Source organism: Alosa sapidissima, chromosome 17 (genome assembly GCF_018492685.1).
Source record: "Alosa sapidissima isolate fAloSap1 chromosome 17, fAloSap1.pri, whole genome shotgun sequence".
In the NCBI taxonomy this organism is placed as follows: Eukaryota; Metazoa; Chordata; class Actinopteri; order Clupeiformes; family Clupeidae; genus Alosa; species Alosa sapidissima.
Window position 1 is genome coordinate 1,165,075 of NC_055973.1, and position 252,711 is coordinate 1,417,785.

At 41.9% G+C, this 252,711-nt stretch overlaps 1 protein-coding gene and 1 long non-coding RNA gene across 4 annotated transcripts; one reads left to right on the top strand and one right to left on the bottom strand.

Annotated features, from left to right (window-relative positions):
• Positions 1 to 14,335: 14,335 nt before the first annotated feature.
• Positions 14,336 to 185,559, top strand: sugct (succinyl-CoA:glutarate-CoA transferase). 3 transcript variants are annotated; one of them, XM_042068058.1, is made up of 14 exons: positions 14,336 to 14,468; positions 33,727 to 33,778; positions 38,666 to 38,739; positions 50,190 to 50,275; positions 50,456 to 50,506; positions 50,761 to 50,881; positions 93,790 to 93,881; positions 94,086 to 94,229; positions 132,177 to 132,272; positions 144,224 to 144,295; positions 145,034 to 145,131; positions 165,597 to 165,699; positions 182,484 to 182,547; positions 185,056 to 185,559. In XM_042068058.1, exons 1-14 carry the CDS (start codon positions 14,363 to 14,365, stop codon positions 185,220 to 185,222), a joined length of 1,326 nt encoding a protein of 441 aa, XP_041923992.1. In that variant the 5' UTR covers positions 14,336 to 14,362; the 3' UTR covers positions 185,223 to 185,559. The 3 variants fall into 3 exon arrangements, with proteins under 3 accessions (XP_041923992.1, XP_041923993.1, XP_041923994.1); XM_042068059.1 differs by lacking the exon at positions 165,597 to 165,699; XM_042068060.1 differs by lacking the exon at positions 33,727 to 33,778 and having other exon boundaries at positions 14,342 to 14,468.
• On the bottom strand, positions 53,028 to 71,078 carry LOC121688478. The gene is made up of 3 exons (XR_006024598.1): positions 70,987 to 71,078; positions 69,770 to 69,772; positions 53,028 to 53,038 (listed from the first exon to the last, which is right to left on the bottom strand). It is a non-coding gene; the product is annotated as an uncharacterized LOC121688478 (long non-coding RNA).
• Positions 185,560 to 252,711: the final 67,152 nt, after the last annotated feature.

Genomic DNA, 252,711 nt, shown 5'->3' on the forward strand with positions numbered 1-252,711 from the left:
AAGTTTTCACCATACATTATATTAAAACACACATAAAAAAATCCAAACATAAGAGTTATGTGTATTAAAGTGGAATGACACAGGAAAAAAGTATTGAACGTGCCTACTGAAATTTCTTCAATACTTTGTGGAAAAGCCTTTGTTTGTAAAGACAGCTTCAAGACATTTCCTGTATGACAAAACGCATTAGTCACAGTATCAGGTGTGACTTTGGCCCATTGTTCTAAACAGATTCCAGGGGTCCCTCTTGTGAATCCTGATCTTTAGTTACTTCCAGAACTGTTTAATTGAATTGAATTGGCTGCCTTCAAGTCTTTCTGGAGCTTTCTCCGAGTGGTCCTTGGCTCTTGGAATTGACTATCCTTCTGACTTTCGGATCCTTCGGAGATCCTGGCTGTGATGTTTCTTCCACTTGCAGATAATGGCTCCCATGCTGCTTACTGAAGATTCTGAAGTTTTGAAATGCATCTGTAAACAGTTTCATTGATATGTTTTGCCACAATAAGGTTGCAAAGGTCTAGGGAGAGCTTTTTGCTTTTATCCATCATGAAATGTTTCTTGTGTGACACCTTGGTAATGAAAAACCTTTTTATAGCCCATCAATATACTAACCAAGCTTATATTAATTTGCACAGATAGAAAGGATAACTACTCTAACTACTTACAGATTCCAGCTCGTTCCTTCCCTTTCCTTGCCTTAGTGCTTTTTTTTAGCTTGTTCAATACTTTTTCCCTGTGTTATTCCACTTCATTACACATGACTACTTATGGAGTTGTTTGGATTTTTTATGTGTGGATTACCTGAGTTATTACTAATGCCTGGTGAAAATGTTGTACCCCCCGTATTCCACTTTTCAAGGGCCCTCTCCTCCATTGGGGCCCTATACTTCCCACTCTCCCCCCCAGTTTGACGCCCTTTAATCTGCTGAACCTTCTGCTCGTTTCCAAATATAAAAAAAACTCTCTGCAACTCAACATTGGCCTGCCTGCCTCAGCTGCCTGTGAGGGGCATTTCAGTTGTGCTGGATTACTGTTCACTGCAAAGCGACACAAGGATGAGTGCAACTAACTTTGAAAATCAACTACTGCTCTTAAAGGAGAACTCCGGTGATTTTTCACATAGATCTCCATTTCTCAACGTCACCGAGTACTGTCGGTATGAACAAAACTGAAACAATCGGTTTTACCTAGCTCGAGTTGCTGCAGCTACAGCGCTACACACTGGGAGCATGAACATGACTGCCTTAGCTGCTGGCTGCAGCAACTCAAGCTAGGACCAAAGTCCTTTTCAGGCAAGTACCTCCACTCGGCGGCCATATTGCAACACTTTTTGGCCACTTATCGTGCATCTATTTCGGCAGAAATGCGTGTGCGAATCTTGCTCCAGCAGCGAGATCACAACAGATGATTGGCACGATGTCTTCACAGCACACCACATGATTGGCTCAATGTATTTTACAACACACCACATGATTGGCTCAATGTATTCACATGTCAACGTTTTGCCGCGGAAGGGTTGTGATATTTGTAGACAACTGACTAACCCCATGCATTACTATGGAGGATTTTTTGAGTGGTGTATCTCCTCATTAGAAAGTCTCTGGTAAAACTGGTTGTTCTGGTACCCCCTCCCCCCAAAAAAAAAAAAAAGTAACTAAGTAACTTTTACTTAAAGTACATTTTAAATGAACTACTTTTTACTTTTACTTAAGTACATTTTCAGATATGGACCGTCCCATGATCACTCTCACCAATTTACAGAACTCTATGCCCAACACTCTAGCGCCACCAATGGGTAGAAACTGGATTGCATTCACGCATGTGACCATTGAACATTTCACATTCCCATTTTCACAAATCAGGCACTGTTGGAATCCCTGGACCAACCTGAGTTCAATTACTCCTGTTATGTCACTTTCCGCCATATTGGACCTCTGCCATATTGGATTTAGTCCAAACTCTACAAAAAGTTTCAGCAGTCACAAATTTCATCCGATTTTCACAGAACTTGGCGGAGATGATCTTCTGACCGAGCCGCAAAAACGATACTTGCCAGATCTTTCAATTTCAAGTTTGTTTGCCCGTGACAGCCAATCAAATATGGTGACGAAGCCGCCAAACAGGAAGTGGACTAACATCTCTGTGATGCTTTGAGTTAACAACAAAACTCGATACCATTGGTCAGGACACTGTCCCAATCACCCACAGCAATTTTTATGCATATGTAACGGAGGCGAACTGAGCTAGCATGCTAGTTGCGCGTGTAAATCCTCACACCCCTAACCTTAAAGGATAATTCCGGTGTGATTTTGACCTAAAGTGTGTTGAAACATGATACCGAGTGTGAATGTATGTCTCATAGCTCACCTCGGCTTGTCCCCTGCACTCAGAAATCTGGCGCTAGTTAGCCAATGCTACCAACACAGTGTTTCGTTGTGGTGCCTCGGGCATCGGCCTAGCCATGCAAATAAATCACTGTTTTACACCATTTACAGGGCTCAAAGTAGCTCTATACTTCATTGGTTCTCCATGTCTTGTTTTAAATGTCAAGGCCCTTGGAAGTCTACCAATGAAGTATGGAGCTACTTTGAGTATGTGCCGTTTACTTGCACACATTGAGTTTGGCTACTTAAATAGGACTTTATCCCATTTTGGACATTTGAGGAGATCTCATATTTTGCAAGTTTGTGAATCAGTACTTCATGACTTACTGTGTCAAAGGCTTTACGTAGATCAAGGAAGACTGCTCCCACCACTCCTCCTTGATCTAGGCTCTAGGCTCACTATATTTTTCTGAAAGCTACATATCTCTGGAGTATGTAAAAATGGTATGATAGCAAGTTGGATCTTGTAGCTTTGTGGCTGTACAGGCCTTCAAAGTTGACCTCTGATTTGAAAAAAGGAAATTCCGCCTATTGGCTTTTTATTGTTAAACCACTCATAAGAGCCCAGAAAATAATCCAAACCTTATTATTACTGATGCATATGTGGTGTTTGATGTTGGCATACATATTTTGAATCATTATGTGATTTTGCCCTTCATTTTGGTTGATAAAATTCAAGATTTATGTGTAATAATGTGCAAATCTACGTTTTCAGAGACACAACGTGTTGCAGCACTAATTGAAATGCCCACTACCTCATTAATCAATGTATTTATACCTTCCTACCTCCAGAGCAGAGACATGAAATACAAATGATTACATAGGTCTGCATTGCTATGCTATTTACTATTTGTAAATGTACTATTCGGAAACACCCCCCCAAAATTCAGTAAATTAGTATTTTATTGAAACTACCCATAAGAGATATTCCAAGTGATCAAAACATCATGATAACCAATCACATGTTACCTTTACATTCAAGCAATACCTTATGAAAATCGTTGACATCACCACATGTACCCAGCTTAACATAAATATTATAATTTCATAATTTCCAGGACACATTAAATACATACAGTAATTTCCTGTGTATTAGCCGTATTGTGTATAAGCCGCAGGACAGTGTTTTATGCAAGTTAAAAGAAACAAAACCATATACCATGCTCCCGTGTATTAACCCCATAGCTGAAGAAATTTTGCAAAAACAATGTGTAAGCTGCAGCTAATAGTTGGGAAATTACGGTAATTGCATCACAGGTGCTAAAATGATCTACATTATACATTTCAGTTGTATTTTTGACTAGTAAGAATGTGGGAATGAGATGTAGATGAACTGGTTGGTGAAAATATTCATACTTTACACATTGTTATCATTACCGGGATATATAATTATTATTATTATTATTATCATACTTAAAATTGTCTTTCAGCTGATGTTAAAATCATTTCCATTGAAAAGAAATAATAACTATTTTCCAAGACTTGATCTACAGACATTTACAAGACCCAACTTGCTATCATACCATTTTATACTCCAGAGATATGTAGCTTTCAGAAAAATATAGTGAGAATTTGCCCCCTCAAGTGGTAGTGACGACCCCCTGTGGCTCATGGACTAATGTATGGGAAACACTGACTTGGAGTCCAGATGGGCAATTAGTTGTTCTGCTACTACCTTTTCGATAACCTTAGACACAGCTGGGAGAATACTGATGGGTCGGTAGTTTGAGACCACTTGAGTATCCCCAGATTTGTGCACCGGGGTGATAATAGCAGGTTTAAGAACACTGGGAAAAATATTCTCATTAAAAGATTTATTTATGATCATGGCTAGACTAGAGGTATCATAATTGATGTTTTGCATTGTTTTATCCCAACCTAATATGTCTTTAGCTTTGCTATTTGTTAAAAGCGGAGACATCACAGGTTGATGGTTGTGGGAGTTGAGTTTTTGGAAAGCTTAAACTCAGCTCTCGTACTGAATTTATTAAATATTCGTTAAAACATTTCCCAACAATCTGCCCATCATCCTGGATATGGCCATCTATCATTAGTTTTAACTGTCTATTTACAGAGTTTTCATTTCCAAGTATCTTATCAATGCTCCTCCAGAGCTTTTTAGAGTTTCCCTTTGCCTCGCTGATAATATTGAGTAAAAAGTTTGTTCTAGCTTTTCTAATTTGTTGTGTGACTTTATTTCTTAAACTTTTAAAAATGAGATGATCAGTATTTAAAGAGACACCAGGCAACGTTTTCGTGTTAATTACTCATCTTCGTAAATCGGTATATGGTTAAATGACTCATTACAGGGCGAATGAAGACTCTCTCGCCCGCCCCTACTGCCTGTAGGAAGAATATCCCGCTTGCAAGTTCAGTGTATCCTACCCGCCGACCGAAGCAGGATCAATTACATCCTGCATCCACAGCACAGAGGCAGGCTAACTAAACTGTAGAAAAGATAGTTCGGGATGGGTGTGAACACTAAGGGTCATCCGATTAAAATGAAAAAAGAATGAAAGTCCAGACAGCCAGTTTCTTCTTATTCTTGTATTAAACTGTTGGCAGCACAAGGCACTTACATTGCGTAATTATTGTGTGTGGTTCTGTAAGTTAAACACACAGAAAATCGTATCCATTAACATACTATGTAATGTTTCCAATACATATTAAATTATACAGTGTACAAGCGCCCTCTTGAGGCCAAAAAAGACGGCATATCACTGTGCCTAAGAAACGTGATTCACACGTGTAATCAAGCTGACCAACATACAATGGTATATCTGTTAGCCTACACTTATAACCATAACAATAAGACCTTTGTAGTAGCAATAATAACATGGTACTGTCTCAATACAAGAAAGACATACAGTAGCCCTGTATAATAGCAAATATAGCCTTTTTAACATAAACGCTAGCGATTGTTGCAAACGTGTGTATAATGGCAGAGCCGGCGAAAAAGCAGCGAAAACCCTTGACGGAAGATGCAAAGAAAAAGAAAAGAGCTTCAGACCGAGCTGAAGGGGGAGTTTCGTAGAGAAAAAGCATCAGGCTTGCCTGGTGTCCCTTTAACAGCTAATCAAATATGGCAATGAAGCCGCCAAACAGGAAATGAGCTCTTATCTTAGCATTGCTTTGATGTATGAAGTCCAAACTTGATAAGGGGACTTGTTAACTGATTGTGATGACGCACTAGGAAATTGGCATCATTTGGCCTCTATCGGGGGTGCTGCGATACAGGTAGTGAGCTCGTATCAGCAACGCTTTGACGTACAAAATTCAAACTTAGTATAAGGACTTGTTACCTGATTGCGAGGACGCACTAGGAAATTGGCATCATTCAGTCTCTATAGGGGGCGCTGCAATACAGGCGGTGAGCTCGTATCTAGCAACGCTTTGATGTATGAAGTCCAAACTTAATACAGGGACAAAGTATGGAGCTAAATTTGTCTCAATAATATTTGTATATGCGCAGAGGGGGATCCACAAATATTTCTTGATTTGCATGTGTTTTTTGATATCTACAAATAAAAAAATAATATTTGTAACTCGTATATTGATTACAAATATAGATGTGCATTTGTAAATAAAATGCCATTTGTAAAACCGAAAACTTAATTTGTGAAATGTGATTCTACATTTGTGGATCACCGGCACACACATTCTTCGCTTTCCAAAGTTACGTGTTTTTGAGACGTTCTTCGCATGAAAGTTGCACAAATCCACACGTAAAAATCATATTTGTAACTTGTAAATTGTTTTTCACAATTGTAGATGTGTATTTGTAAATGAAATGGCATTTGTAAAACTGAAAATTAGCTTTGTGAAATCTAATTTTGCATTTGTGGATCACCAGCACACGCAGTTTTTCGTTTTCGCATTTGTGGATCAGCACATGTGTTTTTGAGACAATCTTTGCGGCAGAGGAGCCACCCAGATCCACAAATAGCCTACCTCTAATTTCGCCTGCTGACAGACTTTCTAATCCAGTAGATGGCAGTGTTGTTCTATGGGACTCATAACACACAGAGCTAGCGAAGCTAGTTCTTAAATCTAACAAGTTGTGCCTTTTACAACAAGCTTTTTGACGGAAAAGTGGTGTTTAATTTCCATAATCTTTGTTTAGTGAACGCATAAAACCGTCAGTTTCTAAGTAGGCTTGGGTATCGAATATCGAGTATTGGTTGGAACCGGGACTATCTTTGCGATTTTCCTGGAATCGTTCAAAAGTTTAAATTTCGATTCCTAGTTTCGATTCCCAGTCCGCCGACCGGAAGAAGAAACGGCTGAACACCAACGAAGAAGCGCATAGTTCATAGAATTAAAATTCATGGAGACTCAGGTCAGACTATTTCATTCAGAAAGCAGGGTTCCCGCAGATCCTTAAATAGTCTTAAATACAACTGAATTTTCGAAAGAGAGGTATTAAATGTGCGTATGGGACCGCCAGCGAGTGCAAGAGAGCGAGTGATGTCTCAATCCAGTTTTGTGTATTTAAAACGCAATTGTATAAGTGACTAGGCTATTAGGCTACGGGAGGAAGTGTAGTGGTTGCAGAGTGAAGATGTTTTTCACGGGTGTGGTTAAAGGTATGAAAACGGTAATAATACAGTAGGTCTATGTACAAAATAATATGCCTGACATTTTCGTGGTGTAGCTGAGGCCAGAGAGATATACAGGTAGCCTACGTGGAATGAGGAAGCCTACGGTAGAATGAGCGGGAGAAAGAGCGATAGGTTGGCCATACGTTAGGCCGGACATATGGATTTTAAAAGCCCTGTTCGGCATCCGGCGCAGCCTCAAGCCGGACGCTCATTTGTTCTCCTTTTTGGAGTTGCGCTTGGCATCTAAAATCATTGCTCGGACGCAGCATCGTTTCACAAACTATGGACGTGAAGACTGCTGGTCAAATTATGTGCAGTGCTTCGCAATCAGGAGGAAATACTGTATATGTTAAGTTAATTAATTAAGTTAATTAATTTAAAACAAGTCAATGGTTTTACAATGTTTCAGTCAAGCTTTGGTTGGTTTAGATAAAACTGGTTTGCAAAATGTAAAGTAGTGGATTAACTTGAATTTGCTGTGCTACATATTGGACAATAGATGCACATAGTAAATTATATAAAGTAGGCTTATTAAAATATGTAAATAGCTTAGTCTAACTTTGAAAAAAATATTGAAGGGAATCCAGTCCAGTGCACATGTCTTTGGCAAGTAGCCTAGGCTACTACAGACACAGGTGAAGAACAGTCAGCCTCAGCAGTAAGCAAAACCAAATATGTACAGCCAGCTTCAAAAGCAAGCAGCCCCGGCCCTTAAAATTGGGCATTTATAGCTTTAAAGGTAATTCACACACAATTATTTTTCTTTCGCCAAAATATATTTGGTAACTTCTGTAGACATCCAAAATGGGGTGGGGGTTAAAATTAGTAGGGAAAAAAACTATTGCATAAACAGTCATATCTTTTTGCCGTGGTATAGTCTTAAGTTTCATTTAGATGTCTTGAAAAGGTCTTAAAAGTCTTTAAAATTTGCACTTGGAAAATCTGCAGATACCTTGAGAAAGAATCGAGAATCGTTAGGAACCGGAATCGAAATAAGAAATCGGAATTGGAATCGGAATCGTTCAAATTCAAATGATACCCAACCCTATTTGTAAGCGAAATCAAGAATTACGATCTTTGAGTTTGTTTAGTGTTACCTAGCAATTAATACCTCTGTGCCAATTGCTTGATCATTTTACAGCCACATCATTTTCGTTGTGCATTATTTGTTTTGGTTGTTTAAAAATGCAAAAAAAAATCTGATTAATCGATCGATAAAGTGCTAGATTAATCGATTACAAAAAGAATCAATAGCTGCAGCCCTAGTGGCAGGCAGGAATCGAACCCACAACTTTTTCTGGCTACTGCATGCTAGCCCAGCTCCTTATCCACTACCCTACCACGCCTTATCCACCATGCTACCACCGCCCCTGATGGTTACGACGATGGTATAATCAGATAGTAAAATGTTTATTTCTCGAAATAAAAAAAGACAATCAGCAGCTGTAAGAACTATATCTAATTAATTGGGCGATGAGTCTCAGTGTTAATAAATCTACATCCTTTTGTTTCCATGTGTCAATAGAAAACATGAGGGCAGCCGTGGCTAATGGTGAGCGCTTCGGACTTGTAACCGGAGGGTTGCCGGTACGAGCCCTGACCAGTAGGCACGGCTGAAGTGCCCTTGAGCAAGGCACCTAACCCCTCACTGCTCCCCGAGTGCCGCTGTTGTTGCAGGCAGCTCACTGCGCCTGGATTAGTGTGTGCTTCACCTCACTGTGTGTTCACTGTGTGCTGAGTGTGTTTCACTAATTCACGGATTGGGATAAATGCAGAAACCAAATTTCCCTCACGGGATCAAAAGAGTATATATACTTATACCAGCGGTCCCCAACCACCGGGCCACGGCCCGGTACCGGGCCGCAGGACATTCCTAACCGGGCCGTAGCCTACGACATGAGTTTAAAAAAAAATGCATGCAAACTAAACTAAATTTAATTCGCAATAATGTCACGTTTTTACATGGCATAGGCATATATGCAGTTGTTTGATTGCACGCATGTTTGCATTTTGCAAAGTCTATTTTCTTACGTCTGTCTGTCCCACCTTCAACACTTTTACATATTGCCTTCAGCGCTGCGCAGCCTCAGGTCAGCTCACTTCACTTGATCAGTTCTTGGCGAACGGTAGTGTCACATGAAGTTAGTTAAACTGCTAGAATGAGCAACAAAAAACAAGCATCTTTAGCAGGTCACTGGCCAGAGTGTTTGAGTTGCGAGAGCAGAAAAAAAGTCACCGTTAGCTGCGCATTTTAGTGATGAGGACTGGGTGTCAAAACTCGCTTACCTGTGTGACATATTCGGGTTGCTTAATGACCTCAACCTGTCACTCCAGGGGAGAATGACGACTGTCTTTAAACTGGCAGATAAAGTCGCTGCATTTAAAGCCAAGCTTGATTTGTAGGGACGACGAGTGGACCGGGGTGTATTTGATATGTTCCAAAAAGTAGTGGGGGTTTTGGGAGAGACTGAGGCAGGGCCATTTCTCTCGCAGCTGGTGCGCGATCACCTTGTTGCGCTCTCAAATGAGTTTGAGCGTTACTTCCCATCCTTCAAAGATTCACGGCAAACCAATGAGTGGGTCCGCAACCCATTTGTCAATATCCCGAATAGTCCTAACTTGTCAGCGCAGGAGGAAGAGCAGTTAATCGAAATTTCCAAATGACGGTGGTCTTAAGAGTGTGTATAAGGAAACCTCTCTGGCGGGGTTTTGGATCAAAACCAAAGCAGAATATCCCGAGATACCTGAAAAAGCGCTGAAAATGTTTCCCACCACGTATGTATGCGAGGCCGAGTTTTCGGCAATGACTGCAACTAGACAAATTGCGCAATCGACTGGACATTTCAAACACACTGAGGGTGTCACTGTCTTCCATCACCTCCAGATGGAAGCTTCTTGTTGCAGGGAAACAAGCAGGGCTCCCACTGATTATATTCGTCATGCACGTTTAGTTCCCATGTTTTGTTCCCATATTTTGTTAAGCATGTTCACACTTATAGATGTAGCTTCAAGTTGTTCAATATTCATAGTTCATATTGTTCAATTTTCACTTCTTCAAGTTCACGTTTTTCACAAGAGATCGTTACCTTCACTGTTCATACATAACTGGAGCTAGTTCTTTTGAAGTAATGCATGCACAACACATATGGAACATGGAACCCCCAAACCACCCCCCCGGTCCGTGAAAAAAAAATAGGAATCAAACCGGTCCATGGTACATAAAAGGTTGGGGACCCCTGACTTATACTATACTTATACTTATACTTACTTCATGTTGATTAATTTATTTAGTTAAATACAGCAATAATGTTGATTCATTGTCTCAGCCCTAGTCTGTATCGTAGTAACCTAGGATTTCTAACTTTCTGAAATGTATAACTTAGGACGGCTCTGTAATGCCTACATTCCTATCATAAGATAGGATTTTCCTCCTAAATGCAGTTAGGAAGCATGTTTCTACAAAAAATCCACCCTAAACAGAGATGGAATAGGGTTTCAGACCTACAGATGTCAGGGGGCTCATTACAAAAATATAATCCTAACTGCTTGTCCTATCCTAACTTCACTTTCAAAGATAAGAACATTTCTATCTTATTATTACAGAAGCAACTTCTTAACTTATGGCTGTATTCTATCTTACCTTAGACATCCTATCTCAGCCTAACTATAACTGTCAATTACATTTTTAACTTGGCATTGACCTGTCATGCCTGTGTCCATGCTTAGAATGTATACATGTATATACTGTATACATGTACTGATGATTTGAATATCTATGATTACTGTTGCCAAGATGGCATTCTTAAGATTGTTTTACAGGTGGCTGCTCAAGATGGACAGGCCATAATATTAACCCTTGGGTGTCGCAGCCCATTTTGACCATTTTAGCATACCCTCGGTTTTAGTCATTTTTATCATTGCCATACAAATTTCTGCCCTAAGTGTTTGGTATCGTTTTATTCAGCAGAATCTCTGCTTTCTTAATATGTAATTATATCTTAAAAAATATATAATGTGTAGACATACCCTATCTAAAACCACCCCAAAAATACAAAAAGCGTTTTTTTTTAAAAAAGTTCAATCTTGAAGTAGAGCAACAATAAATTGTCAATGAACTTTTTTCTGATCATTATATTATTCATTCACATGCATACCAAACTAAAATAAACAAAGAAAACATCTCAAATACCAGAAAAGACATCTTCACGATCGTTTTTTTTTTTTCCCGCGGATGAACCCGAGCGCTGCCGAGTGGAATTTCTGTCTTGACCTGGTTGTTTACATGCTCTGATTGGTCAAGATTACTGCCTTGTAAGCAAAGTGTTGTGGTATTTTGTGGGTAGTAGATTCATGGCAATGTTTTACTTGTGTTAGACATCATGATAAAAACGTGATCGATTACAATGTAATGTTCCATAAACACAAATACATTTTTTACAGTAGCCTATTTTTCACCGATCCCGGTAGGTTATATACGCATGCATGGATTCCAGTTGCTGCTAATGGAAGAAACTGGAATCCATGCATTTCCACTGAATTATTTTTGGAATCTGATCCCTTATCATACCTGTTCATTCTTACTCGTCGCTCGACTTATCGTGACCAAATTCAAGATGGCTGCAAACGCTAAACTTCGTGAAGATACTGTCTGTATAAATCGTCTTGTAAGTAAACTACCAGTGCTTTTTCAAAGTTCTCAATGTCTCGTTTTAAATGTCAGGGCCCTCAAAAGTCTACCAATGAAATGTGGAGATACATTGAGCCTCGTAAATGGTGTAAAACAGTGATTTATTTGCATAGCTAGCCCGATGCCGAAGCACCACCATTGAAAAAGCTGTTGGTAGCATCGGCTAACTAGCGCCAGATTTTGGAGTGCAGGGGACAAGCTGAGACACCGGAATTCTCCTTTAAGTGTGGACTCAACTGTGGAATTGACACCCTGTACTGTATTTTTCATTTTTTTATGACCCTACCTCTCTTGCACCTGCACTCACTCAAAATAAATGTAAATATGATTTTAAAGTAAAATAAAGTTTATAATCTTTAATCATTTGTTGCCATTTTAATGTGCCCCTCTGGTTAAACACAATTCATTTGGTTATCAGGCTGCTCGCTATTTTTTCCTGCGATAGACGGCGTTGGTTAGCTTTACTGCAAACTGCTTTTCACTCTCCTTAGAGAACGTTTACAATGTCAATGTCAAAACATCATGTTAAATAGAGAGAACATCATGTTAAACTAAGTTAACTCTTAGTTATCTCCTTTGCAGCAGATTTAACGTGAACATTATGCGATCCATTTAATTGGGAACGCGTCTGCACTCACGAGAGGGAGAGAACGTCGCAGGTTCCAGCTGGCTTGTCATTGTCGATCATTGATATCTCCTTATAAGAAACTGTTAAAAGGAAATCATGAAGGCAACAGTAGTTCCCACTACTGACCATTTAAAAACTGTGAGAGGACCCAGCCGTAGGTACAGCACTAGCCATAGCGGAGCAGGCAGAAGATCCTTGAGAAATAAACGTGAATTAAAGCGACTGTCTTAAAGCGACTGCACAATTTATACATTTGTTAAACAGCATAAAATTAGCAGTATTTTTAAGCAAGTAATATTTTAAAATTAAAATAAATACTTTTCAAACTAAATTATACGCTATAAAAAATGTGTGTGTGTGTGTGTGGGGGGGGGGGGGGGGGTTTGTTGTGCGGCCCGCCGGACAATTTTAAAAACCCAATGTGGCCCTTGAGCCAAAAAGTTTGCCCACCCCTGATCTAGGTCTATGGTTTGATAAGATGCTTACATGGGCAATTCATGTCCAAAAGGAAGTGGATAAGTGTAAGAGGGTCTTAAATGTTATGCGATGTTTGAGGGGAGTGGGGGTACAAGTAGACCAGCTGTGAAAACTATTTATATAGGATTAATAAGATCAGTGTTTGATTATGGATGTTTAGTATATGGATCTGCTTCTGCAACTCAGTTAAGTAAACTGGATTTGATACAGTATCACACTTTGAGATTATATAGTGGGCATAGAAGACCACACCTGTGTCTGCAATCCAGATAGAGATGAGAGATGCCTCTTAGGTTAAGAAGAGAACAGTTGGCCCTAGTTTATTGGGCAAGCTTGAAGGGTCATAAAGAGGACCATCCTAGTCAGAACGTTCTAATGCCCTGTCAAGAGAAGAAGAAAAAACAAGAGTGCAGTTTTGGTTGGACAATAGAATATATTGCAAGAGAACTGGAAGTTACTACATTAAGTGTAAGTCTAACATATATTCAAGTGTTCCTCCATGGATGCTGAAGAGGTAGCAATAGATCTAACACTACTGGAAGAAAGAGAGAATGGGGTTACCACTGATAATTGTACATTTGAAATGTATGTGAGAGAATAATATGGAAATAATATGTGGGTACACATTGTGCTGCAGATGCATCAAAAATAAACAAGAAAGTAGGGGTGGAATAATATGCAATCCCTGAATTAAAACTGATAAATGCCAATTAGTGATGATCTTGCTGTGTATACAGCGGAGTTAATTGCTATGGTTGGCTTTATTGTGGGTGGAGGAGAAAGGTGTAGGCTACTACGGTCTGATTCAAGCTCAGCTTTAGTAAGTATAAAGAATTTACACTCTGAATCCAGGCAAATTATTGTATATGGTATATAACAATTAGTGAATTGTTTAATAAAGTCAGGAGTCAACACCGTTTTGGGTTGGGTCCCAGCGCATGTAGGAGTAATGGGGAATGAAGTTGCAGACAAGTATGCTGGCAACAATACTATGTTACAGGCAACAAAACAAGACAGCATTGATATTCATGTACAATATAACAAAGCAGACATTAAAAACATGATTAAAGCTAAGAATAAGGGTATAGCAATATTTATGGGACAACGAAGACACAGGAAGACATATAGGCCTAATTCAAAAGAATGTTGGGTGGAGCAGGAATACCAGCAGAAGCAAGCAGGAGGAGGATATTGTCTCAAGAATGAGGTATGGACATGGTATGGACAGGGTTGAACAGCACACTAGTTCTAAAGAGAAAGCATGCTGATGGTGAGAGTGGCAATCAAGAAACCATAGAACATGTTATAGAATGTTGTCCTAAATACAATCAGGAACGACACACACTAATAGAACAACTAACGGAAGTAAAGATAAATCTGAATGTTACTGATATATTGCAAAGAAATTCTGGGTTACAATGTTTTAGATGTATTTTTTATTACTTGAAAGCAACAGGATTATTCCGTAGAATTTAATGATAGAATCCAGACCCACACTCCTATTCAGAAGGTGGCGGTAATGCACCTAAAACCTGTGTGCCAACAGCCAAAAAAAAAGAAGAAGAAGAAGAAGCAGTTGTAATTAATGTTGGGCACGATGTTGAGTGGTCTACGTCTCAGAGGAACGCAGTTGATCTCCTCTCGCATTCAGATGGGTCGACAGTTCACAACTTTCTTCAATCAGCCACAGGGTAAACCTATTTGTCCTGTGTGATCGTCGCATTATAAGCAACATTCTCCTATCTCCTTTAGTGTCTGTGACAATTAGCCTACATTAACCATCTTCCCTGATGGGTGTGAATTGGTTATTGCTCATGGGGCAAAACCCCAATTTTTGTGGGAATCAGAGATGAGATGTTGTAAAATGTTGTACAAAAAATAAATCTACAGTAGGATGTCCAAAGACGATAACCTGGGTGCATAACCAGGTCAACGAACAGAATATGTTCAGAACATGTATGTCCGTAATACTTTGAACCTCATTACGCATGGCACGATCAAATGCCATCATTCTGACTGCATATAACGCGATAGTTCGTGCTAGAAATTAAATAAATGCATTTACAGACAGAAGAAAACACGTTTTCAAATGATGCCTTGCAAGTAGCCTACTCTGAAACAAATAGTTGTACAAAATAGACCTACTTAAATGTGTTTATAATTTTATGGACCCACAATTTAATGGAGAGTTCCATTATCAGCATCATAGTTGGCCCCACAAGACTTCCTTTTGAACATTCCATATGTTATCTTAATGCAGAGGAAGTAGATTGGGGCCCAAATAGAACGTTCAAGCATTGTTTTTGTTTTGATTGTTGAAAGGGTCTATAGAACGTTCTATCCCGATCAAATGCCATCATTCTAATCTGACTGCGTATCTCCGTGATAGTTCGCTACAAATTAGGCTACACTTACCGCATAGCGGTAGGGCCTACACAATATGAGCGCCGCTTAGTTCTGTACATGCTCTTCGAGAAAATAAATCACCTTGTCAATTTCTCTCCATCTCTTACCATCCCCTACTCTTGCAACTTTTGCGTGTGTGTGTGTGTGTGTTTAATGTGTGTGCGTAAGTGTCATGAAAAGTGGGATTTTCGTCAGTAGACTATGCGGCACTGTAGATTGTCGTGGAAGTTCACTAGTTCAGGTATACGACTGACTACACACCGAAAAGTGTAGCAGGGGGAGTTTTACCCCAGGTGACATTTTTCTAAAAGGTATTAACTTCAAAAGCTCAGGTATCAATAGATAAGGCTCAGTATAGCCTAACTAGACTTGTACATTTGAGCTTGAATTGATTTATTTAATGAAAGTATGCTAGATTCATTACTGTGTCATTAGCAATGGCCAAAGTTATCTAAAAAAGATACACAAAACTATTTATTTCAACAATTAGTTTTAATCAGGCTTTGCCACAAAGGTAGAAGGTGCATTCCATGCAAACATCACAGTCTCCTAGAGCAGTGTTTCTCTCTCAGTGTTTTTCAGACCAAGGACCACTTAATCAATAAAAAAAAACCTCACGGACCACCTAGCTAAAAAAAGAGTAGTACTTCAACAGTTTATTACACAATAGGCTTACTCACTAAACCACCTTGCTTATTGTCTTTGCACCTTGCTTATTGTGTCAGAGGAGTCATATGATTTAAACTGACATAGCTTACATAGGCAGTGTTGCAGAACTGTTTGGATTTACATACAAGTTGGTTCAATATGGCAAACAACTCATCCTTATTATATTTTACCACGTCTGCTCGCGGACCACACTTTGAGAAACACTGTCCTAGATCTCAACCACTGTGCATAGTGGCATGACTGTGACCTTTTCTTTGGTCTTGCTTAAATGCACAGTGGATGTGTTAACCACAACTCCCAGCAATACGCTCAATAGGCAGAAATGATGCTGGGTATGACATCTGTCTGTTCCCTGCAAGCTCCAATAATGTAACCCGACTTAAAACAGTCGATAGACTCAAGTTTAGATTCGGATTTCCCACCAACACAATGAGAATTTCACTCATTTTCCCGGGTAGTAGGCTATTTACACAGTCCAGAACAGTCTCAGTCCATATGCCACAAGTTAAGTCCAACCGTTACGCCCCTACGCCAGCAGGGGAGACAATTCCTCTGGTGAGCAGTGGAAGACCCGCCCGTCACTTCCGCCAGTAATCAGCTTACCAGCTGATAGGGTAAACAGTCAGCGTGCGGCTTGCCGGCAAATTCAAACAGAAAGGCTAGCCTACAGTTTGGTTAGGCTACTTCAATTTACTTGGATGTAAGAATGTGGTTCATAGACAATGCATCCGTGATCGTTGGCGCTCGGTCATTCCTTCTAGAAGAGGGGACCTTGAAACGAGCACTTCCCTTTGCTTGGAGGAATGGTGAGCGTTGGATCATCTAGTGCCAGGCTGTGCCAGGAGAAGTGACATCAGCCGTTGGGAAATCAGAGCCGTGGTATCCTTCAGCCGTAGCCTACCAGGGTTCACTCGGGAGGCAAATTGTAGGCGCTACGAACCGGAGCAAGGGTAAGGTTTAAAGAATATGCTTTCATTCTGCTGTAGGCTATAAGGAAATAGATACAATTTCTAGCTGCCTGTGAGACCTATTACGAGACAGTACGCAGGGGCTTCAGGTAAACAACCAGACCTTGCATCGCAGGCGGAAGCTGTGAAGAGTTGGGAGCTTGGGAGACGATCGAGAAGAAAGAGGGTAAGATCTGTTTTTGGTGACTATTTTTCAGGTGCATTAGATGTGTTGTTTCCATAGCCTACACAGTGCATCGTGCAGTACTGATTGTCTTTATTGATTGTTTTTACAGCTGCTGGAAGCGAGACAGACTCTGAAGTAGCCTACAGGGCTACGCACCACAGACATCTCCAAAACGGACCAAATTCAGACAGTATGCCACCAGTTACCTACTGCTCCGAGGCGGCAAACAGCCACTTTGTGGATTTTGGGCTTCTCATGAGCTTACCATTTGTTGTGAGTGCAGATCTCGCTTTGTAGTTGTGTGTCTGTGCTAATAAAGCTCTTTCTTTGAATAAACATGTTCCTGGCAAATTTTCCTTTCCTCAATAAATTCAATCATGTCCTTGATGGTAATAATGTGTAGTAGCCTAACAATGACATTAATATACAACATAATAGCATATCATAAGTATATGAATATATATATGGGGTTTACATTCATAATGACCCAGGGTGACCAATAGTGACAGATCTGCCAACCAATCACGAGTGATGTTTCTTGTTTAAAGGAGTGGTTTTATCCAATACAGAGTAAGGAAATTCAAGCCAGCCACGATTTTGCTGCTATTCATATGCTAATTAGAGTCATTGGCACTCTGCGAGCTCCCCACATACGTCATAGTTTTCGTTTCCAACAATATGTGGCACAGACAAACGCGACGTTCGCAGGCTGTAAATTGACGTTAATTGTCGAAAATTAGGGAGATTTCCGGGTGTTTACGGGGACGAAAATCCCACTTTTCATGCAGTGTGTATGTGTTTTTTCCCTATTATCCTATTCTTAAATCAGGCCTACCTGCAGGCATGTAATTGGGCTACAGGAATAGCATGTTTGAACGGGCACTACACTAGTGAAAGATTAATGTCTTTATGTAGTTCAGAAGTTATCAGAACATACCGTGAAACAAAGCTTTCACATTACAACTTTGGTGACAACATTTCAAATAAATGCCAGTTAGCGCATTAGCAAGTTTTTGTGGAAACTAGGCTGTTGGTGTTGTTTCATACCTTTTGCTTGTGTGTAGTTATTTGCTAGATTTCAACATATTATTGCTTTAAAGTAGGCTACTCTGATGGGCACAGAAAAATGCTTTGTCATCTCTGGGCCTCTCCCTACCTACAGAAAAGGTGCTGAGAGATGGTCCAGACTGTTCGATCTCCACACCTGGCTCAAACGCTACTGCGCTTCCCTAAGCATCCCCTATGTCAACAACTGGGGCTTGTTCTGGGAGAGGTCCAGTATGCTGAAGCGTGATGGTCTCCACCCAAACCAACATGGAGCCAGGCTACTCTCTGACAACATAGCGTCCACACTGAGACATTGACATTCTGTAGAAAATATTACAGATTCACGCCCCCCAGGTATTGATTCGAATGGCATTATACATGTGGATGAGTCTGAGAATGTTTTCTGCAGGGTAACATACAATACTACTACCATAGATCAAGCTGTGTCATGCAATAGCATGACTTATGCTTATAGTTCTATTCCAACGTTGATTTCTACCCAACGTATAGTAAAAAGAAAAGACAAATTTAAAACTAGAAACCTAACAAATATTCTTTCCATACCTCAGCATATTCCTCAAAAGCCAGAGGCATTTTCAGCTAACATGGGTTTACTAAATATAGGTGCACTTACTACCAAAACCTTTGCAATCAATGATTTTATTAGTGAAAAAAAATTGGATTTTCTGTTTCTTGTTGAAACCTGGCTGACTTCAGACAGCGAAGCTGTTCTTGTTGAGACTTGTCCCCCAAATGATAATTTCTTCCACTCAATTAGACAAGGCAAACGAGGTGGTGGAATTGCCTCCATTTTCTCAAACAAATATAGTTGCACACGAGTCAACTTTGGCGAATTCGCTTCCTTTGAGTATATTGCCCTCACTCTGAAGGCTGACCCAGCTGTACTTCTATTAACCTTATACCGCCCTCCTAAACTATGGACTGGCTTTCTCGACCAGTTTTCTGAACTTATGTCGCTCATCATCACTAGCTATGATCGGATAATTGTAAATGGCGACTTCAATATTCATGTCAATAAGACAACTGATGCTAAAGCCAGTAAGTTCCTTAATGTGTTGGACAGTTTAGAGCTAAAGCAGCATGTTACAGGACCCACCCACAACCTTGGCAACACCCTCGATCTAGTCATTTCCAGAGGGATAGAAGTCACAGACTTATCAGTAAATGATATAAATATGTCTGATCATCATTGTGTATCTTTTAATATTGTACTACATACTCCAAAAATTCATCCCGAAATTGCAATCAAATCGCGACTCTTGGACATTAGAGCAGAACAGCAGTTCATAGCTCTTATAGACTCCATAAATTTAGATATTTTACATCATCCCATTGATCAAATGGTAGAGGCTCTCAATCGTGAATTAGGCGCTCTGCTTGACAGAGTGGCACCCTTAAAGACTAAAAAAAGGCCCTGTAGCAAACTGACACCTTGGATGAACGAAAATATCCATGATCTAAAAAGATCATGTAGGAAAGCTGAGAGAACATGGAGAAAAACTAAGTTACAGGTTCACCGTGCCATTCTAAAAGAAAAAATTGCAAATTATAATAGAGCTATTCGGAATGAGAGGAGGAACCACTTCTCTAAGGTAATTGCTGAAAACAGTGGAAACTCTAGGGTGTTGTTCTCTACCATTGATAGGCTATTGCATCAAACACCTTTTGATACACTCAGTCAGGCATCCTCTCTAAGATGCGAAGAATTTGCAGACTTCTTCAAAAACAAAGTCATTTCTATAAGGGAGGCTATTGGTAACACAAGTAATATGTTTGATAGTACACTCAAAAACAGCCCCCCAAAATTAAGGTCCTTTAGCACTATTACTCAATCTGAGCTTGGTAAAATTATAACTCAAACCGGCTCCTCAACATGTGTTTTAGATCCAATCCCTACTACATTCCTCAAAAAAGTATATGATGGCTTAGCTCCCTTTTTTCTCAAGGTAATAAATACCTCATTAGAAACAGGTATATTTCCAACTGCTTTTAAAACCGCTGTTGTGAAACCTTTACTTAAAAAGTCAAATCTTGACCATACCAATCTGAGCAACTACAGGCCTATATCAAATCTATCGTTTTTGAGCAAAGTACTTGAAAAAGTTGTTTGTAATCAGTTAAATACCTTCCTCAACGAAAACAGTATCCTTGAAAAATTCCAATCAGGTTTTAGATCAAATCACAGCACAGAAACGGCTCTAGTAAAAATAGTCAATGATCTCAGACTAGCTACCGACTCAAACAAAGTCTCAATCCTTATTCTTCTGGATTTGAGTGCGGCATTTGACACCATTGATCATAGCATCCTAATTCACCGCCTTGCGAAGTGGGTGGGTCTCTCTGATAATGCTCTAAACTGGTTTCAAACCTACATTACTGGCAGAGATTTTTATATCAGTCTAGGAGATCATGTATCTGAAAAACATGACTTGCCTTTTGGTGTGGCCCAGGGGAGCTGCCTTGGTCCCCTGCTATTTTCTCTATATATGCTTCCATTGGGAAACGTCATAAGTCAACATAATGTAAACTTCCACAGCTACGCAGATGATACCCAATTGTATCTTTCTGTTGAGCCAACTAACCCAGATGGCCTTTGCTCCCTCACTGCATGCCTAACCTCCATTAATCAGTGGATGAGCAAAAACTTTTTGAAACTAAATGATGACAAAACAGAGGTACTTCTGGTTGGACCAAAACTAAAGCGAGATATTATTCTTAGTAATCTGGGGAACTTGGCACACCAGGTCAAACCAAAAGTAACAAGCCTCGGTGTCATCTTAGATGCAGAGTTAAGTTTTAAGCCCCATATCAGTAAAGTTACTCAGACAGCCTATTTCCACTTGAGAAACATTGCCAAAGTGCGGCCCTTTTTAACTCAACAAGATGCAGAAAAACTAATTCACGCCTTTATCACTAGCAGGTTAGACTACTGCAATGCACTTTTCACTGGTCTTCCCAAAAAACATCTAAAGAAATTGGCACTCATACAGAACTCTGCGGCTAGACTTTTAACTAAGACTAAGAAGAGAGAACACATCACCCCTGTGTTGGCTGAACTGCACTGGCTCCCTATTTCCTATAGAATTGATTTTAAGGTTATGTTAATTACTTACAAAGCTCTGAATGGCATAGCACCTTCATATATCTCTGAGCTTTTAATATCTTATCAACCACAAAGGAAACTTAGATCATCCAATTCTAATCTTTTAATCGTACCCAAAGTGCTCCACAAACAAAGTGGAGAAGCTGCGTTTATCCATTATGCCCCCAAACTATGGAACACCCTGCCTCTGTACATCAAGCAGGCGAGTTCAGTAAATATTTTTAAAAAAGATCTGAAAACATACCTGTACAGGAAAGCTTTTAGTTAACTCATCTTATCCTGTAGACTACATTTTCAGATTATTCTACATCTGCTACTATTGGAGGGCGCAGCCAGCCAGAAGCAGATGGGCTCCCCCTATTAAGTCAGGTTCTGCTCAAGGTTTCTTCCTGGAATATGGGAGTTTTTCCTTGCCACAGTTGCCATATGGCGTGCTTGTGGGGGGTAAGAGGGTTAAGGCTGCCAGTCTTATGACGTCATTTTCTATATTTTTGATATGTTGCTGAGCATATCATAAACAGCAAAGAAAAGTGATTGATAATGACTGACTGACTATTATTGTGTTACATGCTTCAAATGTAAAGCACTTTGAGCTGCATTCTGTGTATGAAAGGTGCTATACAAATAAAGCTTTATTATTATTTATTATTATTACTTGGCAATGGCGTGGGATCACGCGAGCTGGCAAACACGGTCCACTACAGTATGTGCTGCACCCCTCTGTTACCTTGAAGCTAGGCTAGCGGCGGTCATAATTACTCTCACGTATTTCTTATAGTGACAGGCACTCAATTGCACCTACACACAACCAGTGGGCACTCAATTAGCCCTAGCCTATACACCACATTAAACATAAATATACTGTATATACTGACAGTATGTATCTATGTATATGTATATACTGACAGTATGTACAGTGGGCATTATTTGAAATGGCCACTTCAGTCGCGCATTATGTGACGTGAAGCTGCGTAAAACTTTAGTACCACTTTGAGCCACTGTGCGTCGCTCTACCACTGTACGTCGCTCTGTCAGTAGCCTGCCTGCCGCCCCTTCTGAAAAGGCAGGAGGCTACCTTTAAACATAATTGTTGCCGAGAGGAATCCCTGCCTACGAATTCAATAACAAAATAAATCATGCATAATTAAAAATGACCTCGATTTAGGCTACCACACAGTGGTTAACGAAAATCAAAATCTGCTTTTGATAGCCTACCCCGCTCCACAAAACGAAAAAATATCTTAATTTGCTGTCTACATTATTGTCAGTGTTGGGGGTAACACGTTACAAAGTACAATTCAAATTTCAGTAATTTGTTACAGTTACTGAATAACTGTAACGTCCATTCCTGCGTTACTCTTGATATCTCTAATATATTCACTTATTGTTTCCATAGGCATGCAGTGATTGCTTATTGAAAATATAGATTAGCCTAGACACATTATTTCATTGTAGAGATATGCACAGGATAGAGCATGCATTCTCTCCTTGCACCCCTCTCCCTAAAACAGGTTGGCTTCAGCCCGCACCTCCCCTACGCAAATCAAAACAGCGTCTTCAAGAACTGTTAATGCAGACTACAACTGGCGCGGTGTAGCCTACACAACTTTGTTCAAAATTGATGCATTCAAGTTAACTTTGCAAAGTTAGTGTTATAGCCCACTTATCACAACGTTGTCAATCGCTAATGCTAATTTATTCTAACGTCTCTCTACGGAACTACCTGCTTAATTTGTGGAGAACGAAGAGAAAGCACCTTTTTGATAATTGAGCCAGTAGAGAAATAACTGTTCAGAACTAATCTGTAGCCTAGGCTAGGCTTCTGCAGAAAACAATGTTGTTGGCGATTTAATACTATCTAGCGACGTTTTTAACAGGCTACGCAATAGAGGCTTAGACAACTATGACCCACGTTTTGGTTTCGTAAATGAATTTGCCCTACTTCTTGACTGCAATGTAGTCAATTGACTGCTTGACAGGTTATTTTTATTTTTCTGTACAATAAACAAATACATCTGCTTTATGCCGCAGAATTACACACTTGGCCAGCCTACAGTGGGCATCGCTTTCAAATGGCCACTTCAGTCGCGCATTACGAGGCGTGAAGCTGCGTGAAGCTTTAGTACCACTTTCAGCCACTGTGCGTCGCTCTGCCACTGTACATCGCTCTGTCAGTAGCCTGACTGCCGCCCCTTCTGAAAAAGCAGGAGGCTAGGCTACCTTTAAACGTAATTGTTACTGAGAGGAATCCCAGCCTACGAATTCAATAACAAAATAAATCGTAATTAAACATTACCTCGATTAAGGCTACTTGGGTATGGCTTAAGGCTTGACTACACGGTGGTAGCGAAAATCGAAATCTGCTTTTGATAGCCTACCGGTGCCGCTCCACAAAACAAAAAAATATCTTAATTTGCTGTCTGTTATTGTCAGTGTTGGGGGTAACGCAACTACACAAATCAAAACAGTGTCTTAATTTGCCCTACTTCTTGACTGCAATGTAGTCAATTGACTGCTTGACAGGTTATTTTTATTTTTCTGTACAATAAACAAATACATCTGCTTTATGCCGCAGAATTACATTCATATTTGGCTGACTGCAGACGCGCCACTTCCCTCCCATAAAAAGCACTTCATACTATCATAAAAAAATCGTTAAAACGAATAGCTATTTGCAATTTGACGAAACACTGGTCCTCATTTTGCATTTAGTTAGATGTCCGAGTCACGCATAATGTTTGAAAACCACTGGCTCGTAATCACAATAATTTAACACACGACAGTTGGATAGCCTACTTCATCATGTCCCCATGCCTACATTTTTGTGAGTAGCATAGAGATCGTTAAAAACAATAAAGTATGGCTCTCCGTTTGGGACATTGAAAACTTATATTTTTAATAGACTACCGTCGAAGATGCTGACTTGCAAAAGCCTCGGGATAACACGTTATCTCCACTATCATCAGTCATGCCCCTTGATCAAAGTGGGGAATGAAATAAAAGTTTGAGAACCACTGGCTTAAGTTACCTGCAGTCCAGAATCTGTTGCAATATTCTGATGATCGGCGATGATATCGGCAAATGTTTGTTTTCCAAAGTAAGAATTTCACTTCACCATGCACCTTCGACAATGAATAGCTCATTACACTTCTTAGTGTTAAACTTACATTACATTACATTACATTACATTTAGCAGACACTTTTTGACCAAAGTGACTTACATATGTCAGCTATATTACAAGGGATCACATTGTCCCCAGAGCAACTTGGGGTTAAGTGCCTTGCTCAAGGGCACAACGGTGGAAGCCGGGAATTGAACCGACAACTTTCAGGCTACTGCACGCTAGCCCAGCTCCTTAACCACTACACTACCACCGCCCACCACCAACTTAGGCCTACCTGGTATCATTACAAACATTATTCTGTGTCCTAAAACTGGCATATTTTATGGCATTGTGTCATGTAAGTTCGTTGCAAAATCTAGAGAAATGTGTGAGGTGGTCAGCGGGGGACAATTGAGACACACATTGGATTGTGTTATTACTTGAACATTCCACACTATCCACAGCTGTGGTAGGCCTATCAGGGGCAGGAGGATTAGGTCAAGTCGATTAGGTCAATTAGGTCGATTAGGTCAACGATTACTGTTAGCGCAGGCTTTATATAAAATTCTTCAACAGAAGGCCTCGAATGTTGTCTTGTTTGTGGAGCGCTTTGCTTCGCTTCTGTAATCTTGGCTTCATTGAAAATGAGGGCTTCCCTCAATGACCCTCCGAGAATAAATAAAGGTTGAATGAATGAATGCCCAAAATAGGCTAAAGGCCTGTGGTTTGCGCAGCCTACTACAGTAAGTAGGCTAAATAACAGACCGCCACAATATGCGGTATGATGATTTTTTACGAGCAAGATGTTTTTGGTGCCGTACGCGCACTGCATGTTCTTAAATAACAATGATCATCAGTAATATTTAACCATTATTTTGTGTAAATGGGCTATGCATTGGGTTAGACGCCAGGGGCCATATTCACAAAGCCTTTTATCTTACCACTAGGAGTACTCCTAAATAGCAATAAAAGATTTTAGCTAGAAGTTTCTCCTCACTAAGAGTGAGTCTTCGTTGTTATGGATGACGTCATTACTCATGCACAAGCTTGACTGAAGTGACCAGCTTGATTGGCTGATGATTGTAACGCGGAAATGATTCCAAACACCTCCCTTACGATGATGAGTGACAGGTGACAGGTCTCAGAATGCGTGCTCTACACAAGGACGGAAGATGATGAATAACTGGGGCCGTAGGCTATTCACAAAGGCTTTTATCTTACTACTAGGAGTAGGCTACTCCTAAATCGCACTTAAAGATTTTAGCTCTTAAAAGATATTCACAAAGCCTTTCAGACAACTCCTAAACTAGGAGTGAGTCTTCGTGGCTATGGATGACGTCATTTCTCAGGCACGAGCTTGACTGAAGTGACCACCTTGATTGGCTGTCGATTGTAACGCGGGAATTCCAAACACCTCTCTTCCGATGATGAGTGACAGGTGACAGGTCGGAGAATGCGTGCGCTACACAAGTAGTGCGAAGGACGGAAGATGATTAATAACTGAATAAAAAAGCCTAGCCTAAATGAATAAAGAGTAAGGCAAAACAAATAGCCTAGTAGCCTATGGATTGATGCAGTAGCCTACCTTTGCAACATTATTAAATTAATCTGTCACCATATGTCTAGGCTACGTTTGCAAAGAGGAGAACATTTTAATTTGATTCACAATGAAACTTTACATTTCATTTACATGTTAACAATGAGTAGTTTTGGTTGTTGTTGGTGGCTTTGCATCCCTTTTATGAATGCAAAATTGTTCCCTCGTGATTGGAAGCTCCTGTTGCGCATAGGCTACGCATTTCAAAACATCGCAACGTAAAATGCCACAAAAAAGCTGTTTATGAATAGGTCTTAGTGAGTTAGGAGTCCTCTCAACTTAAGCTGTCCCAGACTTAGGTGCTACTTTTAGTTCTAAAATGCTTCGTGAATTACTTTTTGTGAAAAAATTAGGAGTCCTAAAGTTAGGAGTGAAACACCCATTATTTTTAGGAGTTGCTCCTAAATTCGCCAGTTAGGAGCTACTTTTAGCCTTAAAATTCTTTGTGAATACGGCCCTGAATAAAAAGGCCTAGCCTAAATGAATCAAGGCAAAACAGCCTAGTAGCCTAATGAAACATACGGATTGATGTAGTATCTTTGTAACATTATTAAATTATTCTGTTACTATGCCTACGTTTGCAAAAGAGAACATTTTAATTTGATCACAATAATGTTACATTTAATTTACATGTTGACAATGATTAGCCTAGTTTTGGTTGTTGGCGGCGTTATTGCATGTTAGTTAGCCTATGCCTACATTGCAAAATTGCTTCCTCACGATTGGAAGCTCCTAGCTGCATAGGATTTCAAAACACGGCAAAATGCCGCAGGTTTGTGAATAGGTCTGTGAGTAAGGAGTCCTCTTGACTTCTTTTAAGCTGTCAGAGGTGGGAAGGTGTGATTTGTTGGGGGCAGGGCCGGATAACTGGGCACAAATGTCTGATGGCCCCCCTTCCCCCCAGCCAACGTGAATCAGGTGGTTAGTTAATAGGCCTATCGTGAAGATTTTTCCTGCCATCTAAGGCACGAGCGCATCTGTGAGGCCAAGCCTCACCAAGTAGCTCGTTTGTTTACAACTAACATTCCATTTAATTAAACTGCTTTATAGGCTATGCCGAAATAGTTTTCAACATTTTGAATATTATTATATATTATATATTAGTGTCGGGTGAATTGAAATGTTCTCAATAACTAATTTAATGTTGATTTAGGCCTAACTCGGCCTACTTAGCAACACCATTGAACACCACTTAAAAGTTCAACGAAGAGTTGCCATTGCTGCTGCTGTGCTGAAGAGATGTGGACGGCACGGCAGGGCACGCCCAATAAAAATAAATTAACGCAATAGGGGGTTTAAACACAACATAAACGTGAACCACTATCTTACCATGACTATTTTTGCACGTAGCCTAAACTAAAAATAAATTGATATTGTGTTTTTGAAAATCGATACAGTATTGCAAAATAAAATATCGCGATACTCAAGTGTATCGATTTTTTCTTACACCCCTAATAATAGCCCACATGTTGGGTGCCATGAAACGTTCGCGTATTATTCACTTAAAAGTTTTTGAATAATAAAATGTTTATTTCTTCTAGCACAGTGAAACCAACAACCCTTTGCAATACTGTCAGCGAGCCCTCCCCCTTCAGTTAGTCAGAATGAGGAAGCTCTGGAGAGAAATAACTTACCCTTCCCTTTAAATCGGATGCAAAACTTGTTGTCGTCTTCTTACACAAGAATCACAACAGCTAATCCAAACACTTAGGTATTCCACAGTTAACCCTTAGAACCCGATTGACGCAAAGCGCATCACAAAACACACCCTTTCTTCTCTGTTACATTGCTCCAGAACTGTTCATCACAACGAGATGAAACCTTTATTGCGTGACAGAGCAGAAGTGGGGCTTTCCAACGAGACTGTACGCACGTGTCTGTACGATCAAGTGTGATAATTTAAAAAAAATCACAAAATTAAATCATATTTACAGTCTTTACTTCTCTGCGTTCACCTGCGCACCCATTACTCTCGTTTTATTTACTCGCAAACCCGTGATCGCATAGATATGTCAAGCATATCAGATGAAAGAAGAGACACAGGGCTATCCATTGGTAATACAACCTTCTGGTTTATAAAACAGACAAAGTGAAAGTAAAATAATAACTTCATATAGCTCAACTTACCCCCACCCATAGACCCGTCTGGGTTATAAAAACAGACGAAGTGACTGGAAAATAATAACGTCATGTAGAACAACCAACACTGCATACCCATTACTCTCGTTTGAATTACCCGCAAACCCGTGATTGGATATATATACAACACATGTCTGATGAAAGAGGAGACACAGAGCTATCATTTGATACCAAATACAACCTTCTGGATTATAAAACAGACAAAGTGACAGCAAAATAATAACTTCATATAGCTCGACTTACCCCACATTTTTGTGTGTTTTTGTGGCAAAGCATGTTCATAATTCAACACTATCATGTGTTTCTCTATGGCAAAGCATGTTCATAATCCGGTTTTGAGATCCTAGTAAATTCCTGCATGGCATCCAATTGAAGGCTCACATTGCATCCCAATTTGTTCGACAAAAAAAAACACTTTTTTTGCTTTTACTTTGTTCATGGCAATGCAGTAAAAAAAAGTTGTTATAGAGAATCATCATGAGTGCACGCAGGCTAAACATGCAAACTCGGGTCAATTCAGGTCAGATCAGTTAGTGTCACAGATATGGAGCGCAGAAAGGTCATTTTTCATCACCTAAATAAAAAATGGCATTTATTTCTGTAAGGCACATACCACATATGTCTGTAAATTGCTCAGCCCCAAAGTCCACCTCCACCATGGTTCTTATATTGCCAGATTCAGGACAGTCTGGCCTACGCATACATGAAAGTCATGTCCAGCTGGCAGCTTGCTGTGGTGAGATACAGCTTTTTGTCTTTGTATTATTTAAAAAATCAAATCAATGCAAGTATTAATATATGGAATTGTAGCAGATCTGGGTAGCATAGACTGCTGAAAAAAATATAGCATGTGACCAGGATAAATGCTTATAACTAGTAGGTAGTGAGACTGGCCAAAAATAGAGTAGGGCTCATAGGGCTAAATACAAATGGCCTTTATTTATGTAAGGCACACACCCCAAATTTTTCACATTTGCTCAGCCCCAAAGAATCCCTCCACCATGGTAGAACTGCCAGCTTGCAGTGGTGAGATACATGTCAAAATTTAAGATTTTTTTTTTTTATAAAACGTTTTTTGTATTTTTATTATTTAAAAAATCAAATCAATTTAAGTATTAATACATGAAATTGTGGCATTGGGTAGCCTAGACTCTGCTGAAAAAAACAATATATAGCATGTGTGTATGGCACTTACAATGGCCAGGACTAAAGGACAGGACTTCTAACTAAAGGTAGTGAAAATGCCCTTAAAACAGTGTAGGGTTCTAAGGGTTAAAAAAAGGAATTGGGTTATCTTAGCCAATGTCGGCGGGTAAACTTTCTCAGAGCGACCAGAGAAAAAAAATCTTTAATTCTTTACTGGAAATAGTTTATTATACAAGAATAAAAAGGATACAGAAAAATACAAAATGCAGAAAAAGTATATGTAATGCACAGATTAAAATAAAGTTGAGCCCTTCTAAAGTTTTTCCACTTATAGCAGTTGTAAGAAATGTGGGTTTCTGTTGTTTGACACATGCAGACAAGCAGGCACACGCACACACTCATACACACCCCATTACCCCCACACACACTCACAAGCGAACACACCCACACACACATACACACACATATAAATCACACACACACATGCAGGCAAGCAGACACATGCACACACACACACACACTCACAAGCAAACACACACACACACACACACACAGAAGCATACATATACACAAATGCAAGCGCACACATGCACATACTCATTTACAGTTATGTGCAGAATAATAGCAGTGTGTTTTAAAAAAATGAATAAAACTCGAAATCCATGCAGGGCCAGTTCTCCCTATACGCACACTACGCAAGCTGCGTAGGGCCCCACAAGTTAATGAAGGCCCCCTCCCCCGTTTCCCTTGAGTCAAGCTAGTGACAGACAAGTTAGTAGGCCCTATGCAGTTATAGCGACAGTGCCTCATACATTAAAAAGATGAACATGAAACCGAATTACCATTCAGAGCATGAAAAACGGCAGAAACGGCAGAATGAACAGTGGAAACAGCAGTCGGGTAAACTTGCGGTCGTTCCATGGTTTGATGTCATGCATCTCTCCAGCGCGTGTTGCTGGCCTAGCCTAGGCCTATCTAACAGGGAAGTGAATCCCCTGATCTGTCTGTGGCTTGCTTGCCAGCCTTTCCCAGTCACAGTACTTCGCAAAGTTGTGAAATATAATCGCATATTCCGTTTTTTTTAATGCGGGCGACTGGCTACATTTAAAAAAATGACAGCATCTTTAAATGCGTTCATAATAACGTGCAGCTCGGGATGAAACTAGCAGTTTTTCAGCAGAAACATGCGAGGACCCGTCGAAACTAATATGTGATTTCACTCTTCCCATACATTTTTAAAAGAACTAAATTATTTTACAATATTTCAGTCAAGCTTTAGTCATAGATAGCCTACAACTGAACGTATGCAAAATGGAAAGTAGCCTAATGTATTAACTTTGATTCGCTCGCTGTGCTGCATGGACAATATATGCACATCGTAAATTAGGCCTATATGAAGTATTAAAATGATTGTTTAAAATAGTCTACGTTTTAATAAATATTGAAGTAATCAGAGCAGCGCGGCACCTAGAACAGTTGCACTGTAACGTTAACGTTAAAGCTACAGCTAAATAGGAGAGCCACAGTCTGAAGCAAGTTTGCTGATGTCAGATTAAACTACTAAATGGTTTGGACACATCATTGTAGACCGGTGGCAGTGCTATACGTGCGTGCGAGTCATGAACATAAATTAGGCAACAGATAGCCTAAATATTTCAAAGTAGTCTGCACAAACCAATACTTGAGTACACTTGGTGTTCACTTTCAATATGACATGGACTAAATTGCACGTCTTTACTGGACAGCAGCAGGCAGCAGTTTATAATGTACTTGCTGCTGAGGATGATCTGTTAACCAATAAGCAATCGGAGCATTAATTGTTTGTGTAACGAAGATTCTAGTGCTACACAACACAAATGTGAAGCAATTCTCAGAAATAATGGTAATGCAACTAGATATTAGTGCCAGAGGTGGGACCAAGTCACTGTTTGGCAAGTCACAAGTAAGTCCCAAGTCTTAGCAGTCAAGTCCAAGTCAAGTCCCAAGTAAAGACAGAGAAGGGCAAGTCGAGTCCAAGTCCAAGTCGCCTCAAAGCCAAGTCGAGTCCAAGTCCAAGTCCCAATCTTTTTCAAGTCCTGAGCAAGTCATCAGGTACTCTTCACTTAATAATGCCATTATTAGACTATCGATCATAATTTTAACACATCAATCTAATCTACAGTATTTTTTTTTTTTATAAATACAGATTAAAATATGTTCAATGGTTTTGTCTTGAAATCTTTTACGATATATGCATGCGCATACCTGTGAAATATACGCATGAGCATACCTGAGTAATCTGTACGAAACGGATAGCTACAAGACACTCATAGCAGCAAAATTATATTGTTTTTCCAAATTGCGGTGTCCACTGTAAGGATGAGTACTAATTTGACTGATGGCATTTCACTATGTTAGGCCACAGATTTGTCTGCAAACAATTTATTAGGCTGTCTGCCAGTGGCGACTCATAAGGGAAGCCAAGGTCATGGTTAATGATTACAATAAATGCTGACGAGAAGAATCGTCACATAGGCTACATTAGTAAATTGCTGCAGTTAAATATTTTACGTTTTTATTAGGGCTGTCAAACAATTAAAAAAAATAACTAATTTCTCATATTTTGAAATGAATTAATCTAGATTAATTGTGATTAAAGCTTCTTATATGGCATATTAAATACAGCATAAATCACAAAATTACTGAGTAACCACAAATGTAAAAGTAAAACACTTCTATTTATTCAAAGGATAATAATGACAAAGTCATTTTGTTTTAAAGTATTCATTTCTTAAATACTATACATGTGATGCTGTTTAACTCATTTGTAAAAGGTGCACTGTCACTTTAAGCCCATTGTGTGCCACTGTCCACACGTTCTCCTAATTTTTTTACCAGCTCCATTCAAATATAGCTATGACTAGCCTAGTCCACAAACTCTAACATTGTTTGTGCCACATGTATAGCACAATATTAACAACGATACGCATGATATTAAGTTGGCACAAACAGCTTTCATTCCTTTGGAAATAAAAGCATGTAATGACATGATGCTTGCTAAACATTTTCTGTTTGCAATTAAATGTGAATTATGAGCCTGGTATAGCCAGTAGCCACCTACGTGGAATGCGTTTCAATCGGCATAATATCATGTGCTTCATGTAAACGAATTATTGAATACTTCAAGACTCACCAGTTCCATTACACAAAAGCAAAGACAACTCTTCATTTCCTCTAATCTCGTCTTTATTTCCTTCATGATTTCCCTTCATAGGCCCACGTTTCTCTCCCTTTCGTGCGCACTGAGACGCGTTCTCAATTAAATGGAGTAGGCCGCTAGCATACGTTCAAGTTGGATCATCCTTATGTAACATGCTGTTGATACATTTTGACATTGTAAACGTTCTCTAACAAAAATGCAAATCAGTTTGCAGTAAAGCTAATATTTATTTATTATTGGTCCTTCCTCTGTCTCTTGGTGCCCTACACACAGTGCCTGATGCGTGGTGGTAACAGCAGCACTGATGTGCCCTGCCTGTTTGTGTCCACTATGTGTATTTTGTTTTTTTCGTTGCGAGGTGAAAGCATCTCTGGGGTGACTGGTCCACGATCAGGAAATTCATTTTTTGACTCGAGACCTGTCAAGTCATTACAAGTTAAAGAGGCAAAGTCCGAGTCAAGTCTCGAGTGAATAGTATTCAAGTCCAAGTCGAGTCGCAAGTCATGCCGAATTTTATCAAGTCGAGTATGAAGTCATTAAAATCATGACTCGAGTCTGACTCGAGTCCAAGTCATGTGACTCGAGTCCACATGTCTGATTAGTGCAGTGATTCAAAGTAAAGGAAAATCTTGAGACATTTTTCAGTTTATACAGTAAATGTTTGAGTTTGTAAAGAAAAATGCAAACACTGCTATTTTTTTGAACAGCCTAACATTCCTTTTTCTTCACTTTCTGTAAAGGTATCACACAAACTTGATCAATTTTGGTCATGTTTTGATTTGAAATGGAATGTGCAGTGTTCCCATGCATTGATATTATGGAATTAACAGCTATTCTGAGGATTTTGAGCTTTATTCATTTTTTTTAAAACACACTGCTATTATTCTGCACATAACTGTACATACACAAAAGTTGGAGATGGAGTAGAAGATGGAGACAAATTGACAAGCGTGACTTATTTTTGCAGACAGAATGTGCAGGACTGAGTGGCGGTCATATTTTGTACTGCTTTGCGGTACATCTAGTTTCCAGAAAACGATTATTAGCTAAAGTTCTCCTTTTTTAAAAGATAGCAAGTGACTGAGTGAGCGAGATCTTAAAGAATTTGTGGGCAGCTGAAGACCCATGTCTTAATTACTCATTATCACCATTTCTGTCCATTTACCTTAGGTGTTTCCTTAGAGTTGATTTGGGTTACCTAAATGTTACTAGGTTTGGAGCAATATTTCCATAGCCCCAATACCATCAAATTCAACAATGGCAATTTGTGAAATTCTGTGTGAAATGTCCTGACTTTAGATCTGATTGTGAATTAATAATGGTGATCCTAGAGAGTTAGAATTGCAGAGTTTATCACTTTATAATTTACTTTATGCTTTACTAGACGAATATAATGTGAAGCCCTTGAAGGGGATCAAAGTCATCGACCTTACAAGGTAAGACTAACATGAATCAATGCCTGTGTTTAAGTTTCTTATGCTTGCAGAACTTTAGAAGAAGACATCTTTCAAATATGCTTGATTTTTTTCCTGAGAAAACTACAGTCATTGCTAGAGAATCACTTAAAGGGGCACTTGGCAACTATTTCAACGTAATAAACCAGTTTAGAAATCATTTGGATGGTTAAATGACCTGTTCCGGTGAAAATGGTGACTTTCCCCGCTGCGCCTAGCGTCCCCAGGCGGAAAACCAACCTTGCAACATTGAGACTACCGTCCCGGAAAGAGAAGTGAAAAACAAGAAACTCGTTTTAAATCGTGTTTCTTACCTTGTAGCATCCACATAGTCCTGCCAAACTTTTAACCTAACTGGTAACCATTCGCTAGCTTGTAAACAAATCCATGTGCTTTATCGTTACCTTTTTCCACAGTTTGAAATAGCATAATGCACAATTTCTCCAGCAGAGGGGGAAATCCTGCCAAGTTTCCCAAGTTAAAGAAGCACTATGCAGGTCTGGTTATTCCTTCACTGTTTCTGGATTTTTGCCGGATTTGGGCTCGCATTTTTCACTACACAGCTCCCCCTGCAGCTTCGGTAGCAAGTGACTGCTATGCTAAACCCCCACCATCTAGCGAGCTAGCCATCAAGAAACCAAGCTAAACACAGGGCTCACAATAAAACGGTCGAGCAAACACATTGTTCAAAAGACTATCAAACCACATTATAAAGACGAAGTTTACCCAAGGGTAGGCTACTTACTATTTCAACAGCAACAAAGCCAAGTCGGCGTCCGTTTTGCAGTCTTCTTCGAGGCGCGATTGGATACTTCTGCTGAGTCACATCCGAATTTACTCGGACCGGGTTCAGAAAGTTGCATATTCGTTTTTTTCCGTGGAGAAGCGATAGGGGGAGACGAAGCACCCACCAAACGACCCAGAAAGTGTTGTAGAACCATCAGAATGACTCTCAACCTGCATAATTAAGGTCATTTTTGCTAAAATTGTTGTCATGTTACGTGGTTTCAAGCAAAAATACTTTTTGTCTCATACAGCAAACATCTCACTATCCGCTAGCTGCCTATCCCCTGAATACACTGAAAAAAAACCACGTCGTTTTAAAGTCGGGATTTGAAATGTTTGCGCAATTATAGCCTATTCTATGTAGAAGAGTTAAACGGGAAATTTGAGATAGGCCTTGTCAGCAACAGACAGGTTCGTTTATAAACAGGGTTGGAATTATAGCGCAAGCCTTTGAAGATCTCCATATGGATAAAACTTAGGCTACAACCAGGGAAGGAGTTTAGCACGTATCCAGAAATATTTTTGATAAGAAATTATTTATAGGCATAGGTTAGGCTTACAGTAAGTATGTAGGCTATGGGATGGATAGCCCATCTGAATGTTTTTGGATGCCGCCTGTGATTTATTATTTTTAGGCATAGCTACGGTATAGGCTAAATCAAGGGGAAATAATGAGTATGTCTATTCTAAGGTAAAGTCCACAAAAATAGACTTGATAGGCCCGCCAAACACTGCCAGAACTTTAAGAACGAACAATATTTTGCGTTCCGAACTGGTTCAGGACCGATATGTTGGTGGCGGAACGCATGCAAGAACGAAAACGTTAAACATAGGCCTACCTGAACAGTTCGGAACGGAACGTTTGAAAAATAATTTCGTTTTCAAGCCCTGTGTGAAACATAATCTAATCTAGCCTTTTAGTCATAATATATAAAATAAACCCAACCTAACCTAGCCTATGGATACATTTAACATATTTCATTAAATTTTCTTTACTCCAGATACTTTACCACTTTGTGATATTGAAAACATTGAAACTGCAAATTCAAAATACTTTGTGGAAGGGCTGCTTCCCAGCTTGTGCATCCTCCCTCACAATGCTGAATGATCACATGCACACAATGCAAATAAATTTGAACTGCTTTCAGTGAAGTGCACTCACGAGTCACGTACCCTTTGTCATTAAAGCTGCAGTTGGCAAGATTTTTTTGATCATATTCACTGAAACCGACACTATGCTCCGACAGAACAACATAAATCAGCCAGTTTTAGAAAAAAAAACCTGCACTTCTACCTCCACCTAGAGCCTGTTATTTGTTTTGCAAAAATCCACAGCTCCCGGTTCTTTTGGTCCAATCAGAGCAGGGCTGTGTGAGACTGTGAGATCTGACTGTCAATCACAGTCTGGTGCAGTCTGGTGTGCACTGATGAGCACAAACTCGATGAGGGGGTGCTCGGTGGTAGTGGGGGAGGGGCACGAGAGTTGTAAACATTCTAAATTTTGGCTAAGTCCCCTCAATCTGTCAGACTTGCCAACTGCAGCTTTAATATTGGATGCTCTTGCTCACACTGACACACACACACACACACACACACACACACACACACTGTGATGTCACGAGAGGCTGCGTTCTGGAGGGGCGCTACATTCCCCTGAGATGGCTGCAGTCACGGACAGCTTTGGCTCCATCTGCTGGTGGAGTTGGAAACTCCACCCCTCAAACACACGATATCCCAACACACCTGAGACCGATCAGGGCCTGATGAGCTGAAGGGCTTTTTAAGGCCCAGAGACACAGTTAGTGTCAGAGTGGGGTTTGGGAGACAAGCTCCAAGTTGTGCTCTCAGAGGAACTACAGACCGTCGAAGTGGCACTTTCCACGTGAAGTACTAGAAGACTGGAATACTTACCTGAAGACTGGAATACTTACCGCCGGATTGGCCACGGGCTGCGGCGCTGACTAAAGTAAGGCTGAAGACCGCTTTCCAAAGAAGATATTTACCTGAGGGAATGGGACTATGATTTCACGTTTGAAGAGACATTGTTTAAGTTTTGACTGTTGAAAGATCAACCGTATCCTTAGTTACCCTTTTGAACTTGGCATACCTTTTTGTTAATTCCCAAGAACTTTATTAAAAACCTTCCTTGTATTACACCATTGTGTCCTTGCACTGCTGAACTGTCCCGCTGAGAGCCGTGTAGCCTCTCATGATATCACAACACACACACACACACACACACACAGCAGACATGAGTACTGGCACATTCACAACACATTCTAACTTAATCATGAGTGCACTTGCCACTGCAATGCTTTGATAAACTGATGATTTTTTTGTTTTTATTCAGGTGAATATTCAAATTGTATTTTTTTGCTCTTAAAAAAACGGACCTTTCTTTGGTTATAGCCCATGATTCGCATTAACTATATCACTGGGAATGCATATCAAACGTTTTTTTTTTCTCCCAAATTGTGTGCTGTGCATCAAATGTAACGTGCACCAGCCACAACAATGTTCATTATTGTTGTTACAGAAAGAGGTTGCTCAATCTAGTAAAGGAGAAAAGAAATGAAATGTGAAAGAAGTTAATTCCAGATAGAGGTCGACCAATTATCGTCCAGGCCGATTATTAGGGCCGATATTTAGCATTTTTATAATAATCGGTATCGGTCATTTTTTCCACCGACAAGCCGATATTGAAATGGATAAAGAATGAAACGCGCTGCTTTGTCTGTAAAGCGTCTCTCACTCCCTGCATTCGCTACTCTGTGGTTGAGAGCATTGTCCCGCCCACTACACCGTAGACTGGGCTTCAGCTGTACAGAGCTATTTTTCAAAGGTAAGGAAGGTAGGCTACCTTACATTGCTGAAGTTGCAATGAATCACAATAATCTACACTGAAGTTACAAAAACTCGGGTGCTGCGCGTCGGGAGTTCTTTGCCTCCACCTCATCCGTTAATTGTGAATAACGGGACACCTCGGCGGACGTCATCCCTTAGGCCTACATAGTAGACAAGTCCTAAATTATGCGATAGCGAATGTCAAAAAGTCTAGTTGTTCCTTTTTGAAACGGACTGTCAGAAAAGACTACATGCACCCAGGGCCAGCCGTAATTTAATCTGACCTGAACTAAATTGCGTCCTGAGCTGGCTATTAACGTGCCTTTTAGGCTCTCAAAAGTGTAGCTTATAGCCTACATATAAACAAAAATTGCATGCTTAAATAGCCTAAGAACTATTTTAAAACTGTTTTGTTAAACTATTCAACCGTAGCACTTGCCATCACGCATGCAACTCTCCCTCTCCCTCTCTCGTGCACTCACACACACACGATGACAAGGCATCCTCTTTGTGATAGGTCCCTTAACAAGCACATAGCCCATTGTGTAGGCCTAGTCTATGAAAATAATTGCTATCACTCAGATCTTGGATTAACATGATACACAGGATTTACACTTGTGATAAAAGTTGATTGACAATTGTGTATCAAAAGAAGAAAAAAAAGTTTGCATAGTGAAATGCTTTTGAATAAAATTTTTGCAGCATATCACCTTTATTATCTAATCCCCTTTTTGACAACTGACATATCGGTTTTACATATTGGTTATCGGCCTCCTGTTTTGGTAATAATTGATATCGGTATCGGCCCTGAAAAAACCATATCGGTCGATCCCTAATTCCAGACAGTTTTACGCACAAATTCCTCATTTTAACCAAAAGTGCAAGTTTCTGCCAAGGTTCTCTTTTGGTATCACTGCGAGAAAATATAGATTACTGTACTCCATAGATAATGCTTTGAGATGCCAAGAGAGGCGCATGAACAAAAAAATGGTTGGAAAAACTATGCTGGAAACACTATGCTGCTGTTTATTGTTAACCTGTGATGTGAAAGCCAGCCAGCAGAGAAGGACACCTCAGCAGGACAACTTGGAAAACAAGACAACCGGGACAATATTGTGCGTCTGCCCTAATTCTGAAGCAGCGGCCCCAATAATGAACACAGAGAAAACACTGCACATACTGTAGGTAAAAGTTCGGAAAAATACTATGTTCTTATCTCTTAATATTGGTGATTTGCAGGGTATTAGCTGGACCATTTGCCACCATGATACTTGGTGACCTTGGGGCTGAAGTTATCAAAGTGGAGAGACCTGGTAAGTGAATCAGATTTTTTCTAGCCTGACGTACAGTAGCCATAGTGTAACATTTATTAATTACACTACATTACATTACATTACATTACATTTACTGTAGCAGACACTTCTTGACCAAAGTGACTTGCATATGTGAGCTATATTACAAGGGATCACATTGTCCCCAGAGCAACTTGGGGTTAAGTGCCTTGCTCAAGGGCACAACGGTGGAAGCCGGGAATTGAACCGACAACTTTCAGGCTACTGCACGCTAGCCCAGCTCCTTAACCACTACACTACCACCGCCCCATATAAACAGTTACAAACAGTTAAAAGCCATGTCTCGTTCTAGCCACAGCGTTTTTGTTGCAAACATAGGCCTAATCTAAGCGTGCTCAGATGACGTGATAGACGCTGTTGCTCACCTGTCCATCATCGTAAAGCTTGATTTGATTGGTCCGCCAGATCTAGGGCGGGCATAGTTGCTCCGAACTTCCCAACCTCAAATGTTGTGGGCGGGACTAAGTTGGGCTGGCACCCACGCTAGATTTTTTTAGGTGCTGTGTGCAAATCACTCTGCCCAAGTAGCAGTGCTTCACCTGAATGAGAACATAGTTCCAAGCAGGTGCGCTGCTAGATCATTTGGGCCCTATGGCAGATAATATATAGTATTATTGGGGGGGCTCTCTGGGCCCCCCCCCCCCCCCACACACACACACACACACCAGTGGCGCCCCTGGTTCCAAGTATGTATGCAGTGGGCATTACTTCGATTTGGTCACGCGGTATCACGCAGCTTTAATTTGTATTTTTCCAGTGACGCTGCAACGACGCTGCAACAACCCAAACAACCGGCAGATGTCTCTTGTGAGCAGGGTGTCTCGTAAAAAGAAATGGAGCCTGGAAAACCCTACACAGACTTCACTACAGACTTTAGCAGACTGGTTTAGAAATAATTTAATAATATGCCTGCCCTGCCCTAATAAAGAAATATTTGGTTAACTGCGAGTGAATCCCGTTTGCAGCCATAGAAGAAACGCAGGACAAATGAAACATTCCGGTTTTCTCTGAGTGCAACGATGATAGACAGACATCATTTGGACAAAATATAGAGCATATTAACCTCCGTTGCTCAGCCAAATGCCTTCCTGTTACATCCTGTTATCACGGAGTTACAGGCGATAAACGATTTTTGATGGTCACAAGATTACTTCATTAGCGGTTTAATTTTTTGATTATTAAAGAGTGTTTTTCATTTAAAGATTTGACTTCGTGCTTATTCAGTAGAGCATTTAGTGCTCTCCCTAATCCCAGACGTTCACATTGCATGTTTGTTTGTAATGGATGCAACCGCGAGATATGCGCTTGACGGCAATGAGTTAACAGACATGAACCAAGACATATAGCCCAGCAGCAATCTATCTAAAATAACACATACTTGAAGTACCATTCATGATATGTTGTCAAATATTGAAGTCGTGGGAAGTTTACATAATTTAAGCTGTAGGATGTTTAATTCGTCCCTCATGCTGTTTCATTTGTCCCAGCCAGGAGGGACGAATGAAACAAAACACACCTTCGACTACCCCTTAAATAACTCTTGAACGGTTTTGTTCAGAGCTATACAACTGTATTTAACAAAGGACAGATGTATGTTGCTAGTGACAAAATATTAACTTTCACTGTTTTACATTGTCTTTGTAAATTACGTTTAATTAAAAAGTGTTTCATTCGTCAAGGTTCTCCCCTATGCTCATAGGCGCCGATGCACTCGAGCGACGGAGCACCCACGGAAAATATCGAGCACCCACGTGTGCCAGCTTACAGTCCCGGCTAAATTTACATTAATTTAAATTCAAACATCGCAGTGGATGTTAAATTCAGCATCTCTCATAATGTGATTGGCTATGTTGCTGTCAATCCCCTACTCCATATCCTAACCACTAATGAGAGCGTCTCTCGTATGAAAATTCCTGACACTTCCCACCTGAAGAATTAACGCAAGGCTTTGTCGGGTCTTCAGCCCCGAATGTTTAAAATGTATATAGCCCTGAATATCATTTTAAAAGTAGTCTGACAAAGCTTATTGTTTTGTGACACAGCTAAACACTGGTACCTCATAGAACGTGTATAGCATAGCCTAGGTGGTCGCAACTCGCAAAAGTAAAGCAGATAGAACTCAAGCAAATCTAGCCTACAACATGCAGACAGCTTCATGCGCAGGGAGAGAGAGTGCGTGCACAGGTGTTTTATGATTGTTGGCTTCTGATGGTATCTTGCTAATTCACTGAAGAAAGACTTATAATTATGGATAGAAAGAACATTCTGAATAAAAATATTAAACCCTACAGCAAGTAGCCTGCTTTGGTAGGGACGTTTGAATCATGTAAATCTAACATCAAATCAACTGAAACACTTAAAAAAAAACGTTCAAATAAATCCCAGAGTTCGGTTTCGTTAAGGTTGCATTATTTACCTAATTTACATTGGACTGCATTGGATTACTTTTTTACTGGAAGGGACCGAAATCCTATTTTTAATCTATTTCCTAATGTTTCGAGCCTACCCGTGCCCTTTTCCTCCTCTCAGGTTTAAAAGGTAACCGTGACTGGTGGTCTATTTTAAGCAAAAGGATGAAGCAGAGGTTGGTGTGAAAAGGAAGAGGACTTTTATTTGGTCCAGTAAACAATACAAAAGTAGCCCACAAAGTGTCAATAAACAATGCAAAAGTACAAATGGCAATAAATGGCAATAATAAAGTGTCAACGACAATAATAAAATGTCCACAAGGCTAAAGGCTCTTAAATTTACAGCAGAGAGAATCCTTGGGATTGGGAAGTCTTGCGTGTTGTACACAGTAATTCGTTGATCTTGTCAACACAGTCTTTCATTTCCTTCCTGTCCAGATCCTGTCCATTTTGGGTAGGCCTAGGAGTTGCGTGACCAACTTTTAAACATTTCTCGGGGGAGAAACCCCTGAATCCCCTCTTACATAGGACATTTTATGTCTGGGCTTAACTCTCCAATGTGTTGAGCTCCTAGCAACGTGCCTGCCTAGTGCGTGCGTGCCTGCCATGCGCAACAGCTCAATTTAATTGTAGATTCTGTGCAACATATGCATACTTTGCTATTGTTTCAACCATAGCCTGTCAAGAGAGTGGCGCTGGAACGATTTTAAGGCTATTTCGCATAGGCTACTCAATGGTGCTATTTCACACGCATTATAGCGACCCCCACTCACCGGGGTTAGGTGGAAGGTGTTAATAGACGATTGGCGTAGCCTACAGTGGACTAGGGCTGTCAAAATTGCTCAAAAATGACGTTTGAATTTTCCCTCTAAAATAAACACGTATTCGAATATATTGGAATATCTAGGCTATATCATTTGCGCATTATGTCAGCATCATGTCATCTGTTTTTAACTTTTTGGAAACTTTTGAATTAACTGAAAGTAGATAAATATTTTTTGTTAGTTTTGGAAGTTTATTTTTAAGTAGCCTACAATGGCCAGTTACGACCATGCCAAAATTACCCCTTTTGAAACAATGAGTGAGCAGGCCGCGTGTTTGTATGGTTATATTGCTTGACAGGGGGGATCCCAAGCACCAATCAGCCATAAGGCCACTTTGAGAACATTTCCTAATTCACCTGACACTGATATTCAACATGTTGAAAACTATTTCGGCATAGCCTATAAGCAGTTTAATTAAATGTAATGTTAGCTGTAAACAAACGGGCTACTTGGTGAGGCTTGGCCTCACAGATGCGCTCGTGCCTTAGATGGCAAGAAAAATCTTCATGATATAGGCCTATTAATTGACCGCCCGATTCACGTTGGCTGGGGGGGGGAGGGGGGCCATCAGACATGTGTGCCCAGGGGTCTATGAATTGTTAATCCGGCCCTGCCCCAAACGAACGCAACTTTCCACCTCTGGGACAGCTTAAAAGAAGTCGAGAGGACTCCTAACTTACTAAGACCTATTCACAAACCTATTTTTTATGTTTTGAAATCATATGCGGCTACAGGAGCTTCCAATTGCGAAGAAGCAATTTTGCATTGTATGCATAATTAACATGCAATAACGCCACCAACAACAACCAAAACTACATTGTCAACATGTAAATTAAATGTAACGTTATTGTGAATCAAATTAAAATGTTCTTCTCTTTGCAAACGTAGGCATAGGCATAGCCTAGTGACAGATTAATTTAATAATGTTACAAAGATACTGCATCAATCCGTATGTTTCATTAGGCTACTAGGCTATTTGTTTTGCCTTACTCTTGATTCATTTAGGCTAGGCCATTTTATTCAGTTATTCATCATCTTCCGTCCTTGTGTAGCGCACTCATTCTCAGACCTGTCAACTGTCACTCATCATCATAAGGGAGGTGTTTGGAATCATTTCCGCGTTACAATCATCAGCCAATCAAGCTGGTCACTTCAGTCAAGTTCGTGCATGAGTAATGACGTCATCCATAACAACGAAGACTCACTCTTAGTGAGGAGAAACTTCTAGCTAAAATCTTTTATTGCTATTTAGGAGTACTCCTAGTGGTAAGTCAAAGTCAAAGTCAAAGTCAGCTTTATTGTCAATTTCTTCATATGTTCCAGACATACAAAGAGATCGAAATTACGTTTCTCACTATCCCACGGTGAAGACAAGACATATTTTACCAATTTAGGTCCACAGACAAACATAACATTCAAGTAAACAAAAAAGTAAGTAAATAAGTAAATAAAAAAGTAAGTAAATAAGTAAATAAGAGGGCACATATAATAATGAAAAAATAAGAGCAGCAAAATGTGGTTGAAATTGTGCATAGACAGTCAATAAAAATACTAGTGCAAATTCAGGCCAATAAAAGGCTTGGGTAGTTCTGTTTGACCTAAGTAAGAAGAAAGTGGCATAGTGGTGCAAGTTATGTAAGAGCAGCAGAAGTGTTGTGTGTTGTAAGATAAAAGGCTTTGTGAATATGGCCCCTGGCGTCTAACCCAATGCATAGCCCATTTACACAAAATAATGGTTAAATATTACTGATGATCATTGTTATTTAAGAACATGCAGTGCGCGTACGGCACCAAAAACATCTTGCTCGTAAAAAATCATCATACCGCATATTGTGGCGGTCTGTTATTTAGCCTACTTACTGTAGTAGGCTGCGCAAACCACAGGCCTTTAGCCTATTTTGGGCAAGCCTGCATTCGAGCCAGGCCTTCTGTTGAAGAATTTTATATAAAGCCTGCGCTAACAGTAATCCTCCTACCCCCGCTACCACAGCTGTGGATAGTGTGGCATGCTCACGCGTTATGTGTCCTTCTTGCCAACTTGAAGGCCTATAGCGCAACCATTTACGTATTCATAAAATAACAACTTGCCAGATATGCCTTCATATCTTTGGGCTTCGTTCAGCATTTTGTTCTTCCACTGGAAATGACACTTCTACATTTGCTGCCTGATGCATCCTTTCTGTTTTTATTGTTTAGAAAACATTTGACGTCTTGAGTTAATGCATTAAACATTGTTTGCTAGTAACCCGCCACAAATAGCCTACAGATTCTTGCATGCGTACATTCTCTATTCTCTCCAAAATGTGCCCATTCTATAGGCTGGCCAAGTGCATAATTCTGCGGCATAAAGCATGTAGCCTATTTGTTTATTGTACAGAAAAATTAAAATAACCTGTCAAGCAGTCAATTGACTAGATTGCAGTCAAGAAGTATGGCAAATTAATTTACGAAACCAAAACATGGGTCATAGTTGTCTAAGCCTCTATTGCGTAGCCTGTTAAAAACTGCAGAAGCCTACACTAGGCTACAGATTAATTCTGAACAGTTATTTCTCTAGAATAAATTAGCGTTTGCGATTGACAACGTTGTGATTAGTAGGCTATAACACTGACTTCACAAAGTTAACTTGAATGCATCAATTTTGAACAAAGTTGTGTAGGCTACACCGCGCCCAACACTGACAATAACGTAGACAGCAAATTTAGATATTTTTTCCATTTTGTGGAGCGGCACCGGTAGGCTATCAAAAGCAGATTTCGATTTTCGTTACCACTGTACAGCCAAGCCTTAAGCCATACCCAAGTAGCCTAAATCGAGGTAATGTTTAATTATGCATGATTTATTTTGTTATTGAATTCGTAGGCTGGGATTCCTCTCAGCAACAATTATGTTTAAAGGTAGCCTCCTGCTTTTTCAGAAGGGGCGGCAGGCAGGCTGAAAGTGGTACTAAAGCGATGTACAGTGGCAGAGCGACACACAGTGGCTGAAAGTGGTACTAAAGTTTCACGCAGCTTCACGCCGCGTAATGCGCAACTGAAGTGGCCATTTGAAAGTAATGCCCACTGTATGGCTTGTAGCCTGTATGTTGTAACTATACAAGTCACAACATGTAAATATGAAAATGTTGGAGTTGGAGTGAATTCTAAACTGCATTACCTGCAGGGGCAGGTATGTCTGCTGTGTGTGCGTTAATACACATTGGAGTCTCCTATGTATGCAGTTGTACTGCTCTTAGCCTGACCAACATGCAAAAACGCCTTGATGAAAGTGAAACCGGAGTTTTCCCACATATCCACTTTGTTTTCAGAACTAATTGTTTTCAGTGATACAACCTATGTTTTTGTGTAAATGAAAGGCCAAACCGCATGGAAAAATATATGCATTTTTTTGTGTAAACAGGGTCTTAGAAGCCATCTGTCTAGCTTCTAGCCACAGTGTTGTTGTTGCAAACAAAATCAACAGTTGCTCATCTGTCCATCATTGTACAAAGCCCAATTTGATTGGTTCAAACAGCTCTGGTTCGGGCATAATTGCTCCACAACAGAACAAGTCCAGACCGAACTTCCCGACCTCGAATGTTGTGGGCGGGGCTAAGTTAGGCTGGCACCCAGGCTAGTGTGAAAGTATGTGATCCCTTCGAACAGTTTGGAGTTTTCTGTTGTTTTATCATGATTTTCTTATTTTTAAAGTTTTTAAATATAGATAGATAGTGTGACGGCCGGACCAGCCGCCAGGAAACTGAAACTGAAAAGAAAAACAACTTTTTTTTCAAAGCTCAAAAATTCAAAATTTCTAGGTCGTTTTACATTAAGATATGTCAATGAGTGATAGATAAGAGGTTATTAAGGAATGTGTTTGTGGTGAAATTCGAAAATACATATATTAGTCATTTTTTGACCCTCTCTTTATTCAAATTGCTATGTCTTCCGCAACATAGGACTCATTTTGTGAAACTCATTTCGTGGCACGCCCCAGTTTAATTAAGCAATATAGCACGAGTGAGAGTGGGGTTGGTCATGGATATTCCCACGGGTGTTGTTCAGCCGTAGCCACGAGGCCGGAGGCCGAGTGGCGCAGGCAACAACAGCCGTGGGAATATCCATGACCAATCCCACGATCACAAGTGCTATATTGCTTTTATACAACAATTCTCCACAAACTAAATAATCTGAAAACACCCCATTATTGTTTAAAAATGTTCATTTCGACATCGTTCTTACGCATCAAAAAATAGTTCCCTTTTCAATAGACAGCGTCTTGGTTGCTAGGTAACCAACATTCCAGATCCCTCATTACGGGTCTTTGTGGTTTACATGTCTTCTTGAAAGAAATGTTGAAAGTCGGGCTGAAATCACATTCATATCTAGGTTTGCTGAATGCATGTTACAAGGACACTGGGCCATGTCATGTAAGGGACATGGTACTGCAAAAAACCGGAAACATAGTCTACATTGCAGAACCACTCAACTTTATTAATTTATGGTGAATAAATGTTACACTACTGTGCACAGCCTGACGTGACGATGCTAGCACGTTAGCAACGGTTAGCTAATTATGCTAACGTTAGTCTCCTCCAAGTGACAATCATATTATACACAATGCTGGCAATGCTGAGAACAATTAGCATCCTCGTTTATCTTACTTACATTGAGTTGACTGTGTGGCTTAATCCACAGATGTGGTGAAGCACTGTTTCGTTATGGTTTGCTAAGCAGTAACCCATTGCTTGAAATAGTGGAGAGCTGGGATGAGAACATTGTGTCAAATCTTCGCATTGTATCGCAGAGTGATTTATTATTAGCTGTGCAAAGTCTAAGTTGAAATGTCCAGGGATATTCCAACTCATGGAACGTCTCTCGGCCAATCAGAAACAAATAAATAGTTCCATAGAACCCAATTGTTGTATAAAATAATATAATTTTTAAATAGGGGTTAGGCTAAGACACAGAGGCTCTTGAGTGGAAAAAGTACTGCCTTGGGCGGATGGGCCACACACCTGACAAACAACAACACATACACACAGCAGTGACCTTGAAGACATGAAAATGCTTTGGGGTGTCTGAACTGGTTCAAAGCAGCTTTCTCAGTTAGAGAACAGTATTCTCAGCAGTGCAGTTCATGCAGCTTCAAAAGCACATGTGTCAAGATTTGTCTTGCTTTGTCTGGGAATCGTTAATGTATTAGTAGTCAGGATGCCATTCATCTGCTCGCACATGCCCACCATAGACAGTCGGTCCGGGATGAGGGTTGGGGTAAATTACCTGTGGGACAGCAGGGCCTCTGGACAGTGGGGGCTGAAAAGTTGCCTGGACAGGAATAGTAGTCATGGTAACTCTGAGTGTGATGGTTGGTTGCAACGGACACTGTTTCCACAGGTCCTACATTTCTCCCTTGTGGACGCCCGTGGCGTCCCTGTTTATCTTTGGATCTGTTTCCCCTAGAGTTTCCACATCTTGGTATCTTATTCTCACCTAGACAAGGGGAAAAGTGCTGTGAGAATCATGTTCTTTGATTTCTCAAGTGCTTTTAACACCATCCAACCCCTCAGACTGGGAGACAAGCTCTTGCAGATGGGTGTGGACGCTCACCTGGTAACCTGGATTACAGAATACCTGACCGAGCGACCACAGTTCGTCAGACTGAAGAACTGTCTCTCTGACACTGTGATCAGCAGCACCGGTGCCCCACAGGAAACTGTGCTCTCTCTAGTCCTGTTCACCCTGTACACATTTGACTTCTGCTACAACACCGAGTCATGCCACATGCAGAAGTTTATCTGACAATACTGCAATTGTGGGGTGTATCAGGGACGAGCAAGAGGAGGAGTACAGGAGCCTGGTGGAGGACTTTGTGCAATGGTGCAAACTCAATCACCTCAACACTTCAAAGACCAAGGAGATGGTGGTGGATTTCCGCAGGTCTAAGCCCGCTCTGCTACCAGTCTCCATTGATGGGGTCAATGTGGAGGTGGTAAGCACCTAGAAGTATCTAGGTCTCCACCTGGACAATAAACTGGACTGGTCAGCCAATACTGAAGCACTCTACAAGAAAGGGCAGAGCAGGCTGTACTTCCTGAGGAGGCTGCTGTCCTTCAATGTGTGCAGCAAGCTCCTCAGGATGTTCTACCAGTCTGTTGTTGCCAGCGTCCTCTTCTATGCAGTGATATGCTGGGGAGAAAGCACAAAGAAGAAGGATGACACTGGGCGACTTGACAGGCTGGTAAGGATTGCTGGCTCTGTAGTGGGAGCTGAACTGGAGTGCATCACTTAAATATCTGACAAAAGACCCTGAACAAACTGATCAACATTTTGGACAATTAGTGTCATCCACTCCACAGCACTATTACAAAGCAGAAGAGCTTGATCAGCTGGAGACTTCGCTCACTGCCTTGCACAACAGACAGACTGAGGAAGTCATTTGTCCCCAGGGCCATTGAACTGTTCAATGCTTCACTTAAGGAAGAGGAGAGATAGACTTCTCCACATAGTCTGTCTGCCTCTCCACCCTCTCCATGTTTGTGTACTGTCTGTCCACTAGCCACTTTTTACCACTGTCTTACTGCTTCACTGTTGGCGTGCTATATTAGCACATATGCATAACCCTCCCTCCATCCCACAGCCGGATTGTGGCCACACCTTTACTTAATGCTTTATAATCAATGCTTGTATAATGGCTGTAACCCTATTACGTCAACCCATTCTTGCACTGATATAGTTTTTCTATAGTTTTTTTTTGCCTACTCCCTTATATGTCCATATTTATTTTATGCTGGTCTCTAGACTTTATTCTTGCACTGCTGCACTGTTGGACTTACTCATTTGCACCATCACCATGACACTCACTCTCACAGAGCACCTTACCTTACTATGCACTGAGAATCACAGGCTCAGTCATTGCAAGCTTGCTTAATCTGCCTGCCTCAGTCATTGCAAGCATGCTTAATCACCCCTAAGCACACTATGTGGATACTGTTTTAGACTTGATTTATATTTAGTGTTATTTAGTGTAATTTGTATTTTAGTATATTCTTTATCTTCTACTGTTCTTATTTTTTAGTTGTGTTTTTTATATTACTAGTGCAGTGTCTGTTCAAACATGCTATTCCTGTAGCCCAATTACATGCCTGCAGGTAGGCCTGATTTAAGAATAGGATGATAGGGAAAAACATAATTCCAGGTAAGCATTCAATAATGAATAGGCCTACAGATAATATAATAATATAATAAATGTGAAGTGAGCAAAATTTAAGCATGGCTGCATGTGACATTTTTTACAAATCAAAATGACATAATCCTAACAGCTGTTTTGAGTCAAGGCTATATGCTTAGCCTATTGAATAACTTGATGATAGAGAAAACAAACCATTTTGGAATGGTTTGATGCGTGGAATGATGCATCATATGAAATTTGTAACGGTGTGACTCAAAAACAGTCTCTGGTGGCCTATAATTGACATTACACTCTGTCTGCCACTCGTTGCTTGTCGCTGGTTAGGCTATGCTTTGCATGTGTGGCATTTTGAGACGTTCTTTAATTCGGGCCATTATCGCTCGTTTCAATTTAGGACCTTGCAGTTGGAATTGTCGTTTGCTTATTCAAAGTCTAAAGACAGTTCAAAGTAGCCTGGGCTATTCATATAAGTGACATCATACTCTGTCTGCCACTCGTTGCTTGTCGCTGGTTATGCTTTGCATGTGTGGCATTCTGAGACGTTCTTTAATTCGGGACCATTATCGCTTGTTTCAATTTAGGACCTTGCAGTTGGAATTGTCGTTTGCTTATTCAAAGTCTAAAGACAGTCCAAGTAGCCTGGGCTATTCGAAGTGTCCGTTTATTGCACATCCTTTTTTACGTCATTTTGAAGAGCCACTGCATACCTGTTTGTGTTGGTGTGTTGTTGCAAAATCCGCCAAGTTTGAATCAGTCTGACAAATGGTCAGCGAGATATGCGTGCCACAGACACACACAGACGCTTCTTGCTTTATAGATAGATATACTTTTATTACTTTTTCTGCTGTTAGTGAATGTTGTGTGTATTGTCTGTATGCTACTGAGACCTTGAGTTTCCCGATGGAGATCAATAAAGCATCTATCTATCTATCTATCTATCTATCTATCTATCTATCTACCTTGTCCTGTCTCGCTCACCTAGAAGATGGTTGTTTGCTTTTTGTAATAGGCACAGGAGATGACACCAGAGCTTGGGGACCTCCATTTGTTGGAAACGAGAGTGCATATTTCATTAGTGTCAACAGAAATAAAAAGGTACATACTTTCTATTTGTGTTGGTTTTTATTTAGATACAATACAATACAATTTACAATTTGTATTTAGATACAATACAATACAATACAGAACAATATTTTCTGTTACTTGCATATTGTTGGCTAAATGTTATATCTTATCTAAGTAATCAAAATGTAAATAGCCATTTTTTCTTAACAGAGTATTGCTGTCAATCTCAAAGATCCTAGAGGAGCCAGGATTATAAAAGAGGTACAAAAGCATTATGATAGCATAAAAGCATTATGATACGTATGAACAATTTTCAACAATGCACATCATGCAACGATTTTGTAGGGCTCTATATAGTGAATGAAACTTTCAGTTGGAATGTTGACCACAAAAAAATGGCTGATTCACTACATAGTGCACTTGTGAACATTTTGAACACAGCTATTGTCTTACACATTATAACTTACTGTATGTATGACTGGAGCAATGTTATCTTTTTTGTCGTGATTTCAAAGTTGGCAGAGGTATGTGATGTCCTTGTGGAGAACTACCTGCCCAGAAAATTGAATGAGATGGGTCTTGGCTATCAGGATTTATCAACAGTGGCACCCAGACTGATCTACTGTTCAATATCAGGTAAAGTTTTCTTGCATCACAACATTGCAAGTATGAATAATAAGTCAAATAATTTTGCAAACAGTATTAAATTAAATCAGCCTTAATGGTGATAGTCAGAATTATGGTTGGATAGAAAAATTAGATTAAATGAGCTGTTATGTGTTCTTCCACGACATTTCATTCTGTCCCTGTACGGATTCTGAGTGTATCTTTGTGAGACTGTTTTTAGAGAGAAGAGGTAATATTATGTTCTTGCCATGTTTCTGCATGACATGTTTCTTGATTGCCAGGTTGGCACTAATCAGGGTCATTCTACCAAAAGCATGGAAACTAGCCATCAGTTCTAATTTTACCTGGCTTACCTTAATTGGTTAGCATGGATATCATGGATTTGTTTACTACTGTTAAGCGGATGATAGTCAACTTTAGATGTATATTTCTGCAAGCCTGTCACAATGCATTATGTACAACATTATGTACATCTACAAAAAGTTTCAGCGGTCACAAATTTCATCCGATTTTCATAGAATTTGGCAGAGATTATATTCAGACCGAGCTGCAGAAACAATACTTGACAGATTTTTTCAATTTGAAGTTTATTCACCAGTGACAGTCAATCAAATATGGCGACGAAGCCGCCAAACAGGAAGTGGACTAAATATGTCCTCTAGGGGCGTTGTAACAAAGTAAATGAGCTTATTTCTCAGCCGTTCTTTATCCAATTGCCATCAAACTTGCTGTGAGGTGCTTGCTCATGCCATGGCAACGCCATTCTTGCTATAGCGCACTGCTAGGCCCCACATTGCTGCTTGCAGCTATATTTTCTTAATTGAGCTTATATCTCAGCCGTTCTTTGTCCAATTGTCATCAAAGTTGATGTGCGTGCTTACTCATGCCATGGCAGTGCCATTCCTACTAGGCCCCCACATTGCTGCTTGCAGCTATATTTGTTCTTTTTAAAGGAACACGCCACCCAATGTCATTAGTAATATATGTTCTTACCTTAACTTTCACGAGTTGAGTCATACCTCTCCCGTGTCGGTAGGTGCACTCAAACGCTCTGACGCGCGGCGCAAATGTGTTAGTATGTTTCTTTGCTAGTGGGCTCAGACATAGCCATAGAGGGAGGAAGACAACAGTAAACAAACACATCCACGTTTTCCCTACTTAAATACAGTTGCACGAGTAGTTGATAAAAATGTCACACAACATGAAACGTGGCAATTTTCCAAGCGAATAAACAGGAGAGCTAAAATGTGTGGTGCAATAGCACTTGGGAGTACTTCGACGTTAGCGTAGTAAGTAAGGGATAATGTATAGAACGCCGGTCATTATGGGGAAAATAAGTCCCGACAGGGTGAACCGGGCGGAAGGGTCTTGTTTCACCCTGAAGGGACTTATTTTTCCATAATGACCGGCGTTCTATACATTATCCCGCTTATTATACGGCTACTTACCAAAACGAAAATACACTTATTTGTTACCGTTTCGTCGTGGCTTTTGCTGAGAAACAAATAGTTCGCAACACACGCTGAACTTGAATCAAACATTCTTTAGAACACAGCTGATCAACCGTCTGCTTTCACTTTTGAATGAAGTTCCAATGCAAGTGACCGGAATACTTGCGGAGTGATATGATCAGCAGCACAAAACCCGTTGCCATTGACAGCGGTAATTATATGTTTGCAGCGGTAATTACATGAATCTATTTTACCGTAGAACATTGGGAAATCCCATTCAAGTCAATGGAGCATTCTACTAGCATTGTGAAGAGCCGTATAATAATATTAATTAACACCTAATTGTAGATCCTATCCACCACAGAGTTTAGAATCCATGCTTGATCGACCCCTCAGCCTCCCCCTCCCCTCTGAGCGAGAGAGAGAGGCACACACACTAGAGATGCGCGGATAGGCTATTATTTCAACCGTAACTGCATAGCAAAACTTATCCATCCGCACCAAAGTTTTTTGACCAATTTTCAAAACTGCACCCGCCCGCCATCCGCTGGTTGTTTTAATGTATATGGGTGATGCGGCGCTGCAGACGTGAGGCTAGAAAGCTCTTGCCTGTTCTAGAAAGACTGATCCAATGCAGCAAATATATTAAAAGGCTAAAATCCTACATTGGCTCTGTTGTAGCCTATCCCCAGAATATCAGCAGCAAACTCAGTCTCTGTCTCGCAAAACAGTCTCCAAATAAAACGCACATCGGCCTGTAGCCTACAATTTTATCATTGTAATAAAAAAACACAATTTTTTGCAATTTTTTGCGTTTTTGCTCCTGCTCCAAGACCTTTTGAGATATCGCTACCGGTCCAACTCTGGAACGTCCGGCCGGAACCGGTGTAGTATGGAAATTGAAAATTACGTCACTGACCCTTGTGGTTCTTCCACCATATTGGATTGAATAGAAAGCGAAACTAAAATTTCACAGGTCACAAATTTGGTCCAAACTTCACAAAACTTGACGTACATCCTTGGACCAAGTCTCACAAAAGTTACAGGAAGGATTTTTGATTTTCCGAAGCCTTTGCCCGTCACAGCCAAACGAAATCTGTGGCGTAGCCACGAAACAGGAAGTTAGGTATTATCTCAGGAACTCCAATGTGAAGATGCACAAGATCGGAAAAAAAAAAATATTATATAAAATGTTTATTATAAAATGTAAATTATCTATGGCTTTATCCCTGCAAGTCCAGTGGGTCTGTCTCACCATCAATCCCATGCAGGTCAGCTGTACACAGCATCATCTCAGCCTTGCCACGCACCTCAATTCAGTATCAGGCCATGGGATAGTATGGACTTACAGATACATACAGCTAGGAACCATGAGATATATATGCCAATACAGTGTTTCCCACAGAATTGGATTCAATTTGTGGCGGTAGCGGACTTTGACAAGGGGGGGGGGGGATTTAAGATTGTCTTGGTAGTGTATAGGTCTAATTGAGTGCCTGTCACTTTAAGACGTTTGAGGGAACCCTTGCAATTGTAACACAGTTGAAAGGCTGCTGATGTGTGGATGCAATTCATAACGTTTTCTACATAGTTAAAATAAAGGTTCGTACTTCTCCTTGGGACAAGCACTTTTGAATTTTGGAAAATACTTTTCCATTTACATCGGGATTTTGCAAACATTCAGTGTCAGAATCAATAAAATGAGCCCTTCAACGAAATTGACTGTAAGTAGGCTAAGCATGCTAAATTTGACATCCAAACAGTATTCTAACGTTAGCTTTGAGATAGCCTACTGCTTGATTTCATAACTTAACTTAGTTTAGTCTCTTCAATGTAGCCTACTATGTTGTGATAAGACCTTAGCAGAGTTCACTTCAATGCAGCAGTTTTGAACAAATTTGCGCAGCATGGTCACGATGCTAAGCGGATTTAATTTAGCCAGACGGCTTCTATGCAATGCTTCTATGTGGCAACAACAATCCTTCAACAATCGTGAATATTTTGTTAAATACACATGCAGTGGAGTGGGGCTGCGGGCTACGAGAGAGAGCGGAAAGGCTGCGTGCGTAAAAACCGCACCTTATATTTAATTTAAATTAAATTCAATTAAATTAAACATAGAATATTCATCTGTGGCGGACGATTTTTATTTCGTGGCGCCCCGCCACATATTAGTCAATGTATGGGAAACACTGCAATAATACTCTGCAGTGCACTGTAATGGTGTTGAAATCTAACTTGCTTAATTGTCATGATATGAGAGCATTATTCTAAATTTTACAAGTACAAAAGTTGATTGGAGAGTATTATTCAAATTTGTACATGTACAAAAGTATGCAAATTAATATATTTACGGAAGGTTATGTGTTATTGTGTTGTTTTGTGGTGTTTAAAGACTTGCAATGCATTCTGGGAAGGCAGCGGCCATTTCACACTTTTAATGTCAATGCATTTAGACACTAGGTGGCACTGTTGTATTACATTTCACAGAGGACCAACGTGAGAAGGCACATTGTTTTATTTCTGGAGTAATGAGTTTGCATCGTGGCTGTTCATGACTGCAATATCAGTAGCCTACCACAGGAATACAGTTTTTGAAGGTGTGCGTTGATGAACCAAGTAAGTTAGCCGTGAACCTTAAATTACGTAGCGGTTGTACTTGAACGAAGAGTTTAATGAATGCCAACGAGGGAATGAATGTTAGCATATGTTTACTTTGTTTTTAGCCTGTTATGGGAGGCTAAGTCTGCCAACAAACTTTTGTCTTTAGTTTCCATTTTATATCGAGTATGATTGTCAGTATAGCGGTAAATATTTGATATCACAGTTATGGTTTATTTAGTATATTTCTATGTATGTTAATGTCATTAAGAAAACTATCTCCTGATGTTAGTGGGCATTTGACTCGAGGCTGTCCCCATATGTTGTTAACAGTGATAACAAGTGCATGCATCACGCAAACGTCTCTAATCAGGCCTCTTCGTCATAAAATTCATTACAAGATTGACCGTCATACTGTTGCACTCCACCAAGCAAAACAAAACTATGGAGTTAGTCCTTTCGCGTTACCCGTGGCTAGAATAAACCCTTTCATCAATAAAAACAAAAACAATGGTTGAACGTTCTATTTGGGCCCCAATCTACTTCCTCTACATTAAGATAACATATGGAATGTTAAAAAGTAAGTCTTGTGGGGCCAACTATGATGCTGATAATGGAACTCTCTTGAAAGGGTCCATAGATTATGCCTGTATCCGAATCTAGCAAGCATTTTCATGGCCCACTGTTGCAATAAAGCAGAAAGGCTAGTCCAGTGGTCAAAATGACACGATTACATATAAGGATGTGCGAGTAATACGAGTGATTTTTATCGATGGATAGCCGCCTCATGTGATCAATTTTTCAGGGATTAAATATCAAAAATTTTATTAGGCATATTTGTAATGGAAATGACTGGCACATAGTAGGCTAAACCAATATAAGTGATAGGTGATTTAACCATAAGCAATGACCAACAGTGAACCCGCGCACAAAACAACTTTAAGAAAAACTTAGATTGGTGCAGCTACTTTCATCCAAACAAAAACTTTTCAAAGACAGCAATAACTGGCACTTGCCTGCCTAATTTATTTCTTTTGTTTTTTTTTTGTTTTGTTTTGTTTTATTGACTCTGCACCTCTGCTTTTTAATCATAAGCAATGTCATTGATATGACACCCTTTAAAATTGAGCTACTGCCCACAGCATGAACGTGTGTGAATCCTGATGCTATTCTTATTGCCATGATTTAGGTGTGGTAATGAATGAAGCCATGCCACATGTTATGCGTTAATGAGATTAGACTAGATTACATAGACTACTCTACATTATGGTTTGTCTGTTTATTGTATGATACAACAACATGAAAAGCTACAGGGCCAATATTCATAAACTTTGGTTGTGAAGTGTAGTTTGGGTGAAGACATTACATTTTAAAGATAATCCAAATCATTGAATGGATTTGTGAATTCGGTTACACTCACGAGAGCTGAACATTTTGGCCTCAAGTGGTGTTATGGCCTCAGTCAAGGGTCCCTTGAGCTGAAAAAGGTTGAAGGCCTCTGTACTGCATTATGGCAAAGAAATGTGAGCTTCACACAAGCATTAATGCTAGCAAGGTGCATTGTTATGTAATTTATAATGGTCAATTAATGGAAATATTATTTCTTGTTTATTCTCATTTCAAACCACACACATCCTATTGTGGCTATTATAGATGCGTTCATGAGTATCCAGCTACATTTAATGAGTTAAGTGAAATATATTCACACACACACACACACAACACTGGATGTGGTGGACATTCCTTTATTCTGAGATACATCAATAGGCTCTCAAAACAATTCCAAACAGACATATAAGGTGCTTATAGCGCAGGCCCATAAAGATTATTTGTCAAATAAACCAGTAAAACAGTATTAGGGGATGGAATATATAACAAAGTCAAAGTCTGCTTTATTGTCAATTTCTTCACATGTCAAGACATACAAAGAGATCGAAATTACGTTTCCTACTATCCCACGGTGGAGACAAGACATATTTTACCAATTAGGTCCACAGACAAACATAACATTCAAGTAAACAATATAAAAAGTAAAAATAAGAAGGCACATACAATGAAGAAAATAAGAGCAGCAAAATTTGAGTTGAAATTGTGCATACAGTAGACAGTCAATATAATAGTGCAAAAGTCAGGCCAATAAATGGCTGAGGTAGTTCTGTTTGACCTAAGTATGCAAGTGGCATACTGTAGTGGTGCAAGTTATGTAAGAGCAGCAGAAGTGTGTTCAGAAGTGTTTTCAGTAACATCAGTGTTTCCGATACATTGACTAATGTGTGGCAGGCCGCCACACAATAATGATATATGTTGTACTATTTAAAGGTAAACTATGCAGTATTGGCAATTTCCTTACTGTTTTCTCGGTTTTTGCTTCTTTTTCGCTGGCTCTGTCATGACGAATGTCTGAGAAACTCCATCGCTACCTTTTTCTAGCCGGTGCCTGGCGTGTATGTGTATTTGAATGCAGTAAAGCAATTTGTTACACTCGTTATAATTCCTGTCACCGAGGCCGTCGGCCCGCCGGCCCATAGTTGCAAGGGTGTTTTTTCCGCTCACAGGCGCTAGGGGGAAGCGAGACGGCCACAATTCAACCCGAAAAAAGTCATATAACCCTCCCAATGACTCTGAAGCTGTTAAATGAAGGTAAATTAAGCTTAAAAACTTGCATATTAAGCTAAAAAACCTGAATAGTGTGCCTTTAAGTAATTTTAAAATAATTCAGTAATTTTCATTGAGCTGAACATCTTATGCAGCAGCCATTCCTTGCCCCTCCCCGCTTTCTCTCATGAAGAGCCTGCTGCCTCTCCTCTGCATGTGCATTTAACAAAACATAAAGGATTGTTAAAGCCAAAAAGAAGCATTGCATAGAAGGCGGCGTACTGGTACTGGTACTTCAAATTATTGAATGGATTTGTTCACGAAAGCTGGTAACATTTCAGCCTTATGGCCTGAGCCAAGGGTCCCTTGAGCTGAAAAAGGTTGAAGGCCCCTGTACTTTATGGTAAATCAAAACCAGTCGCCACACAATAACATTTTATGTTGTACTATTTAAATAATTTAAAAATAATTCAATGACTTTCATTTCATTCCACTAGGTTACTCGTGCATGATTTATTAATATTATTGACTCTGACACTAAATGTTTGCAAAATCCCGATGTAAATGGAACATTTTTCCAAGACTTTGAACTGTTTGTCTCAAGAAGTATAAACCTTTAATTTAACTGTGTTAAAAGTGCTCTAAGCGATGCCAGGCGTTTTTTAGGCTAAAACATTTTATGTCACTTACTGCAAACAGCACCTAACCAACCGCTAGCTGTCTGTGTCCTGAATACACTGTAAAAAAACGTGATCTCTGTGGACAGCCCAGGCTCCAAGAATGGCAACAAAAACAACCTGGGCAAACCTAGCCCATGAAAACATAACAAACTGTTCCAGCAAATCATACGAGATGCGCGTTTAGGAGAGTTTCAATTGCACGGGAGCAGCACGGGAGGGAGGGGGAGGAAGTAGCGAGCTAGCTCTCTGTTTTGTTTGAAAAGTCAACAGAAGTGACGTTGCCCAGCATCGCTTAGAGCACCTTTAAAATTGCAAGGGTTCCCTAACAAACGCCTTTAAGTGACAGGCACTCAATTGGACCCAAATTCTAGGTCACATATTTTGTCTGATCTTCACGAAACTTGACATATCTTCAGACCATGCCTCACAAAAGTTACCAGAAGGATTTTTGATTTTTGAAAGCGTTTGCCGTTACAGCCAAACAAAATCCGTAGCCGCAAAACAGGAAGTAGGTCATAGCTCAGGAACGCTTTCACGTATTGAAACCAGACTTGGTACATAGACTCGGGACCCCATCCTGAGGACGCACAATACATTTGGTGTATTTTGACCACTAGGAGGTGTTATAATCACAGGAAGTAGGCTCATATCTCAGCAACACTTTAACGTTTAGAAACCAAACTTGGTACATGGACTTGGGAACCAATTCTGAGGACACACAGTAAATTTGGTGACATTCGACCACTGGGGGGTGGGGGGGGGCGCTAGAGTTACAGGAACTTAGCTCATATCTAAGTGACATTTTTATTTCTCAAAACAAAACTTGGTACAGGGACTCGGGATCCCATCCTGAGGACACACAGTAAATTTGGTGACATTCAACCACTAGGGGGGGCGCTAGAGTTACAGGAACTTAGCTCATATCTAAGCGACATTTTCATTTCTCAAAGCAAAACTTGGTACAGGGACTTGGGACTATATTGTGAGGCCACACATATAATTTGGTGCCCTTTGACCTAGGGGTCGCTGCAACTAGCAAAAATGTGTTTTGGCATTTGGCATGTATGTAATGCACGTAACCTTTGACCTGTATGCCCGATTTTGAAAAATGAGCCACTGTTAGAATTCTTTGATCATGCCAGGTTCAACGTAGCATATTCCACTGTCTGCTCACGTTAGTGACCGCACCAGAGCAAGCACACTTTCGCAGTTCCTCGGAAATGCATTCTAGTTTTAGCAATTAGTTTTAATCAGGCTTTGCCACAAAGGTAAAAGGTACATTTCATGCAAACATCACAGTGTATGACATGTCTGTTCCCTGCAAGCTCCAATAATGTAACCCGACTTAAAACAGTCCATAGACTCAAGTTTAGATTCAGATTTCCCCTTTACACCAACACAATGAGAATTTCAGAGGCTAATATATAAATAATTGTCTTGATCTCTACAGTGGGCGTTGCTTTCAAATGGCCACTTCAGTCGCGCATTACACGGCATGAAGCTGCGTGAAGCTTTAGTACCACTTTCAGCCACTGTGTGTCGCTCTGCCACTGTACATCGCTCTGTCAGTAGCCTGCCTGCCGCCCCTTCTGAAAAAGCAGGAGGCTACCGTTAAACATAATTGTTGCCGAGAGGAATCCCAGTCTACGAATTCAATAACAAAATAAATCATGCATAATTAAACATTACCTCGATTTAGGCTACTTGGGTATGGCTTAAGGCTTGACTACACGGTGGTAACGAAAATCGAAATCTGCCTTTGATAGCCTACCGGTGCCGCTCCACAAAACGAAAAAATATGTTAATTTGCTGTCTACGTTATTGTCAGTGTTGGGGGTAATGCAACTACGCAAATCAAAACAGTGTCTTGTGTGATAATTGAGTCAGTAGAGAAATAACTGTTCAGAATTAATCTGTAGCCTTGGGTAGGCTTCTGCAGAAAACAATGTTGTTGGCGATTTAATACTATCTAGCGACGTTTTTAACAGGCTACGCAATAGAGGCTTAGACAACTATGACCCACGTTTTGGTTTCGTAAATTAATTTGCCCTACTTCTTGACTGCAATGTAGTCAATTGACTGCTTGACATGTCATTTTTATTTTTCTGTACAATAAACAAATACATCTGCTTTATGCCGCAGAATTACATTCATATTTGGCTGACTTCTGCAGACGCGCAAAAAAACACTGCCACTTCCCTCCCCATATTCCACTGATCACACATCAGACATCAGGGGTGCGTTTCCCAAAAGCGAACTATATGAACCAATTAATTAACTTGATGACCCTGAGAAAAACAGATTTCACGGAATAAACTAAGGCAGTCCATCATTAAGTGTCTGTTCTGTGCAGGTGTGCCCGTCACGTGCTAAACGTCATTAACCTTAGTCCAGACTACTGAAGTTTGGAAACTATCATGGTCCAAACTTACAAGTACTATGTAAGTACGACAGTTTGGGAAACAGTCGTAACTTACATTTTGGTTAGTTGAACGATGCATCGTACCACGTTAGTAAAAAGCTAACCTCCGTAGTTGTACGGGAAACGCACCCCAGATCAGCTTGTAGGCCATTAGCAGTCTGTTTATTTTATTTTATGAAGCCTATACAGTAGATCACCTGCCACATTCTCACTTGCAATAGACAGATGCAATAGCCATTGGTCAAGTATTGAGTATAAACCGATTAAGATAGTAGCCTAGATTTGACTTCCGGTATGAGGTGTGCGGAGTAGACGCATAGGCAACTGGCTCCCACGACTTAACTTTCAGTTTACCTTTAAAACCTCTCTTTTTCTAAAAATTGTAGTTTGCAAAAGGCTAGTGTAACTATACCGACTATTTTTTACGTCTCGGGCAAGCAAGATAAAGATGCCTCTTCTTCGTCTGCTGGCGTCACGCTAGCAGAACTTAGCTCTCTGTTAGAAGAGCACAGGAAAGCATTATCTGCAGAATTTAAGTCATCTTTTGAAGCCTTGACAACCACACTGGACGGATTACACTCAACTGTTGCAGACCATGGGCAGCGGATCAGTTCTTTGGAAGACAACTCTAATGAGGTGGTCGATCGTTTCCAGCAGTTAGAGGAAGCCTCTGCAGCCCTCCAACAAGACAACATGTCGCTTAGAACGAAGCTAGCCAACCTGGAGGGACGCAGTAGGCGCCAAAACATCAGGATTATTGGCCTACCTGAGTCGCTGGAGGGGTCACGACCAACCACGTTCTTTTCCCAACTACTTGTGGATGTCTTTGGCACTGAAGTCCTCTCTTCACCCCCTGAGCTCGATCGGGCCCACCGGAGCCTCGCACCCAAGCCTGCTACATGAGATAAGCCGCGACCTGTCATCCTACGCCTCCATCGCTTCCAAGTTAACCTGTTGAGGAGTGAATTCTTTAAGACAATGCCGTTCCCCAGAGAGTGAATTATTTTCCTGGCTCCTTCTAGAATTCTACGTGAACGTTCTATAGTTTCAGTGTTCTTAAAATTGTTTAGTGGCAGAAAAGTCCCTGAGGGTAATTGTTGCGTCATGTTATAGAACCTTTTTCGAAAACGTTCTAATCACATATTTGTGATCGTACTCCCAGGGGCCCAGCTGCATCTGATCACATATTTGTGACCGTACTCCTCAACAGGTTAAGGACCTGCTCGTCCGGGAGGCTCGTAGATGAGGTGACCTGTTCTACAAGGAGCACAAGATTCGACTCTACGAAGACTACAGCCCCGACGTACTGAAGCAACGAGCCGAGTACAAAAACTCCATGGCGGAACTTTACAGACGCGGGTACAAACCGGCTCTCCTGTACCCAGCCAAGCTCCGTATCACCCTCCCCAGCGGCGAGAAGACATGGATCCAGTCTGTTCTGGAGGCTAACAAGTTTGTCCAGGACTTGAACCAAAAATCGTAAGCCAGTGAATCCATGTAGCAAACCTATGCAAACTAAATGGTATCGTTATGGCCTTTAATGTGTGCGAAGGCGAGATGTGCTCTTTCCAGTTTACCGTAAAACTTAAAATAATCGCCGAGTCCCTAAGAGACGCCTGTCTCTTTTAAACGCCCGCGTGGCTACAGGTTTGGGTTAAAGGCCGGTCTCCAGTAGAGGCCTGGTCTGTTTTTTAGTTTCGGATTGTATTTAATCTTCTAAAACCCGTCAGATCGTCTGTTTAAAGATTCGCAATGGCACGAAACCGTTACAGAAAGGAGGTTACAGCAGTGTGAATTAGATGTTGCACATCATTACAAGCCGTCGCAAAGCATTCACATGTCTGGTCACAGTTGCAAGGTTTTAGAATGTTGCATCAAGTTGCTGCTCATCTCGTTGCGAATCTTGGGGGTGATTTGGGCTTAAGTATGGCGCAGACTGCGCACGTTATGATTAGATGGCATTAAAAGACTGCGGTGGGGAGAGTTCCAAATTGTATAACTTTTTTCCCAATATGAACTATGCCTATATGTCCGACTTCGTCATCGTTCAATTAATCCCTTGTGTTTAAAATTTGCGGATAGGCCGATGGTAAGCTTGTTTTTATGCTGGCAACAAAACCAGAACGGTTCGCAAACGTTATTCTTTATTCTAAATGCCATGGCGATAAAGAGAAAGAAGTCAGAAAAGGAATTTACCTTAGACTAGGCTATATCAGAGCCCGTCTACGGACATTCTCTGGCTATATAACCTACTGAAATAGGTTTATGATGTAAAGTCAAGTGCGCTTCTAGGGACTGGTGTGTGCGCGCACAGTTTTTATTGATGAGTCAGAGTGGCAAGTGCTGCGCATAGTTGCAGTGGAATGTGGCTGCCCAGGGCATTATAAAACTTCTCACTCTTAGACCTACACGGCGGTGAAATTTAGCTGTCTAAATTCGAATCATATGCTGGGGGAGAAATCGTCGGACATCCATGATTATTTTGTTATTCAGCACCCCTGGTCAAAAATATGTTCCCGCGCGCCTGGAAGTACAGTAGGCTATGATTTGAATGTAGACTGTTGTCAAATTTGGCAAATACAAAACGGGAGAAACAATATGGTTCATGCTCTCTCATGCTGTTTCATTCGTGCCGAAAAGGAGGGAGAATTAAACATTAGGCACGTTCCAGTTTTGCATAAATAATTCCTGAACGGTTTTGGTCAGGGCTGATAATGCAACTGTATTTGACAAAGGACCGATATAGGCTATTTGCTAGTGACAAAATATGAGCTTTCAGTGTGATACGATCTCTTTGTAGATTACGTTTAATTAAAACGTGTTTCATCTGTTCTGGCTATCCCCACTATTTGGATCTTACTGTCTCACTCAATGAACAACATCTCAACACTAAATGAATGATGATCCGTAATTGTCATCAGATAGCTTAGTCATATAGGTAGACATTCAGTGGGTTTGAAATAATTAATTCGATAATATTTTCCATCTTTGCAGAGGAAAAGTTGGTAACACTTTATTTTAAGGTTCACATGTTAGCCACCAATACATACCTAATTAATACCTGTATTAGTGACTTGTAAGGCATGTGTTAGGCAACATTAACCATTTGTTAGGTGTGTATTCACAAATTTCTTGTTCATGATGAATTAGGCCTTTATTATTGATATAATCTTAATAATGACCTTGTAAGCCTTGATCTCTACATACTAATTAGTAGTAAGTACCAAAATAGAATATGCATAACCTACTTGTATACTGTCTGAATACAGTGGGCATCGCTTTTAAATGACCACTTCATTCGCGCATTACGAGGCGTGAAGCTGCGGGAAGCTTTAGTACTTTCTGAAAAAGCAGGATCTACCATTAAACATAATTGTTGCCGAGAGTAATCCCAGCCTACGAATTCAATAACAAAATGTAGTCAATTGACTGCTTGACATGTCATTTTTATTTTTCTGTACAATAAACAAATACATCTGCTTTATGCCGTAGAATTACATTCATATTTGGCTAACTTCTGCAGACGCGCAAAGACGATATGAGTCTGTTGCATTTCGTTAGATGTCCGAGTCACGCATAATGTTTGAAAACCACTGGCTCGTAATCACAATAATTTAACACACGACAGTTGGATACTTCATCATGTTCCCATGCCTACATTTTGGTGAGTAGCATAGAGATTGTTAACAACAACGTATGGCTCTCCGTTTGGGACATCGAAAACCCTATATTTTTAATAGGGTAGACTACCGTCGGAGATGCTGACTTGCAAAGGCCTCGGGATAACACGTTATCTCCACTATCATCAGTCAATGCCCCCTTGATCAAAGTGGGGAATGAAAGAAAAAGTTTGAGAACCACTGGCTTAACAAGTTATCTGCAGTCCAGAACACACAGAATATTGCAACAGAAAGTTGCGATTATAATCAACTACTATTTGTTCCAACAGCATTCAAACAAAGCCTTTATAAAAGTGAAAAAAAATATTCCATAAGAAGTAAAATAAAATACTGTTACTGTAACTGTATCCCAAGCTTCAGCCTCCCACGTCTGTGACAGGCAGACATGACACCGCTAAATTCTCAGCTTGTTTATAGCCTACCCCACACTGAACGCGCAAGACCGCTAGCTAGGCCCATCACTGTGGGGTGCGGTAGCCTACTCTCTGGGATTTAAGTCAAGCAATATAACCATACAAATGTTTCAAAATGAGTAATTTCGGCTTTGTCTGAACTGGCCATTGTAGGCTACGAAAAAAATGTTTGTTTTCCAAAGTAAGAATTTCACTTCACCATGCACCTTTGACAATGAATAGCTCATTACACTTATGTTACTGTTGAACGTAGGCCTAACTGGTATCATTACAAACATTATTCTGTGTCCTAAAAACTGGCATTTTATGGCATTGTGTCATGTAAGGTCGTTGCAAAATCTAGAGAAATGTGTGAAATCTAGAGAAACATTGGGTTAGACACCAGGGGCCATATTCACAAAGCCTTTTATCTTACCACTAGGAGTAGGCTACTCCTAAATAGCAATAAAAGATTTTAGCTAGGACTTTCTCTTATTAAGTTATTCACAAAGCCTTTCAGACCTAGCCTAGGCTACTCTTAGTAAGGAAAAATGACAACTCCTGAACAGATTCTGGAGCTGAGCGCTCTAGAATCTTTGACTAAGAGTGAGTGAGTCTTCGTTGCTATGGATGACGTTATTACTCATGCACGAGCTTGACTGAAGTGACCACCTTGATTGGCTGATGATTGTAACGCGGGAATGATTCCAAACACCTCCCTTACGATGAGTGGCAGGTGACAGGTCTGAGAATGCGTGCGCTACACAAGGACAGAAGATGATGAATAACTGAATAAAAAGGCCTAGCCGCATAGGATTTCAAAACAGGCGAAATGCCACAAAACCGGTTTGTGAATAGGTCTGTGAGTTAGGAGTCATCTCGACTTCTTTTAAGCTGTCACAGCTGGTGGGAAGGTGTGATTTGTTGGGGGCAGGGCAGCGTCGGCGCCAGAGAGCAACTGGTGGGGGGGGGGCACCTCACCTAACCTCACTTTTATTCGTTATTTTGCCATATAATAAAGAGCATCCTTCGAGCCTTTTGGATAACTGAATCAATATGATCAAGGGGGGAAATAGTGCAAGAACATAGCGGTCAGAGCCGTTGAATAAACTAGCACACAACGTTTAGAATAATAGAATTTTAATAGAATAGCGTTGCATAGGCTACAATACAAGTAAATAGGCTATAATAGACTCACCACTAACAAGCCTAGGCTATAGGCTTCACTGTGTCTTTCCATTCATTTTGAAATGTTCTTGTAAGATCCTGCTCAAAAGCAAATTACACATACTGATAATATCACAATATTGCACATAGGCTATGTGATCCCTCAAAATGTTCTTTAAAGTAGCCTACAGAAGAAATTCTAACACATTTACGAAGTGGTAAATGCACCAACTGTGATGGAAAGTTTAAGAGCAAACAGGACACTCGGCATGACTTTTAGTATTTTGTGCTGCTCTGACAGTCCACTTTTATTGCCACTTTTAAGTCTACTTATTTTTGAGTTTGGAGAAGTACTTGCAGCGACAGGCTATAGCCTACGAATGCCGACTCCACGGTCGCATTTCCCAGCCAGGTCCATGATAGGCTTTTTGTCACTGCTTCCAAAAATGTCTCCCTCTGGATAAAGCAGGTTAAGACCCGTGCTGTGTTGCACTCACTAAGGGGCCGTTTATACGAGGACGATTGCGAAGGAAGACGACAAAATATTTTATCATAAGTGCCTTTCGTTTACACGGCGACCCCAGCATCGGGGCTTGAAGACGCAAAAATCGGAAGACTCCTTCCAGAGTGTAGAGTTTTGAAGACGACCCGGGTTGCGTCTCCGTCTAAACGGCTAAACCAAAGATCCTTGATTACCTCTCTGGCTAAACTGTCAAATTAGAATGTCTGCGCGTGACGTACCGGGGTTCTATCACACCACCGCCCAGCGGTCTAGAATGCATATCCAATCGAATATCACATACTCTTGCGTCATCATATAAACAAAGATTTCCCCCTGAGAATGCTCGTCTAAACGCGAATAAAAATCGTCTCTTTTCATCGTCACCGTATAAACGTAGCCTAAAGGGCGATTCTTAAAGTAGGTCTAGCCTACATGGTCCAAAGCACTATCTCCGTTGCTCGAGTTTATAATTAGCACTGGACAATATCGGAAAATATAGGAAATGCGACATGTCAGTTTGGCCCTTTATGGTTTCTGCAATTTAGATTAACAGATCATGCATTCAGCTTGGGTCATCATGCGGTCATACGAAAAACCTTGTATTTTCCATTATATTCCCAGATCTATCTTGAGACCTTTTACTGGATTTCTTATGCAGCAGTGTCTAAAAACCCTACTGATCGAGATTTATGCTCATTTGGCGTTGCAGGAGTCGTGGTAAATATATCGGTGGCACTCATTGCAACGGTGTCCGAGTGTGCAGAATCCCTTTTCATCGCGCAGTTTGCACACATAATCAACAATAGCATAGTTGACACATGTCATGTTTCATTTTGAGTAGGCTAAGTGTTCAACATCAGTGTTCAATATGGATTTAATTTCAATCATGCATAATAATATTTAGATTTTTTTATGTGAGGGAGAGAACTTTGGGGGGGCACACTGGCCTGTTTGGACGGGCCTGGCCCCCTATGGCCCGCCCTTGACGCCGACGCTGGGGCAGGGCCGGAATAACTGGGCACAAATGTCTGATGGCCCCCCTGCCCCCCAGCCAACGTGAATCAGGTGGTCAGTTAATAGGCCTAGCCTAGGCTATATCGTGAAGATTTTTCTTGCCATCTAAGGCACGAGCGCATCTGTGAGGCCAAACCTCACCAAGTAGCCTGTTTGTTTACAACTAACATTACATTTAATTAAACTGCTTATAGGCTATGCCGAAATAGTTTTCAACATTTTGAATATTAGTGTTGGGTGAATTAGGAAATGTTCTCAAAGTAGCCTTAGCCTATGGCTGAAAGCTGCTTGGGATCCCCCCCTGTCAAGCGGCAACTTATTGTTTCAAAAGGAGTAATTTCGGCTTTGTCGGAACTGAAGAGCTGTGGACGTTACGGCAGGGCATGCCCAATGAAAATAAATTAACGCAACACAACACAGACCCCGCTTCTCTCGCGTCAGTCAATGAAATGAACGAAACAAAGAACCCGCTTCTCTCGCGGCAGTCACTGACAGTAGCCTAGAATAAATGCATGGGGGAAAACACTTCCCCATGACAAAGACATCGTAAAACACTGAAAGTTAATATTTTGTCACTAGCAACATACATCTGTCCTTTGTCAAATGTGTTACGTTCCAAGTAGCCTAGTGCATTCTGCTTCATAAAGTTGAACAAATACATTTGCTTATTTCACAGAAAAATATAAATAGCCAGTTTAGGGTCTACAGTGCAGAGTTGGTAAGTTATGGTAGGCCAACTTGGAGTGAACATACAAACAGGGGAAATTATTTCTCTAGTAGCTGAGTAGCCTGATGGTAGGCAGGTGCGCTCGTAGACATACGGCCGAACATGCAAGCGCCAATGAATTGTGCTCTCCGGTGTTGTGGGCCTTCTGGTTTCTCCACCTACTGGTTTCCTTGCGCGTGCATGCGCTGCAGCAGTTGTCAGACATTCACAAACAAGTTGTTTTAGGCGGTTTGAAGTCGCTTTTCATACGCCATGAGCGCTTGGCTACATTACAGTCACTCTGACAAAAGACATGTAAAAAAAATATATGTTTTGAAAACTAGCATTAAACTGGATTTGATCCCGCAAAAGCAACACACGCGTGACTCTCTCCATCCTGATTCCATACTCTTTGAGCCAACTAATATGTTACGCGAATCAATTAACTATTGTAGGCTACCATTAATTATGTCTGTATGCTACTGAGACCCCCTGAATTTCCCCTTGGGGATCAATAAAGTATCTATCTATCTATCTATCTATCTATCTATCTATCTATCTATCTATCTATCTATCTAATAACGTAGGCAACACCCAGGTAACATGTTGTCCAGGCTATCTGAAACAAGGGGTTGCCTCTCATCTACAACAACTGGTTACCTTGGGCTGCTACAGTCGTCAGTACACTGTGCACAGTAGGCCTATGCTACTCTTTGTGGTTGATCAACTAAAAATAAAAGATGTATTTGGTGATGACGTATTGTAGGCCTAGTAGACCTACATTCTAAGAAATTAAATGGTACGAGAAACGATCTACATAGCGCACCAGACCGCGATGTCTTCAAGGGTTGAATGAAGGGAGTTTGCAAAAATTAGTGTATTTTTCAAGTCAATAAACATTCTTAATTTTCGAATGTCTTTGTCAGGGAACATCTGACTTTTAAAAACCATAGGCCTGGTAGTCGCTCAGACAAGGAGTTATAAGATAAAGGCAATACCATTTGTGTCACCTAATGCAGTTCAGTGATTTAGCAAGATACCATCAGAAGCCAACAATCATAAAGCACAGTGCGCGCGCTCTCTTCCCTGCGCATGAAGCTGTCTGTGTGTTGTAGGCTAGATTTGCGTGAGTTCTTTCTATCTGCTTTACTTTTGTGAGTTGCGACCACCTAGGCTATGTTATAGACGTTCTGGTACCAGTGTTTAGCTGTGTCACAAAACAATAAGCTTTGTCAGACTACTTTTAAAATGATATTCAGGGCTATATACATTTTAAACATTCGGGGCTGAAGACCCGACAAAGCCTTGCGTTAATTCTTCAGGTGGGAAGTGTCAGGAATTTTCATACGAGAGACGCTCTCATTGGTGGTTAGTATATGGAGTAGGGAATTGACATGACAGCAACATATCCAATCACATTATGAGAGATGCTGAATTTAACATAAACTGCGATGTTTGATTTTAAATTAATGTAAATTTAGCCGGGACTGTAAGCTGGCACATGTGGGTGCTCGATGTTTTCAGTGGGTGCCCGAGAGACGGAGCACCCACGGTATCGGCGCCTATGACAAGCGTATCTCGCGGTTGCATCCATTACAAACAAACATGCAATGTGAACGTCTGGGATTGGGGAGAGCACTAAATGCTCTTCTGAATAAGCACGAAGTCAAGCCTTTAAATGAAAAACCCTCTTTAATAATCCAAAAAATAAACGCTAATGAAGTAAACTTGTGACCATCAAAAATCGTTTATCGCCTGTAACTCCGTGATAACAGGACGTAACAGGAAGGCATATTTCTGTTTTTTAAATTATTTCTAAACCAGTCTGCTAAAGTCTGTATAGTGAAGTCTGTGTAGGGTTTTCCAGCTCCATTTCTTTTTACGAGACACCCTGCTCACTTGAGACCTCTGCCGGTTGTTGCAGCGTCGTTGCAGCGTCACTGGAAAAATACAAATTAAAGTCGCGTGATGCCGCATGATCCCGCGCGCGGACCGCGAGGGAAGCTGGCCAAGTCGAAGCACTGCCCACTGTAAATCCCAAATAGTAGGAGAACAGTTGTAGAATAAGCAAGTGTATGGCTCAACCTCATTGCTGCATTTCACTGCCCAGGTTGCTGTGTGAAATAGCACTTAATAACTGGGAGATTGGCTCCCATTTTAAAATGGAAACTGGTTCCTTGGTAGCAAGCACATTATCATCAGTAATACCTCTGCAGAATGTACTTATTAGTCATGAATTGGTTCCATATTCTAAAGTCAGGCATTATTATTATTAAAAATGATATGATGGGAACAGTCTAGACTATAACTCCTGGTCAATACAGACATTCTTTACCCTTAATACATTGCTAGTGCATACATTGTTCATTCAAAATATGGTCCCTGTTCTAAAGTAGAGGCTGGGACAATGTTTATTTAACAAGTTCTGTAAACATGTTACATTGTACTCTCAATGAACTCACAAAGCACAAAAAGACTAGCAATACCTTCTCCCAATACTGATAAAATACTAGTCCACTCTGGCAAGTAAATAGCAAATGTTCTTTTGTGTGATTTCTTTACTGCTACTATAGTTTTCAGGCAAATAGGCCTGCTGTGTACAAGTTTTTGATATGTGGTAGGTGGGTCCCGTTTCAAAGAAGACCACCACACATGTGTTGAATGACAATTCTTTTGCCCTTTTTATTTGTTTAAAAGACGTGTTTTATCCTGTCAGCTAGTTAAAACTAGCTTTTGCTAGTCTTTTTGTGCTTTGTGAGCTCATTGAGAGTACAATGTAACATGTTTACAGAACTTGTTAAATAAACATTGTCAGTGCTGTCACTTTTCTCATCTTCTTTTCTATTGTTAACACCCTCCCAGCCTCTACTTTAGAACAGGGACCATATTTTGACATATCATGACTAATAAGTACATACTGCAGAGGTATTACTGATGATAATGTGCTTGCTGCCAAGGAACCAGTTTCCACTTTAGAATGGGAGCCAATCTCCCAGTTATTAAGTGCTATTTCACACAGCAACCTGGGCAGTGAAATGCAGCAATGAGGTTGAGCCATAGACTTGCTTATTCTACAACTGTTCTCCTACTATTTGGGATTTATTCAGACAGTATACAAGTAGGTTATGCATATTCTATTTTGGTACTTACTACTAATTAGTATGTAGAGATCAAGGCTTACAAGGTCATTATTAAGATTATAGCAATAATAAAGGCCTAATTCGTCATGAACAAGAAATTTGTGAATACACACCTAACAAATGGTTAATATTGCCTAACACATGCCTTACAAGTCACTAATACAGGTATTAATTAGGTATGTATTGGTGGCTAACATGTGAACCTTAAAATAAAGTGTTACCGAAAAGTTTTGTGTAAAGGGAATTAAAGGCCTGTCTCATATAGACGCCTGTCTCTAATACTAGCCAGTGTAGTTTGGCGATTTGGGAAAATAAAAGCCCGGGCTATTTTTTGGAGTTTTACGGTAGTCATGTTCTCTGGCTTGTTGTTAAATGTGCGTTAGCGCTGGCTGCAGCTAAGCGTGATGCTAGCAATTTGGGTTTGTTTGCAGACACCTTCCAAAATGTTATTTGCGGTAGCCGACGGTAAAACGTTCCTGTTTCACTGTTTAATCATATTTTCGACAGGTTTTCAATAGCGTGTTCAATATAAAATCTGCACTTGCTTATTGCACTAGTTTATGTTTTTTATTGAGGTTTTTAAGATGCAATGTTTTCACTGATTAAGTCGTGGAATCAGCGCGATAGATTTGTGGAAGTATCAATATGCTGATCAATGAATCAGTGAGTTTCATGCTGCTGCTGTTTCTTGCAGCAGCAGCAACAGGGTTTGGGGTGGGAGGGGGGTGGGTTGTGTGGTGGGAGAGGGTGGAGAGGGTGTGGTGGGTGTGTTTTTATCACTGTTTTGTAAGTTTTCTTTTACTGTGCGTTTTGTTAGTGTATTTTCCTATTATTTTTATACTACTGCTATCCACAAAGTTAGACTCAGTCAGGTGCTTTATTCCCTCTCTCTGGCACTTAGTTGTGGGCGGGACTTGGCGGGGACATTCATAGAAGCTACATTTCCACTCATGCAGTCAATCACATTATATGATGGCTAGTACAGTCACCTTGTCTGCACCAAGTGGTGCTGTTCGATTTACTAGTTGGAATGTTAAAGGCCTGAACTCTCCTGTCAAGCGTAACAAAGTGATTAACCATCTTAAAACCCTTAACACTAAAATAGCCTTTTTACAAGAGACTCACCTCTTGCCATTAGATCATGTTAAACTTCATAGAGGTTGGGTGGGCCAACTTTATCACTCCTCATTTTCAAGCAAGGCACGGGGGGCGGCAATTCTGATTCATAAATCAATTCCCTTCTCAGTGTCCACTGTCATTTCAGACCCTAATGGACGTTTTGTAAATGTTACAGGTAGAATTGGAGCCAATAACCTGGTGTTGGCAAATGTGTATGGCCCAACTTGGGATAATGAGAACTTTTTTAAGAACTTTTTTTTCTCTCTCCCTGACCTAAACTCTCACCAGCTTATCCTTGGTGGTGACTTCAACTGCTGTCTTGACCCCTCGCTTGATCGCTCATCTAATAAGCCTTGTGTTCCATCTAAGTCGCCTAAAGCTATCCAGCTATTCATGGAACAGTACGCCGTCTCAGACGCCTGGCGCTTTTTTAACCCTAGCACCAAGCAGTTCTCATTCTTCTCTCCTGTCCATGGCACGTTCTCATGAATAGATTTATTTCTCATTGATAATAAGCTCCTCTCCTCTGTCACGTCGTATTTCTACAATCCCATTGTAATTTCAGACCATGCAACTGTTGTCATGGATGTCTCCTTCCCAGGTAGATCTCTCTCCCGCTCTCCCTGGCGCTTTAATTCGTTGTTACTCTCTGACACCAACTTTATTAGCACAATTAATAGTCGTATTGATCTTTTCATATCTACTGATGTCAACCCAGATGTATCTGCAAGTGCTATATGGGAGTCATGTAAAGCTTACTTAAGAGGTGAAATAATATCTTACTCTGCCTATCAGAAAAAGATTGCTAGGGAAAAGAAAGTCTCTCTCTCCAACGATATAGCAGAGCTGCAGTCAAAGGGTGTAGACACACCTGATGCTGATATTTTCAAAGAACTACTCACAAAGAAGGCAGAATATGACATTCTGGCCTCCAATGAAACGGCCCTTTTAAAAACACGTCATAATTATTATGAGTTTGGAGATAAACCAAGTAAATTGCTTGCTCACCAAATTCGGCAGTCCTCCTCAGCAATGCACATCAACCAGATTAACACAAATATTGGAACAACTATTAATACTCAATCCATTACCAATCAGTTCAGAGACTTTCATGCTTCATTATACTCCTCTGAGTGCCTTAATAGTGAAACACAATATGAACACTTTTTTAGTTCCTTAGATATTCCTTCTATCAACTCTGACGTGGCATCTAGCCTGGACGCACCATTTACAATAAATGAACTTAGGAGTGCTTTAATGCTTATGCAGAATGGGAAATGCCCTGGCCCTGATGGTTTCCCTGCCGAATTTTTTAAAAACATTTGCACACTGTCCCCACTGCTACTTAACATGTTTAATGAATCGCTGAAAAGTGGCTCTCTTCCTCTCACATTACGTCAGGCTACGATCTCTCTTATATTGAAAAAGGATAAAGACCCCCTGTCCTGTAGTAATTATCGCCCCATCTCTCTGCTCTGTGCAGATGGCAAAATACTGGCTAAAATGCTGGCTAGACGTCTAGAGTATGTCCTTCCAAATATCATCGCCGCAGACCAAACAGGGTTTGTAAAAAACAGACATTCCTTTCATAATATCAGACTACTGTTCGACATTCTGTATTCACCCTCCAACCTCTGACAAACCTGAGCTGGTCATTTCAATGGATGCCGAAAAGGCATTTGACCGTGTGGAGTGGCCCTACCTGTTTTACACATTAAAACGTTTTGGCTTTGGCAATACATTTATATCATGGATTAGGCTTTTGTATACATCCCCTCTTGCTTGTGTCTGCACAAATAATGACTTTTCTGACTATTTCTCCCTCAAACGTGGTACCCGTCAGGGCTGCCCACTCTCTCCGTTACTGTTCACCATTGCCATTGAACCTCTAGCAGTAGCCCTCAGGTCCAGTCAGATGCAGGGCATCTCAAGAGGCGGCATAGAACATAAGGTATACCTGTACGCCGATGACCTCTTGGTCTTTCTTTCTTGTCCAGACAAATCTATTCCCCTTGTACTAACTGTGTTAAAAAGACTTTGGGCATATTTCAGGTTATAAATTAAATCTGCATAAAAGCGAACTTATGCCAGTTAATGCGGCGGCCTCATCCTATCCCCTCAGTTACCATTCAGAACGTCTCTGGAGCACTTTAAATATCTGGGTATCTGTGTAACAAAAAACTATTCAGAACTATTTAAATGTAACTTCTACCCTCTTTTAGCCAGGCTATCCCAAGACGTCCACCGGTGGTAACTCTTGCCTCTGTCTCTCGCTGGTCGGATAAATTGTATTAAAATGAATGTACTGCCCAAGTTCTTGTATCTTTTCCAGTGCGTACCTATTTTCCTCCCTAAACCCTTCTTCCATTCTCTTGATAGCTTAATCTCACAATTTATTTGGAACAAAAGCACCCCTTGACTCAAAAAAGAAATTCTACAAAAACCTAAACAGTTGGGCGACCTAGCTCTACCCAATTTTTTGCTTTACTATTGGGCTGCAAACATTAGAACAATATTGTATTGGTGCCACACCAACAGCCAGTCTCCACCATGGCTGCAGGTTGAGGAAGCCTCATGTAGTCCCTCCTCTCTGATGTCCCTGTTGTGCCTCCCCCCGACCTCGTCACCAACTGCACACTCTAGTAGTGTTGTGGTGAAAAACTGCCTTAGAATCTGGAATCAGTTCAGGCGGCACTTTAGGCTACAGGTAATACCCGTCTTAGCCCCAGTACATTCTAACCCTCTGTTCACCCCATCAGTTATTGACAAGGCTTTTCTGATCTGGAAAGACCTAGGTATTGTGTCAATAAAACAGCTTTACATTAGTGGCATATTTGCTTCCTTCAGCCAGCTAACTCAGGTTTTCAATTTGCAGCCCACTCATTTCTTTAGATACTTGCAAGTCAGAGATTTTGTTCGCAGTCATTTTCCTGGCTTCCCTGCCCTCCCTTCTCCTACTCTCACTGATACCATACTTGGTGTTAACCCCAATCTCAAAGGTTCCATTTCAATACTGTACAATACTCTTCTCAAAAGTCAGACAACAACCTCTGATGCTTTACGCAATGCTTGGTCTGCAGAGCTTGGTGAAGATATAGGTCCTGCCGCCTGGGAGCATGCCCTGAATTGGGTCCACTCCTCGTCTGTCTGTGCTCGCCATGGAGTTTTACAGTGCAAAGTGATTCACAGAGTACACTGGTCTAAAAGTAAGCTTGCTCGTATCTACCCTGACATTGATCACAATTGTGACAAATGTCACCAAGGACCAGCCAATCTCAGTCACATGTTCTGGTCTTGCCCCTCCCTTGCTCCTTGTTTGGTGTCCTACCCATTGGCCTCTCACTGCCGTCCTATTTTGCTGAGCTTGTTGACTTTCTCACACTGCTAGCAAGACGTGCCATTCTCTTGCGGTGGAAAAGCCCTTGCCCCCCTTCTCACTCTCAATGGATAAAGGATGCGCTTCATTTTATGAGATTGGAGAAAATTAAATACTCCCTTCGTTTCTCAGAACGGAAATTCCATAAAATCTGGCAACCCTTCCTTGATCATGTCAGGTCTCTCCATATACGCCCCCCCCCCCCAAAAAAAAAAGAGAGGAAAAAAAAGAAAAGAAAAGCAGTAGCACAGTAGCTGGTTTGTTTTGTCTGGTTGTGTGTGGTTTTATTTTTTATTATTATTTATTTATTTTTATGTATTATTATTATTATTATTATTATTATTTATCATTATTATTTTATTATTGGTATTGTTTTTGTGTTATTTGTTTGTCCTTGTGAGCGATGAGCATGCATAGCTTGTATTTAGGTACTGTTTGTCTATGTACTGATATGTGAAGGCATGTATGGCCTATATTAGATTATCACTACCAAGATTACCTGTATCAAAACTAATTTCACTTCATGGATGAGGTGTAATATGTATCTGTTATACTCAAAATCCCATTAATAAATCATACAAAAAAAAAAAAAAAGATAGTAGCCTATACAAAAAGGACTTCATACTATCATAAAATTTTGATAAAATGAATAGCAGTTTGCAATTTGACAAAACACTGGATTAAATATCGTAGGCACAGGAGAAAACTTGTACATCCATTGGCCCGTGGGGAGATCACATGCCAGAGGTGGAAAGGTGAGTTGTTGGGGGCAGGGCCGGATTAACAATTCATAGAAACACACACACACACACACACCATGACACAGAGCATTTCCAATTCAAAAGGGAAAGCACTGCTCATTGCAAAATGCAGAATGCAGAACCTTTAAAGGTAAACAGGCCTATAACTTGACTAAAACCGACCTATAACTTGACAAAACTGGGAGGTACACCTGTTATCTGAGCAGTCTCACGTATGTCCTCATTTTGCGAATGCGAGGACGATATGAGCCTGTTGCATTTCGTTAGATGTCCGAGTCACGCATAATGTTTGAAAACCACTGGCTCGTAATCACAATAATTTAACACACGACAGTTGGATACTTCATCATGTCCCTATGCCTACATTTTGGTGAGTAGCATAAAGATCGTTAAAAACAATAAAGTATGGCTCTCCGTTTGGGACATTGAAAACGTATATTTTTAATAGGGTAGACTACCGTCGGACATGCTGACTTGCAGAGGCCTCAGGATAACACGTTATCTCCACTATCATCAGTCAATGCCCCCTTGATCAAAGTGGGGAATGAAAGAAAAAGTTTGAGAACCACTGGCTTAACAAGTTACCTACAGTCCAGAACACACAGAATATTGCAACAGAAAGTTGCATTTATAATCAACTACTATTTGTTCCAACAACATTCAAACAAAGCCTTTATAAAAGTTAAAAAAAAAAAAAATATTCCATAAGAAGTAAAATAAAATACTGTTACTGTAGTAACTGCACCACATTATCCCAAGCTTCAAAGAGCTCCCCACGTCTGTGACAGGCAGACGTGACACCGCTAAATTCTCAGCTTTTTTCCACACTGAACGTGTAAGGCCGCTAGGCCCATCACTGTGGGGTGCGGTAGCCTAGGCTACTCTCTGGGATTTAAGTCAAGCAATATAACCATACAAATGCGCGGCCTGCTCACTCATTGTTTCAAATGGAGTAATTTCGGCTTTGTCTGAACTGGCCATTGTAGGCTACGTAAAAATAAACAAGTAGGCCTATCCCCCCATCCAATGATATCGCCAAATGTTTGTTTTCCAAAGTAAGAATTTCACTTCACCATGCACTTTCGACAATGAATAGCTCATTACACTTATGTTACTGTTAAACGTAGGCCTAACTTGTCAGACACCAAACAGGACGAGGACCACAAAAGCGTCACGTTCAAAAGTTTATTTAAGGGTTGGGGGTTAAGGGGGTTTCAGGGGTTCCGGGGGGGGTACAGGAGTTCCAAGAGTCTGCGTGTGTGTGTTCCCCCAGTAGCCGAACAGCGATGGCAGGAGCTGGGTGGTCCGGGAAGTCCTGGGGGAAACACACACACAACAGCAATTGAAACGAAGCAGCAGTACAGTCAAGGACTAGGCGGTATTCGTAGAAGAGGGACGGAAGGCAGGTCAAGATTACCGGGGCTGGAGAACACAGAAGTAGTCGAGCGGGTCCGGGATCACAGGCAAAGAGTCAGAGGCGTTTTCCAAAACAGGCAGGTAACTGGTGCTGGTTGCAGACGATCTGACAAGTGTGGACTGAAAAGCAAGGCTTTATATACAGGGCATGATGAGTGGTGAATGCAGTGCAGCTGGTAGGTAACGAGGGTGAGGCAGAGCAGAGCAGGAACAGGTGGAGGTCATCAGACTTCAATCAGCGTGTGTTACCAGGCAGAGAGAGAGCTCATGACAGAACCCCCCCCCTAAGGGACGGCCCCAGAAGTCCCCAAGAGTGACACCACGTCGGGAGGGCGGAGGGGAGCCGGTGGAGGGCTAGAATTCCTCCGAGTGGTCCGAGTGAACATCCTCATCCTCGGAGGGAGCTGGAGGGTCGTGGACAGAAGACGGGACAGGTACCGAGACAGGGTCAGGCACAGGACAGGAAGCCGGGCGGGCAGGACGGTTAGGGACCCCTCTGGGGCGGCCCCTACGGATTGCAGGTTGATCAGGATGCAGACGGTGGAAGTCGGCGATGAGCGTCCGGTCCACAATCCGACTGGCTGGCACCCAGGTTCTCTCCTCAGGTCCATAGCCCTCCCAGTCGACGAGATACTGGAGGCCCCTACCTCACCGTCTGGACCGAAGCAGGCGTCGAACGGTGTACACCAGCCCACCGTCAACAAGGCGAGGAGGAGGAGGAGGAAGCGGCACGGGGACCAGCGGGCTTTCATGCGTCGGCTTGACTTTCGAAACATGGAAAGTAGGGTGCACCCTCATGGAGGTTGGCAACTGGAGCCGGACTGCGGTTGGGCTGATGACCCTCTGGATAGGGAACGGGCCGAGGAATCGAGGTGCCAGTTTACGCGATTCCACCCGCAGTGGGAGATCCTTGGCTGACAGCCACACCTTCTGGCCAACACGGTAGGCGGGTGCCGGCGATCTTCGGCGGTTAGCCCCAGTGGCATAACTGACAGCTGACTTGAGTAGCGTGGCACGAGCGTGTGACCAGGTACGACGGCAACGGCGGGCATTGGCGAGGGCAGACGGGCAGGACACATCTCCTTCCTGGCTGGGGAACAGGTAGCCATACACACACTGGAAAGGTGACATACCAGTGGCAGAGCAGGTGAGGGAGTTGTGAACATACTCTATCCACATCAGTTGTTGTGCCCAAGCCTGGGGTTTGCGAGAAACCATGCACCGCAGCGCCTTCTCCAGCTCCTGGTTTGCCCGCTCGGATTGACCATTGGACTGGGGGTGGAACCCAGAGGTGAGACTCACTGTGGCCCCTAGAAGACGGCAGAACTCCTTCCAGAATGTAGAGGTGAATTGCGGGCCTCGGTCAGAGACAACATCCCTGGGCAGCCCGTGTAGACGGAAGACATGATCAAGAACAGCCTGGGCAGTCTCTCTGGCAGATGGCAGTTTAGGGAGGGGAATGAAGTGTGCCATCTTGCTGAACCGGTCAACCACAGTGAGAATGACAGTCATCCCACCTGATGGTGGGAGGCCAGTTACAAAGTCCAAGGAGACGTGGGACCAGGGTCGTGTGGGCACAGGCAAGGGCTGGAGTAAACCAGCGGGGGGCCGAGTGGAGGACTTGTTCTGATTGCAGGTGGGGCAGGCACGGACGAATTCTCGGACATCCCTTCTCAAAGAAGACCACCAGAAGCGCTGGGCAAGGAGATGGCAGGTGCGGGCGGAGCCCGGGTGGCAGGCAAGGCGGGAGTTGTGTCCCCACTGTATGACCCGGGACCTCAAATTCTCTGGGACGAAGAGACGACCGTCTGGGCATGCACTGGGACTGGGATGGTCACGGAGGGCCTCTTGAATTTCCTCCTCGATATCCCAGGTCAGGGCAGCTACGACGCAGGGATCGGGCAGAATTGATGCAGGTTCCTGGGAAGGGGCGTCATCCTTATGAAACTGACGGGAGAGAGCGTCCAGCTTGGTGTTCCGAGAACCTGGGCGGTATGACAGGGTGAAGTTGAATCTGGTGAAAAACAAGGCCCAGCGGGACTGTCTGGGGTTAAGACGTTTGGCATTGCGGATGTATTCGAGGTTTTTGTGATCGGTCCAGACCAGGAACAGAACTGTGGACCCCTCCAGCCAGTGACGCCACTCCTCCAGGGCAAGCTTGACAGCCAACAGCTCACGGTTTCCAACATCATAATTGCGCTCTGCAGGTGAAAGCCGGCGAGAGAAAAATGCACAGGGGTGCAACTTGTTGTCCTCCTCTGCCCGTTGAGAGAGTATGGCCCCGACTCCCACGTCTGAGGCATCCACCTCGACAACGAACTGCCGGTCTGAATCCGGCATCTGGAGGATGGGGGCAGTGGTGAACCGGGCCTTGAGGGTATGAAAGGCTGTGTTGGCCTCTGGGGTCCAGAAAAAGGGGTGTTTGATGCTGGTCAGAGCTGTGAGGGGAGCGGCGACGGAGCTGTAGTTCCGGATGAATTTCCGGTAGAAATTGGCAAAACCGAGGAATTGCTGCAACTTCTTCCTATTCCCCGGAACTGGCCAGGAGGTAACTGCCGAGACCTTTGCGGGGTCCAGTTTGGTGAAAATAGTGGATCCCTGGAGCAACTCAAAAGCAGAGGTGAGTAAAGGCAGAGGGTACCGGTTCTTCACTGTGACATCATTCAGACCTCGATAATCAATGCAGGGGCGAAGAGAACCATCTTTCTTTCCCACAAAGAAGAACCCGGCACCAGCAGGAGAGGAAGACGGGCGGATGAGTCCAGCTGCCAGGGAGTCCCTGATGTAATCCTCCATAGTTTTTCTTTCAGGAGGGGATAGTGAGTAGAGGTGACCTTTGGGTGGAGCAGTCCCAGGGAGGAGATCAATGGCACAGTCGTACGGACGGTGTGGGGGCAGAGATGTGGCTTTGGTCTTGTTGAACACCTCTCGGAGGCCATGGTAACATTCAGGGACATTAGAAATGTCGGGGGCAGTGCTGGGGGGTACTGAGCCGGGGGGCAGCGAGGCAGCACGCAAACAGGTCAGGTGGCAGGCATTTCCCCACTCTTTCACAGTTCCGGAGGCCCAATCGAGGTGAGGATTGTGGAGACGGAGCCAAGGGTAGCCCAGGATTAGGGGTTGGCCTGGAGAGCTGAGCAGGTGGAAGCGGATGGTCTCTCGGTGGTTTCCTGACACCATCATTGAGATGGGGGCTGTGATGCTGGTAACTGTGCCAATTACGTGACCGTCCAGGGCCCGGGCTGGAACAGGAGTGGACAAGCGATGGCTTTCCAAGCCCAGCTGACGAGCAAGTCCTGTGTCAATAATGTTTGCTTCTGCGCCAGAGTCCACCAGGGCTGCCAGGGTGTGGGTGGAATCAGACAGGTGAAGACAGACTTGGATGAGGGGTTTACGGCTGATGGAGGGCTGAATGTTCATTGAGCTCATCCGGATTCCTCCTACATCTGGTGAGCTCCGGCTTTTGCTGGACAGGTGGCGACTCGATGACCATCACCACCACAGTACAGGCACAAGTTGGAGGTGATGCGTCGCTGGCGCTCTGCAGGGGTTAGGGAGGCGCGGCCGATCTCCATCGGTTCAGACTGGTCCGGCTGGCTAGATGGTGTGGCAGGTGCGGACAGAAGGGCAGTTGGGACACTCCGTGTGCTGGTGGATGGACTCTGGCGCCCTCTCTCACGACGGCGGGCCTGGATCCTGCGGTCGATGCGGACAGCCAGAGCAATGGCTTCATCAAGAGTGGGGGGTTGATCATGGGAAACCAGCTCGTCCTTTATGTAGTCCGCCAGGCTGTGGAGGAAGGCATCCACCAATGCTTCCATGTTCCAGGAGCTCCGACTTGCCACAGTTCGAAAGTCAATGGAGTAATCCGCAACAGTCCTTCTGCCTTGGCGAATACTCATCAGGGTCCGAGATGCCTCGGCTGTTGTGGATTCCAAATCGAATACCTTGAGCATCTCCTCTGCGAATAGGTTGAAGGTTGCACATGCTGGGGTCTGGCGCTCGAACTCCACCGTTCCCCAGAGTCGAGCTCGGCCCGTCAGGTGAGTGATCACGTAACCGACCCTCGCCCCTTCAGTGGCAAAAGTCCTGGGTTGCAGGGTAAACTGGACACGGCAGCTCGTCAGGAACGCCCGTACCTGGGTTGGGTCTCCGCTGAACCGCTCTGGATTGCCGATCCTGGGTTCTGGGGCTCCGGCAGCCACGGCAGCAGTGGACTGGGCAGGAGACTCGGGTGCTGGGCCGGTGAGCAGGCTGGCTGGGGCTGGGCCGGTGGGAGCAGGCAGAGGAGAAAGGTTGGTGAGAAGTTGAATGATCATTGCAAGTTGTTGCTGTTGCTGCTGGAACTGCTGACGCTGTTGGTAGCCGGCTTGAAGTAGGGAGGCAATGTCAGCAGTGTTGCGGTTTACCTCTCTCTCTGTCTCTTCCAGGCGTTGCATGGCGGTGGGTGGTTCTGGTTCGTCGGTTTCCATGCTGGTTCGACCGTGCGCTGGGTCCATGTTTGGTCAGATCGTACTGTCAGACACCAAACAGGACGAGGACAACAAAAGCGTCACGTTCAAAAGTTTATTTAACCCTCTAGGCGCCACAGGCGACTATAGTCGACAAGATGCGGTACTGAATAAAACGGCCGATTTAGTCAAATAGGGTGTCATATTTCGTTCGACTTCCACTCCACTAGATGGCAGACATGTCATACGTCATCCCCGAGTCGAAAAAAGGACACGCTTTAAACAAAACTTTCTAGCTACAGCTCATTGAATCAGTGTATGAAATACCGGAGCTAGTGTGCGTGTGAGCCACTTTGTCAGAGCGATATTGTCAACGTCAGCGAGTATTTGCATTAGATTATCGTCTAATGGCATCAAAAAAGTTTACCTGAAATGAAGTGTTGGGTCTTCTATTCGCGGACCCTGATTCTGAAGGGGAATATCTGCCTTCAGAAAATGACGGTGATTCGTTTAGTGAGGCTTCAGATGCGTCCCTGCCTTGCAATGATGCAGCTGGACAAAGTGAGAGTTTACTCCATAGTTTAGCTTACACCAAGCACAAACGTTGAATCGTTTGCCCAATGTCACTGGTGGGAATAATGTTTCACAGGTTCGGAGTGTTCATCGGGAAGTTAGCAGGGTGTTAGTGGTGTGGCGAACGAGGCTGGAGGTAGCCTAATATCCATAGCGCTAGCTTCTGTCTTCTGAACGTGTGCCTCTCCACAATCGCGGCGACAGTAACGTGGTGGAGCCTTTGTCTAATGCCACTGGGTATGTTAGACGAGGTCGAAGTGCTCATAGGACAGTTAGGGGGAAACGTAGTGGCAGTGTGGGGAGTCGCAATGAGAATGACAGTAGGCCTAGTCCGAGCTGCGCAAATTCTCTCCACTCGGCGCGCGCGAGGCAGATCTGGCCATGCTGCTCGCATGGTGGAGGTGGTGACACGCTCTCCCTCTCCCACACACACACACACACACACACATTAGGTCATGCATAGTCTATCACAAGATGATGGGAATGCCGGCCCTGTATGGATAGGGATAGGGAGTCATTATCTCTACAGCAAAAGGCCTGCTACATAAAAAAAAAAAAGTCAGCCATTTAGTAATTATTTACACTGTTGATTTGCTATCTACTTCCCTGATCATTTAGGACATACAGTACACTATGTGTTCCTTTTTGTGTGTTCATGTCCTTGTGATGTGTGTGTCTTTGTCAGCTAAGAAAAAAAACAAAAAAACATCAACAAAAAGAAAAAAAATACTAACATTGTCTCTTGTCTTGTCTCGTCATCTCACTCCTGATCTGTGCCTTGCCGTGGCAAATGAGCTTTTGAACTAAACAGGTCTTGTCTACTTGTGTTTGTGTGTCATCTGAATAATATATATGTGCCCCATACATGGAATCAGAGTGCCTACTGTATGTAGTAAATGGAAAATCTCTACAGCAAAAGGCCAGTCTACCGCTACATGCATTTGGTTTGTTTCTGCCATTTATTAGTAATGATTTACACAGTTTGTTCACTACTTACTATTTACCTGAGCATTCAGTATTGTGCAATATAGCATTCAGAAGGTGAGGGACATTTTGGGGGGAAAGAAGTGGTGCATTTATCATTCAAACATGCAACTTTTCATGAAAATTCTATAATCCAAGATGGCCTCCACCATATGACGTCATAATATGCAAATTAGATATAAACATTTAATCTCTACATACACTTTGGGTCATCCTTAATATTTCTCTAATTTACAGAAAGTCTCTATCTCTTATCACTTTTAAGATATAGCCTTTTGAAATGAAGATGTCAAAATTGATCGTTTCGGAAAAAAACCTCTGGCGCCTAAAGGGTTAAGGGTTGGGGGTTAAGGGGGTTTCAGGGGTTCCGGGGGGGGTACAGGAGTTCCAAGAGTCTGCGTGTGTGTGTTCCCCCAGTAGCCGAACAGCGATGGCAGGAGCTGGGTGGTCCGGGAAGTCCTGGGGGAAACACACACACAACAGCAATTGAAACGAAGCAGCAGTACAGTCAAGGACTAGGCGGTATTCGTAGAAAAGGGACGGAAGGCAGGTCAAGATTACCGGGGCTGGAGAACACAGAAGTAGTCGAGCGGGTCCGGGATCACAGGCAAAGAGTCAGAGGCGTTTTCCAAAACAGGCAGGTAACTGGTGCTGGTTGCAGACGATCTGACAAGTGTGGACTGAAAAGCAAGGCTTTATATACAGGGCATGATGAGTGGTGAATGCAGTGCAGCTGGTAGGTAACGAGGGTGAGGCAGAGCAGAGCAGGAACAGGTGGAGGTCATCAGACTTCAATCAGCGTGTGTTACCAGGCAGAGAGAGAGCTCATGACATAACTGGTTTTACAATAATTACAAACATTATTTTGTGTCCTAAAAACTGGCATATTTTATGGCATTGTGTCATGTAAGGTCATTGCAAAATGTAGTGAAATGTGTGAGGTGGTCAGCGGGGGACAATTGAGACACACATTGGATTGTTTTATTACTTGAACATTCCACACTATCCACAGCTGTGGTATCGGGGGCAGGAGGATTACTGTTAGCACAGGCTTTTTATAAAATTATTCAACAGAAGGCCTGCCTTCCAATGCAGGCTTGCCCAAAATAAAGGCCTCTGGTTTGCGCAGCCTACAGTAAGTAGGTTAAATAACAGACCCGCCACAATGTGCGGTATGATTTTTTACGAGCAAGATGTTTTTGGTGCCCTACGCGCACAATCTCGACCATTATTTTGTGTAAATGGGCTATGCATTGGGTTAGACACCAGAGGCCATATTCACAAAGCCTTTTATCTTACCACTAGGAGTAGGCTACTCATAAATAGCAATAAAATATTTTATCTAGGAGTTTCTCTTTTCACAAAGCCTTTCAGACCTACTCTTAGTAAGGAAAAATGACAACTCCTAAACTAAGAGCAAAGATTCTGGAGCGGAGCACTCTAGAATCTTTGACTAAGAGTGAGTGAGTGAGTCTTAGTTGCTATGGATGACGTTATTACTCATGCACGAGCTTGACTGAAGTGACCACCTTGATTGGCTGATGATTGTAACCCGGGAATGACAGGTGACAGGTCTGAGAATGTGTGTGCTACACAAGGACAGAAGATGATGAATAACTGAATAAAAAGGCCTAGCCTAAATTAATCAAGAGTTAGGCAAAACAAATAGCCTAGTAGCCTAATAAAACATACGGATTGATATCTTTGTAACATTATTAAATTAATCTGTCACTATGCCTAAGCCTAGATTTGATTCACAATAATGTTACATTTAATTTACATGTTGACAATGAGTAGCCTAGTTTTGGTTGTTGTTGGTGGCGTTATTGTGTAACACCAGGTTCAAACACCAGTAAGTTGTTAACGCCAAAGAAGAACAATGAGACGGTTCAACAGGTAATAGAGGGTTTATTAAAGCGTACACATTGAGACTAAAGGGAGGTTGGAGGAGTAGCTATTCACTACAGGGTAACACTGCACACACAGGGAACACACCAATACTGTAAACCACTACAAATACACACAATAAATCAGTGTTGAACGGTAACAGGCACTACAAATTCATCGGGTTAAAACAATCACTACAAACACATGCAATAAGCCTGTGGTGAACAACTACACTCCTCACTACAGCCAGTGGCCCGCAATGCACCAAGCTTAAAACCTTGAAAATAAAACACAGATTAAATAGTTTTACAGTTACAAGTAAATTACCTTTATTAAATCTAACAAACTATATCTATAGTATAGAATCAACACATGTTACCAGATCCAAACTGCTATCTATGCTGGGCCGCTGCCTGAAGTAATTGGTGGCGCACAGTTTCCCAGTACAGGTTGGCCACCCTGTCTGAGACAAAGGAAAACACATTAAATAAACACACACAAACATACACCAATCGCACGTTGAAACTGCATTCACACATGCACCCACACAACCATCAATGAAACCCAGCTACAGAAGATCAGTTAAGTTACACAGGTAAGTTAACCAGGTAGTTAAACAGTCTCAACACATACACACACTCAATATCTAGCACACCTCAGACAGACACACAAAAGAAACTAAACCTGTACGCCACCAACCTTACCCCCTGCACAAAGGAGACCAAAGAGGCCCGGTACCTCCAACTTCCTGTTTTTAAAGGGAAGCCATCATTTCAAACCTGGCAGTTCCTGTCGCTCAGCGCCACAGCTCCCCTATTGTCCCGGCCCAGTCATTGCACCCACCCACAATACAGTCCATTCTGTTACAATTGCATGTTAGTAATGCCTACAATGCAAAATTGCTTCCTCACGATTGGAAGCTCCTGTAGCCGCATAGGATTTCAAAACATGGCGAAATGCCACAAAACAGGTTTGTGAATAGGTCTGTGAGTTAGGAGTCCTCTCGACTTCTTTTAAGCTGTCACAGAGGTGGGAAGGTGTGATTTGTTGGGGACAGGGCCGGATTAACTGGGCACAAATGTCTGGGCGATCAGTTAATAGGCCTATATCGTGAAGATTTTTCTTGCCATCTAAGGCACGAGCGCATCTGCCTCACCAAGTAGCCCGTTTCTTTACAACTAACATTACATTTAATTAAACTGCTTATAGGCTATGCCAAAATATTCAACATTTTGAATATTAGTGTCGGGTGAATTAGGAAATGTTCTCAAAATAGCCTTATGGCTGAAAGCTGCTTGGGATCCCCCCCTGTCAAGCAATATAACCATACAAACACGCGGCCTGCACTCATTGTTTCAAAAGGAGTAATTTTGGCTTTGTCGGAACTGAAAAGCTTTGGATGGCACGGCAGGGCATGCCCAATGAAAATAAATTAACGCAACGCAACACAACACAGACCCCGCTTCTCTCGCGTCAGTCACTGAAATGAACGCAACACAGAACCCACTTCTCTCGCGGCAGTCACTGACAGTAGCCTAGGCATGCATGGGGAAAAACACTTACCCATGACAAAGACATCGTAAAACACTGAAAGTTAATATTTTGTCACTAGCAACATACTTCTGTCCTTTGTCAAATGCAGTTGCATGTATAGCTCTGAACAAAACCGTTCAAGAGTTATTTAAGGAGAAGTCGAACGTGTGTTTTGTTTCAATCGTCCCTCCTGGCTGGGACAAATGAAACAGCATGGGGGACGAATGAAACATCCTACAGCTTAAATTATATAAACTTCCCACGACTTCAATATTTGACAACATATCATGAATGGTACTTCAAGTATGTGTTATTTTAGATAGATTGCTGCTGGGCTATATGTCTTGTTTCATGTCTGTTAACAACTCATTGCCGTCAAGCGCGTATCTCGCGGTTGCATCCATTACAAACAAACATGCAATGTGAACGTCTGGGATTGGGGAGAGCACTAAATGCACTAAAACGAAGTCAAACCTTGAAATGAAAAACACTCTTTAATAATCAAAAAAATAAACCGCTAATGAAGTAAACTTGTGACCATCAAAAATCGTTTATCGCCTGTAACTCCGTGATAACAGGACGTAACAGGAAGGCATTTGGTTGAGCAACGGAGGTTAATATGCTCTATATTTTGTCCAAATGATCGGAGAAGAAAGGAATGTTTAATTTGTCCTGCGTTTCTTCTACGGCTGCAAACGGGATTCACTCGCAGTTAACCATATATTTCTTTATTAGGGCAGGGCAGGCATATTTCTGGCTATTAAATTATTTCTAAACCAGTCTGCTAAAGTCTGTAGTAAAGTCTGTAGGGTTTTCCAGGCTGCATTTCTTTTTACGAGACACCCTGCTCACAAGAAACATCTGCCGGTTGTTTGGGTTGTTGCAGCGTCAGTGTAGCGTCACTGGAAAAATACAAATTAAAGTCGCGCGGACCGCGAGGGAAGCTGGCCAAATCGAAGCAATGCCCGCTGTACTTTCATTCAATAAAAAATATGCAGTTCAATAAATATGTATAAAAATAGATATTTTCCCAGGTAGTAGGCTATTTACACAGTCTCAGTCCATACACCACAGCAGAGAGAACGTCACTTCAATGAGCAAAGTGACGTTCAAAGTGAGCAAAGTGATGTTCAAAGTCCAACCGTTACACTCCCACACCAGCAGGGGAGACAATTCCTCTGGTGAGAAGTGGAAGACCTGCCCGTTGCTTCCGCCAGTAGAACAGCTGATAGGGTAAAAACATGACGACGTCAGGCAGCTCAGACCTTTCCAAGGCCAAATGTAGCTATTGCAACAATTCTGAAGTGAATCCAAAAATTTTTTGATGGGTGTTTAATTTGCTTCTTTTCTATGCACATAGACCTTTATTCTTGATTATTAGTGCGCAAACAAGTGAGACATAAGCTTCCGGACAGACATAGCACACCTACTGCTGAGACCCGCCCCTTTAGTTGGGATATGTAATCATTGCAGCCTCAGTAGTCATGAGAAGAGCAGAAAGACATAACATCAGGGATAGATGTATTTCTTCACAGAAGAAATATAAAATAATAATGAGACTCACGGTCCGGATTGACTGTCCGGCAGCTACTTTGTAGAATAAGAAAAAGTGCATCAGTGAGTGCCGTTTTTATACAAGTGTCAGTTCTAGTCAGGTGATAAGTGCTAGAATTAGCAAGGCTAGTTGTAAGTAGTACTACGAGAAGAGATATTCTCTGAAGAGATGGGTCTTTAAGGAGTTTTTGGAAGATGGAGAGGGATGTCCCTTCTCTAGTAAGAACCGGTAGCGCATTCCACCAACGAGGAACAATAGATGAGAAAAGTTTGGATTGGTCTGAGCATACCAGTGGCAGAGCTAGACGTCGTTTGTCTGAGGATCGCAACGGTCGGGAAGTAGCATGTGCCTGTATGAGGGCATTCAAGTAGGTGGGAGCAGAACCAGAGACTACTTTGTAGGGAAGCAGTAGAGACTTGAATTTGATACGAGCGGCCATGGGTAGCCAGTGTAGCTGGATGAGCAGCGGGGTAACGTGTCCTTTTGGGTTGGTTGTAGACCAGGCGACCTGCCGCGTTCTGGATCATCTGATGGGGTTTCACTGTGCAGGCTGGGAGACCTGTCAGGAGGGCGTTACAGTTGTCAAGTTGTGAGATGACTATGGCCTGTACCAGGAGTTGGGTAGCATATTGAGTCAGGTAAGTCCTGATTTTCCATATGTTGTAGAGTGCGAAACGGCACGATTGGGCGATCGAGGCAACATAATCAGAGAAGGTTAATTGGTTGTCAAGCATGACTCCCAAATTTTTTTGCATCCCTGATACATTAGGTGCAACAGACAGGGTGTCAATTTTGATGATTTTGATGTGATGTATAATAGGTTTAGTTGGGAGGACCAGCAGTTTGATTTTTCAGAGGTTTAGCTGGAGGTGGTGTGCCTTCATCCATGTAGATATGTCTGAGTGGCAATCAGAGATCTGTGCTGAGACCAAGGGGTCATCAGGTGGAAAGGACAGATAGAGCTGTTTGTCGTCTGCATAGCAGTGGTATGAGAACCCGTGCAAATGGATAATCTGATCACCATGAGGTGATGGTGCAGTTCTGAGTGAGGATCAAATCAAGCTCTTTGCCAGCTTTGCGAGTACATGTAGATGCTAGCCAAAGCAACCTGAGTATTGCACAACCTCCCTGAAACAATAACAAACTGACCATTTGAGTCAGCTACAGTGTTTTCTGCTTCAAATGGAATATTATCATGGGTCAAGACAGCAGCACCCCTGGCTCTCGCACTAAACTTTCAGTGATATAACTGACTGAACCTGCCCCTTTTAATGCGCTGAATCTCACCACTATGTAAATGTGTCTCCTGCAGGAACACTATGTCTCCTCTCAGATCTTGTCATTGAAGATACAGTATGTCATAATCTTATTAAGTGTGCTTGCAAAGCAGCACACTTATTGTTCTTCTTAAGTTTTATTATTATTTTTCCCGTCTCCCTAATTTTTTGTCAGCCCTAGCGCCTAGGCCCTTTGAGACAGAGACACCGTTCCAACTTTAAAACGTCCGGTCAGTACCGGTGTAAGTTGGTCGCGAAGATGACGTCAGGTGGGCGTGCCGTTCGTCCGCCATATTGGATTGAACAGAAAGCGAAACTAAATTTTCACAGGTCACAAATTTAGTCCGAACACCACGAAACTTGACGTACATTATCCTTGGACCAAGCCTCACAAATGTTAGCGGAAGGATTTTTGATTTTCGAAAGCGTTTGCCCGTCACAGCCAAACGAAATCGGCGGCGAAGCTCCGAAACAGGAAGTCGTCCATATCTCAGGAACACTGTCACATATCGATACCAAATTTTGTATATGAACTGGGGACTCCAGTGTGAGGGTGCATAGGCAAAAAAAAAAAAGAAATATTCCAAAAGTTTCCATCATTTGGCAAACCACCCACGGGTATTTGGTAACTCACACCATTCACCTTTTCACCATTCACCTTCTATCACAATGCCTTCCATGTATGCACAATGTCTCAGAGCAGACACAATGTCTCCAGGCAACCTTGCCCAATCATGAAATCCTTGCTCTGCCATGGGATAGTATGGACTTACGAACTGAAATAGCAAGGAGAACAGTAGCTATATATAGCTTACATAATAGAGTTGTTTTCACATTGACGGTATTCAAATTAAATTTTTCATTATTGTTACATATCATGATGGGAGAGTATTATTAAAAATGTTACAAGTATGCAAATGCATATGTTTACGGGCATTTAGGTTTTACTGTGTTGTTTTGTTGTAAAGACATGCAAGGCATTCTGGGCCATGTAATGAACAGTGGTCGGCAGCACTCCATAGGCTACGTATTAATATGAATAGGTGTTTCTGTAAACCTAGGGACAATAAACAGCTATCTCTGTTACAAAAACGAGCTGGTAATCGCTCATTGAAGAGGGAACTATGATAAAAAGATTGTTTTCCTAAAAGCATGGGGTTGACGAAAGAATAAACAAGCAATGTCACGTTAATGTTAAATAGCCTACCTATCTGAACGCTAGGTGGCAACGTTGTATTACATTTCACTAGTGTAGCCTACTTGAAATACGGTGTGAGATTCACAAGTAAGGAAGATGCAAATATTATGTAATTTATCATGGGAAATTATTGGAAATGTTATTTCTTGTTTATTCTTGCAAACCACACACATCCATTCGGAATCACACGTACACATTTAATACTGAAAGACTATCATTTCGTTTATTTGATGTCGCCTAGCAACACAGCCTTCAGAGCAAAGATTCTAGAACAGGGCTTCAGAGAGACACGTTTTGAGTTTGTGGCCAAGAACCTAAAATATCGGTTTCCATGTGCTGGATGGTGTGCGTCCTTTATGAAAGTAAGTGTTTTATACAGTTAACGTTACAGACATAATGAGTCATGTTGTAGTGGTCAACATAAATGTGCCCCTTCTGTTATTAGAATGCTAAGCGGAGAAGCATGCTAAGCAGAGATTTAGTATCATTCATTTCTTGTGTGGCTAGCTATAGGGAGGAGATGTATGTTGCTAATTGGGATTTATGTTGTTTAGCGTAATGCCATGGTCATTTGATATGAGATGCTTGCACTCGTAACTTCGTCACGTGTAACTTTAGGCTATTTTTTTTACTAACAGTAATTCACGAAGCACTTTAGCCCTAAAAGTACAGTAGCACCTACTTCTGTGACAGCTTAAGGGAACTTGCATTGTAGGCATAACTAAGGGATGCAATAACACCACCAACAACCAAAACTAGCCTACTCATTGTCAACATGTACATGAAATGTAACGTTTCATGTGGATCAAATTAAAATGTTTTCTTTGCAAACGTAAGCATAGGCATATGGTGACAGATTAATTTATTAATGCTGCTGTGTGAATCACTGTAAGCGCGAATGAAGTGGCCACTTCTTAATGGGACCAACTGTATGGAAGTGGGATGAGTAAAATAGAGATGTTTTAAATAAGATAAGGTTAATCAGAATTCTACGATATGCCCGCTTGACAACGGCAGAGATAGAACTGGCCTTTGGCCATAGCAACCATCCATTTAGAACGACTGGCCTTCATAGCAACCAAAGATCTGAGCTGTGTTGCAATGTGAGGCAAAGTATAGAAAGGTGATGAAACATACAGAGACAGGTCAAGAAATATAGTGCAATGTAGACAGTGGTATACAGTTGATTTACAGACGGTGGTTTAGAGTAATATGAAGTATTCCTTTATTCTGAGATAGGCTACATCAATAGGCTCTCAAAACAACCCCAGGCTCACAAAACAATCCCAAACAGACATACGGTCTTTATAGAGCAAATCCATATAGATTATTTGTCAAATAAACCAGTAAAACATAATTTGTGGGATGGAATATATAACATTCACACTCATAGCTCATATTTTTTTTTAAATAAATCAGTGAAAAAGTATCCTGACAAACAAGTAGCTTTTTAATGCCTTGGTCATATTTCATAATTTCAATTTCTCTGTAGGTTACCTGATAGCCCAGTTTGAGAGGCGCAAGACACGTGACATTATTTATTTTTGCAGCCAATCACTGCTGTCATTTTATTTTATTGATTTGATCTCAGTCATAGAAGCTAAATTCGAAGGCAGGCCAAAGGTAAAATCCAACAAATCACATTCAACCCGCAAGCCAATAGTTGAATAGCCCTCTCCTAGAGCTTTTGGGATATTGCCACTGCTCCAACACTGAAAGGCACCGTTACAATGCCTGGATCAAGCCAGGTTCAGCATAGCGTATGCCACTGTCTGCTCACGTTGCTGACCGGACCAGGGCAAGCACACTTTTGCAGTTCCCGCCGGAAATGCAGTCTAGTTTACTTTAGTATTCTGATTTGCCCCCTTGACATTCCAAGATATGAAACGAATATTGTTCATAAAGTAAATAATCATTGTAGAATGTGGGATTGTAGAATGCAGTATCTGAGTATTGACCACAAAGTAAAAACACACACACACACAAAACAATAACATATAGTTGTATTTTTTTTTTTTATAGTTGTAGTTGTATAGTTATAGTTGTATTTTTCTACAGAGTGTTGTCATACAGGATATATTTTGTTTATATGCAATGCATTATTCTAAATATTTATTCACTATTGTGGTGTTAGACGGTATATGTATCAATGTATTTTGAACCCCTGTGTATACTGTACAGGTCAGGTGACCTATGACCTATTTAAAATGGTGATGGTCTTTGTCTGATGAAGAGCCGATGTGCTCGAAACATCACTTTGGGGATCGAACTCCAATACATCAAAGCAAACTGAGAGCAAGTGTGCAGACCTTTTTTACTTTGGATCTTTGACTTTTGGCTCCTGCACCTTCATTTGGATGTGCACACTTTCCCAGACTAAATACAGCCCTATTGTACAGCAATATTTTCTTGTCATTGTGTATGTTGTACTTTTAAGGGTATGGACAGACTGGGCCTCAGTCACACAAGCCAGGCTATGACTCCATTGCATCTGCTATATCTGGCATGATGCATATCACAGGGCCTGAGGTGAGGTTATGTCTGCATCTAAAGTTGCATCTTAAGTGACTGTGTATTAAGATACTTTTTGTAATTACTGTTATGTAATGACTGTTCCTCTGTGCAAATTTTACATTTCAAAGAATGCTTTTTATTACATTTTTGGTGTGATTTTAGTGAAATTAGGGGCCAACTAATTTTTAATATGCTACGGCTGAGCACTGCTTCTTGTAGCATGGTGATCCTGTGCGGCCAGGGGTGGCGATGACTGACCTTGCCACAGGCCTCTACGCACATGGTGCAATACTGGCAGCTTTACTACAAAGGCAGAAGACAGGCAAAGGCTTACACATTGACTGTAACCTGCTTTCCTCTCAGGTAAGATGTATTGGGATTTTACTACATACTGTATTCAGATGTATTTTCCATATACATCAGCTATACACTCTTATTTTATTTTAATTTTTTTAATTTTCATGCTTTATTCCCTGTTTTTTTTTCAGATAGTAGAGAGATAAAAATGAAATTGGAAAACAGAGATACATGGCACAAGGGGAATAACTCTGTGTAGCCATGGTACTGTACATATTTCTTTGGTAACACTTTGCTATCGACATAAGAGTGACACGACACTGTCATGACACATGAACCCTAACCCTAATCCTAACCTCTAACCCTAACCCAAAACCAGTAATAAGTAAAAGCATGAAGGACAAATAAAAAAGTTAAATAAGTTAATCAACAAGATAAATAAAACATAAGTTAAATAAGTTCAAATGAATTGAAAAGAAGTTATAGAATAGGCCATTAAAAGCAATATAATGAATAAAGTGTATCTAAAAAGTTTTGTTAGTTTAACTTGACTATCATGAGGCTAAATGACTTTGTTTACACAGGACATCTGAATTGTGACTGGATACACAAAACTAATAAACATGAAGCCAACACAACAGGAGGGTTAAAAACATGGCATTTTCCTTTCCACATGATCTGAGTTGGGATATTCTGGGAAAGCTCTTACCTGGTTTGAATCCTATTCAGCGTGATTCAAGTATCAGAGTCTCATAACCCCACTACAGGTGTGCTTTAGGGATCAGTATTAGGGCCCCTTCTTTTCTCTATTTACTCTACTTTCTTGAACAAATACATATTTTTTCAAGAAGCTCAAGCACATTGGACTTTCTTAATTTAACTTATATAGTGTATTTAGTATTTAGTTTTGTTAGTTTCTTATCTTATCTTCTACTGTCTTTATTGTACAGTGGAGTTTAGTTATATATTTATACTATACTAATGTTTACCATTTCTGTTGTAAGTGCATGTTGTGTGTTATGTCTGTATGCTACTGAGACCCTTGAATTTCCCCTTGAGGATCAATAAAGTATCTATCTATCTATCATCTATCTATGTGAGGGGTGTCCAATATATTTAACAGTGTGCGCAGCATCCTTCTCTCCACCACCAACTCCAGGAGCTCTAGCACAAAGCCAACCTTCCTAATGAGCTTTCCTTGGCTGTAGTGCTGCTGCCCCGACAGATGGCAGCAAAGACAGTCTGGTAAAATATCTGCAGCATTTTACTGCACACATTAAACGACCTGAGCTTTCTCAAGAAATAGTCTGCTCTGACCCTTCTTGTCCAGTCCAGTTTATTGTCAATGTGACACCCAAGTATTTGTAGCTCTCTACGTCTACCTCTTCACCCAGGATTGAGATGGTATTCAACTCAACCCTTGTCTTAGCCACATTCAAAACAAGGTGGGGTAACACTCCATAATAAGGTGCCATAATAAATAGCAAACTAGTAATTATCTAACCCTTTGTTAATATTTGTTAATTGTTACTTAAATATCTATTTGGCACAAGTTAATAGTTTTTTCATCATTAATTAAATATTACTTGTTTGCATAAAATCGGGATGTTAATGTTTTAACAAATCTATTAACTAATATTGTATTAATATTTGTTAATAGTTAACTAAATGTATTTTTGGCACTAATTAACAGTTATTTCTTACATTTAAATGTTTACAAACTATATGTTAATATAAAAGTTAATGAAATATTATTTATCTATTTGTTATTAAACTGTGCTTCTGCCTATCCCATTATGAACCACTCATCATAGGACCCTTACAATAAAGTTGGTTGCTTAATAAATATAATAGTAATATATAGCTATCAGTGTGGGGCCCCTTATAATAAAGTTGGTTGCTTAATTAATATATTAGTAATATAAAGCTACAGTATCAGTGTGGGGCCCTGTGGCAGGATAGCCACAGCAGTGGAGAAGACGGAGGAGACCAAACAGATTTCAACGAATGGCTTCGTTTATTTTTTTTCTTTTTCCTCTTTTCTTAAAATCGTGCAAATATTTACAGTGTCAACCATGCATGAAAAATACGCAAAACAAAACTGTAGCAAAACAAAAAGAAATAGGCATAAGTAGCCAGGCTAAGTCCTCAGACCCTGAACCACTATCAACCACAATCAATTGACAGACATGTTCCCATCACTACCATCACCGACATAGTGAGGCGCTGGGGCCTAATACAGAGCATTGCTATCCGTAGCCCCGCCCCCTGGATAACCCCACTGTCAAAAATAATCAATTAACTAAATAACAACATTGTAATTACCAAATAACAAATCAAACAAGAAAACACATAATACACAAACACATACAATAATTGACATGTACAAAAACACCTTACTAAACCCCTAAAAATAGCTTTAATTTATTACCCCTAAAACACCCCCGTAACAATGGGCTGCCCCACAATGAACCCGGGAAACCCCTCTATTTCTTCCCAATGGAACAGTCCATCTGTTTCCCCACACGCAACGCGGAAGTACGTTTTTAACGGCGGGTGAGTGAATGGCTTACGGAGTTGTGATAGCAAATGTTTAATCAATAAATTACGTTTTTAACAGCCAGTGTGCATTATTTTACTTGTTGATACTAGACAAAGAATATACAGAAGAGAAATGAGAATGACAATATATCTTACGTGAATGTTTGAATCAGTGAGCTGCACAAACTATAGCCATCTAGAAGTGCTGGTAGGCCTTTCCCTGCACTCTAAAAACTAAGTTCGGCCCTGTGTAAGTAATCTATGGTAAATGGTGATTAATGACAATGTTAAGAAGATAAACAGTACATACGGTAATGAGAATGAGTAGCGTCAGGACAGGACAGCAGTGATTTAAAGATGCCGGCAAATGGCCGCCTGCGCGCTGCGCGCTACATGCGCGTGTGCGTCACAGCTCAGTCTGTGACATTTCCCCCCCCTTCTAAAGATGCCCCCTGTGGCATCCTAGACAGGAAATCAGCGGTACAATTCAATTTCCCAGCCCGGTACAACACTTCAAACTCAAAAGGCTGTATTGCCAAAAACCACCTAGTGATCCTGGCGTTAGTGTCTCTCATTTGGCCCAACCAAGACAATGCTCTATGATCAGTCTCTAATACAAACTTGCGCCCCAACAAGTAGTATTTAAAAGAGTCCAGTGCCCACTTTATAGCCAGGCATTCTTTCTCCACGGTAGAGTAGTTGCACTCCCTGGGCAGAAGCTTGCGGCTTACGTAGGCCACAGGTCGGAGCTGTCCATGGTCCCCTTGCAACAGCACAGCACCTAAGCCCCTCTCAGAGGCATCCGTTTGCAAGGTGAAGAGTTTGTCAAAGTCTGGGCTGAGGAGCACAGGCTCCTGACACAAAGAGTTCTTTAAGTCCTTAAAAGCTGCTTCACAGGCCTCAGTCCATAGCACCCTGTTTGGCTGGCTTTTGCGGGTTAGCTCAGTCAGTACAGCCGCTTTTTCTGAGAAATGGGGGATGAAGCGTCTGTACCAACCCGCCAGCCCTAAAAAGGAGCGTACCTGCTTTTTGGTGGTTGGGCGTTCAGCAGCCATAATGGCCTCCACCTTCCCCACCTGAGGTCGTATGACACCTCGGCCCAACACGTAGCCAAGGTAGGCCGTCTCCTCCCTGGCTAAGGCACACTTGTCTGGATGGATGGTCAGGCCCGCCTCCTTCACCCAGGAAAGGACCTGCTGTACGTGTTGCAAATGCTCCGCCCAGTTGGAGCTATAGATGATGATGTCATCCAAGTAGGCGGCGGCAAAGCCCTCACTCCCCCTGAGGACCCTGTCCATTAGCCTCTGAAATGTGGCAGGTGCCCCATGCAACCCAAACGGTAGCACGGTGAACTGAAAGTGCCCGAAGGGGGTCCTAAATGCAGTCAGCTCCTTACAGTCCCCTGCTAAAGGCACCTGCCAGTATCCCTTGCAAAGGTCAAGTGTGGTCAAAAACTTGGCCTTGCCCAAACGCTCAACCAAGTCGTCAACCCTTGGCATGGGGTAAGGGTCAAACTTGGCCTGGGCATTGACCTTCCTGAAGTCCAAGCAGAACCGCAGATTGCCGTCCTTCTTGGGCACGAGGATGATGGGGCTGCTCCACTCGCTGAAGGAGGGCTCAATCACGCCGAGCTGCAACATCTTGTCCAACTCCTCCCTCAGGACAGGAAGCAGACGCTCTGGGACTCGGTAAGACGGCTGTCTCACCGGCTGCTCATCCCTCAGGTGAATCCGGTGTTCCACCAGCTCAGTCCTTCCGGGTTTCTCCATGAAGAGTTCATCTGGCAGGATGCTACAGAGCTCCCGCTGACGGTCCTCTGACAGGTGGCTTAGGTCCAGCTTGCTCTCCTCCTCACGGCCAGGCAGGTACTGCTCGCTATACTCTTCCTCCTCTTCCACCGCTTGGATGAACATGGCAGACGCTTCTGGCTGTGGTTGCGGCCGCTCACTCCACTCCTTCAACATGTTGACATGGAAGACTTGGTGCCTTTTACGGTGGTCTGGCATGTGGACCTCATAGGTCACTGGTCCCATCTTCCGCGTCACTGTATAGGGCCCCTGCCATTTTGCCAGCAGTTTGTTGTCAGAGCTGGGTAGCAACAGCAGAACCCGGTCACCAGTTTGGAAGCCGCGAGTTCGGGCTGACCGGTCGTACCACATCTTCTGCCGATCTTGCGCCCTCTGCAGGTTTTCTTGTGCCAAGGCGGATGCAGCTGCAAGCTTCTCCCGCATCTTCAGCACATAAGAGATGATGTTGGTCTGGCCTGAGGTCTCACCTTCCCAGGTCTCCTTCAGTACGTCCAGTGGGCCCCGTACCTGATGTGCATATAGAAGTTCAAAAGGAGAAAACCCCATAGAAGCCTGGGGGACCTCCCTATATGCAAACATAAGGTAGGGTAGCCACTGGTCCCAGTCCTTTCCACTGTCCGCAACAAACTTCCGGAGCATGTTCAAGAGGGTCTGGTTGAACCGCTCAACAAGTCCATCGGTCTGTGGGTGGTAAGGAGTGGTTCTGATGCGTTTGATTCCTAACAGATCATACACCTGCCTTAAGATCTTGCTCATAAAGTTGGTTCCCTGATCTGTTAGCACTTCTTGGGGTATACCTACCCTAGAGAAAAGCTGTAGCATAGCTGTTGCTACCCGTTTAGCTGTTACATCTCTCAGGGGGAATACTTCAGGATACCTGGTGGCATAATCGCAAATAACCAAAATAAACCTGTTCCCTGACTTACTCCTCTCAAGGGGCCCAACTACATCGACTCCAATCCTTTTGAAAGGGGTGTCAACAACTGGCAAGGGAATCAAAGGGGCATGTACGAGGCCTCTGCCTCCAGATAGCTGGCACTGGGGACAAGACTTGCAATACCTCTTGACTTCAGCAAAGAGCCCTGGCCAATAAAAACGCTTACTGATCCTTTGTAGGGTCTTCATGTAAGCCAAGTGTCCGGCCCAGGGTATGGTGTGACCCAGTTCCAGTACTTGCTCACGGTATTTCTCAGGAATCACCAGCTGCAGCCCTTCCTCACTCTCTCTGTAAAGGAGGTTGTTTTGTACTGTGTACCCCTCTCTACCCAGGACAGGAATAAAAGAAGAACCATTAGCTTTCTTAAACAATGGGACCAGGGTGGGGTCTACACGCTGTTCCTCAGCCAGATCACTTTTAAACATCAAGTCTTCAGTAGTTAAACAGGGGGGCTCTACTGACTCAGTCTGTATGTTTGTATGCTTCAACACCTGGTCCACTGTTTGCCTGCGCCTCTCACACCTTCCTTCCCTGGTGCGTATGGGCTCCACAACAATATCCTCGCCACAGAAAGGTAACTCTGCCATGTGTGCCTGCCGCTGCCCCTTGGCCATAGCTCTTGTGACAACACCACACCATGCGCTCTTATTTACCAGCTCAAGTAGCACTGGGAAATCCTGACCCAATAGTACTGGATAAGGGAGTTTGGTTGCTAGCCCTACCCTAAGTAGGTAAGTCTGGTCACTTACTTTAATATACACATCTGCCGTGCTGAGTTCACTCCGGTCACCATGCACACAAAAAATGGCAAGCTTGTCATTACTGTTTCTGGACTCTAGGGGGACTAGGTCAGCTTGTACTAAGGTCTGTGAACACCCTGTGTCTACCAGTGCAGTGACAGGTTTCCCATTAAGCTCTATGCTAACAGTGGGGTCCCTGCTCTGCTGGGTCTTAAAGGCTGATGTGGGGTGGGGTACATAACAGAGATAGCCGGGCTTAGGTTTCCTGAGGGGGCAAACAGGACTCTTGTGACCTTCCTTACCACAATTAAAGCAAGATATGCCTTTAAGCTGAGCACTGGCTGGGGGACGGGGTGATGGGGCGCTATTATAAGCAGGGGCAGCATCAGAACCAACTCGACCAGCACCATCAGACTTACCCCGTGGTTGACGATCAAGCACTCCAGCATACCGGTATCTCCTGGGACCTCGGTGTGCTGACACAAAGTTCTCCACTAGCTGGGCGGCCTCTGCTGCTGTTGCTGGGTTGTGCTCCTTAACCCAGGTCTTCACTTCGGGGTAGAGCACGCGGAGATACTGCTCCAGCACCGTGGTCTCCATGAGGGCCATCTTGCTGCTCTGGTCAAACTTCACCCACTTGCAAAAGAGGTCTTTCAGTCGGATGTAAAGTTCCTGCGGGGTCTCATCTGGACTGGTCTCCAGGGCTCTGAACTGCAGACGATACGTCTCTGGGCTAATCTCGTACTTCTTCAACACTGCTTCTTTCAGGGAATCGTAGTCCAAGGTCTTCTGAGGATCCATGGCAACAAAGGCACTGCGGGCCTTCCCAGTCAGTAGTGGTATCAGGTGCACCGCCCAGTCTTCTTTTGGCCACTCAAAGACAGTAGCTAGCCTTTCAAAGGTGGTCAAGTAATGCTCAATGTTATCGGAGTCCTCTAGCTTAGCCATCTTTGATTTATAGCCTCTCCCTCCTTTGGCGGCCTCTGCTGGGGCTTCAGGTGTCGGAACACGCGGCTCTGAAGGAACTGGTGTAACTGCCCTTTCTCGAGCCGTCTCTACATCCAGCTGCAGTTGGTTCACCTGATGTGAGAGGACTTGGAACTGGTGGGCTTGCCTCGTAGACTCCTTATCCAGCCGCTCATCTCTGGCCCGTTGCACCTCCATGAAGGACTCAAACATCCTAGCAAGCCGACCAAGAGCTGGATCTTCCTTCTCAGGTGGTGCAGCAGGTACTGTAGGCTCGGCGGCGCCCCCTGCTGCTCCTTCTTCTTCGCCAACTTTCTTCTTTTCTTTCCTTGTGGTCATTTCCTTGGTTTCTTTGTCTCTCCTCTCCGCCTATCTCCCACGATCCCACTTCTGACACCAAATGTGGCAGGATAGCCACAGCAGTGGAGAAGACGGAGGAGACCAAACAGATTTCAACGAATGGCTTCGTTTATTTTTTTTCTTTTTCCTCTTTTCTTAAAATCGTGCAAATATTTACAGTGTCAACCATGCATGAAAAATACGCAAAACAAAACTGTAGCAAAACAAAAAGAAATAGGCATAAGTAGCCAGGCTAAGTCCTCAGACCCTGAACCACTATCAACCACAATCAATTGACAGACATGTTCCCATCACTACCATCACCGACATAGTGAGGCTCTGGGGCCTAATACAGAGCATTGCTATCCGTAGCCCCGCCCCCTGGATAACCCCACTGTCAAAAATAATCAATTAACTAAATAACAACATTGTAATTACCAAATAACAAATCAAACAAGAAAACACATAATACACAAACACATACAATAATTGACATGTACAAAAACACCTTACTAAACCCCTAAAAATAGCTTTAATTTATTACCCCTAAAACACCCCCGTAACAATGGGCTGCCCCACAATGAACCCGGGAAACCCCTCTATTTCTTCCCAATGGAACAGTCCATCTGTTTCCCCACACGCAACGCGGAAGTACGTTTTTAACGGCGGGTGAGTGAATGGCTTACGGAGTTGTGATAGCAAATGTTTAATCAATAAATTACGTTTTTAACAGCCAGTGTGCATTATTTTACTTGTTGATACTAGACAAAGAATATACAGAAGAGAAATGAGAATGACAATATATCTTACGTGAATGTTTGAATCAGTGAGCTGCACAAACTATAGCCATCTAGAAGTGCTGGTAGGCCTTTCCCTGCACTCTAAAAACTAAGTTCGGCCCTGTGTAAGTAATCTATGGTAAATGGTGATTAATGACAATGTTAAGAAGATAAACAGTACATACGGTAATGAGAATGAGTAGCGTCAGGACAGGACAGCAGTGATTTAAAGATGCCGGCAAATGGCCGCCTGCGCGCTGCGCGCTACATGCGCGTGTGCGTCACAGCTCAGTCTGTGACAGGCCCCTTATAATAAAGTTGGTTAAGCTTAATTAATATATTAGTAATATAGTAATATACACAGACAGATTATAATATTATATCTACACAGATTAGTAATATACACAGACAGACAAAGCTAATGACATGAACAATGTTGATACAGTAGCTTACAGTGGGCATTACTTCAAATTGGCCAGCTTCCCTCGCAGTCCGCGCGTAATTTTTCCAGTGACGCTGCAACGACGCTGCAACAACCCAAACAACCGGCAGATGTCTCTTGTGAGCAGGGTGTCTTGAAATGGAGCCTGGAAAACCCTACACAGACTTCACTATAGACTTTAGCAGACTGGTTTAGAAATAATTGAATAGCCAGAAATATGCCTGCCCTGCCCTAATAAAGAAATATTTGGTTAACTGCGAGTGAATCCCGTTTGCAGCCGTAGAAGAAACGCAGGACGAATGAAACATTCCGGTTTTCTCCGAGTGCAACGATGATAGACAGACATCATTTGGACAAAATATAGAGCATATTAACCTCCGTTGCTTAGCCAAATGCCTTCCTGTTACGTCCTGTTATCACGGAGTTACAGGCGATAAACGATTTTTGATGGTCACAAGTTCACTTCATTAGCGGTTTATTTTTTTGATTATTAGAGTGTTTTTCATTTAAAAGTTTGACTTCATGCTTAATCAGTATAGCATTTAGTGCTCTCCCCAATCCCAGACGTTCACATTGCATGTTTGTTTGTAATGGATGCAACAGCGAGATAGGCTACGCACTTCACCATGATGGCAATGCATTGTTAACAGACATGAACCAAGACATATAGCCCAGCAGCAGTCTATCTAAAATAACACATACTTGAAGTACCATTCATGATATGTTGTCAAATATTGTTTTACGATGTCTTTGTAAATTACGTTTAATTAAAAAGTGTTTCATTCATCCCGGTTCTCATAGGCGCCGATACCGTGGGTGCTCCGTCGCCCGAGCACCCACAGAAAATATCGAGCACCCACTGTCAGACACCAAACAGGACGAGGACCACAAAAGCGTCACGTTCAAAAGTTTATTTAAGGGTTGGGGGTTTCAGGGGTTCCGGGGGGGGTACAGGAGTTCCAAGAGTCTGCGTGTGTGTGTTCCCCCAGTAGCCGAACAGCGATGGCAGGAGCTGGATGATCCGGGAAGTCCTGGGGGAAACACACACACAACAGCAATTGAAACGAAGCAGCAGTACAGTCAAGGACTAGGCGGTATTCGTAGAAGAGGGACGGAAGGCAGGTCTAGATTACCGGGGCTGGAGAACACAGAAGTAGTCGAGCGGGTCCGGGATCACAGGCAAAGAGTCAGAGGCGTTTTCAATAAACAGGCAGGTAACTGGTGCTGGTTGCAGACGATCTGACAAGTGTGGACTGAAAAGCAAGGCTTTATATAGAGGGCATGATGAGTGGTGAATGCAGTGCAGCTGGTAGGTAACGAGGGTGAGGCAGAGCAGAGCAGGAACAGGTGGAGGTCATCAGACTTCAATCAGCACGTGTTACCAGGCAGAGAGAGAGCTCATGACAGAACCCCCCCCCTAAGGGACGGCCCCAGAAGTCCCCAAGAGTGACACCACGTCGGGAGGGCGGAGGGGAGCCGGTGGAGGGCTAGAATTCCTCCGAGCGGTCCGAGTGAACATCCTCATCCTCGGAGGGAGCTGGAGGGTCGTGGACAGAAGACGGGACAGGTACCGAGACAGGGTCAGGGTCAGGCACATGACAGGAAGCCGGGCGGGCAGGACGGTTAGGGACCCCTCTGGGGCGGCCCCTACGGATTGCAGGTTGATCAGGATGCAGACGGTGGAAGTCGGCGATGAGTGTCCGGTCCACAATCCGACTGGCTGGCACCCAGGTTCTCTCCTCAGGTCCATAGCCCTCCCAGTCGACGAGATACTGGAGGCCCCTACCTCGCCGTCTGGACCGAAGCAGGCGTCGAACGGTGTACACCAGCCCACCGTCAACGAGGCGAGGAGGAGGAGGAGGAAGCGGCACGGGGACCAGCGGGCTTTCATGCGTCGGCTTGACTTTCGAAACATGGAAAGTAGGGTGCACCCTCATGGAGGTTGGCAACTGGAGCCGGACTGCGGTTGGGCTGATGACCCTCTGGATAGGGAACGGGCCGAGGAATCGAGGTGCCAGTTTACGCGATTCCACCCGCAGTGGGAGATCCTTGGCTGACAGCCACACCTTCTGGCCAACACGGTAGGCGGGTGCCGGCGATCTTCGGCGGTTAGCCCCAGTGGCATAGCTGACAGCTGACTTGAGTAGCGTGGCACGAGCTTGTGACCAGGTACGACGGCAACGGCGGGCATAGGCGAGGGCAGACGGGCAGGACACATCTCCTTCCTGGCTGGGAAACAGGGGGGGCTGGTAGCCATACACACACTGGAAAGGTGACATACCAGTGGCAGAGCAGGTGAGGGAGTTGTGAGCATACTCTATCCACATCAGTTGTTGTGCCCAAGCCTGGGGTTTGCGAGAAACCATGCACCGCAGCGCCTTCTCCAGCTCCTGGTTTGCCCGCTCGGATTGACCATTGGACTGGGGGTGGAACCCAGAGGTGAGACTCACTGTGGCCCCTAGAAGACGGCAGAACTCCTTCCAGAATGTAGAGGTAAATTGCGGGCCTCGGTCAGAGACAACATCCCTGGGCAGCCCGTGTAGACGGAAGACATGATCAAGAACAGCCTGGGCAGTCTCTCTGGCAGATGGCAGTTTAGGGAGGGGAATGAAGTGTGCCATCTTGCTAAACCGGTCAACCACAGTGAGAATGACAGTCATCCCACCTGATGGTGGGAGGCCAGTTACAAAGTCCAAGGAGACGTGGGACCAGGGTCGTGTGGGCACAGGCAAGGGCTGGAGTAAACCAGCGGGGGGCCGAGTGGAGGACTTGTTCTGATTGCAGGTGGGGCAGGCACGGACGAATTCTCGGACATCCCTTCTCAAAGACGACCACCAAAAGCGCTGGGCAAGGAGATGGCAGGTGCGGGCGGAGCCCGGGTGGCAGGCAAGGCGGGAGTTGTGTCCCCACTGTATGACCCGGGACCTCAAATTATCTGGGACGAAGAGACGACCGTCTGGGCATGCACTGGGACTGGGATGGTCACGGAGGGCCTCTTGAATTTCCTCCTCGATATCCCAGGTCAGGGCAGCTACGACGCAGGGATCGGGCAGAATTGATGCAGGTTCCTGGGAAGGGGCGTCATCCTTATGAAACTGACGGGAGAGAGCGTCCGGCTTGGTGTTCCGAGAACCTGGGCGGTATGACAGGGTGAAGTTGAATCTGGTGAAAAACAAGGCCCAGCGGGACTGTCTGGGGTTAAGACGTTTGGCATTGCGGATGTATTCGAGGTTTTTGTGATCGGTCCAGACCAGGAACGGAACTGTGGACCCCTCCAGCCAGTGACGCCACTCCTCCAGGGCAAGCTTGACAGCCAACAGCTCACGGTTTCCAACATCATAATTGCGCTCTGCAGGTGAAAGCCGGCGAGAGAAAAATGCACAGGGGTGCAACTTGTTGTCCTCCTCTGCCCGTTGAGAGAGTATGGCCCCGACTCCCACGTCTGAGGCATCCACCTCGACAACGAACTGCCGGTCTGAATCCGGCATCTGGAGGATGGGGGCAGTGGTGAACCGGGCCTTGAGGGTATGAAAGGCTGTGTTGGCCTCTGGGGTCCAGAAAAAGGGGTGTTTGATGCTGGTCAGAGCTGTGAGGGGAGCGGCGACGGAGCTGTAGTTCCGGATGAATTTCCGGTAGAAATTGGCAAAACCGAGGAATTGCTGCAGCTTCTTCCTATTCCCCGGAACTGGCCAGGAGGTAACTGCCGAGACCTTTGCGGGGTCCATCTGGATATTGCCTTCAGCGACGATGTATCCCAGGAATGACACAGTCTGAGCATGGAACTCGCATTTCTCCGCCTTGACATAGAGAGAGTTCTCCAGGAGCCGTCGAAGAACCAGCTGGACATGACGGGTGTGTTCGGACAGAGTTCTGGAGAAAATTAAGATGTCGTCCAGGTACACGAAGACGAATTTATTCAGCATGTCCCGCAGCACATCATTCACCAGCGCCTGGAATACCGCTGGGGCGTTAGTGAGGCCAAATGGCATTACCAGGTACTCATAATGGCCGGTGTGGGTGTTGAATGCTGTCTTCCACTCGTCACCCTCCCTTACTCGCACTAGGTGGTAAGCATTTCTAAGGTCCAGTTTGGTGAAAATAGTGGATCCCTGGAGCAATTCAAAAGCAGAGGTGAGTAAAGGCAGAGGGTACCGGTTCTTCACTGTGACATCATTCAGACCTCGATAATCAATGCAGGGGCGAAGAGAACCATCTTTCTTTCCCACAAAGAAGAACCCGGCACCAGCAGGAGAGGAAGACGGGCGGATGAGTCCAGCTGCCAGGGAGTCCCTGATGTAATCCTCCATAGTTTTTCTTTCAGGAGGGGATAGTGAGTAGAGGTGACCTTTGGGTGGAGCAGTCCCAGGGAGGAGATCAATGGCACAGTCGTACGGACGGTGTGGGGGCAGAGATGTGGCTTTGGTCTTGTTGAACACCTCTCGGAGGCCATGGTAACAGTCAGGGACATTAGAAATGTCGTGGGCAATGCTGGGGGGTACTGAGCCGGGGGGCAGCGAGGCAGCACGCAAACAGGTCAGGTGGCAGGCATTTCCCCACTCTTTCACAGTTCCGGAGGCCCAATCGAGGTGAGGATTGTGGAGACGGAGCCAAGGGTAGCCCAGGATTAGGGGTTGGCCTGGAGAGCTGAGCAGGTGGAAGCGGATGGTCTCTCGGTGGTTTCCTGACACCATCATTGAGATGGGGGCTGTGATGCTGGTAACTGTGCCAATTGCGTGACCGTCCAGGGCCCGGGCTGGAACAGGAGTGGACAAGCGATGGCTTTCCAAGCCCAGCTGACGAGCAAGTCCTGTGTCAATAATGTTTGCTTCTGCGCCAGAGTCCACCAGGGCTGCCAGGGTGTGGGTGGAATCAGACAGGTGAAGACAGACTTGGATGAGGGGTTTACGGCTGATGGAGGGCTGAATGTTCATTGAGCTCATCCGGATTCCTCCTACATCTGGTGAGCTCCGGCTTTTGCTGGACAGGTGGCGACTCGATGACCATCACCACCACAGTACAGGCACAAGTTGGAGGTGATGCGTCGCTGGCGCTCTGCAGGGGTTAGGGAGGTGCGGCCGATCTCCATCGGTTCAGACTGGTCCGGCTGGCTAGATGGTGTGGCAGGTGCGGACAGAAGGGCAGTTGGGACACTCCGTGTGCTGGTGGATGGACTCTGGCGCCCTCTCTCATGACGGCGGGCCTGGATCCTGCGGTCGATGCGGACAGCCAGAGCAATGGCTTCATCAAGAGTGGGGGGTTGATCATGGGAAACCAGCTCGTCCTTTATGTAGTCCGCCAGGCTGTGGAGGAAAGCATCCACCAATGCTTCCATGTTCCAGGAGCTCCGACTTGCCACGGTTCGAAAGTCGATGGAGTAATCCGCAACAGTCCTTCTGCCTTGGCGAATACTCATCAGGATCCGAGATGCCTCGGCTATTGTGGATTCCAAATCGAATACCTTGAGCATCTCCTCTGCGAATAGGTTGAAGGTTGCACATGCTGGGGTCTGGCGCTCGAACTCCGCCGTTCCCCAGAGTCGAGCTCGGCCCGTCAGGTGAGTGATCACGTAACCGACCCTCGCCCCTTCAGTGGCAAAAGTCCTGGGTTGCAGGGTAAACTGGACACGGCAGCTCGTCAGGAACGCCCGTACCTGGGTTGGGTCGCCGCTGAACCGCTCTGGATTGCCGATCCTGGGTTCTGGGGCTCCGGCAGCCACGGTAGCAGTGGACTGGGCAGGAGACTCGGGTGCTGGGCCGGTGAGCAGGCTGGCTGGGGCTGGGCCGGTGGGAGCAGGCAGAGGAGAAAGGTTGGTGAGAAGTTGAATGATCATTGCAAATTGTTGCTGTTGCTGCTGGAACTGCTGACGCTGGCTCAAGCCGGCTTGAAGTAGGGAGGCAATGTCAGCAGTGTTGCGGTTTACCTCTCTCTCTGTCTCTTCCAGGCGTTGCATGGCGGTGGGTGGTTCTGGTTCGTCGGTTTCCATGCTGGTTCGACCGTGCGCTGGGTCCATGTTTGGTCAGATCGTACTGTCAGACACCAAACAGGACGAGGACCACAAAAGCGTCACGTTCAAAAGTTTATTTAAGGGTTGGGGGTTTCAGGGGTTCCGGGGGGGGTACAGGAGTTCCAAGAGTCTGCGTGTGTGTGTTCCCCCAGTAGCCGAACAGCGATGGCAGGAGCTGGATGATCCGGGAAGTCCTGGGGGAAACACACACACAACAGCAATTGAAACGAAGCAGCAGTACAGTCAAGGACTAGGCGGTATTCGTAGAAGAGGGACGGAAGGCAGGTCTAGATTACCGGGGCTGGAGAACACAGAAGTAGTCGAGCGGGTCCGGGATCACAGGCAAAGAGTCAGAGGCGTTTTCAATAAACAGGCAGGTAACTGGTGCTGGTTGCAGACGATCTGACAAGTGTGGACTGAAAAGCAAGGCTTTATATAGAGGGCATGATGAGTGGTGAATGCAGTGCAGCTGGTAGGTAACGAGGGTGAGGCAGAGCAGAGCAGGAACAGGTGGAGGTCATCAGACTTCAATCAGCACGTGTTACCAGGCAGAGAGAGAGCTCATGACACCCACGTGTGCCAGCTTACAGTCCCGGCTAAATTTACATTAATTTAAAATCAAACATCGCAGTTGATGTTAAATTCAGCATCTCCCATAATGTGATTGGCTATGTTGCTGTCAATCCCCTACTCCATATCCTAACCACCAATGAGAGCGCCTCTCGTATGAAAATTCCTGACACTTCCCACCTGAAATTAACGCAAGGCCTTGTCGGGTCTTCAGCCCCGAATGTTTAAAATGTAGATAGCCCTGAATATCATTTTAAAAGTAGTCTGACAAAGCTTATTGTTTTGTGACACAGCTTAATTCGTTGATCTTGTCAACACAGTCTTTTATTTCCTTCCTGTCCACATCCTGTCCATTTTGGGTAGGCCTAGGAGTTGCATGACCAACTTTTAAACATTTCTCGGGGGAGAAACCCCTGAATCCCCTCTTACATAGGACATTTCATGTCTGGGCTTAAGTCTCCAATGTGTTGAGCTCCTAGCAACGTGCCTGCCTAGTCCTACCATGCGCAAAAGCTCAATTTAATTGTAAATTCTGTGCAACATATGCATACTTTTCTATTGTTTCAACCAGCCCGTTGTCCATAGCCTGTCAAGAGAGTGGCGCCGGAACGATTTTAAGGCTATTTCGCATAGGCTACTCAATGGTGCTATTTCACACGCATTATAGCGACCCCCACTCACCGGGGTTAGGTGGAAGGTGTTAATAGACAATTGGCGTAGCCTACAGTGGACTAGGGCTGTCAAAATTGCTCAAAAATGACGTTCGAATTTCCCCCCTAAAATAAACACATGTATTCGAAACTTTTGAATTAACTGAAAGGAGATAAATATTTTTCCTTAGTTTTGGAAGTTTATTTTTACATAGCCTACAATGGCCAGTTCCGACATAGCCGAAATTACTCCTTTTGAAACAATGAGTGAGCAGGCCGCGCGTTTGTATGGCTATATTGCTTGACAGGGAGGATCCCAAGCAGCTTTCAGCTATAAGGCTACTTTGAGAACATTTCCTAATTCACCCGACACTGATATTCAAAATGTTGAAAACTATTTCGGCATAGCCTATAAGCAGTTTAATTAAATGTAATGTTAGTTGTAAACAAACAGGCTACTTGGTGAGGCTTGGCCTCACAGATGCGCTCGTGCCTTAGATGGCAAGAAAAATCTTCACGATATAGGCCTATTAACTGGGGGGCAGGGGGGGGCATCAGACATTTGTGCCCAGGGGTCTATGAATTGTTAATCCAGCCCTGACCCCAACGAATCCCAACTTTCCACCTCTGGGACAGCTTAAAAGAAGTCGAGAGAACTCCTAACTCACTAAGACCTATTCACAAACCTATTTTTCAAATCCTATGTGGCTACAGGAGCTTCCAATCGTGAGGAAGCAAATTTGCATTGTAGGCATAACTAACATGCAATAACGCCACCAACAACAACCAAAACTAGGCTGCTCATTGTCAACATGTAAATTAAATGTAACGTTATTGTGAATCAAATTAAAATGTGCTCCTCTTTGCAAACGTAGGCATAGGCATAGTGACAGATTAATTTAATAATGTTACAAAGATACTGCATCAATCCGTATGTTTCATTAGGCTACTAAGCTATTTGTTTTGACTTAGCCTACTCGTAAGATAAGAGGCTTTGTGAATATGGCCCCTGGTGTCTAACCCAATGCATAGCCCCTTTACCCAAATTAATGGTCGAATATTACTGATGATCATTGTTATTTAAGAACATGCAGTGTGCGTAGGGTACCAAAAACATATTGCTCGTAAAAAAGCAGCATAACGCACATTCTGGCGGGTCTGTTATTTACTGTAGGCTGCGCAAACCACATGCCTTTATTTTTGGCAAGCCTGCATTCATTCATTCATTCAACCTTTATTTATTCTCGGAGGGTCATTGAGGGAAACCCTCATTTTCAATGAAGCCGAAATTACAGAAGCGAAGCAAAGCGCTCCACAAACAAGACAACATTCGAGGCCTTCTGTTGAAGAATTTTATATAAAGCCTGCGCTGACAGTAATCCTCCTGCCCCTGATAGGCCTACCACAGCTGTGGATAGTGTGGAATGTTCAAGTAATAACACAATCCAATGTGTGTCTCAATTGTCCCCCGCTGACCACCTCACACATTTCTCTAGATTTTGCAACGAACTTACATGACACAATGCCATAAAATATGCCAGTTTTAGGACACAGAATAATGTTTGTAATGATACCAGGTAGGCCAGGTATTATCGAAGGTGCATGGTGAAGTGAAATTCTTACTTTGGAAAACAAACATTTGCCGATATCATCGCCGATCATCAGAATATTGCAACAGATTCTGTGTTCTGGACTGCAGGTAACTTGTTAAGCCAGTGGTTATCAAACTTTTATTTCATTCCCCACTGATCAAGGGGCATGACTGATGATAGTGGAGATAACGTGTTATCCCGAGGCTTTTGCAAGTCAGCATCTTCGACGGTAGTCTATTAAAAATATAAGTTTTCGATGTCCCAAACGGAGAGCCATACTTTATTGTTTTTAACGATCTCTATGCTACTCACAAAAATGTAGGCATGGGGACATGATGAAGTAGGTTATCCAACTGTCGTGTGTTAAATTATTGTGATTACGAGCCAGTGGTTTTCAAACATTATGCGTGACTCGGACATCTAACTAAATGCAACAGGCTCATATCGTCCTCAAAATGCCCCCAAAATGAGGATGATTTTTTATGATAGTAGCCTATACAAAAAGCACTTCATACTATCTTAATCTTGGAATATGGGGAGGGAAGTGGCGCGTCTCCAGTCAGCCAAATATGAATGTAATTCTGCTGCATAAAGCAGATGTAATTGTTTATTGTACAGAAAAATAAAAATGACATGTCAAGCAGTCAATTGACTACATTGCAGTCAAGAAGTAGGGCAAATTAATTTACGAAACCAAAACGTGGGTCATAGTTGTCTAAGCCTCTATTGCGTAGCCTGTTAAAAACGTCGCCAGATAGTATTAAATCGGCAACAACATTGTTTTCTGCAGAAGCCTACCCAAGGCTACAGATTAATTCTGAACAGTTATTTCTCTACTGGCTCAATTATCACACCACTGTTTTGATTTGCGTAGTTGCGTTAACCCCAACACTGACAATAATGTAGACAGCAAATTTCGATTTCGATTTTCGTGTAGTCAAGCCTTAAGCCATACCCAAGTAGCCTAAATCGAGGTAATGTTTAATTATGCATGATTTATTTTGTTATTGAATTCGTAGGCTGGGATTACTCTCGGCAACAATTATGTAAGGGACGGCAGGCAGAGCGATGTACAGTGGCAGAGCGACGCACAGTGGCTGAAAGTGGTACTAAAGCTTCACGCAGCTTCACGCCGCGTAATGCGCGAATGAAGTGGTCATTTGAAAGCGATGCCCACTGTATAACACAGAACATGCTGTGGCTGTACAAAAATCATCAACAATGGTCTAGATTGCTGGCACTCTAGGACAAAGCTTCCGAAAACAGCTTGGCATTCAATGAGTTAAGCCATACCCAAGTAGCCTAAATCGAGGTAATATTTAATTATGCATGATTTATTTTGTTATTGAATTCATATGCTGGGATTCCTCTCGGCAACAATTATGTTTAAAGGTAGCCGCCTGCTTTTTCAGAAGGGGCAGCAGGCAGGCTACTGACAGAGCGATGTACAGTGGCTGAAAGTGGTACTAAAGTTTTACGCAGCTTCACGCCGCGTAATGCGCGACTGAAGTGGCCATTTGAAAGTAATGCCCACTGTATGTCTCACAGTCTGAAAATCCTAGTACATCCGCACAGGTGAGGTCTAGATTTGGTCGCATTCTCAAGCCAGTTGACAGACTGATTCAAACTATGTCAAGACAAGATATTGTTCACACACATCCGTCTATGCAGGCTATCTGCAGGTCAGTGTTTCAGGTTTTTCATGATTAGACATAGTTATAGTTGAGGTCATACACACATTTGGTAACATGGTTATGTGGTCCAAGCTTTTCTGATTAGCTTTATGGAGAATTTATGGTTTATGGCTTTATGGTCTCATGGGGTGTATAAGGCACCCTACTGCCAGTGGTTGGTTGTGTGAGAGTTTGCGCACCTCTTCTTCCACTTCATCCTTATTGGATACCTTAGTTGTTGACTGTCCTGTAATTGGTGACCCTCTGTCTAGTGTTTGAAAGTAGTGTACTTTTTGCCTTTGGAAGTACTATTTGGTTGCTGCTCGAATTTGGTGAAATTCAGGGGAGGTGGGTGTAACGGAGTTAGAAATGTAATTTAGTGTTTGTAAGTGATTTTCGCTGTAATTAAGCAGCTTTATTGAGATTGGTGTTTTGGAGCCCCCTTTGGAGAAACGGTATACTGCAGCTCTGCTACGTTTTGTCCTTGTATTGTTGCCGTACTCGATCAGAAGCGGTATGCTTTGCATTGGGTAGGTTGACTGTACAAAGCACTCCCCACTTTGTTTTAATTTTGTATCTGTAAAATGTTGTTTAAGTTGAAAACTTCGATATATCACCTGTATTATATTATAGTCTAGTTGACAGAAAGGTGAACCCGGAAATGTTGAGTACACCAAAGTTTTATGATAGAAATATATAGTATGGGTCCCCAGCATGCAGAAACTGCCGGATGCTAATTTGTATGTGTTAATTAGAAATTAGCATAAATTAGCATAATCGTCTATATTGATCATATTATAGGAGCTGCTTGGCCAAAATGGACAATGTTAGTATGTTTTTAGGGGTTACTGGAGATGCTGAGTCCATATCTGACATTTTCAAGACTCAAAATCACTATTTAAACATGGTTTGGTCACGTTCTTACTCTCATTAAGCTGATTTTGCTGAGTTTTTGGGGGCGATTTAGACAGATTTTTGGAGGATAAAAATGTTCAGTGTTCAGGAATAATTTGAAGTTATTTCTGAATTCCACAATAATTTTGGAAATAGCTATTCACTGGCCCTCTGCTGTGACTCACAATTGAGTAACAAAGGGAAGAACTAGCCTCTACTACTACTACTCCTGTCCTCATCCATTGTCCTGTCGCCATCTTCTCCAGACTCTTCATCCCTGTCCTTCTGCTCTTTTAGCTGTGTATATACACAGGAACTCGCCCACCCTCGATTCAAGTCCTGTACTTGTTATTGTTTCTGCAAAGGCAGTGATGTTACATGTTGCAATATTGCAACATGTAACATCACTGCCTTTGCAGAAACAATAACAAGTACAGGCCAGGCCTACAGCTGCACTTTCCAGATACATGTATACACAGTTTTAACCCAACTTTGCAGTTACTGCTGATAACATCTAACAAATCAGCAGGAGCAACAGGACTTGAATCGAGGGTGGGCGAGTTCCTCTCCTTTCTTCATACCTGTCTTCTTACTCCATCCAAACGCGGTGATATCCACAGCCGGTGGATCAGGGCGGTCTGCTGCTTTCCAAAGCAGCACCTGTAGATGGGCACGTTTTCCATGGAGGAGTAAGTTGCGTTCTGTAGGAGACAGTGTCTTCAGTGCTGGAGGAGCCGGGAATGGGAGGCCTCACCGCCAGGGATGGATTACTGCACGGGCCTACCGAGCCCAGGGTCAGGGGGCCCTGAAGCCCAAGCCTTTGCATGAAATCATTGCCTCAATATCAACACATCAGGATGTATGGTGTATGAATCTGATTGAATTTAGTCAATCCCCAAAATGCACCAGTATACAGGAAATCACATCAAACAAATTAAAACATTTCTGAGGAAGGACCCCCAAACCCCCTTCCACATGCGACAATTAGTGGGGGGCCCTTAATACATCTGGGCCCAGGGGCCCGAAAGTTCATAATCCGTCCATGCTCACCGCTAGGTGGAGGCCCAAGCAAAAGGATCCGAAGAGAGCCCTTGTAAGGGGTAAAGCTTACAGAGGCCTTCAGTAGAAGCCACGGGAGGAGACCAGCCGTCGCCTGGGCCTGGCTACGGGAGGAGTGCTAGCCTGAAGAGGATCTCGATGCAGTGGACACGGCGGAGAAGGGCTTCTCGCGACCTTGGAAGATGAGGTGGTGACCCGACCTGCTTCACCGTGAGAAGACCTTGAGCCAGGTGTTGGAGGAACGTTGTGGTGGTGCACACTGCGAAAGTGCGACCTGAGGGCGTTCTCTGAAGGGAGCTGGGGACGAGCGGCGACAGGCCAGGTGACTGCCAGCACTACCCGCATTGGGCTGCTGGTGGTTGTGGTTCCCCTGGGTGAGTAGGGCTCTTGCGGTGTGTGCACCCCACCTGCTGTGTAGCAGTGCCAGAGACTTTGCTGGACTGAATGTGCCGAGGACGGCAATGGCTTGTTGGGGGAGCTGTGTAACGTCAGCATGCTGGACTGTGCTTGAGATTCCCACAATGTTTCGCGCTGGGGATTCTGGGAGAACTTTGGGGTTGTTATTATGTGTGCTTGTGCCTGTATGGTGCGGCTGCGTCCAACCCTATGTGTGTAAGGTGCAAGTGTTCTTGACTTCCCTGGCGTGTGCTATGTTCTGTGCCGATGTCCCTGCTCCCGAACTTTAATAAAGCTTTTGATTAGACAACGCTATCTCATCAATCATTACACTATTAAATCTGCTTAGCATCATTAGCATGCTGCACATATTTGTTAAAGCTCTTGCATTCAAGTTGAGTGATCATCTCAATACCAATGTTTCCCAAAAGGGCTTGTCCCTACGAGAAGAGTATTACCTTAAACACATATGAGGAAACTTAACAGTCCAATCAGTAGACTATGATAAGCTAGCCAACTATGCTTCTTTGTGTACAATATTTCCAGGCTTCAACCAGAGAAGCTGAATGTGTTAGAGTTGTAATAGAAATAGTAGGCCTAAGCTAGGCTAATCTGCATAAAGTGTGCTGTCATAAATATCAGACATTCAGTATTCTCTCTTTTAATATCAGGATATAAAATAATACAGATATATTATATTGTAATCCTCTGGTGTTTTAAGGTAGGCTATTGAAATATCTAGCCCGACCCCTCCAAAAAAATCGAGGTTCATATCAAACCGTGGGTCAAAAATTGTGATACGAATCTAATTGTTAAGTTGGTGTATCGTTACAGCCCTACTGTATATCGCTACAGCCCTATCCTCCAAAAATCTGTCTAAATTGGACCAAAAAAATTTAGCAAAATCAGGTTAATGAGAGAAAAACGTGACCAAACCAAGTTAAAATAGTGATTTTGAATCTTGAAAATGTCAGATATGGACTCAGTATGTTTTTAGGGGTTACTGGAGATGCTATCATTGACCATTTTGGCCAAGCAGCTCATAATAAATTTTGGGGGCCGCCGTGGCCCACTGGTTAGCACTCTGGACTTGTAACCAGAGGGTTGCCGGTTCGAGCCCCAACCAGTGGGCTGCGGCTGAAGTGCCCTTGAGCAAGGCACCTAACCCCTTACTGCTCCCCGAGCGCCGCCATTGTAGCAGGCAGCTCACTGCGCCGGGATTAGTGTGTGCTGTTTGTGTGTGCTGATTAGTGTGTGCTTCACCCCACTGTGTGTACACTGTGTGCTGTTTGTGTTTCACTAATTCACCGATTGGGTTAAATGCAGAGACCAAATTTCCCTCACGGGATCAAAAAAGTATATATACTTATACTATAATATGATCGATGTAGGCGATTATGCTAATTTATGCTAATTAGCTCAATTACACAAATTGCCCAACATATGCAAATTAGCATCCGGCAGTTTCTGCATGCTGGGAACCCATACTATATATTTCCATCATAAAATGTATTGTTAGGATTTGGGTGCAATTCTAGCAATTTAGAGAAAGTTGATTGTTTTCATTATGACCACGAGTTCATACACATAAAGGCTTATGTGACTAGCTATAAACTCTGCTAGCAACTTTCCATGCATTCAGTGTAGTTTAGTTTAGTGTGCATGGAAAGTGCAATTCAGTCTAGCAGGAAATTAATGTACATTTAGTTTAGCATTACAGTATGTTTATGCATTACCTCCGTATGGTCTACGTCTGTGAATGTTTAGTGAGTCTCAGAATATTAATTAACTGTCGTTCTGTGCACCTGGACATTCCATGTCGCAGGTCTCCCTTGCTAGTAGGGCTGACAGTGATGGTATAGGAATGATGCATGTAGCCTAATATAGCCCATTCAACTACTTATTTTTATTTTGCTTGTGCAGATGCTGTTTTATGTATGCCAGTGCCTGAAGGCATGTTTTGTTTTAACTTTTCCTAAAGGAATAAATGTGATAAGCCAGTTTTGGTCTCAGTCCCTTCACCGTCTGACTAATTATATATTACTAATATATTAATAAAGCTTAAGCAACTTTATTATAAAGGGCCCCACGCTGATAGCTATATCAGGGGCATATATAATAATATATATTAAGGGGCCGTGGCCCACTGGTTAGCACTCTGGACTTGTAACCGGAGGGTTGCCGGTTCGATCCCCGACCAGTGGGCCGCGGCTGAAGTGCCCTTGAGCAAGGCACCTAACCCCCCACTGCTCCCCGAGCGCCGCCGATGTAGCAGGCAGCGCAATGCGCCGGGATTAGTGTGTGCTGTTTGTGTTTCACTAATTCACCGATTGGGTTAAAATGCAGAGACCAAATTTCCCCTCACGGGATCAAAAAAGTATATATACTTATACTTATATACTACTAATATATTAATTAAGCTTAACCAACTTTATTATAAGGTCCCCCATACTGATAGTTATATATTACTAATATATTAATTAAGCTTAACCAACTTTATTATAAGGGGCCCCACGCTGATAGCTATATACTGCTAATATATTAATTAAGCTTAAACTTTATTGTAAGGGTCCTGGGGAGTGGTTCATATTGGGATAGGTAGAAGCACAGTTGAATAACAATTAGTTAAATAATAATATGTAATTAACTTTTCTATTAACACATAGTTTGTAAATAAACATTTAACATTTAAATGATGTAAGAAATAACTTAACTAAATGTCTTTTTGTCACTAATTAACTATTAACAAATATGAATACAATATTAGTTCATAGATTTGTTAAAACATTAACATCCAGATTTTATGCAAGCAACTCATATTTAATTAATGATGAAAAAACTATTAACTTGTGCCAAATAGATATTTTAGTAACAATTAACAAATATTAACAAAGGGTTAGGTAAATACTAGTTTGCTATTTATTATGGCACCTTATTATAGTGTTACCAAAGGGGGTTGCTCCAGCAACATGTCACGAAACAGTCCACCAGTTCCCTGTACGCCGTCTCCTCACCATCACTGACACACCCCACAACTGCAGACTCATCTGAGAACTTCTGCAGGTGACATGAGTTGTACTGGAAGTCTGAGGTGTACAGTGTAAAGAGGAAAGGAGGCGGTACAGTTCCCTGTGGTGCTCCAATGCTTCTGACCATCTGCTCAGACATACACTCTTTCAGCACAACTTGTGAACGGTCAGTAAGGTAATCAATAATCCATGAGGTTCTGGAGGTGTCTACATGTACCTGCATCCTTTGCAGCTTCTCACATAGCAGCATCAGGCTGTATGGTGTTAAAAGCACTTGAGAAATCAAAGAAAACGATCCTCACTGTGCTGCCAGCCCTATACAGGTGAGAGTGTGTTCTATGGAGCTGGTAGATTATGGCATCTTCAACACCCACCTCTGGGCAGTATGCAAACTGTAATGGGTCCAGGTAGGTCACCTGTGGTCTCAGGTGGGCCAAGACCAGTCTATCCAGTATGTTCATGATGTGTGATGGTAAGGCAAGACTGTAGTCATTGAGGGCAGATGGAGAAGGTATTTTTGGGACTGGAACAAGGGAGGGTGTCTTCATTCGCTTCAGATCATTTGCTCGCATGGATCTGTCTATTATTGTCATGCGGATGATACTTATTGATGAAAACCTTATTGTTTTTGTTCAGATTATTATTATTATGGTTACTATTTTGCTCCCCTAAACGTGTTTGTGGAGTAAAAACCATAAGGCCCAGGAACTTGAAAACTCAGAATTTGGTCCCATAGACCCCTCACTACTCAGATCACTAAATCTGGGGTATTGCACCTATAGGTGGCGCTAGGGCTGGGCGATATGGCTGAAAACTGTATCACGATATAAATATTTCATATCAGTCGATATCAATAATTATTGATTTTTTTTTAATCTATTTCAGATAAGGACCAGAAGAAAAAGAAGTTCCATGTAAACACTTTTATTTTAAACTTAACTTTCCTCTGATTTTAATCACCTCAGTTATCAATCAAAGCAAACAGGGAAAAGAAATAGCAACACAATCATGAAAAACACTCAAATAAATAAATGCACATAAGTCTGAATGAAAAGCAGCACTGGTTGAAGCCTGGAAATATTGTAAACAAAGTAGCTTAATTTGCTAGTTTATCATACTCTACTGGTTAGACTGTTCAGTTTCCCCACGTGTGTTTAAGTTTCAAATGAATACTTTTTCTCCTTGGGACAGGCCCGTTTGAGTCTTGGAAAATACTTGAATTTCCCCTTAAGGATCAATAAAGTATCTATCTATCTAAATACTTTTCCATTTGCATTGGGATTGAGATGATTAGAACTTAGCAGTCAATTTGAATGCAACAGTTTTGAACAAATTCGTGCAGCGTGCTAATGATGCTTACCGGATTTAATAGCAATTTAGCCAGTTGTCTTGCACGATTGTGAATGTTTGAATTACATGTGCATGCTGAGAGGGAGAGAGAAAGAGAGAGAGAGTGCACGGGGCAAGGACTCATTGAGAGTCTGTTTTGAGGTAGGCCTACTTCTATCGCCTACTCTGGTAGAATTGCACATACTAGCTACAATGTAAGATATATTTAGCCTATTTATTTATGGACAACGTAAAGCGGGAAGTGTGTGTTGCTTTTAATTATCGAATGTTCCATCGAACGTATTTTTTTATTGATATCGATTACATGTCTATTGCGATACATATCGCTATTGTTTTATCGCCCAGCCCTAGGTGGCGCTATAAGAAACTATTTTACATTTTGGCTTATATCTGAACAATAGTGATGCCTAGCCTCACCATGCTTGTATAAGTTTAATTCATATATTCATCTACATCTCATCATCTTTTCCTGTTGGTCTTCTGCTCTAAAACTTTTCTCACAATGAAAGTAAAATGAACTAGTCAGCAGCCATTAATTTCATTTTCTTTAATCTCACAAATGTGTCTGTAAATAATAAGTATATGGGTTATTCTGTAAGATGTACATTTTCATTAATATGTACAGTATATTGAGGGGCGTTATGTGTTGGTGAAGAATTAGCTGGCATTGGGGGCACAGCAGTGGAGAGAGTCAGCTGCTTCAGATTCCTTGGAACTAACATCAGTGAGGATCTGAGCTGGTCACACCATATAGGTATGATCACAAAGTCAGCAAGTAAGCGGCTTTTCTATCTTCGGCAGCTGCGGAAGTTTGGTATGGACAGTGGAATACTGACCAACTTACCGCTGTACCATTGAGAGTATCCTGATTGGCAACAAACAACATACCCCTTCCTCATACACAGGTACACCCTCCTCCCCCACTCACCCCATTACCCCCCTACACACACACCAACACCCCCCCATCCCCATTTTCATCACCCCACACACACACACACCATTTCTTCATCCCCTTGTTCATCATACCCCTCCCACACACCCCATTGCCCCCCCCCTCCACACACACCTGTGAAATGTGACAAACATGCTTGGACAAAGACCCATGGTGGTAAAATTCCATAAGAACCACTGTTTGAAAGTTACAGAAAAAGGCATCATCTTGGGGTCACCAAGTCCCCTAAAAAATCTTCAAAAGTGACCTCACTGCTAATAGATTATTTAGAGGGCATGCCAGGTAAAGGCCTGTCCAGTCATTTAATTACCAATGTAAACATCAGGAGTTACTGAATGGTACAGTGACTTTGTCTGGAAATGTGGTCTATTGTCAAATTAAATAAAAAATTGCGCTCTTTAGCTAGAAACACTTTAGGTATGTTTGGCATACACAGAAGAACGACTATACTGAAAAGAACCTCATACCTAATGAGAATTATGGTGGAGGGGCTGTGCTATTGTGGGGCTGTTTTTATTCTCAAAGGCCTTAGGAACCTAATTACGGTGCATGGTATCATCATGAACACCAAGAACATTTTTAAATCTGTCAATCTCTGCCAAGACATTAAAAGTTGGTCATGATTGGATCATTCATCAGGTCAATGAACCAAAGCAAATGTCCAGATCAAAACAAATATGGTTTACTGAACACAAAATCAAGCCTCGGCCATTGCCATCTCAGTCCCCTGATTTAAACTCCATAGAAAAATAGTGGGGTGAGTCAAAGAGCAGAATGCACAAGTGTGGACCTAACGATCTGGGGAGATTTGGTAAAGACGAATGGCCTTAAATCCCTTGCTGTGTATTCTCCAACTTTATGTGGTGTCATAGGAGAATATTACAAGCTGTTTTTTTTTGGCAAAGGCAGGCTTAAGAAGGTATTACAAGCAGGGGTGCCAATAATTGTGAGCGACATAATTTTGTTAAAAATATTTATTTCTTTGAGGTTTTCCTTTTTTTAGAATAATTTTGCTTCCCTTCAAGGTTGGATTTTTCCTATTTTTTTCATTGTGAGATTACAATAAATCCCCAACATATTATGTATGATACAGGTTTTTAGTCAACTTTAGCAAAGGTGCCAATAATTCTGGAGGGTACTGTAATTACTAGGTTGCCTTTTCTATCCAGTTGGTGGCAGTCCAGGATAAGAAATGGAGCAGTTACAGTAGGAAAACGAGACAAAGAAAAGCAGCATAGCCTACAAGTGCAAACGGAAATGTAATGTGTTAAGTTATTGGAATGGAAATAAATGTAACCACCTTAAACATACTTTTGAAGACTTGTTTCAAGTGTGCAACAAATGTAGTCAATTTAGTAAGGGAGTTATTCGGTTAGTTAGTTAGTCGTTCATAGGGTCAGCTAAGCAAATAATAAGCTACATTAGTAAAGTTAACTTTGACCAGGCTAGCATTATTAACATCAAGAGGTGTACTGCTAACTCGTACCTCCATATTGCTTTGCATTGAGGTGATACTTCATACTTGACAAACTCCTATGGTAGGCAACGGAAATTCCTTACTGCAGAAATAGTAGATTGATGCTCCTGTCAACAGGATTGGTCTGGGCGTTCTTTTTAAAAGGTAGCCTAGGCTAAATGTTTCATTCAAAGCAGTGCTTTCTCGTCTGCCTCCTTCAGTCACTAAAGCCAGACTGCACCGTGTCAAATATCACTATGAGATGTGATTAATCAGCGTTAATTTTTTAATGCGTTAATATTTCTGTAATTAATTAATCGAAATTAACACGTTATTTTGGCAGCCCTAATTATAACACAACTTTTATGATAATAAGGGGTTGAACTGTTATAATATCACTTCATCTATAGACTATGCTGACAAAAATGGCTTTTTTCGATTTCTGATAAATACAATTGTTTTTAGGTTACTTGTCAATTAACATAACAAGGAAGTGTCCCAGTATGATTTTGTAGCCCATATCTCATCATGCAAAATGCCCAACATCACAGAACATTATTTGTAGTATCATCATGACAATAATCTTTGGACATATGCAAAGAGATGCACTGATTTAGAGATGCACCGATTGATCGGCTGGTGACTGGAATTGGCCGATTTTCACGTCATCAGCCATGACCGGCGACCGACCGGTCAGTCTGAGACATGCTGATTTTATGCCAGTCTATGTGTGCTGCACTTGAAAGACCATCACCCAGCTGAGTTTGCAAAGTTTGAAGAAGCTAGCAAAGGCCAACACTCAGGGCTGGATGTATAAGAAAAGCGCCAATACTGAGTTTTTCTATGCGCAGAAAGTGAATGCTGTGCTTTGCCATATTGTGTGGAATTTACTAAGATGTCACTTAATTACGTAAACAGCGCTCATCACCACTCATCACCACAAGCTGAACCACCCATGTCAATCAATGCATGACAAATATTCACACATTTTCTTTTTATATGACAAGGTATGTAAATTCATCATATCGCCATTTTAGCACGTTACAACATATAAAAAAAAATCTTCACAATTTCAAATCATTTAACATCTTCACATCATGTTTACTAAATTTGACAGGAACTGGATAAATCGTCTAGGAGAAGTGCTTAAGAATTGATTATATGTCACAATGCAGAAAATCCCAATTACCTCACTTCCTGTTAGGCGTGGCAAATGGAGTGTAATATGTAAGTTGTTCATCTTGAGGTGTTACACACACCTACCCAATTTTGTGCATGTAGGTGAAGCTATATGCCAGCCACAAGACTCTGTGACATAGGGAGTGCCTGGGCCATTTCCGGGGCCAAGCCTTTATCCCTGTGTATTCATTGTACCAATTGATGTGTGTGCCAAATTTCATGAGTTTTCGCCCATGGGAAGCACCTCTTTTGGCATCATAATTCATCATATCTTAGTGCGCACAAAATCCCAAATACCTCGCTTCCTGTTGGGCCTGGCTAATGCATTGTACATAGAAATGTGGTGTGTGTAACTGAAAATATACCAACCAAGGGATCAGTCACATAAAGGGGGCGCTAGAGAGTCCCTGGGCCACACCGGGGCCAAGCTCTTGTATAACTGCTTTGTGCAATACCTGATGTGTGTGCCAAATTTCAAGACTTTTGCCAATGTTAACCACCTCAAAAAAGGAAAATGCTCTGAGAAAAAGCACAAATCAGAATAACCATCATAATAATAATAATAATAATAATAACAAATATAGCCGCAAGCGGCAATGGCGGGCCCGAGCACCTGTCCACAATGCACAAAATCCCAATTACCTCACTTCCTGTGGGCGTGGCTAATGGCATGTTAATACAAAAGTCGATTGTTTTTGGGAGTTACATACACCCACCAAATTTGGTGTGTGTATCTAAAACTATATGCCAACCACAAGTCACAGTGACATAAGGGGGCGCTATGGAGTTCCTGGGCCAAGCCCAGTGCCAAGGCTTTTCCCCAGTGTATTCACGGTACCTCTTGACGTGTGTGCCAAATTTCATGCGTTTTTACCCATGGGAAGAACCTCTTTTGGCATCACAATTCATCACATTTTAGTCCGCACAAAATCCCAAATACCTCACTTCCTGTTGGGCGTGGCTAATGCATTGTACATACGAAAGTTGTTCATCTTGGGGAGATACACACATCTACCAAATTTGATGCGTCTAGCTGAAAGTATGTGCCAACCACTGCCTCAATCACCTAAGGGGGCGCTACTGAGTCCCTGGGCCACGCCCGGGGCCAAGCTCTTGTATCTAACTGCTTTGTGTGACACCTGATGTGTGTGCCGAATTTCAAGACTTTTCACCCATCTTAACCACCTCAAACAAGGAAAACGCTCTGAGACAAAGTTAAAATAATAAGAATAATAATAATAATAATAATAATAATAATAATCCTTACAAAAACAATAGGGCCTTGCGCCCTTCGGTGCTCGGGCCCTAATAACTAGATTTGCGGTTCCGAGGAACCGCAAGAGTGGGTTTGATCAGAGGCATGGAACACGGCCTCATCCAAGGATTCCAACGGTACCTCATTTATGAGAATCGGGCACACGGATCAAAAGTTATCTGCATTAACGCAACATCCAATAAGCTAAAACACATAAATAACATGGTTGCTATGCTGGTTGCTATGGTGGTCGCTAGGTTGACATTACAGGGGTGGTTTCTAGGTTGTTGCTAGGGTAATTAGTTAGTTGCTAGTAAGCCATCTTAAGCTGACTGCATAAAGTGATTATTTTAAGAGATACATTTTCAAACCAGAACTGTATATAGGTCATGGTTAAAAACGTATCAGAATCTCAGAAATGATCACGTAATGCAGCCAGTTTAAGATTTTTTAAGAAGTCAGATTTTTAAAGGCAATCAAATTTCTGCTGACTCTCTTCTCGCTGCGGTTAAAGGCCAGTGCCTCCTGAGAGGCCTGAGGGGTCAGTTCTGAGGTTGTTGGCTGCTGGAACCGAAAAATGGACTGCATTTTCTTAAAAGACAATGTGACTGAATGTGACTGAAGTGCGGGCAAAGTTTGCACAGAAATGTACGATTTTTCCCACCCTCATCGACCTAGTCATAAAACTTGTTTAAATGATCACACGATGCCTCCTTGCTGCTTTGTCATCTACATCAGCCTTTCTCAAACTTCTTTGACCTGAGGCCCAGTCAAGGCATACTTTGGGGTCATAGGGCCCACCTACATAAACCCACCCCCTCCTCCCACCCCCTCATCAAATTGTAATGATATCACAATTATTATTATTTTTTTACTATATTGCTATACATGCACTTCAAAACAGTCAATGTTTAAAGTGCTAAGATTGTTCACAAAAGTTTGTGAAAGCATGCACATCAGAGTACTGCTTTACTAATGTAAAATATAATTAGGCCTACACTAGTTTCATTGTTTTTGCATTGTTGCATGATGCTTGCATGAGAAATACTTCTCAAAACAACAGCAATTATATGGGTGCCGTTGTTTTGGGATGTTTGCCTCATGCAAGCATCATACACTGATAGAGTATATATATGCTATTTAATTACATTTCATTTGAATGCCTGAATGTAAGAATTCAGGAAACACAATACCAGCTTTTAACATTTCTGTTGTTTACTAGTTTATGTAAATCGCATAACACATGAACTGTTTACATACTACTGATAGCCCATTACTGTACACAATAATACTGTGCCCATTCATTAACATATATTAAACATCAGGCGTCTTGTTTACACATTTAAACCATATTTGCACTTCGAATTTCGACTCCAAATTGTAGTAACTACATCTACGAAGTCTAAGGAAGATAACCATGTAGTCTGTTCAAAGATAAGATACATTTTGACAGAACTACAGACCTCGTAAAAGTAGTACCTAAAATGACTCCATTCACTTCATTGCAAAATCGCGGTTGGTCTGTTTACACATTAAAACCATACTAACAATTTACATTTCGACTCCACATCGTTGTAACACCATACCAAGGGTCTTAAGAAGTGAGTCAATTTGGCTGATTACTTTAACACATTTCCTTGTCAGCTCAAAAAAAGCAGTGGCTATTGCTAACGCCAGGGCTTGTCAGCTCAAAAAAGCAGTGGCTATTGCTAACGTATTCATTTTCAATGCCTAGCATGTTAGCTAACATTAATAGGTTGCATATGACAACAGCAAATAGCTAACGTTTACGTTAGCCTAACTTACTTATTGTTGACGTTGACCCGACACGTTCATAAGTTAGACCATAGACTGATAAGGACGTCCATCAAACTAAAAGGGTTCGTTCTTCGATGTCTTCAAATTCGTTCGAATTCCGTGTGTATCCTGTGTTAGCCTGGCTAGCGCCACCACTTCTCAATGAGACGTGGTCTGGGAACCAAACGTTCGTTTTCTTGTATTTGAAAAAAATGCCCAGATCCGTTTATTGGGTGCCACGGATGTCTATCAAATGCGTCTGTGCATAGCTCATCATCGTCTTGCTTTCCCACCTGTTCTGTGATTGGTTCCCTATCTCAGGTGAAAATTTGCTCCATGGTCTCCAGGCTGCCTTAGCAGCGTGAATCAAATCGCGCGCAAGGCAGCATGGAAACACCCAGGCTAATCCTGTGTATCTTTCGTGCTGCTATCCTGTTGCCTCTTCCCTGCTGTTCCGGCAACAAGGTTTCACGCGAGATTTACGCCACATCCCAGAGAGTTGTGTTTTCCCAAGATGGCACCCGTCTGTATATGTGAACGAGACGTGAACGGTACTGTTTTTCTTTTTAATAAACTGCCTGTAGACTTACACAGTTTTCAATGCTTCGGTTTACATGTAGATACCCTCATTATGCTACGGTGTAAGTGTGTTGCTATTTGGAGCCTTGGTAGCGATTTATTTTTACTCTCAAGCATCGTTGTTTGGTGGGTCAGGTGACGAGCCGTCGAATCACAGCACAGCACCCAGAATGCATTGCAACACACCGTCATGAAGGGACTCATCATTAGGTCGGCTTTAAATAGCATACAGAACTGATGATGGTTTAACGTTGTCTGTAAGCTCCACAGATCGTGGCAAGACAATTGAATTGTTTGTGGACTTCTTGCCGGGCAATGATGAGTAAGTGAACTTGAATGCTAGTGCTGCGTGGATGTGTTTAATGAATGTGCCTTTCTCAATGTTATAATCTATACAACTGTACACATGACTAGGTTTGAATGGAGCTAGCTGGGCATAGAACTGGGTTGAATGGATTGGGAAAATACTTTTTTTTTTAATGACCTATATGAACATGGTTTGGCTTTAAAAAAAAGATGAGACAGCGCATCTTTTTTTACATGACCTTTGCAACTGGTGCTGGCAAGGCATTGAACTGGGCTGAATGGATTTGGAAAATATATATACATATATATATATTTTTTTTTTATATAGATTTTTTTTTAATGACCTGTATCAACATGGATTGGCTTTAAAAAAAGATGGCAGAGCGTGAAGCGCTTATTACCTTTAGAACTGGTTACCTTTAGAACTACATTACCTTTAGAACTGGTGCTGGCAAGGCATTGAACTGGGCTTCATTCGAGGATTCCAACGGTACCTCATATTTGAAAATCGGACATACGGATCAAAAGTTACATGAACACACCTTCATATACTATCCAGTATACCCTGACCCCCCCCCCCCCCCCCCAACACACACACTTACATCATCACTGTCATCACTTCACATACATACAGCACACTGCTTGCTACAGTAAGCCTCCTCTACATACTTGCTGCACACTGCCCCCCCCCCCCCACATACACAGCACATTGTCTTCAGGATCTTCTCCAACACACATCCTCTACATACTTACAGCACACTGCCCCCACCTACCCACCTACACACTACACACACACACACACACAGTCACTGCCCCACTCCCCTCCCGCCCACACACACATCTTCACTGTCATCACTCACATACATTACATACAGTACTCTGCTTGCAATAGTAAGTCCCTGCCCCCCCTACATACACAGCACATTATTTCATCAGGAAGCTTCTCCAACACACATCCCCAACATACTTACAGCACACTGCCCCCCCCCCCCAATACACAGCACATTGTCTCATGAGGAAGCTTCTCCAACACACATATTGCACACTGCCCTCTCCCCACATACACAGCACACTATCCCATCTCCCCTGTCATCCCCCCAACACACACACCAAGACCCCTGGCAGTTGGGTTAGCCCCTTGAGCCGTGGATCTGCCCAAGGTTTCTTCCTTGGTAAGGGAGTTTTTCCTTGCCCCTGTTGCTCTTGGGTGCTCCTTGTTGGTGCCCCCCACCCAATCCCAATCCTCCCCCACCTTTTTTATGCAGCCCTTGCCACTTAATCTACTAAACCCCTCTTCTACTGCACTTTTTACCCCCCCCCCCCCATTAATGCACAAATAGGCTGACACCAGACATAATTTCACTGCATTTCTTACTTCCAGTAACTATATGCATGTGACAATAAACTTCCTTGTATCCTTGTATCCTTGTATACACAGACAGCCCAGCCCAGCCCATTAGAGCTCTGCCAGATGGCTCAGAACTCTGCCAGGTGCAAGCTTAAACAATTAGAGCTGTGATGTCACAATCGGAATTAGAATCCTTGAACATTCCGCCATTCATTTCAATGGGGCCCAAAAACGCAGAAAAACGGGAATACCTTGAAAACGACAAGGGCCAGCGACACGAAAGTAACAAGCAAGTTACACCGGTTCGGGCCTGAATTTTTGGAGTTCGAACTGCCTCGATAGCTCAAACGGTCTAGGAGCAGTAGTTCGTCCAAAAAGTGGGTGAAAAGGAATAATAAATAAGAAAACTTAAGAAGAACAATAGTGGGCTTGCTGGATCAAACCCACTAATAATAATAATAATAATAATCCTTACAAAAACAATAGGGCCTTGCGCCCTTCGGTGCTCGGGCCCTAATAATAATCCTTACAAAAACAATAGGGCCTTGCGCCCTTCGGTGCTCGGGCCCTAATAATAATAATAATAATAATAATAATATATTAATAATAATAATCCTTCCAAACCAATAGGGCCTTGGGCGCTCAGGCCCTAATAATAATAATCCTTTCCTCTGACAAGATGCCGCTGACCGGAATAATAGTAAGGTAATGCACTGACTGCACAAACAGTATATTTTTATACCACACTTACATTGATTAAAAAATCTGCAGAGACCCTCTCCATAGTAGTGATGGGGACGAGACCGCCTATGCCGAGTCCGAGTCAAGACCGAGTCTTTGAAGGGTCGAGACCGAGTCGAGACCAAGTCTGTTGGTTTTCAAATACAGTCGAGTCCGAGTCAAGACCGAGTCTTTGAAGAAGCAAGTCCGAGTCGAGACCGAGTCCTTTAGGAGTCGAGACCGAGTCGAGACCAAGACCATAAAAAAAATTCAGTTTTAATATTCATAATTTAATATCACCCCAGTTAATAATCAACAGTTAGGCCTACAGACTAAGCTAGATTGGGAATTGTTTAGAGGAGCAGTCTTAACGTCTTAATATGGACTATGCTGACCTACAGACACTCACCGGCAGCAGAGCCATAGAGATAAATAAATGGCTCTGACGGCAGTATCTTTGCATTGCACCATGTGATGTCATTTTCAAATAACGCCAGTCAACATTGCATTTTATTATTATTGTTGTTATGTGTTGTCTGTTTTTTTATATGAACATAAAAAATGCGTTGGTCTCGAGGACTCGGTCTGAAATTACGAGTCCTTCTCCTCCCACTGTGGTCCGAGACCGAGTCAAGACCGAGTCTTTGAAGGAACGAGTCCAAGACGAGACCGAGAAAGCAGAAATTGGTCTCGAGACCGGACTCGAGTCCGAGACCGGACTCGAGTACTACATCACTACTCCATAGTAACATAGATGTGTAATAATGTTCTTGAGGCTAGTTAATGGATTAAAAGAGTTATTTACTTTGATTTAGAGAAGCTGCCCCCAAAGACTATGCTATATAAGGTTTAGTTGTAAAAAATGTAAATCAGGTTTATAGGCCAAGTATACTTGACTATACAAGAAAATTGTGTTCAGCATTTACCCATCCCACAGTGTACAATACACCCACGCACAGTGTACATCCAATCAAACACACACTCACCCTCAGAGCAGTGAGCACACTACGAGCACGTAGTGCGCCCACCCCCTCCCAACCCACATTTTCCCTACCAGTCAGGGATCGAACCGGCCACCTTTCGGTCACAAGTCCGATTCCCGATTCCGGATGGCCACAAATGCATATTCCGGTCTTACTCAAAACTGCAGCAGTTTCAAGTGAAAAATAATATATATATATATTAGGGGTGTGAATCTCTCATGTAAAAGACGATACGATTCGCATCTAGATACATGGGCACGATTCGATACAAGAAAAGATACATGTTTATAAAAAACGATTCAGTACGATTCGATGCGATGCGATTCGATGCAGTTCAAGAATGGAAAGCATTCTGAAAGATTTTTTATAATTTGCTCAAGGTGCACATTCATTTTATATTATCAATTATCATGGTCATGGTTGTCAATTAGGCAACAAAATGTGTGAATATGATTATCTAAACTGAGGTTTGTTTCATATACTGTATTGAAATGAAAAAAGAATAGTCTACATTTCAGTCAAGCACAGCAGCCAAATACAACATAAAAATACATTTTTATAGACAGATTTTACAGAGTTATATCTGATTGTTTTCATTGAGCTGTAGCCTTGTTGAGGTAAGACAATACCGAAATAAAATAAAACAGTGCTTAAGACACTCTTGGCCTTTTCTCATATAGGCCTAGCCTACCCTACAAGAATAAAATAGGCCTACAAATCAATGAACTCTCTGGGCTTATTTTGTTCAGTAGACCTAATGCAGAAACCTAAAATGCCACAAGTAGACCTAATGCAGAAACCTAAAATGCCACAAGTCTGAGTGAATATGAACAAAATCATTGGCTAATAATTTATGCATCGTTTTAGCAGCAAGGGCCAAATTATTATTTAACATTAAGGAAATCCCTTCATCAAAGGTAAGGCTACTCTACAGACTATTGTTGCTGTTTAGGAATGCTATAAGTGCTTAATTTCGCGCTGGATTTCGAAAAACAAAAGCCGACCGAGTGCAAGTTGTCACATGGTTAAGTTGCAATAGATGTATGGGTAATGAGGTCATTGGACAACTTTGGGCAATGAATGTAACCAGTAACGAACTGCATTACCCACAATTCCGTGCCACGTATAGTTTCAAAACCGGAAGTGGGATGAACGCGCTGCATGGAACGTAAATGAGTCTGAGCCTCTGAGCGAGCAGAAAAGGTTGTGCACCGATTCATAACAAGTAAATCGATATAACGACCGGTTCATTTCAGTTTTTTTCCGATACGGGGCTTCACGTATCGATGTAGCCGTATCTTACACGTTAAAAACGGATACCGATAATACCGGATATCGGTTAATCTTTACACCCCTAATATATATATATATATATATATATATATATATATATATATATATATATATATATATATATATAAAATATTATGATTTCTATTACTTACTGTATATATATATATATACACAGTAAGTAATAGAAATCATAATATTTTGAGGGTTTCATTTTGAGCCTGAAAACACCACTTAACCAGATAGTGAAACTGCAAAATTAATTGGAGGCACTTTGATCCTAGTCAAGTGTGACGCCTATCGGATAATAGGAGTCCCCCTCAATATTTCCTCACAAATCTCTATTATCTTTTTTGTTCTATCTGTCTCCATCTCTTAGGTTGCTTGTCTAACACATATTGCTTCAAACTACCTCAACGCAAAGAAGGAGGCAAAACGCTGGGGTACTGCCCATGAGAGCATTGTGCCTTATCAGGTATGTATAGCTTATTTGTGTATAGGAAAAATAATTAAATCTTTGTACATGGTTTCTCTAACACAAAAAACTCTTGGTATAGTTGTATAGAATGTGGTCCAGGATTTATACTTTTCTACAAACTTATATTGATGGGAAAAATCATTACGTGGAGGATAGAAGCATGACATTTGGTACATATGTTCCTTGCATGATCCTAAAGCTGATTATACACAGGGCAATTTTTCGGGCATTGTTGCTGTGCAATGTTGCCGGCAACGAGCAGCCAGGTGAGACACAGGGCAACTAATGAGGGCAACAAACAACTGGCAATGACCCCATAGCTTACGATAACCTTGTCAGCAAAACCACCGTTAGTTAGCCAAATCCCATTAAATCTCAATGGAGCAGTGGTAGCTAACAGTTTACTGGAAAAAAATATGTTTTCTTAACCCCTCAGCACATACGTAAAAATGCATGTTATTTTTTTAAGCATTTGTTGAGGTAAAATGCCCTGTTTGGGTTTCAACATGCTCTGCAACATTGCCCCAAAAACTTGCCCCGTATATCATCACCTTAAGACATCTTAGAAGGGGTGCCCAAAAATATTTCAGGAAGTGAGAATTTGAAAAAAAAAGTCAAGTTTAACTAGATTTGCGGTTCCGAGGAACTGCAAGAGTGGGTTTGATCAGAGGCATGGAACTCGGCCTCATCCAAGGATTCCAACGGTACCTCATTTATGAGAATCGGGCACACGGATCAAAAGTTATCTGCATTAACGCAACATCCAATAAGCTAAAACACATAAATAACATGGTTGCTATGCTGGTTGCTATGGTGGTCGCTAGGTTGACATTACAGGGGTGGTTTCTAGGTTGTTGCTAGGGTAATTAGTTAGTTGCTAGTAAGCCATCTTAAGCTGGCTGCATAAAGTGATTATTTTAGAGATACATTTTCAAACCAGAACTGTGTATAGGTCATGGTTAAAAACGTATCAGAATCTCAGAAATGATCACGTAATGCAGCCAGTTTAAGATTTTTTAAGAAGTCAGATTTTTAAAGGCAATCAAATTTCTGCTGACTCTCTTCTGGCTGCGGTTAAAGGCCAGCGCCTCCTGAGAGGCCTGAGGGGTCAGTGAGGGGTCAACCGAAAAATGGACTGCATTTTCTTAAAAGACAATGTGACTGAATGTGACTGAAGTGCGGGCAAAGTTTGCACAGAAATGTACGATTTTTCCCACCCTCATCGACCTAGTCATAAAACTTGTTTAAATGATCACACGATGCCTCCTTGCTGCTTTGTCGTCTACATCAGCCTTTCTCAAACTTCTTTGACATGAGGCCCAGTCAAGGCATACTTTGGGGTCATAGGGCCCACCTACATAAACCCACCCCCTCCTCCCACCCCCTCATCAAATTGTAATGATATCACAATTATTATTATTTTTTTACTATATTGCTATACATGCACTTCAAAACAGTCAATGTTTAAAGTGCTAAGATTGTTCACAAAAGTTTGTGAAAGCATGCACATCAGAGTACTGCTTTACTAATGTAAAATATAATTAGGCCTACACTAGTTTCATTGTTTTTGCATTGTTGCATGATGCTTGCATGAGAAATACTTCTCAAAACAACAGCAATTATATGGGTGCCGTTGTTTTGGGATGTTTCCCTCATGCAAGCATCATACACTGATAGAGTATATATATGCTATTTAATTACATTTCATTTGAATGCCTGAATGTAAGAATTCAGGAAACACAATACCAGCTTTTAACATTTCTGTTGTTTACTAGTTTATGTAAATCGCATAACACATGAACTGTTTACATACTACTGATAGCCCATTACTGTACACAATAATACTGTGCCCATTCATTAACATATATTAAACATCAGGCGTCTTGTTTACACATTTAAACCATATTTGCACTTCGAATTTCGACTCCAAATTGTAGTAACTACATCTAAGAAGTCTAAGTCTAATAATAAATAAGAAAACTTAAGAAGAACAATAGTGGGCTTGCTGGATCAAACCCACTAATTATATAGCGCATTTCATACACAGAGGTCATTCAATGTGCTTTACTTAAACAAAAGCAAACAGTAATAACGAATAAAAGCATAAAAGGGCAATAGTGAAAGAATAGATTAAAATGTAAATATCATAATAAAAAAACAAAACATAAAATGCACAAGGTAAAATGATTTGAAAATAAACAATAATTAAAAAGACAAAATAAAAGACACAAGGTAGAACTAGATGTACCGCATAGCGGTACAAAATCAGCCACTCAGTCCTGTGCATCCTTTCCGCGAAAATAAATCGCACTAATCAATTTGTCTCCATCTTTTACTCCATCCCCCACTCTTGAAACTTTTGTGTATGCTTGTTTGGCATGCCTGTGTGTGTGTGTGTGTGTGTGTGTGTGTGCGGCTGCACAGAAAGTAGCCTACTGGCGCTGAAAAGGTGAATAGATTGTAGAATAGCCAAAGAAGTTGTAGCATTGTTATAAAACCTTTAAAATCTCTAAACAATCACAAGTAGGGCAGTTCATCACAGTTCATCCATTGCAACTGGATTGATGAAAGGCAAGCAAGGCAAGCAAGGAAGTTTATTGTCACATGCATATAGTTACTGGAAGTAAGAAATGCAGTGAAACTATGTTTGGTGTCAGCCTATTTGTGCATTAATGGGGGGGGGGTATCACCTGTAGGCTACATTGTATTTAGGAAAAGCAAACGGTATCAGCATAATGTTATATATTTTTTATTTATTTATTTATTTATTTATTTATTTAGTAATAAACAAAAACATCTCTGTCAGTTCCATGCCGTTTTCAACAGCTATCAAAAACAAAGGTCATTTTTGGATAGATGGATTTTTTGTGAATGTTTCTTCTTCTGCATAAGATTTTAGTCATCTTTAGTTCATGTGATACTTTATTGTCAATGCACAAATTAAGTAACAGTAGTCTGAAACGAAATGCTGTTTTACATCTAACCAGTGGTGCAAATAACTGACATGTCCAAATGGGCCTTGATGAAATGAGTCGCTAGACTGTTCATACACATTTTAACGGGCCAAAGTTGAAGAGCTGTTGTCCGTTGTTGTTCGTGCAAATATAGGCTGATTCATGTTCCCTTGCATTGTGTAACTGAGGTCCATGGCTTGTCTGGCTTTCACCAGACCAAGCTCAATCTTTTAAGAAATCAAAAAATAAATAGCGGGCAGATCAGGCTGGGTTCACCCAGCCTAGTCCATAGGCGCCCGATATTGTTTAATTTTCTGATTGAGATATCCACGCTCTGGTTATTCTAAATGCAAAAAATGCATCAGGGAGTTATGACAAAACTGTAACTAACAAACTAGATCCTAATAGAAAGCTGTTAGCTTCCCTAAGCTACAGGTAGGCCTATAAGGTAGACCTATTTACAACATAAATTGTCAATAGGCTATGCTGGCGACACAAATAAAATCTCCTTTGGAAACCAATGGCTTACGCCTTACAGTATCAAGCGGACTTAAACTGCCATATCGTGCGAAAAGTTGTAATAAAATTCACGCAGCTCCATGAGTGAAGGAAAGCGCGAATGAAGTAGCCACTTCTAAATGGGACCCACTACACAGTAGCTTAAGGTGTGTTGCTAAAGCAGCCATAATGAAATGAAGGTGTCATTGTTTGGATACTTCACACACACGTGCTTTTTAATCTCACAGACTACAACTACCAAGCTGGAATCAAAGCACATCGATTCCCCTCTCACACCCTGCACGCACTTAAAACAAATAAACAGGCGTCTCAGTCTCACGCATGTATAGGCAAAACTGTATCAGACCGGTGTAACGTTGGTAAATCTTCCATTGCACAGAATGATTTTTGTAGCACTTGCAACAAATGACAGTCGAAAGATACAATTACAGTGCTGCTATCAATTTGCTTGGTATAACCGCATTTATAGTTTTCTACAAATGCAATCAAATTGGCCTCCATCACTCAACCAAAGCTAACGGTAACATTATTGTACCTAGGTCCTTATTGATATTATAAGATTAACGTACCTGCAGTAAAAACCAAGCATGTCCGATAAACATTCTCAGATTTATTTCGGCTTCAAGAAAAAATGGGAATTACATTTCATGTGAACATCGTCCTATCCTTATTAGACATTCTCTGCGGTAAACTACAGTCCTTGTAGGAAGCGCCCATTGTTTTTCCAACCCACTTTTAAATTCCAACAAAATTACGTCTCACTGCAACGATGCACCATCTAGTGGACAAACGACTACTTATCGCCAATACTGGAAATGCAGCCATGATGATGAATATTTGGCTTTCTTTTAATCCTACTGAATTTGTAATTATGTATCGGCCGTTCTAATACCAATAGTATGTGCGTATCTGTGTGTGTGTGCATGTGTATTTGTGTGCACTGCCATCTACAGGCCAATGAGTGTACAGTCACTAAATGTACACATAACCTACATTTTTTTAGACCCCCCCATGGATGAAATTCTACGAAACTTGGCATACCCCCAGAGAATGCCAGGTCAATCATACACATAAAATTTGGTGCAGTTCTGAACATCTTAACTGAAGATAGGGGCGATTAAAGCAGAATGATATTGCATTTTCATTTTTTACCGGGGGGGAGGGGTGCAAATCACAAATGAGTGATTATGGGCCAGGTTGATGTGGGCCCTTGAGACCAACATACCATAAAAGATTCTTCATCCTCAGTGCACGGTTCAGGTAGTTATTTAGGAAAAACTGCTTTTTTTGTGGTTCGGGGGCCCAGCACAGGTGGGGGGGGGGGGGAGTGGCCCCTGGGGACGAAACAAAATTTTTCTGTAAAAGTCTAGTGGGGCTACATACCCACCAAATTTCATGTGCACCGGTGTTTCGGTGTCCCGGGTATCGTTGACCAAAAATTCAGGAAGTAGATGACGGGGGAAAAAAAAAAAAAAAGAAAGAAAAAAAAAAACTTTGACAATCATTATATGAACGCTTCGCTAGCGGCGGTCATAATAATTTTCAAGGCAGATTCAGAATTTCTAACTCAGTGCAGTTAGCAGAAAGCATCTGAGAACAGTTTGGTCTTAAGTCTAGATTTAAAACTGGCTTACTGTTGGGGCCTTTTTAATGCCATCCGAAAGTTGGTTCCAGAGCTGAGCCGCATAGCAACTAAAAGCTGCTTCACCATGTTTAGTTCTAACAGCAGGTTTTACTAACAGGTTTTTCTCCAGAGACCTGAGAGGTCTGGAAGGTGTGTACTGCTGAAGCATGTCTGATAGATATTTAGGTCCTGCTCCATTTATGTCACATTATGTATTTATTTTATTATTATATCTGCAGCACCAGCTGATTTTAATTCTGCTGAAGAGGATATATTTAGAACTTTTTTAGAACAATTTTAAGCTTGACCTACCACTTTCTTAGAGCGATGAGGGAAAGGTAGGGCTCGAAAATGCCCCCTTGATCAAAGTGGGGAATGAAAGAAAAAGTTTGAGAACCACTTCTATACACTGACACAGAGATTCAAGGGGACCATAGTCGTTTGGTGACAGAGCTAAGTAAATTTGTGTCATCTGCATAGCTATGCTATAAAATCAAATTATTTTGAATGATTTGTCCAAGTGGAAGTATATAGAGGTTAAATAATAGTGGCCCCAAAATCGTGTCGTGGAAAATGCTCACTTCCGAATCCAATTGTCCAAATAACAATTACCACTTGACTATTTAGCAATTTAGCACTCCAGAACAAGGCGTCCGAAGAAGACAATGTAGACAGAAGATTTTCTGAAGACTGTTGATCTTTATTCACCATATTGCAATGATAGTACAGCCTAACCAAAGTCCAGACCAACCATCAAAGCAATAGGGAGGAGATGTCATCAGCTGGGGCCCCCGACGAGATCTGCCTATGGATGGCTATACACTATATTTTATACCCCTCGGCCCTCGAGAAGTGCCGCCTTCTCGAGCCGTCCCCAAAAACACCTTTAACCAATCAACATTAAGCAGGGTCGCTTACATTGGTGGAAACCATCTTCCCATCATGCATAAAACTATATGCAAACCTGTCTAATGCATAGGCAACATATGTAAAATAGTGGTTTTCTGGTTCTTTCAAGTTTGGGGAAATGGGGCCTTATTATCTGATTCTCTTCCTAGCTGGACAGGCCCTAAATCATAAGACACGGCGACCTCATACTCCCTGTCCTGTTCGGTCCTCACCAGCTTGATAACATCCCCCTTCCCTTGACCATGTAAGGAGGAGATGCTCTCATCATGGTACCCCCAGTACTTTTCCACTCACCCCACTCCTCTGATAGTTGGTCTGGCCAACACAAGATACAATGACCTCACACTGATCGCAGCACATGCAGTGACATGAAAACTTATGACACTCATGACTACATTCTTCTAAAACATGAAAACCCATGCAATAATATTAACACTTATGAAACCCATGATTACATCCCTTTTAAATCATGAAAATCCACCATAATCGACCCCTGGGGAACACCACAGATCAAGGACATTGGTGTTGAGGTACAGTTTCCGATCGCAATAAAGAAGCTCCTTTCTTGTAGATATGATTTGAACCAGTTGATAACTATGCCTGTAAATCCAACCCAGTGTTCTAGTCTGTGTAATAAAATATTGTGATCAATAGTGTCAAATGCTGCACTAAGGTCCAGTAGCACTAGGACTGATGTTTTACCTGAATCTGTGTTGAGGCGTATGTCATTGAAAACCTTAGGGTCATTCCACGCCAGTTCAACCAGGGCCCACGCACTTAGGTCTCAAAAAATTCTGAAAAATTCTAGGTCTCAAAAAATTACCAGGTGTACCTATGTTACCCAGGAGACACACTGTAAAATTACTCTTATGTAAGATCAATACTTTCCAAGATACAGCCAGTTTTACAGGGGGAGGGGGGTGTCGATTTTGTCCAGCCTCTTTTTTTTGTCAAAGTTCACAAGCCCCACAGTGCAAGACCTAAACCATATAGGAGGCTCAAATTTTGCTTGGTTGTACATAAATAGGAATAGTATGTAGCAAAATCGTCACGTTTGGTCTGGATAATCCTGCATGGTCATAGCTGTCCCTCAAAGTTGATACAAATTTTATTGGAGTTTTTGGCTGGGCTCTGTTTAAGCCTTCAGAAGACATATTTGTACTCAACATAGGCTCTTGATTTATTTTCCTTACTGAGATAAGTAGAAACACTCTCACAAAAAGCAATGAACAGAAAATAAATCCCTTCAGGGTCTGAACAGCAGACCTCACAAAAATCATTTTGGTTATCATTTTCAGAGCACCCAAACACCTTGTGGGAATATACAAAGATTTTTTAAATATTTTTTTCTTTATTCTCCATGATCTTTTCTTTTTAAAAACACAAACACAAAAAGATCAAATTGGTGTTTTCAAAAAGAAGGGATCATGGAGAATAAGGAAAAACATATTTAAAAAATCTTTGTATATTCCCACAAGGTGTTTAGGTGCTCTGAAAATGAGAACCAAAATTATTTTTTAGACTTCTAAGGTCTGCTGTTCAGACCCTGAAGGAATTTATTTTCTGTTCATTGTTTTTTGTGAGAGTGTTTCTACTTATCTCAGTAAGGAAAATAAATCAAGAGCCTATGTTGAGTACAAATATGTCTTCTAATGGCTTAAACAGAGCCCAGCCAAAAACTCCAATAAAATTTGTATCAACTTTGAGGGACAGCTATGACCATGCAGGATTATCCAGACCAAACGTGACGATTTTGTTACATACTATTCCTATTTATGTACCAGCATGTAAAATTTGAGCCTCCTACATGGTTTTGTTCTTGCGCTGTGGGCTTGTGAACTTTGACAAAAAAAAGAGCCCGAACAAAATCGACACCCTCCTCCCCCTGTAAAACTGGCTGTATCTTGGAAAGTATTGATCTTACATAAGAGTAATTTTACAGTGTGTCTCCTGGGTAACATAGGTACACCTGGTAATTTTTTTCAGAATTTTTTGAGACCTAAGTGCGTGGGCCCTGGTTGAATTGACGTGGAATGACCCCTTAATGAGAGCTGTTTCAGTGCTGTGATTTGCCCGAAAACCAAACTGAAAGTAATCAAATACCCAATTGATGTTAGGAAATATAAAATGGCCGCCCATACAGTTAACAGCTGGTTCAAAGGCCACCCAAAAGCTGCCAAAAGTTTCTTAACCCTTAGAACCCGATTGACGCAAAGTGCGTCAACAAACACATTCTTTCATTCTTTGTTCTCTGTTACATTGCTCTGGAACTGTTCATCGTAGCGAGATGAAACCTTTATTGTGTGACATAGCAGAGGTGGGGCTTTCCAACGAGACTATGCACTAGTCTGTAAAAACAAAATCATGACGCCACGCATATCAGATGAAAGAGATCGGGGACCGGTGAACAGACAAAATGGAGTAAGTTGCCCAAATAAGGTTATGGCCGTGGCACCAGGGGGGGTATTCCAGAAAGGAGGTTTAACAAACACTGAAATCAAACTTAACCTCTGGGTTGTCTGAACCTGTGGCGACTAAACCCGAGCTGTCGGTTCCAAAACACCGGTTACCAGTTAGTTCAATCAACCCTGTGTTAGATAACCTAGAGTTGTGCACGTTCACAGCAAACTTATAAAGGCATCATCTATTGAGAGTCGAAACCATGAGTGAAACCGCCGAAACGAAGAGCACCGTATTTTTCAGAGGCGGAGTAGCAAGTTCTCCTCGAGGCTTACGAGGAGGAGAGAACTGTAATAACAAAAAAGAGCAATACTGCCAAGGAACGAGCGTCTGCCAAGGAACGAGACCTTGCTTGGCAGAGAATAGCCTAACTGACCGTGTAAATGCGTACGTTTAGGATAGCCTATTTAATGTCAAAAGCACAATTAAATAATTCAGTGGACATTACGTATTGTATTGACTGCTTTGAATGATGCTTTCTTAAACTAGCCTACCTTGTCACAGATTGAGTGGGCCATAGACTCCTTGAAAATCCCAAATGTAATTTTCTATTTTAACGCGGGTTCTGCAGCTGTGGGCCAAGTTAAAACGTTGCGCTCCAGCATCGGAAGGGTCTATCGGAAGCCTATCCTCTATCCCCAAGTAGCATACCCATCAAGTTCTCCTGTAATTGCACAAATAACATTAAGTTACAGCCTACACATTAATTAGTCTGCAGTGGATCTGATAATATTCTAGTAAGGTGTAGGCCTGCCCTAACGCACCCTGTTGAAATGTGTCGCTCAAATTAGACTCCCGGTAGGCCTACATCATTCCTGGCATCGTGTAGGCCTACTGGGCCTGCCATTTCGCCTCCATGTTTGTGATAAGATGTGAAGCATCATCACATATCATCTGGCAATTATTAAAATAAAAATGTGTTTTAAACACCAGCACCATTAAGAGAGCATCCAAAAATAGAAGTGGCCTATGACCTATCCATTCGACCTTAAGGACATTCTGAAAAAGCCAAAGCCCGTTAATTGACGCTCACCAGCTAAGACAGCCTATCGTCGGTGCACATTTGGAAAACTTAATAAGTGATGCTGACCTGCCAGTTGGTGAAACTACACTTTAATGATCCTCGTGATAAAGTTGCGCAGGAACTGCTTTAGCGCAAGGCAAACTTTACGCACCGACTGACAGCTTGCCGATATGCTCTGCGTCTCCAACACTACAAAAACTCCCAGTCGGAGAGCGTGTGTAGCCTATTAAAAAACAATTTTATCCCAAATGCCATCAGCATTCTTAACCAAACTTAGTGACAACACGCATACTCGGCTGAGCTGTTATGTAGTCTATATTTAAACTTATTTATTCTTTTTCTATATGTTTCCCTTTTTTGTACTGTACTTGTTAATTATATCTTCAATGTGTCTGAGATGTTGTTTGTCCATCTGTCTGGTGAGCCAAAGACAAATGTCCACTATGGTGTAGGCTAGCTAGCCTACGTTAAAGATTTATTTTATTCTATTCTAATCCACCATGCGTAATGTAGGGATGGAGAATGCTTTTTAAGTAGCCTATATTTAGGATTCAGCTGAAAAACTCTAGTGCTCTTGAAAAACTCGTTTGAAAAAGAATGGATAGGCTATCATGTGATGTCGTGGTCTTATCGCCCTCTCAAGGTGAATTGCACGGATGAATATTACATGATTTTGTGCTTCTTTGTCAATCGGACCTTCGTCAAAATGAAACGCCATTGTGTGACAAGTGTAAAAATAGCGGCCTGGTTGAACATGCACTGACATAACCGAACATAATTGAACATAACCTGAACAAAACCTACCCCCTACCAGGTTAAGTTCAGAGCCTGTGTTACCATAGTTACTTACATAGCCTGATAAATGTTGAGCTTTCTGGAACTGAAATCCCAGGTTTACCGTTTACTCTGGGTTTACATAACCAGTTAAGTTCAGAGCCTATGTTACCATAGTTACTTACATAGCCTGATCATATTTGAGCGTTCTGAAACTGAAATCCCAGGTTTACCGCTAACTCTGGATTAACATACCCAGTTAAGCCAGTATACCTGCTTTCTGGAATACCCCCCAGGCAAATGACAGCACATGGCTAGATCAACAAAACAAAACAAAGAACTGTCATCACATTGACAGGTAGGGGGAGACAAAACTAAAGTCCAGGTGAGGCTCTTGATACCTCTGTTTAGGCTACCTGCACAAAACACACCCAAGCACCATAACCCTTGCTTTTTCTTGTTAGGAAAATGGTGGACGTGATGTACTGACAGGCTGGAATTAGTGCAACCACCACAAACACAATGATTAACCATTATGACATTACAAAAAATCGACAAACTCCAACTCTCATCACTGCTCAGACTAGTATCTACACCCACAATGACAGCAGAGCTCAAGCGCCAATTTAAGATGTTTATCTTCTCCTACATAATATGACACGATTGTGGGCGGGAGAGGCATTTAGATCAGAGCCTACTTAAAATGTGTACACTTTCTTCTGAATTACTGTCCATAGGTTTTGTGAAACATATTCATTTGTACGATTTTGCAAAATCAATGTATAAACCTTAGTTAATAGTTGGGAATTTAAAGTATATTTCAATCAGGTAAAATATGGTGAATTTCCAATTTATTATTTTGGCTACTTTCTTCTCCAATTCTGTCAATATTGAGCTTGTAAATAAACATATTTTGTTATTGCCATTGGTGGCATTTGGTTAGTGCTGGTCTTGGGAGACAGGATACCCACCTACCTTTAATCAGTGGCGCACCTTGCCTCAAAACAAAATGATTATATGGGGCGTGGCACCACGAAATGAGTCCAGTTTGACATAATAATAAAATGGGTTTATTGGATATTCATAATCCACAGACCTTAGGGTTTAAAACAAGGGGTCATTTGTTCAATTCTGTTTAGCCAACCCATAGATATTGGCCAACATGTGAAGGCTATCCTCATCTCAGCAAAAAACAAGTTTTGAGAAAATCTCTTGGCAAAAATAGAACATTTCTTCAGAATAATTACGAGTGGATAGCCTATTCATGATGACTTCTTGAAGAGACCAAATGCCAAAACACGAAGACCAAAGAAAACAGAAACTTTCCTGTTCTCACGTACAAGCGTCTGAACGAGGAAGAAAAATGTCAACTTTATCAAAACTTTAATGCACAGCCTACACATTTGGCCTTCAAAATCATATTTCTAGGTCATTTTGCAGTAAGATATGTCAATGACTGATAGATACGAGGTTAAGGAATGTGCTCGTGGTGAAATTAGAAAATACATATTTTAGGAATTTTTCGACCCTCTGAAATAAATATCCGCAACACTGGACTCATTTGGTCATGGCACGCCCCATATGTGAGCCTCATTCTATTCAAAATAAACATGAATGAGCAACTCATGAACGTGTTAATCAGCTAGATTAAGGACTAGCATCACACACTGTTTTTTGTGATCAGGGATTCAAAACCAGTGATGGATTTCTTGTTGTTGCGGCTGGGAATGATCTACAGTTTGTGAAAGTGTGCAAGGTAAGCAGCCATATACAGTATGCTTTACTGATGGAAAATATTCTATTCAGATTGCCTGGATGAGACCACGTTATTACTATTTTCTATTATTTACTACTATTGTCTGGAACTAAGCAAGTGCGACACAGCTGTTTCCCAAAACAATATTTTGAACTACGGTGGTGCAACTCACATAATCCGATGCATCATTAGGTTACACAAGTGTTTCCTAAAACCATAATTCCAACAAATGTTCGCAAACTCTTTTCGCAAAGTTCGTTTGAACTACAGCTCTTGATCTGTGGTTGAAGCATAGTTCTGCGATCTTCATTTCGGAGATGTCTCTGATGTCAGTTCTTGTGTGCAAATTAATAAATATAAAAGCAGGTGTGCCAGTCAATGTGCTACTATACGTCACTAACCATCTTAGTTCATATTACTGAAGTTTGGAAATGATCATGGTTCACACGTACAGTTTTGGGAAACAGTTGTTAGTTAGATGTTGGTTAGTTGAATGATGCAACATATCATGTTAGTGAAAACCTGACCTTTGTAGTTGTACAAGAAAGGCACCCCAGACTATTTCATACAAACACAGAAGCGAGCAGCTGTTTCCCATTACAAGCTCATGTATGATTCTAATATCTTATTCAAGTAATTGAATAAAGCAAAAAAGTCAGGTCATGCAGACCAGTTCTCTGTGTTCTTAGTGTCTAAACTCACTCTGCCTCTTTCTTGCAATTTATCTTAAACATTCAGGTCCTTAGCCTTGACAACTTGGGGGATGATCCAAAATATAGGACCAACAAATTGAGAGTGCAACACCGTGATGAGCTTCTGCAAGCGCTTTCTGAGAGGTGACACTATCACATTGCCTGCAGTGTATATTGCACATCAGTGATTTATCATAAGGCAAGGTGCTGTATTAGGTACTCGCACTGTGCATTGTACCACTAGCTCCTTCCTCAGGCAGCCAATTTTAGCTGATTAATCTTCAGACCTCTCGGTGTTTTGCTGATATGGCCACATCTACTGACTGCGCTTCTCGGGGTATTTGGGGATTTTGAGCACAATCAGCTTGGGAAGTTGGAAATGACTAGCCTACCGAAAAGATCAATTTTAATATACATCCGAGAGTGGATATTCTGGCTACGCAGTCATCACTCTTCAGCATATAGTAAGTTGCTCCTGTATTTCTAAAGATATAATGTTGTTGTAGCCTATAGTAAGTAAGTAAGTAAGTAAGTAAGTAAAGTTTATTTTTAGAGCACATTTAATCACAGCTCACACTGACCAAAGTGCTGTAGGCTACCTCAGGGGTTCCGTTGTCCGGTATTACCGGACATTGGCCGGAAAAAAATGAAATGTCCAACAAAATTAAATCTCTCCGGTCAAATTGTCCGATTGAAATTGGCTAATAATCCCATCCCCTAACGCAATCTGAATTTGAGAATAAGCCTTAATATGTAAGCCTATATTATACGTCTTCTGGCTATGTTTTTAAACGAACAGGCTCGTTTGAAAAGTAAGCTATTAAACAACACGCAACAAGCCTATGCTGCATTTCAAATAGGAAGCGCATGCTTAAAACGTCCATGTTAAACAACGAACAAATGAGTGAGGCGGTTCAAACATGGCCAGGCCCAGGCAGACTAGCCTTAAAAGTTTTTTCAGAGGCCAGACGCGATGGATGATGATAAATTGGTAACGTCTGACGCCTCAGATGTCCGGTCAACTCCACCACCACCAGATAAAAAGCAGAAGTGTCGGGCGTATCTGTCGGAATCAGTGACATTGGAAGTGGAGTTGCGGGGGGTGCGGCCGCTCTAAGACACTGTCATTGTCCGTGTGCACTGGACATGCAAAGTGTTCTTTACCCAAAGCATACAGTAGGCCTATGCGTTCTCTGTCTATGATCTGCAGGGTTAGGGCCTCCTCGACGAGGCGATTACTGGTCCGCGGATAATTTCTGGCACAATTAAACGGTATAATTGAACCGCGGCCGAAAGAAAAATAAACTAAACATTTCCCAGAATAGGAAACATGTCTTAATTTATTGTTATCAAATAAAGAGGTTATAGCATTAGGGGGTAGTGGTGTGAGCGCTCATTCTTGTGTGTGCGCATCTGTGTAAGTTAAACAGTCACCACTGGAGATAACGTGGGTAGCAGCAACAAACAACGTAGCCTTTTTAAAACAATGAACGAAGCGGACTCTTGCTGTCCATGAAAAGATACTGGCTAGATCTGGTTAGGCATGTTTAAGTTAGGCTAATGAACATGTTGCATTCTATACAGCCTGATTATGTCATTCTTTAAGCTACCGGTACATACTGTAGCCTGTATCCAGTTTTCCTCAATTTGACTAATTAAGAAGGGATAATAGGATATTTGACCGGCATATCATCAAAATGTCCGGAAAACGAAACTCTGCCAGTCACTTTGACCGGCAGCATTTTTTTCTAGCGGAAACTCTGCTGTAGGCCTACATAGTGCACTAGCTAACAGACAACACTTACTTACAGACATAACAGGGTAAGACCATTAAAACACAGGGAAGGCCCATGTAAAAAGGTGCGTTTTGAGCCTGATTTTGAATAATGTGATTGAAGGGGCATTTCTGATGTCAAGTGGCAGTTGGTTCCACAGCTGAGGGCCAGCAACAGAAAAGGCTCTTTCACCTTTTTGCTTAAGCTGGGACCGTGGGACATGGAGGAGATCTTGCAAATATGGGCTGATTCATGTCCCCCTGCATTTTGCAACTGTGAGGTCCATGGTAGGCGCCCGACAGAAATATTGTTTCATTTTGCGAGTGAGATATCCAAGCTCTGGCGTCCCCTCTGCGACGTGTTCGCCCCCCAGTTTCAGAGCTAAATGCACAGAGGGAGTTATGACAAAACCGTGACTGTTAACAAACCAGATCCTAATAGAAAGCTGTTAGCTTTCCTAAGCTATATAAGGTATAAGATATGCCTATTACACAACATAAATTGTCACAAGGCTATGCTGGCGACCCAAATAAAATCTCCTGCGACCCACCTGTGGGTCGCGACCCAGTCTTTGGGAACCAATACTCTAGAGGGTATATGCTTTCAGAAAATATATAGTTTAGGGTGTTTATTTGTTTTTCCCTTGACTGTACATGCCAAAATGTATCCGCTTTATACTAGATTTGCCCATACAGAATAGAGATCAATGTATTGTGCATGTCATGGAGGAAGATGGGACATGTCCTAACTGGTGTTATATCTCATCTACAAGTTATATTCTTTTAGAAAATATATAGTTTAGGGTGTTTCATTTGTTTCCCTTAATAGTGCAGGCCAAAATATATCAACTGTTCACTTGATTCGCCTATACAGAATAGAGGAGTATGTATTATGCATGGTGTGGAGGAAGATGGGACATGACTATATTTCATGAACAGGGCATATGCTTTTAGAATATGTATAGTTTTGGCTGTTCTATGACTGGTAAAACCATGACCCATGCATAGGCATGCATTGTTAATTATTATAGTTAGGGAAAAACACCTGGAGAGCCAATCAAGTTTGGGGTGCCCATGGACAAAATCTCACGAATTTTCATTGAAATTGATTGAAGTCCTTTAAAGATGTGATGAAAATGTTTCAGTGCACCTACAACTCTGGGGGCTGAGCCCCCCCTGTCTTTCAGTCCTAGTGATGCCCCTGTGCGTGACAGAGCAGAAGTGGGCCTTCCAATGAGACTACACACTTGTCTGTATGATCAAGTATGCAAATTTAAAAAAATCATGAAATTAAATCAAATTGCATCATATTTATAGTCTATACTGCTCTGTGTTCACCTGCACGCCCATTACTCTCAGGCGAGTAATTCATTACATTATGAATTACTCACGAACCCGTGATCGGATAGATATGCCACGCATGTCAGATGAAAGAGGAGACACAGAGCTATGATTTGATACCAAGTACATCCTTCTGGGTTATAAAACAGACAAAGTGACAGAAAAATAATAACTTCATATAGCTCGACTTACCCCACCTTTTTGTGTGTTTTTGTGGCAAAGCATGTTCATAATTCAACACTATCATGTGTTTCACTATGGCAAAGCATGTTCATAATCCGGTTTTGAGATCCTAGCAAATTCCTGCATGGTATCCAATTCAAGGCTCACATTGCATCCCAATTTGTTCGACAAAGAAACACTTTTTTGCCTTTATTTTGTTCATGGCAATGCAGTAAAAAGTTGTTGTAGAGAATCATCATGAGTGCACACACAGGCTAACGCGCAAACTCGGGTCAAGTCAGGTCAGATCAGTTTGTGTCCCAGATATTGAGCGCAGAAAGGTCATTTTTTCATAACTAAACAAAAATTGCCATTTATTTCTGTAAGGTGCACACCACATATGTATGTTAAGCCCCAAAGTCCCCCTCCACCATGGTTCTTATATTGCCAGATTCAGGACAGTCTGGCCTACACATACACAAAGGCCATGTCCAGCTGGCAGCTTGCTGTGGTGAGATACATTTCAAAATGTAAGAATTGTATAATACACGTTTTGTCTTTTTATTATTTAAAAATCAAATCAAGTATTAATACATAAAATGGTGCCAGATCTGGGTAGCATAGGACTGTGCTGAAAAAAAATATAGCATGTGTGAATGGCACTTACAATGACCTGGATAAATGTTTATAATTAAAGGTAGTGAGAATGGCCAAAAAATAGAGTAGGGCTCATAGGGTTAAATAAAAAATGGCATTTATTTCTGTAAGGCACACACCACACATTTGCTCAGAACCAGAGAATCTCTCCACCATGGTTCTCATATTGCCAGATTCAGGACAGTCTGCCCTACACACACAAGAAAGGCATGTCGAGCTGTCAGCTTGCGGTGGTGAGATACATGTCAAGATTTTCTTTTATTATTAATTTAACTGAAGACCTGACTTGGACCAAGCACATTAATTCACTGGTGAAAAAGGGTCATCAGCGTCTTTTCCACCTCAGACGCCTCAAGTACTTCAAGCTACCTCAACAACTACTGAAGAACTTTTACAGAACCACCATTGAAAGTGTTATCACTTGGAGTATAACAGCTTGGTATGGAAATAGCACTGAGCTAGTCCGTAAAGCTCTGAAGAGAGTAGTGAGATCAGCTGAACGTACCACCAGAAGTGCCCTACCCAACCTACAGGAAATTTACATAAGGAGATGTCAGTCGAGAACAAGGAGAATGATCAGGGATCCCAGTCACCCCAACAACTGCCTAATTTTTAAATATTATTATTATTTAAAAATTAAAATCAAATCAATGCAAGTATTAATACATGAAATTGTGGCAGATCTGGATATATCAAATCAAAGCAAATGTTTGTCACATACATTATACAGGTAGCCTATAAATGCAGTGACATGCTTGTTCCACTGACTCCAAGACTGTGCAAAGGATATATGTATAGAAAAAGAAAGAAAGTCCAAAGTGCAAAGTGTTTAAGCTATGCTGGTGCTCCTGCTACAATCCTCATTTAGAATCCGGATAGCCTGGGGGTAAAAACTTTTCCGCATTCTCTCCGTGTTGGACTTCAGGCAGTGGTAACGTTTCCCAGACCGTAGGATAGAGAAGAGGCAGTTGTTGGGGTGACTGGGATCCCTGATCATTTTCCTTGTTCTCGACTGACATCTCCTTATGTAAATTTCCTGTAGGTTGGGTAGGGCACTTCTGGTGGTACGTTCAGCTGATCTCACTACTCTCTTCAGAGCTTTACGGACTAGCTCAGTGCTATTTCCATACCAAGCTGTTATACTCCAAGTGATAACACTTTCAATGGTGATTCTGTAAAAGTTCTTCAGTAGTTGTTGAGGTAGCTTGAAGTACTTGAGGCGTCTGAGGTGGAAAAGACGCTGATGACCCTTTTTCACCAGTGAATTAATGTGCTTGGTCCAAGTCAGGTCTTCAGTAATATGGACTCCAAGATATTTAAAACTCTCTACCCTTTCCACTTGAGAGTCATTGATCGTAAGTGGTTGATAAATCTTATGCTGATCACGCCTGAAATCTATAAACATCTCCTTGGTCTTCGTAACATTCAGGAGGAGGTTGTTTTCCTGGCATCAGCTGGATAATCTGTCTACTTCACTCAAGTAAGCCTGCTCATTGTTCTTTGAAATGAGGCCAACTACTGCTGTGTCATCAGCAAACTTGACAATGATGTTGGAATCATGTACTGCTGTACAATCATATGTGTAGAGGGAATACAACAATGGACTTAGAACACATCCCTGTGGCGCTCCTGTATTGAGCGTAAGGGATGAAGAGATGTGACTACCCACCCGCACGGCCTGGGGTCTACCAGTCAGGAAGTTAAAAATCCATTTACACAGAGATGAATTCAGTCCAAGATCTTCGAACTTAGTGAGTAGTAATACAGGTTTGATTGTATTAAATGCTGAGCTAAAATCTATAAACAGCATTGTCACATAATTCCCCGCCCTGTTATCAAGGTGGGCTAATGCAGTATACAATTGATGGCATCATTAGTAGATCTATTAGTCTGATATGCAAACTGCAAGGGATCTAGATTTAAGGGCAATAATGAGCAGATGTAATTTTTGACCATCCTCTCAAAGCACTTCATGGCTATAGACGTCAGAGCAACTGGACGGTAGTCTTTCAGGCCAGCAGGATGTGAATTCTTTGGAACAGGAACAATTGTTGATCTTTTGAAACATGTTGGTACAGTTGACTGAGCCAAAGAGAGGTTGAATATTTCGGTGAATACAGGAGCAAGTTGATCTGCGCAGGTTTTGAATACTCGTCCAGGAATGCCATCTGGACCTGCCGCTTTTCTGGTGTTCACGCGCCTACAGTGGGCATCGCTTTTAAATGGCCACTTCAGTCGCGCATTACAAGGCGTGAAGCTGCGTGAAGCTTTAGCACCACTTTCAGCCACTGTGCGTCGCTCTGCCACTGTACATTGCTCTGTCAGTAGCCTGACTGCCGCCCCTTCTGAAAAAGCAGGAGGCTACCTTTAAACATAATTGTTACCGAGAGGAATCTCAGGCTACGAATTCAATAAAAAAATAAATCATGCATAATTTTTTTTTTTTTTTTTTTAATTTTTTTATTTTTTATTTGCAAACATCATTGACATTACAGAAAATGCAACACTACGACATGCACATGAACACTACATACGACAAACAGACGTACATTACATAAACACATACTGTAACTTAACAAGACATCACATTGACTTGGCTTCCACAAACATAACACAACATAACATTAATAACAGAAAGGCTAAGGATGATTTGCGTCCAGGATGATTACAGATATGATTATCAGGGATGAAATTGATGACCGGAATGAAAAGAAGGGGGGATGGGGGGGGGGGGTGCGGATGGTAGCTCTAAGAGTGTGAATGAGGTGGTGTTGGGATGGGGGTGGGGATGGGGGGTGAGGGGTAGTGAGTATGTGAGGATGTATGTGTGTGTGTGTGTGTGCGCATATGTATAAGGCTGGCTTGCTGTTGGGCCAGGAGGAGAGAAGCTGGAACATAGAGAGGGAGGGTTTCAGAGGAGAGGAGTTGTAATTATTCTATTTATGATAAGTATAATAATAGGAATAACTGATTGCCTGGTTGATTGCCTGACTGATTGCCAACCTGGGCACCCATTAATGGCCACAGTTCCACCCAGCCCCTGCAGTTATACTGTGACGAGCTGACAGAGGGGAGGACCTGCGTGCCACCCATCGCCACAGGCCCCCAGCATATGCACACATCCCCCACTACCACGACCAACCACACCTCGCCCCCAGACCTTCACCCAACACGCCACTCTTGACCTAAATATGTACAGTATGTGAATGGCTAGGTTGAGGGGTCTATCTAGAGTGTAGCATTAAAAGAAGTGGGCATGCATGGTGAATATCTGTCAGGATTTCCCCATGCACACCACACTTACCCTGTGTAAGATGTATGCCTCCTCAATGTGTGCATTAAAATAAGTGAGGCATGCAGATAGACACCTGATGAGGCATCTACCTGCACTCCACTCTTACCCTAGCCTGTTTTGTAGTTTTTGTTTATGTATGTCACCTAACATGTAGTGCGATTAAAAGAGAGTAAAGCGTGCTGTGTGCTTCCAGGACAAGGCATGTGCATGAGCGTATGAGGAGGGTGCACACCGGGGGCCCAGGGCCAATAGATAACCCACAGGACCCAACCAATGCCAAAACCACACAGCGACCCGCCAGGACCGAGTCTCCCAAGCCATCCAATGGGGCCCCGTCAGAATAACGATGGGAGAGGCAGAGAGAAAGAGTGAAATTAGTAAAGTTATCAGAGAATGTAAATAAAAGGGGGAGGGAAAGAAGGGGGTGCTATTTATATTACTAATAATAATAATAATAATAATAATAATAATAACAATAATAGTTCCAGCTACCCTCCCCTGCCTAGTGTTCGATGATATGTGTATCTGTTGATGAAGTGTGTTATGATCGTGTGGAGATGGAACTCAGGCAAAGAGGGTCAGGACTGTAAGTAGGTGATAAAGGGGTACCAAGGAGAGGTTGTATCCTGAGTATTGATTAAGTTTGTAGTTGATAGATTTTCTAATGATATATAGTCTGTTAACAAGTTTTTCCAATGAGTGATGTGAGCTTTTTTCTTAGATTTCCAGTTCATGAGGATTGTTTTCTTGGCGATAGTCAGCGCTACCAGCAGTGTTTTATTGCAGGAGTTGCTTAAATTGACTGTGGATGTATCACCAAGTATGCATAAGGAAGGGGATGCTGGGATGTGACAGCCAAAGATGGAAGAGAGAGATTTTGTGACACTCACCCAGAAGTGGTTGATTGGAGTGCAATGCCAAACCGCATGAATGTATGTATCTGGGTTATTTTGTGTGCAGTGAGTGCAAAGATCCGAGCCAAACCCCATTTTAGCCAATTTATGTGCAGTGAAGTGGAATCTGTGAAGAACCTTGTATTGTATTAGTTGTAGATTACTATTCTTTGTCATGAGGTAGATGTTTTTGCACATTTTGGTCCAGAAGTCGGCATCGGGAGTAATTGATAAGTCTGATTCCCATTTGTGATATGGCAGGCCAATTGTTTTTTCTGAACGAGATATAATTTTGTAAATTTGGGAGAGTATTTTTTTAGGAGAGGGAATATTAAGCAGCTCTGAGATTGGTGGGGGAATGTCAAGGTTAGCTGTCTGGATGTTCATTTTTCCTAGGATAGATGATTTAATTTGCAGGTATTGTAAGAAGTGTTTACTCTCGATGCCGTGCTTCTGGACCAAACAGGAAAATGAGGCCAGATTATTGTCTTGAAGAATGTGTTGAAGGTGAGTGATGCCCTTTCCCATCCATGTGTGAAAGTTAAGTGTTTTTTTATTGACGGTGAAATCTGGGTTATTCCAAATCGGGGTGCGAATTGATGGTGCTATAGGTGAATCAGTGATGTGGTAGAATCTCCACCAGGCTGTCAGAGTAGCTGAAATTGTTGGGGCTTTGAAGGATGGATGTTTTTTTGACCGACTGACTGCAGAAAGGGAGATCTGATATTTTAATTTCTTTACAGATTGTTTGTTCTAGGTCTAACCAGGTGTTGTCTGAGGGGGTGGGGTGTAGCCATTTGTGGATGAAGTGGAGCTGGTTGGCCAGGGCATAGTGCTGGAAGTGTAGGGCCTCTAGTCCTCCCATTGCTTTTGGTTTTTGGAGAGTGGCGAGTTTGATCCTTGGGGTCTTATCTTTCCAGTAGAATTTAGTGATCAATGAATCGAGAGACTTAAACCAGAGGGTGGTGGGCTGGGTTGGAATCATAGAGAATAGATAGTTTATTTTGGGCAGTATTGTCATTTTGATTACTGAGATTCTGCCCATGATGGATAATGGGAGGTTCTTCCAGCGTTGAAGGTCATCATCTATTGAAGTGAGTAGAGGGGAATAATTTAGGCTAAATAAGTCTGACAGCCTGGGGGAGACTTTTATCCCTAAGTAAGTGATATAGTTAGTGCAGAGTGGGATAGGTGAAGAGTTGGCTGTCACATCCCAGCTGTTGGGATGTAATGGGAGAACTGCAGATTTATTCCAATTGATTGAGTATTCAGAAATTTTAGAGAATGTGTCAATGAGTTTGATGGTTTCTTCTACTGATGTTGTGGGGTCTTGAAGAAAGAGAAGAATGTCGTCAGCATAAAGGCTGATTTTGTGATGCATATATGGAGTCTGGACACCTTTGATGAGGGGGTTCTGACGGATGGCAGCTGCTAGGGGTTCAATGAAGATTGTAAATAGTGAGGGGGAGAGTGGGCACCCCTGTCTAGTTCCCCGGTGAAGAGTGAAACTTTGTGATGTTAGTCCATTGGTGATTACTGTGGCTGAAGGAGAGGTATATAGAAGTTTAATCCAGTTAATGAACGACTCCCCGAAGCCAAACCTCCCTAATGTGGAAAACAGGAAATTCCAGTTCACCCTATCAAAAGCTTTTTCTGCGTCCAGAGTTGCTATGATGGTATTATCTTGAAAATTTGTAGAGTGATACATTATATTTAACAGTCTGCGGGTGTTGGTGGATGAAATTCTACCTTTAATGAAGCCTGTTTGGTCTGGGTGGATAATGGATGGGGTGACCTCTGCTAATCTGTGTGCTAGCATTTTTGCGATTATCTTATTGTCCACATTGAGGAGAGAAATTGGTCGGTAGCTGGATGGCATTGTTGGGTCCTTATTGGGCTTGAGGAGCAGTGAAATTGAGGCTGTGGTGGAACTAGTTGGAAGACGTCCTTTCTGTTTTGATTCATTAATCATTCTGATGAAAAGTGGAGCTAAGATGGTCCAAAATTGTTTGTAGAACTCAGCAGGAAAGCCATCCGGACCTGGTGCTTTATTATCGGGCATCTGTTTCAGGGCATCAAACAGTTCTTGTTGAGTTATAGGTGATTCTAGGTTTTTTATTTCGGTCTCATTGACTTGTGGTAATTCGATGCTGTTTAGGAAAGAGTCTATGAATTCCTGGTTGGGGTTTATTTCTGAAGAATATAGTTTATTGTAAAACTGGTAAAAAACATGATTTATTTCTTCAGGTGAGCTGGTTAGCTTCCCTGCTGAGTTCTTTATGACCGGGATTGTTGATTTTTCTTTGTTACGTTGGATTTGATTTGCTAAGTATTTACCTGATTTATTGCTATGGTGGAAGTTTTCCTGCCTTAGACGGTGAATCATAAATTGAGTGTGTTTATTGAGTATTTCATTGAGTTTGAATTTATGTTTCCTAAGTTTTGCCTGTGTTTCTTCAGTTGGGTTGCTTGCATTGGTTTCTTCTAACTGTTTAATTTTATTGTTGAGTTCTACTTCCTGTTCTTTTTCCTTCTTTTTTTTGTATACTGAATATGAGATGATTCTTCCTCTGAGTACTGCTTTTTCTGTTTCCCACAGAAGGGAAGGAGATGATTCAGGGGAGCCGTTCATTTCTAGAAAGAATGCCCACTCTCTCCCAACAAAACTGATGAAATTTGGGTCTTGTAAGAGGGATGTATTAAAACACCATTTGCTAATTGGTCGCTGTTGGTTCGTTATGTTCCATTTAATTTTAACTGGGGCATGATCGCTAATGACTATGGGATGAATAGTTGAATCAGAGATATTTTTCATTATAGAGTTGCTGGTTAGAAAATAATCAATACGGGAATAGGAGTGGTGGACCGGAGAGAAAAAAGAGTAGCATTTGGAGTCTGGGTGCTGAAGCCGCCAACAATCGCCAAGGCCAGAATCGCAAATCATGCATAATTAAACATTATCTCGATTAAGGCTACTTGGGTATGGCTTAAGGCTTGACTACACGGTGGTAGCGAAAATTGAAATCTGCTTTTGATAGCCTACTGGTGCCGCTCCACAAAACGAAAAAATATCTTAATTTTCTGTCTATGTTATTGTCAGTGTTGGGGGTAACGCAACTACACAAATCAAAACAGTGTCTTGTGTGATAATTGAGACAGTAGAGAAATAACTGTTCAGAATTAATCTGTAGCTTCTGCAAAACAATGTTGTTGGCGATTTAATACTAATACTATCTAGCGACGTTTTTAACAGGCTAGACAACTATGACCCACGTTAATTTGCCCTACTTCTTAACTGCAATGTAGTCAATTGACTGCTTGACATGTTATTTTTATTTTTATGTACAATAAACAAATACATCTGCTTTATGCCGCAGAATTACATTCATATTTGGCTGACTTCTGCAGACGCGCCACTTCCCTCCCCATATTCCAAGATTAAGATAGTAGCCTATACAAAAAGTACTTCATACCATCATAAAAATTTGTTAAAACGAATAGCTATTTGCAATTTGACAAAACACTGGTCCTCATTTTGCGAATGCTAGGACGATATGAGCCTGTTGCATTTAGTCCGAGTCACGCATAATGTTTGAAAACCACTGGCTCGTAATCACAATAATTTAACACACGACAGTTGGATATCCTATCACGTCCCCATGCCTACATTTTTGTGAGTAGCATAGAGATCGTTAAAAACAATAAAGTATGGCTCTCCGTTTGGGACATCGAAAACGTATATTTTTAATAGGGTAGACCGTCGGAGATGCTGACTTGCCAAGGCCTCGGGATAACATGTTATCTCCACTATCATCAGTCATGCCCCTTGATCAAAGTGGGGAATGAAATAAAAGTTTGAGAACCACTGGCTTAACAAGTTACCTGCAGTCCAGAACACACAGAATCTGTTGCAATATTCTGATGATATCGGCAAATGTTTGTTTTCCAAAGTAAGAATTTCACTTCACCATGCACCTTCGACAATGAATAGCTCATTAGAGTGCATGAAAATGCAATCTACTGTTATCCGATTTCTTCTTATTAGAGTGCATGAAAATGCACTGTACTGTTCTTCCTAGGCTTCTTATTATTACAGTGCATGAAAATGCACTGTACTGTTCTTCCAAGGCTTTTTACAGTGCATGAAAATGCACTGTACTGTTCTTCATAGGCTTCTTCTTCTCATTATTACAGTGCATGAAAATGCACTGTACTGTTCTTCCTAGGCTTCTTATTACAGTGCATGAAAATGCACTGTACTGTTCTTCCTAGGCTTCTTTTTACAGTGCATGAAAATGCACTGTACTGTTCTTCCTAGGCTTCTTCTTCTTCTTATTAGAGTGCATGAAAATGCACTATATTGTTATCCGATTTATTACAGTGCATGAAAATGCACTGTACTGTTCTTCCAAGGCAACAACAACAACTTCTTATTATTATTCCGCTTACCACTTTTTCCATACGCAATTTCTCTTGAACAGTTTAACTTAGAAACTTCGTTCAAACTTTGTAACGTAGGTATTCAAACGGACCAAGCTGCTATGTCTTTTCAACTTTGAAACTTTTATACTTTTTAAACTATTAAAGAAAAACTTTTTAAAAATCCCCATAGACTTAACATTGCTGATTGTGACATAATACGGCCGTTAAGCAATTAGAATCCTATGGCAGGTGTTCAGGCCACCTGGATCAACTGCCAGTCTCAGGCTTTAAAGCATACAAACTGGCCCTATTAAGACTACACATCCTGTTCAACTGCTTGCGCTGCCAAAAACTGTTTCAAAATAAAAGTCCTCACTACAATATTTCACTGTTAAACAATTTAACCCTTTAAACTACTGAACTTTTTAACTGTTCAGCCATTGTAACTGTTACTTGTCATCAACTATGACTCCTACCCACTGTAGCTAGTTAGCATGGTTAGCATAGTTAGCGTGTTAGCATTGCTAGCATTTTTAACAAAACTGCTGTAAATGATTAGCTAAGTTAGCTAAGTAACATGGTTAGCATAGTTAGCATGTTAGCATTGCTAGCATGCTAGTTAGCATAGTTATCATAACTGCTAAAAATGATTAGCTAGGTTAGCTAAGTCACATGGTTAGCATTTTAGCATAACTGCTATAAATCATTAGCTAAGTTAGCTAAGTCACATAGTTAGCATTGTCATTGGAATGAAGGCTACGCATTTCAAAACATTGCAACGTAAAATGCCACAAAAAGCTGTTTATGAATAGGTCTTAGTGAGTTAGGAGTCCTCTCGACTTCTTTTAAGCTGTCCCAGACTTAGGTGCTACTTTTAGGTCTAAAATGCTTCGTGAATTACTTTTTATTTTTTTTTATTTTATTATTTTTGTGAAAAAAATTAGTAGTCCTAAAGTTAGGAGTGGCACGCCCATTATTTTTAGGAGTTGCTCCTAAATTCGCCAGTTAGGAGCTACTTTTAGCCTTAAAATTCTTTGTGAATATGGCCCCTGAATAAAAAGGCCTAGCCTAAATGAATCATAAGTAAGGCAAAACAAATAGCCTAGTAGCCTAATGAAACATACAGTGGGCATCGCTTTCAAATGGCCACTTCAGTCGCGCATTACGAGGCGTGAAGCTGCGTAAAGCTTTAGTACCACTTTCAGCCACTGTGTGTCGCTCTGCCACTGTACATCGCTCTGCCTGCCGCCCCTTCTGAAAAAGCTCGATTTACCTCGATTTAGGCTACTTGGGTATGGCTTAAGGCTTGACTACACGGTGGTAACGGAAATCGAAATTTGCCGTCTACATTATTGTCAGTGTTGGGTTAAGGCAACTACGCAAATCAAAACAGTGGTGTGATAATTGAGCCAGTAGAGAAATAACTGTTCAGAATTAATCTGTAGCCTTGGGTAGGCTTCTGCGACGTTTTTAACAGGCTACGCTATAGAGGCTTAGACAACTATGACCCACGTTTTGGTTTCGTAAATTAATTTGCCCTATACTTCTTGACTGCAATGTAGTCAATTGACTGCTTGACATGTCATTTTTATTTTTCTGTACAATAAACAAATACATCTGCTTTATGCTGCAGAATTACATTCATATTTGGAACTTACATAGTCTAATGCATTGTTACACTACGTTAGTGTTTCCCAAAACCATAGTAGCAACAAACATTCGCAACCACTATCGTAAAGTTGTGTAGTTACAACTACACCTCTCGACCTGTGGTAGAATGCTAGTAGAAGCATAGTTCCAGGGATCTTCATGTCAAAGACGTCACTGACGCCAGTTATTTGTTTGCAAATTAATAATTATAAATATATTTAGGTTTCTAATTGATATTTACACTTCTAACCACCATACATCCATATTTAAAATGCCCAAGGCAGAAAATACATAAACATAATTTCACTGCATTTCTTACTTCCAGTAACTATATGCATGTGACAAACTTCCTTGTATCCTTGTATCCTTGTAATTAAAAGTCAATTTGCAGCCATGTGCACGTAAGTAAAAGTCACACACCTGCAGATAATAATAAGGTGGTGCACACTTTTTGACGAGTCAGCTGAGAATATGTAGCCTTTGATTTTCATGGTGGGGGGGGGGGGTACTTGTTAGTTTACGCAAACCAAGCCAAGAAGGCTGATTCTGATTTTGATAATATGATCTGCACAAAAGATAAACTTAGGTAAACAACGATGTCAATATTGTTGTCAAAATCTTAACCCTGATTCGAACTCTTGGACAGGGGACTGGTAACTGCTGTGCAACGGCGGCTGTCATCTGCCGGCCTTAACGCAGTGTGCCACAGAAGTATGTGCAGGTGCCCGTTCACGTGCTACTAAACGTCATTAACCACCAGACTGCTGAAGTTTGGAAACTATCATGGTCCAAACTTACAGTACTATGTAAGTATGACAGTTTTGGGAAACAGTCGTAACTTACATGTTGGTTAGTTGAACGATGCATCCTGTTAGTAAAAAGCTAACCTCCGTAGTTGTACGGGAAACGCACCCCAGATCAGCTTGTAGGTCATTAGCAATCTGTTTATTTTATTTTATGAAGCCTACACAGTAGAACACATTCCACACTCTCACTTTCAATAGACAGATGCAATAGCCATTGGTCAAGTATTGAGTATAAAGCAATTAAGATAGTATGAAGTACTTTTTGTATAGGGTACTATCATAAAAATTTGTTAAAACGAATAGCATTTTGCAACTTGACAAAACACTGGATTAAATATCGTAGGCACAGGAGAAAACTTGTACATCCATTGGCCCGTGGGGAGATCACATGCCAGTTGCCTCTCCCTTCAGTGCTATGACTCGTTCGGCTGTGAGCTTGTTTCGCCAAAAAAAAAACTATTGCATATATCAATGCGTCTTTGTTCATGGGTTTGGCCTCACAGCAGAGGCTTAGACAACTATGACCCACGTTTTGGTTTCGTAATTTGCCCTTCTTATTAACTGCAATGTAGTCAATTGACTGCTTGACAGGTTATTTTTATTTTTCTGTACAATAAACAAATACATCTGCTTTATGCCGCAGAATTACGCACTTGGCCAGCCTATAGAACGGGCACATTTTGGAGAGAATAGAGAATGTACGCACGCAAGAATCTGTAGGCTATTTGTGGCTGGTTACCAGCAAACAATGTTTAATGCATTAACTCAAGACGTCAAACATTTTCTAAACAATACAAACAGAAAGGATGCAGCAGGCAGCAAATGTAGAAGAGTCATTTCCAGTAGAAGAACAAAATGCTGAATGAAGCCCAAAGATATGAAGGCATATCTGGCAAGTTGTTATTTTTTGAAGACGTAAATGGTTGGGCTATAGGCCTAGTTTGCAAGAAGGAGACATAAAGCGTGAGCATGCCACACTATCCACATCTGTGGTATAGCAGGGGGTAGGAGGATTACTGTTAATGCAGGATTTATATAAAATTCTTCAACAGAAGGCCTGCCTCAAGGCTTGGCCAAAAAAAAGGCCTGTGGTTTGCGCAGCCTACAGTAAGTAGGTCTTAGTGAGTCTAGACTTCTTTTAAACTGTCTCAGAGGTGGAAAGTTGCGTTCGTTGGGGGCAGGGCTGGATTAACAATTCATAGACCCTTGGGAACAAATGTCTGATGCCCCCCCCTGCCCCCCAGCCTAGACTCCTAGTCGCTCAGACAAGGAGTGAATTAGCAAGATACCATCAGAAGCCAACAATCATAAAGCACAGTGCGCGCACGCTCTCTCCCCTGCACATGAAGCTGTCTGCGTGTTGTAGGCTAGATTTCTTTCTATCTGCTTTACTTTTGTGACTTGCGACCACCTAGGCTATGTTATAGACGTTCTATGAGGTACCAGTGTTTAGCTGTGTCACAAAACAATAAGCTTTGTCAGACTACTTTTAAAATGATATTCAGGGCTATATACATTTTAAACATTCGGGGCTGAAGACCAGACAAAGCCTTGCATTAATTCTTCAGGTGGGAAGTGTCAGGAATTTTCATACGAGAGACGCTCTCATTGGTGGTTAGTATATGGAGTAGGGAATTGACAGCATATCCAATCACATTATGAGAGATGCTGAATTTAACATAAACTGCGATGTTTGATTTTAAATGAATGTAAATTTAGCCGGGACTGTAAGCTGGCACACGTGGGTGCTCGATGTTTTCAGTGGGTGCCCGAGAGACGGAGCACCCACGGTATCGGTGCCTATGACAAGCGTATCTCGCGGTTGCATCCATTACAAACAAACATGCAATGTGAACGTCTGGGATTGGGGAGAGCACTAAATGCTCTTCTGAATAAGCACGAAGTCAAGCCTTTAAATAAAAAAAACTCTTTAAAGGTGCCATGTGTAAAATCCGCCAAAAAATCAATTCATACTCCACATTCCATAAAAGATGGAGGCAGTATACCTCCAGAAAGTGAGTTGGTCTACCCTAGAGTAACAACCGAGAAACGTGTATTGCAGTTTGGCTGGCGGTTATGTTGCCCGCATACCGCCTCCCATGGCCGAAGCTGGTATTATGACACCTGTCGGGCTGTGGCTAGTAATTTTAGCATGCTAATTCTGGTTGATATCTCTGCAGCACTATACCTTGCCATTTTTTTAATGACATCATCACCCTTATTTCTTCTCATTCTTTTGATGCGTGTAGCTCATTTTTTGGATATTTTTACCTCAATTCTTACACATGGCACCTTTAATAATCAAAAAAATAAACGCTAATGAAGTAAACTTGTGACCATCAAAAATAGTTTATCGCCTGTAACTCCGTGATAACAGGACGTAACAGGAAGGCATTTGGCTGAGCAACGGAGGTTAATATGCTCTATATTTTGTCCAAATGATGTCTGTCTATCATCGTTGCACTCGGAGAAAAATGCTTAATTTGTCCTGCGTTTCTTCTACGGCTGCAAACGGGATTCACTCGCAGTTAACCAAATATTTCTTTATTAGGGCAGGGCAGGCATATTTCTGGCTATTAAATGATTTCTAAACCAGTCTGCTAAAATCTGTAGTAAAGTCTCTGTAGGGTTTTCCAGGCTCCATTTCTTTTTAAGAGACACCCTGCTCACTTGTTGTTGCAGCTTCATTGCAGCGTCACTGGAAAAATACAAATTAAAGTTGCGTGATACCGCGTGATCCCGCGCGCGGACCGCGAGTGAAGCTGGCCAAGTCGAAGCACTGCCCACTGTAAGTGCTCTGAGAGCGTCATGAATGCAGTCTCCACTGGGCCTGGCAGGACTGACGCGCATTCAACATGCGCCTGTGTGATGTCCTCCGCATTTTGGTCAAAGCGCGCGTAGAATATGTTGAGCTTATCTGCCAGTGAGGGGTCAGTGTTCACAATGGTGGAAGTTGGTGATTTGTATAGCCCTTGCCACATACACCTGGAATCTGACTGTTCAAACTGGGACCGGATCTTTTCCCCACACCGTCTCTTGGCTTCTTTCACCATTCTCTGTAGATTGTATGCGGCAGCTTTATATTCCTCCATGTTTCCAGATAGAAGTCCTGAGTTATAAGCAGCAATTCGTTCATTCAGAGCTTCACGGATGGAGTGGTTTATCCATGGCTTTTGGTTAGGGTATGTCTTCATGATGGCTTTAAGAACAGTGTCATCCACAAGCTTCCCTATGAACCCTACTGCTTCTGTAAACTCATCAATGTTCTCTTCAGATCTGAACACATCCCAGTCCACAATGCTCAGCGCATCTTGGAGCATGTTCTCAGACTCCTCTAACCAGAGTGTCACCTCACGTATGGCTGGAGGCTATAGAATGTGGGAATGGCACTTACAATGACCAGAATAAATGTTTCTAACTAAAGATAGTGAGAATGCCCTTAAAATAGTCTAGGGTTCATACTGTAGGGTTAAAAAGCTTTTCAAAACTCTTTTTTTTAAAAATTGCGATGAAAGTTATGATGTTTTTAGATGTTTGTTGCAAAGAAATTGCGGGAGGAAGTGAAAATTGCAAATAGTTCCTATTTTTTTTTTAATTGAGGGCAACAAAGGCCGGAATCACACTGACCAACTTGAAATTCTCATTAAAAATAATAAGAAAAGTAAAGGATTACAAAAAGGTTTTATTTGTAGCTAAATTCAGAAATGCTTTGGCTGGGGTAATTCACAAAGCAATATAACATTATGTAGAACTGTCCAAAAAAGACAGCCACCCCCTAAAAAGATGGCATCATGTCATATGTTGCAATACATTCATATGTTTTGGAGTTCATATCTTTTTAATAATTCATATTCTGTGACCTGCATATTTACTAATAGTCAACTAAGTATTTAGTAATTTCAATATTTCAAATTGATTTTAAAACTATTAGGCTACACTTCTCTTTAATGCCATTCCATTGTATTGGTGGTGTGTAGGTCTAATTGAGTGCCTGTCACCAGGGCCGGAGTGGGGCCACTTTTCAGCCCGGGAGTTTCAGGCCTAAGACCAGCCCACTTTTGTCCATGGTGGTGGAAATTGGATAAATTAATAAATTAAGCAACAGTTCAGTTCATACTATCCTGTAGTTTTTATTAGTACCATGGTTCAACAAATGTGTAAAGGTTATATAATAATTTACTTAAACTGAGAAGGTAACAAAAATAACAAAAATATTCCACTATTCCACAAGGATAGGTTGATAAGTTAACAAAAACAGAAAGAAATAAAGCATTTGAAATGTATTCCACTCTTCCACAAAGAGGCATATTGAACTAATGTTTAGGCGACATGTTTTTCAGCATGGGTAGGCTAACATATTGGTGTTTGGTGATGTAGGCTACTCCTTTACTACTGTACACTCACTTCTGAGCAAACAAGGCATATAGATTGATCATGTAGATTACTGCTGTCATATACTGATCTTTCTTACATTAAATAATTTTAATTCATATTGTTTACTCTTTTATCCTCTCTACTTGTCCCTCATGGCCTCCTCATCGTTAATTTTGGGCTCATTATCATCAGGGACTGACTGATCTACTGCTCAGAGGCTACAATTTGTACTGCATAGCCACGCAGATCAAGCTTGGGTTTTGTTATCAATATTTGCATAATATTCGCAAAGTCTATGAATCGCAATGTTGATTATGATACAAAAAGGCTAATATTTTAATTCATTTAATTAATTTAAGTTGCTTGTGAATAGGTTGACAATGCTAACGTCCAATATTACCCAATAATTCCGTTGCTAATTATTGCTATCTCTCTTACCAGTTGCCAGTGTTTGTCTTTAAAACAATCTGGAAGCTTGGCACATTTGGCAACATCCTCCTCCAATGCCTTTCCTTTCTTGTATTACCTGGCCTTTTCAGTCCCTCCTGGCCTCTTTATACCATCCATCCTCCCTGGCGCTTATCGCTACGGTAGGGCCGGCCCGGCTATCAGTAGGTGTATCTGAGAAAACTTTTTGGAAAAAACGGGCTATATGGACCCACCAACTCTTTTGGGGAGGGGAGAACTCCCTCACATGGTAGGCCTACACCCCCATGCAGAGGCTGCGGTGTCAGCCATAGGTTGCGGAACGTGAGTAGCCAACTAGAATATAGACTAACGTGACAAATGTCATATGTTTTTCCTTGACCGGCCCAAAAGTGAAACGGCCCACCGGGAATTCTCCCGATTACCCACCCCGGGCCTGCCTGTCACTTAAAGGTAGAGGTCGGCACTCCTGTGGGTCGTGATGCAAAAGAGTGCTGCACGGGACAAGTTTTGAAAGCTCTATGTGGGAGCATCTGATTCAATATTCTGTGCAAGGGACTGTTGTGGTAGGGGAAACTACGATGATTGGTCAAATTTACGGATAAGTTGCGGTGTTTGGACAAAATTGCAAGGTCACCCAGAATTTGCGGAGATTGGTTGAATTGTGTTAATTGTTGCGATCGCAACATCACAAGTTCCTGGAGGGACAGCTTAGTGGTCTTTTGTAATGATTTAAATTGTTACAGTAGTTACTTTTGCAGGGCTTCAGCTGTTTTATATTAAACTTATTTGATCTTGCCTCACTGCAGGTTCTTGGAAGAGACCACAGATGAGTGGTTGAGGAGGTTTGATGGAACCGGTGTTCCAGTTGGACCCATTAATAGTATTCAGCAGATGTTTTCAGATCCTCAGGTAAGCTTCTACTTCTACACATAGGCCTATGTAAAATCTGACGTTGGTAAACTGGTTAGGTACAAAAGGGGTGGTCTAAAAATATAATTAAAATAAATAAAGTATTGACATTGATGTTTAATATTAAATCATAAAACCACTTAAATTTGATTGAAAGATGCTGGTCTAATACTGAAAAGACACCTGGTGTTGCACTATTATTGCATTACAATAACTCGACTAAGGCCCCAAACATTGTTTGGTGTATTGGGCTTGGTAGGTACCGTAAAACTTAAAATAAAAGCCGAGTCCTAAATAGACGCCTGTCTCTTTTACACGCCTGGTGTTGTTACAAGTTTGGATAAATAAGGCAGGTCTCAAATAGTCTGTTTTTTAGTTTTGTTTGCATTTAATCTCCTACACCCGCTATATCGCCTGTTTAAGCCAGTTCTGTGGTGCAGATTGCGCACGCTAATGTTATGATTAGATGGCATTAATAAAGACTGCATTGGTGAAAGCTAGGGTTCCAAATTGTTTAAACTTTTTTCAATATGAACTATGCCTATGCTATGTCCGACTCTGACATCGTTCATTTCATCCCATTTGTTGTTGTTGTTGTTTCAAATTTGCGCGTTAGACAAGTAGTTTATGACAACGATAGGCCGATGGTAAGCCTATACTTGTTTTTATGCTGGCAACATAATGGGAAACGAAAGGGTTCACAAACATTATTCTTTTTTCCAAACGCGTACCACCATGGCGACAAAGAGAAAGAAGTGGGCTATGATTTGAATTGTAAGCTGACTGTTGTCAAAACACATTGCCATATACGGGAGAAACTATATGTTTCATTCTCTCTCATGCTGTTTCATTTCTATCCGAAAAGGAGGGAGAATGAAACATTACACACCCCCACTTTTGAATAAATAATTCCTGAACAGTTTTGGTCAGGGCTGAAAATGCAACTGTATTTGACAGAGGACAGATATAGGTTGCTAGTGGCAATATTAGCTTTCAGTGTGGTACGATCTCTTTGTAAATTACGTCCTGGGTATTCCTGCTATTTGGATCTTATCTCACTCAATGAACAATGAACAACATCTCAACACTAAATTAATGATGATCTGTAATTGAAGCTGATCATCGGATAGCCTAGTCATATGGGTAGACCTTCAGTGTGTTTGAAATAATTAATTCAATAATATTTTCTGTCTTTGCAGAGGAAAAGTTGTGTGAAGGGAATTAAAGGCCTGTTTCATATAGATGCCTGCCTCAAATACTAATTTGGGAAAATAAAAGCCTGGGCTATTATTTGAAGTTTTACAGTGTGCACAAATAGGCATCATGCATGCATGGCAACATGCAGGCAGTGGAAGGGAGTTCTGTAACCTGCATTGTGTTGACTGACTAGTTAAGCCCTGCACTAGCCAGAGCTTGAACCTACAAACTTGGAGCATCTTAGATTGGGAGGTGTTTGTGCTAGGTGTAACAGTCGGCTGTAGAGAGCTGGACCGAGGCGCAGGTCAAGTCGAGGCAGGGCGAGTTTGAGGAAAACTGGAATCTTTAATACAATGAATAGCACAGCAAACCACATAACAACATCAATCACCGACAGGGGACTGAGGGGAGACAGAGGGTTTAAATACACAGGGGTAACAGGGCACAGGTGAACAAGGAACAAGACTCAGGTGGAAACCATAATTAAACTAACAAGGATCAGGTGAGGGGCGGAGACACAGGCACATGGAACAGAGACACATTGCAAACAAACAAAGGAGCACAAGACACGGGAAGTAAATAAAGCACACAGGAAGACAAAAGAGGAGCAGACATGATGGGGAAAAACACCTAGACCGGGAGAACAAGACAAGACAGGATTCTTACACTAGGAGGTTAAAATTCATGGGTGCTTGTGCCTTTCGCTAGCATGTGATAGCAAGGTGTGTTGGGAGAGACATTTTAGTCACTGCTCAGCACTACTAGTGTCTGTGAACCCAGACAAACCTGTAAGCAAATTTGAATTTGCTCTGCAGGAGCCTGTACTACGAAGGGAGCTTAACCTACCCAGATGTAACCCAGGGTTACTTTGTTAAACCGGGGTTGACAAAACCTGGTCATCTTAAGTGGTGTTAATCGGTACTACGATGCTGATTATGAAGTTGATTTGTTGAACCGGGGTTAACCTAATTGGAGTGTGTGCGCACATAAAAGGGGCGGGTTGCAGCGCAAGTCACCACTTTCAATAATGACGCAATCACCTTATTTTACGGATGAGGAATGCACAATTATTATGACAAGTTACAAGGAATTAAAACCCACTCTACGACAAAAATCAAAAACGTCGGCATTGAACAAAGCAAGGCAAGGCTGTTGGCAATGTATTGCAGATTGGGTAGCCTAAATGCCTAAAAGTAAAGTTTTATTTCCACATGTTCCTCAAATATGTGTTACGGAGGATTAATAGCTTGCGGAATGAGTTAAAATAATTAAATTGCCTATTTTGAGTTCATAAAAAAGCCTACAGATGCAACACAATTCAGAAGTGGGCATATAGATTAATAAGGATAATTGAATGTTTAAGTAGCCCCCATTGACCGATTTAGTGTATGCCTAATCCTGTGAACATTTCAGATGCCAAACGCACATGGCAGCAGGTGAAAATGAAACACATAAACATATCAGAATTGTAGGTTTATATAGTTATAGCTTGCATTAATATTTCTTAATTATGAAAATATGTTGTATGCTTAGGACTATAGCCTTCACTTGGCCTCTGTTTTACAGCTAACAAGAAAAAGGTGTCCTTGAACACTAGGCCTACTATAGAAGGAAAGTCACCAGAGTGTTTTACAGTAGCAGATGAGTTATTTGTTTTGCCTTACTCTTCATTCAGTTATTCATCATCTTCCGTCCTTCGCACTACTTGTAGCGCACGCATTCTCAGACCTGTCACCTGTCACTCATCATCGTAAGGGAGGTGTTTGGAATCATTCCCGCGTTACAATCATCAGCCAATCAAGGTGGTCACTTCAGTCAAGCTCGTGCATGAGTAATGACGTCATCCATAGCAACGAAGACTCACTTAGTTTAGGAGTTGTCATTTTTCCTTACTAAGAGTAGGTCTGAAAGGCTTTGTGAATAACTTTTAAGAGAAAACTCCTAGCTAAAATCTTTTATTGCGATTTAGGAGTACTCCTAGTGGTAAGATAAAAGGCTTTGTGAATACGGCCCCTTAGATGTTCAGCACACTGTAGGCTATGTCCGATTTATTTTCGGACATACAGTAGCCTATTATTGCTCAGATATTCAGTATGGAATAGGCTACATGAATTGTCCACTGGCAAAATATCTCAACGACAGGCACATTATCTGCTCTATCGTAAGGGGCATTGCTACGGCGGGTGACATTAGAGACGTCTGCCTCGATCAGCTGACAATGATAACGAATTCCCTCGGCTGAGAATCTATATCGTTCATAAAGAATATCATCCGGTAATGCGGATCAGCGGATTCTCTCTCTAAAAACCCTCGCCCTGCGAAGAGAGCCCCTCACAATTAGCGCTTCAATGTCGTATGAATCATCCAGGTACGCAGACAAGTTGTACGCGGAGGGGTGGTAGCCTAGCCTACTTTTAAAGGATGTGGTTAGGGTTAGGAAATTAGAATTAAAATTTGTTTTGGTGAGTGGTTGTTTGGACCATTATGCACTGGCCAGTTGTCCCCGCCCCACTAATCCCATCTAAAAGTCAAATAAATTAAATAAAACAGAATAAATTAAAAGTTAAAAGGAAATAAAAGAGAGGAGCTGTAAAAAAGACACAGAGTGGTTTAAAACTTTAATTTAATTTTTCATTAAGACCTTGTGGGTGTAGTGTTTGAAGTTTTAAAATCCACAATCTCTCTGCTCTTTTCCTCTGTAAAATTGTCCAGCCTGGGTTCCCTTCAAGGCCACAGACCCTCAAATGTGTGATGTTGTGCGTCTGGAAATGTGTGACGAGATAAGTGTTGAGTGTATTTTTATGTATGTTGTGCAGATGTTGTTTGAGGCGTATGCAAAGTGTATGTCCAGTTTCCCCGATGTACAACATGTGACAGTGAGTGCAAGTGATAGCATATACTAAGTTGGGAGTGTCTAAGTTTAGTGGATTAGTGGGTGCAGAACAGTGACTATGAATATTGGTGATGAATAGGTGAGGGGTGAAGTGTAAGTTTTCTTTAGGGGGTGGTGGTTGTAAGTGACGGGTGAAGGTGGTGCGTATGAGGAGGTCTTTGAGGTTTTTATTGCGTCTATATGCGGAGATGAGTGTGTGGTGTTGGAAGGTGGGGTGTGTTGTTTGGAAATCAGTATAGTGTTGTTTCAGTGTGTGGTGAAGGTGTTGTATGCCGTGTGAGTAGGTGCCAATAAGGGGCAGGAGATGGGGTGGGTCAGGGTTGGGGTTAGGAAGAGGGTTGGGGTTAGGGTTAGGAAAAGGGTTGGGGTTAGGGTTAGGCAAAGGGTTGGGGTTGGGGTTAAGGTTAGGAAAAGGGTTAGGATTAGGATCTGGGTTGGGGTCCGGGTTGGGGTTAAGAGGAAGGTCTGGTGTGGGAGTGGGTGATGGGCAAGTGTTTGGGGTGTATGAGTGAGTGGGAGCAAGGCCGGCCAAAGTCAAGTGCTTAATGTGGCGGAGGAAACGTTTAGAATAGTGCCTCTTACGGAGGGCTTGAAAGAGTTGTTGTATGGCATAGTGAAGGTCTGTGGGAAAGGAGCAGATGCGATGAAAGCGGATTATTTGTGATTTAACTATGGATCTAAACGTGTGTTTTGGGTGATTACTGTGCTTGTGCAAAAGTGAGTGAGTGTCCGTGGGTTTAAAATAAACTTTGGAGCTAAAAGTTTTATGTGTAGGTGAAATAGGGGTGAAAAAGATGGTAGTGTCTAGAAAATTAATTTGGTGAGGGTCAATAGTGGCCTTAAGTGAGATGGATGGGTGAGTTTAAGGTGTCTAAAAAAGTGTTGAAATCCTGTAGGGGGTGTGGCCAAGCTCCAATGATGTCATCCAGATACCGAAAATAAAAAGTGGGTTGAAGGGGGCACTTGGCCAGGGCGGCCTGCTCCCACTCACTCATGTACAGTGGGCATCGCTTTCAAATGACCACATCATTCGCGCATTACGCGGCGTGAAGCTGCGAGAAGCTTTAGTACCACTTTCAGCCACTGTGCGTCGCTCTGCCACTGTACATCGCTCTGCCTGCCGTCCCTTACATAATTGTTGCCGAGAGTAATCCCAGCCTACGAATTCAATAACAAAATAAATCATGCATAATTAAACATTACCTCGATTTAGGCTACTTGGGTATGGCTTAAGGCTTGACTACACGAAAATCGAAATCGAAATTTGCTGTCTACATTATTGTCAGTGTTGGGGTTAACGCAACTACGCAAATCAAAACAGTGGTGTGATAATTGAGCCAGTAGAGAAATAACTGTTCAGAATTAATCTGTAGCCTTGGGTAGGCTTCTGCAGAAAACAATGTTGTTGCCGATTTAATACTATCTGGCGACGTTTTTAACAGGCTACGCAATAGAGGCTTAGACAACTATGACCCACGTTTTGGTTTCGTAAATTAATTTGCCCTACTTCTTGACTGCAATGTAGTCAATTGACTGCTTGACATGTCATTTTTATTTTTCTGTACGATAAACAATTACATCTGCTTTATGCCGCAGAATTACATTCATATTTGGCTGACTGCAGACGCGCCACTTCCCTCCCCATATTCCAATATTAAGATAGTATAAAGTGCTTTTTGTATAGGCTACTATCATAAAAAAAAAATAGTTAAAACGAATAGCTATTTGCAATTTGACAAAACACTGGTCCTCATTTTGCGAATGCGAGGACGATATGAGCCTGTTGCATTTAGTTAGATGTCTGAGTCACACATAATGTTTGAAAACCACTGGCTCGTAATCACAATAATTTAACACACGACAGTTGGATAACCTACTTCATCATGTCCCCATGCCTACATTTTTGTGAGTAGCATAGAGATCGTTAAAAACAATAAAGTATGGCTCTCCGTTTGGGACATCGAAAACTTTTTTTAATTTTTAATAGACTACCGTCGAAGATGCTGACTTGCAAAAGCCTCGGGATAACACGTTATCTCCACTATCATCAGTCATGCCCCTTGATCAAAGTGGGGAATGAAATAAAAGTTTGATAACCACTGGCTTAACAAGTTACCTACAGTCCAGAACACAGAATCTGTTGTAATATTCTGATGATCGGCGATGATATCGGCAAATGTTTGTTTTCCAAAGTAAGAATTTCACTTCACCATGCACCTTCGACAATACCTGGCCTACCTGGTATCATTACAAACATTATTCTGTGTCCTAAAACTGGCATATTTTATGGCATTGTGTCATGTAAGTTCGTTGCAAAATCTAGAGAAATGTGTGAGGTGGTCAGCGGGGGACAATTGAGACACACATTGGATTGTGTTATTACTTGAACATTCCACACTATCCACAGCTATGGTAGGCCTATCAGGGGCAGGAGGATTACTGTCAGCGCAGGCTTTATATAACATTCTTCAACAGAAGGCCTCGAATGTTGTCTTGTTTGTGGAGCGCTTTGCTTCGCTTCTGTAATTTCGGCTTCATTGAAAATGAGGGCTTCCCTCAATGACCCTCCGAGAATAAATAAAGGTTGAATGAATGAATGAATGAATGCAGGCTTGCCCAAAATAAAGGCATGTGGTTTGTGCAGCCTACAGTAAATAACAGACCCGCCAGAATGTGCGTTATGATGCTTTTTTACAAGCAAGATGTTTTTGGTACCCTACGCACACTGCATGTTCTTAAATAACAATGATCATCAGTAATATTCAACCATTAATTTGGGTAAATGGGCAAGCGTGACCACCTTGATTGGCTGATTGGCTGATGATTGTAACGCGGGCATGATTCCAAACACCTCCCTTACGATGATGAGTGACAGGTCTCAGAATGCGTGCGCTACACAAGGACGGAAGATGGTGAATAACTGGGGCCGTAGGCTATTCACAAAGGCTTTTATCTTACTACTAGGAGTAGGCTACTCCTAAATCGCACTTAAAGATTTTAGATTGGAGTTTTCTCTTAAAAGTTATTCACAAAGCCTTTCAGACAACTCCTAAACTAGGAGTGAGTCTTCGTGGCTATGGATGACGTCATTACTCATGCACGAGCTTGACTGAAGTGACCACCTTGATTGGCTGACGATTGTAACGCGGGAATTCCAAACACCTCTCTTCCGATGATGACTGACAGGTGACAGGTCGGAGAATGCGTGCGCTACACAAGTAGTGTGAAGGACGGAAGATGATTAATAACTGAATAAAAAGGCCTAGCCTAAATGAATAAAGAGTAAGGCAAAACAAATAGCTTAGTAGCCTAATGAAACATAGGCCTATGGATTGATGCAGTAGCCTACCTTTGCAACATTTATTAAATGAATCTGTCACCATATCCCTAGGCTACGTTTGCAAAGAGGAGAACATTTTAATTTGATTCACAATGAAACGTTACATTTCATTTCCATGTTAACAATGAGTAGTTTGTGTTGTTGTTGGTGGCGTTATTGCATCCCTTTTATGAATGCAAAATTGTTCCCTCGCAATTGGAAGCTCCTGTTGCGCATAGGCTATTTCAAAACATCGCAACATAAAATGCCACAAAAAAGCTGTTTATGAATAGGTCTTAGTGAGTTAGGAGTCCTCTCGACTTAAGCTGTCCCAGACTTAGGTGCTACTTTTAGGTCTAAAATGCTTCGTGAATTACTTTTTGTGAAAAAATTAGGAGTCCTAAAGTTAGGAGTGACACGCCCATTATTTTTAGGAGTTGCTCCTAAATTCGCCAGTTAGGAGCTACTTTTAGCCTTAAAATTCTTTGTGAATATGGCCCCTGAATAAAAAGGCCTAGCCTAAATGAATCAAGGCAAAACAAATAGCCTAGTAGCCCAATGAAACATACGGATTGATGTAGTATCTTGTAACATTATTAAATTATTCTGTTACTATGCCTACGTTTGCAAAAGAGAACATTTTAATTTGATTGACAATAATGTTACATTTAATTTACATGTTGACAATGATTAGCCTAGTTTTGGTTGTTGTTGGCGGCGTTATTGCATGTTAGTTATGCCTACAATGCAAAATTGCTTCCTCGCGATTGGAAGCTCCTGTAGCTGCATAGGATTTCAAAACCGCAGGTTTGTGACTAGGTCTGTGAGTAAGGAGTCCTCTTGACTTCTTTTAAGCTGTCAGAGGTGGGAAGGTGTGATTTTTTGGGGGAAGGGCCGGATTAACTGGGCACAATTGTCTGATGGGCCCCCTTCCCCCCAGCCAACGTGAATCGGGTGGTTAGTTAATAGGCCTATCGTGAAGATTTTTCCTGCCATCTAAGGCACGAGCGCATCTGTGAGGCCAAGCCTCACCAAGTAGCTCGTTTGTTTACAACTAACATTCCATTTAATTAAACTGCTTTATAGGCTATGCCGAAATAGTTTTCAACATTTTGAATATTAGTGTCGGGTGAATTGAAATGTTCTCAAAGTAGCCTTATGGCTGAAAGCTGCTTGGGACACCCCCCCCCCCCCCCCCCCCCCTTCCTGCACTCATTGTTTCAAAAGGAGTAATTTTGGCTTTGTCAGAACTGAAGAGCTGTGGACGGCACGGCACGGTATGCCCAATGAAAATAAATTAACGCAACGCAACACAACACAGACCCCGCTTCTCTCGCGTCAGTCACTGACATGAACGAAACACAGAACCCGCTTCTCTCACGGCAGTCACTGACAGTAACCTAGAATAAATGCATGGGGAAAAACACTTCACCATGACAAAGACATCGTAAAACACTGAAAGTTAATATTTTGTCACTAGCAACATTCATCTGTCCTTTGTCAAATGTATTATGTTCCAAGTACCCTATGCGTAATTATGCTTCATAAAGTTGAACAAATACATTTGCTTATTTCACAGAAAAATATAAATAGCCAGTCTACAGTGCAGAGTTGGTAAGTTATGGTAGGCCAACTTGCAGTGAACATACAAAGAGGGGAAATTATTTCTCTTGCAGCTGAGTAGCCTCAGGTGCGCACGTAGACATAAGGCCGAACATGCAAGCGCCAATGAATCGTGCTCTCACGGCAATCGCGCCGTTAAACTTAAATAGGTTAACATCACTCTAAGTTCGCCTTCAAGCAAGGAAAACGATGATTTGAAGACATCTGTTTCGTTGGAAGGGCAAGGGGTAGCAACAGGGCAACACAGAGACAGGCCCGATGGCAGGGCTGTTATGAGAGTATTAAAATATAGGATATTCTACGGGAAAACATTAAAACGGCAAGACAGCGGGGAAAGTTAAAATACGTGATAAACACGGAAAAAGTTGGCATGCATTGTTTCGGTCCCCGTGCACAGGGATTATTTGTCATACTATTAATCACATATGATTATTTGTGAAATTGTGCAAACAGGCGCAACACATTTGAAAAGGAAGGACTGGTAGCATGCAAGCTCACGGGAAAGATTGATTTAAGAATGTTATCACAAAGTGTGTGGTTGTGGCGCGGGCGGAAGACAATTGGCAGGGGAGGGTCATGTCTTTTTTTAACAATTCTGTCGGAGGGTCATTGAACAATTTCTAGCAGGCAAGAGAGGGTCATGCAACTTCCAATTGAAGCACTCAAAATTCCTCCGGTGGCCCCTTCAATAAATAACGATCAGTCCCTAGATTGCTGCTGGGCTATATGTCTTGGTTCTGTTAACAACTTATTGTCAAATGCATAGCCTATCTCGCGGTTGCATCCATTACAAACAAACATGCAATGTGAACGTCTGGGATTGGGGAGAGCACTAAATGCTCTTCTGAATAAGCACGAAGTCAAACCTTTAAATGAAAAACACTCTTTAATAATCCAAAAAAATAAACCGCTAATGAAGTAAACTTGTGACCATCAAAAATCGTTTATCGCTCGTAACTCCGTGATACCAGGACGTAACAGGAAGGCATTTGGCTGAACAACGGAGGTTAATATGCTCCATGTTTTGTCCAAATGATGACTGTCTATCATCGTTGCACTCGGAGAAAACCGGAATGTTTCATTCGTCCCCGTTTCAATCGTCCCGGTTGTACCTACTCAAAACGCAGATAGAACCTTATTATTCTAAGGTAGCGAAATAGCGTTCAGCATGATTCATGCCCAATTAATTCCCCCTGTTAAAGTGTTCGCCTTTGTAGTTTGGTTTCGTGATAGCCTATGATAAACGGCTTATGGCCAAATATGTGAAAACGTTAAAATACAGTAGGCGATAAACCCGGAAAAAGTTGACAGTGATTTTTTCATAATCAGGGTCATAGAAAAATGTATTGCTGGCGAGGGAGGGTCACGTCTTTTTGGACTAATGCTCCCCAAACTCCTCCGGTAGCCCCTTAAATAAATAACGAACAGTCCCTAATAAAGTAAACTTGTGACCATCAAAAATCGTTTATCGCCTGTAGGCCTAACTCCGTGATAACAGGACGTAACAGGAAGGCATTTGGCTGAGCAACGGAGGTTAATACTCTATATTTTGTCCAAATGATGTCTGTCTATCATCGTTGCACTCGGAGAAAACCAGAATGTTTAATTTGTCCTGCGTCTCTACGGCTGCAAACGGGATTCACTCGCAGTTAACCAAATATTTCTTTATTAGGGCAGGCATATTTCTGGCTATTACATTATTTCTAAACCAGTCTGCTAAAGTCTGTAGTGAAGTCTGTGTAGGGTTTTCCAGGCTCCATTTCTTTTTACGAGACACCCTGCTCACTTGAGCCATCTACCGGTTGTTTGGGTTGTTGCAGCGTCTCACTGGGAAAATACAAATTAAAGTCGCGTGATCCCACTCGCGGACCGCGAGTGAAGCTGGCCAAGTTGAAGCACTGCCCACTGTATGGTTCATTCTATAATTCAGGGTACATTTCAAGTGTAGAGAGAAACCAAAAACATTTAATGAGTTTTTTTATCATTAAACTTTTTTATAGGCATAGAACACACTTCAAAGTTAACATGACAAGTATTTGCTGAGCTTAAACCTGTAAGACTTATATTAAGTATTTATTTGAAAAAAATTATGTAATAACAGAAAAATCTGTAAACTCCGTTAGAGACAATTGTCAACTCTGTTATCATTAATCTATGCAGAATTAACACAGAAATATAGCTGCAAGCAGCAATGAAGGGGCCAAGCAGATAGGCCGGAGTAACCATGGCAACGAAATGCTGTTAGCTCAATGCTGCAATCAGACGTATGGCCATAAGCTGTCAAAGCAAGTTTCACATCTAGCACGTCAAAAGTTACAAGGCAAAATGCATTTTTGCTAATTGCAGTGACCCTAGAGGTCAAAGGTCACAAAATTTCTTCGGCATTCACCTGATGGGGTCATGAGTCCATGTACCAAGTTTGGTTTTGATACATGCAACGATTGCTGAGATATGAGCTCACTTCCTGTTTGGCGGCTTCGCCACAAATTTCGATTGGATGTGACAGGCGAACGCTTCTATCAATTGTTACAAAATAAATGAAGTGACAAGGCATGGTCTGAAGTTGGTCTGTGCCAATTTTGGTGAAGATCAGATAAAATTTGTGACCTGTGCGAAATTGTTGGTGTTTTTGATCAAATCAAATATGGCGGCTGAATAAATTATATTGATGTGACAAGTTGCCCTCAGTTGACCTAAGGACCTTTCACAGTATTACCAGACACCACTAGTACAATTTAATTCTAAGCAAAGCAGCAGCTACAGGCCAAAAGGCATGTTTGTGAATTACAGCGCCCCCTAGAGGTCAAAGGTCATTTCTTGAGGGTCCTCCTGATGGGGTCATGAGTCAATGTACCAAGTTTGCTTTTGATACATGCAAGGGTTGCTGAGATATGAGCTCACTTCCTGTTTGGCAGCTTCGCCGCAAATTTTGATTGGCTTTTACGGGCGAACGGTAATACTTCCGAAGACAAAAAGTGATATCTTTTGTGAGGCTTGGTCTGAAGATGATCTGTGTCAAATTTGGTGGGAATCAGAGAAAGTATGTGACCCCTGATACATTTTAAGTGTTTTTGATGAAATCCAAAATGACGGAAAATCCATCATGGTGGAAAACGTACGTCAAACGTACATCGGCTTGGTCCAAGGATTCCAACAATACCTGACTTTTGAAAATTGGACCAACAGGTCAAAAGTTACGTGCATGAACGCATGTCCAGCTTTGGCCTGTTGGTGGCGCTAGAGGGTTCGAGTTGCCGACATGAAACTTGGTGACATGAATCATGGGACCGTCCCCAATCAGTGTGCCAAATTTCCCAACTTTTTACCATACGGTTCTATGGGCTGCCATAGACTCCCATTGCATATAATAATAATAATAGGAAAACGTAGAAACACAATGAGGTCCTCGCAGCTTCGCTGCTTGGCCCCCAATTAAAAGAGTTGACAATAACAGAGTTGACATTTCCCATCATTTTGTGGCTTAGCTCCACATCCTAACCTCAAACTAGTTACTGCATGATCTATATAAAACCAGAATTTAATGGCTTTTAATCATATTATTGTTTTTTAAAAATTGAGTGAGAGTTTCACTCCAATAACGCAATAACAGAGTTGACGGATAATTAGTCTACGGTTGGTGTATCCTCAACATTTTGTTCAAATTAATGAGAGAAGAAGCTTAACATATCTCACCGCCTTTCCAAAGTTTCCTGTCAGAGGAATTGACATCTCTCTGTGTAGGCATCATGCTTCATATTCAAAGTCTGTGTAGATTTTAAGCAGTTTTATAACAGAGTTGACAAGAACTTTGAGACGGACCAAAATGATTTTTTCTTTGAACTTAAATCTTGCATAATACAGAAAATAGACATTATATATAACCGATGTTATAACAGTTAGTAAATTGATCTCCAAAAAATAGAACATTAGACTTGATAACATCATGTTTAGTCAGGTTGAATGCATGACTCTATAGTCGGAGACAGTCAATAATATGGGGTGTAGAAGTTATTTAGTTAATATTTTGTGGATAAATTGGGTCTAAAATAAATATAAAGCATTGTTATTGTTGAGAGGGTGTTTTATGCATAATTGTTCAAAATTGATTCCATAAAGATTTTTTTTTTTTGATAATAACTAAATCTTTATCATGGAGACGTGAAATATACCCTGAATTATAGAATGACCCATATATACTATTTGATCGCTGTTTTGCTATAAATTATCTTTCACGTAATGAATGCGCACTCTAGAAAGTGAAAGTAGGCCTACTATGCGCTCCGTGTCTGTAGCTGTCTCTTCACGTCCGCAATCGATTATTAAACGTTCCTCAAATGGAGAACACATCCATGTTCTCTCGCGTTATAGGCGGTCATGCTTCTGTGTTTGTAAAATTCATGATGGTTACTAATCGCTAAAGTTTTGTTTTCCTTTGCTGTCGATAGCGGTTGATGTAGGAGCACCTAGGCTATAATTTGACTTCAGCGGTGACAAATCCTGCTGAGAGAGAGAGAGAGGCACCCGCAAAGTGGTAGCCTGACGCAGTCATACTCAATTCTAGTCAGAATACGAGTCTGATACTGCTCCATTGGGACGTAATTATGGGGCGTGTTTCAACCGATACAGGGGGGGAATGCCTCTGCACTCAATTGGATAGACCTAACCAATCAGAGCAACGAAATAGCTTACCGTGAGGTGTAGGAAGAAAACACACGAACCATCCTTCTTCTCCACAAATGCCTTAATATTGTTTTCTGGTCTTTTGTAAAAGTTAGTGCCGTCAATAACTCCTAGCCTACAACACTCATTAGCGAAATCTAAGAGATACGTAGTAGGATAGGCTATTAGGAAAAAACTGATAGCCTATATCCCCTCTGTTTTTAAAAATAGTTCTGTTGAACACTGATATGCTACAAACATGTTAAACAGCTGGGAAAGGCTGTCGCAAATCCCTCGAACAGGTGGTCAATCAGAGATTTCAAACGAACGAGGGAACATGTCGCAATGCATCAGCACTGTTTTCCCTTGATGAAAGTGAAACCACAAGTTTTCAGAAATAATCATTTTCAGTGATAAAACCTCATTTAATAATATGCATTTTCCATATGGGGTCTTAAAAGCCATGTATCCTTCTAGCCACAGCGTTTTTGTTTCAAACATAAGCCTAATCTAAGCGTGCTCAGATGACGTGATAGACCAGGTACTGTTGCTCACCTGTCCATCATCGTAAAGCCCGATTTGATTGGTTCAGCATTTTTGTTCAGTGAATCTTTTGTAAATTGCATTACAATTAGCGTTGCCACTATTCACTCCTTCGTCTTCATTAACATTCCCAATAGAATTATCAATTTTTCAGAATTCAGAATTTTTGGCCTCTATGTGTCCAGCTTCATAGTCTGTCTGTTCTTGGTCTTGGATTTTGTGAAATAAATGTATAAATATCACCTGCTTGCTGCAGCTTCGGTGGCACGTCCTTTTAAAACCGCATCTTTTACTCTCTCATGAGCATTTAATCTGCTGCCAGCTTGTCTCTCCACATCGCCCATAATGCTTGATTGCATTGCATTCTCTACATTTTTAGCTATATTATGCACCACATCAGCATTTTTGTTCAGTGAATCTTTTGTAAATTCTTTACAATTACTGTACTGTCGGCCCTATAGGCCTACTCTTATCGCCTGGCTTGCCTCAGCTTCGGTCACGTCCTTTTAAAATTGCATCTTTTTCTCTCTATCCTTAGCATTTAATCTGCTGCCGCCTTGTGACTCCACATTGTCCAAAATGCTTGATTGCATTGTATTCTCCACATTTTAGCTAAATTTTGGTGTACCACATCAGCATTTTCTTTCAGTGAATCTTTAGACTAAATTGCTTTACAATTACCTTCTGGCCCTCCTCTTGGCTGCCTTCACACATTAACATTAATCTTTTTGGCCTCAATAGTCCAGTTACATAGTCTCTGTCTGGTTTTGGTTTTGGATTTTGTGAAATACATTTCTAAATAAATGCGATTTATAGTCCGGTGCGACTTATATATGTTTTTTTCCTGTTCATGATGCATTTTTTGACTGATGCGACTTATAGTCCGGAAAATACGGTAACAAGGATTTACCCCCTGTATCGGTTGAAACATGCCTCATAATCCATCCCAATGGAGCAGTATCAGACTCAAATTCTGACTAGAATTGAGTATGATGATGCCAGACTATTAAATCATAGTAATGCAAAAAACTGCACTTGACTTTTAATGGTTAAAAACAAAGTACAGATCCAGAAAATAAGAGAGAGAGAGAGAGAGAGAGATAGTCCTCCAGAAGAAGTGAGCAGGCAGGGCAGAGCCTAGCCAGTCAAAGACTGGAGTGGAGTGAGAAGAATCTGTGTTCTTCACCTTAAATATCTAAAGTAGAGGTGTTCAGTTTGTATAGTTGTGAGATGGAGTATTTCAATTACATACTAGCAGGGGAGTGTAGAAACTTGCAGTCACACGATAGCCATTAACTTGTTGCCCAGAGAAGAGAGAGATCCCGAAACAACAGGACAGTCGGCAGCATGCAAGTTGGAAGAACCTAGGAGGTGGTTGAATGCTAGAGGCAAGGTCAGCTACTGGCAAGTAGCCGAAGCTGGTGTTCTGGGTAGGGGCTGGCAAAATGCTAACTGGATGCAGCAGTCTCAGGCAACGTGGCCTAACTGCACCTGGGACAGCAAAAGACTGTCCAGGGGTCTACCAGTACGCAGTAGCTTTGCTGGAAAAGGAGATGGAGTGCTGGGGGATTCCAGGTTGTAAGCGTCTGACAGCAGGTTGGTGTGAGGTGGCTTGCTTTGAAGCTACTAGAGCCAGATGGATGTGCCAGCCATCACCAAGTGTGGGCAGTGGTCCCAGATGACGAGATCTGACCTCACCGGGACAGTAGAGGATTCTGTCCAGGGGTCTACCGCAAAGTAGTAGTGCTGGGCAGAGATAGTCTGGCTTTCACCAGACCAAGCCCAATCTTTTAAGATTGAACATTGGTCTGGGGAGTCCGCTTTGTATTTTCTACTGCACAAGAAGCGTGATCAACGGGCATAGTTCAAATGACTCTGTACGCAATTGGATAGTCATTCACCAATCTGACCAACGAATCGGGTGACGTTTGCAGAGCAATGCGAAAACTCCAGGCTCTCCCGCTATCGTTATTGTTTTAATAGCGCGCCAGGTGGATAAGCCAGTTTATGATTGGCCCCCGCAAAAGTGTAACAGAAGCAGCCTGAGTTTCCAGCCTGAGCTGCGGGGCGGAATAGAAACAGCTGTCAGATCAGGCTGGGTTCACCCAACCTAGGGCAAAGATGGTTATATCCAGGTTTGTGACTGTGTGGTGACAGCTAGCTGACCAGCCAGCGTTCCCACTGGGAAAGCCAAAAGTTTGTAGAGTTACCCCAGGGATGAGCTGCCGGTGGTGGTGGAGCACCAGCACCTTCTCCTATCACAACATTTCCCTCTCCCCATCAGTCACCAATCTTCATGAAGGCTAACAAATACAAATAACTTATAAAGGCTCTCACCAGAGTGAATAGAATTGGGTAGGTAATTCTCATTTTCACCTTGCTGTGAAGAAAATACAGTCTCTGTTTATTAGACATCCAAAGTGTTTGAGAGGGAAAATAAATCTCAATGAAGGAAAAATAGTAGGGAATGACCTACAAAACGCAAAAAAAAGTTTGTTATGCTGAAAGTTAATGTTATCAGAAGTAATGGATTCTTCTGCCTTCTGTCAGGTCAGACACAATGGACTCATACTGGAGATGGAGCACCCTACATCAGGCACGATTACTGTACCAGGTTAGTCAAAATCACATTAATGTGTTTTATTATTTATCATAGCTCTGTCAAAAATAGGCTATATTCAGTGGTTAAAGTGGAATTTGGCAGGGGAAAAATGACTCACCGTTGGACAACATATTGAGTATTACATATTGAGTGGTGTAGCAATACTTTTTGGACAATAATTGATAGCTTCTTGGTCACCTCTGTACATGCAAAAACTATTTATTTTAAAAATGCCCTGCCACACGTATTTCATTACTTTGTGGTAATGTCTGAAGTTCTACCATGGACTGTAACATTTTTTGTGGAAAACATTTTTATATTATTGATTTAATGGACATTATTAAGTGTGCTAGCTGAAATCACTTGATATAAATTTTTATACAAACCAAGACAGCTGATTCCTAAAGAAATGCAAGCACGGCTGTGTACAAAACCGTTTGAAGCTCCAGTGGAATTTTGATTTTGGAATTCTCGGTCTAACCATTGATGTACCGAGTGAGTGGAAATAGGGCACCCACCAGCCCAGCACCAAACTCAGAGCAAACAAAAACGGATATTTTAGGCAGTACAAGCTCCCGTTAAGTATCAAACCAGATTTTGTTCAAATCTACACACTTATGGCTATTGAAAAAGGTTCATCAATCAAACATTGTTTTGAAGTATAAAAAACATCTTTGTTTTCGAATTGTTAAATGAAAGGGGCTAAAATTGGTAGTTTTATGCTACATTACTAGCTGAAAGAAAAAAACAACATTCTAGGCTCTGTAACTCTTTGCCAGTACAATTCTACAGGGTCTCAGCTGTCAAAAAGGTCAAGCATTTGCTGATGAGCCAAAGTATGTGGGAACAGTGCCCTTCTAAGTAGATGATGTGCCAGGTCAGGCAAAAAATAAAATGAGAGGTAGTATTATTTACTATGTTAGGTTAACTAGTTCAGTTGAAAACTTTGTGTAGGAGTGTAAACAATCCTTAGCTTGTAGATGGTAGCTTCGGTGATATTTTAAATCCATATAAAATGAGGGGTAGTATTATTTACTATGTTAAGTTAACTAGTTCAGTTGAAAACGTTGATACTGTGTAGGAGTGTAAATAATCCTTAGCTCGTAGATGGTAGCTTTGGTGATATTTTATATCCATATAGACTGAGCCAACCAGGAGGGGTTTTTTTAAATATAAAGTAAAATGCGGCATTCAGCCAACCGGGAGGTTTTTTTTTGTCGTTGTTTTTTTTTTCTTTCTTTTTTTTTTTTAAAGTAAAATGCGGCATTCAATAATGCCGTAAAATGCGGCATTATTTCCATGATTGCAGGAGGTAGCCTACTAGGCGGTATCTGTTGCAGCTTGATGACAAGAAAGGGTGCATTGAAGGGTCAAAATTGTAGCAGCCAAAGAAATCATTGGTAACATGATTAATGTGATTTAAAAACAGAATTAATTTATTGCCTTGATGTACATAGAACAGTTGAGAGTAACAGGAGGTTAGCTGGAGAGAGAGAGTTAGGGTAGGACTGAAAAAAGACAGTGGGTCAAACAAAAAGCAAACATTAAATGACGCAATGGAGCAAAATCTAGTGTGCTGATTTTATACTTTTTCATGTGTCTCACTTATATATCTGTCCAGCACCTAGGATTAATTTCAGTCTCAATTTCTCAATAGTGTCCATAACATTCACCAGAAGTCACTATTTAAAACAATGGTTCGGAGTGAATTTCATCCTTGCACGATGACCGTGAGCCAAACACACCCACAGAAGCTTTTTTCCCTTGGTCGAGTTTGCACTATCAGCCCAATGGCTTAGCATTAGCACTTTTGGAACCAGAAGTGTATCTTGTAAATTACCCCACTAATAATGCCCAGAATACAGGGCAGTAGTACAAAAAGGGTCTGTACTCATAAAACGAGGCATTGGAAAGTTTAGTAGCCTACACCAGGAGTTTATTTAAATAACACTTGTCTGATAGCTTCTACTCTCTGCTGCTACCGCTACGTCGACGTCTCCTTGATTTGGGAAAAGAATGTAAAAGTCCTTATTTTCCCCTCATACCCCTAGCATCTCTGGGTGAGCAACTTTATGCTTCATATTCAGTTTTAACCACCTTTCAATGTTGTAATCGTGACTGTTAGATGAAAATTACCAAACTTCTACAGTAGTACAAAAAGGGTCTGTACTCATAAAACGAGGCATTGGAAAGTTTAGTAGCCTACACCAAAAGTTTATTTAAATAACACTTGTCTGATAGCTTTTACACTCTGCTGCTACCACTATGTCGACGTCACTTCCGTGATTTGGGAAAAGCCTGTAAAAGTCCTTATTTTCCCCTCATACCCCTAGCATATCTGGGTGAGCAACGTTATGCTTCATATTCAGTTTTAACCACCTTTCAATGTTGTAATGGTGACTGCCAGATGGTGTGTGGGAGAAGTTTTGTTAGAATCTCTGTTCTAGGATTCTTCAAATAGGTGAAAGTTGTGGACAGGTTTCATTGAAAGAAAATTATTGCTTATCCTTTCTTTCATAGGTCCAGCTGTTCGCTTCAGCAACTTTGAATTTGACAGACCGGCACCACCTCCTGTTATTGGCCAACATACTGTGCAGATTCTTAAAGACACTCTTGGCTACAGTGATGATGTCATACATGAGCTTTTGGACTTGAAGACGATTGATCAGCATGAGTTTCAACTATAGTCTCTTGCGACAAAACGCCCCCAAGAAACCATGAATCCCTGTCTTGAGAAATGTCACTGCAACATGAAATTAATTTATTTAATTATATGACATGTAGTGATACAATCATCCCAGGAGTAGGAATTGAGATGTTTTTGTTCTGTGTTGCTATGTGGTTTTAAATAATATCCAGGTTAATTGCACCACATCTTAACTGTGTGATTGCATAAAATGGAAATTATTGGAATACATGTCACATGTGAGAAATGTTCATTTCTTTTCTTACAGTTGTTGCTATCACTGTTGCTTTCTTTGTAACTGCACTACAACTGCAAATACAATAAACTAAACTACTGAGCTTGGTGTTCAGTTGAATAACTGTTGCCAAACTAGATGTACCGCAAAGTGGTACAAAATATGACTGCCACTCAGTCCTACACATTCTCTCTGCAAAAAAAAATCACGCTTGTCAATTTGTCTCCATCTCCTACTCACTACTCTTCCTACTTCTGTTTATGTAAATTAGTGTGTGTGGGTTTGCTTTTGTGTACTTCTCTGTGTGTGAGTTTTCGCTTGTGATTGTGTGTGTGAGTGTGCTTGCCTGCATGTGTGTGTGTTTTATGTGTCCGTGTGTGTGTGTGTTCACTTGTGAGTGTGTCTGTGGGGGTAATGGGGTGTGTGTGTGTGTGCATTTGTGTAAGTTTATGTATGTGTGTGTTTGTGCATGCATGCGTGTGTGTTTGTGTGCGTGCCTGTGAGTCTGTGCGTGCATGCCTGTGTGTGTGTGCATGTGCGTGTGTGCATGCGTATGCCTGCATGTCTACTGTGTGTTTATGTGTGTGGTTGTGTCTTTATGTTTGTGTGTATGTGTTTATGCATGTGTGTGTTTATGTGTGTGTATGTGTGAGCATGTGTGCGAGTGTGTGCATACCTGTGTGGGTGTGTGTGTTTGTGCATGTTTGTGTTTATGTGTGTCAATTTCAATTTAATTTCACTTATAGAGCACCAAAACACGTCTCATGGCGCTTTACAGAGTGCTAAACATTCAGAGAGAGCCCATGAGTAACAGGGGCGAGGAACAACTCCCTAGAATTGGAGATACATATAGGAAGAAACCTCGAGCAGATCCACTACTCAAGGGCCTGACCCATCTGCCTAGGCTCAAATACAGGACAGTAAGGTCGGTATACATGACAGATGTATGATAGTCAGGTGTTGAGAATAGGACATGGTGTTTAAAGCCACCTGAGGTGAAAGTTACAAGAGGTGGGATGATTACATATCCGGTATGATAATGCATTAATCCTAATTTAGTGACAATTTAGAAAGTTCAAATAGTCCAGCGTTGGAATTGTCCAGGGGAAAGGAGTTGTCAAGGGGCATGTAGTGGGTCGGCAGACGGGCCAGGAATCCGGGCAGAGTTGTCATAGGCAGGTGATGGGTCGCTAGGCTGTACGGGCCAGGAATCCAGGTAGGGGGACAGTAATAGGGCAGTCAAAAGGATGGGACTTTAGGTGAGATGGGTGAGAGGAGGGCCAAGCACACGGATGGCTGATGACTGGTGATGATAAACCTCACAAGTGAGGTAAGGGGGAAGAAAGAGAGATGTAGAGTGGGTTAGTATTACTGAAAATCAAAATGGTTAATGTCAATAAGTAATCAGTGGTACTATAAATTGTTACAGTATACCATAGTGAGAATAGGCACGAGAGGGAGAGTTGAGAGAGAGAAGGGGAGAGGGGGGGGGGGGGGGGGGGGTTGTACAGCGTGGCACATTAAAAGTCCATGACAGCACTATGCTATAGCAGCATAACTAAGGCATGGTGAGGGGTAGTCGACGCCAGCGCAGATATGGTCAGTGACCACCATCGCACGCGTGACTCAGCAAGGTGGTTCATTCCAAAAATCCCTGAGGTGGGTGAAGTTCCACACCGCACCATACCTAACTATGGGAGGCAGTAAAGAGGTATGTTTTAAGTCTAGACTTAAAAATAGGGAGGTGTCTGCTAGTCGAATTGAAGAGAGATTATTCTCGCGATAGCTGAAAGCTCTGCCTCCTACTGTAGTTTTTAAAATTCTTGGAATTACTAAATAAGAAGGCCAGTATTCTGTGGTCGTAGCGGTCTGGGTGGATTATATGGGACTAGGAGATCTTTAATATATTCTGGGGCCTGGAATTACAAACAAATCAAGAGACAGGTGAATATAAATGCTGCTCGACAATAGTCCAGACGTCTGTGCAAATGTATGGATGACTATGGTCAAATTATAAAGAAACGGACAGATTCAAACGAAGGCTCTGGGATTATTCAGTCAAGTTAAAACTGAGGATGCAGTCGGTAAACTCCAATATCCAAAGTGGGTGATTATAACGGGGTTTTCACTATAAGGATAAGGTAATGTTGAAAAATATGCCACCGTGTGACATTGTAATGGGGGAAAACATGAAGCTGTATCAGCATATTAAGCACCAAATTTGATACTGGCCCAAAGTCAGTAAACAACATCATGCCAACGGCTGTTCTGCCGTGAGACCAAAGTGTTCTTGCTATCTGGTTAGCCTCTCCATCCACTTCTGCTGTGTTATCCCAATGAAGCTAACTAGCCAGAACTAGGCGAAGATTGAACACAAGGCGGAAGAAAAAACATTTCTAAAATGGCCGTAGTGGAATAAGGTGAATAGGCATATTGACTGTTTTCAAATCTTCAACAGCCCAGCCCATGCCTGAATTCAGACACAGTGCCTGAACAAAATATAAGCCCTTTAAGTCCAGACCTAGTTTAAAAAAATATATGAAGCCAAATTAGCGAAGTTATGTACCAACAATATTTGTCAGTGTGTATATAGTAATAATCTAACTGTCAACATTTCAGACCCTATTTTACCTTCTTTAAAAAAAAAAAACGTGACTTTACCCTTTGACATTATTCACGGTAGCATGGTTTGTTTATTAACCTGGTTAGCGTGGACACTTAATACTTATTGCCAGCTCTTCATGTGAGTAGGAGCACAACACAAGTTACCCTAACATAAAGGTAATCACCAAGCAGTTTACATTTTTTTAAGCCAGTCAAGCCATTTTGCCAAATTGCCATTTTGATCAGTTAGAGTTCAAGCACCCAAACTGGTGACAAGTGCCTGTTCAGATGTCCATGGGGCCCTAAGCAAAATTCTGCTAAAGGGCCCTCCTAACTGAATTCTGAGTGCCAAAATGTAACCATTTTTAAATCTGACACCTCAGTGCTCCCAATACAATCATCCCGCCCCAAATATAGTGTTTTTCCCCATAAAGGACTAGAAGAAAGAAAAATAGTTGTGCGTGAATCACCCTTCACACTATAAATTCCCAGTTTTAGGGTCCGGTCTGCTTGCTTTTGATGCTTGCTGTAGGCTACATATCCCATTACAAAATATAACTGCATTATGTTTTTTGCAAGTACAGTTTAGTTATACTACAGTAGGCTACAGTACAGTAGCCTAGTATTTTCACGTCGAAAATACTGCATTTCAGCAGTAAAGTATGCAGTACAATGCAGTTTGTACTCAAAAAAAGCAAAAAACAGAAATCAGATTTCGGCCACTTTTGCTTGCAGTCTGAACTTAGCCTTAAACTCACCAAACCGAACGCATAGGTTTTCGACGACCATAGGCAATTTTTTTTAGGTAAGGTCACACTGCTGAAATGGTAGGCTGAGCAACAAATTGTCTCAACAATTAATCAAATAGACAAAGTTACAAGGAACAAAGTAGTACTTTCTCACAGATTCTGAAAGCAATTATATACAGAATATGTTGCCAGGCTGGCTTTGTACACATCACAAACATGTCATCACCTTGTACACATCACAAACACAACATCATGTCTCCTCCAAAAAACATTCACTTAACCCTTTAGGCGCCAGAGGTTTTTTTTCGAAACGTTCGATTTTGACATCTTCATTTCAAAAGGCTATATCTTAAAAGTGATGAGATACAGACTTTCTGTAAATTAGAGAAATATTAAGGATGACCCAAAGTTTATGTAGGGATTAAATGTTTATATCTAATTTGCATATTATGACGTCATATGGTGGCGGCCATCTTGGATTATAGAATTTTCATGAAAAGTCGCATGTTTGAATGATAAAATGCACCACTTCTTTCCCCCCAAAATGTACCTCACCTTCTGTATGCTATATTGCACAATACTGAATGCTCAGGTAAATAGTAAGTAGTGAACAAACTGTGTAAATCATTACTAATAAATGGCAGAAACAAACCAAATGCATGTAGCGGTAGACTGGCCTTTTGCTGTAGAGATTTTCCATTTACTACATACAGTAATAATAATAATAATAATAATAATAATAAGCTTTATTTGTATAGCACCTTTCATACACAGAATGCAGCTCAAAGTGCTTTACATTTGAAGCATGTAACACAATAATAGTCAGTCAGTCATTATCAATCACTTTTCTTCATTGCTGGGGCTGTTTATGATCTACTCAGCAACATATCAAAAATATAGAAAATGACATCATAAGACTGGCAGCCTTAACCCTCTTACCCCCCACAAGCACGCCATATGGCAACTGTGGCAAGGAAAAACTCCCATATTCCAGGAAGAAACCTTGAGCAGAACCTGAATTAATAGGGGGAGCCCATCTGCTTCTGGCTGGCTGCGCCCTCCAATAGTAGCAGATGTAGAATAATCTGAAAAAGTAGTCTACAGGATAAGATGAGTTAACTAAAAGCTTTCCTGTACAGGTATGTTTTCAGATCTTTTTAAAAAATATTTACTGAACTCTCCTGCTTGATGTACAGAGGCAGGGTGTTCCATAGTTTGGGGGCATAATGGATAAACGCAGCTTCTCCACTTTGTTTGTGGAGCACTTTAGGTACGATTAAAAGATTAGAATTGGATGATCTAAGTTTCCTTTGTGGTTGATAAGATATTAAAAGCTCAGAGATATATGAAGGTGCTATGCCATTCAGAGCTTTGTAAATAATTAACATAACCTTAAAATCAATTCTATAGGAAATAGGGAGCCAGTGCAGTTCAGCCAACACAGGGGTGATGTGTTCTCTCTTCTTAGTCTTAGTTAAAAGTCTAGCCGCAGAGTTCTGTATGAGTGCCAATTTCTTTAGATGTTTTTTGGGAAGACCAGTGAAAAGTGCATTGCAGTAGTCTAACCTGCTAGTGATAAAGGCGTGAATTAGTTTTTCTGCATCTTGTTGAGTTAAAAAGGGCCGCACTTTGGCAATGTTTCTCAAGTGGAAATAGGCTGTCTGAGTAACTTTACTGATATGGGGCTTAAAACTTAACTCTGCATCTAAGATGACCCCGAGGCTTGTTACTTTTGATTTGACCTGGTGCGCCAAGTTCCCCAGATTACTAAGAATAATATCTTGCTTTAGTTTTGGTCCAACCAGAAGTACCTCTGTTTTGTCATCATTTAGTTTCAAAAAGTTTTTGCTCATCCACTGATTAATGGAGGTTAGGCATGCAGTGAGGGAGCAAAGGCCATCTGGGTTAGTTGGCTCCACAGAAATATACAATTGGGTATCATCTGCGTAGCTGTGGAAGTTTACATTATGCTGACTTATGATGTTTCCCAATGGAAGCATATATAGAGAAAATAGCAGGGGACCAAGGCAGCTCCCCTGGGCCACACCAAAAGGCAAGTCATGTTTTTCAGATACATGATCTCCTAGACTGATATAAAAATCTCTGCCAGTAATGTAGGTTTGAAACCAGTTTAGAGCATTATCAGAGAGACCCACCCACTTCGCAAGGCGGTGAATTAGGATGCTATGATCAATGGTGTCAAATGCCGCACTCAAATCCAGAAGAATAAGGATTGAGACTTTGTTTGAGTCAGTAGCTAGTCTGAGATCATTGACTATTTTTACTAGAGCCGTTTCTGTGCTGTGATTTGATCTAAAACCTGATTGGAATTTTTCAAGGATACTGTTTTCGTTGAGGAAGGTATTTAACTGATTACAAACAACTTTTTCAAGTACTTTGCTCAAAAACGATAGATTTGATATAGGCCTGTAGTTGCTCAGATTGTTATGGTCAAGATTTGACTTTTTAAGTAAAGGTTTCACAACAGCGGTTTTAAAAGCAGTTGGAAATATACCTGTTTCTAATGAGCTATTTATTACCTTGAGAAAAAAGGGAGCTAAGCTATCATATACTTTTTTGAGGAATCTAGTAGGGATTGGATCTAAAACACATGTTGAGGAGCCGGTTTGAGTTATAATTTTACCAAGCTCAGATTGAGTAATAGTGCTAAAGGACCTTAATTTTGGGGGGCTGTTTTTGGGTGTACTATCAAACATATTACTTGTGTTACCTCCCTTATAGAAATGACTTTGTTTTTGAATAAGTCTGCAAATTCTTCGCATCTTAGAGAGGATGCCTGACTGAGTGTATCAAAAGGTGTTTGATGCAATAGCCTATCAATGGTAGAGAACAACACCCTAGAGTTTCCACTGTTTTCAGCAATTACCTTAGAGAAGTGGTTCCTCCTCTCATTCCGAATAGCTCTTTTATAATTTGCTATTTTTTCTTTTAAGAATGGCACGGTGAACCTGTAACTTAGTTTTTCTCCATGTTCTCTCAGCTTTTCTACATGATCTTTTTAGATCATGGATACTTTCGTTCATCCAAGGTGTCAGTTTGCTACAGGGCCTTTTTTTAGTCTTTAAGGGTGCCACTCTGTCAAGCAGAGCGCCTAATTCACGATTGAGAGCCTCTACCATTTGATCAATGGGATGATGTAAAATATCTAAATTTATGGAGTCTATAAGAGCTATGAACTGCTGTTCTGCTCTAATGTCCAAGAGTCGCGATTTGATTGCAATTTCGGGATGAATTTTTGGAGTATGTAGTACTATATTAAAAGATACACAATGATGATCAGACATATTTATATCATTTACTGATAAGTCTGTGACTTCTATCCCTCTAGAAATGACTAGATCGAGGGTGTTGCCAAGGTTGTGGGTGGGTCCTGTAACATGCTGCTTTAGCTCTAAACTGTCCAACACATTAAGGAACTTACTGGCTTTAGCATCAGTTGTCTTATTGACATGAATATTGAAGTCGCCATTTACAATTATCCGATCATAGCTAGTGATGATGAGCGACATAAGTTCAGAAAACTGGTCGAGAAAGCCAGTCCATAGTTTAGGAGGGCGGTATAAGGTTAATAGAAGTACAGCTGGGTCAGCCTTCAGAGTGAGGGCAATATACTCAAAGGAAGCGAATTCGCCAAAGTTGACTCTAGTGCAACTATATTTGTTTGAGAGAATGGAGGCAATTCCACCACCTCGTTTGCCTTGTCTAATTGAGTGGAAGAAATTATAATTTGGGGGACAAGTCTCAACAAGAACAGCTTCGCTGTCTGAAGTCAGCCAGGTTTCAACAAGAAACATAAAATCCAATCCATTTTTTTTCACTAATAAAATCATTGATTGCAAAGGTTTTGGTAGTAAGTGCACCTATATTTAGTAAACCCATGTTAGCTGAAAATGCCTCTGGCTTTTGAGGAATATGCTGAGGTATGAATATGGAAAGAATATTTGTTAGGTTTCTAGTTTTAAATTTGTCTTTTCTTATTACATTACATTACATTACATTACATTACATTTGGCTGACGCTTTTTAACCAAAGCGACTAACAACATGGTAAACAGTAAGTTTTTAGAACAATTCTCACAATTTTAGGACAGTTTAAAAAAAAAAAACATTAGAGTACAGTAAGAATAAGTGCGTCGGTGAGTGCTGTTTTTAACAGTTACTTGTCAGTTTAAAACGGCTGGTGAGTGCTAGGATCAGTAAGACTTGTTGTAAGTGTTGCTATGAGAGTAGATGTTCTCTAAAGAGCTGGGTCTTCAGGAGTTTTTTGAAAGTGGAAAAGGATGTCCCTGTCCTTGTAGGAACTGGCAGTGTGTTCCACCAACGAGGAACAACAGATGAGAAAAGTTTGGATTGGCTTGAGCGTACCGGTGGTAGAGCTAGACGTCGTTCGTCAGAGGAGCGCAGCGGTCTGGAGGTAGTGTAAGTCTGTATGAGGGCATTCAAGTAGGTGGGAGCAGAACCGGAGACTACTTTGTAGGCAAGCGTTAGAGACTTGAATTTGATGCGGGCCGCCATAGGTAGCCAGTGTAGCTGGATGAGCAGCGGGGTAACATGTGCCCTTTTGGGTTGGTTGTAGACCAGGCGCGCCGCCGCGTTCTGGATCATCTGAAGTGGTTTCACTGCGCAGGCTGGGAGACCTGTCAGGAGGGCATTGCAGTAGTCGAGTCGTGAGATGACTATTGCCTGAACCAGAAGTTGGGTAGCATCTTGAGTCAAGTAAGTCCTGATTTTCCGTATGTTGTAGAGTGCAAAACGGCATGACCGGGCGACTGAGGCAACATGATCCGAGAAGTTTAGTTGGTTGTCAAGAACAACTCCTAGATTTCTTGCAGTCCTGGTCGGTGAAACAGACAGGGAGTCAAGTTTGATGTTGATGTCGTGGTGTATGGTAGGTTTAGCTGGGATGACCAGCAGTTCAGTCTTTGAGAGGTTCAGCTGGAGGTGGTGTGCCTTCATCCATGTAGCTATGTCTGAAAGGCAATCCGAGATCCGTGCTGAAACCAGGGGGTCGTCAGGTGGAAAGGACAGATAGAGCTGTGTGTCGTCTGCATAGCAGTGGTATGAGAAGCCGTGCGAACGGATAATCTGTCCCAAGGAGGTGGTGTAGATAGCAAAGAGGAGGGGGCCCAGCACTGAGCCCTGGGGGACCCCTGTGGTGAGATGGTGAGGTGCGGATAGCTGACCAAGCCATGATACGTTAAACGAGCGTCCTGTGAGGTAGGATTCAAACCAGGAGAGAGCAGAACCGGAGATTCCCATGTCAGCGAGTATAGAGAGAAGGATACGGTGATTAACCGTGTCAAAGGCAGCCGATAAGTCAAGCAGAATGAGTACTGATGACCGAGCGGTCGCCCTGGCTTCTTTTAAGGCTTCTGTTACAGACAGCAGAGCCGTTTCAGTAGAGTGGCCGCTTTTGAACCCAGACTGATTTGGATCCAGAAGGTTGTTCTGTGAAAGGAAGTCAGAGACCTGTTTGGAGACTGCTCGTTCAATGCCTTTGGATAGGAAAGGCAGTAGTGAGACAGGGCGGTAGTTCTCGACTTGAGCAGGGTTGAGAGAAGCTTTCTTAAGTAACGGTGTTACCCGGGCCATTTTGAACGCTGTTGGAAATGTGCCGGAGGTTAGCGAGGCATTGATCACATGTGTGATAGCTGGAGCGATGGTCGGGCTGATGGACTGAAGTAGGCTCGTAGGTATAGGGTCTAGCGAGCATGTGGTAGGACGGCTGCATGTCAGGAGTCTGGACACTTCACTCTCGGAGAGAGGCATGAATGCTGAAAAAGATGTTCCAGCAGTCCCTAGAGGTTGTAGGAGTGCGGTATCTGAGTCAGATGCGTTGAGTGGGCATGTAGAGAATTGACTGCTGATTGCCGCCACTTTGTTTGTAAAAAATGAGGCGAGGGTATCTGCAGTAAGGCTGGATGGAGGAGGAGGTAGCTGAGGGTTGAGTAGCGATTTGAAGGTTGAGAAAAGTTTTCGAGTGTCTGTAGCGCTGTTGATTTTGTCATTGTAGAAAGCAGTCTTAGCAGCAGTGATGCTGGCTGAGAAGGAGGTCAGGAGTGTCTGGTAGTTTTTGAGGTCGTCAGCTAGTTTGGATTTGTGCCATTTCCTCTCCGCGGCTCTGAGTTTGGTGCGCTGCGATCGGAGGGTATCATTTAGCCATGGATGAGAATGTTTAGATCGAGCTGGCCTTGTGGTAAGAGGGCACAGCTCGTCTAGACACGAGGTCAGTGTGGAGCAGAGCGAGTCAGTGGCTTCATTAACCTCCAGAGAGGAGAAGGTGTTGAGTGGAGGTAGACCGGAGGCAACCACAGAGGAGAAGTGCGTTGGAGACAGGTTCCGGATGTTGCGGCGGAACGTGACCATCGGCTGAGGAGCTGGAGGCTGTTCTGACAGGCTGACGTTGAACTGGATGAAGAAGTGGTCAGAAAGATGGAGAGGCGTCACCATGAGGGTGTCTGTGCTGCAGTTCCGAGTGAAGATCAAGTCAAGCTCTTTGCCAGCTTTGTGAGTCGGTGGGCTTTGAACCAGTTCGAGGTCAAAGGAGTGGACCAGGGCCAAAAAGTCCGCTGAGCCTGGGGCATCTAAGTGGATGTTCATATCACCGAGAACAAGAAGCGGACAGTCATGCTCAGGGATGGAGGATAGCAGAGTGTCAAGTTCGTCAATGAAGTCGCGTAGTTGGCCTGGAGGGCGGTAGATGACCAGCACGTAGAGTTTTGCTGGGGCGATCACTGTGATGGCGTGGAATTCGAATGAGACATATTTGTTTGAAGGCAGTAGCGGGGTGAATTTCCATTTGTTGGAGATCAGCAGGCCCGTCCCGCCCCCTCGTCCAGATAGGCGAGGGGTGTGGGATAGTGTAAGGTTAGTGGAGAGTGCAGCCGGGGTGGCAGTGTTCTCTGGTTTGATCCAAGTCTCAGTGAGAGCAAGGAGTTCCAATGAAAGGTGATTGGCATAGCCAGCTATGAAGTCGGTTTTGTTGACTGCGGATTGACAGTTCCACAAGCCCATGGAGAAGGAGTTTTCGGTAGGTGAGGGCCGTTTAAGTTCCTGGAGGTTAAGGCGGTTTCTGCCCCTTTTGGCATGATGCCGTTTTCTGCGATGGCCGGTGATAACAGATATGGTGGAACGGCACATTTTTGCCTTTGTCGGTGCCTGTGCTCGGTGAACTTGCACAGGTAAACTTGCTTGTCTTGACCGTGTCCGTCTTAACCGTGGCTGGCTAAAACGAGGGCTGCCGCTTATGCTGCCGCTTCAGCAGACGCCACTATTTTTATTCTGCTAGGAATTGCATGCAGCTGTCCTCCTGTCTCGCTAATGATGCATCAGCGTAGACCGCCCTCTGACGTTCGCACAGCTTAGATTGTTCAAAAGGGTGTTAATTACTGTCAACTGAAAGTCCGCTCGCTCACACCGACCGAAACTCACAGTTTCAAGTAGCCTCCTCCCTCAGCTGTTCCCAAACGCCCAGAGTCCAATTCTAACAATTGGAGAGGATTTGGCCAGTAGTAGCCTATGTGTTCTTGCTTTCTCTCTCCCAACTCACTGCAGTTGTTGTCTGATTACCTGAGAGGTGCTCCGATATTATAAGGAGCTAGTCACGTCTGATCCCGCCCTCTGACGTTCGCACAGCTTAGATTGTTCAAAAGGGTGTTAATTACTGTCAACTGAAAGTCCGCTCGCTCACACCGACCGAAACTCACAGTTTCAAGTAGCCTCCTCCCTCAGCTGTTCCCAAACGCCCAGAGTCCAATTCTAACAATTGGAGAGGATTTGGCCAGTAGTAGCCTATGTGTTCTTGCTTTCTCTCTCCCAACTCACTGCAGTTGTTGTCTGATTACCTGAGAGGTGCTCCGATATTATAAGGAGCTAGTCACGTCTGATCCCGCCCTCTGACGTTCGCACAGCTTAGATTGTTCAAAAGGGTGTTAATTACTGTCAACTGAAAGTCCGCTCGCTCACACCGACCGAAACTCACAGTTTCAAGTAGCCTCCTCCCTCAGCTGTTCCCAAACGCCCAGAGTCCAATTCTAACAATTGGAGAGGATTTGGCCAGTAGTAGCCTATGTGTTCTTGCTTTCTCTCTCCCAACTCACTGCAGTTGTTGTCTGATTACCTGATTACTATACGTTGGGTAGAAATCAACGTTGGAATAGAACTATAAGCATAAGTCATGCTATTGCATGAAGCAGCTTGATCTATGGTAGTAGTATTGTGTGTTACCCTGCAGAAAACATTTTCAGACCCATCCACATGTATAATGCCATTCGAATCAATACCTGGGGGGCGTGAATCTGTAATATTTTCTACAGAATGTCAATGCCTCAGTGTGGACGCTATGTTGTCAGAGAGTAGCCTGGCTCCATGTTGGTTTGGGTGGAGACCATCACGCTTCAGCATACTGGGCCTCTCCCAGAACAAGCCCCAGTTGTTGACATAGGGGATGCTTAGGGAAGCGCAGTAGCGTTTGAGCCAGGTGTGGAGATCGAACAGTCTGGACCATCTCTCAGCACCTTTTCTGTAGGTAGGGAGAGGCCCAGAGATGACAAAGCGTTTTTCTGTGCCCATCAGAGTGGTGATGAGAGTTTTGTAGTTTTCCTGCAGTGCTACTGACTGCTTATCTCTGATGTCGTTCGTGCCCATGTGTACGATGATGTTGTTGACCTTGGTGTGGCAGGCCAGGATGCTTGGGAGTTTCTGCTGGATGTCAAGGACCTTGGCACCAGGGAAGCAGTAGACCTTGGAAGGACCGCTACATGATGGGGGAATGCAGAGGTCTCTAACCATGGAACTGCCGATGACCAGGGTGGAGGTTGATGATGTCCGGGGAGGAGGGGGTCGGGGGGGCGCCGACTTTGAGGAGGGACCAGGATGGTTGTCTCGGGGCAGGAGGGGCTCCTCATCCTCGGTCAGAATGGCATAGCGATTTTCCAATCGTATAGGTTGGGCTGGGCCTGAGTGCCGTCCGGACCGTCTGCCGTGCTTGTGATGCTTGCTTCTACGCCATGGCTCAGGCTGGTGTGGAGTGGAGCTGGCCAGCAGAGCAGCAGCTCTTCTCAGCAGAGGCCGGGGAGAGGCAACAGGGACAGAAGTTGCATTAGTGCATGGCATGGTTAAAGTATTGGAGGACAGAGTGAAATCAGGGCATCTGGCATTTGTGTGTGTAAGAGAGGTAACGTTACTTACGGAGAGAATGGTGTCGAGGAACTGTTCATCCTTCTCAATCTGATGGAGGGTCGCTATTCTGGCTTCGAGTTCCACTATCTTTTCGCTGAGAAGTACGCATGAGTCGCAGCCTGGTGCACAGCTGAGGGGAGGCATCGTGTCGCGGCGAGGGCTCGTCGGTGTCAACTGTCTTTTAAATGTTTGTTTGCTAGTTGGCTAGCAACAGCGATATCGTGCAGTTCCTTGATAACTCGAACACAGGTAGCGGGTAAGTAATCTGAGAAGATCTCACTTTTATATTGTCACTAGTTTTTAGAGAGACGTTAGAAGGAATTTGATGCTTTCTTCTTCCAGATAGCGTTTCCTTGGCCCGGTATTATTTGCAGCCCTTGATACTGGCTTAACGTTTCACGTTAACGTTTGACAGAAAAGTTTGGCGATCAAGGTTATAGAGTCCGATAATCCAAAGCCTCGAGCAACAACAGTTTATGCAACAGTTTGTTCACGAGATATAATCGGTAGCCAGTAAATCCGTAGAAAGTAGATGGTAACAAGGATACTCTGATTCCATGTATGGGGCACATATATATTATTCAGATGACACACAAACACAAGTAGACAAGACCTGTTTACCAAAAGCTCATTTGCCACGGCAAGGCACAGATCAGGAGTGAGATGACGAGACAAGACAAGAGACAATGTTAGTATTTTTTTCTTTTTGTTATTTTTGTTGATGTTTTTTTGTTTTTTTTCTTAGCTGACAAAGACACACACATCACAAGGACATGAACACACAGTGTATGTCCTAAATGATCAGGGAAATAGATAGCAAATCAACAGTGTAAATCATTACTAATAAATGGCTGACTTTTCTTTTTTTTTATGTAGCAGGCCTTTTGCTGTAGAGATAATGACTCCCTATCCCTATCCATACAGAGCCGGCATTCCCATCATCTTGTGATAGACTATGCATGACCTAATGTGTGTGTGTGTGTGTGTGTGTGGGAGAGGGAGAGAGCGTGTCACCACCTCCACCATGCGAGCAGCATGGGCAGATCTGCCTCGCGCGCGCCGAGTGGAGAGAATTTGCGCAGCTCGGACTAGGCCTATTGTCATTCTCATTGCGACTCCCCACACTGCCACTACGTTCCCCCCTAACTGTCCTATGAGCACTTCGACCTCGTCTAACATACCCAGTGGCATTAGACAAAGGCTCCACCACGTTACTGTCGCCGCGATTGTGGAGAGGCACACGTTCAGAAGACAGAAGCTAGCTCTATGGACATTATGCTACCTCCAGCCTCGTTCGCCACACCACTAACACCCTGCTAACTTCCCGATGAACACTCCGAACCCGTGAAACATTATTCCCACCAGTGACATTGGGCAAACGATTCAACGTTTGTGCTTGGTGTAAGCTAAACTATGGAGTAAACTCTCACTTTGTCCAGCTGCATCATTGCAAGGCAGGGACGCATCTGAAGCCTCACTAAACGAATCACCGTCATTTTCTGAAGGCAGATATTCCCCTTCAGAATCAGGGTCCGCGAATAGAAGACCCAACACTTCATTTCAGGTAAACTTTTTTGATGCCATTAGACGATAATCTAATGCAAATACTCGCTGACGTTGACAATATCGCTCTGACAAAGTGGCTCACACGCACACTAGCTCCGGTATTGTACGCACTGATTCAATGCAGCTGTAGCGCGAAAGTTTTGTTTAAAGAGTGCCCTTTTTTCGACTCGGGGATGACGTATGACATGTCTGCCATCTAGTGGAGTGGAGGTCAAACGAAATATGACACCCTATTTGACTAAATCGGCCGTTTTATTCAGTACCGCATCTTGTCGACTATAGTCGACTGTGGCGCCTAGAGGGTTAATCAGACATTTCTCCCTTGCTATCATCAGTATCCTCAACTAAAAGTTGTAGACCTGTTTTGGCATAGGCACAGGAATTCCATCCTCTATTTTCCAGCCAAACAGGGATACATCCAAGGGCGTAGGTTTGGTCTGAGCTTTGGTGGGTTTTATTTCCCAAAATATTGAGAAATTGAATAAGGACCAGAATTAATAACGAGTAAGTACATAGACGTGTAACACAAGGTTAACTGAACAAAACTGACCTCCCGCAAAAACACAGAAGGGAACACATACAACGGCTTGGCAAAACCAAATAACATAGAAGGGGTAAACGAACTAACACTTGACAATACAATAACTGACTAAAGACAAAATCCCCCCTGGCACATGGTGAGACATGGTATGGCCCAACGAGCTGGCTCCCGGATATAGGTCTCCTCAGCCCTTAGCCACTCCTTTCTCCCAACCAGGAAGGGACCACCCCCAACCGTCCAAGTAACTCAACACAAAGAAACATGTGATTAATGCACTCCCTGTAAATCAATGTAAGGGTAAAGCAAAATAAACCAAATCAAAGAAACTGTATTGTGTTTGTTATTTAGATATCATAGTTTAGATGACTGTAAATAATAATCAGTGCAACAAACTAAAGAGGTGAAATAATCAAACAGTAATTAAATGTTTAGAACTGAGTTGATGTTACCATGTGTGGCTGTGGCCATCACACACTCCCCTCCTTCAGGACCCGACGACTGGTTTTCTTTGCCTGGGATGTGTTGGATGCTGAAGCGGAATGGTTGCAGGGCCAGGTACCACCGGGTGATTCTTCCATTGGTGTCCTGAATTCTCTACCCAGGAGGTAGTAGCGGAAGGAGTCCAGGGCCCACTTCATAGCCAGTCCCTCTTTTTCCACGGTTGAATAACGGATCTCCCTGGGAAACAGTTTTCTGCTGATGTAAGCAACAAGATGGCGATCCTCAGGTGGCCCCTGAAGAAGCACATTGCCCAAACCCCTGTCGGAAGCATCAGTCTGCACAAAGAAATGGTTGTTAAAGTTTGGACCATACAAAACTGGTTGCTTACTCATTGATTGCCGGATATCATGGAAAGCTGCCACGGCCTCCTCTGTCCACTGGATCTGATTGGGACTCGTCAAGTCTGAGAGCAGAGCCGCCCTGGTGGAGAACTGCGGAATGAAGCGGCGATAGAAGCCTGCCATGCCCAGAAAAGATCTGAGTTGTTTCCTTGTTCGGGGTAAAGGACATGACTTAATGGCCTGGATCTTACTAACCTGTGGCCGTATCATCCCATTCCCAATTATGTGGCCCAGGTACTCAGTCTCAGATGCAGCAAAGGCACACTTCAAGGGATTTACGGTCAGCCCAGCAGCGTGAAGACAGCCCAAGACAGTGCGCAGATGTTCCAGATGTTGCTCCCAACTGTCACTGTACAGAACTACATCATCAAGATAGGCTGCCGCAAATGCCGAGCAATCACAAAGTACCTTGTCCATCAGCCTCTGGAAATTTGCTGGCGCTCCATGAAGGCCAAATGGGAGCACTGTGAAGTGGAATAGGTCCCATGGAGGTCGGAAAGCAGTCAGCTCTCTGGAATGCTCAGTCAATGGTACTTGCCAGTACCCTTTGCTAAGATCCAATGTTGTCAGGAATTTTGCCTTTCCCAGCTGTTCAAGCAGGTCATCAATCCTTGGTGTTGGATAGGAGTTAAACTGAGTTCAAGTACCTGAAATCAATATGGAATCTTATGCTACCATCCTTTTTTGGTACAAGGACTACCGGTTTGCACCATTCACTCATTGAAGCCTCTATGATACCCTGGGACAGCATCAGATCCACCTCCTCCTTCAGTGCGGTCAGCAGGCGCTCAGGAATCCTGTAGCTGAGTCGTCCCACAGAAGCACCTTCTTTATGGACAATATCATGTTCAACCAGGTCAGTCCTCCCAGGATTCCCCTGGAACACTTCAAGATTACAGATGGCTCTCACCTGCTGCTGTCTGTCTTCAGAGAGATGACTGAGATCGAAGTCCGCTGGAACACCTTCAAAAGGTAAGTATTGCTCATCCACTTCCTCCTCTCCTCTTCCAGAATGCTTCTGACGAGCATCACCTCTGTTTTCTTTTCAGGTCGTTGCACCCATTCCTTCAGGAGGTTCACATGCAGTACTTTATTGGAACGTGACTGACCTGTGGTCGATATCCGGTAGGTGGTAGGCCCAAGTTTCTTCTGGACCTCAAATGGTTCTTGCCACTTTGCCAAAACCTTGTTGTCATCACTAGGGAGAAGCACTAGCACCTTCTGTCCAGGGCTGAAGGATCTCTGGCGTGCTGACTGATCGTACCAGGACTTTTGCTGTTTCTGGGCCTCTGCCATGTGTAACTGGGCAAGCTCGCTGATTTTCTCCAATTGGTCTCTCATCTGCACAACATAGGATACCACATTAACAGAATCTGTCTCAGCAGAGAAAGAGGGCCTCTGACATCATGCCCATATAGAAGTTCAAAGGGAGAGAAACCAGTGGAGGCTTGGGGTACTTCCCTGTATGCAAATAAAATATATGGCAGCCAGAGATCCCAGTCTGTACCACTGCTGTTCACAAACTTTCGCAGCATCTGCTTCAGCGTCTTGTTGAAGCGTTCTGTCAGCCCATCCATTTGGGGGTGGTAAGGTGTCGTTCTCAGGCTCCTGATGACAAGTAATTGATAGACCTAATAGACAGAGTTGACATAAAGTTAGTTCCTTGATCATTATTTGGAGCCAATTGAAAATACTAATAAGACAAAATGACAAGGATTTAAAAACTCTTGAACTTATTGTTGACGGCAAGACTACAAATAATCCAGTTGAGGTAGCCCATGTACTTAACTATTTTGTTGACTCAGTAGCTACGATTGGACGGTCTTTTGGCACTCCAGACAGGTTTAATATCTTGAAATCCATACCAACAGGACAGATATTCAATATAAAACTTATTACTGAGGCAGATGTCATGAGAGTGGTAGGATCCTCAAATCCTCAAGAGCAAAGGATGTAATTGGCATGAACACAGTAATGCTTAGAGCTCTCTACATCCTTGGTCCATCCTATCACAAAAATTGTAAACCACTCATTTACTGAAGGAATATTTCCAAAGGTTTGGAAACTGGCAGCTATCTCTTCATTTTTTAAAGGTTCTCCACCTGTTACTATAGGCCAGGTTCTCCGCCTGTTACTATAGGCCAATCAGCATACTTCCTGTGGTATCCAAGGTTGCTGAAAAGCTTATAGCTGAACAAATTCTTGCATTTTTAAACACGTTCCACCCCTCTGCACCCAATGCAATTTGGCTTCCGGGCTAATTACTCAACTGAAACAGCTAATTGCTTTTTTTAGAAAAAGTTAAATCTTTAGTAGACCAAGGAGGGGTAATAGTAGCTATTTTTTAGACTTAAAGAAGGCATTTGATAGATAGATAGATAGATAGATAGATACTTTATTGATCCCCAAGGGGAAATTCAAGGGTCTCAGTAGCATACAGACATCACACACAACATGCACTTACAGCAGAAAATGGTAAACATAAGTATAAGTATAAACATATAACTAAACTCCACTGTACAATAAAGACAGTAGAAGATAAGAAAGATAAGAAAACTAACAAAACTAAATACTAAATACACTATATAAATTAAATTAAGAAAGTCCAATGTGCTTGAGGGTGATCAAGCATAAGACGCTTGTAGTGACAGATACCATCAATCATGGGGTGCTTTTATCCAAATTATCGACTTTTAACTTTTCTTCCTGCGCAATTAATTGGATTGAATCATACTTATCAAATAGGTCACAGTTTGTCCGAGTGAAAGCCATCAATCACAATTGCTTGGCATACCCACAGGTGTCCCACAAGGCTCCATATTGGGTCCACTCTTATTTTCACTGTATGTAAATGATTTGCCAAATGTCTGCCCCGATGTCATCACTCAAATGTATGTAGATGATACAGTGATCTTTGTGCACAGCAGCAGTGCAGTTCAGGCCGCAAATCAGTTAACAAGCTTGATGCGACATATCACTGCATGGTTAAACCAAAATTGTTTACAATTGAATGTATCCAAAACCGTGTGGATGGTTTTTAGCAAGTCAAATTTTTTTTTTACAGAACCTGATGTGTATATATATATATAAGTATATATACTCTTTTGATCCCATGAGGTAAATTTGGTCTCTGCATTTATCCCAATCCGTGAATTAGTGAAACACACACAGCACACAGTGTACACACAGTGAGGTGAAGCACTCACTAATCCCGGCGCAGTGAGCTGCCTGTATCAACAGCGGCGCTCAGGTAGCAGTGAGGGGTTAGGTGCCTTGCTCAAGGGCACTTCAGCCGTGCCTACTGGTCGGGGTTCGAACCGGCAACCCTCCGGTTACAGGTCCGAAGTGCTAACCAGTAGGCCACGGCTGCCCCAGTATTTGTGGCAGGGGAGAGACTGCAAGTAGTGTCTGAGTTTAAGTATCTTGGAGTGCTTATTGACAATCAGTTATCATTTAAACCTCATATAAAAAAGGTTTGTCAACGAGTCAAGTTCAATCTGGCAAACTTCAGACACATCCGCAACTGTATGTCAACTGAGGCTTCAATCATGTACTCAATGATCTTCTCCCACATTACATATTGTTTAACAACCTGGTCTCAGTCAGGTACCACTTCCTATACCTCTATCCAGTCACTGTACAAACAGACTCTTAAAGTCCTTGATAAAAAGCCCAGATATCATCACCACTGTCCAATTTTTAAAAAATATAAGATATTAAAGGTCTCATCTCATCGTTTTTTCATTAATTTTTCAGTGGTCTGTAGTATTGATGAATGCCCTGTGAGCCGGTTTTGGTGAAAAAAATGCTGTCCTGCGTCTGTTTCATGCTGTTCTAGTTTGGTGGGGAAGGTGTGCGAGGAGGAACGACTGGATTTCGCCTCTAGTCATGAATAATGACATGCTAATGAATTCACCTCTGATTGGCTAACAGTACTGTGACGCTTCCTCCAGTGCGTCCTCATCCGATTCTGCCTGTGCTATGCTCCATATTCAACTTTACAGTGCTAAAACCTGGATAAAACTCGAGTCAAAACTGTTGCACAAAATGTCTTCGGAGATACAACTTCATGTGTTTGATCCTAGTATTCGAGTAGGAAGAAGAACCGCTTCCTGATCGTTTGTCGGTGAACGTTGGTTTAATAGAATGGTAACAATTGCCTGTCAGCTTAAAATTTCTCCTAAAAGAGGTAAACGTTTGTGACAATCGTCATCTTGCTTTCAAGTAATAAACAGTTGGAAATGTTTTAAAATAAAGACCTATTTCTTTACACAGTCAAAAGTCTTTGCAATCTTCCTAGTAGATATTTTACTTCACAACACAGGTAAGCACCCTAAATGCAGTTCAGCCACTGACCTAGCCTGCTAATGCTATCGGAATAGCTAGATAGTTATGGTTTGAATTCCATGATACTATCATTGAAAGACCACTTGGTCATAGCCCAATATATATATAGATCTAAATGCAAACACGCCTACCTAGCTATATTTTGCTGGAATTGTACCAGAATGCCTACAGAAGCAGAGAATGTGTGCTGCAAGACTTCTCCGGTAATGAGAACTATGATAGCCTGACATTGGCAGAGGTTAGCCTACTCAAGTTGTTTTCTGTCACGTATGACAGAAAAAGTAGCCTACTATAGGAATCTTATAGTATTTTGGGACTAAATATTACAGTAATCTTATAGGAATACTATAGTATTTGGACATACTGTAGCGTGTCTTAAGTTCCTAAAAGTAGTGGTCTAAGTTTCTAATGTGTGTATGGTTATGATAGGCTCTGTTACCTGGGCCAGGGTTGGGGTACCGCCCCTTCCGGGGGTAATGTGTGTAGTTTTTGGGGGAAAAAAGAGTAAGGAAAATTACGATGAGGTGTGTGAGTTGAGCTCCTATACGTGAGTGTAAAACTTGTTCTTGTGGCGTGACTGTGGCCGACAACAGTCAACATTAAACTCGGTTATGATAAACGGTCTCTTCATTGGCACAGAACGTTACAACTGGTGTCAGAAGAAAACTTAGTCTGACTCTGATTACGTAGTCGACCGCTCGGGCATTGGCGGACTACTGTTTGGAGGACACTTTTGCTGGTGGAGATGGAGCGTTCTTTTGGCAGAGGTTTTTATGTCAAGAAGGAGGAGGAGGGCAACGAGTACGGATATCCTCATCTTGTTCAAGAGCTGGGAGGACAACGTTTTCCCGTGGACAGTCTAGGAGGGGAGATGAAACGTGAGTTACAGCCACCAACATCCGCTGGGGGTCCTGGCTTAGCGACTGCTAGCGCTGAAGTTAGCTACACGGCCCGCGCAAAATTGCCAGCCGGGAACGTGCAGGGACAAAATGTAAACAATGATGGCGGCGCCCATGGACAGCAAGTGCCGGTTGCCATAAAAACGCCGAAATATGCGGGGAAGTCGGACTGGGATCGAGCTTTTAGCTTGTGCAAACAGCTGGTCAGATGAACAGAAAGCCCTCCAGCTCGCCCTTTGTTTGACAGATGATGCACTGTCTTGCCTGCTGCTTTTAGACCCGAGTGAAAGGGGTAATTATGGAGCCCTGGCTGGTGCTCTAGGGCGCCGGTTTGGACAATGTTTTCGTTCGGAGCTGCTGCGCTCAGAGCTGCATGGACGTCAGAGACGAGCTGGGGAACCCCTGCGTGCGTTGGCGAACGACATCGAAGGATTGGCACGGCGAGCATATGCGCATATGCCCACACCAGTGCAAACGGAGCTTGCACGTGATCAGTTCATCAGGGCACTCTCTCCATCTGATCTGCGAGTTCACACTCAGCTGGCTCGCCCCCAAACCCTGACTGACGCACTGGAGTACGCGCTGGAGAGGGAGATGGTCATGGGCGCCGCACAGCACGATGCCTCTCCAATGGTCAGGACAGTAGGAGAGACAATGTCGGAGCGGCCACTGTGGGTGGATGAGGTGACCGAGATGATCAGGGGGCTGGCTATGCCTCCTGCCAGGCGTCAACAAACACAAGCCCTGGTGCGGCCACAACAACAGCCGCGCCTCTGCTGGGGGTGTGGCCAAGCTGGACACCTGGTGAGGAATTGCCCTGCCTTGACTAAAGCTCCGGGAAACGGCAAGGGGACGCAGTAGGCGGGACGCTGCGTGCCCCCACCCTAAAGTCCCGTTCATCACTGGTGGAGGCCAGCAGGGCCTCTCAGTACAGCATGGGCCGGGGGCAGAATGTGGTTGTGGTGGGAAGGACTTCCATATCAGACTTTTGCCACATTCCCATTTGCATCGAGGGTGTTTCATGCACCGCCCTAGTGGACACGGGGTCTACAGTCACAGTGGTCCGGCCAGAGGTGGTGCCAGTGGGTACACAGCTGGAGGACACAGCAGTTCAGCTCCGCACGGTAACTGGTGAGCTAGCACCAATGAAAGGGAGAGGGCAGCTGATATTGACTGTGGGGGGACAGAAAATGAGACACACTGTGTGGGTAGCGGAAGTACAAGATGCCTGTATTTTAGGCTTGGACTTTTTGCGGGAGCAGGGCTGTCAGTTAGACCTGGGGAAAGCCACACTGAGATTTAGTGATGGGCAGGTGGTGCATATGAGACCACTGGATTCCCAGCACGCAGCTACACACACAGCCGGGCCTCACAGGTGCTGTGTGGGGGAAGGCAAACAGACAAGGGTGGCCAGTTCGTACCTGTCGGAGCCTCGGCTATGCCCTAAGCCAGCCACACGTAGCCTGGACTCTCCTGTCGGGCTGACGCCATCTGCAGCGGAGGGCTGTGAGAGTCTGCATAAGAGCGAAGCGAAAAGGATGACAGCTCTGCGCGAGGTCTGGCAAAGGAGTGCCGGAGACTTGGATTCTGAACAGCAGGAGCGACTATGGCAGCTGCTGATAGAGTTCCGTGACTGCTTTTCATGTGACGAGGCTGAGCTGGGACAGACCTCTCTCGTACAGCACACAATTGACACGGGTGATGCTGTGCCTATACGGCAGCGCCCACGTCGCCTCCCCCTGGGCCGACAAGACGCAGCGGAGCAGGCTTTGGAGAAAATGCAGCGAGCCGGCATAATAGAGCCCTCTGAGAGCCCCTGGGCATCACCAGTCGTGATGGTGCCGAAAAAAGGAGGTGAGTGGCGCTTCTGTGTGGATTATAGGAGGCTTAATGATGTCACCAAAAAAGACTCCTACCCCCTCCCACGCGTAGATGAATGTCTGGACCTAGTAGCCGGCTCTTCCTGGTTCTCGTCCTTGGACTTGAGGAGCGGCTACTGGCAGGTCCCCCTGGCCGAAGAGGCCCGGCCCAAGACCGCATTCTGCACAGGAAAGGGGCTGTGGCAGTTTAAAGTGCTCTGCTTTGGACTGTGTAATGCGCCTGCCACATTTGAACGCTTAATGGAGAGGGTGTTAGCTGGGGTTCCACACACAGAGTGCCTGGTGTTTTTAGATGACATTCTAGCCCATGGCAGCTCATTTGATTTGGCTATGGCAGCACTGTGCAAAGTTATGGAAAGGATCAAGGGGGCGGGACTGAAGTTACACCCTGACAAATGCAAGCTGCTGTGCAGAGAGCTGACCTTCCTGGGGCACCGAATAGGCAGCGAGGGTATCGGCACAGTGGAAGAGAAGGTGCGGTCCATACGTGAGTGGCCCACCCCAACAGACCAGAGGGGACTAAAAAGTTTTTTAGGTTTAGCTTCCTATTACAGGAAATTTGTGCGGGGATATTCGGGCATTGCTGCCCCCCTGTACAGGCTACTGCAGAAAGACCAGCCCTTTGTTTGGGCAGAGGACTGTAAAATCGCATTCAACACCCTCCAAGAGGCTCTGTCAAGCGCACCTATCCTGGCAGCCCCTGACCCCGAAGTGCCTTTCGTCCTGGACACAGATGCAAGCGGTGAGGGGGTGGGGGCAGTCCTATCACAGGCATGGCCGGAAGGAGAGAGGGTTGTGGCCTACTACAGCAAAGCCCTGACTAAAGCTGAGCGGCGGTATTGCGTCACACGTAGGGAGTTGCTGGCTGTTGTCTTTGCCACACGACATTTTAAGTACTACCTGTGTGGCCGCCCCTTCACCATACGCACTGATCATGCCTCACTGCAGTGGCTGATGACATTCAGAGAGCCTGAGGGACAACTGGCTCGTTGGCTGGAGGAGCTGCAAGGCTACGAGTTCAGCGTGATTCACCGTGCTGGAGAACGGCATGGCAATGCTGACGCACTGTCCCGTCGACCCTGCAGTGAAGACGACTGCCGGTATTGTGACCGCAGAGAGGCCAGAGAACAGCAGCTGGTTCTAGGGGTGGACAAGCGGGACAGAGAGGGGTGTGAAGAGACTGTCATGGCTTGTAGAGAGCTGCTGGTCGTGGACAATGCTGTCTGGGCCGCCGAACAGCAACAAGACCCGGACCTGCAGCCAGTGATGCTGTGGGTGGAGGCACGGCAGCGGCCGCCCTGGGAGGAGGTGGCAGCTCTCTCCCCATGGACAAAAGGGCTGTGGGCTAAATTTAATTCTTTGCAGCTGGTTGATGGGGTCCTCCAGCGAGCATGGTTGGAACCAGCGTCGGGAGAGAAAAAGTGGCAAACAGTGGTACCCAAAGGGATGCAGGGGGCTGTTCTCAAAGCCATGCATGGCTCTGCAGGCTCCGGTCACTTTGGGGTGACCAAGACACTCCGGCGAGTGCGTCAAGCCTTCTATTGGGGGCGGCTGAGGAGAGACGTTGAGGACTTTTGTCGGTGCTGTGATCTCTGCACGGCTCGCAAAGGACCACAGGGCCAGTCCAGGGCTGAGCTGCAGCAGTTTCCAGTGGGGGAGCCCATGCAGCGGCTGGGGGTAGATGTTCTGGGGCCTCTCCCACTCACAGACAGAGGTAATCGCTACATACTCGAAATACTGTGGATTATTTCACTAAATGGCCTGAGGCCTATGCCATTAAAGACCAGGAGGCCGAGACCATCGTTAATGCCCTAGTGGAGGGAATAATCAGTAGGCTGGGGGTCCCAGAGTCAATCCATAGCGATCAGGGGAGAAATTTTGAATCTAAAATTTTTGCCACTATGTGTACACGTCTGGGCATCACAAAGACCCGTACAACACCACTCCACCCCCAGAGTGATGGATTAGTGGAAAGATTTAACCGGACTCTGGCCGAACAGCTATCTATCCTGACAACCGACCATCAGTGTGATTGGGATATGCACTTACCCCTGGTCCTAATGGCCTGTCGCACTGCAGTCCATGACTCCACTTCATGTACACCGTCCCTCCTCATGTTGGGCAGAGAGCTGAGAACACCAGCAGAGCTGGCCTTTGGACGGCCCCCGGATGCGCCGCAGGTCCCGGCGGGCCCAAACTACGCCAGGCGACTGCAGGACCGCTTAGACTCTGCACATGCTTATGCCCGGAGGCAAATGCATAGTGCGGGGGTGCGACAAAAGAGGAATTATGATATCCGTGCCAAAGGGCGACACTTTGTGGCTGGGGAGCTGGTGTGGACCTACACTCCTAAGCGGAAGAAAGGCAGATGCCCCAAGCTGGATAGCCACTGGGTGGGACCGTGTCTGGTCCTGATGCGGCTTGGAGAGGTCGTCTACCGGGTGCAGATGCCTGGGAGGGGGCGCCGGGTGGCGTTACACCGGGACAAGCTGGCACCTTACCTGGGCATCGCCTCCCCTCAGACAGCTGGTGGAGGTGAGGAAACACCTTGGATGCCTGTCATGGCATCACCTAACCGGGAAGTCGTTGCAGGTAGCCCGGGGGACACTGCAAGTGCATGCAGTTTGCCACCTGCGGCTTTGAAGCCACCTGACCTAGGACACACGGGGGGGCAACAGAAGGATACGACGCCCGTGGGCCGACCGAGAAGGAGGCGGCGGACGCCGCTGAGGCTTAAAGACTTTGTCCTCGGGGACGAGGACTTAAGAAGGGGGGGGGGTAATGTAGCGTGTCTTAAGTTCCTAAAAGTAGTGGTCTAAGTTTCTAATGTGTGTATGGTTATGATAGGCTCTGTTACCTGGGCCAGGGTTGGGGTACCGCCCCTTCCAGGGGTAATGTGTGTAGTTTTTGGGGGGAAAAAGAGTAAGGAAAATTACGATGAGGTGTGTGAGTTGAGCTCCTATACGTGAGTGTAAAACTTGTTCTTGTGGCGTGACTGTGGCCGACAACAGTCAACATTAAACTCGGTTATGATAAACGGTCTCTTCATTGGCACAGAACGTTACAATACTATAGGTACTATAAGACTACTTTAGAAAAACTATAGCGGTTACAGGATATTATAGAGTTATTAGTAGTACTTCTACAGTATGTCCCAATTATTCCTATAAGATTACTATAATATTTTGTCCCAAATACTATAAGATTCCTATACTACTTTTTTGTAAGGGGATTGCTCATGTGGTTAGAAAAATGGGCAACACCAGTACCCCTGTTGTCTGTATGACCCTGTACCCAGGATTAGAACCAGTCTGCCTTAGCATAATGTACTCCCTTGCACTAAATAATAATGCACTAAACATTCGACTATGACGACTATGGCCCTCTGTGAGACAGAAGATATGAAAGGTAAGATAAACCTTTAGCTTAAAAGGGACAAAAACTGATGAAACTCCTAAAACAAATATACAAAACAGGTCAATTTTCAACAACTTTATTATATTTACATACAGCAGTGGTACTCAAAGTGTGGTAAAATATAATAGATGAGTTGTTTGCAATATTGAACCAACTTGTATGTAAATCCAAACAGTTCTGCAACACTGATGTAACCTATGCCAGTTTAAATCATATGAATCCTATGACACCATAAGCAAGGTGCAAAGACAATAAGCAAGGTGGTTCAGTAAGAAGGCCTATTGTGTAATATACTGTTGAAGTAGGTCTACTGTTTTTTGTTTTTTTTGCTAGGTGGTCCGTGAAACACTGACAAATAGTAATATTGCAGTCTATTAAAATAATGCAAACACAAAACAAGAACATCCAAACTATGCACAGAATTAACAATGTCCTCTTTTTGCCAGACGATGCAGACATCTGGCCTACAGATCCTTTGTAAAATGGTGCTGGGATTATTTAGGGAAAAAGGTCTGAGTTGTTGTTTCGGCTTGTATTGTCCTGGGGATCCGAAGGGACAACACACAAAACACATTCGTTGGCTGTGATGATTTTATTACATTGCTCTTTGATTGCGCTGGGCCATAGGTGGAGCCATCAGGTGTTATTGTGGAGATGTCGCTTTCATCCTCCTCCTCCTCTTGATCAACCCGAGGTCTTCTAGCTGGCCTTGGATGAACAGGCTTAATGGCAGTAGAGGTAGCAGGCCCCCATGCCCATGGTGTATCCGAAGTGCTTGTATCAATACTCATACTTTTCATGAAGTATTCTGTTTGGGTACCTAAAGTAAATAAATGTGTATTACTGTCAAGTTATAAGATACTAATAGTACACAGGACATTCACTATCTCACAAAACTGTGCTGGCACAATGGAAACAAAAATATTTTAGTGACTGTGGTAAGTTGTATGATGTACTAACTAGCACACCCACAAGAAGACATTCGGTAATATCAATTCTATCTGTTATGCAATTCATGGGTTTCATCAGGTCCATTTACACAGGTGTATTAATTAAGCACCATGCAGTCTGCGTTCATAATCGAGGTGCTTGATTTTATACACCTTTGGAAAGTGACCTGAAGAAACACATGAATTGACTTTCCAAAACATTGACGAGCACATAAGAACCTGTATTAGCCTACTAGAAAAAGACTTCTAGAAACTAACTAGCACAACAATAAAAGTTAGATCACAAACCTTTGCTCCTAACGTGATGACCTAATGTAGGCTAGAAAGCTGTGTAGCCTGACATGAGGATGTGCTCTGGAAGACATACAAAACACTAAGTAAACAGCAAGTAATCAAACAAAACATCATTGTATGTCAATGTAATAATGGCAAGAAGACATAAATTAGACTGAAGTGTAAATACCTGAGCTCTAGTGATAGCAACTTAGCCTAATAGTGCAGGGGTATTGTGTTTTTGATATTCCCTGTTTAGACTAGAACAATACCCGTACTTAGTTGAGCATAAAATATTGTTGCTAATATTATTATTTGTGGTTTAACGCTTAGGTTAGAAGATTATAGGTTCAACAAGCTAAATCTCTGGGTAGTGTGGTCAGTTTCTTATGAGTGTAGCTACACCAGGCACGTAACTGAAGCATTCCGTTCGCGTTATGTACTGCAACAATTAGCTTCCAATAGGCCTAATCAATGGAAGTAGCTACACCTGGCGTGTTAGTGGCCTGTAGACTACGTTCGGGAAAATAGACCATTCCTCTAATGGATTTTACCAGAGCCCTTCCTATTAGGCATTCTCTGATTTTACATGTCGCGAACAGAACAGTGTGCCTGGTGTAGCTTCCTGTAATATAGGCTAGCCTAAGCCTAGCTTGTACCCTTTTCATGCATACTAATGTGAAGAATATGAACATGCTATTTTGTAACAGACGTTAGGTGGAAAAGTTTGTTTGTACTTACAGCCTGTGAGCTGGTGGTTGATCGTCATGACGGTACAGAACCAGGTTTTCAGAACATCGATGCAAAACCACTTTCTAAGGCAGTGAGTGTGGTCGAAATGATTGGAACACAGAACTAATGTTGCACTACTTCGGTGGTGGTGTTCCAACGATAAATCCGAACCATTTCTTCCTCAACTCATGTTTCTAAGGCAAGACATGCAACATTGATGTGTTATTGCCAGAAATAAAACAGGCACGATTTTTTTTCCGCCATGTTGGCAACTTGCTGTTAGCTCCTACTAGCTGCAGAGAGACAATCCCCTAGCCGCAAAATCTTCCAGTCTTCCTGTAGGCGGTCACAAGCCAAGGTGGGCGAGGCCATGAATAGTCAGTTTCCCTTCGGCGTCATTGGGAAGGGCTCTTTCTGATTTGCTTGTTTTTCCGTGTATTTTCTTTCATTGGCTAATGCGGGCAATGGGGGTAGAAGATCATTTTCACGTGCAGCATGCATATGCAACTTGGAGTGAGCTATAGTATTTCGAAAGTAACAAGTATTAAACGGTTTCTCAGTGAATGTGACCTTTAAGTTGGGAAAATCTGGTGAAATACACTAACTCCTGTTTAGTGTATACGATTGTCAATGGACTGGCTCCTCCAGTTCCAAATCAGTTTGTAAAAACAAATCCACCCACTTACAGATCTACACGTAGCGCAGTTAGAGGAGACGTGTGTGTCTCAACTGAGAAAAAGTAGTTTTGGCCAATCTGCTTTTTCTATTAGAGCTGCACATTACTGGAACACAATTCCATCCTATATTAGAGACATGAAAACGTATGACATATTCAAATCCAACCTAAAGAAGTGGCTAATCAGCAACCAGACCTGTCAACATTGAACAAAAAAAAAACACAATAACACACCGCTATTGACTCTGCTTGCCAGTTTTACCAGGCCACTGCACACTTACCATCCATGCCCCATGCTCTCTCTTCTTTTCTTTTCTTTCCCTCATTTTATTAAGCTTATTTGTGCACTGTCCATGTCTAAATAAACCTTAAATAAATAAAATAAAAATAAGTCAGTATTTTACGAGGGAAACCCACTCTTGAAAAAAACTGTACTAGACAAAAAGCAACAGATTTAGCTTGTATGGACTTGAGTGGGAACACCTCTGGGTACTTTGTTGCATAGTCTGTTATAACCAGCATGTAACAGTTCCCAGCTTTACTCTTCTCAACAGGACCAACAATGTCCATCCCCAGGTGTTCAAATGGAGTGGCAATGATGGGGAGTGGTTGGAGTGGAGCTCTGGAGGGAAGGCTAGCAGATGTCATTTGACACTGAGGACAACTTTTGCAGAATTCAGCAACATCTTTACGCAGTCCAGGCCAGTGAAAGTGGTGTTTAATGCAGGCTGTGGTTTTGTGCTTACCTAGGTGGCCATCCCAGGGAACAGAATGCCCCAACACTAGTATAGCCTCCCTGGTTGCTTGGGAGACCACTAGCTGCAATACGGACTCCTGTTGATGGTAGAGAATTCCATTTTACAAGATGTACTCCTCTTTGCTCACGTCTAGCTCCTCTCCTGGCTCCTTCTCCTTGATTTTCTGAAAAAGAGATGCTAAAGATGGATCAGTTTTCTGCATGTTAATGATACTAGCTGGCATTTGAAATCCTAAAGGCAATTCTGGCTGGATGTTAGTTTGTGACTTAACAACTGTGTGCAGGAATTTCTCCTGTCTTCTCTGCTTACGAGTTTTACGAGATTTCCCGGGTTTTGCCTCGTCACTGTAGAATGGCAAGGTACTGAGGATCTCCAGGAGCTCGTTAGACTTCTTAGCCTGACCCCTGGTGACAGCAGCATAGCATTTTCTGGTTTTGTCTGATTCGAACAAATCAAAAAGTACTGGGAGGTCTCGTCCTAGCACAGCAGGATAAGGTAATTTATTAGCTACCACAATGTTGAAGAGATATGTTTGATTGTCAATAGAGATGCACCGATAGATCGGCTGGTGACCGGAATCGGACGATTTTCACGTGATCGGCCATGACCGGCGACCGGCCGGTCAGTCTGAGACATGCCGATTTTATGCCGGTCAAATACACTTGTGCGCCGCAATTGTAACAACACCCAGCTGAGTTTGCAAAGTTTGAAGAAGCTAGCAACCAGGCCAACACTCAGGGCTGGATGTAGGGCTACAAAGAAAGCGCTAATAGGCTAGTGAGTTTTTCTATGCAGAAAACGCTGTGCTTTACCATTGGCCTACTGCATGGAATTTACTAAGCTGTCACTTCATTAGGCTACGTAAACATCGCTCATCACCGCCCGTCACTGCCGCTATTTGCGTGCCCACAGCTGAACCACAAGCCTGCTGAATGGAGATAAACGACTGCGATATTAAAAATAATCAAAGATGTCAACAAGCACCGACATACAGTAGCCCTAGTAGTTCTACTCCACTGAAAAAAAAAATACTCTAACTATTTACTGCACGTAGACTGCAGCTATGCCTTAAAATACCCTAGTCTAGCAGATTGAGAAGTGGATGTCGTGAAAGTGAACAAACGATAGCCTATTAGAAAGGCAAACAAACGTTAAAGTTGCTTTTGACATAGTACAGGGCTGCCAACTTTTCAAAAAACCTTGGAGTGAGATTTGGTGGGGCCAACCAAAATTTTGCTGCAGAAAATTTTGTTTGGCTCATTCAGCATTATACCATACAGTAAAAAAAACGTACATCAGTGGTTCTCGGGTGTAGGGACCAGGCATGGACGGATTTTGAACTTTCGGGCCCCTGGGCCCAGATGTATTAAGGGCTCCCCACTAATTGTCGCATATGTGGAAGGGGGGTTTGGGGGTACTCCCCCAGAATTTTTTTAATTTGTTTAATGTGATTTCCTGTATTCTGGTGCATTTTGGGGATGGGCAATACTAAATTCAATCAGATTCATAGGCTACATCCTGATGTGTTGATCTTGAGGCAATGATTCCATGCAAAGGCTTGGGCTTCAGGGGTCCCCTGACACCTTGGGCCCCTGGGCCTGGGCCCGGAAGGCCCTAGCAGTAATCCATCCCTGGGACCAGGGTCCCAGAGTTTAATTAACATTGGTATCAAAGAGATGTACTACTAGGACCATGGGTGTCGGAGGCATTCTGAAAGTGGGTGGGACATTTCAGCGGGGGTCCTCCCCCAGACATTTTTTTTTGGATTTTTTTTTTTTTTGCAATTTCCTGAATTCTGGTACATTTTAACAGGTTATTTAGATACTTCTATATAACAAAATAAAGCCAACCTACGGAATTAATAAAAAGTAAATCATGCATAATTTAAAAATAACTCAATATATAGGCTACTTGGCTATTCAATAAGGTTTCCATTACAGCACCGCGGACGTTCAATGAACGCATGAAAGCATTCCATAAAATTATGCAGAAGTGGTCACCTGTGTTATTCAGCTAGTTTATTTAAGATAATATATTGGTCATTGTAATGGCCATAGCCTATAGCCTACATGCTATTCCTTTTTCAGGATGTACCCATATCTGCATGATGTGAATGTTTGCATATGGCTTATGTCAGGCTTTATATCAATATTTGTGTCTCGTTATTTGATTTTCTTCATATTTTTGCATTAATGTCACTAGGAAGCATGGCAATATAAATATATTCATGTATCTGTAATGGGATTGGCTGGAACCTAAGAACCATGATAGTGATAATCTATGGCTGAGCAATTTACAAAAATGTATGTAGGCCTACTGACAAATAGTTTACATTAGAATACATTATAATTTCGCCCCAATGAGGCTACTGTATGTAGAAATATGTTGCAATTTCAAAACCGGATTACTCAGGAACCACTTATTGCACAGAGGCATGCTTTATATCCTCGTATTCGGTAAGGTTTGCTGTTTATTGTGATATTGGGTTTACCACGTGTTGTGTGAAGGGTTAGTGAAATATTAAACCGAGAGTAATGGGTGTGCACTGTGTGCAAAATGCATATGATTAGCCTAAATTGCACTCGCGAACCATTTATCACAGCAACTTGGCGCTAATATCATTGGAAATGTTAGATTCCGCACGTACACGATGTGTGATATCATATGTATAGGTTTAGTTTAGTTGAACCTCATCTGCCAGGTATTTGACCTACCAGGTTGACACTTCAGCGTGAATAATACTCAAAGCAATACCTGAAGCCGGGGAAAATTCCATTTTTTTTTAACAGCCATTTCATCATTGATAAGTTGATTACACGTCTATATTAACATGTTCTATCAAAGAAAAGATAGAAAATAACTATTTGTGTGTGTGCTGTAAAATGGTTAGAAGAAATGAAATCGGAATCGGCTAAAATCAGTATCGGCAGGTCAAACTCTATGAAAAATCGGTATCGGCCCAGAAAATTGCAATCGGTGCATCTCTAATTGTCAACTTTGATATACATGTCAGCGGTTGAGTAACTCTTCTCATCACTATTGGTACAAACTTCCTGTGCACAAGTGTCTGATCACTCCCGGTATTAATTAAAGCTTTGAGAGCAGTTCCATTAACTTCAACATCCGATCAAAATGCCTTGGATGTAATAGGAGAGGCCAAAAACCAATCAGAGCAACGAAAGAGACAGAGTGACTGAAACACACAATTCGCAACACTGTCTGGTTGTAGGGAGAAGCAGGAATAATTAACCACTTTTTAATTAAACGTAGGCTAATTTACAAAGACATCGTGCCACACTGAAAGCTAATATTTTGTCACTAGCAATTTACATCTGCCCTCTGTCAAACACAATTGCATTTTCAGCTCTGAACAAAACCGTTCACGTTCAAACAAGCATTTTGTTTCATTCGTCCTTACTGGCTGACCGGGACATATAAAGCAGGAATGGGGACGAGAGACTGAAACGTTCAAAGCAATTATGCCGGAATTGTTTCAAGGCAAACACTGAAGTGTAGCATTCGAGTTATGCTCGCATAGCACACCAATTCAAAAGTAGCGTATGTGTTTTCTGTCGGCTACGTGTCCAGCCACTATAGACCCTTTCAACAATAAAAACAAAAACAATGCTTGAACGTTCTATTTGGGCCCCAATCTACTTCCTCTGCATTAAGATAACATATGGAATGTTAAAACGGAAGTCTTGTGGGGCCAACTATGATGCTGATAATGGAACTCTCTTGAAAGGGTCCATAGTCCTATAAATGAACAGAATATCAAACCGTTTTCAGTAGCCTACCACTGTTGCAGATATCACATAGGTATCCCTTATACATGTTTGTAGAATGTTGCATATTCCAATATAAGGAAGCAATTAAGAAACTTCTAACTCCCTGTCTTAAACCAACGTGATATCAGCTTCAAACAAACGGCAGCAGCCATGATTAATGTTGTTTTTTAAAAACCCTGGCTTCTTCAACAGGGTGTGCTATCGTCATCGTGGAAAGCCCGCCTCAAGGGTTCTGATTGGTGCCTCGATGTAGGAAAATTGGAAATGGGCTAGAATGGGTTCTTGGCCAGACAGACTTTCAGAGCGAATCTCGAATTTGCCGGAAGTACGTCTGGGTTTTTCCCAGGCTAGCGATGGCCTGCTAAACAACTGGTTCTCTCCAGTGGGAACCTTACCCCCACTGGCCTCTGCCTTTGGTTGGTACTGCTGAGTGGGTTGATACTGCTGAGGGGGTTTACGGCTGTCTCTTGGGGTCTTCCATGAGTTGTAGCTCCATGGCTGTCCTTTTCTGTGCGCCGCCACAAACACATCTGCTAGTTTAGCAGCCTCCATGGCAGAACCTGGGTTGTGCTCTCTGATCCTAATCAGTGGAAATGCATGGATTCCAGTTTCTTCCAGTAGCAACAAGCAGCAACTGGAATCCATGCATTTCCACTGAATTATTTTTGGAATCTGATCCCTTATCATACCTGTTCATTCTTACTCGTTGCTCGACTTATCGTGACTAAATTCAAGATGGCTGCAAACGTTAAACTTCGTGAAGATACTGTCTGTATAAATCGTCTTGTAAGTAAACTACCAGTGCTTTTTCAAAGTTCTCAATGTCTCGTTTTAAATGTCAGGGCCCTAGGAAGTCTACCAATGAAGTGTGGAGATACATTGAGCCTCGTAAATGGGTGTAAAACAGTGATTTATTTGCATGGCTAGCCCGATGCCGAAGCACCACTACTGAAAAAGTTGTTGGTAGCATCGGCTAACTAGCGCCAGATTTTGGAGTGCAGGGGACAAGTCGAGATGGGCTATGAGACATACGTTCACACTCGGTATCATGTTTCGATACACTTTAGGTCAATATCACACCGGAATTCTCCTTTAAAGTTCCGGCAGTGTTTGGCGGGCCTATCAAGTCTATTTTTGTGGACTTTACCTTAGAATAGACGTACTCATTATTTCCCTTTGATTTAGCCTATACCGTAGCTATGCCCAAAAATAATAAATCACAGGCGGCATCCAAAAACATTCAGATGGGCTATCCATCCCATAGCCTACAGACTTACTGTAGGCCTAACCTATGCCTATAAATAATTTCTTATCAAAAATATTTCTGGATACGTGCTAAACTCCCTATCTGGTTGTAGCCTAAGTTTTATCCATATGGAGATCTTCAAAGGCTTGCGCTATAATTCCAACCCTGTTTATAAACAAACCTGTCTGTTGCTGACAAGGCCTATCTCAAATTTCCCGTTTAACTCTTCTACATAGAATAGGCTATAATTATAATTTCAAATCCCAACTTTAAAACGACAAGGCGTGGACAGGCAAAATAGGCTATTACGCATAGGCTACAAACAATTTCCAAATCAGTTTCAGTAGCCTACGCTACGAGCTGGCCTAAGATCCGAAGTGGCAGACGGATAGGTTACATTACAACAGCAAGACAAAATATACATATTTGGACCAAAGGTCCATTTATTCGTTTTTTTTTTTTTTCAAACTGCAGAAATCAAATTATTAGGCTGTTCGCCTACAATCAAACGAGTAGAACACTTTGGTATCTGAAGTGCGCTCTGCGCTGTTTCGTCACATTTAAAGCACAACAGTGACAAACCACACCAGCTAACATTAAGTAGTTGGCTACATAGCGGCTTGTTAGCTCACATTAACAGTGTAGATGCGGGCTTGTTTTTCGCACAACCGGAAATAGTCTCCCTGACATAGGATATGCTTTTGTGAAATTTTATAAAATATATAGAGAACGAAAAAAAAAACGTTATTAACCAGTTTTGTGGATTTCAGAATAACGTTTCTGTTCCGGAACAGTTGAAGACCATTTTGTTTTCGTTTCCGTTTCCGCTTCCGCTCCTCGTAAAATTCTGTTCGTTTTTGGTTTTCGTTCCTTGAACCGGTTCGGAGCCCTGATGTGAATACATTGAGCCAATCATGTGTTGTGAACTCACCGCTGGAGCAAGATTGGTGTCGCGAAGCCTTGCGCACGCGCATTTCTGCCGAATAGGATGCCTGATGAGTGCCCAAAAAGCGTTGCAATATGGCTGCCGAGTGGAGGGACTTGCCTAAAGGGATTTTGGTAAAATGCAGAGCACAAATTCCTTGTATCGGTGGGGTCAGCCCTATGTTCCCACATTTCTAGGGTTAGGCCTGAGGTGTGGGTTAGGGTTAGGTGACAGAGCACTGCTCTCCCATGCCCACAACCACGGTTGAAGTGCCCTTAACTCATTAAATGCCAAGCTGTTTTCGGAAGCTTTGTCCTAGAGTGCCAGCAATCTAGACCATTGTTGATGATTTTTGTACAGCCACAGCATATTCTGTGTTATAGCTATGAACACATACAATAGCTTGTTTAAAAAGGTGAGACTTTAAGCTGCAAACCGTGTATTTCTACACACCTCTGTTCCTGAGGAATCCCAAGCTAAACAGTGGCTAGTTTTCATCAAAATCGCTGTTTTTTCTAGAAATGGAGATATAACATCTTTCATGAAATATGAAGTGTTGCCTGTTACTTACTTGTGTAAACTTTCCGGGAAGTGATCAGCGAGACCTGGTGAGACTGCCACCTAGTGATAGACCCACGAAAATGGCCTGGTTTTGACCTGACATGCATGCGTCACTGATTCGACCCAAAGCGGCAACCGAGTTATGATAAAATGTCCAGATTGTGCGTTTTCATGAGTTTCACGATCGTCATATATTTCATTTCCATTCATCACAGAGTTCCCAAAATCCCATATAAGGTGTGTTAGAGTGTCTAGTTTCGTAATTAAAAAAAAAAAAAGCTAAAAACGTAATATTACGTTTTTGCCACTCAACGCATTTGGCACTCAATGAGTTAAGACAAAAAAATGTCTTAAGTGGTGCTTTCTTCTTATCTTTTGTCTTAAGAACAAATTTAAGAAGATTTGATATTCATGAATAAAGTTCTTATGTTTTTTCTTAATTTTCTTCTTAAGATGTTTCCTAAGAAAACACTTAAGAACAAATGAGATTCTTGAAAACAAAAGTTCTTACATTTCTTCTCAATTTTTCTTGTAACTTTAAGACAACCCTGCACCTGTCTTAGAAATGTTACAGTGTAAAGTTGAGCCTCTTAAAGTCATTTATATAAACACAAAAAAACGTTTTAGACAGCTTGTTTAAAATATCAGTCTTTATTATGTGTACTTACAAAATATAAGCTTACCATGTATTGCTAATTTTAGCTTACTGCTATTGTTTTCGGTAAGCCCTCTGTCTACTGAAAACTGGCATAACCGAAGGGTGGCAGCATGTGACGCACATCGACGTCAGCGTTTAGAACATGTTTCATTTCTTAAACACAAGGTCCATGGAAATGGCCGTATTTTCTAGTAAAAACCATGGTAACGCTCTAGAATCTTTGCTCCACAGTATCAGAGCCCGTCTTATTAGACATTCTCTGACAGTATACAACATAGACATAATATACATAGACGTTGCATCGACCGCTACTGCCTACTAGCACTGACGAGACGTGGGGCCACCATCTTGGACCGGTCATCCACTCCACTCAGTGTAATCTGTTTGGCTGGTGCAATGAGCTGTCAGCGCATTTAATTAATCATACATCACTGAATACCCAACAGATTTTCACGCGTTTTTTTGCTGCAAAGGTCATACATGTAGCTATGATACAGGCCACATGGTTCGGCGTAATTTAATATTCATAGTGGGTTTAACAGTAATGAAGTAATAGTAATATTCTGATATATGATATAAAGTGACCTGACGTCCAATATCAAAACTGGGAACATAATCCATGTTTGACAGCATAGACAAAACTAGTTTGATACAAGTTTAATGAGTTAAATATAGTTCATAGTTGACAGAAAAGTTCCATCAACAGCATTATTCACAGTTCACAGAAAGGTTCCATAAACATTTAAGTGAGATCAGTGCCATTCAGACATCTGAGGGGTATTCAAAGTAGGCCTATGTGGTTTAGTGACAAACTTGGGTAAATTGACTCAGAATAAGTTGTAAACCTCCCATGTAGAAAAGCTGTATGATACAGGAAACATGGTTGTGTGTATTTTAATATGGGCTTAATAGTAATAGAATATTCTGATATATATATATTATAAAGTGATGACATCCAATATAAAAACTGGGAACATGACTAATCCATGTTTGACAGCATAGACAAAAACTGGTTTGATAAGTAAGTTTTAATGAGTTAACTTGACAGAAAAAATCAATCCATTACCATTTTCAGTTCAGTGCCATCAAAAATGAAGTTTGATGAACAGACATTGGTGTGGCATAAGTAAAGGAAATGGAGTAACTGGGTTCAAGATCAACAGTATTTGTTAGACAAGTTCCATACATATTGTAAAGTGCAAGTTTGTAGGTTTGTTTCTGATCCTTAAAAAAACAGACATTGGTTTGGCATAGTAAGTGTAACAGTTCATCAATTCAAGACAAAAAGGTGACTTGTCACTTGTACAGTGTCAATGGGTTCATCAACAGCATCTGTTATTTACAGTTCACAGAAAGGTTCCAGCCCCAATGAAGAGATTAAATAAAGAGGAATTAAGAAACATTTTAGATACTGCTAAGATCAGCCCCGTTCATTGCAATCAGTAAAGAATCAGGGAGTCTTCACAGGCTCAGTGAGACAGAGATTACTGTCATGCAGTTGGTTCTATGAATTCGACAACTAGTGCATGTACTTTTGTATGTTCCCACCTTGCTAAAATTGCTTGGGTACACTTTGGCTGAAAACAAAAGTGCTTCAGACAGCAGGTGGGCAAATAAGATGGCAGTACATAGTGAAACTGGGTAAACTCCATAAAAGAGGACTGAGTCAACCAGATGATGGGGAAATGGGACACAGAGTGGCGAATGCAGGTGATGAAGGTGGAGCTCATAAATCAAATATTCAGTCACAGTGTAGCAGATGCCCTGCAGTACTGCAATGAAGAGCTGCACCTTCCTCAGTTCCAGGGGTGTTAGGAGACTGTTCAGTTCGTTCACTCACTCAAAGTCTCCTTGAGAAAGGCAGTTGTTCTGGGGAGATATAAAATGAATAAATGAACTAGAAATGCAATTCCAAGGAATTATCAGTGCATGAAAATGCTAAAGTTGTGATGTAAAATATCATGTATAGTTAAAACAGATAATACAGAGATGGTTACTACGGTGATGCTAGGATAGACATGGTGGTTGCATAGCTTAATAAAAGTTGATAGTTTAAAAGTAGACTGTTTAAAAGCTGAATGTAGATAGTTTAAAAGTTGTTGATAGACAGTAGATAGTTTAAAAGTTGTTGATAGACAGCTAGTTTAATAGATAGTTTAATGATGAAGTAGACCGTTTAAAAGTTGAAGGTAAATAGTTTAAAAGTTGTTGACAGACTGGAAGTTGAATGAATGTTGATATTCAAATAGTTTAATGGCTGTATATAGGTAGATATTTGACGATAACTGAAAGTTGGAATGGCTCTAATGTTTGCTAGCAGTTATGCTAAGATTTTTAACTATGCTAACCATGCTACTTAGCTAATGTTTTATAGCAGTGCTAGCAATGCTAACCATGCTACTTAGCTAACATTTTCTAGCAGTTTAATGAATGTTGATATTCAAATAGTTTAATGGTGATAACTGAAAGTTGGAATGGCTCTAATGTTTACTAGCAGTTATGCTAAGATTTTTAATTCTGCTAACCATGCTACTTAGCTAATGTTTTATAGCAGTGCTAGCAATGCTAACATGCTAACCATGTTACTTAGCTAACTTAACTAACATTTTTAGCAGTTTTGTCAAAAATGTTAACAATGTTAACAATGCTAACTATGCTAACCATGCTAACTAGCTACAGTGGGTAGGAGTCATAGTTGATGATAAGTAACAGTTACAATGGCTGAACAGTTAAAAAGTTCAGTAGTTTAAAGGGTTAAATTGTTTAACAGTGAAATATTGTAGTGAGGACTTTTATTTTGAAATAGTTTTTGGCAGAGGAAGCAGTTGAACAGGATGTGTAGTCTTAATAGGGCCAGTTTGTATGCTTAAAGCCTGAGACTGGCAGTTGATCCAGGTGGCCCGAACACCTGCCATAGGATTCTAATTGCTTAACGGCCGTATTGTGATGTCATAATCATAATGTTAAGTCAATGGGGAAATTTTGAGTAGTTTTTAATTAATAGTTTAAAAAGTATAAAAGTTACAAAGTTGAAAAATACAAAGCCCACATGTCATAAGTAAGACCTACGTAACATAGTTTGAATGAAGTTTCTACGTTAAACGGTTGAAGCTGCATTAAGTGCGTTAGAAGAAGAATAATAAGAAGAAGAAGCCTAGGAAGAACAGTACAGTGCATTTCCATGCACTGTAACTAGAAAAGCATTTCCTGAAGGAAATACAGTACATGAAAATGCAAAAAATATGATGTAAAATATCATACAGAGTAAAAACAAACTATATTGGTTGCTAGGTAGATGAGGTTTAATATAGTTGGAATGATTGAACGGTTAAATAGGTGGATAATTTAAATGGTTAAATTATTTAGGTAGATAATTGACGATAACTGACAGTTGGAATGGCTCTAATGTTTGCTAGCAGATATGTTAACTATGTTATCAAAGATAATAATGTTAACCAAGTTACTTAACTTAGTTAACTTAGCTAATGTTTTCATATTTAGTAGTTATGCTAACTAGCATGTTAGCAATGCTAACATGCTAACCATTTGACTTAGCTAACCTAGCTAATCATTTTTAGTAGGTATGCTAACTATTCTAACTAGCATGCTAACATTCTAACTATGTTAACCATGTTACTTAGCTAACTTAGCTAATCATTTTTAGTAGTTTTGCTAAAAATGTTAACTAGCATGCTAACTATGTTAACCATGTTACTTAGCTAACTAGCTACAGTGGGTAGGAGTCATAGTTGATGACAAGTAACAATTACAATGGCTGAACAGTTAAAAAGTTCAGTAGTTTAAAGGCTTAAATTGTTTAACAGTGAAATATTGTAGTGAGGACTTTTATTTTGAAACAGTTTTTGGCAGAGGAAGCAGTTGAACAGGATGTGTAGTCTTAATAGGCCCAGTTTGTATGCTTAAAGCCTGAGACTGGCAGTTGATCCAGGTGGCCTTATGTATCCCATCTTATGTATCCCACCTACATGAGCTGATCTTATGTATCCCACCTATTGGTGAATTAAGTAGCCAGTGCGACAATATTCCACCAAGATGGAAAGAGGTGCAAGAAGTAATAAAACGTGCAAGGGCCTCTTCACGGATCCCGTCGTTAGCTCCACTCTTATTATAGGCTATATTGGAGGAAGCAAACAAGGACTAAAAGTTAACGTGATAAAAAAGGCATGTGTGGTTTACTTAATGTAATGTGTTTCACGGTATGAGTTGAGTGCCCTGCTTTGCTAATGTTTTTAGTTAACTTCACTTGCCTGAAATCCAAAATATTTTCGAACAATGGATGATCTGTTTCGAGGGACAACCTCTTGGCCTTCTGCTGTACCACACATTTGATTTTTGATCGTCGTTTTTTTTGTGTAGTCTAACTAGCCTACTAATAGTGGACATAATGCTACTAGACCAGAGAATGAGCATTATCATGGAGGGGCTGTGCTATTGTGGCACTATTTTTATTCCCAAAGGCCTTGGGAACCTAATTACGGTGCATGGTTTCATGAACACCAAGAAAAACCTGAACATTTTCAAAGAAAATCTGTCAATCTCTGCCAAGACACTAAAAGTTGGTCATGATTGGATCATTCATCAGGTCAATGAACCAAAACAAATGTCCGGATCAAAACAAGTATGGTTTGCTGAACACAAAATCAAGCTTCAGACATTGCCATTTCAGTCCCCTGATCTAAACTCCATAGAAAAACAGTGGAGTGAGTCAAAGAGGAGACCTAGGAATCTGGACGATCTGGGGAGATTTTGTAAAGACAAACGGTCTTAAATCCCTTGTTTTTTATTCTACAACTTTATGTCACAGGAGAATATTACAAGCTGTTTTATTGGCAGAGGGAGGCTTAAGAAGGTATTACAAGTAGGGGTGCCAATAATTGTGAGCGAAGTGTTTTTGTTAAATATTTATTTATTTGATATTTTTCTTTTTCTCAAAATAAATTTGCTTTCCTTCAAGGTTGTATTTTTCCTATTTTTTTTTCATTGTGAGATTACAATAAATCACAGATAATAACAGATTAAGTTTTATACTGGTTTTTAGTCAACTTTAGCAGAGGTGTCAATAATTCTGGAGGGTACTGTTATATACTGAATGTGATTTTACCTTGGATTTTGGCACAAGGGATTGTAACATCTAATCCTGTGTATTAATGTAATATAATGTAACCCTTAGCTGGAATTGGAATTTAAACAAGTCCTTATAGGGTGACTTATTTCACCTATTTTAATCAGTGTCGAACCACTGCATAAAGAGTTATAATACATCGGTTTAAATAAAGTGTATTAAAAATGAAAAATGGTCAACTCAAGGTGATTCTCTTTCACAGAAAAGCCCAAGGACTCGGAACATGAAGCCATAGAAGTAGATGATGACTTGGCCCAGTGACACCAGATGGAAAAGCCCATTGCAGTAGTCAACCCTACTGGAGATGAATGCATCAATAAGTTATCTAAATCATGTTTTGACATTAGACATCTAAGTTTGGCCATGTTTTTGAGGCTTATGACTCTGCCACTGTACATGGTTTGTAGAGAGAGGCACACACACTCTATTCTGTGAGATGAAAATGTTTGCATGGCTCTGATTGGAAATTGCCAGAAGGGATAGGTCAAGCAGGAGCAGTGTGAAAGGCGTCCTAATTGCTTGAGTGGGAGGGGAAACGTCTAATGGCCACCTTACACCAAACAAGTTTGACAAGATTTGGGAAAGATTCTTAAAAGATTGTAGTATTTTAACTAATGCCCCTCATTCAAGCTTTACTCAAAAGACTCCAATCTTTGAAGAATCTTTCCCAAATCTTGTCAAAGTTGTTTGGTGTAAGGAGGCCATTAGTCTAATAGCCTTGTACCAAACCACCAAAGTACTCATGACTGTCAGGTAGGGGTGTGATGGTATTTTAACACTATTTCAAAAAATGTCCAGTGATGACATATTACAGCAAAAACCTTTTATAGACTATTTCTTTGTACAGTGTACTCATGCTGTTCATGAGATGTTTGCTTAATGTTATAGTTGTGAAAACATTAGAAAATGTTATGGGCTTGAAATTGCATACAATACCTGATGTATTTTTTCACGTTACATGAATTAAAATGAAGTGTTATTTAAATAAGATTGTACTTATGTAGTTAAAAAAAAAAACTTATTGAAAGGTGAATATAGTCTCTTGTAGCCTATTAGTGTGTTTATAGTCAGAAGTTGCGGAGCATCTTCAAAAGGATGAACACCCATATGCTCTATGGCCTTGAAGGATTTGTTATTTATGCATGCAATAAAATGATATTAATAAACGGTCATTGAGTCCATGTACTTGTCTCAACACAGCAAGTTAGTTTACTTGTTGCCCCCTCCTATAGGGCTCATTCTCTCAATGCATTTATTCATGGTTGTAATAGCATTCATTTAAATGTAGGTGACCATACTCATCTTTGCAATTCTGTCTTTGATTCAGTCGAGTTATTTACACAGGCAAATACATAGGCTAGCAGTTCACAGTAAAGGAATGAGTCATTTGATGATCATTCCATGTGTGAATTTGAATGTGTGCTCTCGTTTTGATCCAGTGTTGCCTCCTGAAACGCTTACGCAGGTGTCGTGCGTGGATGCATGCAAACATTATGGGCCATTAAATGAATGTATCCAGTTCCCAGATCAGTTCATATTTCATTATTAAAAGATAACAATGTTACATGTGAAAACAAAGACGTAACAGTTAGTGTGAGGAGATGGCATGTAGGCTAATGAGAGCTGTCAATTGTGTAACCTAGCTTAAGTGTAAACTAGAAAGCTGTTTCATACATCTCATCCAGGGTTTTGGTCTGTAGAAGTTACAACTGCAAATATTTTTTTTTACGTTCTTCACGTTTTCACGCCATTGTAACTAACGACTACGTATGACTACGTATGAATACAATAAGTTAAAACGTTTTGCTATCAGAATTTTATGTTGTGTGATGTCTGCCTCACATGTAAATGTTATAACCTTATAAGAAAGCTGTTGACATGGACAAGTAATGCATGCTAAGTTAATACTGTCTTATAATTCTGTTGCAGCTAAGGCAGACACACTGTGCTATCTAATCCACAATATTTTTTCAAATATGATTTGATGCTATAATTTCACTAGCAATATCACTACCCTCATCAACCCAGTTCAAATTCACTTGCATTCCCATGAGGCCTTAGCCCTTGTAACATGCTTGTGCAGCTTTGCTGTAGTGCTTGTTGTCATTATTGTTTCTCTATCATTTTTAGGTTTAAGTAGGACCTACAACATGTATTACAGCATCCCAATATGCTGACATCAAGAGAGCAGATGCAAGAACGGCCCCAAAGATCTGTCTTCCCTGGATGACAGCCTGACCTGCAGCTTAATCCTGCAAAAACATCTGTAATCATAAGTGAGTAGCCTATGTCAAGTTTAAAATATTATAGGGTCATTTTGTGTCAAATCTGACAAGGTGGTAGCTACACAATCTCAGATTTTGTTCAACCTGTCCATATCATGAATGGTTTCCAAAGCCAAGGGCTGTATTTGTTGTTTCATGTCTTCATATTTTTATTTTTTTATTTATTATCATAATCAAGATATTTTTCCCTTGATTATGCTTCTGTGACAAAACATTTACATTTATTTATTCATTTGTCAGACACATCCAAAGTGATTTACAGCAGTAGAATAACATTTTATATATTAACATTTAACCATTTTAACATTGTAGCTACAGAGCTACAGCAAAACTACAGTGCAGAGGAGAAGCTAGGACTGCATCTGTCAATACTAGTACTGAAGGATAGGAGTGCCTAAAAAATAAATGAGCTGTGAAGCAATGGTTGGGCATTAATATCATGAATAGTCTTATTAATAGGCTAGTCTGCCCTAACTTCGTAGGAAACTGCATTTATCTATGAAGGAAACATTATAAATATTGATCTTTGAGGAAGTGGAGACTGGTTTATTTCGCTCCACAGTTCCAGATCTGTTTATATCTTAATTTAATAAACAGACAATTCAAAGTATTGAGAATAGTTTGTTTCTGTAGTATTTTTCTGACTGTGTTCATCTCTTAATTCTGTTTTACAGATTACATCACCCCAACATGTGTAGAGGAAACCAAAACGACCAGAAGAGACACTCAATAACACATAAACACACACACACACACAAATGGCTGAGTACTAGGGGTGTAATGATACACAAAACCTATGGTTTGGCTTGTACCTCAGTTTTGAAGTTTTGTCATTAGGTTCATTTTTGGCACTGCTAACCTAAAGTTCATTAACAATATATTCTCAATGGAAGTAGTATTTTTAAAAAGCGTCAAGTGTTTTTTGATGTTAGTTGAGTAAACTGATATGATGGTCGCCACTTATATGTTCATGGCATAACATTCTACTGTTGATTACTGTTAAAGGCTGCATTTGCATCTGTATCGAACATCCTGTACCTAAATGGTAAGGTATGAATAGTTTTACCTTTACACCCCTACTGTGCGTGCCTATTTTATGTTTATATAATAAACATTGATATATAAATGTGACCATTCCTTTTCTACTGTGATGCTTTTTTTTTTAAATAAGATGTTTTTGAATCGGTTTCAAAATTATTTAAAAACGACTGCAAGAAGGTTTTGCTCAATTGTTTAAATGACCATAGGCAGTCCAGTCTTTGTCTGAACTAGCTCAGTTTGAAAGTAATGTCCAGGGAGGTTGGGGAGAGAGAGCTGTGGGAAAAGTAGCCAACTGCCTTCATATATGATTAAAGCTAAGACAAATAACTGTCCTATAACATGTGATTTTCGATTAGGGCTGATCCTGTTCTTGGTTAACTTGTTCTTAAACTGTCAACTATTACATCAAGCAGCTACCTGTATCACCTGAACTAAAGTTTTCAGTCGAAGGGGTGAGATGTTTGTTTGGCAGATGCTTTTGTCCAAAGAGATTCACGATAGCCTATGTAGCCAAGGCTAAGCTGTTCAACTAGTTGTATAGTGTAGTTGTTGTGCAAACAATAAGCACTACGTTATTCTTCAAACTCGTTTATCACTATAACTGATTATCAGATGATTTTGTTCTGTCAAGTAACGTGTGGTTTTTGTTGTATCTTTAGTGCGGTCAGCTAGCGTTAACCCTTAAAGGAGTACCGTCACACCGGTGTGATGGGAATGTTGGGAAATTAACATTCTAAAGAATATCTGGGTTCATTGAATTCAACATAGAATTTTAGAACCTTCAATTGTTGCGGAACTTAGAATGTTCAAAAACCTACACCTTTAAGGGTTAAGCAAGTTCAACAGCGGGGGGGAATTTAACGGGGGCATGCAAATGTCTTCCCCAGTTCCTAAAGAAATGCATAAAAAGCTGCTTCCGCGATGATATACGACGGCAATGTCGAGTGCCATTCTCGATGCGTAGGATATCTCCAATTACATTCAATCGTAGTATAAAGATAAGATGACCGGGCTCTGTAGTTCTTCGAGGTTACTGTAGTTTTTCGCGGCGTGCGTCATGTGTGTCGGCGTCACATGTAAACATCCGGGGTCAAAGGACAGGCAAGATGGCTGCCCAGTAGAGCTGGTAAGTCCCGCCCATCAGCTAAACCCCCAGTGGACCGAACCGAATTGAAAAATCGTCAATGCAAGTGAATGTGAGAAAATAATTATTTTCTAGTCCCGTTTGAATTGTGCCATGAATGTGAACATATGTTGTCTGTGAATTTTTAATATAATTTTTCATGTTACGAGTTTGACCGTATATTATATGATTCTTCGGCTATCAGTTGTGGAAAAGGCATAACAAGAAAGACTACATGTTGCCTGTGACGTGAACTAATCGCTAACATCTAGCTTCACTCAACACATTAACACTATGATACAGTGTAATTGTAAAGTTTTATGGTTCACTATGTTCAAAGTCGATCTAACCCTCTTCATCTTGACCAACTGATGGTTGTTATGGGAAACTAGTCTAGTTAGCTGTCGTCTAGGGGAAAGTTGTAGTCCACAAAGTGCTCTCACACAAAGTTTAACCGCATCAAACTTCTACCCGTTAAATTGTAGCATTCTTTACACGAAAATTTATATTAAAAATTCACAGGCAACATATGTTGACATTCATGGCAAAATTCAAACGGGACCAGAAAATAATTATTTTCTCACATTCACTTGCATTGACGATTTTTCAATCTAGAGGTCCAGCGGGGATAGCAGAAGGGACGGGACTTACCAGCTCTATAGACCTCTCCAGAATAAGTCCCGCCTCCGTAACTTCCGTATCCATCTAACTTCCGGTCTTCAAATGTCTATGGGAAATAACATGGTGTTTTGAAAGATCGTACCTGTCAAACTCTGTAGGTGACAAAGTAGAAAAAGCTGGTGGGCCGATTGGCCTACACACTTCTTTCATCTAGTTTCCACTGGATTTTTTGATTGTCAATCAAAAAACCCAGTGGAAACTAGATGGCAGAAGTGTGTAGGCCAATCGGCCCACCATTTTTTTCTACTTCGCTACCTACAGATGTTTTACCGGTATGATATTTCGAAACGCTATGTTATTTCCCATAGACAATCGACGCCCGGAAGTTGGATGGATACGGAAGTTACGGAGGCGGGACTTATTCTGGAGAGGTCTATAGACGGTGGGCCGAGAGCTGCTATCTACTTTAGTTTTGTAAACGGTCAATAGACAACAATAGAGGACTTGATTTTTTTACACATTAAATAAATATTTTTTCTCATCACAGTTTTGTTTGTTTGCAGTCTCGAGATGATCATATACTTATAAAAAACAAATTTGAGTTTTGTGTAACTGACGAGCAAATATTTTGGAGTACCAGAGCCCGTTTACGGAGAGCTGGATCACTCCCTATTAACTCCATTGTACCTGCAATCTGCTGCAGTACCTGCAATCTGCTGCGATCACGAATAAGTGCAAAAACAATGGGGGTCTATGGAGCTAGACGGCTAAATGTGTCTCTTTCACCTGGTTGTCGTTGAAAAATCGAAGATTGGATTGTGGTTTCTGCAAGATCAATATGGATTATAGGTCAAAAGTTGAATGAACTAGTACTTACGTTCTTTCAATTTCTTACAGGTTGGGTCATTGTTGCCCACAACACACTAGCTTTCTGCTAATGAATGACGTCATTGACGCATTTGAAAGGCTTTTTAGAACAAATAAGTGACTCAAAAAATATAATACTCAGCCGTGTGTATTTTCTCTGCCCCCTCTTTTGCATGCAAAATTCAAATTTCTGGGCAAAAAATTATATCCCGAGAAGTGTATTTGAGGGGTACAGCTTCATAGACCGCCATTCATTCTGCACTTATTCGTGAGCGCCCTCATGTGGAACCAGAACAGGAACTGCAACCAGTTCAGAAACCGGAAGTTTCCCGAGAGTGGCGGTTCTCCCCTTATAAGACATTCTCTGGGAGTACTCAGAGCCTTAGATACTATGAACCAATCAGAAACTCGTATTCATGTCACCTGACATCTATCGTGAGCCTGCAGCGGAGAACAGAAGTCGTGAGGACCCTTGGGGAATGACCCAGTTCTAGCTACATGGTAGTAGGTTGGATCTAGTATGTGGGATTTATTTACTCATTCAGCAGCTGTAGGTTGAAATTGAGATGATGAATTCAAAATGCTTCAGCTAGATTAGCACTACATCTAAATGCCAGCGGTTAAAGAAAGTCAGCATTAAATGTCTTGTCGAGCCAGCCTATAAGTAGCTAGCAGAGGCACTCAATTGAACAAGTTCAGATGTGCTAGTCATGGATCACTCCAATGCCAAGGTTCATGGTTCATAGTAGAACATTTTCCATTCTTAATGATGATTAAATAAGTTCAATTGATAATAATGATTAATCATGTTCTAAATAAAGATGCATGACTAAAATCAAAATATGGTGTTGGTATATGGTATTTTTCCATGACATGTAATTGATCTCTCTCACACTGTTTTTTTTTTTTCAGGAACAGTATACAAGTTCCAAGATGCTGTGTGGTGCTAGGGGAAGAGTCATCCAGTCGATGCCAAGGAATCCACTTTCAATCCTCTAATCATTGGTGACCTGTTAGAACAGTGCCAGCACTAACATCAGCTTCAATGAGAATGTCTTGTTAGCCAGCATCCCCAAAACGCTTGCCAATGCAGTACAGGAAAGCCATTCTTTCACACAAACATACAGGTATTTGAGGGTGTTTTGGGACAGTAACCAGGTATGCCATGCTGTTGGAGGTGCAAACAAACGCTGCATCGCCATTGAGATCACATAATAAGGAGCTGGCTCAAGGGTTATAAAAGTATTTTGTCGTGTTTAGTTGTATAATGAAAGTACTGTTTTTATAGCCATCCATGTGTGTTCACTTCTGGCTACTTGGCTATCAATTTGGTAACTATAACGGGCTACTTGACGTCTTTAGAACATAAAACATATCGGAGGTGTCAAATATTGACTTACTCCAGTCTAGATTTTTTGACGTTAATCACTCCTATGATGTATTGTCTATCCAAAGTAAAGTGCCTGTTTCAAAGTTAACTGATGGTCAAATCAACCAAAAATCTGATATTGTTTGCACCTCCAAGTGGTCTGTGACGTATGTTTGTGTGAAAGAATACAGGTGTGAAACTCACCCAGTCTTTTCTTGTATGCGTCATTACTCCACCGTATCTCTTGAGCGTTGGCATATTTGGCTTGATCAAAGACTATTGCTAAATTTTAAAATCTACAATTTTTTCAATCTGTTTTTCTCTCTCTCTGATTGATAGGGGTAGGTTTATCAAATTAATTGTTTGAATTGTTTTTTGAATTATGATGCTATTTGTGTTGTCGTACCTTTTCCAGACAATGTTTCCTCTCCAAAATCATTGTTATTCTAAACTAGAGTGATTTGGATATTTTGGGGATGTATGTTTCACCCCGTTCTAATTGCAGCTGTGCCAGTAAGAATGTAAGTAACGTTTGTTTTTAGAGCACATTTAAACACAGCTCGGACTGACCAAAGTGCACTGGAGGAATGTAGACAGCGTTGAATATTACCGAAGTAAACTCACAGGGCAGGTAGAAGGGTCGACAGACTATCGCTAGATGTTCTATACTTTTCTATTAATTCTGTCACTGACTTGAATTCACCCTATTCTTGCTGCAACAAGTTAGTTGAGTACTTCAACTCGTCTTTAACAAATATTATGGATAATATTGCACCAATGAGAATCAGGTCTACTTCTAGCAAACGCAAAGCACCCTGGAGGAATGCTGAGAGGGTTAAAGCATTAAAAAGAACTTGCCACAAAGCCGAACGCAAATGGCGTAAAACCAAATTGCAGGCTGACTTCATTCATTTCAAGAACCAGCTGTGTCAATATAATAAAGAAATGAAAATGTCCCGACAGCAGTACTTCTCTCACCTCATTGCGGAACATTCGAACAACTCAAAAATATTATTTAATACCATTGATAGGCTTGTCAATCCCCCTCGAATGATTCCTTCAGAACTCCGCTCGCATGAAAAGTGTAATGAATTTGCAACTTATTTTAATGAAAAAATCACAACTATTAGGGATAATATAACATCTGTTGATTTTAGCAATACATCTCCCAGTGAATTTAGGCCCACTGGCACTCTGTGCAGTTTTACTCCTATATACCTGAGTGAGCTGGAAGAAACTGTAGAACAACTTAGTTCAGCTACTTGTGCTCTTGACCCAGTACCAACTACGCTTTTTAAAAAGGTCTTCAGCTGCATGGCTGCTGACATCCTAGGTATTGTTAACACCTCACTACAGTCTGGAATCTTCCCCAGCAGTCTAAAGCATGCTATTGTTACCCCACTACTGAAAAAAACTAACCTGGATCCTTCTGTCTGTGAAAGCTATAGGCCAATCTCAAACTTACCATTTTTAGGCAAAATACTTGAGAAGGTTGCATATAACTTCTCAGGTTTCTGTCTCTAAACAATCTTTTCGACATCTATCAGTTAGGTTTTAGGTCGAACCACAGCACAGAAACAGCTCTCGTCAGAGTTGTTAATGATCTTAAAATCGCCACAGACAATCACCAAGTTTCAGTTCTAGTCCTCTTAGACCTCAGTGCAGCGTTTGATACTGTTGATCATGTTATCCTTTTACATCGTCTTGAACATTTGGTTGGTCTTAAAGGTGCAGTTCTTAATTGGATCGCATCCTATCTAAATGAGAGGACATTCTCTGTCTCTATTGAAAACTTTTCTTCCAATATCATTAATATTTTATATGGGGTACCTCAGGGATCAATTCTTGGTCCTCTGCTCTTTAATTTATACTATTATACAATGCTTCCACTTGGGTCTATCATTCAGCAGTACAACATCTCCTATCACTCATATGCTGATGATACACAATTATACATTTCTATTTCCTCAGATGATCCTAGCCCTTTAAATGATCTTACCCAATGTATCTCGGATATCAAAACTTGGATGGCCCAGAACTTTTTAAAACTCAACGACAATAAGACTGAGATCTTATTAGTCGGCCCTAAGGCCCTGAGACAAAAGTTTCATCCTCTGTTAACCTCCCTGTCAGTAAATTCTCGTGAGGATGTCAGAAATCTAGGGGTAACTTTAGATGCTGAACTCAACTTCCAGAAGCATATCTCAAGCATCTCAAAGACTGCCTTTTACTACCTTAGAGTCATTTCTAAAGTTAGATGCCTCCTTTCTCAACATGACTCTGAAAAATTAGTACATGAAAAATTAGTACATGCTTTCATCTCAAGTCGATTAGACTACTGTAATGCTCTTTTTGCTGGACTAACAAAGCAAACACTATACAAACTCCAGCTAATTCAAAATGCAGCTGCCAGAGTACTAACTGGAATGAGAAGATATGATCTCATATCGCCAGTACTAAAATCACTACACTGGCTCCCAGTAAAACAAAGAATTGATTTTAAAATACTTCTTATTGTTTTTAAATCATTGAATGGCTTAGCCCCATCATATATCTCTGATATGTTAACTGCATATACTCCAGCCAGATGCCTATGGTCCTTAAGCAAAGGTCTCCTCTTAATCCCGAGAATAAATACTAGTTCCGCTCATGGTGCTTTTAGTCACTATGCCCCTACACTCTGGAACTCCCTACCTTCTGAACTGAGATCTTCTCAATCAGTGAATTCTTTTAAAAACAGACTGAAAACATATTTATTTGCCCCAGCTTTTGGTTAAAATTTAAGGTCTTTCCAAGTTGGTGTGGCGACTTTCATTTTTATTATTTTTATCAGAAACTTTTATTTCTATTACCATTTTAACTTTTTATTTTTATTTTATTTTACTATCAATGTGTTTTAAATGTCTATTTGATAATGTTTTTCTAAAAGCGCATTGAGTCTGTGTATGCCATATGAAATGTGCTATATAAATAAACTTGAATTGAATTGAATAGATGAGGCGAGCAGGACTTTGAGAGAACGGTGACATTTCTAGTATCACACCACTTGCTGTTCGTTTATTACTCGTGTATTTATTAATACGCTATTCTAGAATTAATCGTTTAAAACATAAACGAAAATTCCAAGAGATTCCGCCCCGTAACTCATTTTTTTTCAGGGGTTCTACAGGGTTTTATGGTTTAGAGTAATGTTGTCAAATAAGCCATTACTTCAATTCATCGTGTTTCCTTACTCTCTGACAACATATGGTGATCATTTTTGGAATGGTTACAGTTTATTTTCCATTATTTCCTACATACTGGTCCTTTAACTTAGCTGTGTACTTTACCACTACCAACATGCTACCAACAGCTACTTAACCATATGCACGCATGTCTTAAGACATCTTCGTTTGGTATTCAGAGATTTTGACTGTTACGATTTTTAGAAACATTCTACTACGACATGTGCACAAAGGAACCAGGTAAGAGGCAGACAACGAATGTGTAATAAATAATTGTAAAACGTGTAGTAATGTCACCGTGAAGTCAGAATCTGTAAGAAAAGTTTGTCAGCCGCTCATACCGCCGCTGTATGTACTTTCGGCATTTCGATGTGTACAGTTTGGGGTCCTGTCTAAGTTGTCAGCTATCTGCACCTCACCATCTCACCACAGGGGTCCCCCAGGGCTCAGTGCTGGGCCCCCTTCTCTTTGCTATCTACACCACCTCCTTGGGACAGATTATCCGTTCGCATGGCTTCTCATACCACTGCTATGCAGACAACACACAGCTCTATCTGTCCTTTCCACCTGATGACCCCTTGGTTTCAGCACGGATCTCGGATTGCCTCTCAGACATAGCTACATGGATGAAGGCACACCACCTCCAGTTGAACCTCTCAAAGACTGAACTGCTGGTCCTCCCAGCTAAACCTACCATACACCACGACATCAACATCAAATCTGACTCCCTGTCTGTTTCACCTACCAGGACTGCAAGAAATCTAGGAGTTGTTCTCGACAACCAACTAAACTTCTCAGATCATGTTGCCTCAGTTGCCCGGTCATGCCGTTTCGCACTCTACAACATACGGAAAATCAGGACTTACTTGACTCAAGATGCTACCCAACTTCTGGTTCAGGCAATAGTCATCTCATGACTCGACTACTGCAACGCCCTCCTGACAGGTCTCCCAGCCTGCGCAGTGAAACCACTTCAGATGATCCAGAACGCGGCGGCGCGCCTGGTCTACAACCAACCCAAAAGGGCACATGTTACCCCGCTGCTCATCCAGCTACACTGGCTACCTATGGCGGCCCGCATCAAATTCAAGGCTCTAACACTTGCCTACAAAGTAGTCTCCGGTTCTGCTCCCACCTACTTGAATGCCCTCATACAGACATACGCTACCTCCAGACCGCTGCGCTCCTCAGTCGAACGACGTCTAGCTCAAGCCAATCCAAACTTTTCTCATCTGTTGTTTCTCGTTGGTGGAACACACTGCCAGTTCCTACAAGGGCAGATACATCCCTCTCCCTCTCCTCCTCCCTCTCCCGACCCAGCTCTTTAGAGAACATCTCCTCATAGCAACACTTACAACAAGTCTTGCTGATACTAGCACTCACCAGCCGTCTTAAACTGACACGTAACTGTTAAAAACAGCACTCACTGATGCACTTATTCTTACTGTACTCTAATGTTTTTTAAATTGTCTTAAAATTGTTGAGAATTGCTCTAAAACTTAAACTGTTTACCATGTTGTTAGTCGCTTTGGCCAAAAATGTGTCAGCCAAATGTAATGTAATGTAATGTAATGTACGCGGTTGGCTAACATGAATCAATGACGTTAGGTACTCTGATTTGATTGGGTCAACGACTAGAACTATCTGTGGATGTGCCCGAGAAGACTAACGGTAAAATAAAAGTTTGTAAAAATATAAGATCGAACTGATGAGCTGCAAACAAATTTTGGTAGACATCGTGCGGTGGTAGTGTAGTGGTTAAGGAGCTGGGCTAGCGTGCAGTAGCCTGAAAGTTGTCGGTTCAATTCCCGGCTTCCACCGTTGTGCCCTTGAGCAAGGCACTTAACCCCAAGTTGCTCTGGGGACAATGTGATCCCTTGTAATATAGCTGACATATGTAAGTCACTTTGGTCAAAAAGTGTCTGCTAAATGTAATGTAATGTAAATGTAATGTAAATCGTGAAATTGTTTTAATCCATACATAAAATATAGTTTACTCTATCGCCGTCAATCAGCTAACAGCGTAGTAAACGCCGTTGGCCCACCATCTATTACTACTCGCTCGCATACATAAATAACGTACTAAATTGACGGTTGAGTAGTACGTTCTAACCAAAGAGCGCTCTAGAATCTTTGGTTCTAACCATAGACAGTAAAAGGTTCTAACCGACGTTAGTATGTACTGACCAGTGGCCGGTTGCACAAAGCACCTTAAGTTTTTTCCCTTAAGTATGACCCTTAAGGCTTAATTTCTCCTTAGGTAAGGGATTTACTTAAGGGTGCACAGAATACCTTAAAATGTTTCCTTAGTTAAGGAGAAACATTAAGCGATTTACTGGATTGAAAGAGATTTTCGGGCACGAAACTTCTATAGTTTCCACGGAGATTGTTCAACAGCTGTAGCCTACTAGCTGCCTTTTCCACGAAACCACAATCAAATATTCGATTTTTCAACGACAACCAGGTGAAAGAGACAAATTTAGCCGTCTAGCTCCATAGACCCCCATTGTTTTTGCACTTATTCGTGATCGCCCCTAGCGGAATTGCAACAGATTGCAGGTACAATGGAGTTAATAGGGAGTGATCCGGCTCTCCGTAAACGGGCTCTGGCGCTACGTTCCGCTCTAGAATCTTTGGTCTCGTGCAAACCAGAGTGCAAACATGCAACGCAGACCAGCAGCTGGTGGCAGAAACCTTGGTTCTGGCTAATGGTTCTACCCTATTGATATCGGGGTGTGGTCCATACAATGATCACTGTAGAGATTATGATTATTGTTTGGTTACTTATCAGATGCCTTTATCCCAATCCACTAGGGTCTATTATAATAACATAAGGATTTATTTGTCACATATATTAGATACTTTATTGAACATAGTGAATTGGCATATACTATAAATAATAATAATAATAATAAGTGGCTAAGTGAAATAGACTATAGGTCCTACAAGACTTTTGATGTGAACGTGTTTCATTCTGTGACTTCTCAATGGACATTTGTGTCATTAGTCCACATTCATTCATTTTATAATGTAGTTATTATTACAGTTTAGCTATGGCAACAAGGAGAAGACAATATAAGAGATCCCTAGAGCCACATACCCCTTCTTCAATTCCACGTAATTCTAAGTGGCGACGGCGGGAGCACTCTACAAAAGATGGGTGGCCTGATGAGAACACAAGCGTTGATGATGCTGATGCTGCCTTTGTGGTAAGTTTTTGACTGATTGTTTACTTGCATGACCTGTGAGTCATTAACTGCACACAATTTGCATAGAAGTTATTCAATACTGTAAAAATATCCACAGGGTGAAAGCACAGATAGATAGATAGATAGAAAGATTACTTTATTCATCCCCAGAGGGAAATTATGGTGTTACAGCAGCAATTAATAATATGTAAGGGATAATGTATTGTTCGCCGGTAATTATCAAGTAATTATGACGCCGGTACAAACAGAGAAGTCAGACCGACCCCCCCAGTGACGAAGGAGGTCAAGCGCTGGACTGACCAATCGGAAGCCAGGCTACAGGACGCCCTTAGCAACGTTGACTGGGAGATGTTCAAGACGAACTCTGCTGACATAAATGAGTTTACGGAAGTATCACTGAGTTACATCAATATGCTAACTGATTCCATCATCCCAACTGTAAAGATCCGAAGCTTCCCTAACCAGAAGCCATGGGTGGATAGAGAAGTGAGAACGGCATTAAAGACACGCACCATGACTTATAATACTGGGCTTATTTCAGGGGATATGATGGATTACAAAGCAGCATCTTATAGTATACGTAGAGCTATTAAAGATGCTAAGCAGCGCTATAGAGACAAAGTTGAAGCTGATTTCTTGGAGGGTGATCCAGCACGAGTGTGGAAAGGACTTCGAACCATCACTGGCTTTGAAAGAAAGTCCCCTCCTATGATGAATGTGAGTAAAGCCCTCCCTGATGAACTTAATGCTTTTTATGCTCGCTTTGACATGAAAAACACAGACTATCTTGCACTAGCTGCAGCATGTGAAGCAAATGAGGATGCACCTTTCTGTGTCTCTGAGGTCGATGTGAGCAATGCCTTTAGGAGGGTAAATTGTAGAAAAGCTGCTGGACCGGATGGAATTTCTAACAGAGTTCTGAAATCCTGCGCTGCTCAGTTAGCTCCTGTGTTCACTTATATCTTTAACACATCATTGGCTCAAGAGACAGTTCCTACTTGCCTCAAGCAGTCTGTTATTGTTCCAGTACCGAAAAACAAAAGTCCATCATGTCTGAATGACTACCACCAAGTAGCTCTGACGTCTACAGTGATGAAGTGTTTTGAGAAGCTTGTGAAAAACATTATCTGCTCATCCCTCCCTGCCTCCTTCGACCCCCTCCAATTTGCTTACAGAGCCAACAGGTCTACAGAGGATGCCATCTCAAACCTCATGCACACCACCTTAACTCACCTGGAGGAGGGGAATGGGAATTATGTGAGGATGCTGTTCATTGACTTTAGTTCAGCATTCAACACGATAGTACCTCTCACCTTGGTCACAAAGATGAAGGCCTTAGGACTGAACACCACCCTGTGTCACTGGATATTTGACTTCCTCACCAACCGTTCACAAGTGGTTAGAGTGGGGGGTCTGACATCTGACTCATTAACCATCAGCACTGGTGCTCCCCAAGGCTGTGTTTTGAGTCCACTGCTGTACAACATCTACACACATGACTGCAACGCCAACAGTAGTCATACCTCCATCATCAAGTTTGCAGATGACAGTGATCTTGGGCCTGATTAGTAACAACAATGAACAGTTCTACTTGGATCAGGTTGATGAGGTGGCACAGTGGTGTCAATCTAACAGCTTGACACTGAATATCAATAAAACCAAGGAAATGGTAGTGGATTACAGAAGGAAGCAGCAGAACTACAGTTACACCCCACTAATGATCAGCGGGCAACCTGTATTGAGAGTCACAATTTTTAAAAACCTTTGTGTCCATATTACTGAATACTTAACATGGACTGTTAACACTCAATATGTTCTGAAGAAGTCCAGACAACGACTCTACTTCCTTCGTCAGCTGAGGAAATTCAAAGTTTCTACATCCATCATGAAGGCCTTCTACACTTCAGCGGTTGAGAGTGTTCTAACTGGTAGCATCATCACCTGGTATGGGAACTCCACAGTTAGAGATTGTAGTACTCTGCAGAGAGTAGTGCGCTCAGCTGAACATACTATAAGAACTCAACTCCCTGCTCTACAAGATATCTATTCCAGAAGAGTACTCCTAAGAGCCCAAAAGATTCTGAAGGACTCCTAACAATGGATTATTCCTACCGCTGAAATCAAGAAGACGCCTATGTAGTCACAAAGCCAGAACTGAGAGACTCAGGAGAAGTTTTTATCCCCAGGCCATCCGAACTCTGAACTCACACTATACTGACTTTGCACACATTCACTCCTCAGCACTCTCAAACATTTCCCAACTCTGAATTCACACTATACTGACTTTGCACTCATTCACTCCTCAGCACTCATGACCCCCCCCCCCCCCCTCCCACATACACACCTACATGACTTTTAGCACTTTTACATCCCTCTCCCTATGCTACAGACCTTTATTTTCTTATTTCATCACACGTCAAAACACACACACACACACACACATCTGACTTTCTCCAACTTTTGCACATCTCCATAGAACTTTTTATTTATTATTTTTGATTTCTCCTCCATCTACCCATGTCCTTGATTGCCTAGCCTTTCTGCCCCCCCCCATCCCCAACACACACAAAAAAAACACACACACTTACATCATCACTGTCATCACCTCACATACATACAGCACACTGCTTGCTACAGTAAGCCTCCTCTACATACTTGCTGCACACTGCCCCCCCCCCCCCCCTCCCTACATACACAGCACATTGTCTTCAGGATCTTCTCCATCACACATCCTCTACATACTTACAGCACACTGCCCCCACCTACCCACACACACACTAACACAGTCACTGCTCCACTCCCCTCCCGCCCACACACACATCTTCACTGTCATCACTCACATACTGTACATCATATAGTACTCTGCTTGCAATAGTAAGTCCCTTCACCATACTTGCAGTACACTGCCCCCTCCCCTACCTACACAGCACATTATTTCATCAGGAAGCTTCTCCAACACACATCCCCAACATACTTACAGCGCACTGCCCCCCCCCCCCCCCCCAATACACAGCACATTGTCTCATGAGGAAGTTTCTCCAACACACATATTGCACACTGTCCTCTCCCCACATACACAGCACACTATCCCATCTCCCCTGTCATCCCCCCAACACACACACCAAGACCCCTGGCCCCCCTGGGTTAGCCCCTTGAGCCGTGGATCTGCCCAAGGTTTATTCCTTGGTAAGGGAGTTTTTCCTTGCCCCTGTTGCTCTTGGGTGCTCCTTGTTGGTGCCCCCCCAATCCCAATCCTCCCCCACCTTTCTTATGCAGCCCTTGCCACTTAATCTACTAAACCCCCCCCCCCCCCCCCCATAAATGCACAAATAGGCTGACACCAGACATAATTTCACTGCATTTCTTACTTCCAGTAACTATATGCATGTGACAATAAACTTCCTTGTATCCTTGTATCCTTATCAGAAAATAAGTCGACAGGGAGAACAGAACCCCGACGCGCAGCGGAGGGGTTTTGCTTCGACCTGAAGGGACTTATTTTCTGATAATTATTCATGTGAATTCATGTGAATAAAACTTTCTGCAGCACTCTGAATTTCCTAATTCACTGCCCAAATACTTACCTAACTGTACTGTGTAACACACACACACACAAAACCCTCATGTAATTCTCCACAATGTGTATTTGTTCCAAACTGAATACCCGGATCTTAATGATGTCGGATCTGAGGTAGGCTTTGTGCCAGGGAAGGTTCTGCAGAATCTAACATTTTCTATGTCATTGGAGTTATTTCAATTTTTACAACTTTCCCTTGACAGGGACATGGCGAAAACCCCTGGCCCGATGAAGACCCGGATCTTAATGATGTCAGATCTGAGGTAGGCGTTGTGCCAGGGAAGGTTCTGCAGAATCTGACATTATCCATGTCATTGGAGTTATTTCAATTTTTACAACTTTCCCTTGACAAGGAATGTACTGTAATGTAATGTAATGTAATGTCTGTACCTCAATGTAATGTTTTTCTAAGTCTATATTCTGTAATCTGCTTTCAATAAAAATGTCTGCTACATGACTAAGGGTCCTACCTTGGCGATCTGAAATGTCTGGTTAGAGACACAAAGGGCCCTATTTTCAACCTGGTGCATGGCGGAAAACAAGTTATTTTCCCGATGCAACGTTTTAAATCTTATGTCTCTTTTTTTTAGCAACGTGCCAAGGGGTGTGGCAACTAACGACCTGAGGAGGGATCTGGTGCGTTGTCTAAAAATCGCTATCATTCACTACCTAAAATGCATTACACCACAATTGGTTTAAACTATTCGCCAGTGACCATGCATTTTAGGCTGTTATGATTGGGCCCAAAGTTTAAAGACATTTAGGGTGTGTCCAGTCCACATTCATAAATGTAATGGCGTGATTTTGTGATCAAACGCTGGGCACTGCACGCAAAAGGGTTGTTCTAATGTTTCTTAATCATTCATGGGCGTGTTTTCGGCGTAACATCCTTAAAACCAATTACAATGACATCTATTTACGAGACAGCAGCACATTCTGCACTCACCTATTATTTGAACTCATAAGCAAAGTGAAAGTATCTTCACCGTGGTCTCATAACAAAACAGTTCTATGCAGTCATTTACTTTCACTATTTACTGAAAGGGGTTACAATCAAATACGTAGCCTGAAAAAAAAAACACTTAACCCAGTAACATTCAAATGACAATATGCCCTAAATATGACTGTAATGTAGGCAACATTTATATGGATAAAACCATCTGCTAAATTATGAGCTTTTTTCTTCCATTCTATTCCAATCTATCTTCTTGTTTAGGCTAATGACAATAGTAGTAGCAGTGACAGTGAAGATACTTCATCTGAAGGACCAGAAGATGAGGAAAGATCAGGATTCTGGAGTGATCCATTTAACATCTTTGGAAGTATCCCAAATATGAGCCAACCACTGTGTACTTTTGTCAGTGTAACAAAGGCTAAAGCTCTCCTGCTGGTTCTGTCATTTGCCATGAGGCATTGTCTCAGTGGAGTTGCAATTGTTGACCTTTTACAGCTAATTAATGTTTTGTTTGGTATGGATGTCCTGGGGAGTTCCAAACATTTATTCCAAAAGGTCTTCAGAGACACTTAAATTCCATTTCTATTGTAGTTTTTGTAAATCATACATAGGTATGCAAAGCTCTAGTAATGTGACAGAGAAGGAATGCCCTCAGTGCCACGGTACATGTAAGACACAAGACCTTAAACAAAACAATTTCTTTATTACAATTCCCCTTGCTCCGCAAATCCAGTGCATCCTTGAGAAATTAGATGGTACAGATATTTTCAACTACAGAAAAAACAGACACGCCAATGATTCTATTTCAGACATTTTAGATGGTGACCTATACCAAAAATTATCAGGCCCTGGAGAAATCTTAAGTGATGATCATAACTTTTCTTACATCTTCAACAGTGATGGAAGCCCAGTTTTCAAATCCTCCCCCTTTTCAATTTGGCCAATCCACTGTATGTTAAATGAGCTACCCCCTAAAGAGAGAGGAAAACATATGGCGCTAGCTGGTCTGTGGTTTGGGAAGGGACACCCCAAAATGAGCAGTTTCCTCCACCATTTTGTTGAGGATGCAAAAATGCTAGCTAAAAGAGGGGTTAGGTGGATGACCAAATCTCACAATTGGGTTGTTTCTAAATTAATAGGTTTATGCTGTGTTGTTGACTCTGTGGCAAGACCCACAATGCAAAATACAACACAGTTCAATGGGTATTTTGGCTGCAGTTGGTGCTACCATCCAGGCCAGTTGGTGTCAGGCCAAGTAAAATACCCTGTGACACAATTTGAATACCCTGACAGAAGTAGCAGAGATATGGTGAGGCATATGGAAAAAGCCCTTAAAGATGGGGTCACCTACTGTACTCTGTACTTCTTGGTGTGACAAGACAGCTGACAGAACTCTGGCTTTCCTCTTCTGGGAGAGCATTTTACATTGGTGCTCCAAGTGCATTGCAAGCAATTGACTCAAGACTTCTAGATATTCGCCCTCCCAGAAATATTTCACGTTTACCCAGATCAGTTAAAGAGCGCAGATTTTGGAAAGCCTCTGAGTGGCGTTCTTGGCTGTTATTTTACTCTTTACCCTGTTTAAATTCAATTCTCCCCTCAAAATTCCTCAATCATTTTTTTTAAACTGGTCAAAGCTGTGTACCTCTTGCTAAAATCAAATATTTATCCAAGAGAAATAAACACCGCAGACATGCTTTTACTTGAATTTGTGTGTGGGGTTTAGGAGCATTACAGTGAAGAGCAAATGACTTCAAATGTACATTCACTACTTCATCTTGCCAAAAGTTTAAAGCTTTGGGGACCTCTTTGGGCCCACAGTGCTTTTGTTTTTGAATCTGCAAATGGGGAAATTTTGAAGCTAGTGAAGGGAACGCGAGGTGTAGCCACACAAATAATTGACAAATTTGTGCTGCGTAACACACTTGTCATATTTTCTAAAATTCACACCATCAAAGATGACATTCTTACATACTGTCTAGAGCTAACATCTTGTCCGAGATTAAAAGTGGCAGAAGAGCATTATGGAACAACAGTTTTAGGAGAGGGACATCCATATGAACTTAGTTCTGAGGAGAGGGAGTTGTTTTCCAGGAGTGGTAGGCAGCTAACAACAGTCTCAGTCTACAGCAGAGCCACCTACAAAGGTGAAATGCTTGACAGCATAGATTATAAAAGATGCTTAAAAACTAAAAATTCTGTAATAGAGTTGCCTGAGGGACAATTTGGAGAAATAACTCAAATTTGTGTGCACAACTCTGAAATGATGTTTATTGTAAAGCGTGTCAAGGTTGATCACAAGAAATCTATTGCAAGCACCCCTCATATAACATGTGTCCATAATACAGAGCAAAAATGTGTTTTGGTCCCGAGTGAGATTGTTAGTAAGTGTATGCTTGTTGACCTTGGGGAAAAAATGTACATCTGCACATTCCCTTCCCATACCTATGAAAAAGACTGATGTTAAACTTCCAAAATAAACAAAATAAAACAAAGTTGTTGTTATTTGTTGAACTGTTAAACTTCCAAAATAATCTATCTATTATAGGCCTATGTAGCCAGAGGCGGACAGAGTACACAGCTTCATTACTTGAGTAAAAATACAGATACCCTTTGCTAAATTTTACTCAAGTACAAGTAAAAGTACAACAGTCAGATGTCTACTTAAGTAAAAGTACTGAAGTACTTGTTTTTAAAAGTACTTGAGTACCAAGAGTACAGGAGTAGCCTACATTTTCTAAATATTGCATTACTAGTGCCACAGTGCTTACATTTATGTACAGAAACGTCCTACATGGAGTTATGAAAAATGTTAATGTTAATACTAGGGCTGTCAAAATAACTGATTAATTTGGATTCATTAATTTGAGAAAAAATAACTGATTAAAACAAATAACGCAGATTAATCGATTCTGTATGACCTTTGACCCCGAGCCGTTGTAGTCAGTAACCATTAGACTGTAAAAAGAAGGAGAGAAGAAAATGTGCTGTCTAGATCATTGATTGGAACATTTACTTTTAAAAAACGGCCTGATGGTGTTGATTAAAATAAAGTCCTCTGTGATGTCTGCAGCAAGGAATTTGCATATCACCGGAGTTCATCAACTCTAAAGCCGCACATCAATGCAAAGAAATAGACATTGAGGGGAGTGTTCATTTATTTTGATTGTGTCCCCTAGGTTATATCTGTGGCCTGAAATACCTTGTATTTAAATTCATTTCCTAGGCATATTAGGTCATATCATAGATTATTATGTCCATTATTAAAATAATAATAAAAGAGTTTTTGAACTTTAATGTCACTAATGCTGATTATTCAATGATTCATTTGAATTTAAATATTTAAAATACTTTCACAGCAAATATTATATATGCGATTAATTTAGATTAATTAATTACAGAGTATGTAATGAATTATTAGATAGAATAATTTTTTAATCGATTGACAGCCCTAGTTAATACCTTGGAGAATGTAAAAGGAATTGAAAGTAAAATCAAGTCATTTTCATCTTTTTACCATGTTGCCAGGGATGAGCAGTATTTCTAATACATGTATTTAAAATACATATTTCAAATACAAAATACTATTTTGTATTTGAAATACGTGAGGTGGGGCCACAGGTTGGCACATTCCCGGGATGGACCTGCTGCGTCTTCATCCATTGTTTCATCCACTGAAACCAATTGACTGAAGGTGATTGCTGATAGGCTGTTCCAATCAGTGGCGCCTGCACAATCCAATCACGTTTGAGAGGGAAACAACAAATTGAGGGTTTCCGAGATTTTTCTTTTTTCCTTTTTTTGTAGAAGTAGTAACGGGTACTCACAGTTATGGATAGAAATGTAGTGGAGTAAAGAGTACAATATTTGCCTCTCAAATGTACTTGAGTAAAGTCATGAGTAGGCTACTCCCCAAAAATGATACTCGAGTAAAGTACAGATCCCTCAAAATTGTACTCAAGTAAATGTACTCCGTTACTGTCCGGCTCTGTATAGCATAAAGGCCATTTGTTTTTCAGATAGATTAAAATACTCTTGAATTGATGAATTAATCCAATGTGGTTTTAGGACCTGCTAGACCAGTTGAGACCACTTGTTTAACCAGTTGAGACCAATATTCATTTAAACTGGAAGACAGCAGTTACATCCTATTGGTTTCAACTGGATGGTACTGGTGAGCCACCCCTGCCCAATAGCTCTATTGGTTCTAATGGGTTTAAAATGGTTTTAACTGGTGTTACTTACTGGGCAAACCAGTACAAAATCAAAAAAACAGTTGGAACCAATACAGACCATTTCAGACCAGTTCACACCAGTAGACTACCTACTGGATTTTCTACTGGAATTTCCACTACCGTTAACAAAACCTCACCGGTTTCACAAAAACCGACGTCGTGTAAACGGCACCTTATTTTCACAGTAATGACCGGCGTTCTATACATTATCCCGCTTATTATACGGCTAATTGCCAAAACGAAATAATAAACTCCCCACGATATCACTTTAGCCTACATAACCTAGCCTATTTGTTACCGTTCATCGTGGCATTTGCTGAGAAACAAATAGTTCGCAACAACACACGCTGCTGAACTTGAATCAAACATTCTTTCACATTTGAATGAAGTTCCAGTCCTTGCGTAGTGATATGAAAGACCTATCAGAAGCACAAAACCCGTTGCCATTGACAGCGGTAATTATAGAGTGTCCCAGTGACTTCCGTTTTACTTCCGCTACAAGGGACCTTTCAAAAAAAATATGAACGGGAGTTAATGGAGAGATAACAATTATTTTTTGGTCCAGTTTGAATTGTGCCACGAATTTCACATATGATGTGTGTGAATTTAAAAGATAATTTTTCACGTCAAGAAAGTACTGTTGTTCGATAGACTTCAAAAGTTATGTAGGTTTTGTGCGAATCCGCTCAGTGAATTACATCTCTTGTCTCGAACTATGTAGGGTACGTCACCAACGTAATGAACCGATAAGATTAGCTGTTATGCTAGTTTACGGTTGCATCTTGCTGCCTGCTATGTCACTTAACAGTATCTAATGTACAGTCTATGGACGAATACAACTTACCTGATGTGTTTAATCCTCTGACTCATGGTATTTTCATCGGCAAGGAAAGCCCAATTAAGACCTGTTGCTGGTATGCTTGTACAATCTAGTGTGGCTGTGAATGAGCTAACGTCACTAGTGTGACTGATGGGTTTGTAGTCGTTGGAATTACGATCTTTCACAATGTTGTAATTCAATAGTTACGAAACAAACTGCAAATGTCTTTACATGAAAAATTGTCTTTAAAATTGACAAACATCATATGGATAATTCAAGGCACAAGTCAACCGGGACCAGAAAATCATTTTTTTTCGCCATAGACTGGCGTTCACATTTTTTTGAAAGATAGGTCCCATGGAGGCAAATGGAAGTGGCGTCACTGGGACACTCTATATGTTTGCAGCGGTAATTACATGAATTTATTTACCGCTAGAACTTTGGGAAATCCCATTCAAGCCGTATAATAATAATTGTTAACTTCAGGGAACTATTTGAGGCTTCCATTAGCCGCCATTGGAGCTGTCGCAACTCTCTATATGGCTCTGGTACTGACTATTCGGATTCTCTGGCCACCGCTAAAAACTACAAGCTTCTGGGAGGCTACCACATCGTATGCACGTAACACCTACGTTGCTTCTGTTTTTTGAATGTGGTTATGGCTGCCGTGTAAACGTTAACTACCCATAGACAGTAGGCTTGTTCGACTTGAGGCAGATCTGACTTGGTCTGGCTTTCTACGTAAACGTGATCTTCAGAGGCTAGCCGGTAGGGAGCTACAACAGAGGGCAGCTCATCCCGGACAGACAGGCTACAGTCTGCCTGACGTGACTCACGGGAGACATCGCGGGAGATATCGCGGAATTTTGTTTTTAATAAACACAGCAGAACTTTAATTCTTACTCATTAAAATGAGCATGATGACTGACGAAATAAATTCTTATGATGTAGTTTAAATAAACCACTGTTGGCATACAGTTAACAGGCCTGCTTTGTAGCACATACATTCAATATCAAGTGTTTCCCCTATATGTGTGTCTATCTATTTAGCCAACAGCAGAAAATAACAGAATATCCAAACGTTTTCAGTAGGCTAGCCTACCATTGTTGCAGAAATCACGTAAAAGAAGGTATCCCTTCGATTTCTGTTTATTTTCGCATATTCCAACATAAGGAAGCAGCATGAGACTCCCGTCATAATCGTCATGAGGACATTCCTCCCAAATGGCCCTATCACGTCTTTGAACTGACGTCATGAGGGCGTGTTTTAGCTCGTGCAGCTCGTGGAAGGCAACTGCAAGATCTGTCTGCAGGCTAAGACTCCCGCAATATTTTAAGGTCATGTGACATGGTTTCACGGTGGTAAGTCCCTCCCCGGCTGACAGAAGTCGGACAGAATTTCTAACCAGCAAGCATTGCGTCCATCCCAGTATGCATTGTTTTCAACCCAGCATGCATCACATCAAGTCAGATCTGCACAGATCTGCCTCAAGTCGAACACGCCTAGTAAAAGAAATGGACGAACAGACTCCGTCGTTCTCAATGGGAGGGCACTGAGTCATTTTTCAGTTGGTCCCCCCAGTACTGCGCAGACTCGCACTTAACTTCGTGACGTTAGCCATCGAACTGAATCTTGTAACTCATATGATAGATACACAGAAATTCTTCTCACACTTCCTTCGCCTTCAAAGTCATCAAAGTTAAACATTTATTTATGTATTATTATTACTATCATCCTCACAAGTGATATCAAGTCGTGTTAATGTTGAAACTACCACACATGATCATCTTCAAAAACAGTCATGGTAAAACAAAACAAAAAAGTTATAGCCTTGAAGCTAATCTTCTTTCCACTTTTCTGACCTACGGTCAATCCATCGAAAACCTCTGAAATGATTATCATTAGACTACCTAACGGTAAAACTACTGTTTTTCATTAGGTTTACTTGCCTCTATGCTTTACCTTAACATACAATGCTATTGTAGGCTACATAGCTTTGTTCACGAGTTTCCGTGCTGGCTGGACTACGCTTCTTATCCAAACAATACGGTTATCTCCCTTCAGTGCGTTAGCTTCCCTTCAACCGGACATGCTAAACATTCTTCTTGCGGGAACCTAACGTTACGTACGAGGTAGTCGAGTCTTGTTTTGCCTTTTATTGTTTATGTAGATA

Excerpts from the sequence above, each read along its gene's own strand:
- sugct (XM_042068058.1), top strand. The coding sequence starts at position 14,363 with ATGTTGGGCACGATGTTGAGTGGTCTACGTCTCAGAGGAACGCAGTTG. Across the intron at positions 38,740-50,189 it reads TATCAAAGTGGAGAGACCTG|GCACAGGAGATGACACCAGA; the intron begins GTAAGTGAATCA and ends TTTTTGTAATAG. Across the intron at positions 132,273-144,223 it reads AGAGCATTGTGCCTTATCAG|GGATTCAAAACCAGTGATGG; the intron begins GTATGTATAGCT and ends TTTTGTGATCAG.